The 219,369-nt window shown below is 41.9% G+C and overlaps 1 protein-coding gene across 1 annotated transcript; it reads left to right on the forward strand.

The window, feature by feature from the left end:
* Nucleotides 1-6,057: 6,057 nt before the first annotated feature.
* On the forward strand, nucleotides 6,058-197,733 carry UBE3C (ubiquitin protein ligase E3C). The gene is made up of 23 exons (XM_030550104.1): nucleotides 6,058-6,479; nucleotides 19,004-19,057; nucleotides 24,735-24,809; nucleotides 25,596-25,742; nucleotides 30,515-30,630; nucleotides 35,577-35,734; nucleotides 39,421-39,574; nucleotides 40,067-40,284; nucleotides 40,630-40,784; nucleotides 52,772-52,959; nucleotides 78,960-79,046; nucleotides 88,161-88,318; nucleotides 89,942-90,168; nucleotides 98,557-98,661; nucleotides 100,694-100,781; nucleotides 115,362-115,459; nucleotides 122,122-122,254; nucleotides 127,076-127,323; nucleotides 156,795-157,007; nucleotides 174,239-174,427; nucleotides 174,543-174,609; nucleotides 176,106-176,236; nucleotides 196,044-197,733. The coding sequence occupies exons 1-23, from the start codon at nucleotides 6,414-6,416 to the stop codon at nucleotides 196,212-196,214; spliced, it is 3,246 nt and encodes a 1,081-aa protein (XP_030405964.1). The 5' UTR covers nucleotides 6,058-6,413; the 3' UTR covers nucleotides 196,215-197,733.
* Nucleotides 197,734-219,369: the final 21,636 nt, after the last annotated feature.

Consider the following 219,369-nt stretch of genomic DNA (forward strand, 5'->3'; position numbering starts at 1 on the left):
TTTGAACAACTATATTTAGTTTTCAATTGGCATTTCATCTTAAAATGATGTTTTAAATTGAAATGTTTCTGTTCAAATCTACATTTTTAAATGAAGCGTTTCAGTTCAAATTGACAGGAAACAAAACTTTTCAATCTGAAATATTACCTTGGGGAAAAAAATTAAAAATTAACATTTTCCTGTGGAAAATGTCAATGTTAACAAAACCACATTTTCATATAAAAAACTTTATTGGAAAATTTTTGCCTAACTTCATAAGCAATCAAGTAAGAATAAATAACAATAGCGTAAAGATAGATGTAATGAATGTCACTGTGCTGTAGTAAAAAATTCTAAATGTAAAATTTCTGATTGTTTTTTACTAATGTAAAGAATTTTAGACTGACGCTTTAAAGAAATGCTGGACAGCAAAGACAGAAATGCTCCCCTTTTAGCACAATGTATCTGAGTTACAATATCTATTGCTGAAAAGAGATATCAGTGTTCTTAGGAACAAAGAAATCACAAGCAGTAGCATCTTTTTGAAAGACTAAGAATAAGTTCATGAAGGACAAGTTGGCTTCTATTCGTGAAACCAGACTTGTGAGCAAACCTTTATAGTCCCAGTTCCTGCAAAATGATGGGAGAAGATGAAGGGGTTGTTGTGTGGCTTGGAAAGAGAGAAAAGGTTCAAAGAATGTACAAAAAGAAAGAAGATCAGAGAGTTAAGGAACAACTATATTATGTGGATAGGTTTCAGAGGAGCAGTCGTGCCTGTCACCATGCAAGGCACTGAATTTAACTATATTATGTGTTATACTGAAGACAAAGAGCTGAAATATGGTGCAGAAGGCAAGGGGAAGCTAGTGAATTCATATTAATGGTACTCAAAGGGGACTAGCTAGTAGATATATATTCCTGAACTCTTACGTTTATGTGTAAAATACGAGCCATTCTTTGTCTTCCAGATTAACTGTAAAGTTGAGTTTTCTGACTTTTGTGCATTTAAATTATCAGATATAACATCAACATATTTTTGTGCACCTTTTCTGTTTTTTTTTTAAAGAAACCAAACAGAGAAACCTCATGTATGCTTAGCTAGTTTCAATAAGTGCAATTTATTCAATATATGGAGTTACAGGCAGACATATATTTATTATGTTAGTTTCCTTTATTTTATAAAAACACATCTAGAGTGGTCTCTAGGGCATGTGCAAATATCATTAATATTTGCAAACATACATTCATCAGCTGGACTCGTCAGTTAATAATAATTGGAAATATTTCAAACCACTTCTTCAGGAATAATCTGGGCCAAAAGATGAGCCTTGTCAAAGACATGCTACACATAATGCTCTACTTAGGGCCTGATCCAAAGCTCATTAGAATGAATGAATTGACTCCTATTGAGTTTAGTGGGCTTTGGGTCAGGCTCTTAAGCTTTGTATGTGGGACTAAAATGGCTTGCTTTGGTTGAAATTCACCAGAAATGAAATTTCTTCAAACATCCAAAGGCTTGCACTACCAGCCTTTGGTGTTTGTTCACAGGGATAAAGTTGTGCTTCTCAATGTGGGGATACTGCCCCCCAGTATTGCAATGTGATGAATCTGTGACCCAACATTATAACATGGTATTTCATAAGCCTCCATAATATAGCTGCATCTACAAGCTATCTTTGTAGGATGCAGCATCACCTCTTTGAAATTGTGGCAACACTAAAAACAAAGGACTAGTAGTCAAGCTCTAGTTTCCCTCAAGGACTAAGCCCATGACAAGTCTGAAGTTTTAAAGTTCAAACTCTTGAGTCACCCAAATCCTAAAAAATCGCACAACTTAGAGACATTTGAATGGCATTTTACTAAACCGTTCCAACATTTATCCTCGAATGTCACCTTCTAATGTGGAGTCCCAATTTTGTCTGTTGTGATGGAGGCTTGTGATGTTTGGGGACTACATTTTATGGGAAAGTTTACTAAAATGCCATTTGAATGTTTCTAGGGTGAGGAATTAGATTATTAATATTTGTACAACACCTTGTAGGTACCAAGTCTATGTAAATGCTTTATATTATGATTATTGTTGACTCATTTCCTGGGTATAAACAGATTTATAATAATAATAATAATGATAATTAGTAGGGCTGTCAAGTGATTACAAATATTAATCGTGATTAATCGCTCAATTAAAAAAATAATTGTGATTAATTGCACTGTTAAACAATAATAGAATACCATTTATTTAAATATTTTTGGATGTTTTCTACATTTTCAAATATATTCAATTACAACACAGAATACAAAGTGTACAGTTTTCAGAGTGGTAGCCATGTTAGTCTGTATCAGCAAAAAGAAAAAGGAGTACTCGTGGCACCTTAGAAACTAACACATTTATTTGGGCATTAGCTTTTGTGGGCTAAAGCCCACTTCATCAGATGCATGGAGTGGAAAATACAGTAGGAAGAGATAGATAGATAGATAGATAGATAGATAGATAGATAGATAGATAGATAGATAGATAGATAGATAGATAGATAGATAGATAGATGGAACATGAAAATATGGGGGTTGCCATACCAATTCTAATGAGACAAATCAGTTAAAGTGGGCTATTATCAGCAGGAGGAAAAAAAAACTTTTGTAGTGGTAATCAGGGTGGCCCATTTCAAACAAGAAGGTGTGAGTAACAGTCGGGGGAAAAATTAGCATGGGGAAATAGTTTTTAGTTTGTGTAATGACCCATTCACTCCCAGTCTTTATTCAGGCCTAATTTGATGGTGTCCAGTTTGCAAATTAATTCCAGTTTTGCAGTTTCTTGTTGGAGTATGTTTTTGAAGTTTTTTTGTTGAAGAATTGCCACTTTTAGGTCTGTGATTGAGTGTCCAGGGAGGTTGAAGTGTTCTCAGACCGGTTTTGAATGTTAAAGCAGCAAAGAATCCTGTGGCACCTTATAGACTAACAGATGTTTTGGAGCATGAGCTTTCGTGGGTGAATACCCACTTCCTCAGATGCATCTGTTAGTCTATAAGGTGCCACAGGATTCTTTGCTGCTTTTACAGATCCAGACTAATACGGCTACCCTCTGATACTTGATTTTTGAATGTTATAATTCTTGACGCCTGATTTGTGTCCATTTTTTCTTTTGCATAGAGAATGTCTGGTTTGGCCAATGTACATGGCAGAGGGGCATTGCTAGCACATAATGGCATATATCACATCGGTAGATGTGCAGGTGAAAGAGCCCCTGATGGTGTGGCTGATGTGATTGTCCTATGATGGTATCCCCTGAATAGATATATGGACAGAGTTGGCAACAGGGTTTGTTGCAAGGATAGGTTTCTGGGTTAGCGTTTTTGTTGTGCAGTGTGTGGTCGCTGGTAAATATTTGCTTCAGGTTGGGGGGCTGTCTGTAACCGAGGACTGGCCTGTCTCCCAGGGTCTATGAGTGTGAGGGTTCATCTTTCGGGATAGGTTGCAGATCCTTGATGATGCACGGGGGAGGTTTTAGTTGGGGGCTGAAGGTGACGGCTAGTGGCATTCTTTATATTTATATTTATTTTTATTACAAGTGTTTACACTATAAAAAGACAAAAGAAATAGTATTTTTCAATTCACCTAATACAAGCACTGTAACGCAATCTCTTTATCATGAAAGTTGAGCTTACAAATATAGAATTATGTACAAATATACTGCATTCAAAAATAAAACAATGTAACATTTTAGAGCTTGCAAGTCCACTTAGTCCTACTTCTTGTTCAGCCAATCGCTCAAACAAGTTTGTTTACATTTGCAGGAGATAATGCTGTCAGCTTTTTGTTTACAATGTCACCTGAAAGTGAGAACAGGTGTTCTCGTGGCGCTGTTATAGCCAGCGTTGCAAGATATTTACATGCCAGATGCACATTTTTCAACCACCATTCCAGGGGACATGCATCCATGTTGATGGCGAGTTCTGCTTGAAAACCATCCAAAGCAGCGCAGACCAACACATGTTCACTTTCATTATCTCAGTCAGATGCCACAAACAGAAGGTTGATTTTCTTTTTTGGTGGTTTGGGTTCTGTAGTTTCCGCATCAGAATGTTGCTCTTTTAAGATTTCTGAAAGCATGCTCCCTACCATGTCTCTCTTAGATTTTGGAAGACCCTTCAGATTCTTAAATCTTGGGTTGAGTGTTCTAGTTATCTTTAGAAATCTCACATTGGTACCTTCTTTGAGTTTTTTGAAATTTTCTTAAAATGAAAGTGTTCTTAAAATGAACAACATGTTCTGGGTCATCATCCAAGACTGCTATAACATATATATATAAATGGACCAGGGACATACAATTCTCCCCCAAGGAGTTCAGTCACATATTTAACACATTATTTTTTTAATGACTGTCATCAGCATGAAAGCATGTCCTCTCGAATGGTGGTTGAAGCATGAAGGGGCATATGAATGTTTAGTATATCTGGCATGTAAATACCTTGCAATGTTGGCTGCAAAAGTGCCATGCAAATGCCTGTTCTCACTTTCTGGTGATAATGCTGTCCTCTTCTTATTTAAAACATCTCCTGTAAAGGTAAACAAACTTATTTGTCTTCGGGATTGGCTGAACAAGAAGTAGGACTGAGTGGACTGTAGCCTCTGAAGTTTTACATTGTTTTGTTTTTGAGTGCAGTTATGTAACAAAATTTTTTTTACATTTGTAAGTTGCACTTTTAGGACAAAGAGATTGACCTGCAGTACTTGTATGAGGTGAATTGAAAAAATACTATTTCTTCTGTTTAGCATTTTTACAGTGCAAATATTTTAAATCAAAATATACACTTTGATTTCAATAACAACACAGAATACAAGATATATATGAAAATGTAGAAAAACATTCCCAATATTTAATAAATTTCAAGTCTCTTGTTTAACAATGCAATTAAAACTGCGAATAGTTTTTTTGAGTTAATCGCATGAGTTAACTGTGATTAATCGACAGCCCTAAGAATTAGACAATGTAACTATCCAAAGTTTAGATCCACAACTGGAACCTGATCTGTGTTCGGTCTGTTATGGTGACAGATCAGAGTTAAGTTTGGATCTGGAGCTGAACTTCCCCACTACAGTTCAGAGGGGTCTGGTTTTAGTGTTCTGGTTTGGGGTAGACTTCAGTTACATACAGACAACTCACATTTATCTAACTGTCAAGGGGAAAGCATCTAAATCCTTCAGCTAGTGGGAGCTTTGGATAAAAATATTTTTCCTAGACACATTCTACGTTTGGGCAAAACCACCGCATTTTGGAGGAACTGAAATGTGGATAAGGGGTTCAGATCAGGGGCGCTTGGATGTGACATTTAGGTTGAGATAAGAAGGGTTTGGCTAACCTGACAGTTAGGGCAGGGGCGGCTGCAGGCCCCAGCATGGCGCGGTGGGCGCTCTGCCGTTTGCTGGCATGCCTGCGGAGGGACCGCTGGTCCCGCGGCTCCACCGGCGCCGGGAGGTCGACCTGAGCCGCAGGACCGGTGAGCGGCAGAGCGCCCCCGCGGCATGACGCCGGGCTTGGGTCAGCGAAATGTCTAGAGCCGCCCCTGATTCAGGGTTAGCGAAGGGGGGGGGTGTCTGGGTACGGTGACTCGGGGGTGCTGGATGAGGTGCCATGTGTTCGGAAACCAGGGGTTCTGAGTCAGGCCCTGGAGGGCTGGAAAAACTGAGGTGGGTTCGGGGGACAGTCGGGGCCAGGGCCTGCCTGTACTTGAGGGGTGGCGGCCTGCCGGGCTGCTGAGGGGCTCTGCGGAGACGGATCTGAGGGCACGGAGGGCCCTGCCCCCGACTGAGGCATGGAGGAGCCGGCCCAGACTCCTAGTTGGTCAGGACCCAGGGGCCACGGCACAGCCCCCCTCGGCCACGCGCCCGCAGCGGCCGCGGGGCTGCGCCACTGGCGAGGGGCAGCACGGAGCGGAGCCCCCGCCCCCCGCGCGCCCTGCCCGCCGCTGGGTCACGCTCTGACACTGACGAGTTCCAACTGGAGGCCGGGCGCGCGCGGGAGGCAGGCAGCGCGCGTTCCTGGAGGCTGCGGCGGGGCCGCGCGCCGACTGGCTGGTCGGCGGGAGCGCGCAGAGGGAGCTGGTCGGCGGCCATTTTCTCTCCGGAGCCGGCTGATCCCTAGTGCAAGGGAAGCAGCCGAGCCAGCTCCCCTCCGCTGCACGGAGCAGCAGCTGGTGGTCAGAGAGGGAGGGGGCTTGGGGGGGCGTGCGGGAGGAGGAGCAGCCCCTCCTGCGTGGGGGCAGCCCGGCGGCAGCAGCAGTGGGAGGGAGGCAGCGAAGGTGGCACGGGGGTGACTGGGTTTGTGCCTCCCCTGGACGGGCAGCGGCTGCCCCTTCCCAAGCCCCGGTCATTGCCCCTGTGCAGCGTCAGCCTGGGAGGCAGCAAGGGCGCCGCTCTAGATGGGATAAGCTGTAAACATGTTCAGCTTTGAAGGGGATTTCAAAACCAGGCCCAAGGTGTCTCTTGGAGGAGCAAGTCGGAAGGTAAGAAGCGCGGGGGGGCTGTCTGAATGATCGCTCGTGTCTGATTTTCCTAGCCTGCCTGTGCTGCCTTTTGCACCCGGCTGCTGGGCCTTACAGATGGGAGCAGGTGTGACTAAGGTTTCGTAGGGGCAGAGGAAGAAATAGCTCTCCAGGCCCATGGATGATGTGTGTGCTCCCTTGTTTTGATTTGTATTTTAAATCAGGCCCCGCACCCCTCAAAGCTCCAGGTGCGTTCAAAAGTGTGTGAGAGAAATTACTCCCCCCTCCAAGTGATCTGATTTGTTGTGGGAACCATGCTTGGAGCAGTTAGTTTCTGGGGCGCTTTGAGTGAAGGGAGATAGTTAGGAACCTCTGTCGTTTCTTTTAAAGTCTTCTTTGAAACACACAACAAAAATCATGCGTCACTGGAATGGGGGAGGGATATACTTGTAGAATTTAAAATTGCAAATTCATGGGGCCTCCATCCTAAATGGCTCAGGGTTGTCAGGGTACAATTTTACCCCTTCCTCGCTGAGTTTGCATTCAAACAGCAAACTGAAATCAATGTGTCATGTGCAGAGTGAGTAGGAAGTGAAAAGGTTTGGTAATTTTTGTGAGCCACAGGGGACTCTCAGATCTAAAGAGCAAACAAATTCCAAAACAAAGTTTTTGAAGCAGCTTCATTGGAAAGGTTTTCCTCCCTTTGGTTCATCAGTTAGATTCTGGTTCTGCTTGTCATGATCGCTATCATGTGGGAAACAGCAAAGAATCCTGTGGCATCTTACGGACTAACAGACGTTTTGGAGCATGAGCTTTCGTGGGTGAATACCCACTTCGTGGGATACATGCATCCGACGAAGTGGGTATTCACCCACGAAAGCTCATGCTCCAAAACTTCTGTTAGTCTATAAGGTGCTACAGGATTACTTGCTGCTTTTACAGATCCAGACTAACACGGCTACCCCTCTGACATTTATCATGGGGGAGCTGTTTGAGCTCTGATGTAGTGTATTTGTTTTATTGTTCAGTAACATAAATGAAAATATAGATTTGGGGCTGTGCATTATAATCATGTTTGTTGTTGTTCTCAGTTTACTACCTAATCTAGAAAGTCCCAGAAGTCTGGGCTATTAAGAGAAAATTGTGTTAGAGATAGCTCAGTGGTTTGAGCATTGGCCTGCTAAACCCAGGGTTGTGAGTTCAACCCTTGAGCGGGCCATTTGGGGATTGGTCCTGCTTTGAGCAGGGGGTTGAACTAGATGATCCCTTGAGGTCCCTTCCAACCCTAATAATCTATGATGATTAAATTCACAGTGAACTTTGCTATCACAGTATTATCTGCTACATATTTTCATAAAGAAAATGTACATCAGAACTGTATTAAGTGTGTGTAACTATTCATCTGAATTATGGAGGAACTATCTTCCTCTGACACTTCTGATGACTAAAAGCCATTTATGGTCATTAGAGCTCATACATGGCATTACATTTTTGTATGCCAAAAGTAGAATAAATCTTAATAGTTAGAAGTGGCAATTGGCAGAGCATGCCCTGCTCTTCAGGAATGTATTTTAGGTATTTTACATCCTTTGGCATCAAGTTATGATCACTAATAGTATCACTTACAGAATATGTTTCCTCTTCCAGAAAGGGAAAAAAGTATCATAATATCTTCTGATACTATTATTAATTTCTCTAGTTTATGCAAATTGCAGTTGGATTCCCAATCATGGTGGGAATAATATTTTATAATATGGAATAATAATTTGTAATATGGAATACAGTTTACTAATATATTCTGAATTAGCACACACAAAGGATAAATTCCTATAAGGGTAAAGTTGCAAGGGTAAATGTTCAAAAGTAAGGAAATGTGAAAGCCAAAATTGAGTATACAACTCACTTCTGCAATCTGATCTAGATGAGTGGGCTCTGTTGACTTCAGTAGCTCTGCCCTGATGCATGCATCTGCCCACCTAGATCTATTTATTGTTTGTGTTATCAGTGGGACTATTTACTTGAGTTAAGTTAGTCACGGTTTTCAGTATTAATATGGACACCATAGGAAGCTCTAATATAGATATGTGTTTTGAAGAAAGTACTTACAGCATTTGGTGAAGGTAATAATTGAACTTTATTTGTCATGTCATATGAAAAATACAGATTATCAATTTCTGCACAACAGGACATGCTATAGTAAATATATGGGTGTGGCAAATATTTGCATAGAGTTCAGGAATTGTGCATCTCATTATTTTTGCTATACCACATGATAGACTTTTGTGGGGAATTTCCCCATACTAATTAATTACAAAATCCAAAACCTGTTTCTTGTGTCAACCTTTTCTGAAAGTTTGAACTATTCTTTGGTAAAAACTCTCCCTTCCCCAAGTTGTTTGTACCTTTTTTAAAAAAAGATACACTTCAAACCTCTAATCTTGTGAAAGAATCCACCCAGGCAGATCCTGGCACCAGTGCAGAGCTCCACTGAAGTCCAGCCAAGCTCTGTATGGGTGCATGGTTCTGCCTACATTGATACAATTGCAGGATTAGGGTTCAAGTAAATGGTACTGTTTAAGTATGTATATAGACTGTCTGCTTCTGAAATTAGGGCCTTGTCTGCTCTAGGAATGTTTTGCTGGTATGGTTATACTGGTATAGCTAAACTGGCAAAACACTTTTAGTGTAGGTTCATAAACTATACTGGCATAAATGTAGTTATATTGGAGTAGCTATGTCAATAAAATAAAAAATCTCACTCCCTAACTAACATCTATATTGGTGCAACCTTTAAGTGTAGACCAGTCCTAAGGGACATTTTAATGGGTCAATTTCTTTGGAAAGAACACTTAGTATTTGGGCCTAAAAGCTGATTCTTTTTGATAATAGGCCCACACTGTGTCATACAATGGCAGGTCTTTCTTAAAGGGACACTGAGTTAAAAACCATATTTAAAAATATTTATTTACTGGGATTACTAACATCTTTCTTGATCCAGGAAGCTGAATGTAATATAATTTATCACTATGGTTGTGTAGAGTTGGCTTGGGTTCAGTTTTGCTCTAGATAATTTTACTTTTTGGTTCATGTGCATCAATATAATCTTGAATGTAATTTTTAAAGTCTTTTAACTGAACGAAAAAAATCTTTAATTTTTGTTTTAGGTGTCATTAAACCTCTTGATTAGGAACAGTTTTTTTTTCTGGCAATGTTACAGTACCTGAGCAAGTTCCTTTGAAGATTTCAATTGTAATATTTTTTTGTAATTTTTAAAATGTTTCATAGTAAATAAATTTGTGCATGCATGATATCTTCTATCAAAGAGCCTGCAAACACACCACTGGTAGTGTTTACTTTCATGCTTAGACCCATTGACTTCAATAGGACTAGTCATACTAGTTGTGTATTTGTTTGCAGGATCAGCTATTATCCATGCAGATTTAGAATTGGATGACCAGCTGGTTTATTTTCATTTTTTGTCTTCCTACAAAGCACACTAGTACCCTGGCTTTTGAGACCCTTTGAATATCACTGTTAGTTTCAGTTTTCACTTAACTATTTCAATAAGTTTCTAGGCCTCTTCATTTGAAAGATAGTCTTCAAACTGAAAACTGATTGTCAGGGTTGAGAGTTGAAGAAAAATCCCCATAATATTCTTAGTTACTTGTGGACTACCTTCTCCACCTACTCCAGAGCTTGTTTTTGAGGTCTAAAAGGCTTGCAGCTACAGAACCTCTGATTTGGGGGAGGAAGGGTTGGTTTGGGAAGTGATGGGCCAAAGAATCACTTTGCTGACCTGCTGCAAAAATCTTTAGGCTGTCCTTGATTTCAGCTAAAAACTGCTTTAAATACTTTGGATTAATTATAGTCAGACCTACAGTACTGGCCAGTTGTCAAGGTTGGTCAACTTTTACCCTCAACAGAAACTTAGGTCCTAAATCTGCAACTGCATCCATGTTGGCAGATCCCTTCCCTGTATGGAATCCCATTGAAGGCAAGGGACTTTGCATGAGAGTAGGGATCTGCCCATGAGAGCTCTTAGCAGAGTAATGACATTTTGTAATACTTGACAGGACAAACTGTTAAAAGGGATCCTGTCAATACAAGCTTATCTCAAAATGTAGAATTTGTAAAACAAACTTTCATCAAACTTAAGCCCATTAAATAGTATCAAAATTAAAAAAAAAAAAAACAACAACAAATCCAACACCTGTTTTAAAATATATATTCCCCTGTAGTGTTTGTGACTCAGATATTTCAGTACCACAAAACTGAAAGTGAAATGGACTTCACTGATATTTTATTTATTTATTAAATTGGTACTTGGAGAAATGAGGAGTTAACAAAGCTTAAATAGTGTCAAGTAAATTGGACTTTTAAAATTCTTTCAATTTGAATAATTTGAGGCTTTTAATAATGAACTAAGAAATTTGTTCACATAATATTGGTATGACTTCCATTGACAATATTACTTTAAGAATGAGGATTCTTGTATTTTTTTAATAGGAGGTACACTGATAGGATCTAGAGAAATAACTTAGCTTGCATAATATAGACAGCACATGGAATGACTCACTAGGAAATAAACAGAAATTAGTGAGCTAAACAGTAGGATTTAGGGCCCCAGTACTGCAGTGAGATCTGAACAGGCACAGGGCTCTGCTGGTATAGATTTTATTGTGGGATCTGGATTTACAATTATATACATCTGTAAGAATTATAGAATTGTGGGATCTGTTTGAATGAAAAAAAAGTGATATGTGACACAACTGCATATTGACTAAAAACTTTTCATCCTTTCTTTCAAAAAGGAAGTCTTAACCTTATTTTATTTAGAGGTTTTCATTATATCTATTTTTTCTTAGAAATGCATTTTACAAGAAACAAAATATTTTATATTGCATTTATAACTGTACACCAGATCACTATTAAATGACTGGCTCCTAGGGCTTTAGATTATGTGATTAAAATTTGTGTTTTGGGTGTTGGTACCCTGGGAAAGAATTATACTGCTTTATTGTATCTGCAAACGATACAGCATCGGCAGACCCTTATGCAGAGGTGGCGTCCAGACTCCAAACTGGTATACCTCTACTCCGCTATAACGTGGTCATGGGGAGCCAAAAATCCCTACTGCGTTATAGCTGAAACCCTATTATATTGGAATAGGGGTGGCAGGGCTCCAGCGGTGATTTAAAGAGCTCCGGGGTCCAGCCGCTGCGGGGAGCCCCAGGCCCTTTAAATCGCCGGTGGAGCCCCGCTGCCACAGCCCCGGGATAGGGGAGGCAGGACTTGAATGGTGATTTAAAGGGCCCAGGGCTTTCCCTAGCAGCCGGAGCCCCAAGCCCTTTAAATCACCGGCAAGCCCCGCTGCCGCAGCCCTGGGGTAGCAGTGGCAGGGCTCCAGTGTTGATTTAAAGGGCCAGGGGCTCCCTGCAGCAGCTGGAGCCCTGGACCCTTTAGAGCACCACCGGAGCCCCGCTGCTACTGCGCTATACGCAATCCCGTGTTATATCAGGTCGCGTTATAGCAGGGTGGATGTGTAAGGTTTTGCCCATACCGATACTTCTGAAGTACCGAGGCCTAAGTTTTGCAGTAGACTACACTGTTTCCACTGCATAGATTTGGAGTTCAGAGATAATGCTGTTCAAGTATTCTTATCTCACCAGGGAAACCTTCGAAACAATTTATAAATACATATATTTTCTGGGGGGTTTCTTCCTTCTACTTCATAAGGAATTTTCCTCATCTTTAAATTGAAGCTACAAATTATGAAGTGATAGTTAAGGTTGCAGAAGATATTCCATTCTAAGCTGTTGTTATTAATCCTTTGGTACTTTTTCAAAATTTGGGCTGAAATTTCTAATCTTAAAGGTGAACTTTTTTCTGTAAATTTCAGAAAAATTGAACAAAACACTTAGTTATCAGGCAGTGGAAAACATACATCTTTCCAGTTTTGATAGAATAAATCAAAGAACATGCTGCTAAAAATTATCACCTGTTTATTTATAATACAGTAGAGCCTGAGGCTCAAGTCAGGTCAGGGCCCCATTGCTTTACAGACATATAGTAAAGATAGTCCCAGCCCCAAAGAGTTACAGACTTAAATTCAGATTGGTAAACAGGTCCATGTGGATCAATCATCATGTCCTTGTGGAGTCTGTGAAGTCAGTGGAGCTTTACATGACATCAAAGTTGTATGGGTGGATGAACTTGTAGCAAAGTTTCTTCATAAATGAAGGATTAAGGTCTAAGTTTAAGTTTGCAAGCAACTGGGAAATACGTATTACTCTCCGAAGAGCTGGTAATAGTGCGAATATCCTAGGGTAGAATCCTGGCCTCACTGAAGTCAATGACAAAACTCCCACGGACTTCAGTAGGACCAGGATCTCATTCGCATCTCTTTGACCTTTTTAGATCCATGAACCCATAAAGTCAAGTCTTAGGATTGGTAAAATCATTTTTTACATTACAGAGAAGCAAAATGAGGAGAAGGAAACGTTTCTAATTTTGAGTTTTCTTGTTTATTATGTATTGGTGTTTCTGATGGTCACTCAATAACATACTTCTGTTTTCTAAAACATATCTTCAATTGATATCTTACACGGTGGATTTGATTTAAATCAAATTGATATAAATCATGATTTAAATCACTAGTCAGGAAGGCTCGATTTAATCGTGGATTTCTACATAAAAGTGCATTCTAGAATATGCTGCCCAAACAGTTTCACTTTTGTTTCTACTGCCTTTCTCTCCCTTCTCACATTTATCTCCAGACTTCTCCTTGTCCAGATCTATTCCACCCTTGACCAATCTTCTATTCATTGAACTTTTTGAAACTTTGCACTTTTACAGTGAGGTAAGGGATTGACTCTGTGTATACACATTTGCAGAGGGATAATAGGGTTGAGGTCTGTTATGTCTCACTTCTATATATTATTTATTTGAAAACATTTTTGCTGTTAACAAACATGTTATCTCTGGAGACACAAATCCACAGTTTGAGAACTACAAAACTAAGCATCTCTGATGGTAACTTCTAGACTGAGCACTTTGTCCCATTGGGTAGATAGAAAAATTAACCTAAGTAATCTATACAGAAGCCCCTGGAACCCCATAAGATTGGGTCCATAATCAATGAACTATTGGAACTCAATTACAAAACTTTTCTTAAATATTACTTAAATATATTGTCTCATACTATAGAATTAGAATTTATAATCCGTAGTCCATGATGAGATGTCTTTGAGCTATAATGTATCATAATTAAAACTATCTTTAGGTTTTTTCTCAAAAAGCATTTTATAAAAAAATACAATTTAAATTCTGATTTTTTTAAAATTTTGTTTTAAAAAATCATTGATTTTTATCCACCTTGGTATCTTACTTAATACACCAATGAAACTGCCAGCTTTCCCTTATGTATAATGCAGTACAGCCAGTTTTTAAATTATTGGCTTGCCATATCTAGAGTTTAAAATGTAATTGGTGAACCTTGCGAAGGCTTTACACACAACTTCATGGCTCTTTGTAATGCAATAACTTTTGAACACCATGTCTAATCAATTCCAAAATTTTAGAGAATGTTCTCAGAACCAGTGGACAGAACCTTATTGATTTTAGGAAAAATTGAAACTGAAAGAGGAAAAATGGAGCACAGATGGAGCCCCTGCCATCTGAATAGCACAGCCACATCTTTAGGCACTCTGCAATTGTCTATAGATCAAACAACTGGTTGATGGCACCAGTAATGCTTCCCAGCATAACAACTTCCCCCATTTCATCTTGGCTTATTCTCCCAATAGAGTTTAACTTGTCAACACCTTGAATGTCTTATGTCCCAGACAGAAAGAAGAATAATGACAGGAGGATGTTTGGGGAATTAGGGCGTGCACACAGTCCCTGGCAGGTGGGAGATTGGGGGACCCTGATATAGGAAGGGAGGGATAGGGGCATACAGACCTTCTAGTACGGGTGAAAGTATGATTGAGGGGCAGACAAACCCCTGGGCTTGGGGAGGAATAGGGGCACACCGAACTCCTGTCCAGGAGAGACTGAAGGGAGTTTTTGAAAAAGAAGGGGTAGAGAGAGTGACAGAGTTTTGAGGGAGTTGTGGTTGTGTGTAGTAAGTATGGCCTACAGAAGCTGCAAACTGTTATCCCCGGTATTGTAAATGTTACTTTAAAAAAGTGTCTCTTCCAGTATAATCACTGATTTTCATGCCATGAGCCTTTCTTTTTATAATATACTCTGTGTCCTCTACCTGCTTCCTTCACTTCTCTGTTTCTCTCCTCTCTGCTTCAAATTTCTTGCCTGTGTCAGTCTTCATCTGCTCTTCTGTCTTGTCTGTTCCATTTTATCTTTACATATTTATTTTTTGTCATCTTGCTTCTGTCTTTGTCCTTGTGCTTTCTGTACCTTTCTTCTGCTTAGCTCTGCTCCGCATATCTGCTTCCTGTGCTTGATAGTGAAATGTCTGAAGCTACTGTCTGCTTTCACTTCAAAATGTGGTACTCTTTCATGCTGTACTTACCTGCCTCTAGGATTGCATCATATCAGGTTTTTGATTTTTTTTGGCTGGTACAACAGCCACTTGTGTGGTCATAGAGGGCTTCTGAAACAATACTTTCCCAGGCTCAGTATACTGCATCTGGGGAGCCTGCAAAAATGGCTACTGGCAACCTTTGCTGCAGGGGAGAGTGGCCTCACCTCTGACTCTCCATTGGAAGAAAGAATGGCTGGAACAGAGATTATTATTTATTAAGTGCTGACTTTGTTCTCCATGCTGTGTGAAACACACAGATGCAGTCCATGCCTTAACTGTGAAGAAGAACTGCCAGCTGGCCTGTCTCTCTACTTACCTTTTTTAGGGTGCAGTGGAAAATCCATGTCTCTGCACAACTTCCCTCAGTAATGATATGCAGTGTAAGATAAATAATATGTAAGAACAATCCCTCTAAAGATAGCAGTGCAAACTGGTGACATGCAAGAGAGGACAGGAATGCTGTTTTCCTGATTTTGTTTTTCACTCAATAGTTGCAATGATGGAGATTTAAACTGCACATATTTGGTAATGGTGAAGGGTTCAAGGGTTTTTTTTATTCATAAGTCACAGAGATCTTTACTGTTGCCTGCCTCTTTTTCTGGCTTCCTTACATTCTTCTCTCCCCAGGTTTATGCCTCCGCTCTCCTCTACTGCATCTGCATCTCTTCTTGTCTTCCTGCTTGGGCCTTACCCCGCCTAAAGACTCTTTAATTTAGATCTAAGGGACCAAGGCAGGAACTGCAGCTACACACCCCCTGCATCTGTACCCTCCGAATGTGGAGCAAACATGAGAAGTACGTGCTGCAATTAAGAAGTGGCTGGCTGGCTGGCTGTCCAGCAAGGGAGTGAGGTGGCAGCAGCCACGTCTGATAGATGCTCAGAAACAGCAGCAATGAGGCAGAAAAGCAGGAAAGTAGCATGACAGGGAGATGATTTTGGAGCCCACTGCAATGTTAAAACCTAGGTGACTGTCCAATGTGCCAGTATCTCAGGCCACTGCCATATGCCAGAGGAGGGAGTTAAAAACATCATCTAGTAGCTGTCAGGAAACTAGTTGACACCTTAGATGAAAGAAGCCAAATATGACTCAGTACCAGTAATGAGATTGCAGAAATCCACAGTTATTAGTTTCTGACTGACTGATTCTGTTGTCTACTGTGATAGATTTTGTAACTGCTAGTGAAACTTCCTCTACTCTGTTCTTCCTCCGGTGTGGTAATTCTAAATGCAAAAGCAAAGAAATATAACTAGATAGATAAAGATGCACCTGAAATACAAATAATTACTGAGATTTTCCCCCAGAATTGTTACTCATAGAGCATACATGTTAAGTCAGCTACTCCAATTCTAACAGGTCTTTGTTTACTGCTTCTTTATGGAGTCAAATTTTTTAAAATGTCTTAAGTGATGAGTTTTCTACCACTTGCCTTGAGTGGTTATTTCACAGCTAAGTAAATCCCACTGTCAAAAAGATTTTTCTGATTTTCATTATAAGTGTACCCTTTAATCGTAGTTATAATTCCATTATATTGATGTTTAAAACTCAAATAAATGGATATTTGTCTCCCTTCTCCTTTGGTTATTGGTTAGCCAGGCTGTACACATCTAATTGTTCTATTTGTTCTCTGAAAGTTAGTTTGTCCATGATATCTAGTTTATACAATACTCTCAAAATTAAAGGGTATTTGAATACTGTAACTTGAAGTATTTATACAATATTGGATCAAGAGCATTAATTTTATTTTTATAAGTATATCAGTTTAGACAAGTGTTCACTCAGGTGTGAGGAAATGGACTATTAACATGGCAGTCAACTAATCATTAGTTTACTGAAACTGAAAGGGCCACAAAGGGAGGAGTGGGGGGAAGCAGACTATAAGGAGAATATGGTTTTGGGCCTCCACTCCCTCTTCCCATTTTTTCCTGTCCATGTATGTCTTTTCAACCCATTTTTCATGTACTGCGGCTGTCTCTTTCCCATCTCCCTCTGTTCATCCCTCACCCACTCACATTCATCTTTAGCCAGATATGTCTTCCTTTTTCTGTTTCTCTCCTGTTTTTCCCTCCACCCTGAAATGTGCGAAATTACATGTGTACATGTTTCAGAGCAGGACCATTTTCTTATTGGTTCTGTCTGCAGAGTGAAACAGGTGAAGCAAGTACGTGGTGTCCCTGGGATTGTGTTTCTGTGCAGGAGTTTGATACTCAGAATGTTTCATCAAGTGCCAAAGCTCGTAGTCCACTGGGTATCAATTGCTAGAAAAGAGGTAATCTGTAAGGGTATATCCTAAACACTCAAGTTATCAGTTAATTCATACTTGCTATCAAAATTACCCTTTTATATATTTAATTCATGGCATATTATTAATTTCAGTTGTTTTTTACATGATATAGTCAGAAATTTACCGTGCCAGTGTGAGAGGCCTCCTTTCTAGTTGAATGGTGGCTTTTTTTTTTTTTAAATCTTAAGATCTTTTTATTATCTTTTTTTATTGTGTGGAATAATATGCGGAAACAGTTCTCTTTTAGAGACCAATGACTGTAATGGTGTCTTTGAAAATTAAAATACTGTCTTTAGAGGAATAGGTGGTCAGATTGGCAGAGACCCTGTGGGTTTTTTGCCTTCCTCTGCAATGTGGGTCCTGGGTCACTTGCTGGTTTGAACTAGAGTAAATGGTAGAATCTCTAACTTGATGTTTTAAAACCAGGATTTGAGGACTTCTGTAACTCATCCAGAGGTTATGGGTCTATTACAGGATTGGGTGGGTGAGGTTTTGTGGCCTGCGATGTGCAGGAAGTCAGACCAGATAATCCTGATGGTTGTTTCTGGCCTTGAAATCTATGAGTCTAGAGCAGGGGAGGGCAAACTATTTCCCGTGGGCTGGATGCCTGCCCTGGCCCTGCGCTGCTCCTGGAAGTGGCCAGCACCACGTCCCTGCTGCTCGTGGGGGAGGGAGGGTGCAGAGGGCTCCGTGTGCTGCCCTTGCCTGCAGGCACCATTGCCTGCAACTCCCATTGGCTAAGAATGGGGAACTACAGCTTTCAACTCCCATTGTTTGCCATGTGAATTGAGTGCTCTGCACATCATAGGTTCAGATAGTTAATTCCTTTTGAACCAATATAGATACATCTATACTGGGGTTGGGGGGGGGTTATATAAGGATGTCAAAATATCCTTGCACACAATATGTTGAGACAATTTGTTGACATCTTGCTTCTCACACCATGTTTTGTGGAGATGGAGGAAGCCTAATGATTTTGTGATTAAGGCAAAAGACTGGGGGCTTGGCTACACTCGAAACTCCAAAGCGCTGCTGTGGGAGCGCTCCCGCGGCAGCACTCTGAAGTGCGAGTGTGGTTGCGGCGCCAGCACTGGGGGAGAGCTCTCCCAGCGCTGGGGCACTGTTTACAATGGTGCTTTACAGCGCTGTAACTTGCTGCGCTCGGGGATGTTTTTTCACACCACTGAGTGAGAAAGTTGCAGCGCTGTAAAGCGCCAGTGTAGCCAAGACCTGGGACTCAAGTCTCCTGGTTTTGTCACAGACCTTGGAAAAGTCACTTTGTTCCCAAACAAGTGCTGAGCATATGTATAACGTTCTTAAAGTTACACACGTTTTTAAGTCCTTTGCTGGACTGGGTAATTAGTCTCTCTCTCTGCCTCAGGTTTCCATCCGTAAAATAGGGATAGTATTTCCCTAACTTACAGGGAGGGGTTCTGAGTATAAATTTGTTAATATTTGTGAACTTTCAGATGGATGGTGATGGGGGCCATATAAGTAACAAATGGCTAGGCAGAAGTAGATAGATAATACCAAATGTAATTAGTTGCATCAGATCTGGGCCCATAACAGCGAAAATGCTAATAGGTCATTTTTCTGCCTTTTCTTGAACATGGACTGTATTCTGTACTGTGAACTATTTAAAAATATGTATTACTTTATACAAATACCTGAACTTTTGAGTGAAAACACTGCGGCAGCTTTATTTTGTCCCCTTCTAGGAAGAAAAGGCTTCTCTTCTGCATCGTACCCAGGAAGAAAGGCGTAAACGAGAGGTAAAATAGAGATAGTATCGTGGAAAACAACAGCTTGCATGTACGCTGTAATTTTTTTCAACCTGATGATAGTTACACTTTGAAATCTTGTACTTTAGTAGAGTTTTACTTGAAATTATTCTATAGGGTGTTTTTTTTCCAGTTTGTGAACTTTCTATGTACATTTTGTTCTTCCATATATTGGAATCAACAGAAGCATTTAAACTTCCCCCCTGGATTTCCGCAATATGAACATTCTTCTATAAGAACTACTTAAAAGAAGTATTTAGTATCTGATGCAATGTCCATGGAAATCAATGGGAGTTTTGCCAATGACTTCAATGAGCATTGGATCAGGCCTTAATGGAAAAAGGAATTTATGTGGCCAGGAATTTTCTCCTTATGCCTCCCTCATCCCTGATTCTTCCGGACTGGGACTTAGGAGACCTAGGTTCTATACCAGACTCTGCCACTGGCCTCTTCCCTTTTCTGCGCCTCAGTTTCCCCATCTGTGGAAAGAGAATGATACTGACCTCCTTTGTAAAGTACTTTGAAATCTACTGATGAAAAATGCTCTGTGAGGACTAGGGACGATGATGATGATGCTTGAGCCTGCAGTTAAATCATTATCATGTGTTGGTGACATTAGTCTGCTGCCATAATTACTCCAAAATCACTTATGAAAAGAATGTAAAGGGAACAGTGAAAATACCATTTTCCAAACATAGTTGTCTTTAATGAACAAACTTGGCAATAAAATGATACCAAGTAAGTGGAAAGTGAAAGGATTCATTTTTGTTTGACCTTCTCTGTTTTTAAAAGGGGTGAAAATACTCCTTTAAGTTTAGATAATTGGTCTCAGACAACAATGTGTACCTGAATAGTTTCATGCTGATAAAGAACATAAACAAGAACATTTGACTAATAAACCTGTGCTTTGGTTTTTTGCGAGATAGCTAACAAGTTTTGTTGTAATTCACTATTTTTTATATTAGTTACTGGGTTTTGAGATATAAAAGGATCTGATTTTTAAGTTGGGTGTACCATTATGTACTGAATTTACACATGCAATTTGGTATTTTGTATCTTAAATTACTACTCCCATTTATGATATGCCAATCCTTACCAACATGCAAAAGTACTATTCTGTGTTTCAGAAACATTTTGCTGAGTGACAAGTAGCTAACACACTCATTCAGTTTCTAATACTTGCATCAGAAACAAAGCACCATGTATGGGTATATAATAGGCATATACTTTGTGTATGTATCACACAAATCTGTGTATAATGTATATATCCACTAGGGCTGTCGATCAATTGCAGTTAACTCACCCGATTAACTCAAAAAATTAATCGTGATTAATCACACTGTTAAACAGTAGAATGCCAATTGAAAATTATTAAATATTTGTGGATGTTTTTCTACATTTTCAAATATATTCTCACTACTCCCATTGGCCGGGAACGGCCAACGGTGGCCACTGGGAGCTGCGGGTTGCTGTGCAAATGTAAACAAAGGGTCTGACAGCCCTCTAGTGGATTACCCTGATGGGCCACAAGTTGCCCACCACTAATCTAAAGGTTTACATTGTTTTATTTTTGAATGCAGATTTTTTTGTACATAATTCTACATTTGAATTTTCAGTTTTCACGATAAAGAGATCGCATTACAATACTTGTATGAGGTGAATTAAAAAAACTGTTTCTTTTGTTTTTTACAGTACAAATATTTTAATCAAAAATAAATATAAAACAAGCACTGTACACTTTCTATTCTGTGTAGTAATTGAAATCAATACATTTTCAAATGTAGAAAACATCCAAAAAATTTAAATAAATGGTATTGTATTGTTTAACAGCGTGATTAATCGCATGATTAATCGCTATTAATTTTTTATTGCACCATTAATTTTTATCGCACAATTAATTGCGATTAATTTTTTTAATCACTTGACAGCCCTAATCTCCACATGTATTAGTTTTACAGTATGAAAGAAAAGTCTCTTTTTAGAAGAGAGTTTTTTCTTTTAAAAGAATGAGTCCTTTGAGAATAAAATCAGTAATGGCTTTGAAAAAATGCATGCAGTGAAATCTTAATAGTGGCCTCAGACTTCAAACTCACAATTATGGGTCACTAATTGATAATTATGTATTCTAGGATGAAACCCATACCTACAGAGAGGGAAAATATATCTGCCTTGCTGCATAATTTCACCCTCTGATATTATGGAGAGGTGGTGCATCTCCATAGTTGAGGTTGATAATTTTTCCTAATTTTGCCCTTCCATCCATTAAAATTTTAAAATCTTTGATATTTCAAATTTTGTGTTTTGGTCTGGGGCTGGCACAGAATTAATTTGCTTAAATCTTGGAATAGTCAAACAATCTGTTTGGGGACCTGGGATTCAAAAACATACTGCAGATGTTGGATCGTGTTTCTGAAATTCTTTTAATGCTTTTTTGACACCTCATCTCAAAAATGGCTTGTCTTGGAAAACAGGACAAAGGCATATTTGGTAAATTAATCACTGGTTAATTAGGATAATAAGAATGGCTTGTATGTCTACAGGAAACTTTTAAATAGCATCAAATGTCACATGGAGACTTTAGCCTTTCGTTTTTTTTTCTTGTTTGTAAAAATGGAAGTGGGTTGTCACAGTGATTTAAAACAGAAAGGAAAAATGTTAACCTGTCCCCAAGTAACCTTCACTGATTTTGCTGTTGCCCGATTTCCCTACTTCCCCTGTCCTCAGCCATTGCCTTTGAGAGTTCCTTACCCAATTATCTGCAGTTTTATCCTCCTCTCTCCCCAGTAATGCATCCTACCAAATAGTACAGATATGAATGGAAATGTAATCTATATGCACTTTCCTCAGATATTTCTTATCACCTTAATTGGCTGTGCTAGGAGTAGAAACTATTGAACTACTTCTCTAGTATCTGAGCCAGCTTGGCTTTATGCTTAATTCTTTTTGCAGAAATTAAGTCTCTTTAAGGAAATGATACTTTTAAGACATTCCTGGGCACTGAGAAGGCTCCATAAAATGTTCCTCATTTTTGTCTAATTTTTGTGGGAAGAGAGAGTGTCTTTCCCTATCTCCATGCCATGTCCCTGGGTCTGAAGCACCAGATCTCATCTTCCTCTCAGAAGCATAGGATCCCTTTATATGGATTAAGACTACACCAAGAGTATACCCAACTGATGTCATCTATTTCTTATCCTAACAGAAACAACCCTAAAAGCCCCTGAACTTTGGCTAATCGCTTGGGTCAAAGGGTATATATAACATAAGAATGACCCTATGGGTCAGACCAAAGGTCCATCTAGCCCAGTATCCTGTCTTCCGACAGTGGCCAGTGCCAGGTGCTCCAGAGGGAATGAACAGAACAGGTAATCATCAAGTGATCCATCACCTGTCTCATTCCAGCTTCTGGCAAACAGAGGCTAGGGACACCATTCCTGCCCATCTTAGCTAATAGCCATTGATGGACCTATCCTCCATGAATTTATCCAGTTCTTTTTTGAACCCTGTTATGCTCTTGGTCTTCACAACATCCTCTGGCAAGGATTTCCACAGGTTAACTGTGCATGTGTGAAAAAATACTTCCTTTTATTTATTTTAAACCTGCTGGCTGTTCATTTGGTGACCCCTAGTTGTGTTATGAGAAGTAGTAAACAACTCTTCCTTATCTACTTTCTCTACACCATTCATGATTTTATAGACTTCAATCATATCTCCCCTTAGCTGTCTCTTTTCCAAGCTGAAAAATCCCGGTCTTATTAATCTCTTATCATACAGAAACAGTTCCATACCCCTAATAACTTTTGTTGCCCTTTTCTGAACCTTTTCCAATTCCGTTATATCTTTTTTGAGATGGGGCGACCACGTCTGCACACAGTATTTAAGATGTGGGCATACCATGGATTTATATAGAGGCAACATGATATTTTCTGTCCTATTAAAAAAGGGATAGATAATTATTCCCAACGTGCTGTTTGCTTTTTTGACTGCTGCTGCACATTGAGTGGATGTTTTCAGAGAACTATCCCCAATGACTCCAAGATCTTTCTTGAGTGGTAACAGCTAATTTAGACCCTATCGTTTTATATGTATGGCTGGGATTATGCTTTCCAATGTGCATTATTTTGCATTTATCAACATAAAATTTCATCTGCCATTTTGTTGACCAGTCACCCAGTTTTGAGAGATCCTTTTGTAGCTCTTTGCAGTCTGCCTGGGTCTTAACAATCTAGTAATTTCATATCATCTGCAAACTTTGCTACTTCATTGTTTGCCCCTTTTTCCAGATCTTTTTTGAACATGTTGAATAGGACTGGTCCCAGAACAGATCTCTGGGGGACACCACTATTTACCTCTTTCCATTATGAAAACTAACCATTTATACCTACCCTTTGTTTCCTATCTTTTAACCATTTACCAGTCCACGAGAGGACCTTCCCTCTTATCCCATGGCAGCTTACTTTGCGTAAGAGGTTTTGGTGAGGTACCTTGTCAAAGGCTTTCTGAAAATCTAAGTACACTATATCCACTGGATCTCCTTGGTCCATGTGCTTGTTGACCCTCTCTAAGAATTCTAGTAGATTAGTAAGGCATGATTTCACTTTACTAAAACCATGTTGACTCTTCCTCAACAAATGATGTTCATCTATATGTCTGACAATATTGTTCTTTATTATAGTTTCAACCAGTTTGCCTGGTACTAAGGTCAGGCTTACAGGCCTGTAATTGTTGGGATCATCTCTGGAGCCCTTTTAAAAAATTGGTGTCACATTAGCTATTCTTTAGTCATCTGGTACAGAAGCTGACTTAAATGATAGGTTACAGACTACAGTTAGTAGTTCTTCAGTTTCACATTTGAGTCCCTTCAGAACTCTTGGGTAAATAACATCTGGTCCTGGTGACTATTGCTGTTTTAATTTATCAATTTGTTCCAAAACCTCCTCTGATACCTCAATCTGGGACAGTTCCTCAGATCTGTCACCTAAAATGAATGGCTCAGGTTTGGCAATCTCCCTCACATCCTCAGCTGTGAAGACCAATGCAAAGAATTCATTTAGTTTCTCTCCAGTGGCCTTATCGTCCTTGAGTGCTCCGTTAGCACCTCAATTGTCCAGTGGCCCCACTGGTTGCTTAGCAGACTTCCTGCTTCTGATGTACGTAAACAAACATTTGCTATTACTTTTTGAGTCTTTGGCTAGCTGTTCCTCAAATTCTTTTTTGGCCTTCCTAATTGTATTTTTACACTTCATTTGCCAGTAAGAAGTATTATCAGATTTGAATCAGTCATTGAAAAGTGTGGTGTTAAAACACTATGTTTAATGAGATATGAAAACTCCTGTTCCGTTCTTGAAATGTTATCATCTATTACTAAAAATTGCTTATCCTGCTTTAAATTTACATTGCCTTTACAAACAAAAAAAAACTTCTTCCTGGGCAAGACTAAATTGTGTATATGTATTTGTTACTGATGTTTAAGTCACAGACACCTTTCTCTTATTTTGATAAAGATATATTTAATTTTCATAAATACGCAAACGTACAGAAAAAGCAAATTGGATAGAGTATACAAAAAACAAAAATACTTTTGAATACAGATATATATGATAAAATAATAGAAACAAGATTCAGTTCTGCATCCTGTGTTTTTGACTGCCTTATTTCTTTCTTTTTATAGGAAGAAAGACGAAGGCTGAAAAATGCAATAATCATCCAGTCCTTCGTACGGGGGTACAAGGCCAGAAAGTATCAAGTAGGTATTTTTCTCATCAATTGAGAGAGAGAGTGTGATAAAATAAATGTGTAAAACAATTTAATTGAAACTGGGGTTTCTTAATACTATAGTCCTTGCCATTTCTGTTGAGAAACTTTGATATTGCTAGCTTCCTTTTGGTAAGCATGGTTCAAACCCATATAAGAATAGTGAAAAGCGAGAGTTTGTTTTATTCTCAGTTTGGCCTTATTTTTAAAGGGCATTGTTGAGCATTGACTTCAATGGGAATATTCATGTTTTCAAAGTTAAACACATGCATAAGGGCATTGCTGGACCATGTTCTTGAAGATCCCATTTACATGAAGAGAATCTGGGATTGCTTAGCACCTCTGAAAATTGGACCAAATGTTTCAAGTGATGAAATAGCATTTCTAGTGTGTGATACACAAACATGATTCTTCGTATAATTTAGGTGATAGGTTGGTTTTGAAGGGACTTCTTTAAGACAGCCCTGGGTTAGTTATTCTGCAGAAGGGTTGTTTGTTTATGGACTGGCTAACAGAGTGGGCTGGATCAAAACAAGTTTATATTAAATAGTATTATTTCTTAACATGGATCTTCAGGACAAATTGTAAACAAAGAATCAGCATAATGCTGTTGAGGGGATTTGTATAACTTGGACTCTTAACAAATATGTAAGATCAGAATACTACCTACACTTTACCTGTCATTAAGATGGAAACTCAAAACAAATAGCTTAAAATCCTGCATTTATATTTTAATGTGTTATCAGAACATAATTTTAATTTATTTTTAACTTTTAAGTATTCCATCCAAAGAAGTGAATTTGATCGCTGTGCTAATCTGGCACAATCTGGAGGAACTGTCTCCATTACCAGTGGAGCTAATCTGACCCTTTTAGTACGTCAACTTCTGTTTTTTTATAGACAGAAAGAGGATTCTAAGCGTTTGGTGAGTGCCGGTACATATTTTACTCTATTGTAGTTAGTTTTATTTCTTGCATGTTTTTTAGTCACTTCATTACTAATTGCTTCATTCAGCAGAAATAAGTGGGTGACTGCAGAACAGGTTTAGTTATCCTTTTGATCCATTTGTGACTGATAGGGATAGCATGTCTGCAGAAGTCTAAATCCTGCAAGAAAGAAGGATTTAAACTTTAAAGTAAACGAATATGAAACTGTTGTGACAGTTTTAAAATTTAAAATATACGAAGAATACATTTTTTCCTGGTTAGAAGTCTAGAGCTTTTTTCGTTTTAACTTCGTTTTAACTTTATTTTTCTTTTTTTCATTTTAACTTCTAAAGATGGGATGAACATTTCTCATCTCTTAAAACTTTTCAAATGAGGAACTTCCTTCTTTCTCAGTGAAGAAAATGCTAGTACATCTTAGTCTGTGTTTTGTAAAGTGCCTTGGGCATTTAGTGTGCCTGAATATGTATAAGATAATGTATTAAATTGGTTCATTTGTAACATGCCATATAGACTGTTATATAAAACATAGACTAAGACAAGACATGGCTGCTTAGTCTGTTAGCCTAGCTTTGAGAATTTTAAAGGACTAATATAGATATTATTTTTATGCAACATTGCAGATTTGGCAGTGGGAGGGAGGGTATAAACTAGTTGACCCTGTAATTGTACACATTTACACAACTCTTCTGAAAGCCAATATGTTCAATAATAGGACCTTTTAACCAGTTCATACATTCTAGATTACAGTATATTCCCTTTTACCTTGCATCACCCTTGTTTATATTCTTAGATAAGAGGGGTAGCCATTCCTGTTTTCCGAGTGGTCCACTAGTTATCCAATATCTAACCTCGTTCCATTTCCTCAGCAATTTCTTTAACCCTGTCATTTCTAAATTAGTAAGTCCTAGTGTACAGTTCACGCTGAATATTTGCCTAAAAGCTGACCTTCTTAAAACTATAGCTGAAAATCATTGCTTTTTCTACAGTCCTAGCTCAAACGCTTTACCACCTTCTGCTTATGTTTTTCCCCACATGTATTACCAGAAAATTTTGCCTGTATAGGGGATCAGATAATACTTATTTTAAAAACTTGCTGCTAGACTATTTTTGATGTTAATAAGTGGTATTTCCTGGTCCATATCATTCAGACCAGTATTTAAATCTTCTTACAAAATTTGTCAGTGTGTTCAAGGCATTCTTTTCTTATCCCAACAAATCGCTTAAGCAGCCATCATATCATTCATACCTCTTTCCTGTTGCAACAGTCTCACTGCCTTCTCATTCTATTCTACAGCGGTAGAATCTGAAATGTGAATAATATTTACTAATATATATAAATAATTAAAAATAGTCTATTATAAGGAACTGGTAATTAACCGCGACCGTTTCAGATGACATCAAGGTGTTTCATAGATTCAGAGAGGTTTAAGTCTGGAGGGATCATTAGATCATATAGTCTAACTTCCTGTATATCACAGGCTCTTAAATTTCACTCAGGTACCCTGTATTGAGCCCAATAATTCATGTTTGGCTAAAGCATGTCTTCCAGAAAGACATCCAGTCTTGATTTAAAGATTCCAAAAGATGGAGAATCCACCACTTCCTTTGTTAGTTTGTGCCATTGGTTAATTGTCCTCACTGTTAAAAAAAATCTCTGCCTTATTTCTCATTTGACTTTGTCTAGCCTCAGCTTTCAGCCACTGGTTCTTGTTATGCCTTTTTTGCTCAATTAAAGAGCCCTTTATTATCCAGTATTTTCTCCCTGTGAAGGTACTTATGCAGTGAAATCAAGTCTTGGAGATATTTCCCATTGAAAGAATAACCTAATTACATTAACTTCAGAGGAAATGAGTAATTAATGAAGACATCAAAGAAAATGCCTAAAACATTTAAAAGAATCATAAAACTTTATCAGTAAATCCAAGCCAAGAAAAGAAAACAAGAAGAGAATTTCTAAATGTTGAGCACACTATTTGCCCTTGATATGTACTCTTTTGTAGTCAGTTTTTTTTTTTGGGGGCCATATTACGATGCTTCACACAAAATACTTTACATTTGAGGAGTTAGGGAAGAATAGTAAACTATTTTATGCATATTTTTAAATGTTCTGTTAAATATTTGAAAAAAAATTAAGCATTTTTAAATACAACTCTACCCTGATATAACGCGACCCGATATATTATGAATTCAGATATAGCGCAGTAAAGCACTGCTCCGGGGGGCCGGGCTACGCACTCTGGCTGATCCAAGCAAGTTCGATATAATGCGGTTTCACCTATAACGCGGTAAGATTTTTTGGCTCCCGAGGACAGCGTTATATCGGGGTGGAGGTGTACTACACTTAAGATAATAGAGCAGTAAAGTGCTGTAAGCATGCATAACCAACATAGGAGTGTGGAACAAAATCTCTTCCCCCCCCCCCCAACTAGAAATTGGGATTGCCACATAAGAGGTTCATAAAATAAACTTTTTAATGTCGTTTACCTCATTGTAGATACAGGGTCAAACATAGGCAACCTGGGGCATACCAAGCACACCACAGTAAGGGGCCTGCCATTGTTCTGTCTCTGCGTGGAGTGGTGGTGGCAGGGTATCTCCTTCCCCTCTCAGAGAGGTGGGGTAGCATTATGGGGTCCTCTTCTCCCCCTACCCTCCCAGCAGTAGGAGAGGCAACAGGGTGGTTGGGGGAAGTACCTATCTTAGCAGTTGAGAGGTATCTGCTTGGATGGATGTGTCAGATTTGCTGCTGTCACAGATCCTAGCAAGTGTCTCTCATGGCTGCTCTCTAGGACTAGTGTGAGGGATGTCCAAGCCTCTTCTGTTCTGGATCCCCAGGATGTGTCAAGCTTCTAGAATCTCAGCAGTCTGCATCATTGGGCCTTTCCTTGCCCTCTTTGGCATGTTTCCTTGGCACTGATTCTCAGTCTGCTCCCCTTCTCGGAAATGGAGCTTCTCAGCCCATCTGCCTTTAGCTCCCAGGAGCAGCACTGAGCCCTGAATTACCCCAATTACTTAAACACACCCCTCTGCGAGAATTCCTTCCCAAAGTTAGGAAGCTTTTGGTTCCAGTTTAATTCAAGGACATGCAGCATTGTGAAGCAGTTAACACACACAGTCTTTATTTAATCACAGAAAGCCCAGGAGAGTACATATCGTACCAAAAATAAACATCTTAAACATAAGTGTCCCTCACTAGTTCACCCCTCTGCTATGAGTCTTGGGAGAACCAGCTGGGCAGTGATGGAGCCAGGTTTTGCACCTGGGGAGTGGGGGGAGGGCAGGAAAGAGGGATGGGTCATTGCTGGTGGGATGAAGAGCAAGCTTACCCCCACACTCACCTGGCAGCAGCAGCTCCTGTCCTGGCAGGCTGGGCCGACCTCTCCGCTCCACGTGTTGCAACTTATCACATAGGGTTGCAGAGTAGTGTGTTATTTCGGAGTGGTGACCAGGCCAAATTTGAGTGAGTGACATTGTGACATGCACCGTGTCACAACATTAGGAGTGGGGAATCAGGCCCAGCCTTTTGCAACAAGAAGCACTGCTGCTGTCCGAGTGCAGGGTGGGCTCACTCGTCAGCCCTGTGTGAAAATTCATGTCATACACATACTTTTGTCAGTTGCATAATATGCTTGAAAAGGTGCCACATGTACATCAATTAGTTCTGCCACTGCATTTGGGTCCAGGAAGGCAGGCAGGGAGTCCCCAGCCTCATAAGCTGTTGCATGCTTGGTTGTTTTTCCATCATGGACTGGAGAAAATGGCCCATGAGCAGAATAGCTTCTGTTCTTTTTAGAATCTCAGTCACCTGTGTCAGGTGACACTCTTGCCAGCTTCCCCATTTTGAGCACAAAACCCTACCAGGTGACTTTGTTGTCAAGGTGACTTGCCTCCTGCTAATCCAGTTCTTCAGGGCAAGGACCAGTCTTTTGTCTAGAATGTATAGATTTCCAATGTATGAATGTATAGATTGGATACTTAGAATCAGCTACTTTCTGTATGTTTGTTTTTTCTACCAAGCTTTGGAATCTCAACCAACTATGGAGAAACAGACCATAGAGAAGTCAAAAGACTGCACGTTCAGAGTGGAGTTTGCAGACATATAGGGATCATAATCTCACACAGAATTCATAAATTGTACAGACATATTCCCAAATTGTCACAGCTGCGCTCTTCTCACAACGTCAGTCTTCTGCAGCCATGGTGGCGGGACCTCCTTGAGTAGTGGGTCTTGGCTGTATAGGGAAACTTACAGAGATATTGCTTCAGGCTGTCTGCAGTCTCAGGCAGACACCATTGATTATAATCAATTTTCATATTCAAGCTTTTCTTTGCAACATGAGGGCTAGAAACTACTTTTTAGATGAAAGTTACCTTTTGACATACTAACATAATCACGTGACTCCAGTAGCTGGAGACCCAGGCTTGGTTTTATTGTGCCAGTGGCTTAATCGAATCCTGATTAGAGAAATTTTTTATTAATGACTTGTCACATTCTCATTAGATAATTCACAGTGCTAAACTACATCCCATTTTATAACTTACTGTAAAATGGTATGCCAAGTGTAAAATGGTAGGCCAAAATATGATATACTCACTCATACCTTTCTCCATGAATTGGCTTTAATGGGCCTTCTGGTAGAGTAAGGTGCTTTTTCAAAATGAATGAGGAAATCATGATCGGCCTATAATGAATAACAGCATTCATTTTTACAGAGTTTTTGATCAAATCTGTGCATTTTGCTTTTCCCAGATATGGATGTGTCAGAACTTAATTAAACAAAGTTCTCAGTTCGTTAAGCAGCTGGATGGTCCTGACAGACTTACTTGCTTATTCCAAATAAAAAGACTATTGGGCCTATGTTGCAGGTAAATCTTTTTCTTTCTCCCAACTAATATCTACATGATGTTCAGAAAACATGTATTCATATCACAAGATAAAATATAGGAATTAAATGTGATTCTGTTTGTTTAGTAGAGAGGGTTTTTCATTGTTTGTTTGATTTTTTTTTTAATTAATGTTAGATATACAGGCTCCAATAAAGGAAAATCTTTCCTATTCAGCCCAGTAATTACACATGTGCTTATTTTCCATTGACTTGAAAAATTAAGCATGTGCTTGAGGGCTGTCCACAATAGTGATGGATTTAAGCATGTGCTGAAATATTTTCCTAAATTGGGGCCATTAGCAATAATTGTCCAAATCAGAACATTTCCGCAGAACTAATGACCGTTTGCGAAGAGCTGTGTGAATCATACCAGAATCCGCAGTTGGTCACGAAATGCCTTTTACTAACATGTTTTTTGCTGTTTTATGACTAATATGGTTGTTTAAAATACTGTTTGTTCCCACTTTTATTTTGAATTTGGGGCATGATGTGCATGCAGGTCATTGAGTTCAGCAATGTGATAATTGCAGATAGTGATGTTGAGAGTGCCTTCATAGGGCCACAGGAAGCAAAGTCTACTGGGGCAGAGATAAGTAGCTGACGTGGATCTGGTAGAAGTAGCCCACTCTCCTCTTTGGAACCAAAAAGGTTATTCTTAACGTTGACATGATAATGGTAGCCAGCTCCCTTCTCCAGAGTTACAAGGTCTTGTGAAGAAGATACTGTTTCCTGTTTCCTTGGAGTGCAGAGCCAACCGTGGAACTAGACATGTAGATATGTTTTGTCTTATGGTCTTAATTCAGTTAATATTAAGAGCATGTCTAGACAATGAATGCCTAATGTACTTGGATTTGATTAATTTTTCCATTCTTCTGGTAACTGTATACATACCATATACATAGTGGATTATGACATCAAAACTCTGTAAACTAAAATACAGGGTAGTTAAGACCTTTTCATTTCATGATATCACTGCATTAGAAGTGAAGTTTCACTGTAATTGGAATTGCAATTCACAGTTTTAAAATTTGAAATAATTTGGGATATTCTTTCTACTTTAGAAAATAAGTTTTATTATATTGGAGTTCACTGTATATTTTACTGTATAAAATATTTGGACTAAAGACAGCTAAAATGTTGTTGCAATATGTAACCAAAAAGGTTTTTGATACTAATGTATATTTTCAGATAACCTCTATATTTATATATCAGAAGTTTCAGTTCTGTCAATTCTCATGGATTCAATATTTGTGTATATTTCTCATACTTCTTAATGTGTCCCTTGATAATGTAAAGTCTACCTTGGAAATAGAATTTAAAGTATACATTGTACTTGAGATTAGAAAGTAATGGGCTTATTTAAAATTGTTTATTTCCATTTGAGAAAATTGCTCAGTGTAAATAGTTATGTATCAGTTTCTAGCATTGATTCAGTAGGAAGGTTAGCTTAAAAAAAAAACAAAAAAACAGGGAATAAATTCATGTGAATTGAAGCACCAAGATAAGTAATTGTAAAGAAAAAATAAAAGCTGATGTTATCTCCGTACATTTTCCCACTGTATTTCATAGACCAAAGATGGGCAAACTTTTTGGGCCAAGGGCCACATCTGGGAATAGAAATTGTATGGCGGGCCATGAATACTCACAAAATTGGGGTTGGGGTGTGGGAGGGGCTGAGGGCTCTGGTTGGAGGTGTGGGATCTGGGATGTGGCCAGAAATGAGGAGTTCAGAATGTGGGAGGGGGCTCTAGGCTGGGGCAGGAGGTGGGGTGAGGTGAGGTCTCCAGCTGGGGGTGCAGTCTCTGGGATGGGGCTGGGGATGAGGAGTTTAAGATGTAGGAGGGTGCTTCAGGCTGGGACTGAGGGGTTCGGAGGGTGGGAGGGGGATCAGGGCTAGGGCAGGGGATTGGGGCGCAGGGAGAGGCTTGGGTGCAGGCTCCAAATGGCACTTACCTCAGGCAGCTCCCAGAAGCACTGGCATGTCCCTTCTCTGGCTCCTACGCGGAGGCGCAGCCAGGCATCTCTACATGCTGTCTTGTCCGCAGGCACCACCCCTGCAGCTCGCATTGGCTGCGGTTCAGAGCGGAGTCCACTGGCTGCCCCGATGCATAGGAGCCAGAGAAGAGACATATTTGCTGGGATGATTTAGTTGAGATTAATCCTGCTTTGACCAGGGGGTTGGACTAGTGACCTGAGGTCCCTTCCAACCCTGATATTCTATGACATGCCACTGCTTCTGGGAGCCATGTGGAGTGCCCCCCCACCCCCCGCTTCCCAGCTGGAGCTAGGCAAGCCCCAGACTCTGCTCCCCAATGGCATCTCGAGGGCCGTATTAAAACAGCTGGTGAGCCGTTGGACCTTGAGAGATCTTTTAGTCCAGTCCCTGCACTCAAAGCAGGACTAAGTATTATCTAGACCATTCCCTGACAGTTGTTTGTCTAATCTATTCTTAAAAACCTCCAGTGACTGAGATTCCACAACATTCCTAAGTAATTTGTTCCAGTGCCTAACTACTCTTAGACATTAGGAAAAAACTTCCTAACTGTAACCTTAATCTCCCTTGTGGAAATTTTAAGCCCATTACTACTTCTCCTTAGCCACTAAGAACAAGACAACAACTTATCACCCTCTTCTTTATAACAACTTTTTACATACTTGAAGACTGTTTTGTTCCCCCTCAGTTTTTTCTTTTCTCCACTAAAAACAAACCCATTTTTTTCAATCTTCCCGCATAGGTCATGTTTTCTAGACCTTTAATAATTTTTGTTGCTCTCCTCTGAACTTTCTCCATTTTTGTTCTCATCGTTCCTGAAATGTGGTGCCCAGAACTGGACACAATACTCCAGTTTAGGCCTAATCAGCACAGAGTAGAGGGGAAGGATTACTTTTTGTGTCTTGCTTACAATATTCCTGCTAATACATCCCAGAATGGTGTTCGCTTTTCTGAAACAGTGTTAAATTGTTAATTTTAGTTTGTGATCCACTACGACCCCCAGATCCCTCTCCACAGTACTCCTTTGTAGGCAGTCATTTGTCATTTTGTATAAGTGCAACTGATTGTTTCTTCCTAAGAGGAGTACTTTGTTTGCATTTGTCCTTATTGAATTTCATCCTATTTACTTCAGACCATTTCTCCAGTTTGTTCAGATCATTTTGAATTTTAATCCTATCCTCCAAAGTACCTACAAGCCCTCCTAGCTTGGTATTGTCCATAAACGTTGTAAGTGTGTCCTCTATGCCATTATCTAAGTCATTGATCAAGATTTTGAACAGAACTGGACCCAGAACTGATCCCTGCGGGACCTCACTTGATATGCCCTACCCAGTTTGACTGTGAACCATTGATAACTACTTTCTGGGAAGGGTTTTCCAACCAGTTATGCATCATTGGTATAGTAGTTCCATCTAGGTTGCATTTCCCCAGTTTGTTTATGAGAAGGTCATGGGAGACAGTATCAAAAGCTTTACTAAAGTCAGATCTACCGCTTCCCCCCTATCCACAATGCTTGTTACCCTGTCAGAGCTATTAGGTTCGTTTGACATGTTTTTGTTCTTGATTCAAAGTTACACTGTCAATTAAAATCGTCCCTTTTTTTTTCTGGACCTTTTTTAACTAGTGTTTTTAGAAATGACACCTAAAATTACTATAAAGTAAAGAAATTACTGGAAATGTTTTTCTCTTATTTTTAGTTTATTTACTTTGTGCATTTGTCAGTATTTTATGTATTCTTAGTGTCGTTGATTCTCCTTTATAGCCTGTCATTTTCTCTCTGTTTGAATTGGCTTTTTACGTAGCAAAAGAAGGATAGGAAAATATAAAATTATAAAAATTGGCTGGAGATCTCTGAGGCATGGATAGTAACAAACTACTTTAATGCTTTTTTAATGGTTAGATTTCAAGTTGGCAGTGACCCAATACATTGTTGATTTTTTTCACTATAATATAGGAGTGTGTGTATATAATATAATAAACTATTTAATGCAAGCTAGATTATGTGGACCATAGGCTTCATTCATGTTCTGAGGTTCTATTTCCTTCATTTTGGGGCTATCCTTTTAATCTTTCCCTTCCTAATTTTCCTTGCCCATATGCGCACCCTCCCCCCCCCCCCCCCCCCGCGGTGCCATATATTTATTCTTCACCATTTTTATAGTTGCAGGTATTTGCTGAATAGTTTAGCAAAGAAGTATAGAGAGTAGAATGTCTGGCACTTTGTTCCATAGCTGAGAACAGAGCTTTTGTCAGACATCTGACTGTCTTCAGCTGCCTCTCCAGAATCCCACACAGCTTAGTCCTGCCAGACCTGGCTTCATTTTCTGTGTTCATGTCATAACTGTTGGCAAATAGATACTCTGGACTTCTCTCCTGAGGAGTTTCATAATGATTGTGTCTATCTAGTGAATGCAGCAGGCCACTAAGCTTTGCAAGTCATTGAAGCCAAGAATTTAGCAAAGAGGGATTGGATATTTGTATGGAAAAGAAAATTGAGATTTGTTATAGTTAATATGTAAAAAAATACTTCAGGAAAGAACAGAAAACTTTATGCTTCAGGGTTTACGCTAAGCTGTATTGGGAATTAAAATTACATGTTTGTGTGAGACAAGTTTATCCTACATCCGTTTGTTGCACGGTTTCTTGTGCCTTCCCCTGAATCATCTAGTGCTGGCCACTGCCAAAGACAGGATATTAGACTAGATGGACCATGAGTTTGATCTAGTTTGGCAATTCCTGTGTTCCAGGGTTGTTGAAGCACTTGTCTTGCAAAGACAACTGAAGTCCTGAGAATGTTTAGAATTCATTATGAATAAGTTTATTTTTAAGGAATATGTGAAAATCTTCATAGCTCAATTTTTAAGAAGTATGCATAAATCTTAAATGGGAAAAACCTCTAATGTTAAGTAATTGTGAATGTAATTTATTTACAGGTTACTGCAAAACTGCAACGATGACAGTCTGAATGTTGCACTTCCTATGAGAATGCTTGAGGTATTTTCATCTGAGAATACGTATTTACCTGTTTTACAAGATGCCAACTATGTGGCATCAGTATTTGAACAAATTTTGCACTACATGGTTCAAAAAGGTCAGTAGCAGGAATATTAGAAGTTGCGGTAAAAACACAAACTTTGAACAAATGTGTAACTGCTGAAGGCCATGTTACTGAAACACATTGTATTTTGACAACAGACATTATGGTTAACATTAAGTAGTGCAGGCACTGACCTATAGTTTTAATGAACATGTTTGTGAACAAAAAGTTACAGCTCAGTACTTGATTTCTTTGGAATTGTGTTTCTAAACTATATATTTTACTAGGTTGCTAGTGCAATGTGTTTTACTGTTTAGTTAGTAATATGCTAATATTATATAGTGAATATGCTTCATTTCTCTAACTGCTGTTTTACATATGCGCAAATAACCTCCCCCCAAAACCCAAACTACAGTTCTACTCTGAAAAATGACTTTGTAAAAATGTTACCTTCTTGTGCAACAGATGATCTCCCTTTATCTGCTAAATGGTGTTAAAGTGTTTGTTAATTTTTAATCCTGTTAGCACCAACACAGCAAAGAGATAGTGAGCTAGGTTCTGTTTCCTTTGTTCCATCATCAATAGAGCTGTTTGCTAAGTTCCAGGCAGTTACACCTGTGCAAACCTGTTGAAAGCAAATGGATTGCATAGGTGTCACTGAGGGTGTAATTTGGCTTGTGGAACTTTTATTACTTGTGGGATGTGCAAGAAGGAAAGAAGGCCGTTTGGCTTTCTGATCCTGGGTTGAGTTTGCCAGACTCATATCAAAGGGAAAGGAAAAACTTTTTCTTCTTAACTGATCGTGTTTGACCTGACAACCTTTTATAGGAAAAAACTGGAGAACTCCAGGATGTCATTTCTACAGTCACTTCTTGGAATAGATCCATATTTTAAAGTTTTAAAACATACATTGTGGATTAAATCCTGCTCTAATGCTGGGACTGTTGATTTAGAAGGAACTGCTACAGTCAGAAATTACTTTTTACCAGAGCATAATACAGTGTGAGTGAGATTGCAATACATTAATTGTATTGCCTTAAAGCTATTACAAATTTTCATAGTATGCTATTAAGAATACCATAATTAGTATCTTTGTTTAACTCTTGTAAAAAGTATTTTGGAAGCTGTCACCTCCATATAGTGTTGTTACCTTGTCATTACTACATAACATTCACTTTTCAAAATTGATGTATGAGAATTTAAGTCTGGATAGGTTAAAAATCTAAGTCAATAAAATTCAGCTGTCTGTCTGATCATGGTACAAAAAGCAAAAATAGTAAGACTGCATGATAACTGCAGTTGTGCTGTCCTTTTAACCATAGATGAGACCTGAGTTATTGTACAGAACACTTGTTTGATCTTTGTTTATATCATTTTAAACTGTTTTCCACACAATCCATCTAGCCTGTGTTTCTGATAACTATTACCTTAGCTATTGCATCCCCTGTACTTTCCATTTGTTATTTCCACCTCTTGTTACATCTTATCATTATAGCCCCTACCCCAAAGAGCTTAACAGTTTTTTATGCAATGTTGTCCAAGCACAAAGGGCCTCTGATTTTTCATTGAAACCTCTAGGCACTACTGTAATACAAAGTTGTTGATAATAACTTGAGTGAATTAAGGCAAGTGGGATTTGGTTCAGGGAACACAAGAGCTGCTTAATGAAAAGAAATTGCACCATAAAAAGGGGAACAAAACAGTTTTCAGGGTTTTCAAGTGATAAACAATATATTCACATTTAAAAATGAAATTCAAAGCATTGAAATCACACAGAGAAATCATTTTTAAATGTTTATTTTTAATTATTCATAGCTTCTGGAAAGACCTGTAAAGGACACAGTGGTTATCTGTGAATGTGCTCATGTATTGAAATGCGTGCGTGTATTGATTTAAATACTGACTTTGGAGTAGAGTACAAATGAAACTTTATGCAGTGTTCCTCTGGAGGAGGGATAGGTAAAGTATATCAGCCTTTTAGGCCTTGTCTTCACTAGGAAAAAGATTTTTGTGTATTTTTAACTCATGTTAACACTTATTAGCTAATGTGTTAAAATCGTGATATAGACTAGGCAAGCTGTAGTTCTTCAAGTACTTGTCCATATATATTCTTCTGTTGGTGTGTATGCGCCTTGCGCACTTGAGTTTGGATTCCTTTGGCCAACACTCTTCCTTGGGGCCATGCCTGTTCCCTGACTGTCCTTGTGCCGCTCGCCTGGGAAGAAAAAGGACAGGGGACCCTCCATTCCTTTGCAATATGGAATCCATGAGTTGTGCGACTTCATAAGAACAGGAAAAGAGGATGGATCGTGGAATATATATGGACAACACATTTCTAAGAGCAACAGTAACTGTAAGATAAAGTAACCATTAATTATAACTTATAAGTTGGTAAGGGGTAAAATTTAGAGGAGCCCTAGGTTTTACCTCGATCAAGTCATAGATGTTAGAAGTACAGCTGCCTTGTCAGTACTAGACTCTCAATATGTGTTAATATGCATTAGCTACTGTGTTTAAAAATGCACCTTTTTCCTAGTGTACACATGGCCTTATAGTAAGAAAAAGCGTGTGGCAGTATAAAGGCATTTTAATTTACAAAAATAAGAAACTGATTTCTGGAACTTTCAAACACAAATAATTTTTACTGCTGAAATACCCCTTCATTAGCCCTAGTATTAGTAAATTGTAGGTATGTATGAAATCTAGGTAACCTAAGGGCCGTTTATCAAACTGAGTAGTATCAGTTTAACTGAAATGTTAGCTACAGGGCAAGTTCAGTGCACATCCATATTTACAATTGTACGCTTGAGAAGAAGTGCTTCATTTGAGAAATACAATAAATACCATTAAAAGACACACTATTTTAACCATACCCTCTTACTTAAAGTTGAACAAATGTTTTATAGTGTCTAACAAGTGAGCTTCAAATATACATTTCCAGGTTTTGTGATATCTCTTGTTGTCATGGACCGATTTTCACTGACTAGAGCAGGTAATTTGAATAGGATGGTTTTTATTATTGATGATAAAAGCATATGAGAACTGTAATATCTTTAGAAAATGTGTGAATCTACCTGAATTTCCAGATGGTCTACACTTTTAATTTCATTAAGCAAGAAAGTGAAGTAAGGATAGGATGGAATCATGAAATAGTCTTTGAACCTTATTGACATGAAAGCTGTTCAGGTTACCTCCCACCCACGTCTTTGTGGCATAGTCAACGGAACATAATGTTATTATGTAAGAAAACCACGATTCAGGAACAATTTTCAATCCAGACTGGTGGAGGTCAGAAGTATTTGTAGAATTGTGACACTCCTCCAACAGCAGGTATGTGTGTAAGATGTCATGTGATACTCTGGAAGGCTTTGGATCTAGGTGGTGTCTAAAAGGCCAAAAAACCCCTGTTCAGAAAAATAGAAGATTTAGTATACTGTGTTTAGGTGGCAACTGCTTTAAAGAGCCAGTTCAGCAGGAGCAGGTTATTTTTGAAAGAGGCTAGTTCTGTGTACATTCATTTGTCTCTGCAATTTACAAAATAAACTGCATTTCCAAAAAACTGTTGATGACCTGTCCATTTTCTTTTATGAGTGTAGCTTTTCGCTGCATTTTTACAGTTTATCTATTAATTGTTTGAAACGGACTTTATGCTATGAATTGTAAAGAGCTCCTATTTATAAATTGCAGTTTTCTTTACAACTCAAGAAATAAATGGTTGCATATATTTTTATTTGTTTCAGGATACTACAGGTCTCTTTATTTGTTAATTAATAACAAGCTTCCATCGAGTATTGAATATTCTGATGTCTCTCGAGTTCCTATTGCAAAAATACTGCTAGAGAATGTTCTGAAACCATTGCACTTTACATATAGCTCCTGTCCAGAGGGTGCAAGGTAAACAAAGGAGATCTTTCAATATTTGTATATCAACTCATTATTATCTGAGATACATAGGGTACATACAGTTTTTAGTTATGATTTTATATGTGCTGTGGAGTGCACAGTATTACAGAAAAAAAAGTTTTATTATGTGATAGGGCAATAATGTACTGAAGTAGGTTTTCTGAAATTCTTTACAGCACTTGTTCAGTTAAATTATAATTTTTTCATAATCTTGAAATAGTTTGACTAGTTTTATGTGGGTGCATTAGGCATTAAAGAAAAATACAAATAAATAATTTTGAGAAGGGCTGATTAAATTTTTGGGTAATCTGACAAGCTTAGTATAGTGGCATAGAATTAAGGAATGAAGCAATACATAGTTTCCTTGATGGATAAAAGAATGTGTTTAGACTCGCAAGTTGATGATCAATCACTTCATGGATGTGCTGGTGGAAAAATTATGTTTACATTTTCAGTAAAGAACCTTTTTTCTTCCCCTTTCAGGCAACAGATTTTTGCTGCCTTCACAGAGGAGTTTCTGGCAGCACCTTTTACAGATCAGATATTCCATTTCATCATTCCAGCACTTGCAGATGTGCAAACACTTTTTCCTTATGAACTCTTCCTGAATGCATTATCAACAGAAAGCAGGCGTTCAAGAAAAAGTGATAGAGCTCCATGGCTCTTTTACTTTGTTTTGACAGTTGGTGAAACATATTTAGGTATGAAAAATATATAATCTATTCAGTTAAAATTAATTTTTGTGTACTGTATAATATAGTTCTTCCAATTGACATGTTACATGTCACCATAGTATATTTTAATATATTTCATAGTCTGAAAAAGAAATCAAATGTGATGGACAATTTTAAAGATGAAGATCATTAGATGTATTCTTCTTACATCCCACTCCAAGATTCATATAATTCTTTGCAATATAGGGCATACTTTAATTGTAAGCTTTTGGGCATGTTGTGTGATACGGGATATCTGTTGAACACTGTTCTATTCAGCGATAGTAGAGTATGATGGGCTCACTTTCTTTTATTTCTGTTTATTTGCTGTAGGATCCCTTTCAGAGGAAGGGCTACTTGTGTACTTAAGGGTACTCCAAACATTTCTTTCTCAGTTACCTGTGTCTGCTACTGGTGCAAATTGTCAAGATGCAACCAGTGATTCTGAAGATGAGGAGGAAGAAATCAGTAAGATGATGACCATACCTGTAAGCGTTAAGAGTTCATTTGAATAAAATCTTCTTATAGAAACTCCCTAGTTAAAATTGAGGAAAACACTTTCATTGTATCCCGCTCATTTCATTTACCGCTGATACAGTGAAACATTTTAAAAGTGGTTACCACGAAGACAGCTTATTTTGGTTGTTAGAACCAAATAATTCAAATTTTACTGTAATTTTTTTTTAAAATATTTCTTTATTGTGAAGTGCACAAAAACATTGAAAATGAATTTTTTATTTAGGACCTTTGTGGTCAATTGGGATCAGATTTTTAAAGATATTTAGGTGCCTGAAGATAATAAAGGCTCCGTAGTGTCTTTTAACATGATGCTAATTCAAATAATATTACATTAAAGCATATTAGGAAACCTTTTGTGTGCACCAGCAGGGTCTATACAGATTAATTAATGTGTAACAAGTTAGTGTGCTTTAGAAATCATGCTCCCGTAGTGTATATTGCTGTTCTGTATAGACAAACGGTAAGTATAAAAATTTCCATTCCCAGGTGTACTGTAGTTTGCTTACAATGCACTTTATGGGGGTAGGCAAGTTAGTTGTTTAATAGCACATTATGCAGTTGGCTGCAAAAGGCAATGTGATTTACAGTGGAAAAGAATGGAACTCTGAGGGAGGTGTAGACCTTGATTATTGTAAAGAAAGGTGACTCTGATTAGTAGGTGTTTATGTACAAGCATTTCTGTATTGCATATACATATATGCACACACATACAAATGGAAATCTGAATCTAAATTTCTGAGGTAGGCCATTTTTAGTCATTATTTTTTTAAAATGGAATCCGAAATATAATCCTATATTTGTACAGCGCATAGTACAGTGAGGTCCAGGTCCATGACTGGGGCTTCTAGGCACTACAAGAATACAAATAATAACCAAGAATTCTTAAAAGTACAAGAGCAGCAACACAATCCTAAGACACAAATTATATTAAAAAAAATGTGTTGCTACATAAAACGTTATCTGAATAAACACTTCCTTTATTTTTAATCTTTCTTAGAGGGGAAGAGATGGGTGGTAAATGTTGGATTCCACAGAGAAACATTTATAGAAACTGCTTATGAAAGGGTCACAAAATAGCTTTCTACATTAAATTTTGCTGAGATCAAGACACTTTTTTAAAAATTTAATATACTTTCAGATTTTTCCATCTTCAAGCAAAATAAAATTATTGAAAAAAGTGACCTGTTAAAATTAATTTAAGCAGGAAGACGTATAAGAATGATTTACTTTAGTAGAAAAAGAAATAATAGTTTATTTTCCTAGTTTAATTTTGTATTTTAAAGGGGACCTTATAGGGATTGTATCTGATAACACTGATTTGTTAAGAAACATAGCCATCAAATCTTCCCACTTGAAAATATTATATTCTCCCCTTGGAGAAATTATACATACTTCTTTGAGTGCTTGTTCATGTTGATTCCATTTATTTGTGTGCACACCCAAGTGCACAGTTATCAGAGATTTCTGCCTTTGCGCTATCTGTAGGGCTGACTGTGGTGCCCCCCCTGGAGTGGCGCTCCCATGCAGTAGTATATCAGATGCCACCAGCCCTGTGCCCTCTGTTTCTTCTTACTGTCTGTGATGGTTAGTTGGAGCGCCTTGTTTTGCTTTGCAAGAGCAGCAGCGATTATCCATTGACTGGTTTAGTTGTTGTTGTACATAGTTTCATAGATAGTGTTAAGTAGTCAGTAGAGTCCCAGTTGGAACTTTGCTCCAGATGGGGCATGCTCCGCTCCCCCGGATTCAAGCTGTGTGTGTCATGCAGCAGGCCGATGCCAATCAGCGATTCGCATGATAACTCTCTTAAGCCTCTGGAAGAAGGCTATAGAAAAGACAGGTGCCGCATCTGTAAGAACTTTCACCCTAGGACCCAGAAGGAGCAGGAAATCCATTTGAGGACGTTATTGATGCAGGCTGCTCTTCGCCCGGTGTTGGAACCCTCTACTGTGGCACCTATACCCAGCACTTTGGCTTTGGCGCGCAGCGTACCGCCGGCATCGGAGTTGACCCGGCACCATTCCATTTCACCTGGTCAGAAGAAAAGGCTGAAGAAAAGAAGCCCCTCGGCACTGAAGGAGAGAGGGTCTTCGGTCGAAGGACCTGTGTCAGGCAGTGGGACTTTATGGGGATACTGTGAAGGTCGGACCCACCAGCCTCGCCAGGACGCACCCTCCACCCTGGGCAGCGGCAGGGGTTCCCAGCCAGTGATGGGGCCTTCAGGTCCCCGAAGCTGTCCCAGCGGCTAAGGAGCAAGGCCGACTGGCTCCACACTTGCCATGCCAGGTGACCTGTACGGCTCACCTTGCGGCACCAAAGGGGAAAGCCACTGGTGTGCTGCAGGATAGACTGGCGGAGCACAGCAGGTCCCCAGAGCACAGGCACAAATCCCTATCGCTGCAACCTCAGGACCCGGCAGCGCAATCTAGCTTACTGGCCAGACTACCTAGATCTCCATCGAGATCCCTTCCTACTAGGCGAGGGACTCCAGACTCGTGGCGCCACTCCCCGTACTGCCAGTACTGATGACTGTCTGGCCATAGGTCGCCTATGCACTGAACACCCTCTCCCAGAAGGTCTTATTGTCATCAGTCTCTGTCCTAGAGGGCTTGTTGGGATCTCGGCGTCTTTCCTGCTCATCCTGGTACCTTCCTCTGGCAGGCAGTGTTTCTCCCAGTCCCCCTGTCAATCGCCTACCAGGGTCAGTAGGCAGACCCAGGCCTCAATGGCCCCGCTGTGGTCACCAGAGGGATAGTGGTCAGAGTTAGACCATGATTTTAGCCTGTTACCGAGATGGGACAACTCTCCTCTGATGCGGGAGATCGAGGCGTTACTGGCTGCGGTGCTGACGCAGCAGGAGCCTGGGCCCCCCCATTGACTGTACTGGAACCTGTGGAGGGTGCTGGTGATGCCGGTCCAGTACCCCCCAGCCCTCCCTGGCCGCATCAGACAAACCAGCTGAGGTACTGCTGATGCTACAATCGGAACACGGCACTGAAACAGAAGCAGAGCCCGTGCACCGTACTCTGACACCAAGGGAGCCCTACCCCGACAAGGGAGGGAATGACACCATCCCTCAGGTGATACAATCGTAACTCGTCATCCCTGGATGAGGCAGTGGCCAGACCCTCCCATACCAGCAGTCTCCTGGACAGTTTTAAGGAGCACCAGGTGGCTGAAAATCTTGGCCTGCAGATTGAGGAGGTCTCTGAGGAGGCAGACAACCTCTTCAATGTCATCTCAGCCACCACACAGACAAAAATTGCATTGTCTGTCCACCCAGGGATACTCAATATAGCCAAATTGTGTGGCAAGCTCCCTCATCTATTCTGCTGATGGAATAAAGAAAGCGGAAAATAAATACTATGTCTCTTCAAAGGGCTTCAAGTATCTGTATACTCATACCCCCGTGGCATCATTGGTCGTGTCCACAGTGAACGAAAGGGACAGGCAGGGCTACCCCAGAGGAACACTGAAAAATAAGGAGGCCAAAAGACTTGACTTATACAGCAGGAAAGTTTATTTGATGGCCAGTTTACAGTTTCGGGCCTTGAACCACCAGGCCCTGCTAGGACCTTATACATTTAACCTGTGGGACACTCTGAATAAGTCCACAGTAGCATGTTCAAGAGTTGACCACGTTAGTGAGCGAAGGCACGGCGGTGGCCCAGGGAGTCCTCCACATGTGGGACGCAATGGACTTGGCTGCCAGGGTGGTTGCATCGGCAGTGGCCATGAGATGTAGCTCCTGGTTGCAGGCTTCTCGGCTGTCCCAAGAGATGCAGACCACAATCCAGGGCCTGCCATTTGGGGGTTCTGGGCTCTCTTTTGAACTAACTGACTCTAGGCTCCATGGGCTCAAGGACTCACGAGCCACCCTCTGATCCCTGGGTTTGCACACCCCTCAGCAGCCAGGAAGCCAATCTGTTCTCTGCCGCCACCTCCAATGCAGTCTAGGTTTTGGGGGTTCCCAGGTCTGGTTCCTATAGGAGAATGGAGATGGACAAAGGGCCTAAGAGATGCTACCCGTCCTCTTCCAACCTGGCTTCCTAACCTGACCCTTCCAGAAGTCAGGGAGGCCAGAAACAGTCATTTTGAGGGTGAGCTCACGGACGGCGACAGTGTACTGGATCCAACCCTCCCTTTCGTCAACCACCTCCACCCCTTCCAGTCGGCCTGGTCCTGTGTCACCTTGGAATGCTGGGTGCTAGGTACGGTTTCTTTGGGCTATACCCTGCAGTTTGTAACTGACAACCCCTCCAATCCTCCTTCCCCATTCCTCTTCAGGGACTCTTCTCATGATCAGCTCCTCGTTCAGGAGATCAAAAATCTCCTGCACCTGGGGGCAGTGGAAAAGGTCCCTCGAAACATGGAAAGCAGAGGATTCTACTCCTGCTACTTCCTGATTCTGAAGCAAAAGAGGGCCTCAGACCCATCCTAGACCTGCGTCGCCTCAACAAGTCTCTCAAGAAGTTGAAGTTTCTCATGATCTCCTTGGCCTCCGTCGTCTCATCCCTGGATCTGGGAGACTGGTATACCACCCTTAATTTTAAAGGACGCATACGTCCATATTTCCATTCTCGTGGGGCACCAGTGCTTCCTCCGCTTCATATTGGGCCAGTGCCATTTCCAGTTCATGGCAATGCCCTTTGGTCTCTCATAGGCTCTGAGAGTATTTACGAAGTGTATAGCGCCAGTGACCGCTTATCTGAGACGTCGGGGAGTCCAAATGTACCCATACCTCAACGACTGATTAATAAGGGGGCTGGTCTCTGGCTCAGCTGTGGAGACATGTCGACCTGGTATGTTCCACCTGTTGTGACCTGAGGTTGATCATAAACGAGAAAAAGTCAGCCTTAACACCAGTACAACGCATGGAATTCATTGGAGTGGTCCTTGACTCCCCTCGGGCCAGGGCCTTCCTTCCCGAGACTCAGTTCCAGGCCATGGTGGATCTCATCGTGAGACCATGGGCCCACCTGCTCACCACTGCCCACACGTGCCTGAGGCTGTTGGGCCCCATGGCAGCATGTTCGTATGTGGTCAGGCACGCACGACTCTACTTCAGACCTCTTCAGGAGTGGCTAACATTGGTCTATGTTCCCAACCAGTACAGCATGGACTGGGTGGTGTGGATCCTGGACAGCATACTGTCGTCCCTCATCTGGTGGCAGGATCCCACATCGATGTTGGAAAGGTTCCCTTTACGGCACTGGCCTCATCAGTGACCCTTGGCTCCAATGCCTCGGACCTGGGCTGGGGAGCCCACCAGGGCTCTCTCAACACTCTCAAGGTTGTCAGTCCAGTCGCAGTCATTCCCTGCATATCAATATCAATGGTTCAGCTAGCCTGCCAAGCCTTTCCACCTTGTATACAAAACAGAGTGCTCCAGGTTCTGACTGACAACATGGCTACACCTTCTGTATCAACAGGCAGGGCGGAGCCAGATCATAGAATCATAGAAGATTAGTGTGGAAGAGCCCTCAGGAGGTCATCTAGTCCAACCCCCTGCTCAAAGCAGGACCAACACCAACTAAATCATCCCAGCCAGGGCTTTGTCAAGCCGGGCCTTAAAAATCTCTCAGGATGGAGATTCCACCATCTCCCTAGGTAACCCATTCCAGTGCTTCACCACCCTCCTAGTGAAATAGTTTCCTAATATCCAATCAAGACCACCTCCACTGCAACTTAAGACCATTACTCATTATTCTGTCATCTGCCACCACTGAGAACAGCCGAGCTCCATCCTCTTTGCAACAAACCCGCTTCCTCCCTCACTCTTCTCTTCTTCAGACTAAACAATCCCAGTTCCCTCAGCCTCTCCCCGTAAGTCATGTGCCTAGCTCCCTGAAAATTTTCGTTGCCATGCACTGGACTCTCTCCAATTTGTTCACATCCTTTCCTTAGTGGGGGGCCCAAAACCGGATGCAGTACTCCAGATACGGTCTCACCAGTGCTGAATAGAGGGGAATAGTCACTTCCCTCGATCTGCTGGCAGTGCTCCTACTAATGCAGCCCATTATGCCGTTAGCCTTCTTGGCAACAAAGGCACACCTGTTTCTCATCCACTGTAATTCCCAGGTCCTTTTCTGCAGAACTGCTGCTTAGCCAGTCAGTCCCCAGCCTGTAGTGATGCATGGGATTCTTTCTTCCTGAGTGCAGGACTCTGCACTTGTCCTTGTTGAACCTCACCAGATTTCTTTTGGCCTAATCCTCCAATTTGTCTAGGTCACCCTATCTCTACACTCCAGCATATCTATCTCTCCCCCCAGATTAGTGTCATCCGCAAATTTGCTGAGGGTGCAATCTATCCCATCATCCAGATCATTAATAAAGATGTTGAACAGAACTGGCACCAGGACCGACCCCATGGGCACTCCGCTTGATATGAGCTGCTATCTAGACATCTGCCCTCTCTGGGATTTCTGTCTGCAGCACGACATCCATCTTGTAGCTGCTCACCTTCTAGGGATCAAGAATGCTTTGGCAGATTGCCTCAGCAGGATGTTCTCATCTCGCCACGAGTGGTCCCTTCATCCGAAGGTGGGCATTTCCATCTTCCGCAAGTGGGAAACCCCCCTGGTGAACCTGTTTGCATCCTGGCAGAACAGGAAGTGCCATGTCTTCTGCTCGATTGGGGGCATTGACAGAGGATCCCTGTCAGATGATTTTCTGCTCCCATGGTCGGGGACGCTGATGTATGCTTTCCCTCCGGTGCTGTTGCTACCCAGGGTCCTCACCAAGATTAAACAGGACAGGGCAAAGGTCATCCTCATAATGCTGGTGTGGCTGCGCCAACACTGGTTCAGCACTCTGCTGCACCTCACGGTGGTGACCCTGTTCCAGCCAGTGCTCAGGTTGAACCTGTTGTCCCAGAACCATGGCAGTCTTCTGCACCCCAACCTGAGGGTGTTGCATCTGACGGCTTGGCTGCTGCGTGGCTAAACATGCAGGAGCGGTAGTGCTCGGCTGAGCTTCAGCGTGTTCTGTTGGAAAGAAGGAAGCCCTCCACCAGAGCAACCTACCTGGCCAAGTGGAAACAGTTCACCTGCTGGATTGAAGACAAGGGTGTTCATCCTGGGTGGGTTTCACTGCAGCTTATTCTGGACTACCTCAAGCTTCAGGGCTTGTCCCTCTCATTGATCAAAGACCATCTAGCAGCCATCTCAGCCTTCCACCCACTGTTCAAAGGCAGGTCGGTTTTTGCTCAGGATGTCACGGCCAGATTCCTTAAGGGCCTGCAGCGCCTCTACCCACATATCAGGGACCGCATCCCTCTGTGGGACTTGAATCTGGTACTGTCACAGCTCGTGGATCCTCTCTTTGAGCCGCTGGCTTCCTGCTCCCTCCAACTCCTCTCCTGGAAGGTCGAATTTTTGGTCGTGGTGATGTAAGCCCGCTGGGTATCTGAGATTCGGGCGCTCACCTCAGAGCCGTCATGCGCTGTCTTCTACAAGGATAAGGTCCAGCTAAGGCTGCACCTGGATTTTCTTCCCAAGGTAGTCTCTGTTTCATTTGAGCCAGGACATTTACCTACTGGTCATCTTTCTGAAGCCGCATAGGTTGGAGGAGGAGCGCAGGCTACATGCCCTGGATGTCAGAAGGGCTCTGGCCTTCTACATTGACAGGACCAAGCCGTTCCATAAATCAAAGCAATTATTTGTTACTGTGGCTGACAGAAGGAATGGTTTCCTGTACCCACTCAAATAATTTCTTCTTGGATCACTGCCTGCATTCGCTTCTGTTATGACCAAGCTAAGGTGCTACGTGTGGCGATTGTCACCACCCACTCTACTAGGGCACAGGCCTCTTTGGCAGCCTTTCTGGCCCATGTACCTATCCAGGGCATCTGTAGAATGTCCACACTTTTATGTCCCACTATGCACTGACGAGCAGACCTGGGATGACGGTGGCTTCGGTAGGGCAGTATTGCAAGCCGCTAAGCTGTGAATTCTGAGCTCACCTCTGTGGGCACTGTTTGTGAGTCACCTAAAATGAAATTGACTTGAGCAAGCACTTGAAGAAGAAAAAACAGTTACCTATATTTTCGTATCTGTTGTTCTTTGAGATGCATTGCTCATGTCCATTTCATTTCCCATTAATTTTTTTAATCAGGATTAATATTTTTGTTAAGTTTACACTGTTCCTCCCCCCTAATTTTAATCCATTATTTTCCTGGGAAGTTGTGCTTGTGTGAAGACAAAATAGCTTTTGAGGTTTCACTACATTTAAGTAACTTCACAATAATTATGGCCATCTTTGTTGTTTAAAATAAACAATTACACAGTTATAACTTGGATAATTTTTGTAGGACAAGAATACATGAAGAAAATTCTGTGTTGACAACACACTGAGACAAGTGGAGATGGTTGACTCTTGGGGACAAATCCTGCCCCCTGCTTTTTGGCTGTGGACAGCCCTCTGAGAACTAGTGTAGTTTCATTGTGCAGAGTCTGATGCAGGATTTGTGGATCCCATGCAATAGACACACATTCTACTTGTGTGCCAAAGAGTCCAGCCATGTGTGGCTCTTTGCAGGTCTGTATTCCTGTGCAGCAGAGATATGGATGCAGGGTCACATACCTGTTTACTGCACTGCCATACACCATTCCACTTATCTTCATTTTCCTTTGTGGTTCACAATTCAGTTAATCTAGTTGTCATTCACAATTTTGTTGTGATGCTTTTCCTCCCACCTCATCTTCATCCCACCCAATCCTGGTTGTCACCAGGTCATGGTGGTACTACTTGTTCAATATCGCCACAGTCAATCTCAGCCTATAATCATCTCTTGCCTTGACTGCTTCAGTCTCCTTCCTTAACATGATATACCCTTTTTCTCCCTTTCAGTCTGTCCAAAACACATCTGAAAAAAAATCTCTTTCCAGGTGCTGTGACTTTGTCACTTTTTTTCCTGAGTCTTTGCACGGGCTCTCTAGCTCCTCTATCAGATCAGAGTTCTTGTCCTCCCTTCAGAGGTCTTCTTAACTCTACCCTTGCGTGTATTTGCGCTCTCACAGCTTCCTTTCTTCACTCCCCTGCATACTGTGCTAGCTCTATTTTTCTCATCCTAATAGTCTTTTCCATGCCCCTTCAATGCTACTTTGCTTTGCCTGAAATAGACTTTCTTCTCCTGGGCAGCCATAGGTCTCCTTTACATGCCTCCTCAGTATTCATTTCTGCTGGCTAGCATTCTGCTGCTAACCTTCAGTCGTGCTCCGGTTTTTAGTCCTTCACCTTATCATAAATAAAAGTAATAATACTTAACACAACGTAACTCCTATTATCACATCCTAAAGTTCCTGTGAGTGCCGCATGCAGAATAAAAACAATGTGCATCCTATGCACTATGCTCCCAGCTTTCTTTACTTTGTCAGTCTGCTAATCATCATCCCTTGCTAATGTTGAATTGACTCATTTTGTTATCTGTATTATTAGATTGCAAATTCCTCATTATTTCACATTGCAAAGCACCTTGCACACCTATTGCTCTGTATCAGGGGTTCTCAAACTGGGGGTTGACCCCACAGGGGATTGCAAGGTTATTACATGGGGGGTCATGAGCTGTCAGCCTCCACCCCCTAACCCCTGCTTTGCATCCAACGTTTATAATGGTGTTAAATATATTAAAAAGTGTTTTTAATTTATAAGGGGGGGTGTCACACTCAAAGGTTTGCTATGTGAAAGAGGTCACCCGTACAGAAGTTTGAGAACTACTGTTCTATATAGTTAATAAATAATAGTCAATAGAGATTGCAGTGTAAACAGCACTTTTCTCTATAATGTTAAGAAAACCTCTCAGGAAAATGAATCTTCAGGATTTATATTAATATTCACTATCCGATGCTCAAACCAAGAAAAGTTTTGCACTAGTAAAAGTTGGAGTAATATGGCTGAGAGCCTCAGACTCAAACTCCTTTGATGTTATCCTTTCTGCTTTCTCTTGAAAGACAGTTAGCACTCAGAACACGCAGACAGTTGAGATCTGTTCTTATACAATATGTGAAATTTCACAGTGTGTGGGTTTAGTACATGTAGCTTAATCACCAGCTTTTTTTGCTCTGCTGGGTTGTGAGAACTGAGTAGGAATTTTTTTATTGTTCTCTTTCCTTCAGTATTTTTGTTTGTCATTTCTTGTAGTAACTGGAATACTTTCTTTAATGCCATGTTCCAGTAATATGGCAAAGTTCTGAAATTGGTACGTTGGCTTCCATCTTTCCAAACTCGGATATTATTCTAACTGTCTATTTATATGATATGTCATGCTGACTATGAATACAAACCAGTCTTGAGAACAACCTCTCAGCAAAGGCTGCTTGTCAGATTTTTGTCAGTTTTGCATATGTACACTGACTTTTTTTTTTTTAATACATACAGTGTGTTAGCATCACCCAGGAATCGCCTTCTAAGAAGCTGTAAATGAACTATTTTATTGGGTGAATAATTAATATATGCCCCCAGAATCTTTGTTTTTCTTTTATGTACAAAACTACGCAAAATAAAATGTCAGAATCTTTATTTTAAAAAAAATCTTTAAAGATAAGTTTATAGTAGCTTTGAAAGCACCCTAAAGAAATGAGTCTGACGTATAAAGTCAATGTGGTATATAGCTATGGAGCTAAAGTTGCACTAACCTTTGAATCATTTGTATACAATTCCTTAGAATGTTTACCATTGCTGTTATCAGCTTTGTAGAAGAGTAGTGAGTGTACATAATCAAAACCCAAATGAAATACTTTCTAGAAAGTCTTTAGTAGCCATTTTGTTAATGTTAATAAATTCTCTATTTAAATATTTATCAAAATAAAAATAAGTGATTAGGCTATAGATTATTTGCATGTCAAATGTTGTTCTGTCAGTCAATGTCTTTAAATGAATCAAGTGCATTTAAAAACAAGTTAAAAATAAACTGGTCATCTTGTCAATTTAAAAAAAAATTGTTGGTTTGGGTTTAGACACTGTGTGCCAACTTACTGCATAGAGTACATTTTCATGACTTAGCAATTTTTAGGTTTTGATAATGTAAATGCTGGCAGATGTTTAACTAAATGTTCCATGTACATTTGTGGTACACCTCTACCTCGATATAACGCTGTCCCTGGGAGCCAAATAATCTTACCGCGTTATAGGTGAAACCGTGTTATATCGAACTTCCTTTGATCCACTGGAGTGCGCAGCCCCGCCCCCTCCCCCACCCCGGAGCACTGCCTTACTGCGTTATATCCAAATTCGTGTTATATCGGGTGGTGTTATATCGAGCTAGCGGTGTACCTGAATGCTGATTTGGTAAAAATGAAATCTAAAAATATGTTCAGAGACAATTTACAATAATTAATAAATACCCCACTGTACCTGACTTAAAACAGAGTAGGCAAAACCTGCCCTGAGGAGACTACTGCTTAATAACACTCTGCCACACCTCCCTTTCTCCCCCTGTCCTCCCCGGAGCTCTCTACATGTATCTATATATACACACGCATTAGGTATCCAGATACATTTGAGCAAGCCCTGATTGATGTATGCAACTGGCTAGAGAGACAGTGAAAGATTTGAGTGCTCCCATCCATGGGCTAAATCATCATAGCTCAGTGATATTTGTGGAACTGTAATATTTGACACCAGATAAGGATCTGGCCATATGCATGAACATGGAAAGTAGGCATATACAGGTCTACTCCAAAGCCCACTGAAGTCAAAGGTGGTCTTTCTAGCACCTTCAGCAGGCATTGGATCTGGCGCATATTGTATTGACACAAGTACCTGCCTGCTGTGGGGGGTTAAACCACCGCCAAAATATTTTGCTGTAATCTGTGAAATGGTTAATACATTTATTTTGTGGGAGAATGAATTGTGTTGTTTATAGTAAAATTCTGAAGCTTTGTTTAAAGAAGGTGTAGGCTCCATAGTGTTAAAAGCTTAAGAAGTCTTCAAAACAGATTGTTTTTGGGTATATTTACAGGGTGATGGGAGAATATCAGTGCAGTATATAACTGAGGAGTGTCTAAAGAAACTGGATACAAAACAACAGACAAACACTCTACTGAATATGGTCTGGAGAGATTCAGCTAGTGAAGAAGTCTTCACGCTGATGGCATCAATCTGCCACACACTAATGGTGCAACACCGAATGATGGTGCCAAAAGTCAGGCAAGTACCAATAATATGGACCTATAACTCTAGTAGGCCTAAAACTAGTTTGGCTCTGGTTTGTAGTGTCATGCATTCCTGTAATGATGTTCTTCTGCTTGTCTGTCGACTTTTTCGTTTTGTGCTCAATCATGATATTGAAATGTATAACAATCCTGCTTTTCATGCACTTTAGGGAGAAAACTTCTTTTGTAGCGCAATACTGTGCCTACTGAGTGTGCTTTCTGCTCGTTCTGGAAAGGACCACTGAATACATAAGTGTGCACCCCTCATTTATTGTTAATGCGATGCCCAGTGAAGTTAGTACTTCACCTGTATTGCAGTCGTAGGTGTCTGAAGCTGATAGAGTACTCATGATTAGCGCGTGTGTGTGTGTATTGGAGGGGTGTGTGGATTGAAATTATAAATGTAGATGAAAATTTGGACTTACTAATTTTGTCCAATAGTGTCCCTTTAAAAAGATTGAAAAATACAGGTAACTATGATGATACTTAATTTCCTGTATTCAAAATAAAGATCCTGATTATATTTTTATCAGATTATTTAATTTAAATGACACATCAGTAATAAATATTAAATAGAGCTGTCAAGCGATTAAAAAAGTTAATCATGGTTAATCGCGTGATAGTACTGTTAATAATAGAATACCATTTATTTAAATATTTTTGGATGTTTTCTACGTTTTCAAATATATTGATTTCAATTACAAGACAGTACAAAGTGTACAGTGCTCACTTTGTATTTATTTTTGATTACAAGTATTTGTACTGTAAAAAAACAAAAGAAATAGTATTTTCAGTTCACTTATTACAGTCTCTTTATCATGAAAGTTGAACTTACAAATGTAGAATTATTTACAACAAAAGACCAAAAAAAACCACAACAGCATTCAAAAATAAAACAATGTAAAATTTTAGAGCCTGCAAGTCCACTCAGTCCTACTTCTTATTCAGCCAACTACTCAGACAGACAAGTTTGGTTACAATTTGCAGGAGGTAATGCTGCCAGCTTCCTGTTGGCGATGTCACCTGAAAGTGAGAACAGGCATTCACATGACACTGTTGTAGCCGGCGCTGCAAGATATTTGTGCCAGATGTGCTAAAGGTTCATATGTCTCTTCATATGTCAACCACCATTCCAGAGGACATGCAACTATGCTGATAATGGGTTCTGCTCAATAACAATCCAAAGAAGAGTGGACGGACGCATGTTCATTTTTATTATTTGAGTCAGATGCCACCAGCAGGTTGATTTTCTTTTTTGGTGGTTCAGGTTCTGTAGTTTACGTATATGAGTGTTGTTCTTTTAAGTCTTGTGAAAGCATGCTCTACACCTCGTCCCTCTCAGATTTTGGATGGCACTTCAGATTCTTTAACCTTGGGTCAAGTGCTGTAGCTATTTTTAGAAATCCCAGATTGGTATCTTCTTTGTGTTTTGTCAAATCTACTGTGAAAGTGTTCTTAAAACAAACATGCGCTGAGTCATCATCTGAGACTGCTATGTCATGAAATATGTCACAGAATGCATGTAAAACAGAACAGGAGACATACAATTTTCCCCCAAGGAGTTCAGTCACAAATACAATTAACATATTAGTTTTTTTCAACGAACATTATCAGCATGTCTTCTGGAATGGTGGCCGAAGAATGAAGAAGCATACGAATGTTTAGCATAACTGACACGGAAATAAATACCTTGCAACTCTGGCTACAAAAGTCCCATGTGAACGCTTGTTCTCAAAAATAAATATAAAATGAGCATTGTACATTTTGTATTTTGTGTTGTAATTGAAATCAATATGTTTAACTATGTAGAAAACATCCAAAAATATTTAGTACATTTTAATTGGTATCCTACTGTTTAATAGTGCGAATAATCGCGATTAATTTTTTTAATTACAATTCTTTTTTTTTTTTTTGGGTTAATCATCTGAGTTAACTGTGATTAATTGATAGCCTTGATATTAAAACTATTCTGGAGTGAATAATTTTGGTTAAAAACGTATATAGTAACTGGTAGTAAAATGAAAAGCTCTTAAGTATTTTTGGTATGTGGTAAACCTAATCAGTTCAAACTGCATTGTAAACAATGATACACCAAACTAATTAGGTTCTATCTTAGCCCACTGGTGTTTATAGCTGTTAGAGGAAGTAAGATGTCAGTGAAACTGTGATTGCTCGATTAGGGTAATTAGCTCTTTGTAGACTAATTGCATTAGGACAGGATGTGAGATCTGAAGATCATAGCAGCAGCTGAATTAGTACGCTTGTTTTATTGTTGCAGCTAGTCCATTGCCTTGGATAATAATTACTGGATTTAAATGCATCACTGCTCTGGCTTGAGGTTTACTGGTAAACTGTGTGGAAGAGGTGCTTAATGAATAAAGAAGTCTTACATAGCCTTAATTGTATGAGTAAGGCATCTGTTTCCTCTGAGGAACCATAGTTAGAAGTCTGTAATTATTTGTGGTAATGTGTTCGGTGGTAACGTTAGTATATATGTCACAGGTTATGTAAGATGGTTCAACAACTTAAAAATATGCAAACCTGTGTTGAATCAGTTAGAGCAACACAGCTGTTCCGCATTGTAATTATTTTGGAATAGTTATTGAAAAGTTGAGTTTGTCTTCTACAGAATTAAATATTAGAAACATAGATTTTTCTGTTTTCTCAGGGTATTTATTAGAAAGTTAGGTATATTTTAAAGGAATATTGTCAGCTAAACAACTAGCTGTGAAAGACTAACTTTGTATCTGTTTATAATATCTTTCATTATTAAAATTTGCTTGAAGTTGAAAATCAGAGGTTCTGATGCTGGACCCATTGAAATTAATGATAAAGCTTGCTTTGTCTTCAGTAGGTATGTGATCAGGACCTATATTACTTTTCTCCATTTATAATGGTAGTTTACTTTTACATAATCCTCAACATTGAAAATAGGTTAATCAGTGTAAATGTTTAGCCTGTTGCACTTTAGGTTTCTCATGTACTAGCACAATTCTGCTGTATTTCATAGGAGCATCAGACAAGCCAAACAGTAAAAACTGTCATTGATATTTTTCTCAAACATTTTCATAACGTTCTTTCCATTATGTTTTAAGCTGTCAGTCCTGTGAACACTAACATATATATTCAACTTTAAGCACGAGTAGGCCCATTGACTTCAATGCAGTTATTCAGAGAATTAAAGTTAAACTCACCCTCAAGAAGAGAAATATAACCTTGGTGTGCTTTTTTTATTACAATTTTAAATGTTATCTATAGATTATGATCCAAAGACATTAAATTCAGTTCTTCCATTTGTGTTTAATGGGTTTTGGATCAAACCCATTCTATCTGGCTGCTATTACAAATATTTGTGTGTGTGTATTGTAAGGAGATTTTGCCTATTGTTTTGAAGTATTGCATTTTGTATATTTTTTCACAAGTAGTTCAAAACTTACAGGTCATTTGTTTCAACTTACATACTATTGCTTTTTTATAGCCTATTGAGAAAAAGGCTCTTCCTTGTTTCAGCATGTGTGTTAGAAATTCAGGAGTGCTGATAACTAGCTCTTAAGTGCCAGTTACAGATTTAGTTCCCATCACCACTTTAAACTATAAACGAAGATTACAATATTATAAAAGTGATTGTGTGGCAGATTTAGTGTTGCTATTAAAGCTACTCCAAAGTTTGTCTTTTTGAGTCTGGTTTACTTAAAATACCAATTATTTTGAGTAAATATTTACATAATAAATTATGATGCTTTTTTTGCAGAAGCCATGTTAAAATGGGAACATTGTAGATAAACAAGAATAATGTATTCAAAATAACCTTTCATTTACAATGCATTAGATGTTTGGGGAAAAAATTCCCATTAAATTTGAAGTCTTAATGGTAAAATTAGTCTGGGATCAGCATGAAAATTTTGTATACTGAACAATAGAACTCTCAAATATAAAAGTAAATCATTTCAATTAAGACAATTAATAATGCAGGGCATTGCAAAGTGAGACAGTACATGAAAATAATTAATTAAATACCTTTTAAAACTGAAAATATTGTTAGAACAAAAATTTAGCAGAAGATTAACTCAGATGAGTAGTAGGGAAAGAATGAATGCCTTAAGACTGTGGGTTTTTTAAAAAAGCTTTCTAAAAATGTATGGTTTATTTTCTTTATAATAGTAAAATCTTATCTTACAATGTGTACATACTACATAACTCACTGGAAAGGTAGTTCCTTTGCTTTCTATGGATCTTCAGTGCAGCAGGAGAGATGCATTGGTTGCAAAGTATTCTAGAAACATAAGGATTGTCATGCTGGATCAGACCATAGTTAAATCTAGTCAGATATCCTGTCCAACTGTGGCCAATACCACGTACCTCTGGGGAAAGATACAGGAATCTGTGTACTAGATAGTTAAGCCAGTGGAGGATATTTCTTTTTAACTTCAAATAGTCAGTGGTTATCTTCTGCCCTGAACAATGAGGGTATATGTCACTATTTTTTATTCAGTTTTAACATAACTTTGGATATTCTCATTATCCACTCTTTCTTTGACTCTTGCTAAACTCTTGGTCTCATTGATACTTTGCTACCATGAGTTCAATTTAATTATTACATGTTAAAAAATATTTCCTGTTATAAGTTTTACATTTTGGCTTGTCAGAATCACTGAATATTCCCTTTGTTCTGTAGTACGATAGATGTTAAATAGGAATTTCTCTATTCCTTCCCCACCCCCCCATCCCATATCCAAGTCCCTTTTACTCCTCTCTTCTTTAGACAATCCTAAACTTTTCAATCTCTTCTTATGAAGAAGCCTTCCCATGTATCATTGTCTAATCTTAATAATTTTAATTGCCTATTTCTGGGCCCCATTTATTTCTGCTTTGTCTCTTTTTAAGATGGGCATGATCAGAACTGGACTTCACTTCACATTGAAGCAACTCAGAAGTAAAATATGACTTACTGCTTTCATTCTCCTTAATCAGATACATATATGAGAGAGAACTGAAGCTTTTGAAGGTTAAGAAGTCACTTATACTTTACCTTTATGGTAGTCGCTTTTGTATAGTACATCTATTTAGGTGCAAATTAATTTATTTTTTCTATTTTACCAAATACTAGAAGCTGGTAAAATGTACTTAAATACAACATAACTTAATCTACAGTAATTAATTAGCATGTAAATCTTTTCATATATGATGCATTAACATTGGTGCTTTTTCAGGTGCATTGCAGAATCATATAGTTTTAACAATTACTTCTGAAGAATTTACTATCTAAATTGGACAGATGTTAACAAGCCTAATTAAAGGAAGAAGCATAAATGTTGGAAGACATAGTCATAATCAATCAATGTTGGGAAACCAAATGAGATACAGGGTGAAATCCTGACTCTATCAGAGTCAGAGAGAGGTATGCCATTGACTTCAATGGGACCAGGATTTCATCTGTTGAGTGTAAAGTTTATATGTAACTTGATGATTTCTGTTATTGGATATTATAAAAAGACTCGACAAAATAACTGAGTCATAGCACACACCTGTAACTGCTGATCTAGGAGGGATTTTGAAGGCTCTTTGTTGAAAATGCTATACGTTCAATGACTTATTTAGGCCATTTATGCAGGTACTTTATTTTTAAGCATCTGAGTAGTGTCACTGATTTCAAAAGAAGTCTGTGGGGCTACACAATATGCTTAAAATTAAGCACTTGTGTAATATTTTCAGGATCAGGGCCTTATTGATTAGCAGCCTTCTGGATGATTTTTGTAGGGCAATTGCTAATTTCAGTAAAACTGCTTCATAGTGACAATACATTACTACTGTTTGACTTTCAAAACACTGCTAATCTTCTCACATGGGCAGATGATGAGTTGGAAAACTGACATTGTGGTGTAATGTCAGCAGTCTGCTTTCACATGTAAAAGGAAGTTCTTCTTCGAGTGATTGCTCATATCCATTCCAGTTAGGTGTACGCGCCGCGCGTGCACATTCGTCGGAAAACTTTTACCCTAGCAACTCAGTGGGCCGGCAGGTCGCCCCCTAGAGTGGCGCCACCATGGCGCTCCATATATACTCCTGCCGGCCCACCCGCTCCTCAGTTCCTTCTTACCGCCCGTGTCGGTCGTTGGAACAGTGGAGCGCGGCTTAGCTGACCTCCACTTCCCTAGCTACTCGTTTTCTCGTATATAATTATGCAGTTATAACACTTTTATATATATATTTGTATGGTTATGCGTGTTTTCTTTGCTAACATGGTTAGTTTAGTTAGCGGGGTTCAGGAAGTAGCCCCTTCCATGAGCCCAGTGCCGGAGCCATGCATGGCTCACCGGGTTTTAAAAGGGGCCCGGCTTGCCAGAAGCCGCGGCCGAAGAGAGATCTACATGACTCCTGTTTGAAGTGCCTCAGGGAATCACACTTGACAGATAAGTGCCCCATTTGCAAGGCTTTTAAGCCGAGAACAAAAAGGTGCGGGACTTTCACTTACCCCTCCACCTTGGGCGCCGAGCGATGTTCAAGCGGCGGGCAGAAGCGCCTCCTCGGCACCGGACCCCGCCAGTACCACCAAGGCCTTTCGGCACCGACCGTCGCCGGCACCGATGTCGACTCGGCACCGCTCCCTTCTTCCGAGGTCGAGAGAGTCTACGATTCCTGCTGGTGCCTGGCGGCTCCCCGGCACGCGCCGTGGTTGAGCCCCCTGCTCCCGCTGCTTCCGTGCCACCTGCATTGCAGCCAGAGAGCTCGCCTAACTTGCGTTATCCGGCACCGTCACCTGCAGAGGCACCGATGACTTCGGCTCCGTCGATTCCAGTCCCCCAGGACCATGGAATCCGGTGCCTGGCAGCTCCCCGGCTCGCGCCGTGGTAGAGCTTACTGCTCCTGCTGCTTCTGTGCCAGCTGCACCACAGCTAGACAGCTCGTCTAAGATGGCTCGCCCGGCACCGACGACGTCGGCACCGTCGATCCCGGTCCCACGAGGGCCGTAGAATCCGGTGCCTGACGGCTCCCCGGCACGCGCCGTGGTTGAGCGTATTGCTCCTGCTGCTTCCGTGCCAGCGGCACCGCAGCCAGAGAGCTCGTCTAAGTCGGATCGCCCGGCGCCGACACCTGCTACGGCACCGATGACGTCGTCACCGTCGATCCCGGTCCCACAAGGGCCGTAGAATCCGGTGCCTGACGGCTCCCCGGCACGCGCCGTGGTTGAGCGTATTGCTCCTGCTGCTTCCGTGCCAGCGGCACCGCAGCCAGAGGCCTCGTCTACGTCGGATCACCCGGCACCGACACCTGCTGCGGCACCGATGGCGTCGGCACCGTCGATCCCGGTCCCACAAGGGCCGTAGAATTCGGTGCCTGACGGCTCCCCGGCACGCGCCGTGGTCGAGCGTATTGCTCCTGCTGCTTCCGTGCCAACGGCACCGCAGCCAGAGAGCTCGTCTACGTCGGATCGCCCGGCACCGACACCTGCTGCGGCACCGATGACGTCGGCACCGTCGATCCCGGTCCCGCAAGGGCCGTAGTATCCGGTGCCTGACGGCTCCCCGGCACGCGCCGTGGTCGAGCTAATACTCCGGCTGCTTCCATGCCAACGGCACCGCGGCCAGAGGGCTAGTCTAAGTCGGATCGCCCGGCACCGACACCTGCTGCGGCACCGATGACGTCGGCACCGTCGATCCCAGTCCCGCAAGGGCCGTAGAATCCGGTGCCTGACGGCTCCCCGGCACGCGCCGTGGTTGAGCTCCTGCTCCGGCTGCTTCCATGCCAACCGAAGCCTCTGAGGCACCGACAACATCGGCACCGTCGATTCCAGTCCCACAAGGGCTATCGAATCCGGTGCCCGACGGCTCCCCGGCACGCGCCGTGGTTGAGCGTATTACTCCCGCTGCTTCAGTGCTGACGGCACCGCAGCCAGACAGCTTATCTAACTCGGTTCGCCCGGCACCGGCACCTACCGAAGCTCTGATGACCTCGGTACCGTGGATTCCGGCCCCACGAGGGCCGTCGAATCCGGTGCCTGACAGCTCCCCAGTACGCACTGTGGTTGAGCCTGCTGCTCCCTGAACGCCGGAGATGTTACCAACGGCGAGGGCTCTCAGTGCCATGACAGAGTCAGTGCTGCCTGACCCGGGCTCCGCCGGTACGGGTAATACAGTCTCTTCAAGGGACTGTCCCCTGTCAGTACAGCAGAGCGGCACCGTTCATGATCACGGTCCCGCAGGCACTCCCAGTCCTGTCGGCACGCCGGACACCACTGGCAGTCCCGGTGCTGTTTTCCTCGGTACTGGTCACACTCGCTGCACCGGTCGGTATCCCGTTCGCCGACCCGCTATCGGCACCGTTCCGACCGGTCCCCGGTGCCGAGTTGGGCAAGGTCCGAGTGAGTCAGAGACTCGGCCCGTGCCTTCTTTTAGTACCTCCATGGCCGTCCGGACACGCATCCGTGTCATCCCATATGCGCAGATTTTAGGCTCAGGACCACGATCCTGACATGATGGCCAGCGGGCGCCAGCCCCGAAGCAGAAAGAGCCTTGGCGAATGCAAGGTGTACTCTGCAGGGGCCCTGCACCTCTGGGTAGCAAAGCAACAAGCCTTGCTTAGCTGCGATAATTATAGCACCTGGGTGGAGGAGTTTCTCCCTCGAACCTCCCACCTGGAGTTCGCTGCCGTCTTGGAGGACGGGGGAAAGAATTTACCCTTTGTTGGTAAAGGCATCTTCGCGGCAGAGACAGCCCCAGACTGCGAAGCCTGCTGGACAATAGGGTCCTAATGCGTCTCAGCATGTATACGCCAGCGACCAAACGCAGGCCTTTATGGCCCCAGCCGCCATACTCTGTGCCTAGCCAGAGGCAGAACTCTGGAAAACGGCAAGGCCAAGGTGGTCGCAGACAAACGTCAGGCCCCCTAAAAAGCCAAAGTCAAGGTCCCTCGCAATTACCACTGGGACCAAAGACGGACCTTCCAAGGTTCGCCGGAGGGCGGTGTACCAGTCGCAGGACGGGATCCTGATCCCGCTTTCTCCTGGCATGGCCCCAGTTACTTTTAGATCGCTGGGTCCTGCGCACGATGGAGCATAGGTACCACCTTTAAATTGCTCCAGCCCTGTCCCCCTTCAGCGGACGAAAGGGGCTAGGGGTTTTACTCCCGTTATGCCCTAGTCCCCCACTCGAACACAGGTCTCAGACCTCCCTGGTCCTGCATGGACTCAACCGGTTTGGGATAAGGTTGAAGTTTTGCATGGTATCCCTGGGAACCATTATTCCATCCTTGCCTCCTGGGGGCTACTATGCCGCCCTGGATAGGAAGGACGCGTACTTTCGCAATGCCATCTTCCCTCCGCACGGGAGATGCCTCCGCTTTATAGCCAGCGGTGAATACTCCCGGTTTACGGCCATAGTCGCCGCCTACCGTAGCTATGTCGGATATGCGTTTTTCCGTATTGGGACGATTCGCTTATCCGAGGAGACTCTGAGACACAAACCACTCAGCCCGTGGGCATCGTCACGGTCTTATTCACAGATCAAGGCCTGATGATTACTATAGAGCAATCCACTCTGGTTCCCACGCAGAGGTTGGGCTTCCTAGGGGCTATCTTGGTCTCCTACCTAGCCGGAGCCTGCTTATCACAACTGCGGTTTTAGGCGATGGCATCAATCATCTGAGGTCTGAAGGCTTTCCCAACGACCTCAGCTCGTTCTTGTCTCAGTCTCCTGGGTCCATGGTTGCCCGCAAGTTTGTAACCAAACACGCCAAGCTCCGCCTCCGTCCTCTCCAAGTCCGGCCCACCTCGGCGTACCGCTTGGACAGGGAGCCAGTGGTCATGGTAGTCACCGTTCGGAACGTCTTAACTCTTTGACTCAGCAGGTTTTTCCTGTCTTACGAGTGATCACTCTGCCCCATGTGAGGCGTCCCGCTTTCCGGAAGTGGAGATGGTTCCTCACACAGACCTGTTCGCTCACCGCGAGAGCAGGAAATGCCAGGTGTTCTGCTCCTTCCAAGGTCTCTCCTCGGAATCGATCTTGGACGCATTCCTGATGCCGTGGAACGGCCAACTGCATTATGCCTTCCCACTGTTCCCACTGGTTCGTTACGTCCTGCTCAAACTCCGCAGGGGCAGAGCGTGCATCATCATGATCACTCCAGAGTGGTCCAGGCAGCACCGACATACCACGTTGCTCGGCCTGTCAGCCCAGACCTCATCACTCAGGGCAATGACAGGCTTCGTCACTCGGACCTGCAGCCTCTTCGCCTCACGGTGGCTCCTGCGTACCTGAGTCGGGGTGACAGGCAGCCTTCCACCTGGTCAACATACCGAGCCAGGTGGAAGTGTTTCCTTACAGCTGCAGTACGCTCGATCTTGCTCCTGCTGAGGTCTCGATCCCCTCTGTTTGGCCTGCCTCTGGCCTTCAGCGGCAGGATCTGGCGGTATCATCGCTGAGGATTCTCTCAGCAGCCATCCCTACCTTCCAGCAGGCTAAGATGGACGTTCAGTGTCCCACGCTCTATGGGTTCGAGGTCCCTCAAGGGCTTGGAGCGCTTGCACCCTCGGGTGCGCCGCCCAGCCCCGCCCTGGGACCTCAACCTAGTCTTGGCCAGACGGGTCTCTGAGATCAGAGCTCTTACGAAGGTTCCACAAAGACAAGGTGCAGTTATGACCGCACCCGGCTTTCCTCCCTAAGGTGTTTTGGCCTTTCATGTTACCCACAGCTCAACGCAATGGGCATAACCGTTGCACTCCTTGGACATCTGTGGAGTGCTCGCATTATATTGTGCTGACAGAATCATTTCCTAAGGTGCCCCAGCTCTGCCCCGGTAGCGGGCCAAAGGGAGGGCTTGCTTGTTTTCCTCTCAGAGGATCTCATCTTGGGTGATGGCGGACATCCCCACTTGTTATGATTTGGCTCATATTTTCCTAAGCCACATCACCGTGCGTTCTACCAGGGCTCAGGCTTCATCTGCCGCCTTGCTGGCTCGTGTTTCTACCCACGAGACCTGTCGCGAAGCTCCATTGGTCCTCGGTCCTTACCTTTGCTTCGCAGTATGCCCTGGTTCAGCAGTCAAGAGAGGCTGTAGCCTCTGGCTCGGCAGTTTTATTCTGCCACATTTCACTCCGACCCCACCGCCTTTGTACGGCTTGGGATTCACCTAACTGGAATGGATATGAGCAATCACTCGAAGAAGAAAAGACGGTTACTCACCTTTGTAACTGTTGTTCTTCGAGATGTGTTGCTCATATCCATTCCGCACCCGCCCTCCTTCCCCACTGTCGGAGTAGCCGGCAAGAAGGAACTGAGGAGCGGGTGGGCCGGCAGGAGTATATATGGAGCGCCATGGTGGCGCCACTCTAGGGGGCGACCTGCCGGCCCACTGAGTTGCTAGGGTAAAAGTTTTCCAACGAATGTGCACGCGCGGCGCGTACACCTAACTGGAATGGATATGAGCAACACATCTCGAAGAACAACAGTTACAAAGGTGAGTAACCGTCTTTTATTTAGTATTTCCACATGGCTACCTTTGTTTTTCTTTCTGGGAGCGTTCTCATTTTAACAGAAACATTTTGGATTTGTTTCTTGTATTTGCTCTTATATTTTTTCTAAGGGTTAGCACTATTGCATTTAATTTTTTAAAAACCTTTTAACATTACCAGCGTTATGCCATCTTGTTGTGATATATATTCAGAAAAAAAGATAGAAACACAAAGAAGCTTTCATTTGCAGTTTTATGCCAGAGGAGTTGTATGGCTCATTTAATGGTAGTCACATATGCTATTTTCTACCTGTGACACCTGGCAGTTTGAAGGAAGTGTCAAAATACACTGCTCCTGCAATAGTGACCTTTACTAGACCGTATGAGCTTGTCTCATTCTGTTGTATTCTCTTCATTAACTTAAATGGTCTCAGTGGGAAACCGGGCTAAATTTATGACCTAGACTGAAAATCTTGCCTTTAACTAATTAACTTATAGTGGTGCCTCAGCTAAATAAAGCTTAATGGGTCATTTAATCTATCTGATTGTGCAGAAGGAATTTGACACATTTTTAAAACCAAGGGTACCCAAAAATACCTTTTTTAACAAATACATATAAATCATGTGCCCTTTGTGAACAATTAGACACCCGCAGAGAGAAACTACAGGGTTCGCTGTAAATGGTCATTATGTACTTAGATATAGCAGTAGAGATCATTTGATTTAACATGTTGAAAATAGATATAGCAAAAGTCATTGCACTAAATTTTACTTGTAAGTGCTAAATTATCAGAACGTTAGTTGTACCTAAGGTTGAGTTAGTTGATTTTTTGCACTTAAAGTAGGGAGTCAACCTCTTTATTATATGGAAAATACAGCATCTCCTCCCAAAAATTACAGCAGTCACTTTGAATATAAAATGAATTTTCTGAAAATGTACCAATGAATTTGTAAGTCAGTCTGTTTATTATTCCTTTTAGAAAATTGTTTAATTTAGCACACCTTCCCTGTCCCCTCTCCACTCCTCCCCCCTGCCTCATACACACCCATGCACAATAATGTCAGTAATGGAACAGAGAGAGGGATTTTGAAGAACAGGTCAGGAGGCAGGGGAAGACTTGGGTGTAAACCCCTGGTTGCTTTGCACTGTTCCAGAGTGGCATAAATCAGCCAGAGAGTAGCGGTGAATCCAACCATAATACTTAAAATAAAATGTATTATACCATTAGAATTGGTGGTAATCTCTTTGAGTTTGTGTTAATGTTCATGTACATTTTTAATTAAAAAAAGATGGAGGCAGAGTTAAGATTGTTTAAATTCCCTAACTGTTCATTTTCATATGTGAACTACTTGGATTTCTTTTAAGTTTACCAGTAACTCTGAATTTACTGGATTTGTAGTGCTTAGTTTGGAGGATAATTACAACATCGCTGTAATGTATTTTACCCAAATGATATTTATTTTCAACCCTAATTCAATTTTGATGTAGTTTTGTCTAGGAATAGTGACTTTAAGATTATATTAAACACAGAGTGTTGTTCTAAACAACAACAACTAGAGTATCTTTTGTCTCTCTTTAGCTCTTAAATTTTTCTATGACTGATAATGTACACCAGGAAAGACCAGAAGAATTTAAAAACAGCTATTTTTCCAAACCTTTACAAAGAAGAGAATTCTTGAAAGCCTCATTTGCATTGTTTGTTTACCTTAACTAAAATGATTAATTTGAGAGCAAGTTTCAGCACTAGATTACATACGTTTTATGGTGGCTCCTTTGGTTACAATGGATGACACTTCACTGGAGTCACACAAATGTAAAACTGTTGTAACATGATGAATCAAGCCTGGCACTTCTTGGTTTAATTCCTTGTTTATTGGGCTAACGGCTGTTTTGTGGTAATGGCTAAGAATCCAAAGCATGGAATATCAATATTTTACAAGTGCAGGGCATATCTGTAAAACATAATGAGTGATGCAGTAAAATCTTCAGTCTTATCTATAAAAAGAACAGGAATACTTGTGGCACCTGAGAGACTAACAAATTTATTTGAGCAAAAGCTTTCATGGGCTACAGCTCAGTCGATGAAGTGAGCTGTAGCCCATGAAAGCTTATGCTTAAATGAATTTGTTAGTCTCTCAGGTGCCACAAGTACGCCCGTTCTTTTTGCAGATACAGACTAACACGGCTGCTACTCTGAAACCAGTCCTATCTATGTTAAGTATGAGAGATAAGGGATGGATTTCAGAGGTTCTCATCATCTGCAAGTCTCTGGTGACCAGTTGGAGCTGTGGTTGCTTATCATTTTAGAACTGAGACCATAATATTTAGCCGTTGTTCCAGTTGAACCTCTGAATCACTTGGGTGAAGTTTTCAGAGTTCTGAAAGATGGATAAAACTGAGGCTACTGTTGTTTTTCTAAGCTCTTAAAGTTTTCCTGTTTTTTAGAAATACTACTGAACATTGCCAGAACAAATGAAAAAGCAAATTACATTATGATAGGAGGTCCAGTCCATGATATTTGTTCATTTCAACTAAAACTAGTTTCCTGGGATGATTGTAAAATTAACAGGTTTTTACTTGGATGTCCTAGGAGATGTAAAGGCACTCTGCCAAATAGCTTTTCTTTTTGAAGCTGAGGCCAAGAACTGAAGGTCATTGCACAAATTCCTCTGCTTAGAAACCAAGACATTCAAATTATGTCGTTTTAGATATTTCAATGTTAATGGAGAAAATACCTGTTCTTTATTTAAATAATTTAATAAGCCTCCAGTAACTAGTAATGCATAATTTCCACCCAAATATCAGAATAATAGGAATCTGGAAGAAAGTAAAATTATTACGTTTCAGGTGAATAAAAATAGATGATTTAAAAAAAATTTAAATCTATTTTTTTTATAAATTAGATATTTAAAATTAAATTAATTTATTTTTTAAAATACATATGTTTAAAATTAAATTTGAGATTGACAACCTATGTTAAAACTAGGGTTGTCAAGCAATTAAAAAAATTAATCACGATTAATCATGCTGTTAATAATAGAATACCATTTATTTAAATATTTTTGGATGTTTTCTATGTTTTCAAATATATTGATTTCTGTCACAACACAGAATAAAAAGTGCACGGCGCTCACTTTATATTTATTTTCATTACAAATATTTGTATTGTAAAAAGCAAAAGAAATAGTATTTTTCAGTTCACCTGTGCAACTACTGTAATGCAATCTCTTTATCATGGAAGTTGAATTTACAAATGTATTATTATGTTCAAAAATAAAACAATGTAAATCTTTACAGCCTACATGTCCACTCTGTCCTACTTCTTGTTCAGCCAATTGCTCAGACAGGTTTGTTTATATTTGCAGGAGATAATGCTGCCCACTTCTTGTTTATAGTGTCACCTGAAAGTGTTCACATGGCACTGTTGTAGCTGGCGTCGCCAGATTTTTACATACTAGATGCGCTAAAGATTCGTATGTCCCTTCATGCTTCAATCACCCTTCCACAGGACGCGTGTCCATACTGATGATGGGTTCTACTCGATAATGATCCAAAGCAGAGCGGACCAACGTATGTTCGTTTTCATCATCAGAGTCAGTTGCCGCTAGCAGAAGGTTGACTTCCTTTTTTGGTGGCTCGGGTTCTATAGTTTCTGGATTGGAGTCTTGCTCTTTTAAGTCTTCTGAAAGCATGCTCTACACCTCGTCCCTCTCAGATTTTGGAACACACTTCAGATTCTTAAACTTGGGTCAAGTGCTGTAGCTATCTTTAGAAATCTCACATTGGTACCTTCTTTGTGTTTTGTCAGATCTGCTGTGAAAGTGTTCTTGAAATGAACAACATATGCTGGGTCATCTGCTATAACATGAAATATATGGCAGAATTCTGGTAAAACAGAGTAGGATACATAGCCTTCTCCCCCAAGGAGTTCATCCACAAATTTAATTACCACATTATTTTTTTAACAAGTGTCATCGGCATGGAAGCATGTCCTCTGGAATGGTGGTTGAAGCATGAAGGGGCATATGAATGTTTAGTATATCTGACACATAAATACCTTGCAACACCGGCTACAAAAGTGTCATACGAATGTCTGTTCTCACTTTTTGGTAACGTAAATTAGAAGTGGGCAGCATTATCTCCTGTAAACGTAAACAAACTTGTTTGTCTTAGTGATTGATTGAACAAGAAGTAGGACTAAGTGGACTTTAGGCGCTGAAGTTTTACACTGTTTTGTTTTTGCGTGAAGTTATGTAACAAAAAAAAATCTACATTTGTAAGTTGCACTTTCACGTAACGAGATTGTACTATGGTACTTGTATGAGTTGAATTGAAAAATACAATTTCTTTATTATTTTTATTACAAATATTTGCACTGTCAAATAATAGTGAGCACTATATATACACTTTGTATTCTGTGTTGTAATTGAAATCAATGTATTTGAAAATGTAGAAAAACATCCAAAAATATGTAATAAATTTCAACTGGTATTCTATTGCTTAACAGTGCGATTAAAACTGCTATTAATTTTAATCGTGATTAATTTTTTGTTAATCATGTGAGTTAACTGTGATTAATCAACAGCCATAGTTAAAACATAAACCTACTATAACCTACTAAAATCATTTAAATAAAAAATGTGCTGTCAATGACCCTACCTCAAATTTTAATAAGTTAAGGGATAGTGCTTTTTAAATGTACACAGAATCGGGGAAAACATCTAACTTTTGAGATCAACTCAAGCTTTTTAAATATGCCATAATGTCATGAATTATATTGAGTATCTATATATTGTTGTCTAGCAACGCCAGAAGGAGGACAGGAGACACTGCATGCATTTTAATTAGGCTGCAACTTTATTCCTAAATGTCTGTAAGTATTTGGTAGATAAGTGTACAGTGCAGGTAATTCCATAATTGTTTACATATACCTGGAGAGACTGCTGCCAGCCGTCTGCTTTTACTCATTCTGGTCCCCAGCCAACCTGTTGCTGGGACCCCACCTTGAATGAAGCCTAAGTGAGGGGTTGGCTCTCTACTATGCCTGCCATAGGAGTCATGAACCCCATTCTGCCCCTATAAAGAATGGCTCCTTTATATCTTTTACTAATCCATTTAATGAGATCACTGTATCACTTCCCTCTGGAGCCCCTGTATTGCATTGGTTCCCAAACTTTTTGGCATCACGCCTCCTTTTTAATTTTTGAGAAAGTCTTATGTTCCACACCTCTCCTTTACCATCATCCAAACCCCCTTTTGACAAGTTCAATTTATAATTTAAAATTAAAAATACAAAAACTTGATATAAAATTTATTTAAAATTAAAAATAAGCACAAATAGTTTTTCTTGGCACAAAAATTGAATAAAAATGTAATTTAAAATAAGATATCATAAACAAAATTAATGTGAAGGATGGTGCTGCATTTTCTTCACAAGTTGGGAAAGCGTAGGTTTGAAAGATGGAAGTGCGCAATGCAAATCGTTTTCAACATCCAGTCAGTTCTTTGGTTCGTTTTCATTATGACTGAACTTGAAAAGCTTTTTTTCATAGAGGTATGTCAACGAAAATGGAAGAATAATACATAGTGCCTCTTCTCCAGCTTTTCGGTAAATTGGGAAATATTTTATCCAAAATTCCTCCAAGCTTAAGTTTTCGAAAATACCTTTCGCACTTGAATTGTATTTCATTTCAAGTGCTTGTTCTTGCAATACTTCTGACAATGAATCGACATCAACGTTGAATGGATTACATGCTAATTTATGAACAGGGTTGCCAGAAAAGTTGTCTGAAAAATAGTGGATGAATTCATCAGCAGGGCAGTCCAGATGAAACACAATTTTGTTCTTGGCATCCTCTTTACAAAGTTCTTGGAAACCTTCATTTTCAGCAAGTGATGAAGATGTTGGAAAAAACAAAAAATTAGGCATCTGAGCTTGCATTTCACGTTTCCAAAGCTTGATTTTTTCCATAAACGCTTTGATGGCATTGTGGTGCACTATAACGTTTGCAGCCTTGTTTCCTTGCAGCTCAAATTGAGATGATTCAAAAATGTCCATGAGGTACGCCAATGAAAGTTCAAACGTTTGGTCCGTAAACACACAATATAACTTTTTTTCTGTTGCTTGAGGAAAATTTCCACTTCGTCTTTCAGTTTGAATAATCTCGAAAGCATGTTCCCGTTGGAAAGCCATAATACCTCAGTGTGAAACAAAATAGTTGTATGATCTGCTCCCAGATCTGTGCAAAGAGCTGCAACAAGTCTAGTTTTTAAAGCGCCGTTCTTCACAAAATTGACAACTTTGGTGGCCAAATTCAACGAGTCACATAGGTCATCTGAGAATAAGAACAACCCAGGGAATTATTGGCTAGCTAGCTTATCTATGGTACTCAGAAAGATAATAGAGCAAATAATCAGTTTGTAAGCCTCTAGAAGAAAATATGGTAATAAGTAATAGTCAACATGAATTTGTCAAGAACAAATAATGTGAAACTAATTTAATATTCTTTGAGAGGATAACAAACCTTGTGGCTAGGGGCAAGCAATAGGTGTGATATGTCTCGACTTTAGAAAGGCTTTTGATAGTGTCCCCCATGACTTTTCATCAACAAACTAGAGAACTGTAGCATAGATGAATCTCCTGTAGGGTTGGATACACAACTGGTTAGAAAAGCATACTAAAAAAATAGTTATCCATGGTTCACAGTTAAGCTGGAGGAGCGTATTGAGTGGGGTCCAAAGGGATCATTCTTGGGACCCATTCTATTCAGTGTTTTCATAAATGATTTGGATAATGGCAGAGAGACTACACTTATAAAGTTTGCAGATGCTCCCAAGCTGGGGTGGGTTACAAGTGCTTTGGAGGACGGGATTAGAATTCAAAATGATCTTGACAAACTGGACAAATGGTCTGAAGTAAATAAGATGAAATTCAATAAGGACAAAGGCAAAGTAGTATACTTAAGAAGGAATAATCAGTTGCACAAATACAAAAAAGGAAATGACTCAAAAAGGCTGACGAAGGTGTTGTCGTCATGAATAAATTGGAATATGATCAAGAGGCTGCTAGACAGCTGTCTAACACCACGTTCTACAGGCTATTATCCTCTAATCCCACTGAGGATTACATAAAGAAACTATACCATCTGCTAAAAATCTCCCTGACAAAGCACAAGAACAAATCTGTATAGTCACATGCCTAGAACCCTGATCAGGGGTTTTCTATTTGCTACCCAAGATCCATAAACCTGGAAATCCTGGACGCCCCATCATCTCAGGCATTGGCACCCTAACATCAGGATTGTCTGGGTATGTGGACTCTGTCCTCGGGCCCTACGCTACCAGCACTCCCAGCTATCTTCGAGACACCAATGACTTCCTGAGGAAACTGCAATCCATCGGTGATCTTCCAGAAAACACCATCCTGGCCACTATGGATGTAGAAGCCCTCTACACCAATATTCCACACAGAGATGGACAACAAGCCATCAGGAACAGTATCCCCGATAATATCACAGCTAACCTGGTGGCTGAACTTTGTGACTTTTTTGTCCTCACCCACAACTATTTCACATTTGGGGACAATATATACCTTCAAGTCAGTGGCACTGTACCCTCATGGCCCCACAGTATGCCAACGTTTTTATGGCCGACTTAGAACAATGCTTCCTTAGCTCTCGTCCCCTAGCGCCCCTGCTCTACTTGCGCTACATTGATGACATCTTCATCATCTGGACCCATGGAAAAGAAGCCCTTGAGGAATTCCACCATGATGTCAATAATTTCCATCCCATCATCAACGTCAGCCTAGATCAGTCCACACAAGCGGTCCATTTCCTGGACACTGCTGTGCCAATAAGCGATAGTCACATAAATATCACCCTATACTGGAAACATACTGACCGCTATTCATACTTGCATGCCTCCAGCTTCCATCCAGGATGCACCACACGATCCATTGTCTTCAGCCAAACTCTATGATACAACTGCATTTGCTCCAATCCCTCAGACAGAGGCAAGCATTCTTAAAACTACAGTACCCACCTGCTTAAGTGAAAAAACAGATTGACAGAGCCAGACGAATACCCAGAAGTTATCTCCTGCAAGACAGGCCCAACAAAGAAAATAACAGAACACCACTAGCTGTCACCTTCAGCCCCCCAACTAAAACCTCTCCAGCGCATCATCAAAGATCTACAACCTATCCTGAAAGATGATCCCTCACTCTCACAGATCTTGGGAGACAGACCTGTCCTCGCTTACATACAACCCCCCAACCTGAAGCAAATACTCACCAGCAACCACACATCACTGAACAAAAACACTGACCAGGAACCTATCCTTGCAACAAAGCCCAATGCCAACTCTGTCCACATATCTATTCAAGTGACATCATCATAGGACCTAATCGCATCAGCCATGCCATCAGGGGCTCATTCACGTGCACATCTACCAATGTGATATATGCCATCATGTTCCAGCAATGCCCCTCTGCCATGTACATTGGCCAAATCAGGCAGTCTCTACGCAAAAGAATAAATGGACAGACATCTGACATCAGGAATCATAACATTCATAAACCAGTAGGAGAACACTTTAACCTGTCTGGTCACTCAATAACAGACCTGAGGGTGGCAATTTTGCAACGGAAAAGCTTCAAAAACAGACTCCAGCGAGAAACTGCTGAACTCAAATTGATATGCAAACTAGATACAATCAACTTAGGCTTGAATAGAGACTGGGAATGGCTGAGCCATTACAAACATTGAATCTGTCTCCCCATGTAAGTATTCTGACACTTCTTATCAAACTGTCTGTGCTGGGCTATCTTGATTATCACTTCAAAAGTTTTTTCTCTTACTTAATTGGCCTCTCGGAGTTGGTAAGACAACTCCCACCTTTTCATGCTCTCTGTATGTGTATATATATATCTCCTCACTCTGTTCCATTTTGTGCATCTGCAGAAGTGGGCTGTTGCCCATGAAAGCTTATGGTCAAATAAATTTGTTAGTTTCTAAGGTGCCACAAGTACTCCTGTTCTTTTTGCCTAGGAAAGGAGTACTGCAGAAAAGGATCTGGGGATTACAATGGATCACAATTTAAATACGAGTCCACAAAGTAGTACTGTTGCAAAAAAAAAAAAATAAAAAAAATGAAAAAGAGGAGAGATCATTATTCTGGGATGTATTAGCAGGAATATTGTAAGCAAGACAAGGCAAGTAATTCTTCCACTCTACTCAGAACTTATAAGGTCACAGTGGAAGTATTGTGTCCAGTTCTGGGCACCATGTTTCAGGAAAGATGTGGACAAATTGGAGAAGGTCCAGAGGAGAGCAACAAAAATGATTAAAGGTCTAGAAAACAAGACCCATGAGAAAAGATTGAAAAATTTGAGTTTGTTTCTTCTGGAGAAGAGAAGACTGAGAAGGGGCATAACAGTGTTCAAGTATGTAAAAGGTGGTTATAAAGAGGAGGGTAATAAATTGTGGTCCTATCTTCGTTTACTAATGAGAAGTATTAATGGGCTTAAATTGCAGCAAGGGAGATTTAGGTTAGACATTAGGAAAAATTTCTTAATGGTAAGAGTAGTTAGGCACTGGAACAAATTACCTTGGGATGTCGTGGAATCTCAGTCACTGGAGGATTTTAAGAATAAGTTAGACCAGCGGTTCTCAAACTGTCAGTCGGGACTCCAAAGTAGGTCACAATCCCAATTTTAGGTGTTGCCAGGGCTGGCTTAGATTTGCTGGGACCTACGGCTGAAGCTGAAGCCTGAGTCCCACCACCCGAGGCCAAAGCCTGAGGATTTCAGCCCTGCGTATTGGGACTCTGGTTACAGGCCCTCTGCCTGGGGTTGAAGCCCTTGGGCCTCAGCTTAGCCACCGCCTCCCCGGGGTGGGGGTCAGGAGGGCTCGGGCGGGCTCAGGCTTTGGTCCCTACTCCTGGGGTCAGGTAGTAATTTTTATTGTCAGAAGGGGGTTGCAGTGCAATGAAGTTTGAGAACCCCTGGGTTAGACAAACACCTGTGAGGAAATGGTCTAGATAATACTTATTCCTGCCCCAGTGCAGGGGACTGGACTAGATGACCTATTGAGATCCCTTGCAGTCCTACATTTCTATGATTCTGTGTTTGATTGCAGATGAGCATGTTTAATGGTTATACCAACCAATGAGAATGAATCTATGAAAATAACTACAAAGTACAAATGCAAAACAAGATTTAAAAATTAACTATTTAAATCAAGGTTTCCTGCTTGCTGATTTAACTCATGATTAAAATCTATGTTTGAACACAAGGGGCTCCTTGCATTCCTCCATTCCCCACCAAGCTCCTTGTGTTCCAACTTCCCTTTCCATTCTATTTCAGGGACTCCCTGCAAACCCCATTATTTTAGTTTTTTGTATTTTCACCAAAATCAATAGGATTTTTCTCATTGATGTCTAAAACATTCCCTGAAATTTTGGGATTGATCAGATATGGCATTTCACAGTTCTCATATTACAGGTAGACAGAAATGCCATTGAGTGTATTGTTATGCCTACATTGCATTAACTGGAGTTCTTACCTGGGTTTTAATCATAACCTTCTTACTGTCCACACAGAAAATTGTCTCACCTGGATTTGGAGGTGTTTTAAATGAGGCTAGCTGGCAATGGATGGTGGTGGGTGGGTTAGAACCTGCACTCCATTTTAAGTTGGACTTGACCCTGCCCAATTTTCAATAAGGATGCAGGCAAAATCTCAGTCAAGTACAGTAAAAGCTTTTAAATCTGGAATGTTGGGGTGTAAGTGAAAATTTCTGTTTTACTAAGAGGAAGAGATGCGGGGCTGGGGGTTGGGTGCGGGGCTGGGGGTTGGAGCACGAGGAGGGGTTTTGGGGTGCTGGATTTAGGGGGCGCTCTCTTTGGGTGGCTCCCCGCAAGCGGTAGACCTGTCCATGCTGTTCCCAGGCGGAGGCGTGGCTAGGCGGCTCTGCGCACTGCCCCCACCCTACCCTGCGCACTCACTCCGCAGCTCCCATTAGCCGGGAACTGCGGCCAATGGGAGCTGCGGGGGCAGCGTGCAGAGCTGCATAGCTGTGCCTCCACCTAGAAACAGCAGGGACAGGTTGTTGTTTGCGGGGAGCTGCCCAAGGTGAGCGCCCTCCCGGATTTGGCACCCCAAAACTCCTCTCGTGCCCCAATCTCCTGCCCCAAACCCTGTCCCGCACCCAAAATCTCTCCCAGACCGTGCGCCACACACACCCTTCTGCACTCTGAACCCCTTGTGGCCTTTCCTCCACGTAGGAGCAGCCAGGGACGTGTCGCCAGGTAGGGAGCCTGCCGGCCCTGCAGAACCGGACTATAACTGGACTTTCTCTGAAGTTTAGGAATACCGGTTTCTAGATCATTTCCAGATCTACCGATGCAAAACAATGATGTAACCAGGCGCCACAACCCAGGACTTCTACAACTCAAAGCTTGATGTTTGGTTGGGTATTGAATGTGGAGTCTCATGTTAGGCAGTGGTCCACTCCATCTTCGGACAAAGCAGAAAGGATTCTATCAGGAGATACTAATAGCCACCTATTCTGTGTCCCATTTCTCAATGAAAGTTGCGTTCTGAGTCACCATCACATCAGCCAAAAGGGTGAGCAAAGTGGGATCACTTACAGTAGATCATTTTTCATAAAAAAGTCTTTGCCTCCAACCAGTATTCATCCCTAAAGTAATTTTGAATCAAACCATCCACTTATTGGTATCTTTTCTGAAACCTTATTGTTGTGATGAAGAGAGAAGACTTAACATAATGGTCATACTGGGTCAGACCAAAGTTCCATGCAGCCCAGTATCATGTCTTCTGACCGTGGTCAATGCCAGGTGCCCCGGAGGGAATGAACAAGTAATCAAGTGATCCATTCCGTGTGGCTCATTCCCAGATTCTGGCAAACAGAGGCTAGGAACACCATTCCTGTCCATCCTGGCTAATAGCCATTGATAGACCTATCCTCCATGAATTTACCTAGTTGTTTTTTGAACCCTATTATAGTATTGGCCTTCGCAACATCCTCTGGCAGAGTTTCACAGGTGGACCGTGTGTTGTGTGAAGAAATACTTCCTTTTGTTTGTTTTAAACCTGCTGCCTATTAATTTCATTTGGTGACCCCTAGTTCTTGTGTTATGAGAAGGAGTAAATAACACTTTCTTATTTACTTTCTTCACACCAGTCATGATTTTATAGACCTCTCTCATATCCCTCCTTAGTTGTCTCTTTTCTAAGCTGAAAAGTCTGTCTTATTAATCTCTCCTTATACGGCAGCCGTTCCATACCCCTAATAATTTTTGTTGCCCTTTTCTGAAGCTTTTCCAATTCCAATATATCTTTCTTGAGATTGGGCGACCACATCTGCGCCCAGTATTCAAGATGTGGGCCTACCATGGATTTATATAGAGGCAATATGATATTTTCTGTCGTCTTATCTACCCCTTTCTTAATGATTCTCAACATTCTGTTCGCTTCTTTGACTGCCGCTGCACATTGAGTGAATATTTTCAGAGAACTATACACAATGACTCCAAGATCTCTTTCGTGAGTGGTAACAGCTAATTTAGACCCCATCATTTTATATGTATAGTTGGGATTATGTTTTCCAATGTGCATTACTTTGCATTAATCAACATTGACTTTCATGTGCCATTTTGTTGTCCAGTCACCCAGTTTTGAGAGACCCTTTTGTAACTCTTTGCAGTCTGCCTGGGACTTAAGTATCTTGTGTAGTTTTGTATCAACTGCAAATTTTATCACCTCACAGTTTACCCCCTTTTCAGATAATTTATGAATATGTTGAATAGGACTGGTCCCAGTACAGACCCCACTATTTACCTTTCTCCATTCTGAAAACTGACCATTTATTCCTATCTTTTGCTTCCTATCTTTTAACCAGTTACCAATCCATGGGAGAACCTTCCCTCTTATCCCATGACAGCTCACTTTGCTTAAGAGCCTTTGGTGAGGAACCTTGTCAAAGGCTTTCTGAAAATCTAAGTACACTGTATCCATTGGATCCCCCATGTCCACATGCTTGTTGACCCCCACAAAGAATTCTAGCAGTTTGGTAAAGCATGATTGGCCATGTTGACTCTTTCCCAACAAATTACTCCCTACAGACATGTCTACAGAGAATGAATTCAATTAGAAAGATACCTAGACAAGTGTTTTTCAATCTTTCTCATTTGTGGACCCCTAAAAAATTTTGAATGGAGGTACAGATCCATTTGTAAATATTTGACATAATCTGTGTACCCCTGGGATCCGCAGACCACTGATTGTAAACCACTGGCAGAGCAATCAATGGGTCAACCGCTATCTGCACAGACTCTCTCTAAATGGATGTCGGGCTGCATCATTCTATCTACCACCTAGCACAAAGCTTTCCTCCTCTCTCCCTCCCCATCCCCCTGACAGAGGTGAAAGCCCATTCCACCAGAGTGTAAGCAACCTCTGCGGCATCTCTGCAAGATGAACCATTACTGGATGTATGAAGGGAGGCTACCAGGATATCCATCCATACCCTTACAAAACATTGTGCATTGGTGCAGACTTCTTTTACAGATACAGCTGTGGGAGCGGCAGTATTACAGACTTCTAGACCATCTGCATCCTTGTACCCCCTCCTGATTGACTGCTGCTAACTAATCTCCCGCATGTAGAAATCACATAGGGATTATCACTTGAAGAAGAAATGGCGATTATTTACCTGTGACTGGAGATTCTTCGAAGAATGATACCTTTAATCTGTGAAAGTGCGCGCCAAGTTTTAAATACATCTGTAAAGTACTTGAGGACCATTTTCTGCCCTCAAATGGATATGTATGTACACTGGGGGATGCAGCTCCTATTAAACTAAAAGGAGAATACCTGTATATCTGAGAACAAACGTTGTCCCTTGGGTTTAATTGTTATGCTAAATTCTAAAAAAAGGAATGTATTTGATTCCATAACTTGTACCTGAACACACACAACAAAAAGTGTATTCGATTTTTAAACTAGTAATTATTTTTGTGGAGATTAACTATTCATAAGACATTTTAATCTATTTTAAGACATAAATTTTTTGTATTTTAAAACAATCTAGTCAATTTGCTTTGCTAATTAAAATAAATTAAGCCATACAGAATGACCTGTCAGTTTCCCACCTCAGCATTATAGTGTTACTCATAAAATAACTCAGAGGTTTGAAGCATGTAATGTTTGTTTAATGTGTGCCTCATTTCTTTGTACAAATTTGGGCCTCAGGACTGCAGTGTGATGCAGGTTTTAATGCAGGGTCTGCCTGTGCATTTCTCATTGTAGAATTGCTGGATTTTTTTACCTTTATGGCATTATTACTCCCTTTCTTTAACAGTTCAAAATCTTGTTAAAGTTTATATGTATTAAGACCACCTTAATTTATATTTTTGTACATCAGCTTGGGGAATGCTTGATTTGAAAGGCATGATACAAATATTGTGGTTTTCTTGCATGACAACATTCATTTGCTTCAGTAATATATTTGGTTTTTCTCTTCTAGGCTTCTTTACAGTTTAGCATTTAATGCCAGGTTCCTGAGGCATCTTTGGTATCTAATCTCTTCAATGACTACACGAATGATTACAGGGTATGTATTAGGTCATTTCTATCACTGAGCTCTTTTCATAATATAGCATGTCTTATGAAAAGGAAAAGAGAATTAGTGGTACAATGGGCAAATATGATGGTAGGAAAAACAAACTAGAAAACCAACAAAACCCTAACGTTCTTACTAAGGCAAAATTTCAGTTGACTTCAGTGGGAGTTTGACTTAATCTTTATTTAGAATAAAAATAAAAATGGCTTTATTATTTTAAAAATATCAGTATTTGAAGTTTTGTAATTATTATGCCAGTTCCCGGGTTCTTCTCAACCTGAAGAATGTCAGACTAGTCTACAGGCCAGATACGCAGGATAGATATAGTGAGCAGTGGAGGTGAGGAAAACAGTATGTCCCTGGATCCACACCCTAACTCCCTTTGTAGATGTACTCCTGTGGCCATAGGTAAAATGGCAGATGGCTCATTAGCAGCCATTTGCCTTCCTGCTCTTCCCCCACGATGTTCCTTGATGCCACCAGATTTTAGGAGCAGTTTGTATGTGTGCAGGGTGTTAACACTGGTTATGTTTAAAAAGTTACTTAAACACCCATAATGGTGTTACAAGTTTATGTTCTAATTTTGTGCAATAGAATATTTTTCCTAATGGCAATGCAATATTCTAAAAGAAACAATTTTAAATAAATTGGAAAAATATAACTGTGCTGTTGCACTTCAGGGTTTACATTATTGTGTATGATAGCTGAAGAGGCGTCTAAGCCAATCAGAATGCAACAAATTTGTGCAGTTATTAATGCATAAGTGTGTACACTAGTTACATAATTCTCTGTTAAGGGACATCTGGCTTGTTTTTCAATACTGGTACAATATTTTTAAACCCATAATCTGGCTGACAGCTATTTTCCAGAGGGCAGAGACTTGTAGCATCATTGCACAAATGTTTATCAATACCCTTACTTTCTGCTTTTAATGATTGCACGTGTCCATTCTGCTTTTTGTGTGCAGAGGTGCTAGAATTTTTTCATCTTAGTGGTACCCATTAGGATGGCTCAAGCGCCCTCTGCTGCCACACGCCGCTGGTGTTGGTATAAAGGGCCAACTGACCCCAAAGTTCCCTCAGTTTCTTCTTACTGCTGCCCATGGTGGCCTCTAGATCTGCTCTTCTTGCATTTACAGATTCTGTCAGAGAACTGTGTTCTCTTGTATTGTAAATAGTTAGTGTGATTAAGATTATTAGCATTCAGTTAGATTTTTTTTTTTAAACTATCTCAGGGTATTGGTCGAGTCCCAGTGCTGAGGGATGTCTCTGTGACTGGGCTTCATGCCCTGCATTTTCTGCAATAAGGCTATGCCTGTCAGTGACCCACACTTGAGTTGCTTGAAGTGCCTCAGGGAAGCTCATAATGGAGAGCATTGCCAAATTTACAGGGACTTTAAGTCTCTCAGAAAGATCATAGAGCCAAGGTAAAGTTTAGACTCAGGGAGGTGGCCGTGAGACCTACTTCTGAGCCAGGTCAGTCAGAGTTGGTGCCAAGTGCCTTGGCATTGGTGAGGAGTGCACCTCCTACCATACCTGAGTCCCAGCACTGCTTGCCATCCCCAGTACCTGAGAAGAGGCATAAGAAGCAGAGTGCTGAAATTGGGAGATCCATGTCTGCTAGGCATGGGAATAAGAGCAGTGTGTGGTCTAAACCGAAGCACTTATTTGCTTCAGTTCCTCAAAAGATGGCAGTGTTTACTAGGGTGCCTAGGCATGTTCTGTCAAGTCCAGAGCTACATCTGTGGCACTGAACCGTAGTGACCAGGCCGCAGGCATTTGTTGCTGCCAGGGACCTCCTGACCCTGTCGGTGCCAGTATTGCTGGCAGTACAAGAGTTGATGCTACTGGTGCCGATGGACAAGGGAGAACCGGCAGGTTTGCTACAATGCTGGGTACCATGCCATCTGCATGTTCCCCTGATGATGTGCGCTTTGGTACAATCCAAGGGGAAACCTGTGGTGCTTGCTTTTTTTAGTGGGCTTCTCCAACTCGGTACAGGTCACCGGCACCCTCTGAAACTGCATCCCCATGGTTAGTGGAAGGAGGCGCATCTTCTGAATTGGAGGTTGGGTCCTACATTTCCCATCCTTGGACCAACTCCTCCTTAAGACCTTTCCACCCTTTCAATGGATCCTATCACAGGAGTACTGTGTGGTGGTTTACCAGGAGGTCACTGGGGGTCCAAGCCTGTCCAGTGGCCTCTTTGGAATCTGTGGGGCTTTCCCCCAGTTTCTTGATCATATTCCAGGCACTACTATTTGGTAATCTCGGAAAGATATGTGGCACCTACCCACCAGGTAGCACCTGTTCCTGACTCTGGTACTGAGCCTGGGATCAGACTTCAAGTGCCAGCTCAACAGGACCCTGCAGATCAAAAAAAGGAGGAAGAGCGTCTGCAGCCAGTACTTGCCTCCTTTTCCTCCTCCCCAATGAGGCAATCGTGAAGTGGGGAAAGAGGGAGTGAGGGCATGTCATCTCCTTCAGATGACTATAAGGCACACCAGCAATTGTTAGAGGGTTGCCTTAAGTCTGGGCATACAGGTTCAGGAAGTAAAAACTCTCTCACCACCTGGTTGATATTTTAGCCACTGCAGGTGCTTCCAGAGTGGCCCTGCCTCTCAAAGACACCATTATGGATACAGTTCAGGGATTGTAGTAGATACCTGCATCCCTTCCCCCAACTTGAAAGACAGCCGAGCACAATACCCACCCAGTGTTATGAGTTTCTTTACTTGCATCCGCTCCTGGGGTGTCTGGTGATATCTGCTGCCAATGAGAGAGAAAGACAGAGAAATCAGGGTGCAACCCCAAAATCAAAAGACTGAAAATAGTTAGACCTAATTGGAAGGAAAGTTCATTCTACTGAAGTGTTGCAACTCAAGATTGCAAACCACCATGGACTTTTGGGCAGGTATGACTTTAATGTATGGGACTCCATACTGAAATTTAAAGACATTCTGCTCCCAAAGAGGCTAGACAGGAGTTCTTCTCACTAGTAGATGAGGGAAAATAGGTGGTGAGGATTGCGGTGCAACTGGATGCAGTAGACTTGGCCGCCAGGTCCATGGTTTTTGCAGGAGCCATGCGTAGGAGCTCCTGGTTGCAGTTCTCTGGGCTCCTACAGGAGGTCCAATGGAGTGTGAGGAAAGAGTATAGGTTAAAATTGTAGACTACCACCTCCTTCTGCCTCTGCTTCAGTGCCTGCTCCACCTAAACATATAGTGCATTATAAGCAGGCATTTTGATGAGACCCTCAAGGATGCTGGACCCCATTTTTTCTTTGTTTGCAAACTGCTTTTCCCATTTCCTCAGTGCTTGGTCCTGTACCACCACAGACTATTGGGTGTTGAGTGCTGTAGAAGTGGGATACACCCTCCAATTTATTTCTTCCCCTCCTTTCCACCCTCCCTTCTCGTCCCTCTTTAGGAACCCCTCTCACAAATAACGTATGGTCCAAGAGGTTCTTCAGATGGGAAAAGATTCTGCAGAACTTGAGGGAAGGGTTTCTACTCCCATTATTTCTTAATCCCGAAAGCCAAATGTAACCTATAACTAGCTTTAGCATTTATTTTATTCAGCACTAATGCAAGGAAACTACAGGCCTGTATCCTGTAAGACATTGCTTCAGCAGTTAACATAAGGCTTGAGGCCTGTGAACTTTGGCACAGATAAATGGTCACCCCTAAGTTTTGGGAAACTGGCAGTAGAGTATTTAAGTGGGAGTTTGTCTATAATGACTCCAAACAACCACAGGAACATGAGCTAACCCCAGCTCTTCGGTATTTTAGGAACATATGCAAATGTGTGACCACAAGTCTATCCTTTGCTCAGTGCAGAAGATAGAGTTTATAGGGGCTGTGTTGGACTCTACTCTGGGAGTGCTTCTCCCAGAGTCAGGGTTCCATTATATTCAATCTCTTGTGACAAACCTCAAGATTCATCCAATCACAACAACCTGAAACTATATGAGACTCCTTGGGCACGTGGCCGAATGCATATATGTAGTACAACATGCAAGGCTGTACCTCAGACCTCCTTCAGATGTGGCTGGCCTCAGTGTACTTGCCAGGTCATCTGCATCTAGACACTGTGCTCACACTATCTTAGCAGGTTCTAATTTTGCTGAATTGGTGGTTGAATCCTGTGTGTTTGTGCAGGCATTCCCTTCCTCTGCCCTCAACTGTCAATGACTCTAGTCTCAGGTGCGTTGACTCTAGGGTGGGGAGCTCACCTGAGGCCCCTCCGAACTCAGGGTATTTGGTCCTTGATGAAGCTCACTCTTCATATCAGTGTCTGAGAGCTCAGGGGGATTTGTCTTGCCTGTCAGGCTTTTCCTACCTCATATTGGGGGATAACCTGTTTGTCTTTATGGACAACATGTTTAATAGGCTGGGAGGCGCTTGGTCATCCCTCCGGTGTCAGGAAGCAATTCACCTATGGGAATGTAACAGAGCCCATTCAATCAACCTCAAGGCCTCTTACCTTCCAGCAGTGCAGAATAAGCTAGCAAATCACCTGAGCAGGTCTTGCTCCAATCACCCCCGGTGGTCTCTTTGCCTGGATATAGCCAGATGCATTTTTCAGCAGTGGAGGACTCCCCAGATAGACTTATTTGCAAACAAGTACAACAGAAAATGTCACCAGTACAAGGCCACTGTCTGGGTTCTATCACTGATGTCTTCGTGCTGCCCTGTACAGGAAAGCTTTATTATGCTTTTCCCACAATCCCACCACTACACAGAGTGCTACTAAAGGTCAAGTGGGACCACTCCTGCGTTGTATTAATAGCCCCAGCATGACATGCCAATGCTGGTTCTCTGCTCTACTGGACTTCAGTGGCAACTCCAACGCTGTTGCATCTAGATTTGATCTTTCAGGACCATGATGGGCTGATCCACCTGAACCTGTGAACCCTTCATTTAATGGCCTTTAAGTTCCATGGTTAAATCCCAAAGGGTAGGCTTGCTTTTGGAGCAAGTTCACCAGATCTTACTAGGTAGCAGACAGCTGTCCGCCAGGGCCACTTACCTGTCAAAATGGAAGCAGTTCTCCATCTGGACTTGTCAAACTGGAGTCTCACCGATGCATTCATCCATCCAATAAATACTCTATTTGCTGCACCTGAAACAGCAAGGCTTAGTGATTTCCTGTCATGGTTCACCTGGCAGCAATATCAGCTTTCCGCCTTCACATTCATAACTGTTCTGTTTTTTCTAATAAATAACAATTACATTCCTTGAAGGTCAGAAAGATTGTACCATCAACTAAGGGAGCCCATTTCCCCTTGGAACTTGAATTTAGTTTTGTTTAAACTTATGGGACAACCATTTGAGCCTCTAGCAACATGCTCCTTATTATACCTTTCTTGGAAGGTGGTCTTCCTAATCGCTTTCATCTCTGCTAAAAGGGTCTCCAAACTGCATGCCCTCACATCCGAACCATCATACACAGACTTCTTTCAAGATAAGGTGTACTTATACCCTCATCTGAGGTTTCTCTCTAAGGTAATTTCAGATGTTCATATCAGTCAGTCAGTTTACTTACCTGTATTTTACCCCAAACCACACACACACACAGGGACAAGCAGTGGCTACACACATTGGATGTTAGAGGAGCAGTGGCATTCTGCATAGACAGGACCAAACTATTTCAGCAGTTCACCTAACTGTTCATGGTCATAGCATACAGAATTAAAAGTTTTCCAATTTATTATTCAAGATAATTTCATCTTTGATAACTTCTTGTATCCCACGCGTGTTATGATCTGGCAGGCAACTCACCTCCAGAAAAGCTGACTGCCTACTCTACAAGATCACAATCATCCTCAATGGCATTCCTAAGGCAGATCCCTATCCTGGACCTTTGGAAAACAGCAGCCTAGTCAACAGTGCACACTTTTGCCTCCTTTTATGCCATCACTCAGTATTTGGTCGAGCTGTACCGCTGTGTGTGTGTGGGTGTGTACCTGAAGGCCGATCCAAGAGTGGAATGTACATGTGCAAAACTTGAAGAAGAAAAAAACGGGCTAACCTTTCATAACTGTTATTCTTCGAGATGTGTTGCACATTCCATTCCACAACCCACCATCCTGCCCCTCTGCATCATAGTTTCCAGAAAGAAGGAATTGAGGGGACTCAGAGGGTATGTCTACAGTGGAAACTTGAAAGCGCTGCCACAGGACTGCTCCTGTGGCAGCACTTTGAAGTGTGAATGTGGTCGTGCGCAAGCGCTGGGAGAGAGCTCTCCTAGCGCTCCTGGAATCCACCTCAATGAGTCAGTTTAATCCACCCCCCCGAGCCAGCAAGTTAGAGCGCTATAAAATGTAAGTGTAGACAAGCCCAGAGTCATCTGGGCCCCATATACTGATGCCAGCAGCATGCAGCGTGCAGCAGCAAAGAGTGTTTGATCCTCCCCATTGGGTACTACTGAGGGAAAAAATTTCTGGAAAAAAATCCTAAATTTCACATAAAGGAAATTAAAGAAAGCAAAGAGAATAAGGCTTATGAACAGTTGTGAGGGAGTGTTTTACTCTACCCCTCCCCCTCCGTCCAAAAATACTGTTCTTCCTATCCTTCTATCTCACTCCCCAAATCATTCCCTAAAGATCAGTTGGGCTTTTGTTCCCAGAATGTCTGTTTTATGTTTTATGTGTACTTTGAGAATTTCTAGTCCCACATCTCAATTCATCTGTGAAGCAAAATGTTAGTCAAATATATTGCAGTTAATTTAGGGGCTAGCGCGTTGGGGAGCTGTCAGTATGGAAGGGCAGAAGGGAGAAGAAAATGATGACAGAGAGAAGGAGAATGAGAACAGTGTGAAAGGCAGGAACCAGATGTGTTATAACTTAATTTTTTATTTTTTTTGTGTGCCTTTCAGCAATTTGACTTGCTTGGTTTCTTTATTTCATTGAATTTAATATTTGAATAGCTTGTTACATTTCTTCATGAAAAATTTAAATTGCTTCCTGTTTTAGAAGTAAAGTGATAATCATACCCTGGGCTAATAAAATTTGACCTTTGACCTCTGAGGTCAATTTGCTAGAAACACATTTGTCTTTGGGCTCTGAGGTTCTTCAGCCTAAGGTGCAGTGATTGTTTTGTAAGCAAGAAGCACCCTCAAGTTATTTAAATAACATGTATAGATACCGAATGGCACTTTTTCTTAGACCTCAGTATGCATCCACGTGTATTTGATAATTACACAGTGATAGTCCTTGTTGCAACTTTTTGCTTAAAAATTAAATATGAAAATATATTTTCTAAGTATGTAATTGCATTGTTTCAGTTTGTATCAGTTTCCAATTGCAGTGTAGTACTTATATTCAAAATATTTCATTATACTCTACTACCCGTCCTTTCTCCAATGTCATCCTGCATGCTGATGTATCTTCTATGCCTATTCTTAAGATGCATTTAATTACCATAAAACATAAGGGGACTCTTCATATGGGGTCATAGTAGTTAGAGGTGGAAAAAGACCTTTTAGGCTATCAGGTTTATCTTATGGATGAAGGATGGCTAAGGTCCAAGACTGAGGTGTAAAATATCTAAGTTATGTTCCCAGCTCTGACAGACTTTTTGTGTGGTAACGTGCAAGTCACTTAATCTCTTTTTGCCTCTGTTTTCCAGTTCTAAACCAGAAATAAGACACAATTCTAAAATAGAGTTAACACAGGGGTGTGGTAATTGTATTTGTTAAGCACTCAGATATAAAGCAGTGACACCCTATAAATAATGTTTCCATCTTGCTTAAGCAGGATATAGTTCCCAACAGAGGGCATATAAGATATTTAAACTAAGACCTTGGCTACACTGGAGAGTTTGCAGTGCTGGTAGTGGTTTTACAGCGCTGCAACTTACTCCCCGTCCACACTGGCAAGACACATACAGCGCTGTATCTCCCTGGCTACAGCGCTGGTTGTACTCCACATGGATGAGAGGAATAAAGAGAACAGCGCTGGTGCTGCAGTGCTGGAGTGCCAGTGTAAACAGTGATTAATCTTACTACGCTGTAACTGACCTCCGGAATTTTCCCATAATGCTTTTAACTAAAGAACTCTCTTTGTTTTGTTACGATGCCTCTCTTTGTTTTGTTGTGAACTCGGGGCTCCCGGAGCTGCTTATCTAAAAGACAAACACAGCAATTGTTTGCTCGAGCAGAGGCAGACAGGGAATGTCCACAGTTAGTGTTTGCTTGAAGAGAGAAACAGCATGGCTGAGGCAGGGGGAGGGAGTCTGTCGGAGCAGCTGCTTATCTGGTCTGAAGGCTATTTGCATTTAAGAGTGAATGAGAGAGGGGTGGGGGAAGTGGTCGGAATTTGCAAGGCAGGGAGCTGACACAGTGTCGGCTCCAAAAATCCACACTCTCTCTCTCCCCCACGCTCCCTGTCACACTCCACCCCACACTCCTCTTTTGAAAAGCACGTTGCAGCCACTTGAACGCTGGGATAGTTGCCCATAATGCACCACTCCCAACACCGCTGCAAATGTGGCCACAGTGCAGCGCTGGTAGCTGTCAGTGTGGCCACACTGCAGCTCTTTCCCTACACAGCTGTACGAAGACAGCTGTAACTCCCAGTGCTGTACAGCTGCAAGTTTATCCAAACCCTCAGGGTGTGAAAAATCCACATCTCTGAATGATGCAGTTAGACCAACCTAACACCTGCTGTAGACAGCACTATGTCAACAGGAGTACTTCTCCCGTCGATGTAACTATTGCCTCTTGCTGAGGTGGATTAAAGATACCAACAGAAGAAGCTCTCCCGTCGGCACAGTATTTTCTTCACTGAAGTGCTACAGCAGCTGTGACGCTGCAATGTTTTAAATGTAGAGCTGCCCTTAGCTGTGACACTGAGTACATTTCCCATAGCTGAAGGAAAGCTCTCTGTAAGCTCAAAAGCTTGTCTCTGTCCCAAACAGAATTTGGTCCAATAAAATATATTACTTCACCATCCTTGTCTTTTGAATATCCTGGGACCAACATGGCTAGAACACTGCAAATTTTATAGAACTAGTCAATAATATTTTGACTTTGTTGATGAATCTTAAAGCATTTTTTGAAAGGAAACATTTGATTTTTGTATTTTGATTTTTTATATTTTAAGGTCTATGGTCCCACTGCTTCAGGTAATATCAAGGGGATCGCCAATGTCTTTAGAAGATTCCAGTCGGATCATTCCACTCTTCTACCTTTTCAGTTCTTTATTTAGTCATTCACTTATTTCTATACATGATAATGAATTCTTTGGTGACCCTATAGAAGGTAAGAGCTTCAAGCATTCTCTGGGATCTAATCTGACAGACCTTACTCTCTTGAAATTACTGTTGATTTCAGTAGGAGTTTTGTGAGAATTACTCCTGGGGAAATTCTGCGCTATTACACAAGTGCATACTTTTAATTTTTTGAGCAGAAAAAACAGCTTCTGCTAAAATGTTGCTGCAGTTCCGCCTTTTGCCTACCAGAGGGCATGGTTGTGCAAGAACAGCAGCAGCTCCCATCAGAAAATAACTCCTGCAGTTATGCCTTTTTCCCACCAGAGAGCTCTGTGGCAATGGAACACAGCAGCAACTCCCAGCCAGCTAGAGAAGAGAAAGAGCCTGCCTTTTTTGCAGCGCCTGTCAGGCCAGGTGATGGGCTATGGAGAGACAGATAGCGTGGGACTGTTGTGGGGGCGGTCAGATGGAGGCTCATAAGGGCTACTGGGGAAGGACAGGCTGGGGCAGGAGCTGAATGGGAGTGCTGGCACAGGGCCACAGTGGGGAGAGAGGTTCAGGGCCACATGGTGATGGGGGAGGGGTGAAGAGTTACATATAGGGACAGAGGGTGGCTGGGTGGGGGCACAAAAGCACAGGGGGAAAAGGTATAGACACACAGGACTGGCTGGTTGGGGGCATAGACACGCATGGGGAGTGGGGAGAGGATACAGATCCACATAGGATATGGGGCTACAGGGCCACACTGGGATAAGGGGAGTGGGTGTCTGGGTGGGGGTGGAGGGACACATGTGGACAGGGAGTTCAAGGACACATGGGGGTGCAGGAACACATGGGGACAGGGGCAGATGTGCCTGACCTGAATGGGAGAGGCTAAGGATCAGCCAGCGTCTGCATGGGGGAAGTTCCCTAACAATCCCTCCCCATCCCCCAGAAAAACCTGTTCCATACTTTTCTCACCCACACCCAACAACCCTCCAAGTTCACATCTAGGCTCCTTTTCAGCAACTTACTTCTCTCTCCCTCAGCTTCTCTGTTACCCCTGAGTCTCCTGAGCCTTTGCACCGCTTTTGTGGGGTGTGGGAAATATAGTTTTGTTGTTTGTGAATTGTTACTCAGAGTTCTGTACTAATATAGCTAGTCGGGAATCTATTTGTCAAAAAATATTTCCTGAAACTTTTTTGTTGTCTGTATTGTTACAGACATACTTGCTAACAGGTATTTTGAAATAAAATAACCAAAAATCATTGAAACCGGTATGATTATATTGTGTTATTTTGAAAAATAAAATATGCAGAATTTTGCAGCATTTGAAAATACTGTGTGCAGAATTTTTAATTTTTTGGTTCAGAATTCCTCCAGGAGTAAATAAGGACCATGAAGATTGAGTCTGCAGGCTGTTAGTTGAACAATAAGTATGTAGTACAAAAATAAAGTGCGCATGTTAATATCCATTTCATTGTAATTTCAAGCCAGTACTATTGTAATAATAATTCAGTAATTTTTGCCAACTTCTTATGTTTTGTAGCTTTTGTTTTCTTTGTGTCTCCTTTCTCTGTTGCGTGACTATTGTTGTTTTTGCACTACAGAGTAAAAGAATAATTATATAAATACAGAAAAAAAATATTAGAAATGTTATTTTAGAAATGTAACCTTGTTTATGTAACTGTAGGTCAAAGACAATCATCAATGATGCCTTTTACACTAGAAGAGCTGGTAATATTATCACACTGCCTTCGAGATGCATGTTTAGGAATCATCAAGTTGGCTTACCCAGAAACAAAGCCAGAAGTTCGTGAGGAATATATTGCAGCATTTAGAAGTGTTGGAGTTACAACAAATACAGAAATGCAGCAATGTATACAAACAGAACAAAAACGATGGATTCAACTGTTTAAGGTACAGGATGTCGTTTTTCAGTTACAGATCAAACAAGACTTTTAGACCTTCTTATATTGACATTTATCATAATAGTATTTGGCTGCAGTTTGTTTCACAATTATACTTCTATCTCAGAGGTTATCTTTAGGAAATGTGGAATTTGGAAATAACATTTGCTTTAATGTGAATTCTGCATTTAAGAGTACACAGAATAACAGTGTCATTTTGTCAAGTATCAGAGGGGTAGCCGTGTTAGTCTGGATCTGTAAAAGCAGCAAAGAGTCCTGTGGCACCTTTCAGACTAACAAACATATTGGAGCATGAGCTTTTGTGGGTGAATGCCCACTTCGTCGGATGCATTTGGTGACTGTAAATTAAATAATTATAGCTTTTTTTTTTTTACATGAGTTTGTTTCATATTTTAATTGACTTTTATGCAGGAGTTGGTATAGAATGTGTATTAATTGAAGCCCAATTCGGCAAGACATGACTAATTTTAAGCATGTGAGAAGTTCCATTAACATCAGTGGATCTGCTCACATGCTTAATGTTAAGAGGGAACAATAAGAACATAAGAATGGCCATACTGGGTCAAACCAAAGGTCCATCCAGTCCAGTATCTTGTCTACCGAGAGTGGCCAATGCCAGGTGCCCCAGAGGGAGTGAACGTAACAGGTAATGATCAAGTGATTGCTCTCCTGCCATCCATCTCCACTCTCAGTTTGCACACATACAAAATGGGAAGTGACTGCCTAGGATCCTAGGAGTACTGTGGAAAGGAATCTAGGGATCGTAGTGGATCATAAGCTAAATGTGAGTCAACAATGTAATGTTGAAAAAAATCACGCATCGTTCTGGGATGTATTAACAGGAGTGTTGTAAGCAAGACACAAGAAGTAATTTTTCTTCTCTACTCTGCACTGATTAGGCGTCAACTAGAGTTTGCACACATACAAAATGGAAAATACTGCATAAGGGAAGATGGAAAAAGTTGGGTTTGTTTAGAGTGGAGAAGAGAAGACTGAGAGGGGACATAACCATTTTCAAGTACATAAAAGGTTGTTACAAGGAAGAGGGAGAAAAATTGTTCTCCATAGCCACTGTGGATAGGACAAGAAGCGATGGTCTTAAATTGCAGCAAGGACAGTTTAGGTTAGACATTAGGAAAAATGTTGTGACTTTCAGGGTAGTTGAGCACTGGAATAAATTGCCTAGGGGGGTTATGGAATTTCCATCATTGGAGATTTTTAAGAGCACATTAGACACACACCTTTCAGGGAATGGTCTAGATAACAATTAGTCCAGTATGAATTCAGGGGACTGGACTAGAAGACCTCTCGAGGTCCCTTCCAGTCCTATGATTCTATGAGTAAGTGCCTTGCTGACCTGCAGACTCGAGATTGATATTCACTGCTGTTACACCAATTTCACAACTGCATCGAGACCAGTAGTGGAAAACTGCTATAATGCAGTGGTGAATCAGGCCAGTGAAATAGACTTAGAGTACATCTGTACTGCAATAAAAAACCCATAACACTGAATCTCAGAGCCCAGTCAATTGACTTGGGTTTGTGGGGCTCATGCTACGCGACTAAAAATCACAGTGTGGGTGTTCACTCTTGGATTGGACCCTCCCATCCTGAGCCTGAATGTCTACACTAGTTTTTAGCCGCAGAGCCCCAGTTCCTGCAAGCCAAAGTCAATAGACCCGGGCCATCTGGGGATGTGCCGCAGGTATTTCATTGCATGATAAACATACCCTAAACGTATGCGTCTGACTAAGTGGATATTCACCCATAAAAGCTTATGCTCCAATACATCTGTTAGTCTATAAGGTGGCAAGGACTCCTTGTTGCTTTTTGCAGATCCAGACTAACACGGCTACCCCTCTGATACCTAAATGAATGTTATTTTTAAATAACTACCAATACATTCCTACCCAGTTTTACTCACGGAAACCGAAGGTATAAATTAAGGAAAGCTGAGAATGTTGATAGGAAAAAAACAAAGAATATAACTGTTGAGAGGAGGGAAAAAAAAAAAGAGTACTTGACTTGCCATGAAATTTCTGCAGCAAACACATCTAGTCAGCTAAAATTGCTCATTAAAGGAGTGGGAGCAGAAGAAATGCATTTTCCAAATTGAATGCTAGATTTACAGTCCGTTTAATACTGGTGACCTCGCGCGCACTAATGTTCAGTTCGAGTCATCAGCTGTCCCTTCAGGTCTTTTATCACTGCTTTTGTCAAGCTATCTATTTAATTGAAAGAAGTTAATTGAATGAAAATGATCAACTAAGCTTGTATTAATATTGCTAATGGAACTTTCTTCTTGGCCATGTTTGGAGAAAGATGTCATGCTAGACTTTAGGAAAGGCCCATTAATGCTTGCACTTAACCTGATGGGCTAATTAAGGAATGCTTATTCATTCTACAAGTCTATGATAGCCTCTATCCAGCCCATTCTGCCTGATTTTACAACACATTTCACTTATGAGCATGAGCATTATGAGCATTAGTAGCAGTGAGAGTAACTGATAATGTTTTGATTGCATTGAATACAGTCCTAATGCATCACTGAATTTATAATTTGTGCAGATTGATCTAATATATGTTTGCACAATTTAATTTAATTACTTGTCTTTAAATTAGCAAATAAACTTTCAATTTAAAGGTCACAAATTGAGATGCAGTATTTCTATTTTACTGGGAATGACAGCATGTTGGACATTTTTATGTATGTGGTTTATATCATGTCTTCCTCTGTTTTTGCCTTTTAGTTTATCCTATTTTATCATTCTCCTTCACTTGAAGTTATGATAAAATTGGCTTAACATTTTGTTTTCTTTCAAGCAGCTATTGAATTCGTGTCTTCTGATACAAGATGATAGTTGCGTATACAGTACACAAAAATTACTCTTTTCTAGACAGCTACTAGACTCCAGAAAAATTATTTACTTTTCAGTTTACCTATACGGTTCTCAGCAGTTTGTATTTTGTCTATTAAGCAAATTATAAATGTAAATCTTAGATATCTTGGTCTCTAGTTCTGATCAGAAATGTGGTTAATAACAAAACAGCACTTGTTTACTTTTCAAACACATGACTAATTTATTGATAAAATTTAACAGTGAAGGCTGAAATTCACCTTGTTTTGGCAAGATTTCAATGTATGGCACTAGGTCTTTTCCAAAGGAGACCATCCAGACTTGACACTTGCTTTGCACTGATTTGCAGTAATGAAAAGTGAGCAGTATGTTTCCCAACCAAAAAAAAAAAGGTAAAATACTTTGCTGAAGTTAGAAATTGGAATAGCTTATCAAATAATAGACGGTTGCACTAGATGAGTGTAAATACGTCTTAAAATACTCAAGGAACTGACTGAGGAGATATCTGAGCCATTAGTAATTATCTTCAGAAAGTAGTGGAAAACAGGAGTGATTCCAGAGCATTGGAAAAGGGCAAATAGAGTACTAGTCTATAAAAAGGAGAATAAGAGCAACCCCGGGAATTAGACCAGTCAGCTTAACTTCAGTACACAGAAAGATAATGGAGCAAATAATTAAGCAATCAGTTTGCAAACACCTAGAAGATAAGGTGATAAGTAACAGCACGTATTTGTCAAGAATAAATCCTGTCAAACCAACCTAATAGCTTTCTTTGAGGAGGTAACAAGCCTTATGGATGGAGGGAAGCGGTAGATGTGGTGTATCTTGACTTTAGTAAGGCTTTTGATACTGTCTTGCAGGACCTTCTAATAAAAAAAACTACAAAATACAACCTAGATGGCTATTATCCTGTGGGAGCATAACTGGTTGGAAAACTGTTCCCAGAGAGTAATCATCAATGGTTCACAGTCAAGCTGGAAGGGTTCACAGTCAAGGGGGGGTCCAGTTCTGTTCAATATCTTATCAATTATTTAGATAGTGACACAGAGTACACTAATAAAGTTTGCGGATAATACCAAAATGAGAGGGGCTACAAGTGCTTTGGAGAATAGGATAAAAATTCAAAATGAGACCATTTCTCCAGTTTGTCCAGATCAAGTAAATAGGATGAAATTCAATAAGGACAAGTGCAAAAGGAACAATCATTTGCGCACATATAAATGGGAAATGAGTGTCAAGGAGTACCGCAGAAAGGGATCTAGGGGTCAAGGTGGATCAGAAGCTAAATAAGAGTCAACAGTGTAACACTGTTGCCAAAAAGCAAACATCATCCTAGGATGTATTAGGAGTGTTGTAAGCAACACATGAGAAATAATTCTTCCGCTTTACTCTGTGCTGCTTATGGCTAAACTGAAGTATTGTGTCCAGTCTGGGCACCAAATTTCAGGAAAGATGTAGATGAATTGGAGAGAGTCCAGAGAGGAACGATGATAATTAAAGGTCTAGAAAACATAACCTATGAGGGAAGATTGAAAAAATTGCGTTTGTTTAGTCTGGAGAAGAGACAACTGAGAGGGGACATGAGTTTTCAAGCAAGGGCAATTTAGATTAAGTATTAGGAAAACTGTCAGGGTAGATAAGCACTGGAATAAATTACTTGGGGGGTTGTAGAATCTTCATCATTGAAGATTTTTAAGAGCAGGTTAGACAAACACCTGTCAGGGATGGTCTAGATCAGTGGTTCTCAACCAGGCATATGCTCATCCCTGCGTGTACGAAGAGGTCTTCCAAGGGGGTACATCAACTCATCTAGATATTTCCCTAGTTTTACAGCAGGCTACATAAAAAGCACTAGTGAAGTCAGAATGAACTAAAATCTCTTACCATGACTGCTCTATGTACTATACACTGAAATGTAAGTACTAAGATATATATATATATTCCAATTGATTTATTTTATAATATGGCAAAAATGAGAAAGAAAGCAATTTTTCAGTAATGTGTTGTGACACTTTTGTGTTTTTATGTCTGATTTTATAAAGCAAATAGTTTTTAAGTAAGGTGAAACTTGGGGGTACGCAAGACAAATCAAAGTCCTGAACATAAGAACGGCCGTACTGGGTCAGACCAATGGTCTGTCTAGCCCAGTATCCTGTCTACTGAGAGTGGCCAATGCCAGGTACCCCAGAGGGACTGACCTAACAGTAACGATCAAGTGATCTCTCTCTCCTACCATCCATCCCCACCCTCTGACAAACAGAGTCTAGGTTTACCATTCCTTACCCATCCTGGCTAATAGCCATTAACGGACTTAACCTTCATGAATTTATGCTGTTCTCTTTTAAACGCTGTTATAGTCCTTGCCTTCATAATCTCCTCAGGCAAGGAGCTCCACAAGTTAACTGTGCGCTGTGTGAAGAACTTCCTTTTATTTGTGTTAAACCTGCTGCCCATTAATTTCATTTGGTGGACCCTAGTTCTTGTATTGTGGGAATACGTAAATAACTTTTCCTTATCTACTTTCTCCACATCACTCATGATTTTATGCGCCTCTATCATATCCCCCCTTAGTATCCTCTTTTCCAAGCTGAAAGGTCCTAGCCTCTTTAATCTCTCTTCATATGGGACCCGTTCCAAACCCCTAATCACTTCAGTTGCCCTTCTCTGAACCTTTTCTAGTGCCAGTATATCTTTTTTTGAGATGAGGAGACCACATCTGTATGCAGTATTCAAGACGTGGGCATACCATCGATTTATATAAGGGCAATAATATATTCTCCGTCTTATTCTCTATCCCCTTTTTAATGATTTCTAATATCCTGTTTGCTTTTTTGACCGCCTCTGCACACTGCGTGGACGTCTTCAGAGAACTATCCACGATGACTCAAGATCTTTTTTCTGATTGATTGTAGCTAAATTAGCCCCCATCATATTGTATGTATAGTTGGGGTTATTTTTTCCAGTGTGCATTACTTTACGTTTGTCTACATTAAATTTCATTTGCCATTTTTTGCCCAATCACTTAGTTTTGAGAAGAGGGTACGTTCACTTAGTTTTCTGAAAGGGTATGTAGTCTGGAAGGGTTGAGAGCCACTGGTCTAGATAATACTTAGTCCCACCTTCAGTGGAGGGGACTGGACTAGAAGAGGTCTCAAGGTCCTTTCCAGTCCTGTAATTCTATGATTGAGAAAATATTTATCTGCTTTTCCTTTCATTTTTCTGAACCATGTAAAAATGGGAAAAGATTACTGGTTCCTAATGCCATGGCTACACAGCTAAGAAAATAAGATATAGTCTTCTCTATGAGCTATGCTCTGGATTTCTATTACTTGTTTTGCATGTGTTCCACGTTCCCCCTCCATTAATGGAAAGCACATGTATGCAATATTTAATACTGATATACACTTAAATCCTAATCCTGCAAATGCAGGTATGCTTAACGATAAGCATGTGAGTAGTTTCAATTTAAATAAATGGGATTACTCACAGTAAAGTTAAGCATGAGCATAACTGGGGCATGAGAAGTGACAGGATCTGACACATGGAACCATCTGATCTCTTTCCTTTTCAGTAGAATACCTCTCTTCTTATGATATGAATATTGAAATAGAAATATCTGTAAAAATATGATTTGATCCATTTAGAATTCTAAGTCTTTCTGTGGAATCAATAAGAGGAGTTTTTCAAACACTTAAGTAGTTGATTATATTTTACTAAGTTCTGAGTTGACCGTTCTAAAACAGTAGAATAAAAAACTACGTTTCCTGAAGTTTAACTTGCACTGATGCTTGCGTCTGGTACGTTATTAGAAGGAAACTCCCATTTTTATGTAGTTTTTAAAAAATATAAACAAATTTAAAGGACACATTTTTTTTTGTTGTGCTTTTCATTTTTAAGAATCCAATATGTTTTGTTGGGGGTAACTCCAGTCCCAGCTAATTTAATACAGTCTTCTTTAAACTGTTTTTATTTTTTTTTATTAACACATCCTTTTACTTCACATGGAAGATCTCTTTCTAGATTTTGTAACTGGGGGGTGGGGATGGGGGGCGGCTAATGGAATCTCAGAACTTTAATGACTGATCTAGGCTGCCATGAATTTTACAAGGGGAAAGTGATGAAAAAATTCCTGTGTAATCAAACAGTTCTCCTGATAGCATTTTCTTTCAGTCTTATTCCAACCTGCGGGACCTTCCTTTACAAACTGGATATTAAAAGGTCCTTTGTTTAGTATCTGGAGACAAAGCTCTTGGGAAGGTCCATTAAGTTCTTTGTTGCTTTTGACACGTGCCCATTAAGACTATGTTTAAGCAAGAAATACCTTGAAAGCACTGTCTGTGCATTTCTTCTACTCATTTTTCAAGTGCTATAATTTTAAGTGGCAAAGGGGATTCCTACTTGTGGTAGCTTTGGTAACTTGCTTTAGGCTAGTTCTCCTGTAAAAATATAATGCATCCTTCCATTTGTTTTACATATATTTGGGTAGGGTTCCTAAGTCATTTCATATATTTGTACTTAGATTTGGGAGCAGGAGGGGTGTGATCAGGGGTGATATTTGTGGGTGCAATAGGGTATTGTAAAGTTACTGTTGGATTTGATATTTCTGAGTGGATATTTTCTAGTTTTGGGGAGCTGCTGATGTGTCTGTTGTATTTTGTTTAAATTGTCAGAGGTGCCTAGTGCCCAGGATAAGTGTTTTCCCCAACTTCCTCATTTTGTTATATAAATATATGAAAATGTCAGATTTTTGTGTTTATCTGTACACTCATTCTCTTGGACCATCTGATATTGAAATGGCCTTCTTTTATTTTAAATTTTAATTTTTGTCAACTATGTATGAATATATACAATAATATTTTGGTGAGAAGATTGGAGTTATACAATTTCAAGACTAAGTATGATTTTATTTTTTTACATTAGGTCAGTATCTGGTGTTTGTGAAAAATGTTTGGTGCTGGAGAGAGAAGAAGTGGGGAATGTTATTAAAAAAACAATTTTTCTAATCTAAAATTGGAACTGGCAGCCTGAGATGTGTACTCAGTCTTAGGATATGGGACTAAGGTGGTATGATATGCTTAATGTAAAAATGTTTTAAAATCTTATACAAGGCTCAGGTAACTTGATAAGCACAGTATAAATACTTAGAATTAGGTCTTATTTTTAATAAATGATCCTACGGAAGAAATTATTTTGTGCTGATGTGATTACTTTTAGCTTTTCTGAATTAGCATATAACTTTTTTATACATTAGAGATATTCCTGTGATCTGCAGAAGGGGAAGCACTTTTCAGTAAACTAATTGTAGTGGTGGTTTATGGCCAGATCTCAATTGCTTAATCACGTCTTCTAAAGTATTAGCAATGAGAACAATGTAGTGTTATTTAGGGGGAGAAATAACTTAACCTGACACACTATTTACATGATTTCTTTAGAAATTTGCTTTGAAGAATTACCTTTCCTATGCATGGCTTCATTTAGTGAACTAGTTTATATTTAATAGAACTGTTTCTGTCGTCTAGGTCATCACTAATTTAGTGAAAATGTTGAAATCTAGAGACACAAGAAGGAATTTTTGTCCACCAAATCACTGGCTGTCAGAACAAGAAAACATTAAAGCAGATAAGGTAACAATAATGTTTCTTCACACAACATTTTAGATATTTACCTTGAGTTTCGCCATCTAGTCTGTATTTTATCAAGTATATTTAAACTCCGAAATACAGGGAATCGGGTTTCCTTGGGAAAGTGTGCACTAGTAACAGCTAGTGCAAGACTAAATTATATGATGTTTTAATACATAGTCAGATATTTACTGTGAGGTATGAGAATTACTTTTGGAGTGTGGCATCGATATTGCACAGGAATTAACTTAGTTTAAAATCTAGACATATGTTGCTGTTCTCTTAAACATCTCTAGTTAGTCTTGCAACTAATCAGAAGACATTACATGTAGTCATGTTACCAATTTGTAAAGTGAAACCTACTTACAGTGATCCTGGATGTAGTAATGTTCTATTTATAGTGAAAGGAGAATGCAAGTCCCAAATTGTCTCGATACATTACAGTAGGCAAATTACACTTTGGGTTATAGTGAGCCTCTTCTCACTGGAAGGAATATACATTATGGCAAGAATTACTTCTTTGAAAGAGGATTTCTCTGAATTGTAGTGGAAGCAGTCAAGCTTTGCTTTTGAAATAAAAATGTTCATGCTTGATCTCACCCTAGAAGAGAACATAAGAACAGCCATACAGGGTCAGACCGAAGGTCCATTTAGCCCAGTGTCTGGTCTTCCGACAGTGGACAATGCCACGTGCCCCAGAGGGAACAAATAGAACAGGCAATCATCAAGTGATCCATCCCCTGTTGCCCATTCCCAGTTTCTGGTAAACAGAGGCTAGGGACACCATCTCTGCCCATCCTGGCTAATAGCCATTGATGGACCTATTCTCCATGAACTTATCTTGTTCTTTTTTGAACCCTGTTATAGTCTTGCCCTGTACAACAACATCTGACAAGGAGTTCCACAGGTTGACTGTTCGTTGTGTGAAAAAAGAGACTTTATTTCCTTCAAAGTTTGAGCAAAATCATGTCTGTTGTTTCTGGAGAGAGAGAGAGAGAAAGATGGAATACTAATATGCTTGTGAGAAAATTTGCACAAGCATAACTGGAACAGTTGAAGGCTTGGATCTAAGAAACAAGCCAAGTTTGAAGTCAACTGGTCCAGCAGTTTTAACTGTATAGCTCTTAGCAGCTAGTCGTGTTGCTTGTGCACAATAAAAAAAAAACCTGTTTATTTTATGTGATGTACACACTTGAGACTCCCCAAAGTTTGAGAGAATCTAAATTTCTGGAATGGTCCAGTTCTTCATGCTTGTTAAGATCTTGTGCTTGGATATCTCACAGAAATGCTGAAAAGAATGAGTTTTCATTTGACACTTAAAAAACCAAACTATATCTGAAGACTGTGTGTTTAGTACTGTAACTTATGTTATGTAATATGTAATAATTGGAGATAGGTATATCTCCTGGAACTGGAAGGGACCTTGAAAGGTCATCGAGTCCAGCCCCTTGCCTTCACTAGCAGGACCAAGTACTGATTTTTGCCCCAGATCCCTAAGTGGCCCCCTCTAGTCCCCCTTTAACTAGTGCTCCAGGTGAGGGAGGCGTAGCTCAGTGGTTTGAGCATTGGCCTGCTAAACCCAGGGTTGTGAGTTCAATCCTTGAGGGGGCCATTTGGGGAACTGGGGCAAAAAATCTATCTGGGGATTGGTCCTGTTTTAAGCAGGGGGTTGGACTAGATGACCTCCTGAGGTCCCTTCCAATATTCTATGATTCATGATTCTAATATACAGTGATCGGTGGTGTAAATTATACTGTATATTATATTTCACCAGTGTTTTACAACCATATTTTACATTATAACCACAAGGAGGCAGAGTTAAGGCTTACCTTTCACCCAGTCACGTCCTGATTTTTGAGTTCTTGATTTCTCTATCTTAACATTGCATTTACACTAGTTTTAGTTGAATATTATTTTAATAACTATTTAGATTTTCAAACACAACTGCTTGGACTCATCAATGTACTATTTAAGCATGTATTTAGTTGCATCTTTAATAGGAAATGCTTAACTGCAAGGTTTATTAACTTACTAGGTTACACAGCTTTATGTGCCATCAGCCAGACATGTTTGGAGAGTCAGAAGAATGGGAAGAATAGGACCACTGCAGTCTACTTTGGATGGTAAGATACTGTATCCACATCACTTTTGCCTTAGGAACTAGAGCAATCTCAATTTGTCTCTCATAGATGGTGGTTATAAGGAAATATGTTTTTAAAATTCACTTGAATAGTTCATGCTAACCATAATGGTTCCTAATAGCAATGTAGTGTTTAAGTTGTAATTTGCTCTCAGTACCCTCACTTATTTAAAATGTGACTGACTGTGATGTAGAGTTAGACTAGTTTTATATTTTTTTAAAGACATAAAATTTTAACTTTTCTTCTGGAGTGGAAGAAGAAACTTCCCTTAAGCCGCCTGCTGCCATTCTTATATCAATGATGATAGAGTGAAGAAATGATTAGGCTTGGTGTGTGTGTACATAATATATAAAATATAAAATCAGACTATTGTATAATACATAAAAGCATCTCATTGTACTCTTATATTATATGATGGGAAATTCATGTTTTAAAAGGCTACCCATTAATATATAAATATATCAGATGAGTTTTATTTGCCATAATATGTAAATATGAGGGAGAAATTTCACTGCATAATCAGCTGCTTTTCAAACCTTTGTATTTTCACTCCACTTCTTTTAGGATTTTATCCTGCTGCACTCAGGCAAAATGTTCACTGGGTCAATAATTTTGCTTAAGTGAAGATTTGAGAAAGTAATGGAAGATAGGGTCCTTAAACTGGAGGGAATTTGGGAAGATCGGGCAGGAGAGGAGGACAGAGGAGATTCAGGGGAAGTGGAGCATGGCTGTTAGCTTCTGCCCTCTGCATCACAGTCTCTTCACTTCAGCCTGTTAGCACAGAAGAGAGACTATACAGAGTAAAAACTGTGGAAAGCACTCTAATGATACCATGAGTGTTCAATAGTTCCTGCTGAGGCTGCTGCTTGTGTCTGCTCCTGCCAGCTTAAATGTCTCAAACCCTTGGGATTTCTTTCTTCCCCAAGTTCACGTAGGAGAAAGGCTACATAACATGTAATGCCCTCAGAGGGAATAAGAATCACATCTCTGCAGTTCTGGGTTTGGGAAATTCTGTCGGAGGGAGTTATGACCTCAGCTTAACACTGTGGAATACAGACTGTCATTTTTGTTGAGTTGTCTGCTTCAAGAGTCATCCATGTTGTATAGGAGGTGCCAGGTATGCCTTCAGGTGTTAACCTGGGTCCTGAGAAAGAAGGGGGGCACTTCCCACCCCTTGAGGGCCCCCACTCACAAGGAAACTCATGTAAATCTAATGAAAGGACTGTTCAAAGTGCTTCAGAGTGAGTAAGTTTTCAAAGCAGAAGCTCAAGTTGGCCAAGAATATCAAGTGCCAGGGCTTAGTGTTAGCACTGCCTGAGTGGCACAAACTCAGTTTTTCCCATTCCTTCGGAAAGCCCAGCAAGCTACTTCACATAGAGACAACTTCACCACTGAAGCCTAGGTTCTGCCAAGTGTATGCAGCTCTAGGCATTTGGGTCACGAGTGCTTCAGATTGGTGATATTGAGCTCTGGCTCATTGGACAAGGCAGAGCTTCCATGTGAGACACCAAGGGAGGAGGCTCCAAAACAGCCTCGCCTCGTATACCTAACTTCATGTACCTCCGTATTGAGACCTTGAGGTAGTCCCCTCCTGAATTCATGCACTTGAAGGAGAGGAAGACTCCAGCATCAGGGTATATTTGGCAATCGGCCCAATTGCTCCTGGCTGTCTGTGGGTATGCCTACACTGTAATATAAGCCCACGGTTACTGGGACTCAAGTCAGCTGATCCTGGGTTAGAGAACACAGGGTTTGAGCATCTACACTGATTGTTAACACTAGATTAGGAATTTTCTAACCCAGGCCTGAACCTGGGGCTCTGGCATCCATAGTGCAGCACACAGACCCTAGTCAAAGCAACCATATCCCAGACTCCTTAGTCCCCACCAAAATGTGGCCACTCTCCAGCTCTTTGTGGTGCGCTGTGGGAAAACGTAACTCTCCATACTGCACATTACAGGAAGTTTGAACAGCCTGCCAACACAGCCTGTTGAGCAGTCATTTTGATTAGTGCATTCCCAGCTACTGGAGCCAGCAACATGAAAGAGGCACCTTCTGAAGAACTTCTATTGCTTGTGTTTTCACAACTGTGTCAGGAAATGGGCAGACCTTCTGTAAGAAACAGGTGGACATTTCGGCAGCATTTTCTGACCCACCAAAGGCACCTGCCACAGTTTGATGAAGGTGGAGGAGTACCCAGGAATGGCAGACTTGAATCTATTCATTAATGCTTGGTATAGCTGCTGATGCCCCATAAGTCGACAGGTGCTTCTGGACCAGAGCCCACAAGCACAGACTGGTGGGATCGCATGGTCATGCAGACCTCGGATGATCAGCAGTGAGTGAGAACTTTCATATGAATACAGCTATGTTTCTTGAGCTTTATGAGCAGCTAACCCCAACTCTCCAGCATAAAGACACATGCATGAGGATACCCTTCCTGGGCCAGAAGCAGGTTGCTGTAGCCATCTGGAAGCTGCTATAGGTCCATTGCCAACCACTTTGTGTTGGAAAGTCAACTGTGGGTAAAGTGGTGGTGGAGGTTTCTGAGGCAATCAGTCACATGGTTTGACCCAAAGTGAGGGGCATAAAATATTCCTGAAGTAATTGATGCTTTTCAGAGAATGGAGTTTCCAAACTGTGCTGTGTTGCCTGATTCTTTAAGTGGTTACTGATTCTATTAATATTTTCCAGTTAATATTAATTTAAAGAGCTGGGGTTGATGAGATCTAGTCCCAGAATCAGGCACAACAGAATTCAGGTTATCAAGTTCAATATCTGGTTGGGAACCTTGAAGTGCACAGAGATGACCCTCACACTGAGGGCAAAGCTTTAAGCAATTTTATTAGCACAATAAATAGAGACACACATGCTCCAAAACACACACAAATATAGCAGTAATATAATGTTAAAGGTAATCTCTTGTACCATTCCTCGCATATACTCTCACCCTTTCTTGGGGATCTGGTGGTAAAAGACAAGTGGTATCTACCCTGTCATGCCAAATGAGTTTGATGGTTCAGTCCCCACCTCCCACGAGCTTTGGCTTGTGAAACTACATTGGTTTCAGAGGCCCTTGGCAAAAGGTGATTTGATTTACACTCTCAGCAGGTACAGAATTGTTGAAAATGCTTTTGGCAGATTGAAATCCCATTGGAAATGTTTACAGACCCATTTGGATTCCAGTGTCGTCGGTACTGTCCACATTACTATGCTCTTCACAATCTTTGTGAAGCCAGAAGTGCACCATTTCCCCCTCGAATGGAATCTATGACAGTGAAGGGCCGCTGAATTGCTACCCTCCATGAAGTTGGGTGCACTCAGGCAACATAAGTCAGGGATGTTTTGTGCTCCCATATTATGGACTTGAGTGGCCCAATGGAAGAGAAGGAATAGTACCTTTATGAAGTTGCTTGTTTGTGGCAGTGGTATGGGAACTCATTGATTGTGGGGAGGAGTGTGAAATTTTAGTGCCATGCAATGTACTAATGAATGACATGACCACTTATGAAATGGGGAGAGGGGAATTATTCACAGTATGGAATGATGTAAGAAAGTGATTGAAATGTGAATTGCTATAGATGACTGTATTCAGGGATAGTATTGTCATGCTAATTCTTAATTGTTCATGATCTGTTTACCTTTATTATTTTGATTACATGATGTGAAGCAGTGATAGCAATAAACTTTCTTGATGAAATAAACGTATTAGAAAAGTACAACCTTCACCCATTTCCAGGAAGGCCAGCTGCCGTTACTACACCAAACATCAGTAACAACAGAATCTTACAGGAAAAAAAGAGTAAAAACAAAGTACATGAACAAGTGTGAACAGTGAAACCACATACAAGACGCATACCACCTACTGTGGCATGTCCTCTGGCCACCCATTCTCTTTTCCCTTCATTCCTCCTTTGCTGTGCATGTGGAACTGTGGGAGGGAGGTGGAGGCATTCACAATGGAAGGGGGTCAATATGGAGGGCTGCATGGGCAAGGTTGCCCTGCCCAGCCACTCATGGGGCCTGATTGCCTGGGCCACCCAGCCATTGAGGCTTCCAAGCTGCTTCTGGACCATAGCACAGGTAGCACACCGGGACTTAGATTGTGGTGTGGGTGATGCAGGAGGAGCTGCTGCTCTCACAGTCATTACTGATATGACTCACTTGTACAGCTTTTTCTGCTGAGCTCTGTCATATCTTAGCTGCCTTTCCTGTTCCAGGATCTGTGAAGCAGGTGCTTGATCCCCTGCTAAAACTCTGTCCTCAAGCTGTGCAGCCAGCCTGAGCCTTTCCTCTTGCCTCTTGGCAGGCCTTTCCTCTAACCACAAATCTCTGTCTTTGGTATTGCACCTGCTTGTTGGCCCTCTCTAGCACTTCAGCCATAAGTTCATCACAAAATGATCCTTCTTCTTTGAGTCATTGCACATGGCCATTCCAATGTAGGTATGTGCACACCCCAAGCACGGTTGCTGGAACTTTTCCTTCAGTGGTGTCTGTTGGCTTGGCTCTGGTGCCACACACTCATAGCATTGGTGCCTTCTGGGGATGCGCGCTCATGGCACGTCCCCTCAGTTCCTTCTTACTGCTTGTGACTATTGGTGGAACTTCCTCTTGTTCTTGCTCTTGCAAGTCCTCTGTGGATTGTATTGCTGTTTGTATATAATTTTCAGATTATTCATATTTTGTTAGTTGTTAGCTATTTAGCAGCATTTCCTCTGCTCCTAGTACTCCATGCCTCTTGCAACAAGGCTATGCCCCTGAGTGACCCGCACTCCAGTTGCCTGAAGTATTTGAGTGAAGCTCACAGTCGGTTCCATTGACTCTGGCCTTGATGCTGGCACTGGTAATTCCAGTCCTGGATGATCTGTCAGCACTGGAGGGTCAGTGTGATGCCAGCTCTATTGCAATGCCATCCACACCAAAGGCCTTCACTGCAGCCGGGGACCTTTTCTTACTGTTGATGCCACCCTCACCAGCAGTACAAGAGTTGATGCCAGCGGACAGAAGGTAGCACGTGGCCATCAGTTACTGCTCAGTACCAAGACCCATAGTGCTATCTAAAGGGAATCCAGCCATGATGGCCTTGTCCTGGTCCTACCCTCCTTGGCACCGATCGCCAGCATCAGTGGGATCCATTCCAGTGTGGTTGCAGGGTAGAGATTCCTCGTCATTGAAGTTGGAGGTGGAATCGTACTCCTCCTATGCCAGAAGTCAACCTCAGCATACCTCCTGTCGGCCCTACCCAGTGGTGGATCCAAGCCAGGCGATGCCTTTGGGTATTTGACTCCCTGGCCACTGGCTGGTGCCTATGCAGTGGCCATTTTGGATCTCTCTGGCAGTTTTTCCTCCATACAAAGACCCCAGTCAAGGCATTCCTTACTTGATGACAGTCCCTGATCCAGACTCTGGTACAGAGGCTGGTGCCAAGTATGAGGAGGTGGTACCATGAGACTCATCCAGTGCAGAAAGTGAGGAGGAGTGCTAATGTTGGCCTCCTCTTCCTTCTTCTCTCCTGATGAAGCTGTGTTGCGGATGGGCGCATCGCCTTCCCAGGATGTCTTCAGATGCATCAGGAGCTCTTGAAAGGAATATCCAAAGATTTGGGCATACAGGTGGAGGTGGTAAAGCACTCCTCCCATACTTTGGTCAACATCCTGACCACAATGGGACCGTCAGAGTTGCATTATCTCTCAGTGAGGCCATCATGTACCCAGTAAAAAGGCCATCATGGACCCTGTGGCACATCCCCACTTCTCTCTTCCCCACAACCATGAGGACCGAAAAGAAGTACTTTGTAGTAGCCCGTGGGTATGCGTTCTTATATATGCATCCTCCCCCACCCAGGATCCCTGGTGGTTTCTGTGGCCAATGAATGGGAATGACAGAGGTTGCAAGGGTCTACTCTCAAAGCGAAGGACTTTTGGTAGAAAGGTCTACTTGTCTGGGGGTCTGCAGCTCAGGGTTGCTAACCAGTAGGCGCTCCTGAGCAGATATGGTTTCAACACGTGGGACTCCATGTCAGTGTTCAAGGACTTGCCCCCGCAAGAGGCCAGACTGGAATTCTTACTTGTAGAAGTGGGGAAATCTATAGCAAGAGCCTCATGAACAATTTCTAGACCAAGAGGTTCAGTGCCTCCTAAGGAATGGATGCCATAGAAGAGGCTCCACAAAACCTAAGGGGCCAGGGGTGGTTCTCTCATTATTTCCTAATCTCAAAAGTCAAGGGTGGTCTTAGACCTATTCTAGACTTGCACCAGCTCAACAGCTACCTCAAGAAGCTAAAGTTCTGCATGGTCTCATTGGCTTCCATCATTCCCTCCCTGGATCCAGTGAGATTGGTATGCTACCCTCATATACCACCCCTAATTAAGAGATGCTTACTTTCATATCACGATTTTCCGAGGACACTAGAGGTTCCTCAGATTTGTTATGGACCACATGCACTACCAATTTGCAGTCCTCTCGTTTGTCTTGTCGGCAGCCCTGCAAGTATTTATGAAATGCATGGCAGTAGTGGTGGCCTTCCTGAGGAGGCAAGGGGTGCAACTTTACCCATATCTGGATGACTTACTAGTCAGAGGTTGGTCCAGAGCTCATGTGGAGTCCAGCATTCTCCTTATTCAGTCTTTCCAAACCTTAGACCTGCTAGTAAACGTTCAAAAGTCCATCTTCATCCCAGTGCAGAAGATAGTTTATCAGAGAAGTGTTCAGCTCTGCCCAGGCCAGGGCCTTCTTCCCAGAAGGTTATTTCCAGATAATCATAGCCCTCCAGAGGCACTCAGTTGCCACAGTCAGCTCTTGCCTAAGGCTGCTGGGCCACATGATGTCATGTATTTATGTGGTACAGTATGCAAGACTATACCTCAGACCTCTCCAAACATGGCTGGCCTCAGTATACAGTATACTACCAAACTGCCACCATCTGAACTCAGTTCTTATGATTCTTTCCCTGGTTCTTGCCTCCATTGACTGGTGGCTAGATCCGCTGGCAGTTTGTGCAGGTGTCTTGTTTTCTTGGCCCCAACTGTCGATTTCCCTCTTCTCTGATGTATCAGTGCTATGCTGGGGAGTTCACCTGGGGCCCTTGAGGACCCCAGGCCTTTGGTCTCATGAAGAGCTCTCTCTGTACATCATCAGGGAGCTCAGGGCAGTCCGTTTGGCATGTCGGACATTCCTACCTCATCCTGTGGGCAAGAATGTCTTGGTTCTCACAGAAAACACGGTGGCCACGTTCTATATTAACAAACAGGGAGGGGCTCATTGTCCCCCTTCCTTCCACACATACCTGTCAAGAGGCAGTTCGGCTGTAGGAATTTTCCATAGCTCATTCAGTTCACCTCAAGGCCTCCTCCTTGCCAAGAGCGCGGAATAGGTTGGTGGAATGCCTCAGCAGGTCTTTCTCTGATCGCCACGAGTGGTCCCTTGGACTGGATCTAGTAAAGAACATTTTCCAGAAGTTGGAGACTCTCCAGGAAGACCTGTTCGTTACCCAGTTCAACAGGAAGTGTCATCAGCTCTGCTCCCTGCAGGGTCACAGCCTGGGGTTGCTTATGGATGTCTTCCTATAGGAAGGGTCACCTATACTATGCATTCCCTCCTATTCTGCTCATATATAGAAGGTCCTGCTACAAATCAGATAAGATAGCCTTGGCATGGCCCTCCCCCAGAATTGGTTCACCACCCTACTGGACCTCTTTGTGATGACCCCCAGACCTCTCTGTACCCAGACCTAATCTCTCTGGACCACAGTCATCTGCTCCACCCACACCTTGGCTTCCTCCACCTGATGGCCTGGAAGCTCCATAGCTGAATCTGGGAGAGCAGGTCTGTTTGAAGCAGGCTCAACAGATCCTGTTAGGTAATAGGAAACCCTCTAACAGGGCCACTTACCTCGCTAAGTGGAAGTGGTTTGCCCACTGGGATGACCAGATGGAGGTCTTGCCGACAAGGTCATCGCTGCAGCTCATTCTGGACTAACTACTACACCTGAAACAGCGGAGTTTGGTTATCTTGTTGTTCAAGGTTCACCTGGCAGTAACACTGGCTTTTTCCCCTTCAGATTGATAACTGGTTCATGTTCTCACACAAGATGTCCATGTTTCTTTGAGGGCCCCCAAGTATGAGAGCCTATCCCTTCTTGGGATCTCAATTTGGTCTTATCAAAGCTTATAGGCTCACCATTAAAGCGGCTAGTGTCATGTTCCTTGCTATACCTCTCCTGGAAAGTGGCCGCCTTAGCGGCCATCATTTCTGCTAGGAGGGTTTCAAAGATCCGTGCCCTCACTTCGAAACTGCCATACACGGTTTTCTTTAAAGATAGGGTGCAGTTGCATTCTCACTCCACATTTCTCCCAAAAGTGGCCTTCTTGCCAGTTTTCTACTCTTAGCTGCATGCAAACAGGAAAGAGCAGAAGCTTCACTCATTGGCTGTTAGATGTGCACTAGCATTTTACATAGAAAGGAACAAACCATTCTGGAAGTCCACCCAGCTATTTGTAGCAGTAGCAGATAGGATAAAAGGTCTTCCCATGTCTGCTCAGAGAATTTTCTTGTAGATCATATCATGTATCCACACATGTTATGAATTAGCATTGGTGGGAGTGGAACGCCCACTGACTGCTCACTCACAAGGGCACAGGCATCCTCAGCAGCATTTCTGGCAGAGGTTACTATTCAGGACATTTGCAAAGCTGTAGTGCATACATCCTCTTTTCATTATGCCGTCACCCAGCAGGCCAGGGATGATGTCCAATTTGGTTGAGCTGTATTGCGGTCAGCATGTCTGTGAACTCTGAGCCCACCACCTGTTCAACTACTTGGAAGTCACATTGGAATGGACATGTGCAATCACTCGAAGAAGAAAAAATGGTTACTAACCTTTAACTGTTGTTCTTTGAGATGTTGCACATGTCCATTCCAAAAACTACCCTCCTACCCTGCCTATTAGAGTTGGCCGGAAAAAAGGAACTGAGGGGGCCTGGGGTTGGCCAGCCCCTTTATACAGGCACTATGAGCGCATGGCACCAGAGAACCCCAGAGCCGAACCAATGGATACCATTGAGGGAAAAATTTTCGGCAACTGTGCTTGGGGCACACACTCACCTATGTTGGAATGGACATGTGCAACACATCTTGAAGAACAACAGTTACAGAAGATTAGTAACCACTGTTTTTTTTAACAGTCCACGAGTGTGGAGGTACTGTAGCCAGTAGAGGTCAAGGGGCCTGGAACAGGCCTAGAAACAGAGGGTTGTTATCTCAAATAGGTCACTTGCAGGAGCACAGGAAAAATCCTTGTGGAATTTCAAGGACATAAACTGAACTTGTATATTGTGAGAAGGATGCTTCAGACCACAGAAGCTCCCTGAATGCAGCTTGGTTAATGGCAGCAAAAGAATTTCAGGCACAATGATAAGTAAAATTTGCAAAGCTGCTTTTTTGATTTTAGAAAATTGAAAAACTACTTGAATTGGGGAGGGAATGCAGCCATCAGTGGCTGTGCTACAAAAGCTTTTTCTATCATTTCAGGCCTTTCGTGTTTTGGAGGACATAAGTTATTTTGGTGCCCAACTGGCAAAGGGAGATGTTACTCCAAACTGCTAGTGCAAAACTTGCAGTTTATGTAACAGAAGTATTCAAAAGTATAGTGACTGAACAGCACATCTGTGAGTGGAGTGGGCTGGTCAGCTGCCGAGGTGGCCTTGGAAAATGCACCATTCCCCAAAATGTGACTACCTATCTGGAGTTCCTGCTACAGGAGAGGTTTGCAGCCATCAGTACCCAGGATTGGCTCAGAATTCATGAGAGAATCAACAGGATGCTGTGTTAGCTTCCATGTGTCTTAGCCTGCTATGACTGCACACAAACAGGCAGAACTCCACAGCCTGCCTCCATCCTGCTACCCCAGCACATTTCTGGACAAAATTTCAAACCACAGTTGTATTTAGGACAAATGATTTTGTCCCTATAGACTGCACAGACTAGCTCTAATTGAAATGGACCAGATTTGGGAATGGAACACATTTCCACGTCCCCCACCCCTATACAGTTCATTGTTTCCAAGCAGCTTGTTAGACTGCTGAATCTTTACAGTGACATACGCATGGCAATGTAAAGTTATTGTTAAGAAACAGGAATAATCTTAGCAAAAATCTGTGTCTTTCCAGCAGAAGTTCACTTTAAAGGTGTTCACTGTTTGCATTTCCTGGTTGCCATTTTGAACATCATGTGTGAGGGAAGGGGGGATGCCAAGGTACCGGTATAAAATCTGCCATTAGCAGGTACATGCTGCTAGCTGGGGCTTCTCATAACTTACTGGTTCATAGAGTGGAAATTCCTCCCATTATTGTAGTAATAAATATTAAAATGTAGTCAGAAACTTATCAGGCTCAGGGGTGACTTCTGTCCATTCTGAGTCTGTTGCAGGCTCAGCAGCAGGTTGTTCCTCAAGGGATGCATCAAACTGCTCTTCCAAGCATGGACCCAGAATGTGCTGCTGCTGCTCATGTTCCAAAGCCTGCTCTGGGACCAGTTTCAGCAACAGAGTGACTCCATAGTCCCCAGTTGGTGCCTGCTGCTTGCTCCCATCAGTCTCCATGTTGGATTTAGGGGCCAACAGGGTACCATCCCAGTCATCATGCACCACCGTTGGCTCTGTGCTTGGTGCAGTGTCCAGTACCAGGTCAAACTCCTCACTAAATAGGCATGGTTTTAGCAAGTTGCCTGAGGTGCAGTTCTGGTCGCTCGTTTTCTGGTACTTGTTCTAGAGCTGCTTAATCTGCGCCCTGCCCTAGGCAGCTGCCAGTTTTTTTGTTATGTGCTAGTATGCGTGGTCATTCCTGGTACTCTTTCTAAAGTCCACTGCTTTGCTGGCTTTGCACCAGAGATTTACCAAAATCAGGCTGTGTTCCTAAGACCACTTTGCAAAAGGCTTGTTATGGTCGGTCTCCATTACAAACGCAGAAGGCTCTCTGATGGTGTGTTAGCAGCTTGGTAATCAGAAGACAATGGAAGTATTAAGTGCTGACTTACTGAGCTGCAGCAGTACACCAAGGAGGGTTGTTCTGTTTTTGGTAGAGTAGATTCAAGATGCTTGGGATAGAGAGGACAAAAGAAGTTGGCCCATGGGATTGTGGGATGCTTTTTGGAAGACTCCCAGGACCGGAGTCCTGAGGGGCTCTGTCTACGTGGGAGACAGGCCAGTCCTCACTTATAGACAGCCTCCCAACCTGAAGCAAATACTCACCAGCAACCACACACCATATAAGATACACACTAACCCAGGAACCTATCCTTGCTACAAAGCCCGATGCCAGCTCTGTTCACATATCTATTCAAGTGACACCATCATAGGATCTAATCACATCAGCCACGCCATCAGGGGCTCGTTCACCTGCACATCTACTAACGTGATATATACCCTTATGTGCCAGCAATGCCCCTCTGCCATGTACATCGGCCAAACTGGGCAGTCTCTGTGCAAAAGAATAAATGGACACAAATCTGACATCAGGAATCATAACATTCAAAAACCAGCGGGAAAACACTCTAACCTCTCTAACCACTCAGTGACAGACTTGAAGGTGGCAATTTTGCTACAAAAAAACTTCAGAAACAGACTCCAAAGAGAGACTGCTGAACTCGAATTAATATGCAAATTAGACAATTATCTCCAGCCTAAACAGAGACTGGGAATGGCTTACTGGGGATTCATTACAGTAATTGAATCTATTTCCCTATGTTAAGTTCTCCTCACACCTTCTATGGGTCATCTTAATTATCACTTCAAAAGTTTTTTTCTCCTGCTGATAATAGCTCATCTCAATTGATTAGACTCTTCCTGTTGGTATGCATACTTCCACCTTATATGTTCTCTGTATGTATAAATATCTCCTGTCTGTGTGTTCCATTCTGTGCATCCAAAGAAGTGAGCTGTAGCTCACGAAAGCTCGTGCTGAAATAAATTTGTTAGTCTTTAAGGTGCCAAAAGTACTCCTGTTCTTTTTGTAATGTGTGTGTAGATGGAAGGAGTAAGTCTGACATTAAAGCCCACAGTATTGCATTAGGAGCATTGCTCTCATTCTCCGCCAGAAGGTAGTGGTGCTTTCTGCGCAGTTGGAGTGCTTTTTGTGCTAAAGCAAGCACTGTGTCCTGGGAGTCAACTCTCAGTACAGGAAGCTCAGGTCTGTAAACTGGCACATCCTGTTCCAGAAGCTCCACCTTGGTCTGAGTCAGTGGTTTTTCCAAAGCACTTGTGACCAGAAGCATCAATATTGCTTTCAGCAAAACAGAGTTTCAAGACACAATCATCATCCTTTTGCATCTTAACTCCACTAAATAACTATCAGAAAATGCTAAGCTCTGGTAGAAATGACCAAGACAATATTGTACCATGAGTCGTTGTTGCTAGCTTTATACAATGTTTGCTATGCCATTGGTAACTTTGCTTGTGACCCTCCATCCACCACCACATCCGTCCACATTGCCTAGAGAATTTATGGCTGCTTGTTTGGGACAGTCTGAATATCAGAGTGATGTGAACTACCCATCTTCTTTGAAAGTGACCTGTCCAGGTCCAGGATAAGGCCATTTGTGTGAGGAAACTCATGTTGCAGTTGCCTGTGCTGTCCTCCTCCTTTAGCTAAATAAAGTGCTTCATCCTCCAGGGTTGTCAGTCTGGCACCCTTCATGACCACAAAATTCACTGACAAGAAGAAAGGTGTGATCAACGTGATTGTGTGAAAACAAGCATATAACAATATATGTAGGATCTGTTTAATCCACTTGACTCCATGTGGGATAAAGTCAATTAATGTGAAAGTACTGCTGAATCACATATGGTAGTGTTTATTTGTGCTTTTTCATTTACTTAAATGGCAGACTCTTGAGTTATAAATGCACTGTGTATTGATGACTCCATCCAATATTTCTTTTTAAAGATGGAAACCTTGATGGAGAAATGCAGATAAAATTGACTAATTGACCAGAATAATTGAACTGTCGAAGTTGGATAGTGGTTTACCTTTGCTGTACATGCACTTTCTCTTTAAAATGCTTTTAACCCTTAGCGTAAGAGGCAGCATACATTGACTTTAATTAAAATGTTTACTAAGAAACTAAGTAACCTCAGGGAAGCACTTTATCAAAAATTCCAGGGGCTTGCAATGCAGAGATTTGCCAAAAGTGAATATTCATCAAGTATACTAATATGTGGGGTCATGTCACACTAAATCAGTACCTAAAATGACTCTACTTAGAAATGATTTGGGAAATTTAAAGTACAGCACCCTTTGATAATGATCATTGATGTGGTGCCTCGCTGCAGAAGGGCAGCCAAGCATCACCACCCCATAAACAGATGCCAAAGGAAGGACTGCAAATGCCAGTTTAATCTCCTTGGCCCCATTAGTTACATGTACTATTTACTTCAGCTTTATTTTATTTTTTTTCCTACTTTATCTGCAGGCAGCCTGGCCTTGCCTGTGGGGCAACTTTTTTCTTGCTCTGATAAGCAAGAAAATGAAAATGTCTGGGGCTTTATTATCTGGTATTCGGTCTGTAGCTAGATGAATCTCCATCTAGGCAATCGAGGTTAATATAGCCCATAGCATCTTGTGTTGGTTTCATGTCTCATGCTGCACTTGAATTTGTTTGCTGTAGTGTGAGACGTGCCCAGCTGACTTAATTTTCTTGCTGTTAAATTAGGTTAAGATGATATACTTTAAGTATCCAAAACCCAAATGGGATCTATTTCTTAAATACCTCCTTATGGGATACACCTAGAAAGTTCCAAAAGAGTTGCACCGTGGTTTGAGACTATCTTGGAGTGGGAGCCTTTTCCTTTAACTCCTTATGCTCTTTGGCTATTTTCTCCTTGCTGTTCACTCAAGCAGCTAATGTAGCTTTCTAATGTTTCCTTCACCTTTCCATGAGGACTGAAATTTAATTTAATCACAGGACAGATGTCTTTTTTTGCACTTCCCGAGCCTATTGAAATAAATGAGTTGACTTGATTGGGTTTTGGCTGTCATGCACTAGACTGTCATGCCAAAATTGGTGTGCAGGACAAAAACAGATTCCATGGTTGAAAGCGAAGTACACGAAATTACTGTGGGAAATGGAGCCCTTTGGTCAGTGTGATAGAGCCTTTGGGTGCTCCCTTAATGCAAATAATAATTACAACCTTCCCTTAATTAGCTGATAAGATTCTAATATTTAAAATTTTATTTTTCTGTTGTATTAACATTTAGAAAAGCAGAAAACGTGATTTTTCTAAAGAAGATTAAAAAGCACAATTGCATATCATTTCTGTATACTTATCTGCAGTAAGTTTTAATTGCTCAATTTTCATTTTACTGGTAGAAACTGCAGTATTTTAGGAAGGTAAGGCTCATGAGAAACCAGCTTACAGCTGGCTACTTCACTTCCACTAAATCAGTTGTCATCTTCATGTATGTAGTTTTTTGACTGAATGCAAATTATGAATTTATTTTGACAAGGTAAACACTATTAGAAAAGCAGTTTTTTACCAAAATTGATAAACTCTTTGTTCATATTTTTAAGTGGGTTTGGAGCCAGCACCTCTTTCTGTGTCCGAGGAACGACAACTTGCAATTCTGACGGAGCTACCTTTTGTAGTTCCTTTTGAGGAAAGAGTAAAGGTATTTAATTTTTTTAATTTTTGTGTATTTTGAGAATTTTATAGTAAATGTAATACAGTGAGTTCAACTATGTGGGGAGTCAGACCTCAGATCATTCCTCTATCCAGTGGAGAATCAGGCCATGTTGCTCTTGTTTGTCCCCAGTATTTGCATGGCCACTACAATGCAGAAGATGCTGGGCAAGATTTACTGTTATGTCTTTCAATTTATTTTCCCTTTTTACAGTGTTTTAGAATCATTTTGCCTGCCTTAGAAGGACAAACTATGCTAACATCACTTGAGAAATGGTAATGCTGTATAATAAGCAAGCATAGGCCCAGATTCTGTAATTGGATCTATGTAGGTGGACCTCTGCACCAACACTGAATCCCACTGCAGTTAGTGGAGCTCCAAGGAGATGCACAGTGCGTCTACCTGGATCTTATTGAAGAGTCCACGATTCTCATATACAGTGTACTCATTAATCCAGTACAATATGAATGAGTCATTTTGAGGAAATAATGCGCAGAAGTTAAGTTTCTGCATTCAGTGGTAGTTGGACTTAAAACAGTAGTCCCCAACCTTTTTGTCTGGCGGAAGCCAGACGAAGGACCGTGGCGGTGGTTGAGCATCCACTGAAATGCTGCCGAATTTCGGCGGCAACACCTCTCGATGACGTCGCTTGTCGGCAGCAAGCAGCGTCATCGAGAGGCATCGCCACTGAAATGCCTTAGAAATTCGGCGGCATTTCGGTGGATGCTTGACCGCTGGCCAGAACACAGGTGCATTTAGTTGCCTACAGGCGCCATGGCGGGGACCCCTGACTTAAAGGAACACTTAATTACTGTATAGGAAAAATGTGACTTTCAATTCCATATGTTGATTATAATTTGGTTATGAATGCATTCTGGATCTTAAGTGTATAATTTTGAGGACCACTTTTTTTCAAATCTCACAAGATTTTTTTTTTAATGCTGCCATTGTGACATTACCCCTAGAAACAATTTCTGAGCTGCTTCTGTTGGCTCTACAGCATCAGTTAATTAACAGACTATTCCCAGAATTGCGTTGGAATCATTGTGTACCAGCGCCATCAAGGAAATGAAAAATAGTTTCATGTGGGAAATAAATCAATGTTTACTGAAAGGACAGTGACAAATTTGGTAGAAAAAGAATGTGTATTTTTAGGCTTGTATCAGAAATTGGAAACAGTAGAGAAAAAAAAATTATTTAAAACCTATTCATATAGCATGGCACTGTGATAATGCAAGTTGTGATAGGTATTTTTTCCAAACCATTCAACATCCTATTGTGATTATATCACTTGAGATTATTGTTAAGTGACTTCAGTATTGCATCATAACATAATACATTCTATACAGCTAGGACTTGAGTAATCCAGTCCCAGTTTGTTTGATGTTCTTCATGGGCCTCTGTGCATTTCCACTTACAGGATTAACTCCTTTAGTGTTGAGCTGTGGAACTGCATAACAAAGCCATGCCTCCTAAGGGTGCGAGAATGCTCTCACATTATGATGATCAGCTCTATCCATATAAGGGAATATTACCCTTGCCGCCGTGACCATCCAGGTTTCTTCTCTGCCACTGCTGAAAGCTAAATGGAACTACTTCTTGTGTCTGTGAGCTAATTAGCCTAATATAGTGTCTATAATTTAGTTAGTTAGTTACACATGGTATAGTTAGAGTAGTTGAGGCTACTTGCCTTCATTTATCCTGCAGTTATGTTGGGTCCAAAAGTTGTGCATCCTGCTCAGCAACCTTTCTAGAGACAGATGCGCATGTTTGGTGCCTAGTGTTCCTGGGAAAGGCTCACTGAGCACACCAGTGCCCTGTTTGCCATGCCTTTACTCCTTGATTGAGGAAGGACAGACAGTTAAGACTGCAGGCTCACTAGGCAACTTTGAGCCATTAGCCAGACCATTCTTGTGCTCCCTTAGGAGTTTCAAGGTGTGCCTGTTTGCTGAGGCCTACTGTAAAGAGACCTCTGTGCAGCACTCTTTGTTGGGGCTGAGGTTGAGCTCCCTGAGGCAAACACTTACTGGAACTGACCCTCTGGCCCAGCACTATCCAGGACTGCAGGGTCTTGTCAAAACAGACTGCTCAATCACCTCAGTCTGCGATGACACTAAAAACTCCCTCACTGCCCTTGGAGTTGGCAAAGTTTGATATGACGAGAGAGAGTCATGCTTACAGATACCTTAGTGCCCCTGTTTTGTGGAAGAGAAAGGAAAAGAGGAAGTATTCTTATCTGCAAACGGGGCCCAAGAAGAACAACAAGGAGGAAGCATTGTTTTCATTCTCCTCTGATTCGTATAATTTTTGGAGACGCTTTAACAGTCTTGACACTGCCTCTAATACACACTTCTCCTCAGCTTGACGTCACAATGCTGAGTGACTTGGACACCTCTCTGACATGCATGTCTCTAGCACCATTGACTCTTCTCTCATGGCTGAGGTTTATCAAAGCTTTTGGCTACACCTTTTCATTTTGACTCTGCACTTCAATATTCATTGGCAGTCTTGATCCAGAACATCCTTCAGGAGCACGGGATTCCTTTGGAATTGAATATGCTAACTCCTCCAGTTTGCTCCAGAAAGCCCAGCTGACTTCCATCTCCAAAAACTCCATATGTCTGAAAGATCTTATGAAGGGACCTCTTCAATTATTAATGTGGCCCCACATTCAGGAGCCAGTGAAAGTTTTGCTCAAGGCTGCCAAAACTAGCATGGCACTAACTTCAGTGCTAATGAGAATGTAGACACCAATGTCTCTTTGGGCACTGAAGCAGCTCAATCAAGGCTTGAGAGTTTTCCTGATAGCTGACTCACCAGAGGCACCACTACATTCAAGAACACCCATATTTCATTTCGCACAGATACGATCGGCACTATTGCCTCCTCAAGAAGGTTGACAATGAGGAGGAGATGCCGAGAGGAAATACAGCAATTTCCCATAGCAGAATATACATTACTTGAAGATGAAATGGGGACTTTGTCCATCTCCCCTCCTGATGACCAGAAATTATTTCAGGAGTTGATGGGGAGAATGGCTAATATACTTCAGTTACAGAGTGGAATTTCAGACAGTCTGATCCCCTTTTCAACATCATGCAAGCACTGAAAAAAGACATTTGCTTTTCCTATTATCCTGGGTTTACTCAATCCAGCAAAGGACGTTTGGCCTTATCTCTGTTTTTACCATCAACACTAAATAGCATCTCATCGCACATCCAGTAGATGGCCGTCCAACATCTTGAAGATGAAAGAAGATGCGACAAAGTTGGTCTGTCAATGCTTAGCAGTGGTATGGGAAAAGAGCGCCGTGCACAAGTGGCAAAGCTTCCCATGTGGTTACAGGTCCGCTCACCAGGTGGAAGTTGAAGCATACTCTGCTTTCTGGCTCACCTGAGGGCCTCAGCCTGGGCTCTGTGATGGTTCTTTGAAGTGATCGCACCAGTCTTAACATGGCTTCTCCAAACTGAAAAATTATTGGCAGGATTATCCCAATTGTCAGTGGGAATGCTGAATTTCTTGAGGACTTGCTTGACCTTATCTCTGTACCAGAGGTTTGACCTTCCTCTGCATTGCAGGCAGTTCTTAGGTTGACCGTAAAGCAGACGATCTTGAGGCATGCACTCCACATGTCCTAACCAGCAAAGCCTGTGAACATTCAGCATAGATTGTATTCCAGTTCTCTTAAGGGTCTATTCAGGGTCTTGCTATCGGTGATCCGTCAGTAGCAAGTAATTAAGGATTTTTCTGAGAGGTGGAAACTGTTCAGTCAGTACTCCTGCTTGGAGTAGGTAACTCAGCTTTCATAAAAGAGGGTACAAGCCTGATAAACAGATGCATATGTATTCAGAGTTAGCAATTTGTTCCAAATACATGAGATTGTTTGCCTTTGGTAACAGAAGCTTTGCTGATTCTTATATCAAGTTCCCTATCGAAGTTGGGTGAGCCAAGATAGCAGAAGTGATCCACGTTGTCCAGAGCTTCATTATTGACACAGATTTTAGGTGAAATGTTGGTACCTTGTCACATGACAACTGTTTTTTTTTATACTGATTACTGTGCCAACTTGGTACGTGCATCAGAAAACTTGTTCACCATGACCTGCAGTTCATCAGGTGAATTGGAGATGAATGCAGTGTCATCTGAGAAAGGCAGAACCTGAACAGTAAGCTGGATGGCATGCTTTCTGCTCTGAAATTGTCTGATGTTTAAACAAAACAAGCTGCCTTCCATCGTTGATTCAACTACTACACCAGATGGATCATTTCCAAAAACGTACTTAAGAAGAATAGAGAAGAAAATACCAAAGCCATTGAGTGCTAAGATGCAGTCTTGCTTCATACCAGTATTAATAGTAAACTTGGATGATCCAATGTACACAGTCTGAAAAGGAAGCTGATCTTGTTCCTGCAGGTGCTTCAACAGCTTCATTGATGGTAGAGCAGAGAAAATTCACTCCTCCATCCCCTACTGTTACAGTCACCACAGATTCCTGCACTTTGGGTTTTGGTGCATGTGGCCACTGGAACACTTGAGAATCCAGATTCTACATCAATGTATTGAAGAACAGGTCTGTAAGGTGGGTTCTAACGGCCTTGCGGCTGTCCATACATCACATAGTACAGGTGCTCACAGACAGTACCGTGCCATGTAGTGCATCAACAAATGGGGAGCACATTCTCAACTTCATCTATGGAGGCAAGGAAGCTGTGGCTGTGATGTATTCATCATCACATTCACCCACTAGCAGCACACATAGCAGAAAAGGAATGTATACATGCAGATGCACTCAGCATGAACTCTTATAACAAACACAAATGGTCCCTAAACTGGTTAGGAGTGTCTTTACTCTTACTCAGGTGAGGTCAACCTCTAATCAAAATATTCATGTCTAGTCAGAATGCCGAGTGTCATCTGTCCTGGACCAGGACTTAAAGTGACAAGAAATCTTTACTGGATGCATTCCTTCTGTATTGAAGCAATCATCTGTCTTCCATCCCACTCCCTTGATACCCAGAATCATAAGTAAATCAGAGAGGACAGAACTGGTATCCTACTGATCACACTAATGTGGCTTAGGCAACATTAGTTTACAGATCTTCTCCAGCTAATCAGAGAATCATCCGTTCATCTTCCTCTGCCCAGACCACCTCTGTAAACAATAAGAACCAAAGATAGTGAACACATAAGATCCATGGAAGTTAGGAGTGTTCAAGCACTACTGTTAGTCATGAAAGAACTAAAATGGAACATGGTTTATGTGCTGGGTGAAAAGTAATGGGTTAACCCCATCATGCGAAGGAGCCCCAGCCATTTGAGTATCTCTTGTATTTCAAATCACAAAGTTTAGCAATAGTTTCCATGAAGGTTCATTAAGCTGCTGTTTCTGCCTCTTACTGTTTTGTTAGACAAGTCTTTATTCTTTCATTCCACAGTTTCCAGGTTTCTTAAGAGATGGTTAATGCCTTTCCTAGCACAAAAGGACCTTTCTGGCCAGAGTTTTGACCAGGGTTTTAACTGTTGGTAGTTCTACTCTGTGAGCCCCTGTCTCGAGCTTCCATAGATACTTGTCTGTCAAAACAGCATTTTTAATAGATATTACTTCTGTTAGGAGGGTTAACAAGCTCAGTGGCTTGTTGGCCTTTCTAACATTTACAGTAATACATAAAGACAAAGTCATCTTGAGATCTCACCCAGCTTAATGCTGAAGGTGGTATCAACTTTCATCTGTTGCAGTATGTCTCCCTCCCTGTTTCCTTCTCCAGAAACCATGCTTACCCAGGGAGTCCAGCTTAGATATGAAAAGGGCCCTGTGCTATTATCTGGACAAGACTAAGCCATTAAAATACTCTAACATTGATTGTGGCCATAGGGAAATGTGTAAGGCAGAACCTTTTACTAAACAAATCCCCCCCCCCCCCCACCCCTGGATTAAGAGGTGTATTGAGTATTCTTATACTGTAGGCAGAAAACCATACCACTTGTCTTAAAAACGTCCTTCATTAAGGCTATGGCGGACTCTCTAGCTTGTTTGAGATAAGTTCCTATTGTAGAGATTTGCCAAGCAGCAACACTGAGTTCTGGTCACACTTTCACTAAGTGTTATTAATTGGACTTGGCATCGGTTTGGGAAAGTGGTGCTACAGTCCATTTTTGCCTCTAATCCTTGCCTACCATCCTCTGTTGGGGGCACTGCTTGCTAATCTCCTAAAAGTGAGGCGGCACAGAGGTCCTTGAACAAGGAATGGTTACTTACTAGTAACTCTTGTTTTTTGAGAGTTGCCTCTGTGCATTCAGACTACTCATCACTTTCCCCTCTGCCTTGGAGTTCTTCGTATGTCAGAATTTTGCCAGCTAGGCAGAAGCAACTGAGTTTGTCAGGGTGTGCAGGGTGCACTCCGTTAGGCAGATGGAATTCATTATGTTGTCTTAGCTCAAGAGTGCTCTTCACACACACCCCGCCCCCCCCCCCCCCAATAGCAGGTATGGTATAGTGGTTCCATAAATGGCTGCTAGAGGCACCAAATCTCATACATGCAAATGCACAGAAGCAACTGTTGCAGAACAATAATTACTAAGGTAACCCCTGTTTACTGAAAATGCAGATTTCAGTATGATTATTTGATTTTTTTTTCTGTTCTTTTTATCAGATCTTTCAAAGACTGATTTATGCAGATAAACAGGAAGTTCAAGGAGATGGTCCATTTCTGGATGGAATTAATGTCACTATCCGAAGAAATTATATTTATGAAGATGCTTATGACAAACTTTCCCCTGAAAATGGTATGTTTGCATTGAAGTTCTACAATATACTAAAAATAATATTGATTGATTGTATAAATCTCACCATATAATTATATATTTGCCTTTACCCGACTGGAAGGTTTAAAAAAATAATAAAAAGGGATATCCCGAACTCTGAGATCCCTGGCCACTTACAAGTGAGAGAGACACAAAACTGAAGTGCTTCACAGCCCCGTAATGTTTTAAACTCCACTAAATTTGAATTAATCTGCGGGGAGGAGAGATCTGCTTTGCTAGATTTAAACTTTTATAACTTCAAAGCTACTAAATTAATCTTCTTAAACACTGACTTTTTGGTAGATCTTTTTCATGCTTAAAAGGAAAGGGAAATGTACTGTATTTTATTAAATGATTGTCTTCAGTTGGTTGCCTTAATATAGTCCTAATGTTACTCTTTCTTGTAACTAGATATTTATAGTTGCTTCAGGGAAAATGTGGTACTGAAAGTTGGGTCTGTGGTGTATCCATGATAGCCTCTCTGTTTTAAGAAGAGGTACACAATATGGCAACATACGACAAGCACTCCTGTATTATCTGATGTGTGATCCAATTGTTGATTATATTTGCTGTAGGAACAGAAGGTGAATTATCTTGTATATTTTTTGTGTACATTTATTAACCTTTGATGTGGTGGTGGTGGTGGTTAAAAATGGATAAGTCACAGAACTGGTACTTGAGACCTGAATTCTGTCCCTGGATGTCATATACTCAAGATGCATGTGACCTTCTGCAAGTCACATAACTTCAGTGTGCCTTTGCAAAAATGGAGATGATATTAGAGTTCTGGAAGTAGTTGGTTAAAAAATTATTCAACTTTACAAACAGGAAAAGAAAGGAAGCACAATATGAATTTTTCAAATGTTTTTATTCAAAATTGTAATTTTTTTCAGCAAATAAATCTTGGTCTGCAAATTGTTCGAACAGGTTGTTATGAATGTTCACAATTCACACTGGGTTGATTATTACAGAAGTCACATTTTTTTCTGACTGAGTAGCTTATGTAGCTAATCAACATAGCACGAATTGTGAATTTTTACAAACACAATTTAAAATTTGCTTTTAGCACGTGCTTGTTTATTCAAGCCTCAAGTGAGCTTTTTGCAAGTATTCACTCTGTTAAAGCTTCAGTTCTCATACGGTCACAGAATGCAAACAAAAAGTTTCAAGAACAGAGTCAAACCAAACTTTATTTTTGAATCTGAACTAATATTTGCAGATTTTTTTTCCCACTCTCTGCTCCGCTCTGTTACTGTATGCTCTTTTTTTAAAAAGTGTTTTGAGTTCTGTGGATAAAAGGGCAAGTAAGTCTACATATTGTTGCTTTCCCTTCCATATATGTATAACCTGTTTTCATTTTAAAGATCATTGTGTATGTGTCAAACAAGACTAAAAGCCATTTACACTAAAGGGTTCTAGTAATGGTATGAAGTTTTTCACCTCTAATTTACAAGCTCAGATTACTACATCAGAAGTGACCAAATGCTGTTACTGATGATAGCTGTTTGACCTATATGAAATGACTCAGTGGTCTTCATTTCCAGATGGACAAGAGTCTCTATCCCCAAACTATCGTCACATGTATTATCAACTAACACTTGTTGGTAATCTCGTTGAAGACACAGAATGAGCATGGAGTTTGAACTACCCTTTGAGGCACCCTAGAGATGATCCCTCCATGCCAGATATAGACACATTCCAAACACAGAATAATTGTTTACATGCTGCTTATAGACTATTTTCCACACTTCACCTCACATTCCCTTCCCCTTTCGCAATAGGAGGAGGAAAATGTTTGTGCTTGCGCGCTCTCTCTCTCTCTCACTCTTTGTGTGTGTGTGTGTGTGTGTGTGTGTGTGTGTAATGTTTATCACTCACTATAGCTTCTTTTGATTAAACCAGATTCCACTTGTACAGGGTTTGTACTGAAATTGAACAGTATTTAAGTGTGTGTGTGTGTGTGTGTAATATACTGAACAGTATTTAAATATTAAATATATTATATATAGACACCTATTTAATCAACAGCAGCTATAGTGGGTGATAAACGTACATACATTATATATTTCATTGTTTATTTTTTGAGTCAGTATAGTTGTATGGAATAATTCTAGTTAGATCCAGGGTGGTTCAGATACAGTGAGTAGTATAGAAAAGAAGAAATTCCTAGAAACTGTAACAGGGATAGTTTCAGGATCATAGACAGAATTGGTTAAAATGGACCTGGAAGATTGAGTGCACATAGATGAGGTCTTAGAAGTGATCAATAGGAAAAGAGATCACGAAAGAGCAATGGGAATTGATTTTGGAAGAAGGCAGCCAGTTTTTCCATATGCACTCAAGTAAAAGAGAATCATTATTAACTAATGTTTCAGTGGTACCTTACTCAATCTAGATCATTTAAAAAAATAGGAGTGGAATGGAATGGAATTGAGATTTTGGAGACAAAAACCCCTTTATATGTATTAGTAGAACTGCCTCAAGCTCATGAGTGGCAAAGTCATGAATTATGCAGGCCACATCAAACAAGTGTTGATAAAATCCCTACCCCATACCACACCTACATGTATACTGTAGATGTTATCACATATGTTCTGGAAAAACTATTTTAGAATTGTTTGAGTTTCTAAAAATTTTACTGGGACCATTCTTTATCCATTTTTTAGCCAGATATATACTTACTGTAAGTCCAACTGTATAGGACTCACAGGAAGAGAGAAATTATAACTAATAATTTAAAAAAACTCTGACTCAAAACAACATTTGCATATATAAAATGTAATGCTTAATAGCTTAATGAACTTCCTGACAAGTAATGTATGTCACTGAAACTGAGAAGTTCCTCTTCTCAGTGGTATAACACTCCCTTTTCAATCGCTGAATACTCATAAGGTATTGGACCTTACAACTGTCATTGGTACCGAGCTGAACCTTGCCCATTCTGTGTCTCAGGCCAGTATGACTTTGTGGAAGAGGGCATTCTGTAGTGGGAGAAAGCAGAAAACACTTTTCTGACTAGTGGATTTTTTTTAAAGTAGCTGAGTGAAATTGCTCAGAGAACTGGAATGTTAGTACTAGTTCCAGTGAGATGGACTATTGGGCAGAATGCATGTGAAGCTGGCAGTTATTACAAGATACTGCAATTTAATCCCATTAATATTATCTACATATATGATGTGCTATATCCAGTATGTATTGCAATGAAATAAAGTTTTATCAGCATTTGTTTGGTATTGGTCACATTGATCAACAGCAGAGTGACATGAGTTGGCCCAAACAAGTGCTGATTTAAAAAAAAAAATTATATCCTCCTTCCCACTTGATTGTGCTTCATATATATGCTGTGTGTTTTATAGAAAAATGATTTCTGAAATCTTCTAGAAGGGGAAAAAATAAATGGGTACTATATTTTGTAACCTCTCTTGTAAAGCCCGGCTCCCTAAATATTGAGCCCAACTTTCCACAATTCTGAGGGACAGAGGAATTACAGCTAATGAAATGTAAGAAATCCCTGTGACAATTACCTAGTTAATCCTGTGCTTTTAAGATCTATAATCTAGACAGGCCTAGGAGCAAGGGTTATGTATCCTATTAGAACTCTACGCAATGCAATGGAATAAATCTCCTGTTTCCAGCCATTATATGTTATGAAATGTCAAACCTTATACCTGTGTTGGTCCTGGACTGAATAATGCCCATCCTCTGCTTTGGGCAGGAATAATTTTTGAGGAAAGAAAACTTTCCGGCAGACTTTTAAAAAAGAAAAAAATGTAGGTGTTTGCATCCAGCTTTCAAGTGTGAAGACATCACTGGGGCTGAATATGGGTGCAGCAGTCTATCCACCTGCAACAAATAGCAGGATCCGGAACTTAATGTGAAGAGTACAGATAAGGAGGTTTGAAGGGGCATGATCAGTGAGTATCACACCACACCTGTCGGGGGTGTGTGTGTGTGGGGGGGGGGTTCCTATAAATCATCTCCCTGAGATGACTGCTGATTTTCCAAATCTCTGATCAACTTTCAAACAGCAGCCTTCCATTAAAAAAAAAAAAAAAGACAGAAAATGTTTTCTTCGTTGCTTCCCTAATGCGGAATTTCCACACCTCACCCCCTGAAATTACAGTAAGATCTAAGGTGCAGAATGGATAATATTCAATCTTGGACTAGTGACAGATTTAAAATCCAATATATCATGAACCAGAACATGCATCTGGACTAAAAATGTTTTATCTAGGGGAGGAGCTGGACAACCCTCTTTTCTAGTGAGATACATAGCATTTGTTTCTAAATCTGCTAAATTGGAAGATATTGGGTCTTAAACTTCTAACATTATTATGTAAAGAGTAGCTATTTAAAAAAATTCATAGAGGTTGCTATAATTTCTCTCTGCCTTTTGAGGCCCATATACATGTACGTTGAACTTACTGTGCGAAAAGAGACTCGGTTTACAGGTGGGGAGACATCCGAAATAGTGCCACTGTTACACTCTATAAAACTGGTGTACAATTGTTTTTCTGTAAAAGTAAGTTTATAAACAGCATGTGTGTCCAGGTGGTTTGGTATGAAGTCTTTGTAGCATTCATTTGGGGTGAGCTGTATTATTCACAAGTTACTTCTCTGCTTTTGAGTAATGCAACCATCTCAAACTCAAGCCAATAATAGATTTATCCAACAGCACAATACACTGTTATTTATATCTGTACTGACATCTAAATGTCAGTGTGCATGTGGTTTTTTTTTTCCTGAAACAAACTTTATATAGGTTCTTGTATGTGACTTTTCTTCTCAACTTTTCCCCCCCAGAACCTGATCTGAAAAAGCGAATTCGTGTTCATTTACTTAACGCACATGGCCTGGATGAAGCTGGTATTGATGGTGGCGGAATTTTTAGAGAATTTCTGAATGAACTGCTTAAATCAGGATTTAACCCTAACCAGGGATTTTTTAAGACCACTAACGAAGGACTTCTTTACCCTAACCCTGCTGCACAGATGCTCGTTGGAGATTCTTATGCCAGACACTATTACTTCCTTGGAAGGATGCTTGGAAAGGTGAAAACTTTTTTTAAAAAATGGTTGTTGTACAATACATAACATTAGGAGTAAAAAGATAATTTACAGTGGAAGCTTTTTTAAAAAGTAAATTTAAGAAAGGAGGAGTGAGTTGGGGAAGTTTAATGTTTTTCTTTGTCAGTTTGGAGGGAGGGGAATATTTTTATTTAATGGTAATGTAAATAATATTGCCACTTTATTTACTCACTGGCTGTATTGCTAGATTATTGATACACTTGCATAATTCTCATTAATGTTAATGGTAGTTACAGAGTTGAATGAGAAGAGAATTAGCGATATTAAATCTGAGTTCAGCAAAGCTTTGAATTACATATTTAGCTTTAACCACGAGTTTAGTCTCATTGAAGCCAATGGAAGTACTCACATGCACAAGTCATCGTGCATTAGGGTTTTAGAAACTGTTCTCATGAGTTTGGCTGCAAATATTTTTTCATCTTGCCAGTTATATGAAATGAATATTTGCAGGAATTAGCAGGTTTTTGGTTGCACAAGGCACATTGCTAAATTTCAGAACTGTTGCTCTGATCATTTTTAACAAATGTGACCTAATGATACCATATAGAAAAGGTGCATAATGTAATACTGAGGCCATGTCTACATCTACAATTTTGCAGCGCTGGTTGTTACAGCTGTATTAGTACAGCTGTATAGGGCCAGCGCTGCAGAGTGGCCACACTTACAGCAACCAGCGCTGCAAGTGGTGTTAGATGTGGCCACACTGCAGCGCTGTTGGGCGGCTTCAAGGGGGGTTCGGGGAACGCGAGAGCAAACCGGGAAAGGAGACCAGCTTCGCCGCGGTTTGCTCTCGCGTTCCCCGAACCCCCCTGCAAACCGCAGGGAAGGAGACCTGCTTGATCGGGGGTTCGGGGAACGAGAGAGCAAACCGGGAAAGGAGACCAGCTTCGCCGCGGTTTGCTCTCGCGTTCCCCGAACCACCCTGCAAACCACAGGGAAGGAGACCTGCTTGTTCGGGGAACGCGATAGCAAACCGGGAAAGGAGACCAGCTTCGCCGCGGTTTGCTCTCGCGTTCCCCGAACCACCCTGCAAACCGCAGGGAAGGAGACCTGCTTGCTCGGGGGTTCGGGGAACGCGAGAGCAAACCGGGAAAGGAGACCAGCTTCGCCGCGGTTTGCTCTCGCGTTCCCCGAACCACCCTGCAAACCGCAGGGAAGGAGACCTGCTTGCTCGGGGTTCGGGGAACGCGAGAGCAAGCTGGGGAAGGAGACCAGCTTGATTACCAGAGGCTTCCTCAGGTATGCTGGGATACCTGCTTATTCCACGGAGGTCAAGAAAAGCGCTGGTAAGTGTCTATACTTGATTACCAGCGCTGGATCCTCTACACCCGAGACAAAACGGGAGTACGGCCAGCGCTGCAAACAGGGAGTTGCAGCGCTGGTGGTGCCCTGCAGATGTGTACACCTCCTAAGTTGCAGCACTGTAACTCCCTCACCAGCGCTGCAACTTTCTGATGTAGACAAGTCCTGAGTTAAGTTCTCGTTCTCAGTTTCTTTTCCTACTCATTGCTGGATTCTAACATGGGCATCATCTTTGACTTGGACCTCTCTCTAGGTCCTTACATCAGACTATATCTTGCAGACACTTTCTGCATAAAATCTCTAAGATACAAACTGCCTATCAGTCCAAGCTAAAACTCTCATTCAGGCTCTCATCATCTCATATCTCAATTACTGCAACATCATTTTCTTCTTGACAAATGGAATCCTGTCCCACTCATATCCATTCAGAATGCTGTTGGAACGATCTTCACTTAAAGGCCCTTAGCAGCCTGTCCCCACCCTGAAATGTCATTTCTCATTTGCTGTTGAAATGTTGACACCTGCCTCCGATTGGCTGATGATGATGCCAGCCTTCATTTTCTATTTGTTAAATTTTCAAGAAAGCACCTTTGTGCTTTTTCCTGTGCTGCTTCTTTATTGGGGGGAGCTCAATGTAAACAATGACAAAGCTACCTTATTCTCCTCCTTTAAATTCCTTCTCTAAACTCTCTTTTTCTGTGATGCCGTTAAAAAACTTGACAACAATTAGGCTGCTGGTGTTCTGAGAGCACTGTCTGTCATGCTGGCCAATTTTGTTTCATTGTTTCCTTGTGCTCTCCGATCTGTCTGTATCCATTTATTTTCTCTCGTCTTAGATTGTAAGCTTTTGGGGGCAGTAACTGTCCTTATATTGTTGGTTTGTACAGCTCTGAACACACTGGAAACCTGGTCCATGACTGGGGGTTCAGTACTACCAATAATAAATGTATTAAATTTTGGTGCCACGTACTATAGAGGAAATAATATTTTAATTCTCCGTCTTTTGCCCCACGCTTTAAGTAACTGAAGTGGATAGATACTCAATTGCATGTGTAGGTATTGACTATGTTGATGGTTCACAGGGCTGGGAGGAAAGAAAATGTTTCCTTTAAAATACATTGGGAAATGTAGAGAGCTGTTTTTCAGGAATTTAGCTGTACATTTTGCACTGGCAATAGTATTCCATAGTTAATTCTCAACACACAGCTCTGAAAAACCTTTCTTCAGTTTTACTTTTAAAAGGGGAAAATTTGGGGTGCCAGAGTTTTGGTTGTAATGAGGATGTTCATGAAGAATTTTAGCATAGAAGGGAACTGATAAAGAGTATTATTTATATAGTAACTTTCACAATGTTTGAGTTTGTCATTTACTATGCACCTGTTATAATTTTGGTACCGTGTTTTGAGGGCTCTGGATTTTGATGCTGTGGAAAGCCAAATGACAATAAATTGCTGTTGAACGGAACTAGTTTGTAATGAAAATGAACGTTTAATGAGAAATGGGAACTTAATTTCACTATGACGTCTATTAAGATTTGTTGCTGTTTTCTGGCCAGCTCTGGTATTGAGAGTGTCTTACAAAGAACATTGAGGCCTGGTCTACACTGGGGGGGGGAAGAAGGGGGAGTTCGATGTAAGATACGCAACTTCAGCTACGAGAATAGCGTAGCTGAAGTCGACGTATTTTAGTTTGACTTACCTCCCGTCCTCACGGTGCGAGATCGATGGCTGCGGCTCCCCCGTCGACTCCGCGTTCCCCTCTCACCCCGGTGGAGGTCCAGAGTCAACGGGGAGCACGTTTGGGGATCGATTTATCGTGTCTAGATGAGATGTGATAAATCAATCCCCGGCGGGTAGTGTGAACATACTCTTAGTATAGTTCTTGTCAACATACTTTAAAGCCAGGAACTTCTAACCAGTAATTTTGAGCATTTGTATTTCAGCTATAAATATAACAATGATGGCTATTGTTTTAATTGATAAAAACTGTGGGTAAATTTTTCAAAGGCACCTAGTATCCTATTTCAAAATTAATTTTGGCACTGGTGTGAAACTCCCATAGACTTCAGTGAGATTAAGGCTCTGAAGTTTCAGATTTTGAAAAATTTATTCTCCATATTTAAGTTTAAAGGAAAATGTTTTTCATGCATTCAGATGGATTCTGTAATTTTAGTCCTTCTCTACTACATGAGACTATCCAGATGCTGGAAATAGGTGTGCATAGGAGCGAGTGGGCACAAAACCACAGGTATACTGTTTCTGGATTTATTTTTTTTTAAAGTTCTGTAGAAGCAGGTGTTTTGGAAGAAAAATTCAGTGCATGAGAATAAAAAAATGATTATATGGACTAAAAACTGGTTAGAAAATGTAAAAATTGTGTGAAAAGTAAACTTTTTGGAACAATGTTTCAGTTTTAATAAACTACCTTATTAATGCAAGTAAGAACATTTTTTTAAAAAAATTGTTTTTAACCAGACAGTGCCCTCTTAAAAATAGCAAAGAATGGAATTCTGGTCTAAACATTAATTTGGGCAACCCTCCACCTTTAGATCTATCCAAAGGATCACTACACGAAGACCTGTGAAACAGGGAAAGATCCAAATCAGCCACTTACATTAAAGCAACGTATCCGTTTTGAAGGACATGCTATAATTAGCAGTGGGCCAAAGCCAAACCTCACATCCAAATAGCATTGAACTATGGAAAATGTTATAGGTCTGACCTGCCTATAGATTCACAACTTCGTTCTCTCCCTGATCTGCAGGGCCCAGCAGCTATAAGTCTGTTGGGGGCCAGCTTGGGAGTGGGGATCACAATTATTTAAAAGCTGCCTGCATCTCATCTCTTTTTTGAGGGCTCAGAAGGTGCCTCTCAGAGCTCCACAAGAAGTTGGAGTTGATCTGGAGGAGACAGGGCTGGGAGATGCTTATATTTATTGGAACTATTTTTCCACAACTGATTGCAATATTGGACCCTTAATTTTATTTATTATCAGTTCAACAGCACTTCTATGATTGCATCTTAAATATTAATATAAGAGCATGAGAAATCAGAAAAGTGATGCTTCCATTGTTTAGAAAGAGCTCTATCAGAACAAATATTGTTTTGTTTTTGCCCTTTAAAATCAGAGAATATATCATTTAACATTTTGAAGGCATAGATTATTGTTGTATTTGCAGTTCGTTTGTGTAAGGTATGAAGTGACAGTGTTATTTAATAATTAGCTCTATCCAGGTGCAGAGACACCTTTTTACTGGCATGTTTAGAGAGCTGATTCATTAAACAGAAAGATAAGGCACGGCCTTACTATTCAGTACCTGCCAGTATTGTGGTCTAAGTTAAAGACATTAGTGAATAGTCATTCATCCATTTCCAGAAATGCTTCATTTTATGCACTTGCACAGAATTATTTAAAAGCAGTAGTACATTATTAAAAGCTTTTTTGTCAACAAAATAGGAATACTGCAAAGGAAGTAGTCAGGCATCCACAGCAATTTCTTATTTGCATAAACCAAAAGAGACAGTAGTGCCACTGAAAACTCTCACTTAAAAAGTTTCGATGTTATCAGAAAACAAATACATTAAAATTCAATAATTTACATAAATTCTGTGTATCCCAGTAACCATTCAGTGCTATTAGCCAAATGCGTTTAACTTTCAGTGATGTGTAGATTCATAACCAGATTTACTTTTTTCTGTTTCCTGTCCAGAGGTTTTTTAATAACTTAACATGTATCCATAATGCTATTTGATTCATTAATAAAATTAGTTAAGGTTTAATAAAATATCTTCTAAATCTTATATTTTCAGGCTCTTTAAACTTAGATAATAATTACAAAATTGCTACCAAAACGCTGTTAATTATTTAGGTTGCAAAGTCAAGCAGTTGAAAATTTGGAAATGTAAGATTTACAGTTGCCCATGCAAATTTATTTCTGCCCCTTTGTGCATTTAGTCTGTACTCTGAATGAGTCAGGGCAGTGGTCCTGTGGGAAATAGTTGTCAATCATAGGTAATTGCCTAGTTTTTTTAAAAATAATTCTTCTGTGTACAACTGCAAAAACTGTGCGTTATTAGCAGGGTTTGAATCTTGACCCTTTAGCACTGCAGCACAGATTTCTACCACTTGAGCTACAGGACTAACTACATTAGCTGGCAGTAGGAGAAGGCTATTATCTCTCAGGGGGATGGATTGCTGGTGATATGGACTATCCAAGGGTAAGGGGGAACCTGCTCAGCCCAGCTCTCTCGCCTGTTTCTTTTGTTGCCTCCAGAGCTGTGAATGGGATGCTGTTATCATGTGTTTTTGGGGACAGGAGGAAAGGGGAAGGGGGAGGGGAAGTAAGTGGCTTGACTTAGCTTCCTTTCTGTCCCCTCCACAACAACTGTTCTGCCAGCTCCTAGATTTCCCAGTGCAGTTTCTGCTACTTTGGCAGCAGTGTGACTCTTTAGAATGTTAGAGTTCAGTTGTTTTGTTAGGCTGCCAAAATTTTCCTGAGGAACACAAGTAAGAGAAGGAAAATTGTGATTTCTAACAGTTTCTAAATCAGCTAAATGTGAATGGAATTTCATGGGACAGTGAAAAGGCACTTCTGTGGCCGAAGAACTTTCTGTCTGATGAATTTCAAAGATCTATTGCAAACATGGAGGTGTTAAAGCTTCTCAAAAAAGGTTGCAATTTTTTTCATAATGGAAAGTGTTAGGCGATCTAAATAAACACTCCATATAAAAATACTTAGCACTTGTGTAGTACTGTGAAAACATAAATCAATCTTACAACATCCTTATAACTGTAACTGCCCCCATTGTACAGAAGTGGAATCTGAAGCAGAAAAGTGAAGTGGTTCACAGACAGTGATTAGAAATAAGAATCATCAGGGATAAATAGTCAAAATATGTAATTTGGAACCTTGACATTATACATTAGATTATAAAAGGTGGGATTTTGGACAGTTTTAGTTATATTCTTATGCAGAATCAGCAGCTAGTTTAGAGATGTGTCTGAAAGATTGTTGAACAGAAATTAACTTATTAGTCCTCTCATGTTTGGAACTAGAACGTTTATGGTTTCTTACTACCTCTGTTTTAAAACAGACCTGATAGTTCTGAAAATATGACTGTTTTGTCATGTCATGACTTCTAATGTCTTTGACAGGATTTTTGTTTGCTTCAGACACTAGTATTCCATTACACTTAGACTCAGGTGGTTCCCAAGACCCAGTGAACTATCTCCTCTATTCGTTCTTTTTGACTCTAGACCATTGATGAGGACTAGTGAGCCATGAATCGGTGTTCCTGATTCATTTGTATGATCTATCAATGTGAAGCTTCTTTGCAGAAGTCAATCAAAAGTCCTCTAAAGATACTGAAGATTTGTGAAAAAGAAATTGAAGTTTGTTTTGTTATGGTGTTTCCTATTTCTTAGAAAGGTGGCAGGACACAGAATGAAGGGTTTGTTCTTTGCTTACTTTGAATATGAAAGCCTGTCCGCTTGGGAACCAAATTACTGGCAAAGTAGCATTTTGGGGACATGTTAGGTAGAGAGGCAAAGATGTTTAACTTTTAAAAAATTGGTAGTAGTATTTTGATGATAGTATGCAGGGACATTGTTGTTAATCTGTGCTAAAGATCAATCACAGCAATTAATATTAAACTAGGACTGAAATAATTGATTTATTGCCTTGTGCACATTCTCCTGATGCATATTAAAGAAGGTATTTTCTAAATTGATTAGATTGCACAACATAGTATAGTTTGTTAATATATGTGGTGATCTGATTATGGTGGACTATGTGCAGTGAGATCTAAGAGTGTTATATTAAGCTTAGATATTTGACAAATTAAGTTTTAAAGCTGTATCTTTCAGTAAGATTAGATAACTACTGAATGAAAAGGTATTGGATCAAATTCTAAATGGCTTGTTTTGACTAAATCAAATTGAAATAGGGAACAATTAATTATTGATTCTAATGAAATTTAATGGGTTACATTTCTGAAATATGAAGAGTTTATGGTGTGATTTTTAACTGACAAATCTAACAGGATAAATAGTGCACCAAGTTTCATATTTGTGTATAACTGAGGCTTCATATACAATGCGCAGAATTCCTGTACCTACAGCTAATACAAAACTTGAAATATTGTAGACTAATTCATTTTGTTGTGCAAGATATTATCCATAGGTCCAATTTTAATCTTATTGGTCTTTACACTACTCATTTAAAGATGAACTAAAATGCTTTTTAATTGTCTTAGGGACTAATATAAAACCCATTGAAATCAAGCGGAACCTTTCCATTGGCTATGGTGGATATTGGATTATGGCCTAAACTCCTAAATCATGAACAGAATACATGTGAAGGCTTTCAGTAAATGAGTTTTAAACAACACACATATGCATACATCCCTGCACTAAAAAGATGAATAGGCGAAACAAAGAAAGAGTAGGAAAAGACAATAGAGATAACAGTTAAACTTCTGATTCATTTTAATACCTAAAATCATGGTGCCTCAACCACACATAAAAGTTAGGTTGACATAGCTATGAAGCTCAGAGACATGAAAAATTCACTCCCCTGAGTGGTGTAGTTATGCTGATTTAACACCTGTGGTAGATACAACTCAGCTGATGGAAGAATGCTTCCATTGACCTTGCTACCATCACTTGGGGCAGTGGAGTTCTATAGCGATGGAAAAACCTGTTCCTTTGCTATAGAAAGTGTCAAAGTTATGGCGCACTAGCTGTGCTGTTGTAGCTCCCATAGTGTTAGACGTTATCGTGGTAGTTTTCTTCTGCCTAGTTTTTCTAACTGTCGAGAATTTTTTCCTAATTTGTAGGCTATACTTCTTCTTCGAGTGATTGCTCATATCCATTCCAGTTAGGTGTACGCGCCGCGCGTGCACATTCGTCGGAAAACTTTTACCCTAGCCACTCAGTGGGCCGGCAGGTCGCCCCCTAGAGTGGCGCCACCATGGCGCTCCATATATACTCCTGCCGGCCCACCCGCTCCTCAGTTCCTTCTTACCGCCCGTGTCGGTCGTTGGAACAGTGGAGCGCGGCTTAGCTGACCTCCACTTCCCTAGCTACTCGTTTTCTCGTATATAATTATGCAGTTATAACACTTTTATATATATATATTTGTATGGTTATACGTTTTTCCTTTGCTAACATGGTTAGTTTAGTTAGCGGGGTTCAGGAAGTAGCCCTTCCATGAGCCCAGTGCCGGAGCCATGCATGGCTCACCAGATTTTCAAAAGGGGCCCGGCTTACCAGAAGCCGCGGCCGAAGAGAGATCTACATGACTCCTGTTTGAAGAATCACACTTGACAGATAAGTGCCCCATTTGCAAGGCTTTTAAGCCGAGATCAAAAAGGTGCGGGACTTTCACTTGCCCCTCCACCTTGGGCGCGGAGCGATGTTCAAGCGGCGGGCAGAAGCGCCTCCTCGGCACCGGACCCCGCCGGTACCACCAAGGCCTTCCGGCACCGACCGTCGCCGGCACCGATGTCGACTTGGCACCGTTCCCTTCTTCCGAGGTCGAGAGAGTCTACGATTCCTGCTGGTGCCTGGCGGCTCCCCGGCACGCGCCGTGGTTGAGCCCCCTGCTCCCGCTACTTCCGTGCCACCTGCATCGCAGCCAGAGAGCTCGCCTCAGTTGTGTTATCCGGCCTGCAGAGGCACCGATGACTTCGGCTCCGTCGATTCCAGTCCCCCAGGACCAGGGAATCCGGTGCCTGGCAGCTCCCCGGCTCGCGCCGTGGTAGAGCTTACTGCTCCTGCTGCTTCTGTGTCAGCTGCACCATAGCTAGACAGCTCGTCTAAGATGGCTCGCCCGGCGCCGACGACGTCGGCACCGTCGATCCCGGTCCCGCGAGGGCCGTAGAATCCGGTGCCTGACGGCTCCCCGGCACGCGCCGTGGTTGAGCGTATTGCTCCTGCTGCTTCCGTGCCAGCGGCACCGCAGCCAGTGAGCTCGTCTAGTCGGATCGCCCGGCGCCGACGCCTGCTACGGCACCGATGACGTCGTCACCGTCGATCCCGGTCCCACAAGGGCCGTGGAATCCGGTGCCTGACGGCTCCCCGGCACGCGCCGTGGTTGAGCGTTTGCTCCGGCTGCTTCCGTGCCAACGGCACCGCAGCCTGAGGGCTCGTCTACGTCGGATCGCCCGGCACCGACACCTGCTGCGGCACCGATGGCGTCGGCACCGTCGATCCCGGTCCCACACGGGCCGTAGAATCCGGTGCCTGACGGCTCCCCGGCACGCGCCGTGGTTGAGCGTATTGCTCCGGCTGCTTCCGTGCCAACGGCACCGCAGCCAGAGCTCGTCTACGTTGGATCGCCCGGCACCGACACCTGCTTCGGCACCGATGACGTCGGCACCGTCGATCCCGGTCCCGCAAGGGCCATAGTATCCGGTGCCTGACGGCTCCCCGGCACGCGCCGTGGTTGAGCGTATTGCTCCGGCTGCTTCCGTGCCAACGGCACCGCAGCCAGAGCTCATCTACGTCGGATCGCCCGGCACCGACACCTGCTGCGGCACCGATGACGTCGGCACCGTCGATCCCGGTCCCGCAAGGGCCATAGTATCCGGTGCCTGACAGCTCCCCGGCGCGCGCCGTGGTCGAGCTACTTCTCCGGCTGCTTCCGTGCCCACGGCACCGCGGCCAGAGGGCTAGTCTAAGTCGGATCGCCCGGCACCGACACCTGCTTCGGCACCGTCGATCCCGGTCCCGCAAGGGCCGTAGAATCCGGTGTCCGACGGCTCCCCGGCACGCGCCGTGGTTGAGCGTATTACTCCCGCTGCTTCAGTGCTGACGGCACCCTAGCCAGACGGCTTATCTAACTCGGTTCTCCCGGCACCGGCACCTACCGAAGCTCTGATGACCTCGGTACCATGGATCCCGGCCCCACGAGGGCCGTCGAATCCGGTGCCTGACAGCTCCCCAGTACGCACTGTGGTTGAGCCTGCTGTTCCCTGCGCGCCGGAGATGTTACCAACGGCGAGGGCTCTCAGTGCCATGACGGAGTCAGTGCTGCCTGACCCGGGCACCGCCGGTACGGGTAATACAGTCTCTTTAAGGGACTGTCCCCTGTCAGTACAGCAGAGCGGCACCGTCTATGATCACGGTCCCGCAGACGCGCCAAGTCCTGTCGGCACACCGGACACCACTGGCAGTCCCGGTACTGTTTTCCTCGGTACGGGTCACACTCACTGCACCGGTCGGTATCCCGTTCGCCGACCCGCTATCGGCACCGTTCCGACATCTGGCACCGGGGCAGGTACCTTGACTCCTGTAGCTCTTCTCCGAGCCTCGAGATCTCGGTCGACCTCCCGACACCGTTCTGGTTGCGGGTCTGGATCTCGTTCCAGGTACCGATACGCCTCCCGATGCCGGTCCCCGGTGCCGAGTTGGGCAAGGTCCGAGTGAGTCAGGGACTCGGCCCGTGCCCTCTTTTAGTACCTCCATGGCCGTCCGGACACGCATCCGTGTCACCCCATATGCGCGGATTTTATGCTCAGGACCACGATCCTGATATCATGGCCAGCGGGCGCCAGCCCCGAAGCGGAAAGAGCCTTGGCGAATGCAAGGTGTACTCTGCAGGGGCCCCGCACCTCTGGGGTGCGAAGCAACAAGCCTTGCTTAGCTGCGATACTTATAGCACCTGGGTGGAGGAGTTTCTCCCTCGAACCTCCCACCTAGAGTTCGCTGCCGTCTTGGAGGACGGGGGAAAGGATTTACCCTTTGTTGGTAAAGGCATCTTCGCGGCAGAGACAGCCCCAGACTGCGAAGCCTGCTGGACAATAGGGTCCTAATGCGTCTCAGCATGTATACGCCTGCGACCAAACGCAGGCCTTTATGGCCCCAGCCGCCATACTCTGTGCCTAGCCAGAGGCAGAACTCTGGAGAACGGCAAGGCCAAGGTGGTCGCAGACAAACGTCAGGCCCCCTAAAAAGCCAAAGTCGAGGTCCCTCGCAATTACCACTGGGACCAAAGACGGACCTTCCAAGGTTCACCGGAGGGCGGTGTACCAGTCGCAGGACGGGATCCTGATCCCGCTTTCTCCTGGCATGGCCCCAGTTGCTTTTAGGTCGCTGGGTCCTGCGCACGATGGAGCATAGGTACCACCTTAAAATTGCTCCAGCCCTGTCCCCCTTCAGCGGACAAAAGGGGCTAGCGGTTTTACTCCCGTTATGCCCTAGTCCCCCACTCGACCACAGGTCAGACCTTCCTGGTCCTGCATGGACTCAACCGGTTTGGGATAAGGTTGAAGTTCTGCATGGTATCCCTGGGAGCCATTATTCCATCCTTGCCTCCGGGGGGCTACTATGCCGCCCTGGATAGGAAGGACGCGTACTTTTGCAATGCCATCTTCCCTCCGCATGGGAGATGCCTCCGCTTTATAGCCAGCGGTGAATACTCCCGGTTTACGGCCATAGTCGCCGCCTACCGTAGCTATGTCGGATATGCGTTTTTCCGTATTGGGACGATTCGCTTATCCGAGGAGACTCTGACACACAACCCACTCAGCCGTGGGCATCGTCACGGTCTTATTCACAGATCAAGGCCTGATGATTACTATAGAGCAATCCACTCTGGTTCCCACGCAGAGGTTGGGCTTCCTAGGGGCTATCTTGGTCTCCTACCTAGCCGGAGCCTGCTTATCGCAACTGCGGTTTTAGGCGATGGCATCAATCATCTGAGGTCTGAAGGCTTTCCCAACGACCTCAGCTCGTTCTTGTCTCAGTCTCCTGGGTCCATGGTTGCCTGCAAGTTTGTAACCAAACACGCCAAGCTCCGCCTCCGTCCTCTCCAAGTCTGGCCCACCTCGGCGTACCGCTTGGACAGGGAGCCAATGGTCATGGTGGTCACCGTTCCCTCGAACGCCTTAGGCTCCCTAGAGTGGTGGCTAACCCCCTCCTTGGTGTGGACAGGATGCGGTTTCATCCGCCCCAGCCCTCACTGCCCCTGACGGCGGACGCATCATCTCTCTGCTCGAGTGCTCATGGTCACCTCCGAGCTTAAGGCCTTCGGTCTTCTAGAGAGCTGGCATTCCTCATTAATGCCCCAAAAATCAGAGTAGTCCGCCTGGCGTGCCAGGGGTTCCAGCGGCAGCTGCGAGGCCGTTGTATCTCGGTGTTTACAGCCAACACAGTGGCCAGGTGCTTCATAAGCATTCAGGGGGGACATAGTCCTCCCCCCTTTTTTGTCAGGAGGCCATCCATTTCCGGGTCTTTTGCATGGCCCGCTCGATGGAGCTGGCGACGTCCTTTCTCCCAGGCGTTCGGAACGTCTTATCTCTTTGACTCAGCAGGTCTTTCCTGTCTTACGAGTCATCACTCTGCCCCATGTGAGGCGTCCCGCTTTCCGGAAGTGGAAATGGTTCCTCACACAGACCTGTTCGCTCACCGCGAGTGCAGGAAATGCCAGGTGTCCTGCTCCTTCCAAGGTCTCTCCTCGGAATCGATCTTGGACGCATTCCTGATACCGTGGAACGGCCAACTGCATTATGCCTTCCCGCGGTTCCCACTGGTTCGTTACGTCCTGCTCAAATTCCGCAGGGGCGGAGCGTGCGTCGTCATGATCACTCCAGAGTGGTCCAGGCAGCACTGACATACCACGTTGCTCGGCCTGTCAGCCCAGACCTCATCACTCAGGGCAATGACAGGCTTCGTCACTCGGACCTGCAGCCTCTTCGCCTCACGGTGGCTCCTGCGTACCTGAGTTGGGGTGACAGGCAGCCTTCCACCTGGTCAACGTACCGAGCCAGGTGGAAGCGTTTCCTTTACAGCTGCAGTACGCTCGATCTTGCTTCTGCTGAGGTCTCGATCCCCTCTTTCTGGCCTGCCTCTGGCCTTTAGCGGCAGGATCTGGCGGTATCATCGCTGAGGATACGCTCAGCAGCCGTCCCTACCTTCCAGCAGGCTAAGATGGACGTTCAGTGTCCCACGCTCTATGGGTTCGAGGTCCCTCAAGGGCTTGGAGCGCTTGCACCCTCGGGTGCGCCGCCCAGCCCCGCCCTGGGGCCTCAACTTAGTCTTGGCCAGACGGGTCTCTGAGATCAGAGCTCTTACGAAGGTTCCACAAAGACAAGGTGCAGTTGTGACCGCACCCGGCTTTCCTCCCTAAGGTGTTTTGGCCTTTCATGTTACCCACAGCTCAACGCAATGGGCATAACCTTTGCACTCCTTGGACATCTGTGGAGTGCTCGCATTATCTTGTGCTGACAGAATCATTTCCTAAGGTGCCCCAGCTCTGCCCCGGTAGCGGGCCAAAGGGAGGGCTTGCTTGTTTTCCTCTCAGAGGATCTCATCTTGGGTGATGGCGGACATCCCCACTTGTTCTGATTTGGCTCATATTTCACCAAGCCACATCACCGTGCATTCTACCAGGGCTCAGGCTTCATCTGCCGCCTTGCTGGCTCGTGTTTCTACCCACGAGACCTGTCGCGAAGCTCCATTGGTCCTCGGTCCTTACCTTTGCTTCGCAGTATGCCCTGGTTCAGCAGTCAAGGGAGGCTGTAGCCTCTGGCTCGGCAGTTTTATTCTGCCATATTTCACTCCGACCCCACCGCCTTTGTAAGGCTTGGGATTCACCTAACTGGAATGGATATGAGCAATCACTCGAAGAAGAAAAGACGGTTACTCACCTTTGTAACTGTTGTTCTTCGAGATGTGTTGCTCATATCCATTCCGCACCCGCCCTCCTTCCCCACTGTCGGAGTAGCCGGCAAGAAGGAACTGAGGAGCGGGTGGGCCGGCAGGAGTATATATGGAGCGCCATGGTGGCGCCACTCTAGGGGGCGACCTGCCGGCCCACTGAGTGGCTAGGGTAAAAGTTTTCCGACGAATGTGCACGCGCGGCGCGTACACCTAACTGGAATGGATATGAGCAACACATCTCGAAGAACAACAGTTACAAAGGTGAGTAACCGTCTTTTTTTTCCCTTTAGTTTTGTCCATTTAGGAAAGATCTACTCTGGTTTGGCTTAAATCAGTCAACTGTATTATTCATTTGTAGTGCAAGCTCCATTGACAAGCATTAATTCCCAAAAAGGTGCATGTGGAATTAGTATGCTAACAAACAAGCGATTGTTTGTACAAAGTCATTATTTATATCATTTCAAACAATAAAATGGAATCAAGGAGTCAAATATTGCTTAAACTTACAGTACTTTTGTGTTTGGTCAAAAATGACATGAATCTTCCTTACAATGACTTTAAAAGGAAAAGTAAGCAGTTTAAAAGATTGTTCAAAAAAGAAAAATATCTCTTTTTAGCAGATCATTTTTTCTTTAAGTTTTCTGATCTGTTTAAAAGGGTTAAAATAGTAAATCCCCCAAATAAGAGTTTACCATTGAAAGTTGCATGTTCCATTAATTATGGCATAATATGCAACTCTGAGATATTTTAAAGGAGCTGATCAACCTCTTTATGAATATTTACATACATCAGTATGAATTTATTTTCTAGCATGGTTATTCAACCTGACAATTCCTTTGTGTGCTGGTTTACTTAACCAATTATCTTTTGATTACAAAGTACTCAGCTTAGTACCAACATTGTAAATATATGTCCAGCACTAAAAGGCTACTAAAATGTAGTATTTTAACACTAAATCTTTAGGAGGGAAAAGGGTATATTGATTGATTGTGATATTTATTGGGTCATAATGTATTTAAATTTTCTTTAATGCTTATGTTAGTGATTGTTTACCGATAAAGTGCACAAAGGTCTCTGCAAGCAGCCCTACATGGAAAGAATTACCTCATGTCAGTGGTCACTTATCAATTAAAAGTTCCATTAGCAGATTATTCTGTTTCTGGTTTGTGTACTGATTGCATTTTATTGCCTCTAAATCAAGCTCCTGGACAAGAAATAAATAAACAGTTAAAGTATGTGGTAATGGCACCCTGATCTTTTTTCACAGTTGGAAACACCTTGGTCCATTTAAGTTAAGTTCAGAATATTTACTGAAATGAATTCTTCATTGTATTTGAATTCTTATTTAAAATGACTGGTTTACTGATATTAATAAATGTTGATTTATCTTGATAAAGAATATGTAGAGGTTAGGGAAATAATAGATAACTGGACTATTTTTAAAAGATTGTAATTCAGATGATAAAAGTAAAACTTTGTTTCAAATTTATTTCTGCTGTCTCATTTTACTTCCTATCAAATTATGTTTAAACCTGAAGCAAGAAAATTCTGTAAAGCAGATAACTGGAATTTCAGTTAGGAACACTAACAGTGTAGTAGTTTAGTAACTACAGTTCATCCAAGTTTTTTTCAAATGTGCAGAATTTGTATGCATAACAAGGAAATCAAATGGTATAGCAGTTTAGGGTACAACATCAATCAAATATTGATCCCAACCCCTAAGGCCCCACCCACCTTACACTGCGCTCTGGGATATTACTTTGATTCGAGATTGACACATGATCAGAAACAAAGACTGTGTGTGATTCCTCCAAGAACTCTTCCCACCACTCTTTGCCAATCAGAATCGATTTCAGCCCCGTAGGATCTCCCCAAAAGTGAGTATAACCAATAAGGGCAAGTTCAGGGGCATGGAGACCTGTCCAGAAGAGGGATGTTTGACCTCTCTAAGAACACCTCCCACAGCCCTCTACCAATTGACATGAATGTTTCACCCCCTTAAGCCCTCCTGGAAGGGAAACGTACCAATCAGAAATAGGTATAGTACGAGAGTCTAGGTCAGAACCTTCAAACTGTGGAGCTCAGCATTTGCCCAGCTGGCAGCACCACCCCCTGAACCCCGATCACTGTGTGGAAGAAGCCATCTTGTTTCAAGAGTGTGTTTTTCAGAAATGGTGGAAACACTGAGGGGAAACATGACCTCCTTCATTACTCCCATGAGAATTATGGAATTCGTTTTAGTTTCAAGGCTGCTCAGTCACCTGCAGAGAAAACACTATGTCAGCAACAGTTCTGAGGAGCAAGGTAGCTGTCAAGGGGAGCCCTTTAGTCCAGCTGTTGATGGATATGTTGGAACCTGACCCCGAGACCCAAGTGCTCATGAAGCAGACTGACGAGCATGATGACCGCTGAACATTCACCCATGGAGGAAGGCAACCATGGCTCATCAGAGTCGAACAAGATGACTGTCGAAGACATTGCTCAGGTAAATAACTGTAAAAAGGATGGGGTTTAATGAGTAAGAATTGATCTGGGGTTGCATAAATCTAAAAAATAGTGGACTTTCAGCTGTTTCTTTTCTGAAACTCTCTTGACAGCTCAACAAGGCCTTTGAGAACCACACATCTGTAGCCCTGTATGGGTAAATCTATCATGCATCAGCTGTTTTTGCTCATGCATGAGACAGATCTCAAGAGCAGACCTTGGATAAGAACAGAAGGGAAGAATGAAGCAGCTCAGACCCCGTATAGGCCAGGATCTTAGTGTCCATTTTTCACAGTCTGCTGTAAAATGGTGTGTTAAATCAGCTGATTAATAAATTTGTCATTGTGACCGTGTCACATTCACACCAGTTTACTACATTATATTATCAGTTCTGTCAATATCTTTTCCTTCAGTAACTGTCTGACAATGAAGTACTTGCCATAACCTTTGGAATTGTGCACTGTGAATGAGTAGTCCTGGAGCTTTTTCCAAAAAAAGTCTTAAAAAAGGCAAAAAGACACTTGCTGCCCTTAAACTCTCAGGATTTTTCTGGCTTCAGGGGCATAGCAAAAATGTACCTGGGCATATGAAACGCTGTCCCTTGCGTGCATTGAAAATTGTAGAAAAATATTTTTCTGATAATTCAGGCTTTCTAAGTTTATCCATAAAATATAGGTGACTGTTTACATCCCTGGAGGTGATACCTTGTCTCTGCTTACAGCACCTCGCTTTGCATTTGTACCCCATGTCAACATAAGACTGACCCTTATCACATAAAGTTTTAGACATACTTATTTTTTTCGTGCAGAGTCTGCATCTTTCTGAATGCTCTTTGTACCTGCAATAAAATCTACAGCTAGGGCATCCTAGTTGAATGCCCATGCTGTCTGCACACATTGTGCTTAAGCAGAGGCAGCAAAGATACCTGCAAATGTTGGTGACTGTACAGCCTGTGACAGAACTCTCAATAATTTCTCACATCAAACAACTTTTTTACCTCCGGAGCTCTGTAATAATGCTTATTGTACAGCAGGCTAAAAAAAGTCCCGAGATACACTGTGTCTCACTTTTAAAAACAAAACCCCGCCCCCTTTCCTCCACTTAAAGCACACCTGAATATTGACTTGTAAATGCTGTTCAAACAGTGCTAGATCGCTGAGCATAATCTTTTGATCTGACCACCCCAGTTTCTCATGGGACTTTCTTGACCCATATAACAGTTCTGCATCTGTAGGTTTACTGTCGGACATGACAGCCAAGAGGCTATGTGCAACAAACAGATTAGTACTGGTGTAAGTCAAGTCAACTAAATACAGTTTCTTTTTATGGATGATTAGATTATTATGGATAGCACTTAAAACTCTACGGCCACCCCCATCCATGTTTTTTACAGTTGTCACAATGATGCATATGGTCCCATCAACAAGTATCACCCTATTACTCTTTAGCAGTTTAGCAGCCTGATTAGAAATCTTCAGCACCCAGGTCATTCCTAGTTCTTCTTTCTGAAAACAAAGAATTGTTTAAATTACAGCTGTCTAAACATAATTGAACAAAATCATCTGGGGCTAGCCTACCATTAATGTTTTCAAGAACTAACTGTATTCCCCTGTGTATGGTTTCAATAACCTGCTGGCTTGAATTTTTACATTCAAGATTGACAAAATGAATTCCTCAGAATACATCTCATTCTTAAATCTACATAATACCCATTGCCAGCTTCTTACTCACTCCATATACACATCTGTTTGGGGGTCTGCACCTACATTTTCAGAATGTTTGGAGGTTTCTCAACAGAACCATCAGGTGTGTCTTCTGCATCAGACACTATGTGAGTGTCAACCTCCAAGTCAGCTTTAGAAAATCCATTTCAGGCTGTAAAACAAACACCGACACAAAGGTTTTGGTTTCTTTCTATCCCTAGTGGTTCTCCAATACATAGACATTTTTAATACAAGCATGTTGTCCTCAGGCACCCAAAAACAAAGTTTGCAACAAAATCCCTTTTTAAAAAACCCACTCCTATCTCCTGCATATGCCCTAAATCACAAACAACAATTTTATCATTAAAACCAAACTTTTAAAAGAACTATTTTTAAAACACATTTAAAAGTCAGTTACAGACATTTACTTCCCATCAGAGGGAAAAGGGATGCTAGCACATGGTTATTTCCCCCCCCCCAAGTATATTTGGGCCTGTGGGTTAAAAAACAATCAAAATTTTAATAGTATTCCCCAAATGCACCAAACTTATGTACAACCTGTTGAATACCACTTTAAAAAACAAACCAACCAGTATTAGTTAAAATGGGATTGTACTTTGCACTGGTGAAATACAGCTTGAAATTGCTCTTTCCATACTAAACAGATCACACTGCAATAAAGACATGTATCATTATTAGTAATGACAGCATGTACAAAGAGTAAGATTATATAATATATATTTCCAGAGTTAAAAAAAGCAACGTCTTGCAGTCCATCAGCAGCCATTCTGGTTTCTGTTATAAAAGACAGTCTCCAGAAAAGTTCATGATTTTATACCAACCTAATTCTTTTTTCAAACAAACTTCAGTGTCTGTAGTTAGCAGGTGCTTTGATCACTACAACTCTTAATAAATAGATACATGAGGAGTATCTCTAAACATTCCCTTTTGTGATCTATGGGTGAAAAATTAAACTCTTATTAAATTATCTTAAAAGTCTAATTTTTAGTTACAATATATTTTTCTGTTTCAATCAAAAACAGAGCACTATAGATATATCTTACAGAATTAAACAGCAGATCACCATACACAACAATCCTTAGTGTTACTGCATCCTCTCCTGACTGGGGGCCTTGTAGATCTCAATGCATGTCTTAATTTTTTTCATTTTAAACGCGTTTCTTTTGTGCTTAAAGTTCTGTGTACTTAAATAAAAATGGATGTAGCACAACCATAGTAAACACCCTACAAATACTCATAACTTTTAAATGTGTGTTTGTTCTTACAGCATGTTCTTGTTTTATAAATATAATGGAGGTTTCTGAATCCTTGCAAAATTTCATTTTTTGGGTTAAATCATTGTTTATTTTTGAAAATATAGTATTTTAAAACTTGAAATGACTTTGAGTTACTAGAAGGACTGACCTATAGTAATATACAAATTTCTGAGGTTTTATTTAATTTAATATTAACAGAACTTACCTCCCCCACTTACTCTGAGTAAATACCCATCAAACCTAATTACTCATAATTTTTCCAACCCCAGCAAGACCTAATATGCATAATCCTGATGGAACATTAAGGAAACATGGGTTTTGGGGGGAGAAATAGCTCAGTGGTTTGAGCATTGGCCTGCTAAACCCACAGTTGTGAGTTCAGTCCTTGAGGGGACCACTTAAGGATCTGGGGCAAAATCAGTACTTGGTCCTGCTAGTGAAGGCAGGGGGCTGGACTCAATGACCCTTCGGGGTCCCTTCCAGTTCTATGAGATAAGTATATCTCCATATATTATTAAACATGGGTGCGTGATTACACCCGAAGTCAGTAGATCCGCACAACCCCATTTTTCAATAGGTCATAGTTAAACCATTGTAGTTCGATGGTATTGAGTTCACTCCGTTGTACTCAAGTATCTATGTTTTATACAGAATATAGGATATTTTTTGCTTTAAACTTGTTTTTCCTTTTTTCCTCCCCTGGATTTTACTACATGCATTTTAGCTTTTTGCTATAAATAGGTTTCTTCTATTAAAGACGCAATAGCTGAGTTTTCACAAACTATTTATATTTAAAAGACACACAACCCTTGAAAACAAACTGAGATGCCCCATCAAAACTTTCATCTTGTTTAAGGGCCACACAGTCCTTGTAACAGAAACACAGATACTCACAAAGACCTTTTCAATAGATATTTTTATTTACAGATACCAAGTTTTATAATATTTTATATCACGTGCTTGTCCCCTCACTATTCTCTAACTTAATCCTTTTAGATTTCTTACTGTTAGTTGTTTTCCTAATCAATGTTCTGTAAATTTTTTTGTGGCTCATGCAGTCAATATAATGGACTAAGTGGGTATCCTTTGGTTTTTAATTTTATTTAAACTGTTAGAATCTCAAGCGCTGTGCACCGCATTTACCAAGGTCACCCTGGTTGCTAAATTTTCTTGGGTTAAGCACAGGCATTGCGTAACCTATGGCAATAATGGCGTTTAATAAGCTTTACAAACACAGGTCAGCACACAGGGTCTGGAGCATGCTGTTTCTATTCTCTGAAGTCCAATTTATTTAGTTATGATGCCGCTGGTCTGGCACATCTATAACACAGCCCTCACAGTCTTCAAAAAGCTCCCAAAGACAAGATCAAGGACAGCATAAACAGAAATGCTTATAGTAGACTGCTTGACTCGTTTACACTCTCAGCATGGCACTGGTTGTTAGTGCTATGGCAAGGGCCTTCCTTAAATCCATCCTCTTCCTAACACTTTGTGTCCACTTCAAAAAGTTGGCTTGATCTTCAGCAAAAACAAGTTGGATCTGATTCACCTTTGCTCTCTGATGCAGCGCTGTACAGCATCTCCAGATCTTTTAGAAAGGTTGTCATTGAGCTGTCGAGACTTTCAGAAAAGAAACAGCTGTAAATCCACTATTTTTTGTATTTATGCAACCCTAGGTCAGTTCCTACCCCACTACACTCCATCCTTGACTGCTACTTTTTATAGTCTGTTTACTTGAACAACATCTTTGCTGTTCATCTTCTTCAATCAGCCATAGTTGCCTTCTTCCATGGCTCGGTGGCCATCATGCTAGTCAGTCTGGTTCTGAGGTATCCATCAATGGTTGGGCCAAAGACTCTCCTCGACAGCTCCCTACTCCTAAAGTAGTGCTTTCTCCACAGACAACTGAGTGCTCTCAGAGCTAAAATGAATTCTGTAATTCTCATAGGGGTAATGAAAGAGGCCATGTTTTCCCCTCAGTGTTTCCACGATGTCTGAGAAATATGCTCTTGAAACAAAATGGCTTATTCCACACAGCGATGGGGCTTCAGGGGTGGTACTGCCAACCAGCCAACTGTTGAGCTCCAGAGATTAAGGGTTCTGCCTAGATCCTCGTTCTGTGCCTATTCCAATTTATAAATGTTTCCCTTCCAGAAGGGCATAAAGGAGTGAAACCCATGCCTACTGGAAGAAGGTGGTTGGAGGCGTTCTTAGAGGCATCACAGGCCCCTCTTTTGAATGGGTCTCCCTGTCCCTGAACTTGCCCTGCTTGGTCAAACCCACTCTCAGGGAGGTCCTACAGAGCTGAAATCCACTCCAGTTGGTTGAGGGTGGCAGGAGGAGTTCTTAGAGGAGTCACATAATACCCCTTGTTTTTAGTCATATGTTAATTTCAACCCTGGAAGTAATTACCCAGGGAGCGGGCCTTATGATGGCATGTGGAGGGGGCCTTAGGGGTAAGTGGTGGAGTCAACGGTTGATTGACTTGTATGTCTAGACTACTTCTAGCTATCAATTATAGTGTAAGTTAGAATGATGTTTGCCTGTCCTCATTATAACACTCCCTGATAGTGAGTAGATGTGAAGTGCTGTATATTGTTTTGGTGATTTAAAAAATGGCTCTCCACTATTCTTGTAATACGAATATTCTTTGTGAATCGTCATTTATGAATCAAAATGACTCAAGGTCATTATAGCAGAAATTCTCAAATAGTTTAATTGGAAATGTATTCTGTGATATACAATTAAGAACAACATCCCTAGATTTTTAAGATATTAGTCACTAGTACATTCTCTGCTTATCACAAACTTCTAATCAATTTCAGATTTTTACATTGACTGCAACAAATTTGACAAGCAAGCTTTCCACAACCGAAATATTCAGTTACCCAAAATGGCTGGAGCTTTTATGAACTTGTACTTGCTGACCTTCAACATTTCCAGCAGGCAAGAAATCAAAGATAATACCAATTTACAAATGATTTTGCTTTATCTGAAAACTTTACTCCTCTGAAGAGCTGAGGATTTTAGTAATGCTGTGATATGTTGTGGTGGTTTCGTGATGTTAATGAATAACTAGCAAGAGTTAGTTTGAGACCACCAATCTCATCTTATTTTATATCCTTTGAAAATCATATTTCTGCTTAGAATTCCAGAAGTAAAATATTAGCATATTGAAGTAAAATGAACCTTTTGCATACTCAATACTTTTGAAAATTAGGCCACTTGTTTAGGTGCCTAAACATGAATTTAAGGCACAACTTTAGGCACCTGTTCTATAAAGTCTTAGCCTTATGTTTTATGAAGCAGAAGGGCTATGCAGTAGTGGCCAAAAAAAAGTACAGCAATATTTAAAAGAAAAATATTTTATATAGCAGATTTTCCAATTTTAGAATGACATAAGTGGGTCTTTCTATACTGCAATAATATAATACATTGCATTAATTGAAATGCAGACTGAAGGGCAGTGGTTACAGCAACCAAACAGTAACACACAGCTGATATTCTTGTTTTATAATTTTTTTTTCCATAATTGTGTTAAAAGCAATATGTTAATCTACTTTTTCTCACTTTCAAAAAATTTTGTTATGCTCATGTCTATAAGAAATGATTCCGTGCTTCAAAATGAGAAAATACTAATTCTGAAAAAACGATAAAATGAGTAAGGAGAGGGCAGTGAGTCACGATAAAGAAAAAACACTTTGTGAATTATTTTTTATGCAGTCAGTCTTCACATTTAACTTTTGTTTAACCAGGCCACAAAGAATTAGGCTATTTTAAAGAGGGATTTGTGAACAGGATGAAATATAAATAATATAAGGTAGGAGAAAGTACTAATGATTCTCTATTTTTCTATCATTTTTATTAGCTTTGAAGATGAATTTCACTATAAAAGTGCTAAGTATTATTTAATAATTGTTTACAAATAACTAAATTAGAGAAGGTTACTCTCTAGATCCCTGGGGTCTTGAAGGCTGATGAAGGAAAAAACGTAGTTTTTAAAGACCAGTCTTTCCAAATTCAGTCATTTCCTTTGTGAGCCTTCAAGACCACACTCACTTTCTAGGTGTTTTTTAGTTTATCATTTCAATGTTTTTTTTTTAAGTGGGGTTGGGTTATAAAGGGTTAATGGAGAGTATGTAAAGTAATCGTAAATCATTTTTCCTCATACAGAAGGTATTGGGAATCATAAGTGAGAACTTATTTGGGCCCCGATCCTGCAAAAAAAAAAAAAAATCCACTGGAGCAGACCCTTTACTGAAGTCCCATCACATTCAGTGTGGGTGCCTGGGTACATGCATGTATCTGCTTTGCAGGGTTGGATCCTTAATCAGCCTGCTCTAACATTCATGTAAGCTCTGTTATTCCAAGCTACTAAATCCTTTATACATTCTGTATTAACTTGTTGCACACTGAAATGACTAGATCAACTCAAAGCGTGGCCAATATTAGAACACAATACAAGAATTTCCCTTTGGAAGAGCTTTTCCATCATATCTGTCTTTCTGCCTCTGACCATAATACGCAGATCTAATGTGCCTGTGTAGTACGTAAGTAGTAGGGTAATGGACAATATACATAGGCTTAGGATGTGTGGAATGTGCTCTCTATTGTGCTGAATATAGAAAAGGTGTAGTCCCTGCCCTGGGGACTGTTTTGATGATACATGATAAAAACAGTATTCTCAAAACATGTTAGCTTATCTTCTTCTGCTGTCTCCGTGACATTCTGTTGTCTCCTGCCCATTCACAAATGTTCCTCAGAATTTCAACTCTCAACTTTTCCACTTTGAGTGTCACTCATAAAGTAATAAATTCACCATTTGAGTTTCTAAAATGCCTTGAACTGACCACAGTAATGTCTCAGCACATTACAGTAGGAAGATTCAACATCAGGACATTGGGCTACAACTGCCAAGAGACACTCAGCTTTGATTACCCTGGAAAAATGTCATTTATTCATTTTAGCCTCTTAAAACTTCTAAAACATCAGAAAAAATGAGTATAAAAATATTCTAAAAGTTTTGCGTGTCCCTATCTTACTCTGCCCATTCCTGTCTTCAATATCATAAGCAATAATATGTTTAAAACCTTTTTTTAAAACCTGAGTATTATGATATATCATGTGGTTTAGGCAAACACATTTCTATCTATGTTGGTATGCTATAAAAGGTCTAGAAGTCAAACAAATTGTCCCCTTTGCCTATCCCATATTGTAACCATTTGCACTTCAGTCTGGATATATATTTGTTCTGAATATATTCAGGTAACTTTTTATTTATATTTTTAAATGTAACTATTTAATATTATGAAGGGAGAAAAAATGGTCTTTAGGTTAAGGCCCAGGACTATTTCACTCCACCAAAGACTTTTGTGACTTGTGGCAAGTTGCTTAAATTCTCAGTGCCTCATTTTTCCATTGCTATGGAAAATAGATAACAGAATGCCTACCTCAGGTGGGTGTTGAGAGGATAAATTCACTAATATTTGTAAAACTGCAAAATTCTTAGATGAAAAGCATAATAGAAATGTAAATTTTTATTACTACTTTTATGGTTTTTCAATAGAAATGAACATAACTATTTACACAGTTTCTATAAAATTGCTACAGTATGCATATAATATAATGCTATGGTATTTGATCTCCGTGATGCAGTGTGGCAACCATTATAATGACCCCAGCAAGACTATCCAAAAATAGAGGTACAGAAGATGAGGAGGGAGAATGCTTTAAATGGATACAATAGTAGATGAGAGAGAATGTAAGCAACGTAATGAAATTTATCCAAGACACTAGGTACAACAAACAAAAGCTTTCCCCATGGTCAGAAATTTCAGAAAAGTCATTAAAATTACAGGACAGGTACAAAATCAGTTCTGGTTTTTCATGAGATGATATTGGTAAACATCTCAGAGCTATTGTTTTTATTGTTTTATATAACATTTGCTTGAATGTATTTGTTACACATTTAAGGTATTTGATACCTTTTGTGTTTGAGAAAAATATCTTATCCTCTTCTCCATTAAAAAAAACACTTTGTATGTGTATATGTAGAATGGCCATTTCTTTCTATAGTGTGTTGATTTTTGACAACCAGGAAAGTGCTGACTTGGGCCCTTATCCTGCAGTGTCTCCATGCAGGTGGATTCAGTGGGGCTTTGGATGAGTGCAAGGATTTGCCTGCAGGGATCTGGTTGCAGGATTGAGCACTAGGATTCAAAATTTGAGGAATGATAAATGAGTGGCCTGAGCTGAGTTTTACTGGCAGTCTTCCCAATCCAAGGAAGGATCCACTTCCACTTCTGCCCTTTTTAAAATCAGTGGGGGCAAGATTGGACCTGATCCTGGGAGGCACTATATAGCTTTCATTGTCTTTGAAGATGTTTGTCACCTATTAAAACCAGGCCCATAATCTATTCATTCTCAGGTCTTAGGCCAGATTTGCTTCTTTCATGACTTTCTGTTTGGGTTATTTCCTTTCTGTAATTATGTGCAACTCCTGGGTCTACAAGATAATGACAAATTAGCCAATGCAAGGGAGTAAATTAAAGGGCAAATTAACATAGGAAAGTAGGGCACATGACCTCCCAAGCACTAGTGTCATCCTCCAATGGATTCTAAAAGAGCCAACCATTAAGGGCTAAAGGAAGCTTGGCTGAATGAAGGACTAGAGTTCTTGTAATAGTAGCAAGGGAGTGAGTGAGTTTGTTTGTAATTGGATCAGCCATTATGGTTCCTTGGTCTCATGCACCAGGGTATGAACAGGAGATATCAGAGTTGTGGTCAAAGAGAAGGAGTTAGAACAGATCCCATCTCAAGTGTAAACTAATTTCTTCCCTCAGGCGTTTGCTGCTCTTAGGCCACGTCCAGACTAGGGTATTAAAATCGATTTTAGATACGCAACTTCAGCTACGTGAATAACATAGCTGAAGTCGAATTTCTAAAATCGAGGTACTCACCAGTCTGGACGGCGTGGCATCGATGTCCGCGGCTCTCCGTATCGATTCCGGAACTCCGTTCGGGTTGATGGAGTTCCGGAATCGATGTAAGCGCGCTCGGGGATCGATACATCGCGTCCAGACTAGACGCGATATATCGATCCCCGAGCAATCGATTTTAACCCGCCGATGCCGCGGGTTAGTCTGGACGTGGGCTTAGTCTGTGCTTGAAAGATAAAGGTTTACAATCTAGGCAGATTCCTGCAGAGTAGAGCATATGTCCACTTCAGTGCAATGTTGGCTTTGTTATACTATACTTCACCTCTTTGAAAAGACTGAAGCTGATCGTGACTTAAGTTATCAAAGAGAAAACTTTATTAGGACATTCAATACCAAAACTTAGCTTTTACACTAATTAGAATATTAACTGTTTGTTTTACCTTGTTTACAAATGAACTTTACTTTTTATATTTAGAATCACTTGGCTAACATAAGCTGCAATTAAAGTTATCACCTACCTGCACAATCAAGGTGGCTTAAAAATGTTTTATATAGTTTTTAGATTGTTATAAATGTTCGGTTTGGAACTACCTGAAGATTGATAGTGATGCATTTGAAAAGCATTATTTTTTTATTGATTCTTAATGTAGTAAATTACTAAAGTTATTTGGCAGCAAACAGAAATGGTTGTTCACATTTATTCTCCTGATAGCATCACGATTTGCATTAATTGCATCGCTAGTGCACTCACTTATATTAAAAGGCTTCTACTATAATTAATCCTTTTTATTTCAGATCATTTTGGCACAATTTCTGGCAATAAACACTCATAAAAGACAGACACTTGAAAAATAACATACAAGTTTCTTCAATATACCTATTGCTATTTTTTCTTGACATAGAGTTATTGATAGGCTTCTAGGAGCAAGTGTTGCTAGTTGCCAAGAATTAAGACCAATATGAAAAATGCTAAGTGGATTATTTTGCATAAAAAATAGACAGTTTTTGAATTTGTGTAATTAACCTGTGTTTAGAAAATACCTTGATTTATGCCTCCATTTGTATTTCAGTTGCATACATTATGGAAATTTAATTTATAATCCATTTAGCTGATGTGATCATGGTTTTTAGTGCTATCATTTATTAGTCCTTGTATATTAAATGCTTTTAAAGGTTTAAACCTGCCTTGTTTAAAAAAAAAATTATACCTCTGCATTTACATTTTTTGAGTCATAGATGGGATTCCATTTTAAATTCAGGTAGCTTTGATATATTTAAGGAATTACAATGGCTTTATTGTTACTAATGCAGGAATGGCAAACAGTGACCTTACACATTGCAAATTAATGATTTACATTTTTAGTTTACTTTTAAAGTCAGCTACACACATGCGGGGTTCAACTTCCACCCCTTGAATAAATCATATAGTTATATGTATAATACATCCTTTGATTTTGAACTCATTATTCTTGCATTCTTAATGGTTAGTCTAACAAGACAACCAAAAAATGTTCCTTCAAAAGTTTAAGCAATTGTGAGTTTTTTCTTTAACACCTTTGTTAGGCTATCACTGTGATTAGTGCTCTTAATTGTTTTCCTTGCTTACGTATTATTTCCTTTTCTAAATACTACAGCAATCTCAGAGGAATTGAGTAACACAGAAATAGCTAAACTTTCAAACAGCATAAAGGGAAACGGTCAGTAATAGCCTCCTGATGCCCTTTCCCCCATTCTGTCTCCATTAGTGTAGCGGGAAATACAGAGGTCATGATTGTTGAACTGTGGTCTAGAGAAAAATGCTAATGTGGCTGATGAACAGTAGAAGGTTTGAATGTAAGATGCACATTTTAAACTATTTTTATGTTAAAAGTGTATAACATTTGGATGCTTTTCCTTCTCTCTACCTCCCCCCCCCCCACACCAGTGCAAAATTTCAGTCTTCTCTCACTTCCTCCACACATTTCCCCTTCTCCCTCTTTTTGAGGATGGCTATCATTGGATATTTTCTCTGACCCACAGGTTGGAATATGCATGGAGTTTACATAGAGTATAATCACATTTCAAATTCAACTCAGTAAAAAAATGGATTAGTGGGGTTCTGTGTAGCGTCACAATTTCTAGATCAAATACTTTTGGTTTACAGTTTATAAAAATAAAAATCCATCAATGATGATGGGAACTGAAAATCAAGGTGGATTCTTTCATACTCTCATGTCAACAATAATAAATGTTTAGCCAGGCTAACTTATGCCTTTGATTGCCCCTGTGCCCCACTAGTGACTTTAGTTTGGTATATTGCACAGGTATAGCTAATAGGCATTGTAATTGATAATTAGCAAATCATGTTGATGTTGCACAATAAGGAATAGAATCCAGCCATTTCTCTTTCTTAGCTGTGTTATTTCTTCCAGTTTAACAGGAGCAAAAAGTAGTAATGTTTTTTGTTCACCAAAGTATGCAACATTGACTCTGAGTACAGAAAAAATGAAGATCTGCTATTTATTAGTAAGAAGAGGCAATTTTTACATAGTTATTTTTCAGAGTAGAATCGCACTCACGTTTTACCTTTGAAACAGCTGGCAAATTAGAGGGTAAGAATGGAAACTCTGGAATCTGCTTCACAGTAGCTGTATGGGTTGACTAATGGCATAGAAAAGAGATCTTTCATCTGATATGAAGACATTCTGGAGGAGGTGGTATTGGCACTGATAACCCTTGTTTTTCTTGTAAATGAATGATGGTGTCTAAGGTTCCCGGCAATGGTTATATTCATAGTGTCGATATATGTTAGAGTATGAAAATGCCATGGCTTTTGCAATGGGCAGATAACTTATTTGTAAAGTTTTAAAGCATGATATTTCAATAGCAGGATTGTTAAAATTTCAGACTACAGTAGCATATGTAAATAGATACAGTACATGGATATTTTTACACCAAGAAGTTCTATTCAGACATTAAACTAAGGGAAAGTTACAGAAATGTAAGAAACAGATAATAGATATTAAAAATGTCTTTGTAGTACCCATAATGAAAGCTAATGTAGTTTTCTTAATTGTTTTTCTTCTTAGGCACTGTATGAAAATATGCTGGTAGAGCTGCCATTTGCTAGTTTTTTCCTCTCAAAGTTGCTGGGGACAAGTGCTGATGTGGACATTCATCATCTTGCTTCATTAGATCCAGAAATGTACAAAAATTTGCTTTTTCTCAAGAGCTACGAAGGGGATGTAGAAGAACTTGGGCTAAACTTTACTGTGGTGAATAATGACCTTGGGGAGGCACAGGTAAGTGTGGCATTTTTTTCTCTTCCCAGCTTGACAAGTTAATCATTAATTTTCCTACTACATTCATATTTGGATGTAAAAGTGATAAGGCACATGTGTAACAAGTGCTGTTTGTGCAACTTTAAGTAAAGAGGCACAGTGATTCTGACTGTTTCAGTATTTGGAGTGAATAACTGATCCTGTACCTATACAAAACACAAAAAAGACTCATTTGTGTCAGAATTGCTTATTTGTTGATAAAAAGTCTGATAGTTCTAGTAGTAAATTGCCCCAAATATTCTAGTCAATTTCTTGAACAAAGTATTTTATAATAGTAGGAATACTTTCTAATGTGTTGTGTATATTTTTCCTCTCTGAGTATCTCCAATGCTCCATCTTCTGCTGTTCTGATCTTCCCCAAGTAGAAAGTGTTGGAAACTAACCTGATTTTTGTCAATTTCACTGCTGCCCACAAGGTTCTGACCAGCAAAGCTATGAACAGCAGCAGAATCAGAAGAACAGTCTGTCTGCAGACTTCTCATGCAGATTTTTCAATTAACACTCCAATATCAGGATATCCTTTAGTTCTCCTGCTCTCAGGGTCTCAAGCTTAAGCAAAGGAGTGATTGCTCTCCTTTGTAAAGTGCTTTGAGATCTACCCAAGTGCCATGTAAGGTAGATGGTATTTTTACATCTTCTGCATTGCTTATAATCGGTCCAAAATAGCAGTCTTCACAGTCTTGTAATCTATAGCAGCATCCTCTTTCAGAGCCTGATGTTAGCTTGTACTTCTTCTGTAAGAAAGGAGGCCAAACAGATAACTTGGGACTCTGTCGCACTTAGATGTAGTAAGCCTCGTAGTTTTTCACTAAATAGTGACCAGGTAGACCTCTGGTTCCTCTTTATTTCTCAACTCAGACAGGGAAAGCCTGAGTTTAGTGGCAGCCCGGCTAATGAAACAGTTAATGAACCTCTGCAGCAGCCACTCCTGGAATCTGTAACTCCTGGTTCCAGTGCTCTTGCAGCAAGTCTGAGTTCTGGTACTTTTGGCGTACGGCTTCATCTTGCTGCTCTTGTTTCTACTGTTTCAGCATCCATTTCTCTTCATTTTGCAGGATCTTAGAACCTGACACCCTGTTACATTCTTAAAGTAATATCTTCAAATTTGGGGATTATAAATCACATTGAAAGGTGGCCAATTGTGTAACATAAATAATAGTTCGTGTAAAATGTAACCTATTTATTTCTGGATTTTACACATCAATATGCTGAGATTTGTGAGTTATGCGTGTCTGTATAACAACATCCAAAATTGAAAGCAGTGATCTAATGTACTGTTGCATGGGAAATCATTTTCTCAATTTTATCCATCTACAAATGTTCTTGTGAAGTGTTTTGCAGTTGCCTTAGAACTGTCCAATCAGTGGACTTAGTTTTATCACTTATTGATACTTGGTTGCTAAGGTCACCAAATATACAAAGTGGTTGCTTCTACTTATAAACATGAGTGTTTGTAATAATAAGCTGCTATTTATTTTGTTTTAAGTATTAGTCCAATAGCATGAATTATTCCTTTCAGAGCATTTAAGTTGAAGGTTTAATAATACAAACAAAAAACAGTTCAACCCCCAATTCAGATAGTTATTATTTCATGGAATGATTCCAGTCTCTGATCTATTATAACATATCTGGTCCATCTGTGCTCAGAAAGTCACCCAAACATCCAGTGGAGAATGTAGAGCAACAAGCAGCTGGAGAGATTAAAAACAAAAAGCTGCCAGGAAGAGCATTGAGGAAGATTCTTCTTGATGGAGATGCTGCCAGCTCTAACTATTAATACAGATAAATTGTACCAAGTGCATTCTTGTCAAGCAGTTTGAATTTAATTTCTTTGTTCAAATTCTCTACCAAAGGGGTGCGGTTAATAGTAACAAGGGTTTTGATTGTTAATTGTAGGCATATCTTTAAAAGAAAAGTTGAACATAAAATGCACTTCTGAGTAACTAACTGAAATCCTGTCAGGTTGTTTCAAATTGAGTGTTCTCGTTTATATTTGGATAAAGAACATATTAGCCTTGAAGAATGAGACCCTCTGAATTTTAGTGTAATTGCTGCAGGACTAATTGATTTTTTTAATTATCTTCTGCATTTGAGTATTGAGGTTTTTTTCTAGTTTTTCTTTAGTGTGTTAATAAACCTCATATAGACAAATATATTCTGTCCTGTGTTTGATCACCAGAGCTTGTTAAGCATTGAATACTAATTAACTATATTAAGGTAAGGCTAATTCACTTTGGAAAAGGCCGAGTATTTAATTTATACTATATGTCGAGTGTACATTATCTCTAGTTTTCAGCTAAACAACCACTTTAGTTCCTAATGAATTAGTGCCTAATAAATGCACCATAAATCTACCATTGTAAATAGCTGTCTTCATAACAGTGCCCACCCAGCAGCTGTGGCACAGACATTATCTACAGTGAAAGTCACTTTCAATAAGGATTCTATCAGCAAGAGCGGTTGGAATTCTATTACCAACACATTAGGTCCAGTCCAACAAGGTGCCAAATGCTCTGTTATCATGGACTTTCAGTCAACTTGAGGTTGCTGTTGTTTAGGATTCCTAGTTAGGGGAAGGGACACTGTACCAGGCCATTTGAAATAGCAGTAGCTCCTGATAAAAAGAGCTAGCTCCTGCAGTGACACTGGCCTGGTTTTTTTACTGGGGGCTCAAGTGCACAAAATGGCAGCCAGTAAAAAAAAAAAAAAAAGTCTCACGGGAAAAGGCTCTTTTCAGATGACCCTAATTCTTTCTGTAGTTTAACTCCTGGTTTGTCAGGTAAGAAACTAAAAACTCTTGTAAATTGCTCAGAACACAAGGGATGAGACTAAGTTCAAACAGTCTTTTAAAAAAAATAATAAAATAGGAAAATGCTTTCCTCTTCCTCAGAGTCCTCTTTGTCCGATGAGGAAAGTGAACTCCGTCATTTGTTTTGCTAAGAATTTGTCTTCCAGCTAAAGGAGATTTTCCCGCCTTTTAGACCACACACAGTGTAGAAGGTGTGATAGATATGACAATACCTTGGACAAGCCTTATTGAATTAAGTTTTGTAGGAGTTCATTGTATTAGAAATGCAAATGTTTATGTACTGTGGATGGAGTGTATGTATTTCCACAGGAGGGGAGACCATAGCCTTCCAGGAACTAAGCCCAGTGTGGAGTGGTTAGGCAGCACCTCCAGAGAGCTGGCAGCATCTGGAGGGAGGCTTGCATCTACTTGTTCTGACTGGATTCTTCAGGGACAAACAGACAAAGGGAGAATGTTTGTTTGATTAAATAGCCTGAGTTAAACTTACTCAGGGCTTATTTTCTGATCCAGCAGACAAACAGCACCTCTGGTCCAAGGGGGGGAGGGATAGCTCAGTGGTTTGAGCATTGGCCTGCTAAACCCAGGATTGTGAGTTCAATTCTTGAGGGGTCCATTTAGGGAACTGGGGTAAAAATCTGTCTGGGGATTGGTCCTGCTTTGAGCAGTGGGTTGGACTAGATGATCTCCTGAGGTTCCATCCAACCTTGATATTCTATGATTCTTAGGGAAGAGTTGAAGGGTCCTTGTCCCACTGAAACCCTACAAGATTTGGTTGCTAGTTTTGAGCAAAAACTGTTACGAACTAGTGATCACAGGAATACTTGTGTGGGATTTGAAGGACTAATCACCAACCAGAGCCCTTGTTGGAGGTGATCTCTGGAATCTTTTGTTAATTCAAATGTTTCCTTTGTAATGCTTTTACCTTAAGAACAAAAGTGCTCAGTTAGAAAGAACTGTGGGGTAACTTGTATGTGTTGGCAATTACACTGTCTGCTGTCACTGAGGAGAGAAGCGAAGCAAGTCTGCTTAGGCGCTCAACTTTGGGGGAATAATATGGTATAGGAATGGAACTCTTCAACCTGAAAATATCCCAGTCCCAAGGGAGAGAGATGCTGGTATTTACCCAAGAGAAGTGATAGCTGAGGAGTCTCCTGGACCATCAAGGGGAAATCAGGTGCTCTGAGCTGTGACAGAGATTCTCTGAGGAAGAATTTTGAGACCTCAGAAGTTGCTATGAAAGCTTCTGTCTCCGCAGAAAAGGCACAAATTAGTGTATCAGCATCATTTCTTCTTATCGATGGTCAGCTGCCTCTGGGTTCACCTGGGTAGGTTCAGGAGTCTGGTTTGGGGCTGGCAGCGTGGGGCTGTTCAGCCCCTCCTTTCTCCTTCGACACTCATGCAGCTGGTTATCAATCCAGATACATATGGCAGTACAGTTCCCAGCCCATGGGTGGCCCCATGCGGTCTATTTGTCCTTGGCTTCCTCACTCAGCTCAATTCAGAACTGGTATAGTAGGACTGCCTCACTCGATTCCATGTATGCCATGAGCCAATGGAAATGTGCTGCACGGGATCACAGTCATCCCCTGACTCTGTCAGAGCTTCCACATATGGTTTTGTCCATGTGTGTAGGATGGAGATCTCTGAAGATGGTGGAGAAGGATTGGAGGAAGGATCCCCAACACTGTCAACATCACATCATCTGGCTCCAGCAGGGAAGAGAAGCAGTCCAAGACTTCTTCTGTCAGCAGGCTGATTACCTTCTTAGCCCAGTACGGGGATTAGGTCCAGGGACAGAGCCTGAAGAGCAGGTGACTCTGCCAGCATTCTATTTTTGCCAACTAGAAGTTTCATACCTGGTTCCACCCTGCACTGCTGACAGCCTCCCAAAACCCTGCAGTTACTGATATGATCCAATGACTTCACCACATTCAGAAGCAGCTGAAGGGTCATCTTAACAACACCAAGGAAGTCTATATGCAGCATGTGGACTGTCAGAAATAGAAAAGCCCAGCCTTCACAATTGGACAAAAGGTGTTCTATCCTCCAACCAACTCCATATGGACAGGCTGTCTCACAAGGTGGATCATCAATATCATGGACCACATCAGATCTGCCAGTGGATTAACCATGTAACCTTTAAACTTCAGCTACCTACGTCCCTTAAAATACCTCCTGTTTTTCACATCTCGCTCCTGAAACAGCATACAGAGAATCTGTTGTCTGGTCATGTATAGCCACCACCTCTGCCTCTTATAAGGTACTGGGTCATGAGAAGTATGTTGTCAATGCCATTCTGGGCTCCAAACTCAGACAAGGCAAGTTGTGGTACTTGGTGGGCTGGGAGGAATACAGCCCTGAAGAGTGTTTGCCAGTCACATACATGCCCCATAACTGATGGAGGCCTTTCACAGGACCCACCCTGATAAGCCTGATCAGGCAACATCTGAGGGCAGGCCGGGGTGTGATGCTCCATGGGGCTCGAACCTGGATTAGCTGGTCACTGAGTGCTGCATCCACACCACCACACAATGGCTCTGACAGAGCATTGTTTTTTGTAAGTCTGTGAGCCTTATGGGATCAAGCGCCACTGGATGTCCTGTCCATGAGGTCCTGACCGGCAGAGCCTACTTTGTTCCTTGATTGGCCCAGCCACACTGTTCAAGGCCTAGGGGAAACACCTGTAGTCTGTCTGTGCAACTAGGTGGATCCCTGGCTTGCTGCTGCACACAGACCTTGCTGCGCACTCCTGATACCTTGCCTTGCTCCTGACTTCTGGCCCCAGCCCTGCCCTGATGCATAGCCTCACTTCTGTTTCATGGTTCCCTGCTCCAGTCCTGACACCTCTCCCTGACTCTGGTTGACTCACTTAACAATGAACTGATGCAGCTCATCAACTTCGACTTCAGCTTGACTCCGTAGTGTCACACTAGTACAGACTGGTGCGTCTGCCTGTGACCCTCTAGACTGAACTCAGACCATGTTCCCTTCAGCCCAGGTATTTTAGGATGCTAGCTTGACCAGAGCTACCCACCACTGAGAAGCACGCTCCCAACTGCAGGATAGACGTACCCTAAGAGAGTGCTCTTTCACATCTCTCTGGTAAGATTGGAACTGAGGTAGAAGGGGAACCGAAAGATCCACCCCCGGTTATCTGACCCCCTGCAAATCCAACAATGCTAACTTAAGATGACCACTTCATCCCCTCACAACAACGTGTAGAGGGGACATTCTTTTCTTAAAATATATATATCCCCTCTCTTCCCCCAGAATGTCCCAAAACACCCTTTCTTCCACCTTCTCTGGTGGAGGGGCCAGATTTAACCAGCAGAAAGTTCCTCTACGCAGGGGGACTTCTTCACCAGCTGCCTCCAGTTGCTTTAAGGCCTCGTTGCACCACAAATTGTCCTCAGCGAAGTCGGAGAGTCTTGCTCTTGGATTTGTGCTCCAGAAGTCAGCGAGCTTTTTTTCCTTTCTGACACTTGGAAGAAAGACTTGCTAACTTATAGTACCCAGACAAATATGAAATACAGGATCTCAGAAAGAAACCTATCAAACAAGGAACAAAGTCTCGTCAGATAAATAAAATTCATTGTTTGACCTATGGCCTCCCAGCAGGTAAGTGTTCAGAAGCTTCTCTACTTATGTGAAAAGCACATAAAAAGCCAGACGTTATCATTTGAGCCCTTTAAGAAACACAGAGGGAAGGGGTTGTTTCAGGCAGGATGGTATCTCACTTTTAATTGAAAATGTAGTTGACATCCCAAAGGCCTGATCTAGGATATAGAACAACATGAGGAAACTTCCGTTTAATAACCGTAGCATCCTGTTTTTAGTCCTGCCATTGGACTATTTTTATGATTTTCACTGAGCCTTCATAATTGTATTTTAAAGTAAAATCTCTCAGTTATTTCAGTGCCATTCTTTAACATGTCTGGAAATCTCTTTGCAGTAGGCATAGCATAATATATTGTTATTGAACTGAATTATGCTCACCTGAGCAATTCTATTGCCAGCTCCAGACATGAGGAAATAATTCAGAGATCTACACCAATGGACTTAAAATCATTTCGGGGGGGGGGGGCAAACCTAAAATAATTATTCACATGTTTAAAGCATCTAGCTTCATAAAACAAGTGAAAGTTTTGAATTTTGTTTTTGCTATACTTATAGGAATATTAATGTGAATTAAGCAAGCGGTTTTTTTCCTGAATATGTTTTCTCCCTAAAAGAACACATTACATAGGGATATCAAACTTTTATCGAGATAAATGTCTGAGATCAATTATCAGTTGATAGTTTTAAACTGGTGGCTTTGTTTTTTTATTCTACCTGAATTTTTTTGTCATTGTTTCAAAGAAACACACAGTTTCAATACATGAAATAGAGTTCTTTTAATCTACTGAACCCACATTGTATGTTATGCCTATTGTCCACAGAGTAATGATTTTCTTCAGACCAATTTCTTTTGAAGTTTAAATGTATTGTTTTGGTAAAGAACCTCTTAATGTACTTAGGAAGATTTTTGGAATTTTTAACTTTGACATATTCGAAATGAAAATTAAGGCTGTTTCTGTGTGTGTCCCTTTTTGAGATGCTTTCCACTGAGACTTCGTACATAAGTACCCATACTGTTATCTTGCACCATCTAGTGGCAAAAATTGAGCAGACAGAAAAGGCAACAACATAGCCTGTCTTAAAGATCTATCAGCCTGTTATGTCATTGCTAATGGAGGATGTCTGATATACACCCAGGCGAGGTAGTACATCTTCCAGAGTTGAGTGGCAGGTCTACAGGAGTCTCATTTGAAGTTCTAACTAAACAAAGAATGGGTTCAAATTAAACTGCACCTATGTCCACAAACTTTTTTGTCAGCCCAAACTTTGCCCCTTGTGCGAAATATCTTTGGGTCTTCCTGGCATCGTGTGCCTTGTATGTATGTCAAATCAGTTCTACTACTCACAGAGTAAGACCCCACTGTTTGAGTACAGATGATAGAATTGATCCCATGTTGGTTGGAACATTAGGAACATGTAGTTAGCAAAATCTCCAAGGATCTTCTTTTCAAGCAAATCTCTTTACTTTTGTCTGTGGTATCACAGTAGTTTTTGCCATGGAAATGTTACGGTGTCAGAAGCAAGATTATTTACTGCAGTTAAAGAAGAAATAGGAACCAAGAAACTTACTAGGAAACCAGGATTCTGGTTTTTTATATTTATTTATTCACATTTTTAAAATACATCTGTGAGTGCCCATCCAGCATGCTCGGCACCTAGCTCATAGACTGAAAATTACAGTGTAAATCTAGACAAAGGGCTGTCCAAAAATATATCCACTTCAAACTACACTGCCCTGAATAGAGAAGGGGGAAAAAATGGGCTTTTCAGCATGCTGGGATAGTTAACAAATCCAGCCTCTGGTGGACCAAGTGCAGGAGTGAGTTCCAAATTTGAGGAACCCTCGCAGATGATGCCCAGCCAATTGCTATTCAGGGAGAGCTAGCACAAGTGTTTTGATTGATCTCAACTATCTTGTAGTAAAGATTAGGAAAGAGAGCTAATAGAAAATGTGATACCCAAATGGAATAGTAGCTAAAGATTTGTTTGTGTACAGAATTTGAAAAAGTCATGAGACACTTATTGGTCTTTATTAGAACAAATAAAGCACCTTTGTAAGATGGCTGCAAACAAACTCATATTTAATATGCCCAAATGCAATGTAAGCTATACTTTCAAGATTAGGAATTGTATTCTGTAAAGCAATGACTCTGAGAAGGACTCTGGAACCTAGCGAGAGGAGTGGGTCTAAGAGCTCAGGCCCGAGCCCAAGCAGGAATGGTTACACTGCTATTTCTAGTTGCCTAGCATGAGCCTGAGTCAGTTGATGCAGGCTCTGAGACTCTCTGCTGCGAGTTGTTTTCTCGCAGGGTAGATATACACTAAAAGAGCTCAATCTACTTAGTTTATCAGACAGAAGGTTGAGACGTGACTTGATAACAGTCTGTAGGTTCCCACATAGAGAGACCATATCTAACGAGGGCCCTCTTTAGATTAGCAGATGAAGATATAATTAAATGGCTTGTAGCTGAATTCAGCAAAATTAAAATTGGCAATAAGACACCCATTTTTAACAGTGAGGATAATTAACATTGGACAGATTACCAAAGTATGTGGTAAATACTTCATCAAGATGTGAAGTCTTTAAATCAAGATTGGCTCTTTCTAAAAACTATGTTCTAATTCAACTACAAATGTATTGGGCTAGATGCTGGAATAGCTGGATTGAATTCTGTGGCATATGTTGTTCAGGAGGTCAGACTAATAGACCATAATGATCTCTTCTGGCCTTAAAAATCTATGAATCAATAAAAATAATGCTGCTAAAATCATGCAGATTATCATATTAGCACTCTTCATTGTGTGTGGTACTAAAACATCTTGTAGTATGAGATAGTATATCACATAAAGAAGCCATTTTTGTTAACTCTTTGGACCTGTGTCTCCAAAGCTGTGACCACTAGCACCAGTTCAAAATGCAATGGAGGGTAGTGTCTGGAAAACGTGTGTACCAGAAGGGAATTTACCTATCAAATCAAACACTTTTAAAAGGGTTAGAGAATGTTTGCACTGCAAGTGAAGGTTCAGTTATATCACAGGTAGACGTACTTACATTAGCTTTAATCTAGCTAGCACAGGTAATAATAATACTGTACATGGGGTGGTACGGGCTAGCAACCATGGTACAAGTCCAGTGTGGGGACACTGGATATGTACTCTTGTTGCTAGTCTGTGCTAAACCCATGCCCGACTGTGCCTTCACTATTGTTACCTGTGTTAACTAAATTAAAGCGTAGGTGTGTCTGCTGCTGCTGCTGCAATCACACCTTTACTTGTAGCAGTGTAGATGGGGGGGACGGGATGCAGATCTCGCCCAGGTTGAGAGAGCCTGATTTTAGAGATTCTGAGTACCATCCACAACTCTGAGTGACATTAATATGAACATAAGGGTACTCAGCACCTCTTTAAATCAGAACCTAGGTGTCCCAAATGGAATACCCAAAAATAATCAACCTTTCAATAAGATTAGATTGAGTTAGATAGCTTAGTTTTTACCCTTGTTTATTAACAACCTGTTACTTACTTAGTTAAATCTAGTTCAGGGGTCAGCAACCTTTCAGAAGTGGTGTGCCGAGTCTTCATTTATTCAGGCTAATTTAAGGTTTCGCCTGCCAGTAATACATTTTAACATTTTTAGAAGGTCTCTTTCAATAAGTCTATAAAATATAACTAAACTATTGTTGTATATAAAGTAAATTAGGTTTTTAAAATGTTTAAGAAGCTTCATTTAAAACTAAACTAAAATGCAGAGCCCCCTGGACCAGTGGCCAGTGAGTGCCACTGAAAATCAGCTTGCGTGCCATCCTGATCTAGTTAGATAGCCATTAAACTAAACAAACTTTCATTTTCCCATCCCCTAGTTTTTACCAGGGACATCTCAAATATGCCTGGCTCCCTAGGCTTTAAAAGATGCACTTCATGTAAGGACGCGATGCCAGTCTCCAATTGTCACTCCCTTTGTGTCTGATACTTAGGTGAGTCATACATACGGCAGAAGTGTGCTCACTGTAACAATCTTAAAGCTTGAGCAAGGAGAGAGAGGGATCTTTGCCATAAACTTACTCTAATGGAGAAATCCCTCACTCCAACATCAGATCCCAGACAAACTGCAACAAGGGGCTCCCCGGGCACATCCTCCATGGGGAGACTAAATGCCAACACCTCTAGAAAATTGAGGAAAAGGGCCATGTCTCCACCAAGCCAAGAACAGCTATAAAAGAAACGGTCTCTGGTGAGATCTCTGCCCTCAGTGCCAACCTCCTCCAGAGTAAGCACTTTTGACGCACTGAGCACCTCCAGCACCATCTGCTCCGGGACCTCTGCTGGCAAGATAAAGGAGCTGAATAACAGGCACAAAGCAGCATTCTCTTCCATGGCACCAACTACCCCTGCAAAGGGCACAGTACCACAACCTTAAGCACCTGTGATGGCTTCCCCTCTGGCGCTGAGTTCATTGGTGCTGAGTTCATTGGCACCGACCGCAGAACCGCCAAAACCTGCATCTGCAGCACCTAAGAAGGCTACAGAGACAAGGCCTGCATAAGTTTCGCTTCTGCTTAAAGAGGCGGCACAAAAGGATACAGCATTGCATACGTCGGCACCGATCCCCCTTTATGCACTCGTCAAACCTGCAAGTGGCCTATACACCCAGATCTCCACTGCTTGGCACTGCGTGCTCTCTGGTACTGACAGCACCTGAATCTCTTATTGCTCGACCTTTTTTTCGAGGAGGATGATACACAGGAGGCAATTTTCTCTTCTGGACACTCCTCTCTCCAGCAGGCACTGAACCTCATTATAGACCATGGGAACAGAATACCAGGGATCTGCTTCCATGGCTCATAACCCATGGATGTGCCCTCCCATGCCATTTCCCATTCAGTTGCTGCAGTGGGACCCATGGGAACCTAAAGCTCTCAATTCCACAGACCACCTACTTCTCAGAGGAAACCCGTACGCTCTGCAATGACATCAGTACCCAAACCTTCTAAGGTAACAGAGGAGAGGGAAGAAGACCACAGAATAAGAGACATCCCCAGCTCACAACTCCTCTTCTTCCCCTGATGAGGCAGTTATGCCCCCGCCTCCCCACTACAACAGATGACTTCAAGCACTTTCAGGAGCTATTCCAACAGGTGGCATATAGTCAGAACATTCCTCTCGAGGCGGGACCAGGGACACAACATCAACTCCTCAAGATCTTACACATTTCTTCCATGATGAAGATAGCATTGCCCATAAACAACGCTTTGATGGAACCTGCAGAAACAGTGTGGCAAACACGTGCCACCATCCCCCCGAAACAATAAGCATATGGACAGGAAATACCACATGGCAAATAGAGGCATGGATTTCCTCTTCGCACGCGTACAACCTAGCTCCTTAGTAGTGGAGGCAGTTAACCAGTGGGGCAAACAATCTCAGTTCAAATCCATGCCCCTAGACAAGGACTGGACAAGATTAAACCTCTTGGGGCACAAAGAGGTTTAATTTTCATCGACTCTTCCATTTTGCATGACTAATTACACAGAGTTACTTGTGAGCTACGACCATGACAATTATACCAAATTGAGTGATTTTGTCCAGGATATTCCGGAGGGCAAAAAAGAACACTTCCGAGCCATCGTCAATGAGGGCCAACTTATTGCTAGAACAGAACTGCAGGCATCCCTCAACGTGGCAGACACAACCTCATGCACGACAGTGACAGCCATAGTTACATGCAGGGGGTCATGGGTACACTCATCAGGTATCCCAAGGGAACTTCAGAACAAGGTAGAGGACCTCCGCTTCACTAGGGAAAAGCTCTTCTCCGCTAAGATGGATGAGGTCCTCCATTCCATGAAGGACTGTAGAGCGACACTGAGGACCCTTGGGATCGATACGCTCCCTAACAGGCTTTAAAGCCGTAACCAGGATAACACGTCGCAGTGCCAATAGAGACCATATGACAATCAGAAACAAAGGCACAGACCACAGAAGCATCGCCCTAAGCAATCTCAGGCCGCAATGTCCCAAGCGCCACCAAACAAGATACAATTTTGAAATGTTGGTCAAGGGTCTGACCACCAGCATCATCAGCTTTGACTGTTTTGCCAAACGTAGACCTCTATCACCATGGACCATTGGGTTTTAGAGATCTTTCAAATGAGTTATATGATCCCCTTTACCTCCATCCTACCTATCCACCTCCCTTCCCTCTTCAGAGACCCTTCTCACAAGCATCTATTGAAACAGGAAGTACATCATCTACAATTAGGGGCCACGGAACAAATTCCACCTCTACACAGAGGGAAGAGATTTTATTCCCATTACTTCTTGACTCAAAAGAAAAACGGGGGTGGAGACCCATACTAGATCTTAGAAAACTCAGCAAATTTGTCCATACTCAGAGATTCAAAATGGTCACACTGAACTCGATCATTCCTGTGCTGAAAGAGGGGGACTGGTTCTCAGCCCTTGACCTACAAGATGCATATTTCCACATTACCATCCATCTCCCTCACAGATGATTCCTACAATTCACAGTGGGACAAAACCACTTCCAATACAGAGTTCTGCCATTTGGACTGTCAAAGGCTCCACGAGTCTTTACCAGAACCCTAGCGGTGGTAGATGCTCATTTGCACAGACATGGAATATTGATACGAGATGTTTTGTTTACTTGGCGTGTCTGCAGGCATGGAGCCCCTCCAGGTAAACAAAATGACAATGTATTAGATATTCAATTAAGTGATTCCATAAAGTTTAAAATCATCAATTTTTGGTGTTTATAAGCCGACCCCCACTCTTTGATGCATCACTTTTTTACCAAAAATATTCGGCTTATGAATGAGTATATACAGTAGTCAACAAACTATCGCTCTCTTTCAGTCCCTGGGGCTACAAATCAACGAAAAGAAATCTCCTTAACTCCTGTACAACAATTAGACTTCATAGGAGCACACCTGGACTCAATGGAGGCCAAAGCATCAATACGGATGCCCCAATTCATAGCAATGACCTCCCTCATATCGATGGTCTCAGGCAGCGCATGGGTGTCTGCATGCACCTGCCTACAATTTTTGGGACTAGGGCAGTAACCACTTTTGTTGTAAAACACGCCAGTCTACACATGTGCTGCCTTGAAGGATGGCTGAGCTCAGTATATATTCCACAAAAGCACAGTGTAAACAAAAGACTCACACCGACCCCCGAGGTTCTACATGCACTACAATGGTGGACAAACCCAATAAATGTTTGCTCAGGTATCCCATTTCAGCAGGATCCGCCATCCATACAAATCACAACAGATACCTCACTGATCAGATGGAGAGCTCACCTAAACCAATATACCATCCAGGGCACGTGGTCCCCGATGGAAAGACATTTACAGATAAATCTGCTTGAATTACACACAGTCTGCAATGCATGCCTACATTTCCTCCCTCTTATACAAGACAAAACGATAAGAGTCCTGACGGACAACATTGTGTGTACGTTCTATATAAACTGCCAAGGTGGAGCACATTCACACTCCTTATTCACAGAGGTGGTAAAACTGTGGAACTGGTGTATAAAACACATCACTATTACAGCAGCATACCTCCCGGGTTGGCTGAACATAATGGTGGACACATTAAGCAGACATTTTTTCCAAGAGCACGAATGGGAACTGAATGTCGAAATAACACGTCATATTTTTCACAGGTGGGGATCCCCATATATAGATCTGTCTTGTTTGCTGGCGTCACAAACATGCCCAAAGTTTTGCTCATGAGCACGATCCTTAGGGGATGCTTCAAATGGAACGCTCCTCTCCTATATGCATTCCCACCGATACCTCTGATCTCCAGAGTAATACACAAAATACAAACCGACAGGGCCAAAATAATACTCATAGAACTGACATGGCCCAGACAGACTTGGTTTCCTTACCTGACATGCATGGCGATCTGTATGTTGTTCACTCTTCCTTGCCTACAGAATCTTCTCTCACAGGAGGACAGTCAAATCCTCTATCTGGACCCGGTGAAACTTCACCTGAAGGCATGGCTCCTTCCTGGCTCCACCATGATGAACTAACCTGTTCAGAACAAATAAAACAAGTGTTGTTAAACAGCAGGAAACACAATGTGTACTGCTTACCTCCAAAAATGGAAGAGAGTCTTCCTAAGGTGCTGAAACAAACAAATATCTGCAAGCCAGGCACCAATTCCACTAATCCTGGAATATTTATTATCCTTAAAGAACTCAGGGCTTGCTATGAGCTTGCTTAGAGTTCATCTCACTGCCATCACAGCCTTCCATTAACAGGTAGACAGCACCTGAGTGTTCACTAAGCCATTTCTAACAGGCATATAGAACATGTACCCAGACATTCAAGAACCCACGCCAGCATGGGACTTAATTCTCATTCTCAGAAGTCTTAACCAGAGCCCCATTTGAACCCTTAGCCACATGCTCATTACTTGTGAGTATTGAAAGTGGCATTCCTGGTTGCCATTACATCAACGCAAAGAGTCAACAAGGTAGGGGTTCTCATGGCTCACCCCCCCATACACGATATTCTTCAAGGATAAAGTGACACATAGAACACATCCTAAGTTTATGTCCAAAGTATTGTCTTCGTTCCACCTCAACCAACTGATTCACCTAGCTACATTTCATCCAAAATCACATACTAACGCTCAGGAGACAGTCCTGTACACATTAGATGTTCTCTATGCCTTGGCCTTTTATCTGGACAGAACAAAGCCCTTCCGAAAATTTCCTAGACTTTTTGTGTTGACAACAGAACAATCAGAGGGCTCTGCCATATCTATGCAAAGATTATCTAAATGAATATCCAACTATATCTATATGTACTATTCACTACACAACACTGAAGTCCTTCTGAGCATCAGAGCCCACTCGACAAGAGCTTTATCTACCTCCATAGCATTCCTCCACAATGTGCCCGTTCTAGACATCTGCAGGGCAGCCATCTACACCTCTGAACACACACTCACAAACCACTATGCAATTACTCTCGGTTCAAGCTCAGACACAAGACTAGGCCTCACTGTACTAGCCTCAGCAACAAACTCAATTACAAAGTCCCTTCCATCCTCATGAAAGCACTGCTCTACATTCACCTGAAGTGGAGCAGCCGCAGGGACAGCACTCAAAGAAGAAGAGAAGGTTACTCTCCCTGTGCAGCAACTGAGATTCTTCGAGATGTCCCCCCTTGTGGGTGCTCCACTATTCACCCTTCTCCACTCTGCTTCAGAGTACAAGCTAAACACTCCATGGTAGAGAAGGAACTGAAGGGATCGGGGCGTGCATTTGCTAGATGAGGCACCAGCAATGCCACAAGACTGCTACTGTGCACCCCCAACCAGACACTGCTACCAAAAATCTCAGATCAGTGGTGCCAGGACACACTGACACCTGAAGTAGAGCACCCACAGAGGGACACCTCTTGAAGAACCTCAGTTACTGCATAAGGTGAGTAACTGTCTCTTTTCAATATGATGAAAAATTATGGCCCTGTTTTTTCAGAGATGCAGAGCATCCACAACTCCCATTCCCTTAGGTTGGAATTGTGGATGCTCAGCATCTCTGAAAAATCAGGCCCATAATTTTTCATCATTTCACAATTTTGATATAAGCCTGATTTAGAGAAATGTTGAGCACTCACAACTCCCATTCACTTAGGTTAGAGTTATGGGTGCTCAAAATTTCTCTAAATCAAACCTATATCAAAATCATAACTTTTGGCCAGTGGGAACTGGGATTTCCTGTAATGTGATGCTGCAGAATGCAGTGTTCTCTTTACCAAACAATTAAGCTAGAACACCACAGTCCAGCCAAACTGAGCCTTTTTAACTGCTGCCTGAAGGGAACTCTGAGATTCATACACTTGTGGAAGCTACTCCTATTCCAAGGAATAAATATCCATGGTGAAAGCCTCGCCCCACTGAAGTCAGTGGCAAAGCTACCATGAACTTTAACAGGCTCAGGATTTTGCCACCAGTCTCTAGTTCAGTGGTTCTCAAACTGTGGGTCAGGACCCTATTTTAATGGGGTCACCAGGACTGGCTTAGATTTGCTGGAGGGATGAAGCTGAAGCCCGAGTCCCACCAGCTGAGGCCAAAGCCTGAGGGTTTCAGCCCTGTGTATTGGGACTCAGGTTACAGGCCCCTCGCCTGGGGTTGAAGCCCTTGGGTTTGCCGCTGCCTCCTTCCCTCCACCCCCCCCCACTCCTCTTGGGGTAGTGGGCTTGGGCAGGCTCAGGCTTTGGTCTTGAGGGTCATTTAGTAATTTTTAATGTCAGAAGAGGGTCGCGGTGCAATGAAGTTTGAGAACCCCCTGCTCTGGCTGATTCATAATACTCTATTTAGTATTTTACACCTACATTCTTCCTAGAAGTGGAGTGTCTGACACCTCCCAGCCCCAATTACTTTATGGTAATTAGGCACAGGTGTGTGTATATATATGTATACCTGGTTTTACACAAGTACAACTGGAGGTCAGGGGCTGAAAAATCAGGTCCTGTGATACCTCACATCTTATACCATAATTTGTACTCATATATATATCACTATGTAGTAATAAGGCCTCATGATATTCTTTTCTCCAATTTCGTTGATTTTATAATATATTTGTTATTTTCAAGTATGTAAGTCATGTCCTTGAGTTTTCTGCCGCTCATTTTTGGAAGCGTAAATTTTCCATTTACGTGCAATATATAGAATTAGTATTTACCAGGATTATGCACAAATACATATTTTTATGTTTGCAGGTAGTTGAACTGAAGCCAGGTGGAAAGGATATTCCTGTCACCAGCGCAAACAGAATAGCCTACATCCATCTTGTAGCAGACTACAGACTAAACAAACAGATTAGACAACATTGCCTTGCATTCCGACAGGGTCTTGCCAATGTTGTTAATCTCGAATGTCTTAGGATGTTTGATCAGCAAGAAATACAGGTACTTCTGTTTAGCTATGTTGGAGAAGTGTTTGCTTAATAATAATTATTTCAGAACTGAAAAAATTGTTCAATTTCTACCTCCAATCTAATCATCTAATTTTCACCACTTGCAGGTTTTGATTTCTGGTGCCCAGGTTCCCATTAGTCTGGATGACCTTAAATCCTTCACAAACTATTCAGGCAAGTATATCACTACTACACAAATGAGCTTTTATGGCTGATTCACAAATAAAGAATTTTTAAAAAAATTTCTTTACATTTTTATCCTAAAGCAACTTCTTAGAAGAGGAGATGGAGCCCAGTCTTGCCCTTTTGATGTCAGTGGCAAAGCTGTCAAAATGAGAGGCCTTTGGATTTCCTAAATTTAAGAGGGTTGGAAAAAATAAGATCAGATTTATCAAATGTGGATAACTAGAGTGACACAGATAAACCCATGTTTAGGTACCTAGTTGTAAATAAGTGGCCATCCGTTCAGAGGGGTGAGCATTGCAGCTTTCACTGACTTCAATAGGAGTTGGGGGGCTCAACAGCTCTGACAATAAGGACCCAAGTGACTTTAGATTTCTGTTTCAACCAACACATTCAGATACTTATCTTCAAAGGAGTCAAGAAGGGATAATTCTTCTGACCTTACTCTGCAAGCTGCCCATTGAAAACTCTAGTCCTCAGTGAAAGGCTTTGCTCAGGGCTGCAGAATTGGACTATACATAAATGTCAGTGCATGTACTAAAAAATGATTTTGCCTGTGTTATATTTACCCTTTCCTGGGTATACTGATTTATGGGAGATATACAGTCTTGCTGACCCATTCTCATTACTGCTTCTGTCCTACCTCTTTATAATAAGTATTACATAATCAGTTGTGAAAACGACTAAACAAATAGTTTTAGACCAAATTTATCATGCTCATTTGACCCATACCCATCTCAGAAACGATGTCTTGAATTAATATTTTAAGTCTGCTAAAAGTATTTTATTTCTGAGTATTGCATTGCATCTCCATTTTAATCATAAAGAAATGCTTTTCTCAGTATTCTGCACAGCGAAGTTTTCTTGCACGTTATGATTTTACCCAAGTCCAGGAATGTATTTTATGCAGTGAAATGTTCTTTCATTATAAAAAGACAAATTAAATCACACATTGCATGGCAATTCTGTGCATTGTCAATTCATAAGTACCGAAATATAATCGATCTTTTTTCTTTCCACCAATGAATATTCAATTATAGCTGTATAAAAGCATATTATGATTGTATAAATGGCTACCTTTGAATATCCTAGCTATTGCTGTCAGTAGGCTTTCAATATTGTCATTTTTTTTCAATTATTTTTACTTCCCTTTTAAAGAATTGTTACTAGTAATATTACTGCAAAGGGAGCCAGATATTTTTTTTAATTAGATTCATCCTAGAAAAGTGCTATTAATAGGACTGGAAGAAAATGATGCAAAACACAGATTCTAAGTGGGAGGGAGAAGTTGTGAATTACTGATGTCCAAAGAGGCCTGCTAGTGATAGATGAATCAGATGAATTGGCATGATGCTTTTAATTTCTTTCAACCTGATTAGAACTGATAGGATAGTCTGTAAAATGAGATATTAAAAATGGTTTATCTACTTGCGTATTGTATAAAATTGATTTGTTTTCTTTTAAAATATTTTAAAATTGTATTATAGGTGGATACACTGCAGACCATCCTGTAATAAAAATATTTTGGAGAGTTGTGGAAAGCTTCACTGATGAAGAGAAACGCAAACTACTCAAGTTCGTAACAAGCTGTTCTCGACCTCCTCTGTTGGGTTTTAAGGTACACACCTTGCTGAATTTTGATAAAAATTAATTACATGGCTTTGATTAGAGTGCTTGTCGAGACTACTAGTAGTATCCAGTTATCACAGAAACAGACTGGCTGGTTTAAAATATGGGCATTTATATCTTTGGGAATTAAGAAAATGCAAGAAAAAAGTCTGTTTATAACCCCAATTACTACTTAAACATTTGCAAATGCGCATAACGAGTATAGTTAATCATATAGCTTACAAATATTTTTGTGAAACAGTATTTCAGATTCATGCATTCTGACTGGAGAGTTCCTTTAGGTGGGTAGTGGGACTTTGAAGAAGTACACATCATTAAAAATGTTTGCACTTTGCTGTGAAGGATGCTTGCTGCACTGCTTTTACTACATCTCATCTCAATTAATAGTGTACATAAAGCAGCAGGGAACAGATTAATTTTAGCTTGAATGTATTCAGAAATAGGTAGAAGAGGATTTAGGATATATCAGCATCCACTAAAACCCATCAGCATTTGAATCCAGGTACATGTTTCCTTTTGAATATCGTATATCTGCTTATACTTCATTACCCATCATCCAAATATTGTGCTAACAAGTAGCTTTTCTTAGACTGCTATTTGCAATAGAGTCTGAATGTGGAGAAAATGTTTATCTGCCATTTGTAAATATTAGTGATGGGTCTGTGCAGATCACAATCTTAAAATGTCTTCAGGGATGTTCAGACCAGTGGTTTTGCTTTGCTCTGTTGTAATTGAAGCAATTCTGACCCAAATCTGGCTTTGGATTCCAATTCCTCTAGAAGTCTGGGAATGTTAAGTGCTTCTCTTTAGTGAATATATTGTAAAGAATAGACTGTTGAATGTCAACACTCTAGTACAGTAATAGTAAATATGTTGTCAAATACTATAGTACTGTTCTGCCTAACAAATTAATACAAATCTGTGCTTATCTGGAATGTATAGACAGTCATCAGTGCAGACAATCACTTTCAAATAACACTGATATATTGCTCTCTATCGCCCTTATCTTAGATGTATTGCTGAATTAACGTACTCTTAGGCTGTACAGTGAATAAGATTTCACATTATAAGGCAATTTGAGGTTATATTTAACTAGCAATGGAGTGGCAAGTCATTTTTCATGTTTACTGGATAAATATAGGCATATGTACTAACGACAGATGAATGCAAGTTCTGTGTCAAGTATGGCAATTCTTATCACTATTAGATTACAAAACATCTGTACTTATTTCTATTTAGGGTTGTGAGTGGGATAATTTTCTCGCTAAGTAAATATTTCCAGAGCAGTTCTTAACATTATTTTCAATAAGAACATTATGCAGTTCAGATGAGTGCAACGGCATGGAGATGAGGAAAATATATTTGGAGTTCTGCACACTTTTACCATGCATGATATATTAAATTTAGATCTAAAAAACCTATGGGTAAAAGAACCGTATGGTTTCAAAGTCAAGCACTAAGAAGTTAGGAAGTGCCTGAATTGAGGTTGCATGTGCAACTTTAATTCAGCCCTCTTGGTGTATGCATTATTATACAGGCTTTTATTACATGATCACATACTATTTTTTCCCCAGGACGTCTGTCCCACTCAGTGAATGAGTAATTATTTAATATTTCTTTTGATCACCATTCAGTGTGTGGCTCCAGGCACTCCATACAAGCCCCATCTTAGAAATGTCCACAAGAACATAATAACAGCCGTACCGGGTCAGACCAAAGGTCCATCTAGCCCAGTATCTGTCTACCGACAGTGGCCAATGCCAGGTACCCCAGAGGGAGTGAAGCTAACAGGCAATGATCAAGTGATCTTTCTCCTGCCATACATCTCCATCCTCTGAACAGAGGCTAGGGACACCATTTTTTACCCTTCCTGGCTAATAGCCATTTATGGACTTAGCCACCATGAATTTATCCAGTTCCCTTTTAAACATTGTTATAGTCCCAGTCTTCACAACCTCCTCAGGTAAGGAGTTCCACAAGTTGACTGTGCGCTGCGTGAAGAAGAACTTCCTTTTATTTGTTTTAAACCTGCTACCTATTAATTTCATTTGGTGACCCCTAGTTCTTGTATTATGGGAATAAGTAAATAATTTTTCCTTATCCACTTTCTCCACATCACTCATGATTTTATATACCTCTATCATATCCCCCCTTAGTCTCCTCTTTTCCAAGCTGAAGAGGCCTAGCCTCTTTAATCTTACCTCGTATGGGACCCTCTCCAAACCCCTAATCATTTTAGTTACCCTTCTCTGAACCTTTTCTAGTGCTAGAGTATCTTTTTTGAGGTGAGGAGACCATATCTGTACACAGTATTCGAGATGTGCGCGTACCATGGATTTATATAAGGGCAATAATATATTCTCAGTCTTATTCTCTATCCCCTTTTTAATGATTCCTAACATCCTGTTTGCTTTTTTGACCGCCTCTGCGTACTGCGTGAACATCTTATATAATAAATATAGAATTATTCATTTCCTCGTGGACATTTATGATGCTCTCAACTGTAGTATCTAAGTGCTTCACAAATATTAATAAATTCATTCTCCCAACACTTCTGTGAGATTTGATGGTGCTGTTGGTTTCCCCATTTTGCAGCTGGGGAACTGAGACACTGAGAGAGAGAGGCCAAAATTTTCCACTAATTTCAAGTGTTTTGTCACAGAGTGATACTAACCCTTTAAGAGGGAGCAAGGCCTGTACACATGTAACTGGTCACCTGACCTCAGCTGAGCTGTAAAAGAGGGCACTTAGGTATAGAGAGGGCGAGCTTGGGTGAGTCGGGCTGTGGGCCAGTCAGGAAAGGGGCAGAGAGAGTGGAAAAGGGGCCCTCACTGCCTGCTCCCTGTGACTAGGGAACCCTGGAGCAGCAAGATTGCTAGAGTTCCCTGGAGGGGAAGCAGAAGGAACCTGAGAACTAAAACCTCTGAGAACTGTAGCCTGGGGTAAGTTGAGGAACTATATGTTTGTTGATTTGACATTGTTTGGACAGTAAAACTGCATAAAAGGGACTGTGGTCATGGCAATGAGTCCTTAAGCTGGGGAGAAGCCCTTGTTACAGTGCTCAACTTGGGACAGCTAGCACTTGATTTTTTCAAACTACTTCACATTTTTATAGCACTTTGTGTGTTCAGAGCACAGCTCCAGTCAATTTTTAGTTGCAGCTGTATGTACTCACACTTCTGCAGATCTGGCACCAGGTGTTTCACATTGGAAACCTGAGGAACTCACAATTAGTGCCCAACTGTGAAAAGTTTGTTTTAAGGGACTTGCCCAGGTAAAGAATCTACTTCTCTAGGGTAGCATTCAATTTCTTGAATCATTAAGGATTTCCTTAATCCTGTACTTTGTTGCCTCATTCACTATACAGCCCTGAGGACTGAATGAGTTTTCCTGTGGAAAACTTATATGTGATCATGAAATTAAAGAAAAATATGTTTTGGCTGATACAGACTAACATGGCTAGTACTCTCAAACCTGTAATTAAAGACCGTATCATGATGCACAAAGGGCTAAATTAAGGTTGAACAAGCAACCTTAATTCTGGCATTTCCTAACTTTTGTGTGTTTGACTTTGCCACCTAAAATGGGGGGGTTTTATGTTATTTCCTAATTTTAAAACGTGGGAAAAACACATTCCATATTTTGAGTCATACAGACTCCTAACTTGGGTCATCAGCAGTGTTCAGATGCTTCGATCCATAGCACATACCTCTTACACTTGAAGTAATCAAGTTAACTGATGTCATCTGCTATGTGGATCCAGTCACTAGAGGCAGAGGGGGGAGACACTTTACCAATGGGTTTCACAGCTTTTTGCTGACAGCAGAATAATGTGAAAACTGAGGACCCCTGTTTTCAGTTCCACATTCTGAAGATGTTCTCAAATGGCTATATAGACCCTTCTTCCGCTGTGCCCTTCATCTGTCCCTCACTGCTCCTATCAACCCATCCCCACTTCAGCTCCTCCACCTCTTCTCTTATCTAACATCTACTGGCTCTGCTTCCCGCTACCTCTCTGCACGGGTGTGTGACTGCTTCCTCCTCCTCACTTGCCTGAGTGCCAGTATCGGGAGCATTAAGAGTGCAGGAGAGTCTCCCTGCTCCCAGTTCCAGAGCCAGATGTGGCTAGAACAGGGGTGGGCAAATTTTTTGGCTTGAGGGCCACATTGGGTTTTCGCTACTGTATGGAGGGCCGGGTAGGGAAAGCTGTGCCTCCCTAAACAGCCTGGCCCTCGCCCCCTCCCACTTACTGCCCCCTCACCATCCCCTTCAGAACTCCGACCCATCCAACTCCCCCCCCACTCCTTGTCCCCTGACCACCCCCTCCCGGAATCCCCCGCCCCTAACCACCCCCTCTTGAGACCCTACTACCATCCAACCCCCCCTGCTCCCTGTCCCCTGACTGCCCTACCCCTGACAGGCCCCCAGGACTCCCATGCCTATTCAACTGCCCCATCCCCTGACTGCCCCCCAGGACTCCCTGCCCTTTATCCAACAACCTCTCGCTCCCTGCCCCCTTACCATGCTGCTCAGAGCACCAGTGCTGGCAGCTGCGCCGCCCAGCCGGAGCCAGCCATGGCACCCTGCAGTCTAGAGCACTGGAGCAAGCCGGCAGTTCTCGCAGCCATATTGCCTGGTAGGAGCTCGCAGCCCCACTGCCCAGAGCACTGGCACCACGGGGAGCTGAGGCTGCGGGGGGGAGAAGGGGGAGGGACAGCAGGGGAGGGGGACCGGGCGCTAGCCTCCCTGGCCAGGAGCTCAAGGCCCAGGCAGGATGATCTGACCTGTGGGCCGTAGTTTGCCCACCTCTGGGCTAGAAGGAGCATTTGTGGGAAAAGTTTTGCTCAGTTCTGGTCTGTAGCATGCTCAGTGCGGACAGTATTTTGAAAGAATCGATATGCCAGACTTAAGTCTCTACTGAGCATGTATAAACTGATTTTACAGAGGCTTGTAAGTGCCCAGATTCTGGCATATTTTTATGGAGAAAGCAAAAGGCACACCACTGATATCAGGGCAATTACTCTGCTAAATTTTAAGGGCTTTTTCTAAGGCATGGTGACACTAGAACATCTTAACAAAATGGTTGTAAGAAGTTTTTAACAACATAATTTTCCCTGGCCTCTTTCTCAGCAATGACTGAACCATTGTGGCTGAAATGCTCCAAATCGTTCAGCATGTGACATACAGTCTGCCTGTGGAACTCCTTGCCAGAGGATGTTGTGAAGGCCAAGACTATAACAGGGTTCAAAAAAGAACTAGATACATTCATGGGGAATAGGTCCAACAATGGCTATTAGCCAGGATGGGCAGGAATGGTGTCCCTAGCCTGCTTGCCAGAAGCTGTGAATGGGCAACAGGGGATGGATCACTCGATGATTACCTGCCCTGTTCATTCCCTCGGGGCACCTGGCATTGCCCATTGTCGGAAGACTGGGCTAGATGAACTTTTGATCTGACCCAGTGTGGCCGTTCTTATGTTATACACAGCATGTAAAATTTCTGCCAAACTAACCATTTATCTTAAATTATACGTAACTGAAGCAGGGTCTTACAGTGGGAAGTGTTGGGCAACTGTAAGGAGAAGCAGCATTACTAGCTTCACTTACAAAATGTTTATTTTACTTTATTTTTACCCACACATGTGGCATATACTACACAGTATATGATAATTACAATGTGTGATCATTTGAAACTCACATCATGCGTGGTCTTGGGCTGTCACCCTTATCTACTGTATTCAGATCTGGGCTCAAGCACACCAGGATGGTAGCAAGGTATCCAGTGAGATGCCTCATATATGGTCAGTTATTTGGAAAGCCCTCAAAAACTGCTGTCAGTACCCCCAATTGTATGCAATTGTATGGTAAAATAGTTGCTACATTATTCTAGTCTCAAGACCATGCCAGATGGTGCCAGTGAAAGCAGAGATTAGACTCACAGGAGATGAGACCCAAGGTGCATAGGACAGGACACAATTAAAACTGGCCATACACCAAAGGAAAACATAATAAAAGAGACAGAGAGAAATGCACCAAATCGCCGCTTGTTTTTCTAACAAAGGGGAAAAGGGGAGGGAGGGAGACTAGTCAGCACAAGCAGGAGGAACAGAATGACCAAGCACTGAAGCAGACTATGAGATGTAAGGAAAGATGTGGAATGTGACTCCAAAGAGGTCAGTGCTCAAGGAGAGGCTTTAGAACCCATGGGTAACTGGGTCACGTATGAAAGGCAGGAGAGCAGCTCGGGGGCTGTTGGCTGTAGCATGGCCGTGCTGTGCCAGAGGAGAATGGGCGGGTTAGAATAGCTATATCAAGGGCAGCATGGTCAAACACCTCAGCAAGGAGTTGGAGTTAATTGTAGAACTGAACTACAAGCCATGCCCCCCACAGTTGCTCTGGCAGTAGGAAGTACAGCAAAGTATATGGCTGCTTTGTGTGCGCAGCACTGAGCACCAGCCAGTTCCAACACTTGAGGGGTGCATGGATTGGCTTGCAGTAGCCCCCTACCAAGTGGGGCATGCCATTGACATCATGGGGCTCACCAGCCACCCAAGAGAAGTGGGCTGCTCATAACTGTGCCCCAGCAATCTAGTGCTAGCTGCTAAGGCCCTATAGGTGCCCTCAAGTTGTAAATGAATACCGGAAAAGAGAATAGGCAATGTCTGTTGGCATGAGTGTTCATATAATGGTAGCCTATAATTAATGTTTGTACAGTGCTCTCAAGATGAAAAGCACTATGTGCTGTAAGTGCTAAAAGTATTATTAGCAGTCAAATGAGTATATGAGTTTGTTGTTTAAAAAAAAAAAAAAAAGCTTGCAATATGTGGAGGGTTGAAATTAATGCAAAATGTCCTCAGTAATTAATTGTTCTATAGTTGTATTCAAATAGATATTAAATTTTGCTATTAAGAACACAGTCACTAGCACTCAGACTCTAAAATCTTGTACGTACTGCATTGTGGAATCTTCACTTTTGCTATAGGTCATATTTATTTAAGAGAAGGGATCATTTTAGAGTTCATAGCTTATAAATAGCACAGTCTGGGTTTACAGCATTTTAAAATTATTAGAACTCTTAGTGCCAGATTATCGGACTCAGAGTAACATTTGCTAAAGCTAATTAAAGTTTAATAAGTTTAATAAATGTGATTGTTACAGACAAAAAAATCATTAAAGTGCGGTTGAAAATTGTTAAGTTCCAATCAGGTCACATAATAAATTGATGATGCTTCTTACTTCTAAACTGTTGCAGCTTCCCGTTGTAGAGTATTCAATTATGCAACAAATGGTGCCCTTGGCATGACATTTCAATTTAGAACTTCATTTTTTACATTTTTAAAGCTTAAAGTAGGAAAATTCAATTAGCATTTTGAAAAAACACTAAAATTGCAGCATTTTAGCTGTGAAACACATTTTAAGGCCTCCATTTAAACAATAATTTAACTTAAAATCTCATTGACCTCCTGCTTTAGGGTGGCTTTTTTTTTTTTTTTTTTACAGTTTCTAAAACCTGATGATCTATTTTAGCTCAGCCAAGCATTGTTGAAATTAATATTTTCTTGCCAATGAAAGCAGAGCATTAGGTGTAACAAATAAATGTCCTCTGCATCCCCATTTGTCTTGGCGAGATAAACTTGATTTCTTAAAGAATTTAGAAAACTATACATGAAATAAAACCTCAGATACTTGCTCGGCATATCATAGAAGACGAACCCAAATTTGGCTGGTTTCTACCTTAGGGTTTTATATGTAGGTACATAAGAACTACATGATTCTGTGGTATATTATTGGTACTCTGCATCTTAAAAAGCACAGAAGTGTATGGTCCTTAAAATAAAATATTATGCGTCTTGTCTGGGTAATATTATATCTCATTAATAGACAATGTTAGGTCCCAGTCCTGCAAAAATGTACATATGTGCTTAATTTTACATATGCACATACTGCCATTGACCTCATTAGGACAACTCATGTGTATGTGGATACAGTTAAGTACATGCAAAAAGATCAAGACCTTAGACTGCAAACTCTTTGGGTCCAGGACTGCCTTTAATCTGTATCTTGGATAGCATTAGAAACGCTGTCAGAATTTAGCAAATAAAATAATATTTTCATGTCCTGACTTGTGTGCAGCAGGAAGATTAAGTTGTTTGGTAATGTGCTTGGTATGTGCTTTCTGGCCATATTTATTTTGCCTATTGTAACTGTACTAAAAAATAACCTGAGGACCGAGGAGGAGGTGTTGATCCTTGTTTTTTGTATGAAATTCAAGTTGCAGTCCGAGCAGATGCTCACTTGATAATATAACATTTAACCAATATTTATTTGTGGCATGGCTACTCCTTAATCCAGCTTTGGGCTGATACAATGTGGGTAACATATTAATGTCAATGTAGAGAGAATTGAAACTGAATTTGAAAGAACAAGTTTATTTTAGATTTATATATAAATTCTAACTGACTAGCTTAACTAAACTCTTTAGAAAATCCATTAGACTGTTAGCAAGAGAAGAACTTTTTTTTTTTGTTAGAGCTTCATCTATATAAGGGTATCAAGGAAAAACATGAAGCAATAAGGAAAATAACAAAACAAAGTGTAATTCAAAGAAGAAATCTTGTACTTTATGCAATGCAAAGTGGGCTGAACAGGCCCAAGGACCCAGCTCATTATGCTTGCCCCCACCACTGCTGGTGGTCTTTAGCTTCCAATCAGAGCTGAGCAAATAATGGATTTTTTAGTTTGGGAAGTGGGCAAGGAGAGAGGCAGGCAAACTGAAAATACAAAAATATTCCTGTTCAGTTTGGACCAAATCCTTTTCCTCAGAAAGTTTTTGTTGACACAAAAACTTAAAACAGTTTCATTTTGAGATGACCTGAAACAGGGATTGGACTTCTTTTGAGTTTTCATTTCGAGTCAGTGGTTTCAGGTGTTTTTCATCTTTTATTGGTGTGTGTGGTTTTTTTGCTTTGTTTTTAATTGGCCATTTAAAATACCATTTCAAATTGAAAAGTTTAAACAAAACATTTCAAAATAGTCTAAATGAAACTTTTCAATTCTTTCAAAAACGTTTTTTTCTTTGGGGGGAGTGTCATCTGAAACCCTTTGCCGAAATCTACTTGAATAGATTTTAGGACCCAAGAAATACTTTTATCTATGGAAAACTATTAGCAATTTTTTTAAATATTTTTTTTTACTCAGCTCTGCTCCCAATGCTTAACCACTGGTGCATTTTCAGTAAGTATACAAGTGTTATGAAATTCCAGTGCCCAGCTCCAATGTACGAATTCTGTAGTGATGGGGAAATAAGAGGAATTATGCATGCTTGGAAGACTTTGTAAGGCGAGCCTATGCTTAATTGTACCTAAGATTTCTGCAAATAATTTCTTAGTTGCAAATAAATCAAAGACTTCTTTCTGCATGCTACTATATTTTAAATTTTCATGTTTCACTGTTTCTGTGGAACCAGATATTTGCAGAATATAGCATGTGAACAATAATATAGCTAGCTATGCCCCTTCCCCCCCATGCTGGGCCTTAAGACCTTATGTTTTCTACAATATGACCATTATTATTATTATTATTTTTACCATACCTATTTGGGCATGCTTTTAGGGCAACCAAGGGAACATAAAAACAGCCATACTGGGTCATATCAATGGTCCCAATAACCTGTCCCTGACAGTGGCCAGGGTCATCGGGAACGAACAGAACAGGGCAATTTCAAGGGATGTATCCTCTGTCGTCCAGTCTAAGGGTCTGGCAGCTGGAGTATGAGAGACAGCTGGAGCATGGGGTTGCATCTCTGACTGTCTTGGCTAATAGCCATTAATGGACCTTTCCTCCATGAACGTATCTAATTCTTTTTTGAACACAGTTATACTTTGGGCCTTCACAACATTCCATGGCAATGATTTTCACAGGTTGACTCTGTGTTGTATGAAGAAATACTTCCTTTCGTTTGTTTTAAATCTGCTGCCTATTAATTTCATTGGGTGACCCCTGATTCTTGTGTTATGTGAAGGGATAAATAACACTTCTTCTTCGAGTGGTTGTTCATGTCCATTCAAAGTAGGTGTGCGCTCGCTGCGTGCACGCCAGCCGGAAGATTTTCCCCTAGCAGCGTCCGTAGGGTCAGCCCTAGCGCCCCCTGGAGTGGCGTCACTATGGCACCCTATAAAGGGGCCCGCCGACCCTCCACCCCCTCAGTTCCTTCTTACCGCCAGTGATGGCTAGCTGGAACTTCTCTTGCGCATAGCAAGTTAAGTGTCCTATCCTTGTGTATAGTCTGTGTATATAGTTACGTTATAGTCAGTTTACTTAGGTCATTGTATATAGTTCTTGGTAGTTGGGAGGTCCCCCCACCCCCCCAAGCTTCATTGCCCGTTGGGGCATGCCCAGGTCTCCGGGTTTAAACTCTGCACGGACTGCAGGAAATTCATGCCCAAGAGTGACCCACACTCTGCTTGACTGAGGTGCCTTGGAGAGAGCCACCAAAAGGACCGGTGCTCTATCTGCAGAGGCTTCCGCCCGAGAACTCTCAAAGACAGAACTCAAAGACTGAGTCCTCCTGATGGAGGCTGCCCTGCGGCCACCCTCGGACCCGGAACCAGCCGAGGCGGTGCCCTGCACGTCTTCCTCTGTGCAGAGCGCCCCGGCACTGGATCAGGACTTAGAGTCCAACCCAAGTCATCTGAGACCCGGCACCAGACAGAGTCGGGTCATAGGAAGTCAGCCTCAGTGCTGCACCACTCACCGTCTTCAGTGCCTGCTAAGAAGAGAAAGCCGGTGAGGGAACAGTCACCCCATCAGGACCCGAGGCCGACGCCATCCGCGGGTGCAAGCGGACAGGCTGGGCTACAGCCCCTCGGCTGCTCCGTCGACTCCCACACCGCAGAGAGAGCGGTCAAGTCCGGACCAGCCTTGATCCCCAGACCTCAGCGAAGACTTGCACCTCCCTCGACACCGGAGCCGTTCGAGGTGGCCTCAGACTTGATGGGACTCCTGGCGCCGGCCTCCCCGCACCATAGGGAGTTGCCTACCGTGGCCCGTCCCCCAGTACAATCTAGGGGCAAGCCAGCCATGCTGTCGCCTCCCTCCCTGCATCGCGCCGCTAAGGTGGCACCGGAGCAGATAAGAAGCTCCCCGCCGCCTCAGCACCGCTCTGCAACGGCACCAGGTGTTTCTCCCCCCCAGGTCGTCGTACTCAGAGACTTCAGGCTCAGAGGCAGACTCCTACCGCTCCAGCCAGTCGCGGAGCAGGAGGTCGGTTTCGGGGGCGAGCCACCAGCGTTACCCACAATGGCAGCAGCAATGGCATCCGCCCTCACAGTGGCCTTTTTGGACCCCCTGGGCCTACCACCAGTCGGTAGGTCAGGCGTTTGGTCCTCGATCGAAGTTGGCCTCGGTCTCCTCGGCGTCGGTGGTCCCGACACAGCTGCCTCCTCAACCAGCACCGTTGCTGGGCAGGGGTGTGCCATATCCAAGCTCAGCACCCCTAGCCGGGCAGCGGCACCAGCATCAGCTACAGTTTGGGCTCAGCAGGCACCGCCCGATACGCCAAGCCGCTCACGGGCGACCCTGGTACCAGTCAAGGTGCCGCAGTTGGAATCGGAACCGGCCCCGCAATCACAGTACTGTGTGCCGCAGGACACCGAAGGACTGCACACACCAGAGGAAGGGCCGATCCATGTAATTTCCTCATCTTCCTCCCTGGACAAAGCGGTCTTGGGCACGGCTGCGGCACCGGCCCTGGAGAACACTCGAATCCTCCAACAACTGCTCCGGCGAGCAGCTCAGAGCCTCGCAATCCAAGCTGAGGAAATTGAGGTGGGAGACATCCTGGCTGTCTCAGGGCCATCCAGGGTGGCTCTCCCGCTGATAAAGTCTATAGCGGATACATCCCGCACCTTATGGCAAACGCCAGCCTCACTGGCCCCTATTGCCAAGAGAACAGAGCAGTGCTATTTCGTCCCCTCTAAAGGGCACGAGCACTTGTACACCCACCTTCTCCCCCTCCCCCGGGCTCCCTGGTGGTTGATGCGGCCAACCAATGGGAGCGTCAAGGGTTTCAGGAGTCAACACCAAAGAGCAGGGATGCTAAAAGACTCGACCTCTTTGGCAGAAAAGTGTACTCCACAGCAGGCCTCCAACTCGCATTGCCAACCAACAAGCAATTATAAGCCGATATGGTCATAACACGTGTTCAGCCATGTCGAAGTTAACGGAGATACTTCCCCAGGACTCGAGGTCAGAGTTTTCGGCCCTAGTGGAAGAGGGGAAGCTGATCTCCTGAGCCTCTCTCCAAGCTGCTTTAGATGCGGCGGACTCAGCCTCGTGATCCCTGGCCACAGGCCTGGTCATGTGGTGGGGAGCCTGGCTCCAGGTCTCGGGTCTGCCTTATGAGGTCCAGTAGACCGTTCAGGACCTCCCCTTCGAGGGGCAGATGTTGTTTTCCGAAAAGACAGACAAGTGTCTGCATAGCCTAAAGGACTTGCAGGCCATGCTTCGCTCGCTGGGCTTGCATACCCCTGCGACCCAGCGCAGGCAGTTTAGGCCACAGATGGCCCCACGCCCCTACCAGCCTCAGACTCGCCAGGAGCTGGGGTGCAGGCAGGGCAGAAATGGCAGGAGGCGTCACCAACACCACCCCTCTGGCCAGGTGTCTGGTCAGTCGAGACCGCCATTGGGCCCTAGACCCCCTATTTGATGGTACGGTCGAGGACGGCCTACCTATCGAGATTCTGTATCCTTCTGCCCCTACCTTTGGGTCACGTCTGTCTCCCTTCTACCGTGCCTGGTACCGAATCACGTCGAACAGCTGGGTCCTTCGCACGGTAGAGAGGGGATATTCTATCCAGTTCTCCTCCCTCCCCGCCACACCAGCCCCCCTCCCCGTCCCTCTTTAGGGACCCATCTCACGAGCAACTTCTAAGTCTAGAAGTGAAGTCCCTCATGGAGGTAGGGGCAGTGGAGGAAGTCCCTCGGGAGCTCAGGGGCAAAGGCTTCTACTCCCGGTATTTCCTAATACCGAAGGCGAAAGGGGACCTGAGACCCATCCTAGACTTGCGGCAGCTGAATAAGTTTGTGCAAAAGCTCAAGTTCCACATGGTTTCCCTGTCCTCAATTATTCCCTCCCTGGATCCAGGAGATTGGTATGCCGCCCTCGATTTAAAGGACGCTTATTTCCACATTGCCATAATTCCCTGACACCGTCGGTACCTCAGGTTTGTCGTGGCCGACACCCATCTGCAGTTCACAGTGCTCCCGTTCAGCCTGTCAGCTGCTCCAACGGTCTTCACGAAGTGCATGACAGTCGTGGCGGCCTTCCTGCGCAGGCGGGGCATCCAAGTATTCCCCTACCTGGATGACTGGCTCATAAAGGGCCACTCCATGGAGCAGGTGGAGACCCAGGTGTCGTCCATCAGGCGGACCTTTCTCAATCTCAGCCTCCTCTTGAACGAAGCCAAGTCCACCCTATCTCTGACACAATGAATAGAGTTCATAGGAGCAGTTCTGGACTCCACCCACGCCAGACCGTACCTGCCAGAATCCAGGTTCCGGGTGATTTCCGAGCTCATGCTTGGACTGCATCTCGCCCCGCTTACCACGGCGCGAGTTTGCCTGTGGCTGTTGGGTCATATGGCGGCGTGCACCTATGTGGTAAACCATGCCAGACTCCGGCTTCGCCCGCTACTGTCCTGGTTAGCGACAGTATATCGCCCAGCCCGGGACCCCACCTCAGTGGTGTCTGTTCCCTGCCTACTGCTAAGCTCGCTGCGGTGGTGGCTCGACCCGCAGAAAGTTTGCATGAATGTCCCCTTCGCTGCCCCTCAACCCTCCCTCTCCCTAGTAACGGATGCCTCAGATCGGGGTTGAGGATCGCAGCTGGGACACCTCAGGATGCAGGGCATGTGGTCGCCGGAGGACCTCGAGTTGCATATCAATGTCAGGGAGCTGAGAGTGGTTCCCCTGGCTTGTTTTACCTTCCGGTCCCACCTGACCGTCAGATGTGTTTCAGTCCTCTCGGACAACACGTCGGCTGTCTTTTACATCAACAAACGGGTGCACGCTCCTCTCCCCTGTGCAGGGAAGCCCTTGCACTGTGGGATTTCTGCATCCACAGTGCTACCCACCTGACAGCGTTCTACCTTCCGGGGGAGCAGAACGGTTTGGTGGACACCCTCAGACGCTCGTTCCGGGGTCACAAGTGGTCCCTCCAATGGGACGTGGTCGCTCAATCTTCCAGTTCCAGGGCTTTCCCCGGTTAGACCTGTTCGCCTCTAGGGAAAACAGAAAGTGCCGACGGTTCTGTTCCCTCCTGGGCCGCAGTCAGGTGTCTCTATCGGACGCCTTCCGACAGTCTTGTGGGGTCGATCTGCTCTACGCCTTTCCTCCGATCCCCCGATACACAGGGTGATTTTGAAGATTCGCAGGGATCACGCACGGGTAATCCTGATAACTCTGGTGTGGCCGCGCCAACATTGGTACACATCACTCCTGCACATGTCTGTTCAGGCGTCCCTGACGCTGCCCCTGCTTCCAGACCTGATCACTCAGGACCAAGGCTCCCTCCGCCACCCGAACCTGGAATCTCTCCACCTCACAGCCTGGATGCTCCATGGCTGAACCCGGTGGAGATGCAGTGCTCCTAGCAGGTCAGACAAGTGCTGCTCGGTAGTAGGAAACCGTCAACTAGGCCACCTACCTGGCCAAATGGAAGCGCTTCTCTGTATGGTCAGGTCAGCGAGGTCACAATCTGCTGGGGGTCCCTATCCCCATTATCCTAGACTATTTGCTCCACCTCGGACAACTGGGCCTCTCCCTCTCCTCAATTCGTGTTCACTTGGCAGCCATCTTAGCTTTCCATCCAGGAGAGGGGGATACCTCGGTGTTCGCGAACCCGCTGGTCGGGCGTTTCCTCAAAGGTATGGACAGGCTATTTCCACATGTTCATCAGACGGCCCCTGTTTGGGACCTGAATCTGGTCTTCTCCGCCCTCTCGGGGCCTCCCTTTGAGCCTCTGGCTTCGTGCTCCCTGTTGTTCTTGTCGTATAAGACTGCCTTCCTGGTGGCGATCACCTCGGCCAGGAAGGTGTCAGAGCTCAGGACGTTAACATCTGAGCCCCCATACACGGTCTTCTGTAAGGACAAGGTCCAACTTAGATCTCACCCGGCTTTCCTACCCAAGGTCGTCTCACAGTTCCACATGGGTCAGGATATTTTTCTCCCGGTGTTCTATCCGAAACCACATTCTTCCAATGAGGAGCGGAGGTTACATTCCCTGGATGTCCGCAGGGCCTTGGCTTTTTACATTGAGCGTACCAAGCCGTTCAGACGCTCGACTCAGCTCTTCATCGCAGTGGTGGATAGGATGAAGGGGCTCCCGGTCTCCTCTCAGCGAATCTCTTCGTGGATCGCAACCTGCATCTGGGAATGCTACCGCATAGCTAGGACCCCTGTCCCTCTGGTCACGGCCCACTCCACTATGGCGCAGGCCTCCTCTGCGGCATTCCTGGCTTAGATCCCGACTCAGGAGATTTGTAGAGCGGCCACGTGGTCCTCCATCCACACGTTCTCATCCCACTACGCCATCACGCACCAGGCTAGGGATGATGCAGCCTTCAGTCGTGCAGTACTCCAGTCAGCAGTGATCTCCGACCCCGCCACCTGAGGTTAGGCTTGTGAGTCACCTACTTTGAATGGACATGAACAACCACTCGAAGAAGAAAAAACGGTTATCCACCTTTTAGTAACTGTTGTTCTTCAAGATGTGTTGTTCATGTCCATTCCAATACCCACCCTCCTGCCCCTCTGTCAGAGTGCCGGCAAGAAGGAACTGAGGGAGTGGAGGGTCGGCGGGCCCCTTTATAGGACGCTGTAGTGGCGCCACTCCCGGGAGCGCCAGGGCCGACCCTATGGATGCTGCTAGGGGAAAATCTTCCGGCTGGCTTGCATGTGGCGCGCGCACACCTACTTTGAATGGACTTGAACAACACATCTCGAAGAACAACAGTTACTAAAAAGAGGGTAACCGTTATTTGACAGGTTTCAGACAGGTAGCAGCCGTGTATCCGCAAAAAGAACAGGAGTACTTGTGGCACCTTAGAGACTAAGTATGCTCAAATAAATTTGTTAGTCTCTAAGGTGCCACAAGTTCTCCACTTCCTTATTTGCTTTCTCCATACCATTCCTGTTTTATAGACCTCTGTCATATCACCTCCCCCTCACTCGTTGTCTCTTTTTTAAGCTGAATATTCCCATCTTTTTAATCTCTCTCCATATTGAAGCTGTTCTATACCCTAATCCTTTTTGTTTCCCTTCTCCGCATCCTTTCCTTTTCTCATATATCTTTTTTGAGATGAGGTGACCAGAATTCCATGCAGTATTCAAGGTGTGGGTGTACCGTGTATATATAGAGTGGCATTATGATAGTTACTATCTGATTACCTATCCCTTTCCTAATGGTTCCTAACATTGTTAGCTTTTCTGTCACTGCACATTTAGCAGATGCTTTTAGAGAACTGTCCACAATGTCTCTAAGATCTCTTTCTTGAGTAGTTAAATTAACAGTTAATTTAGACCTCATCATTTTGTATGTATAGTTGGGATTATTTTTTCCAATGTGCATTTCTTAGCTTTAATCGACATTGAATTTCATCTGCCAAGTAGTCACCCAAGTTAGTGAAATCCCTTTGTAATTCTTCACAGTTAGCTTTGGACTTAACTGTCCTGAGTAAATTTGTACCACCTGCAAATTGTCACCTCACTGTTCATCCCCTTTTCTGGATCATTATGAGTAGGTTGAACAGCGCAGGTACCAGTGCACATCCTGGGGGAACCCTGCTTTTTACCTCTCTCCCTTGTGAAAACTGACCATTTGTTCCTACTCTTTCTTTCCTATCTTTTAACCACTTATCCATGAGGGGACCTTCCCTTTTATCCCATGACTGCTTAGTTTGCTTAAGAGCCCTTGGTGAGAGACCTTCTCAAAGGGTTTCTGAAAGTTCAGGCATGCTAGGATCACCCTTGTCCACATACTTCTTGACTCCTTCTGAGAATCATAATAGGTTGTTGAGGCATGATTTCGCTGTACAAAAGCCATGTTGATTCTTCCCAACATACCATGTTTATCTATGTGTCTGATAATTTGTTCTTTACTATAGTTTCAACCATTTTGCCTGGTACTGAAGTTAGGTTTACCTGCCTGTAATTGCCAGGATCACCTCTGGAGCCTTTTTGAACAATAGACCTTGCATTAACTATCTGCTAGTCATCTGGTACAGAGACTGATTTAAGTGATAAGTTACATATCACAGTTAGTAGTTCTGCAGTTTCATATTGGAGTTCCTTCAGAACTCTTGGGTGAGTACCATCTGTTCCTGGTGACTTATTACTGTCTAATTTATCAATTTGTTCCAAAACCTCTGCTAGTGATACAGTCACTCCTCACTTAACATCATCCCAGTTAGCGTTGTTTTGTTGTTATGTCACTGCTCTGTTAGAGAACATGCTCATTTAAAGTTGCACAATGTTCCCTTCTAACTTTGTTTGGCAGCCGCCTGCTTTGTCCTCTGCTTGCAGGAAGAGCATCTGTTGGAGCTAGCTGGTGGGGGCTTGTAACCAGGGTGGACCGGCAGCCCCCCCATCAGCTCCTTTAGTTCCCTGTGCAACAGCCACCCAGCAGGCTACCAATTGCTGGGAAGTTCAGATGTCCCTCCCCTCACTGCCATGTGCTGCTCCTGCCCTCTGCATTGGAGCTGCTCCTGGGAGCCTTCTGCTTGCTGTGCAGGGGGAGGGGAGGAAGAGGCGTCTGATGTCAGGGTGTCCCCCTCCCCCACTCCTACACCCCATCTCCACAGAGCATGGGGGGACATTGCCAAAGAGCCAGAGTAATACATCAGCAGCCCACCATCGGTGCCCCCCCAGCACTTCCCACCCACCAGCAGCTCCTCCGATCCGTGCCTCCCCCTCGCTCCCCGCACCACCTGATCAGCTGTTTTGTGGCATGCAGGAGGCTCTGGGGGGCGGAGGGAGAGGAGCAAGAGCACTGCAGGCTCAGAGAGTGGGAAGGGGTGGAGTGGGGACAGGCCTATGACGGAACCAGGGGTTGAGCAGTGAGCACCCCCGACCCATTGGAAAGTTGGTGCCTGTAGCTCCAGCCCCAAAGTTGGTGCCTATACGAGAAGCCGCATATTAACTTCTGAAGAGCCCCGTGTGGTTCCGGAGCCACAGCTTGGCTACCCCTGCTCTAGAGTGAAGACCAGTACAAAGAATTCAGTTAGCTTCTTCACAAGAGCCTTGTTTTCCTTGGGTATTCCTTTAGCACCTCGATCACCTAGTGGCCCTACTGACTGTTCGGCAGGCTTCCTGCTTCTGATATAGTTTAAAAAAAAAAAAAAGAAGAAGTTGCTGATAGTTTTTGTGTCGTTAGCATTTGCTTTTCAAAATCTTTTTTGGCCTGTCTAATTATACTTTTACTCTTGCAAGAGTTTATGCTCCTTTCTGTTTTCCTCACTAGGATTTGACTTCCAGTTTTTAAAGGATGCGTTTTTGCCCCAACCTCCTCTTTAACTCTGTTGTTTAGCTACGATGGCATTTTTAATTATTATTTGGGTGTTACATTTAATTTAAACATCTGTTATGGTGTTTTAAACAAATTTCCATGTAGCTTGCAGGTATTTCACTCTTGTGACTGTTCCTTTTAATTTCCATTTAACTTCCTCATTTTTGTGTAGCTCCCCTTTTTGAAGTTAAATGCTACTGTGGTGGGTTTCTTTGCCATTTTCCCCCCATAAGTGTGTTAAATTTAATTACATTATTGTCATTATGAGCGGTTCAACGATATTCATCTCTTGGACCAGATCCTGTGCGCCACTTAAGTCTAAATCAAGAATTGCCTCCCCCCTTGTGGGTTCCAGGACTAGCTGCTCCAAGAAGTAGTCATTTAATGTGTCTGAAAATTTTATTTCTGCATCCCTTCCTGACATGATATGTACCCAGTCAGTATGAGGATAATTGAGATCCCCCATTATTATTGCATGTTCTGCCTTTATAGCCTCTCTAATCTCCCTGAGCATTTCACAGTCACCAGTACCAGCCTGCTCAGGTGGCCGATAGAATATTCTTATTGCTATACTCTTATTGTTCAAGCATGGAATTTCTACCCATATGGATTCCATGGTACAATTTTATTTATTAAAGATTTTTACTTTATTTGACTCTTTCACCGACAGGGCTGCTCTCCCCACAAATGCAACCTCTTCTGATATCCCTATATATTTTGCACCCTTACCATTGATTATCCTCAGTCCACCAAGTTTTTGTGATGCCCCTTATATCAATATCTTCATTTAATGCCAAACACTCTGGTTCACCCACCTTCGTATTTAGACTTCTAATATTTGTCTATAAGAACTTCTACATATTGTCAATATTCAGTTGCTTGCCTTCATGTTATATTTAAATAGGACCTTTTTACATTTGACTGACCTCCCAGCTCCTACCTGTACTTTACCAACTTCATTCCAATCCTCTTTATTAGGATATAGAGTTCCTCCTTTAATAAATTCATCCCTATTGGCAGTCACTGCCTGAACCTTGTGCTCCTCCACACCTGTTGGCTTTCCCCCAGCCCTTTGTTTAAAAAATCCTCTATAACCTATTTAAACCTTTGGAAATGCCATTTAAACAGACTTAAATTCTAATTGCTCCTTGCCCAGAAGTTTGTGGATTGTCATGGAATTATTTTTTAGCCTGGGTGTGTGTATCTTAATTTTTTCCTATTTTTGTATTTTCCAGGAGTTATATCCTGCATTTTGCATTCACAATGGAGGCTCTGACCTAGACAGGCTGCCCACTGCCAGTACCTGCATGAACTTGCTGAAACTTCCTGAGTTTTATGATGAAAACCTTATGCGGAGCAAACTTCTTTACGCCATTGAATGTGCTGCTGGATTTGAGCTGAGCTGAGTTGAACTGAGGTTTAAACAGAAGCTCTGCAGAGGAACTAACCAGTGCCTACTCCATAAGCAGCACTCGTACCCAGGCAGATGAAGGGAACTCAGTCTAGGTTTCTGCAGCTCTCATTTCTTATCGGATACCCTCAAATAGGTTTCATTTTTAAATACACAATTCGTTAGTTAAGTGTCGTTAAACTTACATTGGCACTGCTTTATTATGACTCAATAATGAACGCTGTGTGCAGTGTGGTTGGGGTTTGTGTTTATGCCAAGCAAGAGCACATTTAACGAACAGTGACATCTCATCGAAATTAACCAAAGATGAAGCTTTGGCTTTGTGCTGTTCAAATATAAATAATTCTACAAGCTGGCAATAAAGTTGTGTGTAGTGCAGCACGTTGGGGTAAGAGAGGTCTCAACATCCTGTTATAAATCTTTAGACGGAAGTAGATGTTTGCAGATATCCCAGAACTGAGAGTTTGAAAACACTTGTTACTGATAACCCCACATCTTTTCTCATGTGGTAGAATTGTTTACAAAACTTAGTTGTTGCAATTAAAACAGAATGGATTTGTTTTAAACTACCATCTCTTGAGATAGCAGGCACTGAGATATAACATTGATATTTTATTTGTGCTTTCTGAAATATCTTCAAGAAATTGGATTTGCATGATTATTTTTAAGTTCTACCTTTGGCCGTGTCATGATCAGCTGGACATTGTCGTAAACAGATGAGACTATCCATGCTTTTCTCTGTTCTGTTTCTGTCTCTCCTTTGTGCCTGTAAAGATTCTTTTTTAATGTATCAAACTCCTATGGCATACACAGTACATACAGTAGTCATGACTTTGGAAAAAATATACTTGTAACAACTATTAAAAGTATTTCAACCAAAGCATCAGGCTTTATCTTTTATATCTGAAGCCTGCAGTGTTCACATTCCTTCTCTCTATCATTTCTCTTCATCTTAAATACCATGTACGTGCTGTAGAAACTTGTCTTAATTCATTATTTTTGTGACTAAGCAGCTTTTGCATCCATCTGGCTCTTAGCAGTTCTGCTCAGACAAGTAGGTGGGAACATGTTGCTTAACATAATTTGATGGCCAAGGGAAAAATTGGATTCATATGAAAGGAATCAGTTATCTAATAATAGATACATCACTGAGTCAAGATTTGTGTTCACATTTAATTTGCATTCAATTAAAAAAAATAATTATAAGTCAAACTATAAGATGCGTAAATGTGCATCCTTTCTGGTTTTTAATAATAACTAACAAAAAAACAGAATTTACAGACATTATGCTAAAACTATTTTGCTGTCACTGGAAGCTCTGTTGGGTTTCGTATTTAATAAGCAGTAACCAGCAATATACTTTTAAATGTGGAGAAACTGAGTGGTTTTAAGGTGTTTACTAGTATCAGTATAAAATGTATAATTTGCTAATTTGGGTAATAAATGAAGTGTTAAAATACTATTTGTAGTCTTGATGTACAGAAATAAAATAATTGTTTTCTTTTTGGTTTTGATTTAGGCTGTTTTATTTGTTAAATGTTACAAACCCAACATATGCTTTACCTAAAAATTCGTTTCTTGTATATTTTTCTACATAAATTATGAAACAGAAAACTGAAAAGAGGTCAGTAATAGTATTACTGCCTCCTCTTAAAAGCAAAACCTGAGCATTTCCTTTAGATAACATTATTTATTTTCCAACCTACTACTTAAAATATTTTGAAAATATTTTTCAATTGAATTCATTTGCTACAATTTGATAGTGTCATGTTTGTATGTTGTAAAATGCAAATTAAATTTTTTCTATTAAATATTCACATTTCCAAGATTGTGTTGGACTCATGCCACATAGCAATGGTTGGTAATGTGTGCATTTTGTTATTTTATGAAGAGACCTAACACACATCCATTCCTAGACATTGACACAAGTACTGGTGGAAAAGAGACTGGGGTAGGCATGAGATTACAGGAAGAGGAACAGTATGCTGTATAGATGTGACTATATGACTATAAATATAAAAATATTGTTGCAGGGGAATGTGACTACAAGCTTTGTAGACCATTAGGAAATATTCCACATAATCAGTTTCTTCTGTAGATTTGGTATTTAATCCTCAATCATTTTGTTTTTTATCCTTTTCTACACATGAAGGGGGAAATCCTGAATCTGCTCCAAACTTTCCTTAGAGTTAAAATTTGCTTAAATGGGAGCAAAATTTGGTCCGTGCTCCCATTAATCTCAATGAGAATTTCACCATTGATTTCAGTTGGATCAAAATTTGACCAGGATCTGTATGTAAAAAGGGAGAATACATCCACATTCCTGTTAGGGGTATCCCGTATAACCCTTCTGCCAGTTGGAGTTGGCAGCAACAAGGGCCAGGTTCAATATCTAAGGGTTCCTTTTCAACAATACAACGCAGAACTGGCTCGAGCCCCCACCCAGTAACCTGGGAAAATTACACATCTCCCCCAGACGTCTCTCCCCCTAGACGTCTCTACCCCACTCACAAGCACAGAGGCCGAGGATAGGAAAGAAACTTAGAATAAAAGGAGGGAAGTAACCTGGCATTAATTTGGGAAGACGCCACAAGCAGGATTCATAAACCTAAAACTATAAGCAAATGACCCACCTCAGAATATGTTGAGCAGTGTCCTTTTGCCTCACGTTCTTAAGTCCAGTAACCAAAGGATCCTTTTACATGCCCCTCCCTCCACTGCATCCCACTCACAGTTGTCATTGGTCAGTGAAGACCCAGAGTTCAGAAGTGCATCTGCACGAGCTCTCGGGGGGACATCTTGGTTGCCCTGCTGTGTGGACACTTTCTCTGGCATCAGCTGCCTTGCTGGCCTCTTGCTTCCACACTCCACACCCTCAGGGATGTCATAAAATCCCACCATTTAACACAGCTCTGAATGATTGTAGCGCTGTTAGCGGGGAAGCCTCAGTGCTAGTGCAGACTGGGAAGTCTCTTGCATCACAGGCACTATCCCAAAGCAGGCCTAATGCTTAGGCCGGGTTATCCGTGATTTCAGCTCTATTGGTGTGCAACAAGACTCTCAACTGAGTCTTAATCAGCTCTGTTATTAGAGGAGAGAAGAAGAGTCAAATAGGGCACACGCCACCAGGTCCAAGTACTTGTCCTCACGCTCTCTCAGCTCTCCTGGGCTTTGGCATCCATGTCTCCTACCTACCACATGCATTTTAGTTGAGGGTGAGTCCCTCAGTCAGGGTATATCAAGCACAGTTCAGCTGCCCTTGATTCACACATCAAGGATACTATCCCTTTAGTACCTCTGCCCCAACAGCAAAGTGACTTTTGACCCAACACCAGCCAAAAGCGATCATTTGGGCAAAACAGCCCCATCATGCTGAGCACCTTGGCAGGATGGGTTTGCCCATGCAAACAAGGTCGGCTCCTGAAGTCCCCTTCCTCAGCTCATCACTAGATGTCTGGGGAGAGCTCATTCAGACCCTGCTTACACCCATAATTAAAATAAAATTAGTTTACTGGTGCTGTTGGCAGTGGTCTGGACAATTTTTCAGCATCTCTTAAAGCAAATCTAATATCAATTTCCTAATCTGAACCACAAAAGGGTTTGGAATTCACAGTGAGCAGTTTGAGAAGTACAAGGAGCTAATGCTGAACTTCAGTCTGTTTAAACCAAAAACTATTCGTAAAATGTTAGTGGGCAGCTGTGATCTTTTCCTGTCGGGTGAAAAATGACACAACACTCAGACAAAACAGGAACATTGTTTTTCTTGGGTCATTTTTTGTGAGAAGTGAAATGATGTTTGTTCTGTATTTATTTATAACTATACAAACAAATGTAGGTGTATACCTAAATCTGTGTGAATATTAGCCCCGATGTAAAAGCTTGTGTTAATATTTTTCTGTTTTCTATGACAATTTGCCTCTAATTAAAGGAGAGGAAGAAATGAATATGCTGTGTAGACACAGAGCAGGATATCTATATTTTTATTTAACTTAGATTTTGAGAATAAAGTAACTTTGACTTGTCTTGAAAGTTTCCAGCAACATTCTCTTTTGTTTTTGGAGTAAATCTAGTCACTTTCAGAACACATGAAATTTTCCAACCTAAGGTTATATGAGACTAAAACAGAGCTTCATAATGTGGAAGTTAGTTGTACCCTATAATAAGGTAGAGGCTGCTACAGCTCCATGATTCTCTGAGCCTGTGACAAAATTGCACACATCTAGCATAAAGCCTGTAACCTTATGTTCAAAAATTCCCAAGAACACCATCAGCCAAATTGCCTTGCTGGCTTTGTTTTGTTTGCATATCTTTGAAAAACAAGCCTGAACATCAACGATCTCCTTTTTAAACAGCTTATCCTACACCATTAGGAAGAACAAAACCCTCCTTCGGTGAATGGAAGCATGAGGGAGAGAGCACTCGTAGAGAATGTTATCCTTTGAAGAAGCAAGCACAGGAATGAATTCTCACAGAACTTCAAGGAGTTCTATTTTAGCTCTTAAGAAGATCTGCCTTTGGAGTTTACGTTTTTCTGCCTGTTTCTTTTCCTTCATGCTCTTCTTGCTATTCTCTTAACTTAGACCCCACTGCTTCACAATATTAATAGGTTCCATGTGGGATGCTAGTTAGAGAATGGTTTTCAAGAGCTCGTCAAATTCGTTTTGGTTTTTTAATCCTGCAGAGGCCATCACCTGCCAGTAAAAACGTAGCTAGCTGCAAAAGTTTTCAAGAATTGATCTTGAGCTGTTTCAGAACCTAGCTGAAATTAGTGTGGGTCAGGGACATAGCACAATGAACCCGCAAACTCTTATATGCATGCTTAACGCTCTGCTAGCTGAGTATTCCCATTGAAGCCAGTGAGACTACTCCCATGTGTAGTGATAAGTATGTGTGTATTTGCAGTATCTGTAATCTCATGACCGAGCCAGCAGAAGCTTGAATTTTAAGCCAGGGCTTCCCTGTGGCTCTTCGATCCTGCCAGTGCTTCCTGGATTATTGTATGAAGCGCTGGGGCAGAGATCACATCACTATCATGTGATGTTGGAAGTTTAGATTTCCTATTAAGCCAAATTCAATCCTGGTGTGAATTTTGTGACTCAGCTGCCCCTAGCAGCTGGTGTCAGGACTGCCCATTATAGCATCTGGGAATGAAAAAGAGAAGAAGCTGTTTTAGAGGAAATATTTAGGTAAGCCACTGAACATATTATAACAACATTACAGGGTTATCTGAACTTGATCACTGGCCACACTGTGGAAGTGATAAGGACAGTTGAAAACATTCGGAGGATTAGCTGATTCCTAAAAAAAAATTTAAGCAATTATTTTTTCAGTTTCAAAACTTCCTGCCCTATGGGGTGTTTTCTTGCTATAAAATGTTTCTGATTTTTTCCTTATTTTTGCCACGATTCAATAGCTGTTTCCATTTTTATCAGAACTAATCGGTATCCCTTGCTGCCATTCCCCCAGTTGCTTAAAACAAAATTCTCTCTCATCATCTCAGTGAAATGTCACCTGCAACACTAGTAACTTCCCTATAAGAGTCACACATTACTTCTGGAAATCTGTTCAGACAATAAATCTGCTGTCTCTGCGGCATAGAGGGAAAAAGTAGATCATTTGCATAACAGTATGAGGAGGCATTTCACTGGCTGGCATCCATTCCACCCATCTGAATGAGGCCTTCTTTGGTTATTTATTTAGCAGGACATAATCAAAGTATTGTCTGAAACTTAAACTATTTAGGCCTTCGCAGATGTTTTGAACAAATGCTGTAAATAAACTGAATGTATATCATATTTGATCTTGGCTCCTGTGCAGATTATACATGGAAACTTGCAAAAACAGTATTCCTAGCATAGTAGGGCCCCAATCTTTGGGGCTCCTTAGGACTGTAATAAAAACAAACCATCCTCATGAATTCGGGGGCTATGATGGAAAACAAAATGGCATAAATACCCTGCAGAGCACAGTTTCAGCTACTGGGGAGACTCTAGCCCCAAATCCTTTTCCCTAAATCTTATTATGGCAGAGCCCCATCTGTGGAATAGGAAACCTGTTTATTTCGGGTCTCTTAATCCTTGTACCTTTAAGGATAACTACAGTGATCACCTTTAATATCTTGTTCATGTGAAAATGTATACTTAAAAAAAAAGATCTCCGAAATTTTCAAAAAGGTTTTTAGAATTACCTGCATCTCTTTCAGTATTTCCTGTGTGATTGTGAATGGTGCTGGTATTTTGCAGAGAAGTGCCATTTTGTTTTTGTTTCCTAGGACAGTATATGGACAAATGACTGGAGGAGAATTGTCTGGGTTTCTAGGATGGGTTTTTTTTTTGTAATATACATACAGAGCAGAGATCCTGTACTCTCAGTTAATCTGTTCAGTGAAACACAAATATCCTGCCCATTTAAAGGAAAAGTGAAGAGCAGGACAGGAACCAATGGGAGCCCAGTCATGAATTGAGAGCACCGCTATGCTACTAAAACTCCACTCTTAACTAGATCAGCTCCTTCCAATAGTGGCTACTATTCTTAACCGACCTGTCACAGGTCAGGTAACCTAACCACTCATTCCATAAAGGTGTCTAAAAACAAATAACTGAATATGAGAACAGCCATACTGGGTCAGACCAAAGGACCATCTAGCCCAGTATCCTGTCTTCTGACAGTAGCCAATGCCAGGTGCCCCAGAGGGAAGGAACAGAACGGAAATCATCAAGTGATCCATCACCTGTCGCCCATTCCCAGTTTCTGGCAAACTGAGGCTAGGAACACCATCCCTGCTCATCCTCACTAATAGCCATTGATGGACCTACCCTCCATGAATTTATCTAATTCCTTTTTGAATCGTATTATAGTCTTGGCCTTCATAACATCCTCTGGCAAGGAGTTCCACAGATTGACTGCGTTATGTGAAAAAATGCTTCCATTTGTTTGTTTTAAACCTGCTGCCTATTAATTTCATTTGGTGACTCCTAATTCTTGTGTTATGAGAAGGAGTAAAAATACTTCCTTATTTACTTTCTCCAAACCAGTCATGATTTTATAGACCTCTATCATATCCCCCCCTTCGTCATCTCTTTTTCAAGCTGAAAAGTCACGGTCTTATTAATCACTCTTCATATGGAAGCCATTCCAGACCCCTAATCATTTTTGTTGCCCTTTTTTGAACCTTTTCCAATTCCAATATACCTTTTTTGAGATGGGGCTACCACATCTGCATGCAATATTCAAGATGTGGGTATAACATGGATTTATATAGAGGCAATATGATATTTTCTGTCTTATTATCTCTCCCTTTCTTAATGATTTCCAACATTCTCTTCACTTTTTTGACTGCCACTGCACATTGAGTGGATGTTTTCAGAGAACTGTCCACAGTGACTCCAAGATTTCTTTCTTGAGTGATAACAGCTAATTTATACCCCATCATTTTATATGTATAGTTGGGATTATGTTTTCTAATGTGCATTACTTTGCATTCATCAACTCTGAATTTCATCTGCCATTTTGTTGACCAGTCACCCAGTTTTGAGAGATCCTTTTGTAGCTCTTCGCAGTCTGCCTGGGACTTAACTATCTTGAGTAGCTTTGTATCATCTGCAAATTTCACCACCTCGCTGTTTACCCCTTTTTCCAGATCATTTATGAATATGTTGAACAGGACTGGTCCCAGAACAGACCCCCTGGGGGACACCACTATTTGCTGTCTCCATTCTGAAAACTGACCATTTATTCCTACCACTTGTTTCCTATCTTTTAACCAATTAATCCATGAGAGCATCTTCCCCCTTATCCCATGACAGCTTACTCTGCTCAAGAGCCTTTGGTGAGGGACCTTGTCAAAGTCTTTCTGAAAATCTCAGTACACTATATCCACTGGATCCCCCTTGTCCACATGCTTGTTGACCCCTTCAAAGAATTCTAGTAGATTGGTGAGGCATGATTTCCCTTTACAAAAAACATGTTGACTCTTCCCCAACAAATTATATTCATCTACATGTCTGACAATTTGGTTTTTTACTGAAACCAAAAATTTTCTAACAATACAGGGCTAGTTCCTCAATTGCTGTAACTGGACATCATTGGTGGAGCTCTGTCAATTTACAGAAGCTGAGGATCTGATCCTGTGAGTAAGAACAAATTTGAGATTAAAGGATAACCATGGTGATTTGACTAACCTCTTACCATAGGAGAATCCTGGTCATTTTCAAGCCTTGTTAGGGCTCAGGATTGATGAAGTAGGCAAAGTGCTGCAGAGACAGTTTTTAAATACTCCATGTAATACTACCAATTGATCAAAAAACTCTACAGAATTAACTAATATCTGGTGTGGGCCTATGGATAAGAAAGCAAATCATAGATCAAGTTAATGAAAGTGGAATGTTCAGCATAATTGCTGATGAAGCTCTGCATGCAACTAAAAGGAACCACTGCCAGATCTGAGGATAATCCACAGCAGCAATTCTCAAACTGGTCCACAGACGAGGTTTGATCAGTGGAGTCCCCGCTGATGCCCATGGAAAACTCCCAAGGCACATGGAGTTGGCTGTTCTTGCTTGAGTTGTGTCAACAAACTTCCGTTCAATCTAGGCTTTTAGGCCTAGACCCTCAAAGGTATTTAAGTTCCTAACTTCTATTGATTTCACTATGCATTGTTGTTGTAGAAATGGAAATTAGGAGCCCAAATACCTCTGAGGATTTGGACCTGAATTACAAAGAGGAGTCTGGATGTATGTAAACGCAGCTGGATTCAAGAGAAGTTGCTGGGCATCATGTATTAATATAGTTTGATGAAAAATTTGTAGAGAAGCTTAGGAGACTAGCATGAAAGCTGGTTATTTCTTCATTTCCTTTTTGTGCTTTAAATATTTCTGTTCAGAGTCTGTTTGGAGTCTGAAATGTTCAGTGTACGACCAATGTTTCAGACCTAATTGTTTCTGATAAGCTATCAACAAGAAGTTAATGGTAGTGTTTAATTAAATGAGACTTTCCAGAATTGCTTTGCTGGTTGTACTATATTTAACTTTAAGAACAGTCTTTGATGCATCTCTTAGCCTTTTGCTAATTCCAAAAATAACTGCTATCTGTAAATAGAAAATCTAGATGCATTAAGCAGCATGCAAGAAAGGCCATAATCATTACTATGTCAGGAGTACTATATTAATATGTCTCTAATGCAGCCTTTTCCTAACATATCTTCAATTCTGTTGGGTTTATCCATATCTGACATTCATATATCATAAAAATTAATCCAGAAAGCTGGGAACTATATGAGTGGCTTATACCTCATGGAATGATGCCACATTATTTTCATGATAGCACAACATCCATCATTTTAAGTGCTGACATCAGGTGAAAAAGCTATAGACCTGAGTACCAAAATTTTTTATTCTACAGTAATCGGGATTTATTTCTTATGACTGAAGGCTATTTTCTCCTGATGCATGGAGGAGTAACGTCTTCTCTCAAAAGGATGCTTCTTTGGTGTGACTGTCATAGGTACCAGCTGAGTACCCCCACCCCAGTCCTCACTAGACAGCTTAAAGAACCCAGCCACTGGGTCCCCAAGTGTTTCATGAGTCAACAGCTTTAATGGAGCCCAGCGACTGCCTCAGTCTTGGGGTCCCTAGGTGCACAGCCAGGCTGCAGATCCTCTGTCTGGCACCCCCCTCCTCACCCTTCCTTTTGGAGTCCTTGGGGACCATCTGTGTTGGGGGAAGTAAGCAGTGCTCCCTCCCCTCACTGTCTCAGCTGGCAATAGCACCTACCTGCTGGCTTACTTCTCCCTTCTCTTGAACTGAAGAAAATTGTCCCTAAAAAGAGCAGGTCCTGCCCATTTATAATGTTCAGTAGCCTCTGTCAGCAGACTACAGACCCCTGCCAGCTGATTTTGTGCCCCTGAAAGTTCTCCTGGTTAGGAGCCAGTCTACCGTTTAGAGCTATTCCCTTTCAGTGGGACAGCACTTTAAGTCAACAACCATCTTTTGTTGTTCTTTTGCCACCAGCCTTTGGAATTTCAGTCCAAAATGGAGGCAAATAGCTAGCCGAGAAGACAGAGGCATATTTGGCTGATGAAAGTATTCTTTGGGGTGCTAAGCCCAATTCACACTCCCACTGAAGCAGTGGTCCTGTCCTAGGGGGCTGGATCAGGTGCCCTATTCCGGCCAGCTGGCTCTCACCCATCTCAGATTTGGAGAAGCCAATGACAGTATCATTTATGCATGTCCACACACAGATGAGGCTCCCCCAGCCCAGCCATCCCTCTTCCTGTCCCCAGCACCATTGGCTATGGGGCTTTGCCTAGTGAGCTTGGCATGCACACAGGTGGCTCAGAAAAATAAGGCCGAACTAGATTTAGCGGGGCTAAGCCCCCTCTAGCCCTAGCCACCGTCCGCCACCCGTGCAAATAGGCTGCACATTCAAACTGGAGTTTGTGTCTTAGTAAAGTTACATACGGAGCATTCAATCTCAGACAGAATTCATACATTGTACTGACTGACTCCCAGGTTGTACCAGTCGCATCCTCTGATTGCTCTGTTATTTTCTTCAGATTCTGGTAAGAGATGCGGCAGAAGCCTCGCTTGGTCAGCTACTCCTTCAATCTGGACTCAGTCTCCTGGTGGTTAGAGGAAGGCTCCATGATAGATAAATATGCAGAGCACTTGGACGTTGAAAGAACTTCCCACCTTTCTGGACACCTGTCTGGTTGTACGCCCTCAGGCCCTAGACCACTACAGCAAGCCTCCTCTGGATAGGAAAAGGAGACATGGACATTCTTCAGACCCCTTGGTTTGCTGCATCCCTTCTAGGGCGGGCTTCTTAATATGATATGAAGGGGACTTTCCAGGACCTATAATGCATCAAGTACTTTCCTGTTCTATACTACCAGGCTTACTAATCCTCAAAGTGAGCCATCCCAAAGGTCTAAGGTTCTCCCATCTGCCAACAAGCCTGAAAACGTCTCCCTATCCCAGACATCTGGACCAATAGCTGGACCCATGGAGCACTTCAGTGCAACTGGCTGTGGTGACTTGGAAGACTCCAAAGCTCACAGACACTAGGGACAAACAGAAGCCTAGACTGCCTACAGTGGGTTGGGTATCCTTTTGAAGGGGATTCTTCCCTCCAGCACAAGTGCTAGGTAAGGAGAAACTGTGTGCTCCAGAAGACCCTCTCTAGTTTCTGAATACCATTGGCTCCCTCTTGCCACTGCATCAAACGCAAACTTCATGATTTTTGCCTATAAATCTTTCCATAGCTTAGCCCTGCCTCACATATCACCTCTTATATGTTGTTAAACTGTTGATGACAGCCTCTTCTTTGCCAAGTATGCCAGTTTTCTCATTAGGGCAATTTTCCTCGCAGTGTTTTTGTGCCTTTTTTTGTCCATGCTGCCCTCAGTGCTTGGGGGCAGCTACTTGAACAAATCTGTGAAGCTATACTTTGTACTCTTTCACATGCCCCCTTAAATGCTTCTCTGCTGTGATGCTTGCAATGGTTAGGCAGAAGGGTGTGCTGCTACTGCTTCTTATTAACTTAACCAGGATTGTTTCACAGTTTACCTTCACCAACTCCTTCCCTGTTTTAGTTGTTTTATCCACTTGGCATTGCATCATACCTAGAGAATGGAGGATTTGGGGGCAGGGATTGTCTTGCTCTTATGTGTGTGTACAATGCCTAGCCCCAATCTCCTATCAGGGTCTCTAGGTGCTATTGTTATACTGTGATGCTGGGAGACCAGGTGCCACTCAAGTCATGATCCCCATGTCTCAGCTGGACACTGACAGATCCATAGCTGGAATCTGTTTGGGTCACTTGTGGGTTAATATTGATAAAATAGGTAATAGAATTATAAGAAAGTGTTTGGACTCTACTGAATGCTTGTGATTTACTGCATTTGGGGGAGGGATAGCTCAGTGGTTTGAGCGATTGGCCTGCTAAACCCAGCATTGTGAGTTCAATCCTTGCAGGGGGCCACTTGGGGAACTGGGGTAAAAACCTGTCTGGAGATTGGTCCTGCTTTGAGCAGGGAGTTGGACTAGATGACCTCTTGAGGTCCATTCCAGCCCTGATAGTCTATGACATCCATTAATCTTGTTTGTAATATCTGTGTTCCATATTGTAATGTAGCATTTGAGTGGGTGTATTGTGAGCCTCTGTGGCTGCATGACTCACCATATAGGAGCAGGATGTTAATTGGTGTGAAGAGTTGCTTTTCTACACAAATTGTTATGCCTCTTCTGAAAGAGGAGACCCATTGATACCTGATGGGCTAGGTTTGCTCTTACAACTGAAAACTCCTTACATCTGGATTGAGACACTATCAACAAAAAGACTAAAGACTCTTTTCGTAGTTCTGCTTTCCTCCTCATGAAGATGACTCATGCAAGTGGACTCCTGCCATCAGCTGAGCTTGCAGCTCAGAGCACATGGCAGGAGGGGGTTTAAAAACCCCAAACAAAAGAAAGTAGGCATTTCTATGCTGCTTGGACTCCGAGTGGGAGAGGAAGGGGAAGTGATTCTAGGCATAAGCAAGAGATCCCCAGCTGCATAGTCTGGGTTTGCCCTAAAGGTTAAATTGAGCTTGCAGACTACAGACGTCTATATTACCTTTTGAAACCTAAGACTGTAATTCATTCATGTGTCTGCTTGCTTGCTTTAATCGTGTAAATAACTCTCTATTTAATAAATCTTCATATAATTTATTACAGGATTGGCTACGAATATTGTTTTTAGTGTGAATCTTTCAAAAGCACAATTGACATGGGGTAAGTGACTGGTCCTTTGGGATCAGGAGTTACCTGAATTTTGCTCAGATTCCCTGTGTAAGGGGCCATTGATTACAGAGATACAAAGAAAATCCTACTACTACACACATAAGTGTATTTTATATAGTTTAGAATGAAGGATAAAGAATAATAATGTAGCAGGTATTAAATGTATTGGCGTATGATTTGACCATACCTGCCAGCCACCCTTTTTGAATAACAGAAAGGAATGGCCTAACGGACCACTGGTAGAGAGAACTCAGCCAGAATCTGTGTCTGAGCTGATTTCAAGACAGTAACGGACCTTTCAGGGTCACCACTTTGTTGTAGGTTTAGCATTTTAAAAGAAGTAAAATAATGCAATGACTGCTCTTCTTTTGCATTGCAACTTGATGTTTCTGTTCAAAATGTTCTGTGTAAATGACTTCTGTTCTGTGTGTGATGAGGAATGTGTGTGTTAAGAGAAGTGTGAAGACCATCGCCGAACCAGATTGTCTAGGGAGGAACCGGAGACAGACGCAAGGGCGCCAGGAGGCTGCAACACGCCCCTATTGAAATGTCAGAGGAGGGCAGATGGATGACTCAAAAGATGAGACAGGAAGTTATCAGTGGGGACAAGATAGCTGTGAGCAAAACCAGCATGGGGTAACTCCCTGAGGAACTTGATGAAAGAACAAGATAAAGGATGAGAAGGACAATTTAAGAAAACAAGCACTCATCAAGCAACAATTGATTACAGCATGACAGTGAAAAACTCATTGGTCTCAATGAAGGAAAATTTCTATATAAACAGGGTGCCTTGCCATGAAACTTTGCGTTTGTTCTGCCAAGACTTCCCTGGAGCATCATGTCGCAACCGACAGAATCCAGCTCCTACCTACCCATGATCAACCTAGCTGGCCACTAGATTGATCTGGAGTCTGGCAGGAGAGGGAGAGACAGTGAGCGCGTGTGTATGTATGTTAATTGTTGTAGCTTCAATAAATGTGGCTTTATTGCCTTTTCCCCTGAAAAAGATCCTGTGTGCCTCTTATAAGTATAATATGTGGGTGACAAGAAAGATCAGAATACCCAAGGAAACTGTCTGTGTCTCCGTGTTAAAGTGCCTGAGGAGTCTGCACTTGGTGCAGTTGATTCAGGGCCAGCTCTAGGGTTTTTGCTGCCCCAAGCAATGAAAAAAAAAAAAAAAGCCATGATCGTGATTGGCGGCAGCTCCACCGCGCCGCTTTCTTCTTCGGTGGCAATTTGGCGGCAGGTCCTTCCCTCTGAGAGGGACCGAGGGACCCGCCGCCAAATTGCCGCCGAAGAGCCTGACGTGCCACCCCTTCGCCTTGGCCGCCCCAAGCACCTGCTCACTGAGCGGGTGCCTGGAGCCAGCCCTGAGATGGTTAGTGAAATCTACGTTTAGAATTCACAACCAATTAGGGTTTGTGCCCTGATTTTTAACAGTCTGCCTGGAGGTTGATATTCACACTTTTGCATCACAGTTGGGAGGATTACAAATATAAATAAACATTAATATTTAATTATAAAGAAAAGGGGACAAGGAGAGATCTTAGGGTTCCTAACTCAGTTCAGACACCCTTAATTTGCAGGAGGCTTTTCTCTAATTTTCAACGTCAAGGAGTGTCATTCCTAAGAAAAAAGCTGATTCTAACTAGGAAAAAGACTCTGTGTTGGAAAACTCTGTCTCAGCACATTGAGAGATTGCTGATTCTGCATATGCCATACTGTAAATGCTAAATTACTTAGAGCTGGAGCAAAACAGAGGAGAATTCTCTTCTCTATGAGTTTTTTATACAATACTCATCACCATAAGCAACATGACTAATGTCGGTCGCAAGGCATTTGTTCTCTCATCCGCTCCCCAAAAGGAGAAGTGTGTGCAGTGGTTTTGTTATGGTACAGTTTGATTTTTATTGTTATTAAATAAATATACCTGTTGTTCAGGGTGACAACCAGAATTTTCCTAAAGAGGGAGCCTAGTGAGAGGACCCATTTTCAGTAGGGTGCCTGTCCCAGAGTGAAGATGGTGGTGCACAGCTTGGTTTGCTGTATGGCTGGGATGTGCTGAGGCTGAGTTCCCGTGTGCCAGGGCAGGTTGCAGAGTGGAAAGCGCAAAGGAAGGTATCATGCAGCCCCCTGGGCCCTCAAGCACCCCCACTCTTCATGGAAAGCCCCAGTATCTGGGCTGGAGCCTCATACCTGCTGCTACTCGCCCCAGGGCCGGGAGCTCAGGAAGGTGCTGGGGACTCCCCTCCTGGCCTACAGCACTGGAAATCTGGCAGAGGGTCCCCATTGGGCAGGGATGTGGGTGCCCCAGCCTGTTATCTCCTGTGCAGGCAGTGGAATCTGGCCACAGGGTTGCCCTGTGTTGCCATCTCAGGCATGACCAGGAGGGGAGGTGGTGACTGCTGGAGCCAGATTAGAGCAATGTAATATACCCAGGGCATGAAACCTTAAGTATTTAGGAAACTCCAACCAGTACATAACCTGATGCTCCCCTGTGCCATATCTACATGTTTGTTAGACAAGGCAGATCAAAGAAATGTGCCTTGCGCGTGGAGCAGAAAGTGGTGAGATTTGTGATGGCCCTTGGTTGTTGGGGGAGATCATGCCAAGTCTCAGACCAACCCCAGAGAAAGTTCTGTCTCCTGCACAGCAGGAGCGCCGCCAGCTTTTTTGGCGCCCTAGGCGGCGGAAGGTCCCACCCCTGAAATGCCGCCCCGACAGAGGTGGCAGAAGGTCCCACCTCCAAAATACTGACGACCGGGGAGGCCGAAGATCCGGCCACTGCGGTCGCCGCCTCCCAAATGTTAGCGCCCTAGGCGACTGCCTAGGTCATCTAATGGGTTGCGCCAGCCCTGCTGCACAGACATGCTTTACTCTTATTGTTGAGTTTGATTGTGCCAGAGGAACAAACTTGTCAACCATGGTCTTTGCTCTGGAGCATCAGGTATTCTAGACACAGGCCATGGGCCCTTTGAAGATAAGGACTGAGATCCTGAGCTTGATCTAAAATTCTATAAGAAGCCATTGGAGAGAATGGAGGACAAGAGTGATGTGCTCATGGTAACCTTGTTGCTGAGGAGAGGCACTGAAGTGTTTTGTACTAGTTGGGTTTTCCAAAGTGCTTAAGATTTCATGCCCTGGTATATTACACTGCTGTAGTCCAGGTGATGAAAGACGATGAAGGCATGAATAACTAAAGCCACGTCTTCATCCATCTGGATGGGAGAGAGTTTCATAGACAACCAGGTTTGGTAAAAAGCATTACGTGCAGCCATTGTAATGTGAGAGCTCAGCATCAGCAAGGAATCCAAGAGTACTCCTAGACTATGGATTGAACTGATCAACTGTGGATGTGAACCATCAATCAAAGGAGACTGTGTCATGGCTGCAAATGCCTCAAAATATTCTCCTCTGCCCATCAGTTTCACCTCCTTTTGCTCAGGTTAAGCTTCAACCTGCTCTTCTGCATCCAGGAGCTGATCTCATTCAGGCACTGGCCATCTTGGTGGTAGTGGTGCGGTTGTATGTAGTGAAGGATCATTACAGCTGTGTACCATCTGCATATTGCTGACTCTTGAGTCCATGTCATCTGACCAGTTCACCTAGTGGTTGCATGTAGATGTTGAAAAGGACTGGAGAGAGAATTAATTCTGGTGGGGGCCTCTTTCTGGTTATATCTACACAAATAATGAAGTTATTGCAGAAACAAAGATTGCATGAAATTACTGGTTGTCTTAACAGTCCTGGTGGCAGTTCAGGCCACCCATATAGAAAAGCTGATGCTGAAGGAGCCATATTTGCACTGTCACGCAACCCATCTTCCAAATATACCAGCACATAATGAGACTGTTGACTAACCTCACTCATATTGCTCAGCACTTCTTGCTTGGAGTGAAAAATCTGGCGGTCTCCAAAATGTCAGGTATACTTTGTGCTAAAGGTTTAAATATCAAGTCCCAATTTTATAAAGGAGAAAAAACACCCATCAGGGTATGTATTGGTTGTGGCCCAGCATGGGTCATGCTGCAGTCATTTCCCTTACTTGCTATATGCCTGACGTGTGATTATCTCATAACCATGGACCCTGTTGTGTGGTAATACTACACATAGGGCCAATGTATATTTCAGCAGTTTCAATATTGAACCAAAAGTACATAACTCAAAACACTCCATATTTCATTTTATTTTCATTGGGCAAATCTTGCCTTAGGAGACAAATAGGTTAGAAAGGCCATGAGTCTATTGACTAAGAAATGGACAGCAGGCAATAGAAACTATGGAACCAATTCCATGAAGGTGGGATTGTGGGTGAGCTGGTGTGGGGTATTTACATAGCCCTACTATCCCCAAACACCACAAGTTGGGGATCATGGGCCAGGTGTCTTACTCCTATCTCACACCCTGAAGTAAACACTGTAGCCCAGGCATGTGCTAGCTGCTACAGAATGGAACTGAGGATTCAGTTCTTCAGCCTCGTGCCTTTTGAAGGGCCTTTGTAAGAACAGAGAGCTCACTTCCTCAGGCTGGACGCGCTTTGACACGGCACTTACCAGCACACATCATCACCTTTTTCGTGCTTTTCATAAAAATATGGTGTTTCTGTATCGACTTCTATCAAGGCTGAATCCCCACTCTGTCACTCTGAGTGCAGGAACGAGGGGCCCGCAAGGATTTTAAAAAGTAATATTTGGCCCTTCATGCTTGTATTAAACTCCCAAGGTTACAGCTTCTGTCTGACCTTGGCTTGGTCATCACCCAAATGCAAAAAAAAAAAAAAAAAAAAAAAAAAAGGGAAAAAAAACTTTGAACCCAGGAAGGAGCACTTGGGAATTCCTCCCTGTGGGGATAAGATGGAGAATATCTTATTGCCCTTATATAAATCCATGGTACTCTCACATCTTGAATACTGCGTACAGATGTGGTCTCATCTCAAAAAAGATATACTGGCACTAGGAAAGGTTTAGAGAAGGGCAACTAAAATGATTAGGGGTTTGGAATGGGTCCCATCTGAGGAAAGATTAAAGAGGCTAGGACTTTTCAGATTGGAAAAGAGGAGACTAAGGGGGGATATGATAAGAGGTATATAAAATCATGAGTGGTGTGGAGAAAGTGAATAAGGAAAAGTTATTTACTTGTTCCATAATATAAGAACTAGGGGGCATGAAATGAAATTAATGGGCAGCAGGTTTAAAACAAATAAAAGGAAGTTGTTCTTCACACAGCGCACAGTCAACCTGTGGAACTCCTTACCTGAGGAGGTTGTGAAGGCTAGGACTATAATAGGGTTTAAAAGAGAACTAGATAAATTCATGGAGGTTAAGTCCATTAATGGCTATTACCCAGGATGGGTAAGGAATGGTGTCCCTAGCCTCTGCTTGTCAGAGGGTGGAAATGGATGGCAGGAGAGAGATCACTTGATCATTACCTGTAGGTTCACTCCCTCAGGGGCACCTGGCATTGGCCACTGTCAGTAGATAAGAGACTGGGCTGGATGGACCTTTGGTCTGGCCCAGTATGGCCGTTCTTATGTTCTTGTGGGTACCCTCAAGCCCTTTCACCCCCACCCCCTGTTCGGGGAAGAGCTGAGAAAGAAAACAAAGGAAATTAGCTGTGGCTATCAGCTAATCAGCCAACATGCACAAACCTCTTAGGACACCAAAAATCCAATCCTGTTCTTATAAAAGGTAAATTTTATTAAAAAGAAAAAGAAAAATATACATCTGGAACTTTGGCTTTTTGATAAATCTTAAAAGAAACAGTTACAAAAATTAAGCACCCAAAACAGCTTTCTTGAGGGTTCAGCTTAAACGTTACAAGCAACAAAAGCATCTGGGGTTAGCACAGAGGAGATCCAGAAGCCAAAATAAGAAATAAACCTGATCACGTCGAGCTAAACATTCTGCTCTACTTACACATTTGAAGTTCAGATAAGTAGTTCTAGGCATGATCTGATGATTTATGATCGGACCTGCCTTAAGCTTTACACAGCATTCCTGATGCCCTCTGTTCCCCTCTTTCACGGAGAGCAATAGACAAAGGGAAAGTTTCTTTCCCCATTTTAAAAAGTTCTATCTAGCCTTCCCATTGGCTCTTTTGGTCAGGTGCCCACTTTTTCCCCCCTTTACCTAGGGAACTTTTTAACCCTTTACAGGTAAAGCAAGTAGAGAACAGCTACCAAGAGGAACTGTATAGCTAGCTGGCTGGGTGTCCATAAAAGGAATCCCCCTCCCCCCCACTTCATTTATCACAACTTCCTTCTAAAAGCATGCACTAGCTCTAATCCACTACCTATGGCTATGATGGGATGGGCAGGCCATGCACTAGCTCTAAGCCACTACCTATGGCTATGATGGGATGGGCAGGCCATGCACTAGCTCTAATCCACTACCTATGGCTATGATGGGATGGGCAGGCCATGCACTGGCAACGAGGATGCTAATGAGGCAATTGCATATTCCCTTCCCCCGCCCTTATGTTTCTCTCACTCTTATTACTGCATGAAAAAGATGCACAAACAATAATGAAACTGACAGGGATACTGTAAAAAACTGTTGTCAAGTGTCCAAAGTAAATAAACTGGAAAAAATAGAGAAAAACATTTTATTTTCTCTAATATCTTTCAATCATCGTAATCTCAGGTACCACGTGTAATAGCAATAGGTAAAAAATTCACTTCAGAGAGAAGTGAGATTTTTAAATTGATGGTGACCTTTAAATCAAGAATCTTAAGAAAGTTACTATGTTAGCATGATACGACAAACCCTAACTGGATAAACTACACTTTGGCAATTTACTATTTCATTAGTTTGTTTCTATACTTTTGCCTATTTGTTTGAATTTTCTATATGTGGCCTAAGGGATAAAGCAGTAGATTGGGATTTAGGAAAGCTGGATTCTGTCACTGGCTCTGCCACTGGCCTGCTGGGTGACCTTGGGAAAGCCACTATAACCTCTCTCTGCCTCAGTTTCCCCACATGTAAAAGGGAAATAATGATATTTAGTACTTTTGTAAAGTGCTTAGTAATCTACAGATGAAAAGCACTATATAGGAGCTAGGGAATATTAAATTATTACAAAAACACCAATTCCCATGGACATATTTAAGAATCATTATCATACTTGTATGCAGTAGTGTTGTAGCCATGTCAGTCCCAAGATATTAGAGAGCCAAGGTGGGTGAAGTAATAGCTTTTATTGGAGCAACTTCTGTTTTTGAGACAAGCTTTTGAGCTTACAAAGAGCACTTCTTCAGGGCTGGGAAACAGTACTCAAGACTATCAGAGGGGTAGCCGTGTTAGTCTGGATCTGTAAAAGTAGCAAAGAATCCTGTGCCACCTTATAGACTAACAGACATTTTGGAGCATGAGCTTTCGTGGGTGAATACATGCATCTGACGAAGTGGGTATTCACCCACGAAAGCTCATGCTCCAAAATGTCTGTTAGTCTATAAGGTGCCACAGGACTCTTTGCTGCTAGTACTCAAGAGTGTCACCTAAATAAAAGATGGAATGGCTTCCTTCTCTGATTAACACCACTCCAGGAGTGGGGAGAAAGGGACACTTCACTTTGAGTGATCTCTTGAAATCTGTGTTAACTACTTACTCCTGGGGGAATTCTGCACCACTGCGCATGCACAGAATTCATGACTCCTGCAGAATTTTCCCCCCTGCAAATACTTCTGTGCCAAAAGTGCTGCAGTTCCACCTTTTGCCCACCAGAGGCCTCTGTGGTGCCAGAACAGCCAACAGCATGGATGTAGCAGGCTGTTCTGGTGCCATAGCAGCCTCTGCTGCATTTATGGGTCAGAATGTATTTGCTGTGGGGAAAAAAATTCTGTGCGCACAGTGGCACAGAATCCCCCCAGGAGTTCATCACAACACCCTGCCCACAGAGCCAGGTTAGGACAGAGTAGGGCATAGAGAGCTACTGGGGAGTCACAGACTGGTATGGTTAGTGGTGGGGACTGACTGGGGCATAGGCTCAGGAACTAGTGGGGTGACAGCATTGAGCCAGGGGCTGAATGGGAGTAGGGGTGCATGGCCACATAGGGAGGAGGCTACAGGGACCCATCAGGATGGGGCGAGGGGGGGGCAGACGGGGCAGATGTGCCTGACTGAATGGGAGAGGCCTGGGATCAGCCAGGGTCTCCCTAACAATCCAGCCCATCCCCCACCAAAAACACCTGTTCCATACTGCTCCTCTCCCACCCACCCCCAACAACCCTCTAGGTTGACTCCAGGCTCCTTCCCTCTCCCTCACTTCCTCCGTTACCCCTGACACTCCCAAGCCTTTGCACTGCTTCTGACAGGTGCAGGAAACACAGTTCTGTATTTTAAAATTCTGTAATAATATGTCTAGTATGGAATCTATATTTTTTACAATTTTTTTTGTCTGCATTGTTACAGATATACTTGCTGAGAGATATTTTGAAATAAATTACTAAAATAATTGAAACTGGCATGATTATATTGTGTTATTTTGACAATGAAAATATGCAGAATTTTGCAGAATTTTAAAATATTGTGCACAGAATTTTTAGTTTTTTGGTCCAGAGTTTTTAAGTTTTTGATGCAGAATTCCCCCAGGAGTAACTACTTATGCTAAATAATCTGTTCCACCAGTGACATTCCGAGGCCAGCTCTACAGTACAGACCTATATCAGCATAATTACATTGCTCAGGGGAAAAATCCACATGCCTGAGCAACATAGTTATATTGACCTAATCCCCCAAGTAGACAGCACTATGTTGATGTGAGAGTTTCTCCAGTCAACATAGCTACTGCATCTTGGGGAGCTGGATTAACTACGCTGATAGAAGAAGCTCTCCTATTGGCATATGAGGGTCTTCACTTAAGTGTAGAGCTGCCTTCAGCAAGTTTCCCAAAGCTGAAGAAGAACTCCATGTAAACTCAAAAGCTCTCTCTCACCAAGAGAAGCTGATCCAATAAAAGATATTATCTCACCCACCTTGTCTCTCTATCACAGTTGGTATTGTTGGCAGCTTCAACAGAAACACCAAAGACTGAATGGACATAGAAAGAGCTGTGCTTTTGACTGCACTAGTTCCCTCTTGGATAGTGCCGAGATGAATTTTTTTCTGTTGCCTGTGCTGTTCTTATTTGGTGAATAAACAGAGGACTTCATGTTCCAGAGCTGTCAAAGCGGTGGACTCCTATAAAATCTGGGATAACAATTAAAAGAAATGAATTAATGTACTTTCTCTACTGAGGTTGGGATTTTCTAAAAGGATTAAGGGAGTTAAGTGCCCAGTCCCCAGAGAAATTCATTGCGCACTGGGCACCTAACTCTGTTTGGCCCTTTTGAAAAACTTCTGGAGAGGGAAATAACTGATCTTGTTCTTAGACCAGACCATGCTGGGCTGGGGTTTGCCTAGAGAATTTACAATGAGCAGAATCCTCTGAAACCAGCAAGCACAATAGCTAGAACGAATTAATCTGTTGTTAACAAGAAACTATGCTCAGAGTGATACTGTCACTGCTTTGATAACACGTTACACACTCATAAGTTTCAGAGTAGCAGCTATGTTAATCTGTATCTGCAAAAAGAACAGGAGTACTTGTGGCACCTTAGAGACTAACACATTGATTTCAGCATGAGCTTTCGTGAGCTATAGCTCACTTCTTTGGATGCATAGACATGGTGGTGATAAGGACCATATAAGAATCAGGATAGACAGTAGTTCAAAAACCGTAAGTTATGCCTCCAAAAAACTGTCTGGTTTAAAAATTAAGAGATTTAAAAAAAATAAAATTGGGGTTCTTTTAATTTGCCTTCCAGTTTCTGAGACTTCTGGTTCACCTTTTCAAGCTTTTCCTCACAACTTTTATTTTTAAACGAAAGCTGAGATTCCAGGGGAGCACATCAGAAGAAAGAAAAAAAAACCACCAAGTGTGAAACTTACAATAAAATTATGTAACATGTCAACCATGTATTAGATAGCTACCAAGCTCTTACAGTATAAATCAGAGATTTAATAGGCCAGAAGCAACCACTGTGATCATCTAGCCTGCTCTTCTGTATTACACAGATACTAGAACTCCTCCAAAATAATTCCTAGAGCGTATCTTTTAGAAAAACATTCAATCGCAACCTAAATATTGGCCGAGCTGGAGAATCCACCACAACCCTTAGCAAATTGTTCCAATGATTAATTACCCCCGTTAAAAATTTACATCTTAATTTCCAGTCTGAAGTTCTCCAGCTTCAACTTCCAGGTATTGGATCATGTTATACCTTTCTCTACTTGACTGAAGAGTCAATTAGCAATATTTGTTCCCCATGTAGGTATTTATAGACTGTGATCAAGTCACCTCTTAACCTTCTCTTTGCAAAGCTAAATAAATTGG

Source organism: Gopherus evgoodei, chromosome 2, assembly GCF_007399415.2.
Source record: "Gopherus evgoodei ecotype Sinaloan lineage chromosome 2, rGopEvg1_v1.p, whole genome shotgun sequence".
Taxonomy (NCBI): domain Eukaryota; kingdom Metazoa; phylum Chordata; order Testudines; family Testudinidae; genus Gopherus; species Gopherus evgoodei.

What these genes read in the sequence shown, in the direction of transcription:
- UBE3C (XM_030550104.1), top strand. Translation starts at nt 6,414, where the DNA reads ATGTTCAGCTTTGAAGGGGATTTCAAAACCAGGCCCAAGGTGTCTCTT. An exon ending in GCACTACATGGTTCAAAAAG is followed by an intron (nt 35,735 to 39,420) that starts GTCAGTAGCAGG and finishes TATTTGTTTCAG; the next exon opens with GATACTACAGGTCTCTTTAT. An exon ending in ATGACCTTGGGGAGGCACAG is followed by an intron (nt 157,008 to 174,238) that starts GTAAGTGTGGCA and finishes TTATGTTTGCAG; the next exon opens with GTAGTTGAACTGAAGCCAGG.